Source organism: Entelurus aequoreus, linkage group LG05, assembly GCF_033978785.1.
Source record: "Entelurus aequoreus isolate RoL-2023_Sb linkage group LG05, RoL_Eaeq_v1.1, whole genome shotgun sequence".
Taxonomy (NCBI): Eukaryota; Metazoa; Chordata; class Actinopteri; order Syngnathiformes; family Syngnathidae; genus Entelurus; species Entelurus aequoreus.
In genome coordinates this window covers 68,118,217-68,406,574 of record NC_084735.1, presented here as the reverse complement: position 1 = coordinate 68,406,574, position 288,358 = coordinate 68,118,217, and the positions used below count along the sequence as shown (strand labels likewise).

At 39.3% G+C, this 288,358-nt stretch overlaps 1 protein-coding gene and 1 long non-coding RNA gene across 6 annotated transcripts; both read right to left on the bottom strand.

Moving 5' to 3' along the window:
- Positions 1-76,132: 76,132 nt before the first annotated feature.
- Positions 76,133-193,150, bottom strand: gabrg2 (gamma-aminobutyric acid type A receptor subunit gamma2). 4 transcript variants are annotated; one of them, XM_062048725.1, is made up of 11 exons: positions 192,741-193,150; positions 160,590-160,729; positions 152,674-152,741; positions 135,542-135,762; positions 134,783-134,865; positions 130,017-130,154; positions 92,880-93,032; positions 90,210-90,415; positions 89,066-89,089; positions 79,748-84,566; positions 76,133-79,710 (listed from the first exon to the last, which is right to left on the bottom strand). In XM_062048725.1, the coding sequence occupies exons 1-10, from the start codon at positions 192,869-192,871 to the stop codon at positions 84,288-84,290; spliced, it is 1,443 nt and encodes a 480-aa protein (XP_061904709.1). In that variant the 5' UTR covers positions 192,872-193,150; the 3' UTR covers positions 76,133-79,710; positions 79,748-84,287. The 4 variants fall into 4 exon arrangements, with proteins under 4 accessions (XP_061904709.1, XP_061904708.1, XP_061904711.1 ...); XM_062048724.1 differs by having other exon boundaries at positions 79,748-84,569; positions 192,741-193,148; XM_062048727.1 differs by lacking the exon at positions 89,066-89,089.
- A 28,354-nt stretch (positions 193,151-221,504) lies between these two features.
- Positions 221,505-242,233, bottom strand: LOC133649813 (uncharacterized). Of its 2 annotated transcripts, XR_009826153.1 has the most exons (4): positions 242,095-242,233; positions 235,284-235,367; positions 235,058-235,188; positions 221,505-221,961 (listed from the first exon to the last, which is right to left on the bottom strand). It is a non-coding gene; the product is annotated as an uncharacterized LOC133649813 (long non-coding RNA). The 2 variants fall into 2 exon arrangements; XR_009826152.1 differs by lacking the exon at positions 221,505-221,961 and having other exon boundaries at positions 233,950-235,188.
- Positions 242,234-288,358: the final 46,125 nt, after the last annotated feature.

Below are 288,358 nucleotides of genomic sequence, written 5' to 3'. Positions count from 1 at the left end.
CTGTTCACATACTGAGAAGAGATGTGCGGGGATCAGCAGCCAGTTGAGGCACGTCACTGAGTTGAGCCTCAACATGGATTGCGGACTCGGCTAACTGCTGGCCTGCTGTGCAGTGAGACAGTATTGCTATATGAACTATATTATACATTTCCATAGTTTAGTTAGCTGAGGTATATAATGTACAATACCTGGGATTTATATAGCGCTTTTCTAAGTACCCAAAGTCGCTTTACATGTTAAAAACCCATCATTCATTCAGACCTGGTGGTGGTAATCTACTTTCGTAGCCACAGCTGCCCTGGGGTAGACTGACGGAAGCGTGGCTGCCAATTTGCGCCTACGGCCCCTCCGACCACCACCTATCATTCATTCAACATTCATTCACCGGTGTGAGTGGCACCGGGGGCAAGGGTGAAGTGTCCTGCCCAAGGACACAACGGCATGGTAAAAGGCGGGAAACGAACCTGCAACCCTCAGGTTTCTGACACGGGCGCTCTACCCACTACGCCATGCCGCCCCTTGACAAAATACAGTGTATTTTGTCAACAACTGTATGTGTGTAACGTATTTCTTGTGCTGAGCAATCATAAAACTGCTGCGAAGACGCACTGGCTGAGGCTCGCAGTAATCCCGCCTCCTTGTGCCGGTTAATGCACCCCCGCCACAGAACTCCCCGACGGGAGCGCCACACCAACCAAAGCCCACACCCAAACCCTCCACGTGCAAGACTGAATCCACCCAAAAAAAGTCACTTAACAAGAAGCCAAAAAGTGCAAAAACAACAATGCTCGCGCCGGAGGAGCCGCGAACGACTGCAGGGACACAACATTAGGTACACCTGCAGACTGCAGCACGGATTTCATATTTCCTTCATTCACAACTCCTCCAACACGAACACCACTGTTCCCGCACTTATAAGTAAAGGTAAGACCATAATAACGTTTTTTTTATTAAATGTGCTTTTTTTTGTGTTACAGTTTGTATGTGTAAAGTTAAAGTTAAGTTAAAGTACCAATGATTGACACACACAAACTATCCCTGGGATGTGAGGGGAGCAGTGGGCAGCAGCGGCGCCGCACCCGGGAATCATATTTGGTGATTTAACCCCCAATTCCAACCCTTGATGCTGAGTGCCAAGCAGGGAAGAATGCTGGTATGAGCTTTTAAACAAACCTGTTAACTGCTGCCAATCAAATGGTGAATAAGATACTCTTTAGGGTTTATATGTTTGTAAATCTGACTGTGATGAAGTCAGTGCCTCACCAGTCATGAACCTCACCGCACGTCACTGGTAGTAACACATCGGCGTGCTACGGTATTAGCCGTAAAAGCTAACTTGGGCAAGAGATAAAGTAGCTTCTACGTCAGCACAAAACGCCTTTGAGTTTGTAATGCACAACATAATGCGATAAGACACTTATCTGTACTGACTGAAAAACATGAACAATCATATTACAGTATCTGTAAAGTATAAACCACATTTCATGTTTTGCTTGTACACAGCTAGCCAGACAGTGTATGCTGTTGTCATGATACACACATAACATGTTGCTTACTTACTCGATGGACAGTTTTCTCTTGGGTATTGGTAAATGGTAAATGGGTTATACTTGTATAGCGCTTTTCTACCTTCAAGGTACTCAAAGCGCTTTGACACTATTTCCACATTCACATATTCACACATACTTTAACACACTGATGGCGGGAGCTGCCATGCAAGGCCCTAACCACGACCCATCAGGAGCAAGGGTGAAGTGTCTTGCTCAAGGACACAACGAACGTGACTAGGTTGGTAGAAGGTGGGGATTGAACCAGGAACCCTCAGGTTGTGCCACGCCGTCCCCATGCTGGCAAGGTACGTTTTTTTCTGGTTTATTTGGGGTAAGCACGCCATTTATGTCAAAATAGCTTGTCTCCAAATTCCACATGTTGCAGCTTTGTGTCGCTTTCACCTCACTCTATCGGCTTCTGTCTGCTCTTTTGTCTCACTCTTCCTTCGTGCTCGCTTCAATTCATCCTCCGTTGATTCAGCTTTAAAAAAATAAGGTTGTGAATCCTCTTTTTCTCCAAAAATAGTCATCTTCGTTGTTTGTTACCAAGTCTGCCATGATTAGAACACACACAAGCGTTGTGTATTTGGAAGTAGGAACACACTGGAAGTCGGACGTGTGTTGCTATGGAAACGGAAATCAATGCGCGAAAGAGGTCAGTTCAATCAATCAATCCGGAATTGATTAAAGTGATCAACATACGGTAAATATTGAACATATTAAATATTGTTGTGAACATGTCTGTTACTACATTAAATATATATACTTGCAGTGTGTATACAAAATGTTGACGGAGGGTTTTGAAGGCTAAAATGGTGACTATTTTTCGCCATATCTTCCAAGCATTTTTTATCATCTTTAAATCCTAATAAAAAAATACGACGTGAGATTGATTCTCATAATGATTGTCAACGATAGGCACAATTACAAAAAAAGTGCAGTTTCTCTTTAAGCAAATTGTATTTATGCAAGCGAGTAATCACCTGTAATTAATCATGATTATTCCAAATTCAAACATGTGATTAACCTGATCAAAAAATGTATCATTTGACAGCCCTAATTAGTTTCCTGTCACATGTTAAATGAGGACTGTTTACAGTGTTTTTACAAACTGCAGTTGTTGACAATATTTGCAGCCTGTTTAAAGCATAGCATCCTATTTTGAGAGCATTACTGACTGCAAATTGAGTTGGCAGACATAAATCATGTTTCGCTGATTAAAAAAAAAAAAAAACAACAATATGTTCACCAATGCCTTTTCATTGTGTGTCTACCATAATTATCCCAATTTTTAAAAAAATACAACGATGTATTTGGGAACAAACATCAATCATAAGAACTGATTGGGAAACGACAGAATCATTTAATATAAAAGGAGTTGTGTATTGTCAACAAGCCAGTTTAATGTGTACACCAAACAATGTTCAGAGAAAGCGGGGATATGGCAGGCTTCTCTAGAGGAGGTAAGAACATTAACAATCTACAATATGCTGATGATACCTCCTTGGTACCGCTGAACACAAATAACAATTACTAACTGTAGTGAATGATAAAGGCAAACTGTATGGCATCTAAATTAATGTGAAAAACCCCAAAACAATGATAGTAGGGGAAAAAACAACCAGTAAATCTAATACTTTTTACAATAGATGGCAGACCTATACAACAGGTATCAAATATGGTGTATGAGAATGGAAGAACTGACATTGCAATGCAAATAAATGAAATTGCCTGCAAATCATGTAATAAAAACACATATAACAGTGTTTCCCATAAACTGCCAAGATACCTGTGGCAGTGGGGGCGTGGTTATGGGCGTGGCCATGGGCGTGGTCACCATGACATCATCGAGTAGTTTGCATAATTTACTACAATGATTTGATTTTCTCTAAAAAGGCTCAAAAAATGTATACTTACTAATTAATAATAGTTTTGTTTTAAACGTCCATCCATCCATCCATCCATTTTACAATATAATTACAACACTTTATGTACATATTTATATACAGATTTGAACAATAAGTTATTCACTGAAATATATTTATTAATTGTGGTTCTTACAAAAAATATATCTTATAAAATATAAAAGCTAAAATGTCTCAAAGCTCTGCCCCTTTAATTAGTGCATACTAAATAATTTATCTTTAGCCTACTACTACAACCATATTATTTACCAGCAACATAAAGTGAAACAGAGGCAGAGGTGTCCTGCCACAGTCAGTAACAAATAAACAGAAAACAGTAGTGGTGGTAGATAGACACATAACTTCATCAAACATCTGATCCACTGAACAAAGAGCTCCAAAAATCTTGAACTTTAGACTGCCATAAGTTTTACTCCCTACACTTAACCATGTGTTTCCTACTGCCTGCAGAATTTGCACCCTTTGTTATATACACATGTTGTGTTTCTAATATAAATACATTTAATATAGTCAAATACAAATAAGGCAACAAGAGAAGTATCCTACACTTATCTTTTGTAAAGTAAATCTGAACAGCCGATATGGGCATCTACATCAGCTATATGATTTGCCTGAGAAGCTGAAGAGGACAAAAAATAAAAAATTAAAAATTAAAAAAAAATAAAACATTGTTTGTTTGTGGCGGACGTAATTCTTTCGTGGCGGGCCGCCACAAATAAATGAATGTGTGGGAAACCCTGTATAAAATGCCTCGCAGGGCAGCCATTTTGTGCCCGGCAGCACAAAGATTGTGGACGGTCTGTCGAAAATTACTTTGCTCAGTGTTACTTTGGGTGCTTTTAAAAAGTTTTTAGCATTTTTAATTTTTTTTTTAGCTCAATGTGTCCAAAAAAAGCAATGGACAAGCGATGTGAGGTTTGAAACATTCAGGAAGTACCCACAGCGTTGTCGACAATGCCTATCTCCTTTACCCCCTACCTTCCGCTGCACACCAAGAAGATTACCAAAAACGTAAATTAATAGGTTATACCTATTTTTGTAGCGACCTGGTTGTTGAAGTTAATGAGTATTGTGATTTCAAACTGAGTGCACCACATGGATAGTGAGAGTGTGTGTACGTGTTAGCAGGGCAGCTACAAATGAGAACAGTTCAGCAAGTTGTTGTTTTGACTTTGTATTAAATAGAAAGTTGATCCACCAGCCCCTTGTTATGTCTGTTTGATGTACAGTACTGTACAATGCTTTGTATGGAAATTAAAGTGTACAAACCTTACTAAAATTTGGACTTTTGTCGACCCTGGAACCCGATATTCAAGTTCACATTGTTTCTAAAGGAGAAATTTGTTTCAACATAAGAAGTTTTCTATCTACGAAGCAATAAAGTTTGTAAATCTACAGATTTTTTCATGCAAACCAACAGGAGGCGCTAAACAATTTCTCCCAAAACGAGTCAGATCAATGAAGAAGCTGTTGAGCAGCAGAGGATTCTCCTTTCAAACACGATTCTTGAAAAAATGGGTTGTTTTTTGTTCAGGATGGGCTTTTATTCAGATCAATATCAATCAATCAATGTTTATTCATATAACCCTAAATCACAAGTGTCTCAAAGGGCTGCACAAGCCACAATGACATCCGCGGTACAGAGCCCACATAAGGGCAAGGAAAACTCACCCCAGTGGGACGCCGATGTGAATGACTATGAGAAACCTTGGAGAGGACCGCATATGTGGGTAACCTCCCCTCCCCCCTCTAGGGGAGACCGAAAGCAATGGATGTCGAGTGGGTCTGACATAATATTGTGAAAGTCCAGTCCATAGTGGATATAACATATTAGTGAAAGTCCAGTCCATAGTGGATCTAACACAATAGTGAGAGACCAGTCCATAGTGGGGCCAGCAGGAAACCATCCAGAGCAGAGACGGGTCAGCAGCGCAGAGATGTCCCCAACCGATGCACAGGCGAGCGGTCCACCCCGGGTCCTGACTCTGGACAGCCAGCACTTCATCCATGGCCACCGGAATATGGTATGTTTTTGCACACAAAAATAGTTATAACCGTACACTACGTACTAAAAAGATTGCTTGAACTAACCACAGATGCATACATAAGAAGGGCATTGAAACAGCAATGTCCTCCAACATTTCAGGACTGGAATCTCTTGAGGATCTGGCAACCAGAGAGCTACCGATCATTGCAAGCAAATGCAGTAAACAAAGAGTCATCAGCATGGTCGCTGGTCGACTTGTAAATGTTCATCCCATGTGTTAACCAATTACCAACATGTGCCAAGTGGGTGTACTCGCTTAAAGGGGACCTATGATGATTCTAATCTACATTTAAAACACTTCCTTGTGGTCTAGATAAAATGTTTGGGATATGCTTTGGTGTACATTTTGCTCCACAGTCATATGGTTTACCTACTTTCTGCGTATGCCTGCAAGATGTTTTTTGTGGAGGCGTTTCCGTTAGAATGTAAATAAAACCACCTTCTCCTAAAGTATTAGATGTGACGTTTGCAAACTAATCGAGTCTTTTGAACGGCTTTTTTAAGTGAACGATGAGAACCGAGAGAGCCGGTTTTTTATGCACATGCAATTGCCCACTCTGCATGAGCGTGCCACCCAACTGGCAACTGGACTAGAAAACAAATTTAAACTTAGTAGCATTTAGAATATTTTTTATTTTTTTACTTAAAAAAATAAAATTAAAATAAATATATATACAGAATATATATATATATATATATATATATATATATATTTTTTTTTTTTACGTGTAGAAATATATGTATTTTTTAATTGTGTTTATTTTTTTAAAATTCACTTTTCGGCTTCAATATTCTAAAGGATAGTAAGTAATTCAAGTGTACACACACCAGGTGTGGTAGTACAATTTTTACTATAGTTTTATTTATACTTCCATTAATGCATTTTATAATAACTTATTATTGGTGGGGTTTTTTTCAACATTGTTAAAATGCTACACATTTTTGCTAGTTGAGAGAAAATTGAAACTAGTGATGTCTAGGGATGTATACCGTGTACCGTTTTTTTTTTGGTACCAGTCCTAATTGTGTCGGTCCAGGAAGACCGTTAAGAATCTGGACTAATGATATGCGGTATTGTTTCTATCCAGCTGATCGTCATAATTATGACACGCTGTCATGTTCCGTTCAAGTGCCGCTACTTTGCACGAGTAGATGTTAATCAGATAATCACAAATAAAGAAGCAACACCACCAAGTTTGTAACACAATCAATATTTCTCCCTCGTCCCCAAAGTCACGCAGGCTAATAAGAGTTAGTGTCAGTTTGAAGCGAACACCGTTTACCATACGACCGCGTCTATAGCACGCTTCATCAACTAACCGCCCTCTAAGCAACCCATTATTCCACAAGCTAATATTAATACACTCAAAAAATCATTTTAAACGATCACTGGGTCTTTTTACTTTAATATAATACAGACAACACAGACACAAATACGTCATTGGATCTCAGCTCTGGCTTCCGGTCCGTCACTTTAATAGGTCAGTGTGCAACATAAATTCCTATTGTTACTAAATGCTCACCTAACATAATAAACTACCTGTTACAAAGTTTTGTCTTTAATTACATATATTTGTTTTAAGTATTATTTATTTTCCTTTTTTTTAATACAAAATAAAGATATTATAATGGCCTCCGCGTGCTTTGAATTTTCAGTATGCAGCCCTTGGGGGTAGAAAAAGATTGGACAGCTGTCAAAATCTTGTATGAATTGTGTTTTAAATGAAATGGGTTCTAAAGGTACCTTGTTATTGTGTGATAGTAAGATTTTCAAATTATAAAGTATAGTGCCGTTAATCACAAGCTGGGAGCTAGAGCGCTAATATTAAATGCTAACGTTCGTGCTCATTAAACAATGTATAAAATAATGTGTATTTGTGTTTCTATTTTAAACCTGCAAAGTACAATGAGTGGTGTGGCTATGCAACAGCCATTTCTAAACTACACGATAGTGTGTATTCCAACACATTTACGTTTTGGGAAGAAATTCAGACGGATATATAATTGAGCTGTCAAATTATATTTTTTAAATCAGATTTATCACACTTTTGAATTTGGATTAATTATGATTAACCACTGATTATGACTTTCTTGCACAATCTAAATCAACTTAAAGACCCCAATATTTGGACATAGATTCAATTATATTGTCAGAATGTCATCCAGAAACATTTCTTAAATGTTTTACTTCAATTGCATGATTGATGCAATATTTTTTTGTGATTAATCATACTATACCAACTTTATTCACATGAGTTTACTCATTAAAAAATGTATTAAAAGGCTAATCAACCAAAAATGTCACGACCTGTACCTGTGTTCTATAGAGCAGTGGTCCGCAACCTTTTTGTAGCTGCGGACCGGTCAACGCTTGAAAATTTGTCCCACGGGTCTGACATGGGTTTTTTTTGTTTGTTTTTTTTCATAAAGAAATTCAATCATGTGTGCTTATGGACTGTATCCCTGCAGACTGTATTGATTTATATTGATATATAATGTATATATTGTGTTTTTTATGTTGATTTAATAAAAAAAAAATATATATATATATATATTTTTTTTTTTAATTTCTTGTGCAGCTCGGTACCAATCGGTCCGGTGGTTGGGGACCACTGCTGTAGAGGTGTTGCACAAAATCAGCATAATGAGTATGTAGGGGTTTACTTTTTCCCTGCTATTGAACTTTCAGAAAGCTATGAAAGCAGTACTGAATGGTATGAAATGTCCCTATAGGCGCTGTGTGTGTGTGTTATTGTAGTAAACTTCATTGAGTTTCTAGTGTCAGGAGGCCATCGTTGGCCTTCATCCAGCCCACACATTGTTTCGCTTCATCTAAGCTTCTGTCCATTACCACCCAATCCCACTCGCCCCACTGGGACTGATTTCTTCTCAAGCGGCCGATCCCCTCGGATAGCGAAGGTGTCAAAGCCAATGCTGTGTCTGAAATAATTAGATTTATCATTAGCATGGGGGTGCATGACACCATTCCTTACCTGCTTAGGCCTCTGTAATTGGTGTGCTGGCGGTGTCGGAGGCTGGCGTCCCCTGATACCAGTCACTGAGATGTCCATGATAGCATGTTCGCTCTCTTTTTTTTCATTTGTTTCATACCTACCTTTCACTGAAAATCCATATCTCAATGTTTTCATCTCAGCGTTGGCAATACTTGCCTTTTCGACAGTCTGCCAAGGAAAGAACTTTGAGAAACTATTTGCTGGTGATGAAAATATTCCAAAAACATATTTACATGTTGGCAATTAAGGCTATTTTCTCAAATCCTTTCCATCCAGGGCATGAGGCTTTTGGTGTTGTGATGTTGACGGCATGCCTGGATTAATTGGCCTCGTAGACGTAGGATTTTAACTGCAGCTTTGGGAATGATCTAATTAAATATAGGAGATGATGTTTGGGAGAATTCACAGCGTCTTTCATGCGTTTATTAGTCCAACTTAATTAGTTAAAGAAAGCTTTTGGCTGAGACTGAAAATGAATGTGCAGTTCTTGGCCACAGCTCTGTGGGGAAGTAGTTCCGACTATTCAACTTAAGTGTTTGGGTGGACACATTTTCACAAAGCTAAAGACTGGAGTGACCATTAGTGCTTTTCAAAACAATGCTTTTCTTTTTCCTAAATATGTACGCAAGGGCATCGAATTGGGGGAGTAAATGAGGGGGGAAAAAAAGTCTGAGGGCTATAGAGCGTTTTATATTCGGGCTCCAGTACTCTGGAATGCCCTACCGGTAACAGTTAGAGATGCTACCTCAGTAGAAGCGTTTAAGTCCCATCTTAAAACTCATTTGTATACGCTAGCCTTTAAATAGACCTCCCTTTTACACCAGTTGATCTGCCGTCTCTTTTCTGCTCCGCCCCCCTCTCCTGTGTGAAGAGGTTATTAGGTGACCACAGATGAGACACTAGATGTTCAAAGCCGGGACCCGGGGTGGACCACTCATCTGTGCATCAGTTGGGGACGTCTCTGCGCTGCTGACTTGTCTCCACTCAAGATGATCTCCTGCTCGCCCCACTATGGACTAGACTCTCACACTATTAACTAGATCCACTCAACGTCCATTGCACTGGTCGCCCAGGAGGGGGTCCCCACATCTGTGGTCCCCTCTAAGGTTTCTCATTGTATCCCATTGGGTTGTGTTTTTTCTTGCCCTGATGTGGGATCTGAGCCGAGAATGTCGTTGTGGCTTGTGCAGCCCTTTGAAACACTTGTGATTAAGGGCTATATAAATAAACTTTGATTGATTGATGTTGCATCAGAGTTCCAAGTACTCTGGGGGACCCTGAGCTTTTGTAAGGTTTGAAGATATTTGTTTTTAATGTAGGATATAAAATAAGACGTCAAAATTAAAAATTACATCTAATTTGGCGGTGAAACTTCAAAAAAAGTTAGCTTGAATTAGAAGAAGAATGTCTAAGACTAGCTACAATCCCTATTAAAAATGTCAAATGGTTCGTTCCATCAGGATAGCGGAAACTTTAACGTCGAACACTTCACTTAAAACAGACGTCATAACTGTCACAAACGGCACAGCCAGAGTAGGAACCCAACACAGAGCAAAATATAAATAAGAAAAATAACAAAAAGTGGAGTCAAATAGGAGTGAGGGAAAATAACTAAGGATGCACACACAAGGGCTGGAGAAAAAGAAACCGTACAAAACACAAGTGGAGAGGTAACAGTTAACACTACACGGAAACGCCGGAGCTGGAGCCACAGGAAACGAGATGTGTGAGTGGAGTCAAAGCAGAGGCAAGCCCTGGCGACCTACCTGGTTCTCAGGATGGAGAGTGTGGAAGTCATACAAGAGGGATGGATCTAGGATACAGGAGTTGGAGACCCATGAGCGTTCTTCACGACTATAGCCCTCCCAGTCGACCATAAACTGAACACCCCTGTGCTGCTTTCTGAGTTTAAGATGACCTTCACAGTGTATGTTTGGTGACCACCGGACTTACTACATAACGTTGTTGTCTGGAGTTGTAGTGGGCTGTGCACAACCAAATATCCTGTAGTAGAAATAATCTACCGAATGGTGATGTACAGTGCACACTATGTCCGACACAAAGTATAGAGTATTTGCTGTCAAATCATCTTCTTTTGGTCACTTAAAAAATGGACAAGGACATGACCTCAGTGTCCTCAATGGTAGTTACGGCCATGCAGCAGAGGATTTCAGCAGGCATGTGCATGTACGAGCCAGTCAGCCCCACAACAAGAGCATGGAGAAAAAAGAGGGACTTATTTACTATAACCAATCAAACATGGCGAACTCGCACAAAACTCTTTGGCTAAACCTCTACCATGAATTGAGATACCCGCTGACTTAAGACGAAATACGGTACCGGGGTCCCAAACGGATGGAGCAAGTTTTGAAGAAGGCAAGATTGTTTTATAATCATCTCCGCCAATGGTTGGATTTAACATTTCCGGGACATGTGGGGATCCCAAATACACAAAAACAGGTACCAACAGCTAAGAAAAGTTGGTTTTGCATAATGAGGCCCCTTTTAAATGTTTCTAACAACAACGTTGACCATTTCTGCTTTCCTCACGCCATGTTTGCTCTTTGGTGTAACCATCTGGCTGTCCCAAAGGCGTAAGTAAATGCGTCCCACTGACTTAGCATACATTCTCACATTGAAGGGGATTTCACCCCAACCACAAAGACAGGATCTGAATGGGTGCGTTCAATGATGCGGTTCGCAATGACAATGGGCATACACCACCACCCATGTTTGGAAGTAACTTTATTTCCGGATGGACCGTATCGGATCAAAATTTTCTGATTGATGCTTGTATAAAGCAATTTCAATCTAATTCCGATTATTCATTTCCATGAAAATAGTTAACGGACTTCACAAAAGATAGTCAAAGTACTTGAGAGGAGCTGTTTGTAGGACTCTCTCCTGAGATTTTAACTGACAAGAGTCTGGGTTGGCAGCCTCGGTATGTACAGGTTAGTTTTTTTTGTAATTGGTATGGGTCTGCGGATGCCAGATAAGATAAGGTCACGGTTGCTGATCTTACTGCAGCTGGGGATCAATAAGGATGAGTTGTCCCACTCTCTAATAAAAACATATTTTAATTGGTTTCCTGCAGCACCTTTTTACTTTTTTTTTTACCTTCCCCTGGCTCTTTAAGCCACGAAAAAAAGAGTCCTTTGATAGGCAACGTAATCACTTACTTTCTGGAGACGGATCAAAGAACCACAAACACATTCTTCGGTTAATCTTTATGACGTAATATAAATTTAGTTTGACTTGCAATACAATCCCTGAGCAACATTTACTACCATGTGGTTATTCAGACAAAAGATCCATAACTTGGGGTAAGTTAAGGGTGGGTCATAATCAGAAATTTGGTATCGATCCGAAATACATGGCTAAGCTCGCAGATACTGATAATAATACTTGTACTTTTGACGTGAATCAGAATACTCACTTAATAATTATGTGAATTTGCCAATATATTTATTTATTATCTATTGTTATTTGATTCTGAAAACAAAGGAAAACATTTTATGCAATACATAAGTTTTATACATAAATACAACATATAAAACAATGTAATACATAGGAATATATATAAATAATTCCCTCATTCATTTGTTCCATGACAAAACTCGTAATTCAAAACATTCATATCTCAAAGCTGACCAACCCATTGGTATGAATTTATGTCAATTTAATTTGTACTTTTTGCCCTAAAACAACACAATTTTAACATGAAATATGCCTTTAGAAAAAAAACAACTTAACTTTTAGAAAAAAATAATATTCTTTCAATAGTACAATAGCATGTCAGTTGAATAAAATAATGTAATAATATTGTTCTGCATTTAATTTGGGGAGCAAACTTTTGTAGGTGTTTCCTACGAGCTGTCTTCCCGTCGCGTTACAATATGACCTAAAAAAAACAACAAAAAAAACAATAGGACCTAAGACATTTGTTTTTTGTGATGCACGTGGATGTGTGATGGACCAGAGAGGTCAGAGTGATATGTACAGTCATATGTCTAAGTTAGTGCAGCTTTCTTTGTTTATATGTTTTTCTTTTTTTTTCTTTTAGCGATGTAGATGACGCCCAGGAAACCCACCATGTGTCTACTTGGCCACATTTGGACAAATGTATGCATTTATCATTTATTTATTTATCTGGATAAAACAATGGCCAACACATTCATTTTAGTTGTTTACCATGTAAGCCCAAATCAAAACTGCTCTCAACATGGAAGAGGTGGAATACACATTTAAGAACACACATTATTGTGGCAGACATGTGATGACTTTTGCTACAGTAGAGCCTGTCTAAATGCAAAATGTAATTTTCATTGGTGTTTTAGAACAAGACAGTAGCTGACATTTTGTGCATTATTTCTACTGTTTATAGTTGAATCATTTTTTTAAATAAACAAGATGACTGCAATATATTTGTTATTTCATGCTATAAATCACAAATGGCTATTCAGATAAAGAAAGTTAGCTAATATAATAAACACTATACTCTTTATGATTTTCCACACACACACACACACACACACACACACACACACACACACACACACACACACACACACACACACACACACACACACACACACACACATTGTTGTATTTCTTACCTTCTTGACACCTCCGAAAAATGCTTACCTCTTAAGGACCACCCTGTCTAGATATAAAATGATTTGTAATTATCCATCCATCCATCCATCTTCTTCCGCTTATCCGAGGTCGGGTCGCGGGGGTAGCAGCCTAAGCAGGGAAGCCCAGACTTTCCTCTCCCCAGCCACTTCGTCCAGCTCCTCCCGGGGGATCCCGAGGCGTTCCCAGGCCAGCCGGGAGACATAGTCTTCCCAACGTGTCCTGGGTCTTCCCCGCGGCCTCCTACTGGTTGGACGTGCCCTAAACACCTCCCTAGGGAGGCGTTCGGGTGGCATCCTGACCAGATGCCCGAACCACCTCATCTGGCTCCTCTCGATGTGGAGGAGCAGCGGCTTTACTTTGAGTTCCCCCCGGATGGCAGAGCTTCTCACCCTATCTCTAAGGGAGAGACCCGCCACCCGGCGGAGGAAACTCATTTCGGCCGCCTGTACCCGTGATCTTGTCCTTTCGGTCATAACCCAAAGCTCATGACCATAGGTGAGGATGGGAACGTAGATCGACCGGTAAATTGAGAGCTTTGCCTTCCGGCTCAGCTCCTTCTTCACCACAACAGATCGATACAGCGTCCGCTTTACTGAAGACGCCGCACCGATCCGCCTGTCGATCTCACGATCCACTCTTCTCTCACTCGTGAACAAGACTCCGAGGTACTTGAACTCCTCCACTTGGGGCAGAGTCTCCTCCCCAACCCGGAGATGGCACTCACATTAATAATACATACATACTATGCAAATATAAAAAAGTTAAGACTTTAGTTTTTTGAATTTTTTGTTCGGTTTTTAATGTTCATTATTTACTTTGTTATTACAGTTTTTCTCTATATACCTATTGTTTTTTTTTTCATGAATTTTGGCCAAAGGGGGCACATTTCAATTTCTTACACACACATAGCTACATATGTTGGCCAGAGGGGGAGCCCTTCAAATGTTTTCACACACTTGTTATTTCATATGTTGACCAGAGGGGGAACACTTTTAAAACCGACAGGATAGGTTGATTGGCAACACTAAATTGGCCCTTGTGTGTGGATGTGAGTGTGAATGTTGTCTGTCTATCTGTGTTGGCCCTGCCATGAGCTGGTGACTTGTCCAGGGTGTACCCCGCCTTCCGCCCGAATGCAGCTGAGATAGGCTCCAGCACCCCCCGCGATCCCGAAAGGGACAAGCGGCAGAAAATGGATGGATGGACACAGTCAATTTGAAAAATTCCTCCTTTTTGGGACCACCCTAAGTTTGATAGATGTCCCCACCAGGGGTGCAAATGAGACATTGTCTAATAGATGAAATGTGGTCCTAACTTGTTCACTGGTCCTCATATGGAAGGTAAACTTTTCCTTGTTGATGTCTCAAGAAGGGTAGAAATACAACCACACACACACCACCAGGGCACCGCCCTGGATCCCCGGCTTCTTTTCCCTCTTTTTCATTAAGTTCAAATCACATGCCTGTATTCACTTGTGCACACTGAACCTACAAGCTGTGCTCTCTTAGCACGGAATTATGACGATCTGATCTGTCCTCACAGGAAAAGAGACAGGTGTTTTTTATGGTGCGTTCAAGTACCGCTGAACAGAGTAGTACAGACCAGTGTTGCCAACTCCTCAGCAAGGAAAGTAGCTACTGGCTGCCTTAAAAAAAACAAAAAACGCTCGTTGACGAAATTGCCTCATTTGCATAATTGGTTGCAATGGACGCTGCAGGAGAGATACAAAAGTGAGTTTAACAAATGATAATTATGATTAGAACTGCAAATTAACTTTTCGTTTTTTGATCCCTGATTGTTTTTTAAATCAATTTTGTTCTGCATTGTTAAATGTTAGAGTATCCAATTTGATTAAAAGAATGGATTGTTGTGATATTAACTAACGAACCAAATCTCTAATGACTGCCTAATTAACATGAAGGATGGAATTGGGACTTTGCAGTGCTTTAGTGATTAGTTTGACATGAGAGTAGAGACATATTTACATTTAGATCTCGCTCTTTAAACCAAGGTGGAATAAGTGGCAGCTTTGCACTTGCACATTCAATTTGCAGTCTGGAGGTGTGTCGGTCTTCTCTCTGCACTGCCATGATTAGCTCGCTAGCTAGATGTTCAACTTTTGTCGCAGAGTGACACACACACCCACACACACACACACACACTAGGTGAGGAAGTGACTGAGGCTGTGTAGAGTAGGACAATCTAATTCCTTGATTTATTTAAGTGTGACAGTAAAGAAACATTTACATTTAAAATTCCAGTTGCAACCTCCAGCTGGACAATACCACTTCCTCCACCCTTGTCATCACTACCAGGGCCCACCAGGGGTGTGTGCTCAGCCCCATGCTCTACATTCTGTTCACCCATGACTACTCTACCTCTTGCTCCTCCAACCTCAATGTCAAGTTCACAGACGACCCCACGGTCCTCTGACTTATCACCAACGACAATGAGACGGATTATACAAATGAGGTGCAACATCTGGGCTTTAGGTGTGACAACAATAACCAGGTCTTAAACATAAAAAAGACCCAGGAATTTATTGTGGATATCTGCAGGAAAATGACTTATGAACCAGAGACCTCTCCATCAGCCCGGAGGTGGTGTAGAGGGTCAGCAGTTTTAAATTCCTGGGGGTGACCGTGGCAAAGGACCTGTCCTAAGGCACTAACATTGTCTCCGCGGCAGGGAAGGCCCAACAACGCCTCTACTACCTGAGGAAGCTGAGGACCACCTACATTCCCAGACCTCTGACAGGGAACTTTTACAACTGCGCCATCTGCAGTGTCCTAACTTATGGATTTTAAATGTGGTTCTCTAGCTCCACTAAGGCGGACCAACAGACAGTCCAGCGAAGAGGTGGGGGAAATAATCGATTTTTAGCTACATCGCAATTCGGACATGGACGATTAAAAAATTGATTAGTAAACGTTAATAATCGATTTATTTATTGTTAATAAAGTAATGCAGACAGTTCTAAAATTTGGCTGACTGCAGCAAATCTCCTCACCAAGAGATCCGACCAGTGCTGTAATATTTATAAAAATATTTCTTAAAATAATTTCTTATTTTGTAAGGCCGTGCCATTTTAGTTTGTTTCTGGTGGGACAATTTAGTTAGATGCACAGGTACATCACTTCCTGTTTTCGTCAAAACAAGTGTAACAAACAGTTCAGGGTGTCCCAAGAGTGTGTTAGGTAAGGAGGAGGAGTTTGGTCCCTCCAGAGTTGCCGTAGGGCTGTGACGTAAGAGGTCTATAAAGGTGGGTTGTTGAAATAGAACCTTTATTGAACCAGATAAGAAAACCCATTGAGATCAAGATCTCTTTCACAAGGGTGACCTGGCCAAGAGGTCAACAGCACATGTCACAGAGCAGTTTCAAAAATAATACATTAAGACATACATTTTAAAATACATAAGAGAAGTGTAAAACAACAGAGATTTACATCTTTAAAAACACAGGCACTGTGCAAACCAAACGTCTCTCGCTGTTTGTCCCTCAGGACAGAACGGAAGGCTCCAAATGGAAGTAGTTCTGTAAGTTTCAGTTTCGTCTGCAATGCATTCCATGCCATAGGGGCAGCAATGCCAAAAGCTCTTTTGCCAAATTCAGTCCGTACATGAGGGACAGTTAAAACATACAAATTGTTAGAACGTAATGCGTAAGAGCTGCATTTTCTTTGTAACAGAGTACACAAGTATGGAGGTATTAAACCTAAAAGAGCCTTATAAATGATAGTCAGCCAATGTATGTATCTGCGTGCACTCAATGAAGATAAGTCTGACTTCATATACAGTTGACAATGGTGGGTGAGACTACGACAGCCAGTAACAAAGCTTAGTGCTGAATGAAAAACAGTGTCCAAGGACTGGAGGCATTTAGATGAAGCACTAAAATAAAGCACGTCTCCCTAATCAAATACAGGCAAAATAGTTGCTGTCACCAATTTCTTTCTGACTTTAAGAGACAAGCAGTTTTTATTTCTAAAAAAGAAACCAAGCTTTACCCTAAGCTTAGAGACCAAGTTGTTAATATGGGCTTCAAATGAAAGCTCCTGATCAAGAGTAAAACCCAAGTACTTGTAATTTAAGACCTGCTCTATAGGGTTTCCATTTGATGTTACAATATTTGGAATATTTTCCAGTAGCACCCTTGAAGAAGGTGGGTGAGGATGACATTAAAGAAGTGGTGGAGACCAGACCTGCTCTCATGACTCCCATTTATTATTTTATTATTATATTATATCAGTACACAGAATATGCAAACCCAGGACACTCGGCTACATTGGTGGTAGCAGTGGGATTTTAACCGCTGTGTTGAAAAAAAAAGAAGAAAGTGTTACACGGGACTCGTGAGTTTCCAGTTAGCTGCACGTGTATAGTTAGCTGCTACGCTTCCTGGCTATTTTGCGGACATGTGGTGTGGTGACGAGGACCATTTTAAGCCCGGCAAGGCGCTGTTTGACAGACACTCACACGGCATGAATGTCAAAAATGGACTTAACCGCTCCCTTCACCGGCGACAGGAGCCAGAGTTTCTCAGCTGGACAGAGACAATTGATGGACCGCTTCGGGGCCAGCCTATCGGTGCGTGTGCGTGCTCCGGGGGAGAGCTTGGAGGTGTTTGCTGCGGACGTGAGCCGTCTGGTTACGGAGGCGTTCCCGGCAATCTTACTACTGGCCTTTCATGCTGAGAGACATCCGACGGTGGTTTGAGCAGTGCAGAGCGTGTCGGACCCGCCGGTGCCCTTAACGTCCCCGTGGGTGGGTCCCAGAATTGTTTCCCCCTTCCAGAGGGTAACCATGGACATTCTGGAGTGGCCCAGAAGTTCCCATGGGGGGGTCCCAGGTTTTGTCGGCCCCTCAGGAGGTTGGTCATGGACATTCTGGAGTGGCCCGTAAGTCCCATGGGGGAGGGTCCCCAGGGTTGTTGCACCTTCCAGAGGGTCGCCAGTTCGAAGCGGAAGTCATCCAGAGACTCTGCCAGTTGCTTGAAATACGAAGAAAAAAAAAAAGGAAACGCACCACTGCCTACAACCCCAAGTCTGATGGCATGATGGAGCGTCATAATCGGACTATCTCAATCGGACTATCTCGCAGGGGGTGACTGGGGCGACCTCCTGCGCACAATCGGACTATCTCGCAGAGGGTGACTGGGGCGACCTCCTGCGCACAATTGGACTATCTCGCAGGGTGTGACTGGAGCGACCTCCCTTGCATAATCTAACTATCTCGCAGGGGGCGATTGGGGCGACCTCCTTCGCATCTGCAAGTTTTTGCATGTTTTGAGGGGCCAGTGTGCTAGCCTATGTGTGTTGATCAGTTAAACATATTGTTGATTTGTTATTCGTGCATTAAGATTGTAATTTTTTTTTTCTGCTCTATTTCCCCGTTGTTTGTTACCCATTTCGTTTTTGTAATGAAACGGGAACGTTTCTAATTGAGGGGGGGACATATGTAACAAACAGTTCAGGGTGTCCCAAGTTACCGGAGTGTTTTAGGTAAGGAGGAGGAGTTTGGTCCCTCCAGAGTTGCCGTAGGGTTGTGACGTAAGAGGTCTATAAAGGTGGGTTGTTGAAGAAGGTGTGTGAGGATGACATTAAAGAAGTGGTGGAGACCGGACCTGCTCTCATGACTACCATTTATTATTTTATTATTATATTATATCAGTACACAGAATATGCGAACCCAGGACACTCGGCTACACAAGGATAGAGAGGTAAGCCATCAGGTTTTGAGCAGCAGCATCTGTTCGCATCCTTAACACAGGACTGACGAATCAATGTCGTAAGTAGTGGTGGTGCATTGATCAGTTGTTTGTGTACAGATATCAGTCATTATTTCATGCAAATACTTTATAATTTATGTTTAAAAACGATGTTAAAAAAAACGCTATGCTAACCGCAGGTTAGTTCGCCAATTCAGACTGCATTAAGTTATGCATTGTCATGTCAAAAAGCCAATAGGCACTTTATTCTTTATTTGTTCTGTCTTCGCACAGTTTTCACTCTGTTCCATGGTGAATGAACCTAGTAAAGTTCCCGACTCTACAGCGATGACTCATTATGGATAGAGTTTAGCATGATGTTTAGTCTCCAGTTCCCACACTGACATGAGAACATTATAAGCTCCTTTATTATAGGGTATTTATGTTCCAGTTTTGCATACAGTACATTGTCATTGATTTAATAAATGTTGAAATTAATGTAACTCTTTCTTTTTAAAGTTGCAATTGATAAACGCGTATTTGGTGATACGAAAAATGTAAAGCTGCATCAATATACTGTACATAAATTAAAGATGCATCAATAATTGATTTTTTTATCAAATCATTGCTCCTGAATTGTAATGGTAATCGAATCGTGAGGTGCCTAAAGATTCCCACCTGTACTCCAGCGAGTGGTGAAAATAAACGGGGAAAATCTTTGGGACAACTCTTCCAGAGATTCGTTCCGTCTTCACCACTCGCTATCTAAAGGGGAGTGCAGAACATCCTGCATGACCGTCACCTCCCTGCCTATCATCTGTTCCACATGGTGCCCTCCGGCCCCTCGTCTCATGGACGATAGCTCTGAACTGGACTTTGCACTGCTGCACTCTTGTCACCATCTCAATGTATCTGTTACAATGTTGCAAGGATGTCAAAATTCTGCTAACTTTGTTAAATGTTTACACTGGGTTATTTATGGGGATTCTGGGGTTTAGGAAGGCGTGGCCCTTTCCATCAAATGTTGCTGTTCTCTGTGACAATGACAATAACATTGAATTGAATAGTAAGAGTTAATGTCAGTTTAAAGTGAACATGCTTTACTCACCATCACCGCTAACTCGCTTCATCCATTGTCCTTCCTGTAATCCAAAGGCTAATATCAATCCAGTCCAAAAAGTGAAAAAGCAAGATAGCATCCGCTAATAGTTCTCAAGTCGCTGTCTAACGTCTGTTCTATCGCACAGTTTGCATGGCCACAAAACATCTTGCTTATATGCACACCCACCTAACATGTAAAATGATTGCATTGATTTACAGTATATTATATATTTGATATGATGTATCCTGTAAAAGGTCTGGGCTGTGCACATGAATGCCATACAAAAATAATATTTCCAAATGTGTGGGCTTTACAAGAAGATGACATAACTGCATTGCACTGCAAAAATAGTTGACTTAAAAAGTAGGTGTTGATAAAAGACTTGCCTGCCGTGAGGTGTTACATGATGCTGGTGGTGTATAACCTATTTTGCTAATCAAAATGCTAAAAAAAAAAAAATTCCACATCTTTTTTTACAATTACGTATAATACCGATAAGAGTACAGATGAATACCGGCATACATCCCTATTCAGGACAAGACACAACAAACTGAAGCAAAGCATCTGCAGTTTCGCAATATTTTTATGGATACATGTTCATTGTTTGGACGTTTGTGGTTGTATGCTATGAACGCTGCAGCGCGGCTGACTCACAGAGAAGGCAGCTAACAGGTAGAACACTGTTTTAATGCTTTATTTCTCTGATTCGGTTCTATGCCTAATTTTCTCTGCACTAAATTTCTTAGTTCCGTTAGTTGGATGGCAGGATTGCGTCGATCTCCAATACCCTGTAGTCGCTCAAACATGCATGTCAACTGTTTAATCCTTTATTTCTTGTGTAAATGTGGTACGAACAGAAAAAAGCATGTAACAATATTTTAACTCTTTATTGCTCAAACACCACAACCCTGGAACAAATTCTATTTTTAACCGGTTTTGAGTTAGTTTTGTAATTTAAATAATGCTCGCAACTTAAAGCGTAGCAAAAAGCCTAAAAACAGCGCATATTTTCCAATACTCAGAAGTTGAAGTAACACTGTATTTGTGAACAATAATATCTGCAGTCAGAGGTGCGGCCAAGCACACCTGAGAGAGGTGCTGTTTGCGCTGACAAGAAGATAGGCTGTGGTTGCATAACCTCAGAAGAAAATCGAGTAATTCACTGGATGTATAGAAGAGACATTTCAACAAAAGTATCGATTCGATACCAATACCCACGTTGGTATTGATACTATCAATATTTATATGGCTACGCCTAGCCCTAATGCATAAGCAACGTGTTCCACAGGTCAATTAACACAAAAGTTTATGCACTACTCTAAGGCAGTGGTCCCTAACCTTTTTCTAGCTGCGGACTGGTCAACGCTTGAAAATTTGTCCCACAGACCGGGGGGGGTGTTGGTTTTTTTGTTGGTTTTTTTGTTTTTTTTTAATAAAGAAATACAATCATGTGTGCTTACGGACTGTATCCCTGCAGACTAGAGATGCGCGGTTTGCGGACACACCCGGGTAATCCGCGGGTCGGGCGGATGAATGACGAAAAAAATAGATTTTAAATAGATTCGGGCGGATGGCGGTTGAACCAATTCGGAAATATATATACATAGTAAATGTATAAAGAGAATCCTATGTGTCCCAGCAACAAGGGCCGCAAGTGAGCGCTCCTTCAGCGCAGCAGGGCGCATTTTAGAGGCCAGGCGCTCTCGCCTGCATGAATCCTGGCACTGTAGATGCCATTTTTTTCCTGCATAGTGCTAAAAAAAAAGAAGTAAGTAGAAATACGGTTGGATATGTTAAACAAATTAGTTTACTTTACCTAGGCTATACCAAATAAGACCATGTCTAACCTATATTAAATTCGGTCAGCTGAATAATTGTGATGGTTACGTGTTGTTTGGGCGCACTACAATGCAAAGGAATTAAGGCAATTGCGTTGTTTATTGTGTTTTTTTTTCTATTGGAGATATACTACTGTGTGTTAATTATTTGGCCTCGCTTTCAAGTGAAGCGCATCTCCGATTGGCTACAATGTAAGGCCATTTAGCCTGCTTTGTTTGTCGCGACCGTCTATTTTCATTATAATTCAATTATTATTATTTATTGAATTTATTTTTGTTTAAATAGGGATGACATACATATGTTGTTGTATAATTGAAGTTTGTGCGCGTGATTGACAGCCTAAGGCTTATAGGCACATTTTTTATTTATTTTTTTATTTCAATTTAAAAACATATGAGCCTATGCCTATGCCTACAACATAGACTATATGTTGTCATCTTTATTTTACTGCCTGTCGTTGACAATGGAGATTGTCTGATATTTTCTCATGGCTGCAGATCAATCAATAAAGGTTCATCTTTGTCGCAAAATTGTTCACTGTTTCACTGTGCACCCTGCCCTCGTCCCTATTTGAGCACTTTAACGTTAACAAGTTAATATTCATTGAAGTAAATTCAGAACATTTTTTTTTACCTAACGAAAATATATAGGCCTTGTCTTTCTAAAACATTTTTTTAATTTCTTAAAAGCATCGTTCTGCTTGCTGCAACTGCGCACACAAAGTGTGAGGAACGCACTCCTGGCAACAATAGTCAACACTTTCTTAATGGAAATGACAATAATATTATAATAATGATAAATATAGCCCGGGTGGCGGGCGGTTGTGGTTTTGATAAAATGTTGGTTCGGGTGAATGGCGGGTGGATGACGACTTTCGTGATGCGGTTGCGGATGAAATAATTGCCTATCCGCGCATCTCTACTGCAGACTGTATTGATCTATATTGATATATAATGTATATATAGTGTTTTTTATGTTGATTTAATAAAAAAAAGAAAGAAAAAAAAAATACTATTATTTTTTTATTTCTTGTGCGGCCCGGTACCAATCGGTCCGCGGCCCGGTACCGGTCCGGTGGTTGGGGACCACTGCTCTAAGGGACCGACATACACAAGTTTAAGCAAGATTAACACGTTAACACACCATGTACAAAGAAACAAGGAAGTCACAATCTTCGTTCAATGAATGTTCTGCAATTTGTCGTTCCCATAGTAAGAACTGAACTGGGCAAGAACGCATTTAGGTTTTCAGCACCGATGAAGAAGCACCATCGACCAAAATGCCACCGCTGATTGTCTGTAAATTATTGACCATTTGTCGGATCATTATCAAACAGTCGTAGGCCATTCTGATGCCATTCGTGGACCAGACTTAGCTCATGGGCACCAGTTCCATAGCAATGAGACTTCCATGAATCCTCAAAGAAGGTTTAAACAATTCCTGTGAACCAGATGAACCGTGATGTTGCCACTCTCGCCATGCAAGATAGCATGTTTGCTGTTGAAAGGGGGAAGTATTAAGGCCAGTGGAATTTAGCTTGCTCTTAGTGCTGCCGGCACATGCCTCTTGTCAATAATTCAGTTTTGGTAGAAAGAAAAGAAAGATCAATGATCATTTATGATAGTTTCTGTACGTGGAAGTCAGCCTTCTGTTGTCTGTCCATTCAGTGATACGACTTTGGGTAACAGAGCTCAAATAGAAACTACAATTGCTACTGGTTGACATTTGTGTATTGGACTCTTGTCCAAACTCAGGGAATGGCGCGGACGAAACGGGGAATAAGGAAGCTAAGCTTGTGATAAAGAGCTGAAAGAAGACAACAGTGTCAGATAAAATGGCGTTAACACACCATGTACAAAATAAGACATCGTCACCATTGTGGCGTCCATTGACTTCACTGTCAAGATTTATTCTTCAGCTTTGTTTTTTGTTGTTTTAACTCCTGCTGCAAATTGTAACACAAACAGCTCAACACACAGACACGCACTCACACATACACACACACCCACATCTGCTGGATGACAGCTCAGTGAACAGCAGCAGTAGTCTGTGCTCCTTGCTTCTAGCGTGAGGCTTCCGTAGCAGAGCAGCAGGCTGGCTTGGCAGTACAAAGTTAGTCAATATTCGTTTCCATAGAGTTTGGTGACTTAATGCCTGTAAGTAGATATACATTTGTTGTTTTATGTCCATTTTTAAAATGTGTGTGCTGCTACGTTTTTTTAGCCTGTTAATGGGATTTTCTATTGTATGTTAGCATCAGGCTAGTGGCATAAGTGCCTAACTTCATCCTGTATGGTTGTATTGCTTTTTTCTAGTTTGTACCAAACTGTATTGTTGATTTAACATGACTCCTACATGTATGTGCACTTAAATGTGATCTTTGACTATTATTTGGGTGGAGCCCATCAAGATCCAGGGCCGGGAGGTGGCAGTAGTGGAGCAGTACAAGTACCTGGGAGTCCACTTGAACAGCAGACTGGACTGGAAGGACAACTGCAAAGCTGTTTACAAGAAGGGCATGAGCAGACTCTTTTTTCTGAGGAAGCTTAGGTCATTCAATGTGTGCAGCAAGCTGTTGGAGATATTTTATCAGTCTGTTGTGGCCAGTGCACTGTACTTTGCAGTGGTTTGTTGTGGGAGCAGCACCAGCAAAAGGGACTCAAACCGGATTGATAATCTGATCCGGAAAGCCGGCCAAACTATTGGCACGCAGTTGGAGGCGTTTGTGTCAGTGAGGGACAGGAGGTCACTGGACAAACTGCTGGCCATCATGGACAATCCTGCCCACCCACTCCACCTGACAATTAAGGGACAGCGGAGTTCATACTCCAACAGGCTCCTTTAACTTCCTTCCCGCACTGTGCGATTCAAGAACTCCTTCATTCCACACTCCATCCAGCTGTATAATCACTCGCCATACAGCAAAGGATGACATCTGCCTATGACCTGACACCTGACATGTTAGCTACTTCTCTTTGTTTATAATGTCTATTTTCTATTTCCTGCTGGACCTACTCTCCATTTTATGCTGCTGCTGTCATATAGACTGTATATACTGTAATATTATACATGGTCATTGGTTTATATTGTATATATGTTATAGACATAATATAATATATCTGTATATAAAGTACTCTGTACACATATTATGTATATATTCGTATATATGTTTGATTTTTTTTATAGCTATATTAGTCTATTTATACCTGCATTGTCCTTTCCATCATTGTAACTGAGCTACTGTGTTGAACAATTTCCCTTGTGGATCATTAAAGTTTGTCTAAGTCTAAGTCTAAGTCTATTTTGGAAGTAAGTTTTAAAATCAACAACAACTGAGCGCGCCTGTGGTGTGAAGGTTCTTTGGCTAGTGTTTTTGCTGCAGGAACTTCAAATAGCATGTCCTCCTAAGGACCAGCGTCCTCTGAAGTAGACATTTGTGTTTCGGAGGTGTACATTTTTCCAAAAAGTGTTTACTCTGATGAAAGGATTAGACCAAAAACAAATGTCCACTACAGAGATAGAGGATGAATATATATTGCTTTTGTTTGTAATTTCTGACTGTGTATATTAGCCTAATATAAAGCATTAACTCCGTGTGCTTTGCTTTTTTTGTGTTGCCGTCACAAAACGGCATCACTGACGGCAGACGACGCATCATGGTTTAGATTATGGTCATAATTTATTTCGAAAAAGCACTTAGTTACAATATAGTAGACCACGTATCTCCAATTTCTCATTGCAACATCTCCGAAAAGGAGTAGGCAGAAGCAGATTCTATTTAATCCCACCACTTTTCCATGTCATAGCAATTTCTTACACATTTGTTGGTTCACTTCCAGTGCTCAAATTGTAACACAAATAAATAAATACATTAAAAATCAATCCATAACATTATCACAAACAGTTGTTAAAGGCCTTCTGAAACCCACTACTACCGACCACGCAGTTTATATATCAATGATGAAATTTTAACATTGCAACACATGCCAATACGGCCGGGTTAGCTTACTAAAGTGAAATTTTAAATTTCGCGCAAAATATCCTGCTGAAAACGTCTCGGTATGATGACGCCTGCGCGTGACGTCACGGATTGTAGAGGACATTTTGGGACAGCATTGTGGCCAGCTATTAAGTCATCTGTTTTCATGGGAAAATTCCACAGTATTCTGGACATCTGTGTTTGTGAATCTTTTGTAATTTGTTCATTGAACAATGGAGACAGCAAAGAAGAAAGCTGTAGGTGGGAAGCGGTGTATTTCGGCCGGCTGCAGCAACACAAACATGTAGCCGGTGTTTCATTGTTTACATTCCTGAAAGATGACAGTCAAGCTTTACCATTGGCCTGTGGAGAACTGGGACAACAGAGACTCTTACCAGGAGGACTTTGATTTGGATATGCAAACGCGGGTACCGTGAGTACGCAGCTGCGGCTTCCAAACATTTGATCGCTTGCCCGTACGTGCTTGCCGCTATGTGCATGTCACGTATGTAACTTTGGGGACTTTGGGGAAATATATGTGCTGTATGAACTTTGGGGAGGTGAACGGTACTTTGGGCTGTGGGATTGAGTGTGTTGTGCGGGTGTTTGATTTGTATTGGCGGGTTATATGGACGGGAGGGGGGAGGTGTTTGTTATGCGGGATTAATTTGTGGCATATTAAATATAAGCCTGATTGTGTTGTAGCTAATAGAGTATATATATGTCTTGTGTTTATTTACTGTTTTAGTCATTCCCAGCTGAATATCAGGTCCTACCCGCCTCTCACAGCATTTTCCCTATCTGAATCGCTTCCACTGCCCTCTAGTCCTTCACTCTCACTTTCCTCATTCACGAATCTTTCATCCTCGCTCAAATTAATGGGGAAATCTTCGCTTTCTCGGTCCGAATCGCTCTCGCTGCTGGTGGCCATGATTGTAAACAATGTGCAGATGTGAGGAGCTCCACAACCGGTGACGTCACGCGCATATCGTCTGCTACTTCCGGTATAGGCAAGGCTTTTTTTTATCAGCGACCAAAAGTTGCAAACTTTATCGTCGATGTTCTCTACTAAATCCTTTCAGCAAAAATATGGCAATATCGCGAAATGATCAAGTATGACACATAGAATGGACCTGCTATCCCCGTTTAAATAAGAAAATCGCATTTCAGTAGGCCTTTAATACGTTTTGACTCACATACAATATAGATCTTTAATGCAACATAACCTAAAGCAGGGATATTCAACTGAATAGTTTTGGAATCCCAATTCCAGAAAGCGAAGGAGCGGAGGGCTGGACGTCTCCCTTCACTATTAGCATTGTTTTGTATATTTTCCTAACTGAGCTAGTGTGTGGAACAATTTCCCTTGTGGATCATTAAAGTTTGTCTAAGTCTAAGTCTATATTCCAGAGAACCAACGTCCTCTACAGTAGACATTTCATTTTGGTCTATTTATTTTGTCATCGTTATGGGAGAGCTCTCCTGTTTTTAAGGACCTTCTGGAAAAATGCTAGTCAAAGATCCTCTCTATGAGAGTACTCTCGTGTTTTTAAGAATCTGCTGCAAATATGTCTTGAACTGAACTGGGGGACTCACATGGTGTCATTCCCGGCCGGGACAGATATGGTCCACAGGACGCCGGTTTAAGAGTATTACGATCAATCAATCAATCAACCAATCAAAGTTTATTTAAATAGCCCTTAATCACAAGTGTCTCAAAGGGCTGCGCAAGCCACAACGGCATTCTCGGCTCAGATCCAACATCAGGACAAGAAAAAACTCAACCCAATGGGATACAATGAGAAACCTTGAAGGGGACCGCAGATGTGTTCAATGGACGTCAAGTGGATCTAGTTATTAATGTGAGAGTCCAGTCCATAGTAGGGCCAGCACTCATCTTGAGTGGAGACAGGTCAACTGTGCAGATACGTCCCCAACTGATGCACGGATGAGTGGTGCACAGACTTGGAACAGCTAGCGCACCATCTGTGGTCACCTAATAACCTCTCCACGCAGGCAGGAGAGGGGGGCGGAGTAGAAAAGAGACGGTAGATCAACTGGTCTCAAAGGGGGGTCTATTTAAAGGCTAGCATATACAAATGTGTTTTAAGATGGGACTTAAATGCTTCTACTGACGTAGCATCTCTAACTGTTACCGGTAGGGCATTCCACAGTACTGGATTAAGGGGCAGGTTTTAAAATCATGTAGTTTTACTTGAGTATTTTAAAAGGTTTTTTAACTGAACCTGTGGGCCACCAGCTGAAAAGCCTAAATGATAAAAAAGAGAAGACCTAAAATGGAACCTTGAGGAACACTGCTAGTATAACTAAAGAAGTTCAACAAATGACTACTGACTGCATCTGAATTAAATAAGCTACAGCAACATTTTAGTTACATACATGACATGACGCTGATATAAAGGAGAGGACTGAAGGGGGGCCTTGAGGAACGCCTCAGTTATGTAAATCCCAAGTTTGGCCCACAGTGTTCTATGTTTGCTAGCAATGTTAAAATGCCAATGCAAGGATCTGCCAATGTGTTTAAAGTGGTTCAAGTTCCTCTATACAACAGGAGCACTCTAGTGTTTTGTCATGTTTGTGTCATTCCCGGGCCGTTATTGGCCCGCGGGCCGCCAGTTCAATTTCCTGTAATAAAGGTCAGGTTTCAATCTCAAAAAAAAAAAAAAATCGAGTAGTTTTACTTTTTTTGTTGAATTATATAGTGGTCAGCTCACCTTTATACTTGAATGGCAGTTAGGAATGGTACTTAAAACATTGCCTGTACATTTAATGCATATTTTAGCACCACAACAAACTCAGTCTTATTTTCAATGGTACAGATTGTTGAATGGAATTACAGTGCATGCGGAAAATATTCACAGCACCTTATATATTCCACATTGTGTTATGTTACAGACTCATTCCAAAATAAACACATTCATAATGACAATGTGAAAATATTTTATTGCAAATGTAGTAAAAATAAAACACTAATAAATCATACATAAATAAATACTCACAGCCTTTGCTCAATACTCTGTTGATGCACCTTTGGCAGCGATTATAGCCTCAAGTCTTTTTGAATCATCATCATTATCGGCGGTCACTCGGGGTTGAGCATAGTTGCCCTCCTTTTTGGTCCTTGTGGGTCTTCAGGTGGGCGTAAGGAGGATGCCTGTGCGTGGACTCTTTTAATGTGGGGGGACTGATGCACAGTCAGCCTCCACACAGTCTTTGGCAAAAAACGGCCCAGTGGAACGTACACCAAGGTGACTGGGGACCCATCTTTGGTGCAGCCTTCCTGCACCTTCCCAGCCATTGTGGTGCTTCTCCCTGGTCCGTCGTTGAGGTCGTCACTATTTGCCCACAGCTGGGGCAGAGGTTGACTGGTAGCAGGGCGTGTCCCGTGTCTCTCAGGCCCCCTGATCCTGTACAACTTAGCCTGGAACCAGGAGGTGCCAGTTACCGCGTGGCCACAAGGGGGCATGTATGAGTCCTGGCAGTGGAGAGGCTATGTACCAGCTGAGGAGACTTACGCACTTTGCTCTTCATTTCACCTTCTGTAAAAAAGGATCAGCACTACCTACAAGCGCTATTACTCAAATTGACTGCCCTGAATGCATCACATGGCCTGTGTAAAACACAACACACACCTTTTGAATACGATGCCACATGCTTGGCACACCTATCTTTGGGACGTTTCGCCCATTCTTCTTTGCAGCACCTCTCAAGCTCTATCAGGTTGGTTGGGAAGCGAAGGTGCACAGCCATTTTAGGATTTCTCTAAAGTTGTCCAGTTGGATTCTAGTCTGCACTCTGGCTAGGGCACTCAAGGACATTTACGGAGTTTTCCTGAAGCCATTCCTTTGATATCTGGGCTGTGTGTCCTTCCAGCAGGATAAACAATCCTGCTGAAAGATGAACTGTTGTCCCAGTCTGAGTTCAACTGCGCTCTGGGGCAGGTTTTCATCCAGGATGTCTCTCTACATTGCTGGATTTATATTTTGCTCTATCCTGACTAGTCTCCCAGTTCCTCCCCCACAGAATGATGCTGCCACCACCATGCTTCACTGTAGGGATGGTATTGGCCTGGTGATGAGTGGTGCCTGGTTTCCTCCAAACATGATGCCATAGCATTCGCACCAAATAGTTCAATCTTTGTGTCATTAGACCAGCAAATTTGGTTTGTCATGGTCTGAGAGTCTTTCAGGTGCATTTTGGCAAACTTTTTCTAAGAAATGGCTTCCCTTTAGCCATGATACCATACAGGCTTTATTTGTAGATTGCTGAATAGAGGGTTGTCTCCCCTCTCTACAGAGGAATAATGTAGCCCTGAAAGAGTGACAAGCAAGTTCTTGGTCTGACTAAGGGGCCCTTCTTTCCTGATCGCTCAGTTTAGACGGCCGACCAGTTCTAGGAAGAATCCTGGTGGCTCCAAACGTATTCCATTTACGGATGATGGAGGTCACTGTGCTCAATGGGCCCTTTGAGGCAACATATATTTTTCTGTACCTATACCCAGATTTGTACCTCGAGACAATCCTGTCTTTGTGATCCACAGACAATTCTTTCAACTTCTTTCTTGGTTTGTGCTCTGCCATGCACTGTCAAGTGTGAGACCTTATCCAACCAACTAAATTTACCACTGGTGGACTCCAAAAAAGATGATGAAACGTCTCAAGCATGATCAATCAAAAAAAAGGATGCCCCCGAGCTCACATTTGAGCATAATGGCAAAGGCTGTGAATACTATGTACCGTATTTTCCAGACCATAGGGCGCACCGGATTATAAGGCGCACTGCCGACGAATGGTGTATTTTTGATCTGTTTTCATATATTAGGCGCACAGGATTATAGGGCGCATTAAAGGAGTTATATTATCATAATTTTTTTCTAAATTGAAAACACTTCCTTGTGGTCTACATAACATGTAATGGTGGTTCTTTGGTCTAAATGTTGCATAGATTATTCTTTACAGACCATCTTCAAGTCGCTTTCTGACAGTCGCTTCCGGATGCGCCGTTTTGTGGGCGGTCTTATTTACGTGACTCACCTTCGGCTGCGTCTTCTCCCCGTCATCTTTGTTGTAGCGGTGTAGCGTGTCAAAAGATGGAGCTAACTGTTTTAATGACATTCAGACTTTACTTAAATCAACAATGGAGCAGCATCTCCTCATCCGGAAACAACCACACCAGAAATGTGTCCCGTGAAAATCCGTCCGACCGGAACTCTAATAACTAAAGTTCCTTGGGTGAATAATATAAACTCACTACACCGGTATGTTTTAGCGCTTTCATGGTGAGTTTACTGACATTTATAAGTAAGAACTTTACACTACTTTATATTAGAAATGGCAACAGCAGAGGATGAATGTCCCATAACAAAAAGATAGAGAGAAAGAAGAAGCTTATCAAATACAGCGGACGTGCGCAATTTTTCAGGATTTACGCAGATCCCAAATATAAATCAGCCGGTACCAGAAGGTAAGAAAAGTTGCTTTTGCATAATATTGCAAAACAAAGCGCCAGATAATGTCTTAACTTATACACACACCATAACAATACTCGTATGTTTCATGCGCCGACAATCCATCAAGCGGTGCAGCTTCATAGCTTACCAAAGTCTTACTAAAAGATTTTGATAGATTTTTGAGCGCTGTGTGTAATTTTCTATATTTTCAATGGAACATTCAAAATGTTGGTGTTGTTTACTTGAGACCCATCATAGTGCAGGCTTCACTTATTTCTTATGTTTTACTGCCATTTACTGGTCACACTTTTCATTACACCATGTACCAAATAAAATAGCTTCGAGGTGGGTGAGCTCAACCAAACGTATTCCTTACATTAGGCGCACCGGCTTATAAGGCGCACTGTTGAGTTTTTGAGGGGGAAAAGGGGATTTTAAGTGTGCCTTATTGTCCGGAAAATATGGTACTGTATATGTGATTATTTTATTTTCAATAATGTGGCAAAAAAATATTTTTGGGTATTGTGTCTTGAATTTTGTGGACAAAAAAGAAATGATTTAGTTATGGAAAAAGGCTGAAACATAAAAAAATGCAGAAAAAGTGAAGCACTATGAATACTTTCTGGGTGCACTGTAATTTCAGTGGAGCTGCAATAAGTACCTCTTTACAATTAACCACGACCTCCACATTACAATACTATACAGTGAAAGCCCTTATAAGAGCTAAAATGTAGGATTATGCCGTCTAAAAGGTTGGCTAAAGTACTATATACTTGTGTTAAGACTCCCCAAGAGATGTTAGGCCCACATGAAAAAAAGGCACATTAAAACCCAGCATGTGTGTCAGCCTATACCCAAGGGTCCTAAACACCACCATTGCTGAAACGTCCCTCAGGGGCACAAAGAGCCAAAGGGATCAAAAGAATCGCGAGCCTTGCAGTTTGTATGTGAAAATCGAGAATTGAAAGGCGACGCAAAGCATGCTGAGTTGCCGTTACAGCCATCTATCAGCCCAAGATTATGTTATCCTCCACTTATGTAACATGTGGCTGTAATATTCATTTGGCTTGTTTCTAGCAATGCAAATACGAGCTGAAGTCTAATGCGCTTGTGCTTCATGCATGACAAAACGCACTTTAACAGCTGGCTCGTTCCATTTTCATCAAATTTATTTTTGGCTTAGTGGTCGTCACCGCGGCTTTTTGCTCCTTTATTGTCATGCTCGTTTACAGGCAACGCTCACCTAATCACTACCGTTTATGGATGGATAGAATGCACAGCAAAAAGTGGTTATGGATTATTTGTATTCTCAACTAACCCATTAAGGGTTAGGAATGAGTTAAGTATATTAGCCTATGAATTGTGGTGAGGTAATTAATTGTCTCTTGAAGTATCCATCCATAAATCTGTTTTTGATACAACCTGTCCTCATTAGGATCACTGGTATGGATGGGTACCTCTCACATTAGAATCCATACCATACCAATACTTGGTACCTGAGAACCGATACCAGTACTCAACGGTATAAATCTTTGGTGTGTTAAAAAATAATAATTGTTTAAAAGAAAATCTATTTTTTTCAAATTTAATACCGTATTTAACACTGAGCTGTGCTATCCAGTTATCTTGTTTTCGTACACTTACGTGTCTCATTTGCAAGTACTGTACTCAGGGGCGCCGCTAGGGATTTTGGGCCCCATCAAAAGAATCTTTACACGGCCCCCTGTATTATAATTTCATCATCATTAGTGGCCTCTCTAGGCCCCCCTCCATCATGGGCTCCTAGAATCCGTCTCCTTTACCCCCCCTTTTCGGCGCCCCTGACTGTACTGTATTATATAGTCAACTTTGCTTGCATTTGCATTTCAAATACTTTACATGGCAGTAGTGTTTAAAGGCCTACTGAAAATAATTTTTTTTATTTAAACGGGGATAGCAGATCTATTCTATGTGTCATACTTGATCATTTCGCGATATTGCCATATTTTTGCTGAAAGGATTTAGTAGAGAACAACGACGATAAAGTTCGCAACTTTTGGTCGCTGATAAAAAAAAAGCCTTGCCTATACTGGAAGTAGCGTGACGTCACAGGAGGTAGGATTCCTCACAATTCCCCGTTGTTTACAATGGAGCGAGAGAGATTCGGACCGAGAAAGCGACGATTAATTTGAGCGAGGATGAAAGATTTGTGGATGAGGAACGTTAGAGTGAAGAACTAGAGAGGCAGTGCAGAGTGTATCTTTTTTCGCTCTGACTGTAACTTAGGTACAAGGTCTCATTGGATTCCACACTCTCTCCTTTTTCTATTGTGGATCACGGATTTGTATTTTAAACCACCTCGGATACTATATCCTCTTGAAAATGAGAGTCGAGAACGCGAAACGGACATTCACAGTGACTTTTATCTCCACGACAATACATCAGCGAAGCTCTTTAGCTACTGAGCTAACGTGATAGCATCTGGTTCAAATGCAGATAGAAACAAAATAAATAAATCCCTGACTGGAAGGATAGACAGAAGATCAACAATACTATTAAACCATGGACATGTAACTACACTGTTAATGCTTTCCAGCCTGGCGAAGCTTAACAATGCTGAAGCTGAAGCTGAAGCTAACTAAGTAACTTAGCAACCGGACCTCACAGAGCTATGATAAAAACATTAGCGCTCCACCTACGCCAGCCAGCCCTCATCTGCTCATCAACACCCGTGCTCACCTGCGTTCCAGCGATCGACGGCGCGACGAAGGACTTCACCCGATCATCCGTGCGGTTGGCGGCTAGCATCGGCTAGCGCGTCTGCTATCCAAGTAAGTACTCCTTGTTGTGTTGCTACAGCCAGCCGCTAATACACCGATCCCACCTACAAGTTTCTTCTTTGCAATCTCCATTGTTCATTAAACAAATTGCAAAAGATTCACCAACACAGATGTCCAGAATACTGTGGAATTGTTAGATGAAAACAGAGCAGTTTGTATGGTGACACATTGGGTACGAATACTTCCGTTGCCGTCGTGACTTCACGCGCATACGTCATATCCAAAGGAGTTTTTCAACCGGAAGTTTAGCGGGAAATTTTAAATTGCACTTTATAAGTTAACCCGGCCGTATTGGCATGTGTTGCAATGTTAAGATTTCATCATTGATGTATAAACTATCAGACTGCGTGGTCGGTAGTAGTGGGTTTCAGTAGGCCTTTAAAGTACGATCTGTTGTCAGAGTCATTAAATAGTCTTTGCCATTAAGTTGAATATGCCAGTCTTTTCTTTTGTTGAGCCTTACAAAGTGTTTGTGCTGTAAGTATTCTACTTATTACACACCAGGTGTTTGATTGTAACGTGCATCTTAGTTGTAGTTTTTATTACTAAATTTGAATGTGTTGAATTCACTATGTATTACCATTTGTGTAGGCTAGCATACACACACTGAAGTTGTAACAAAAACATAATGTAGTGTAGTAGAAATGATCCGGATCAGTCCCAAAAGGTAATGTACCTTGTCTAATTTCGGATATTTCCTGAAAAGTTAATTAACATGTGCCCATAACTTTTGGAGTTATTTTGCTAACTATTATTATTATTATAGAGGTTTATTTGAAATAGGGACAGATACAAAAACATAGACATCTGAAACAGTTATCCAATGTATGCACCATAGTGTTTGTAGCCAAAGCTAATTTACAACACTTGTCCCCAACAACAACAACAGCAACACAGATCCAACATCATTAAAATAGGAAAATAAACAATAGAATGAGTCGATAATAATGATAATAGTAATAATACAGACAAAGTGCAAACTAGATAAAAGCCAATAATAATATAAACACAGACAAAGTGCAGACTAGATAAAAACCAATTAGTAAAAATGAGTAAAAACTAAAAATGGGAACATGATTGTTGCTCAACTAGCCATAATTTTGTTTGTTTTTTAAAAGTGACAAGTGCAGGTATACTTTTCAAAGTGTCCGGTAAAGAGTTCCATAGTTGTGGTCCTAAGGTAACAATAGCATCAAGCACACAATAATATAACCCTCTAATTAACGCTATTCAATTACCGACCAAGTCTCCTATGGTTCATCTACAAAAAGTAATTAGCACTGGGTGCTAAATACATTGGCACTAACAAATGTGACAGTAGGCAACCTTGGGATGTAATAGTTCTAAACATTCCAAGATGGCAGTAGCTGAATTTGATATGTGAATACCATCTTGCAGCTTTATCTACTTCTGCACACACTTTAACATGTTAGCTGTTGATGCGTATTGTACTTAGTTTTTTGTACATTTAAAAAACTTTTTGTTTTTTACAATAACACGATGAGCGCCATAATTAATGCTGACTGAACAGTTTACTCTTCACCACTAATACAACATTGGTTCTGTTGCTGCTGTGTTGTGCAATATACTTGTTAATACCTGGCCATGTGATCAAAAAAAGCCATGTTTGCCTTTCCAAAAGAGAACTGGTATTAATTAATCATCCATTCTAACGTTATGTTTTTAATCATTCCTCTTTGTTTTCCCGTTGGCTGTTTGTGGTTGAGGTGAAGGTCGTGACCTTCGACGTTTTGTCCCGGCTGTGACGAGAAGGACTTGAGACAAAGCTGATTAAAGTCATGTTAGCATTCAGTAGGATTTCATCAATCAATGCCAGCTCTGTGATCATTCTTTTTAAGGCCAAACCTTAGGTCGCTGCAAATATATTTTTAAATTAAGTGTATATGATTATATATATATTTTTAAAAGGCAACTTCCTGACCTTTTGTTCGTGGAATTTATCATCCGACTTGTCATTTGGGGGTAACGACCACAGCATCCATTGACATTTATATAGAATGTTCTATTTTTTATGTATTGGTTTGTGTAAGCTTATGCTGCGTTCCATTGATCTTGAAAGTGGGAAGTCGGAGCTGGGAACCACGTCAATGACGTTGAAAGCGTTCCAGTTACGAAGTCGGAAATCAAGATGGCCACATCTACCCAAGCTATTTTTTGGCTTGCCTTGTCTGAATACAAACAACGTATGGGAAAATATGCACTCTTTCTGCAACCTTCAAATACTGTGGATGAGGAGAAAACACAGACGCTATTGCTAGCTATGTGGAATGTATATACCACATTAATAAAATGTAGTTTACACTACAGTGACGTTAAAATATATTAATGTACAACAACACATTTTATAAGGCTGATTTACTGCGACAAACACTAATCAGAAGTGCTAATAACGGATATTATTGTTTACATCCAGAGAAACAAATTGGGGGGTGGTGAGAATGCTCCGACTTTCCGAGTCGGAAATCCGACCTCGAGGGGCGTTTCAAATTAAATTCCGACGAGGAACTCGAAACTCCGACTCCCCAGTACAAATGGAAACGCACCATAACTCTTCCACTCCTGAACCGCTCCAATTGAAAGGATGAAAATGAGTCAAACCATGCACCCCCACTGCGTTGCCTGATATTACTTTTCTGACAAATACTACACCTGATGGTGTGGTTATTTAACCCTATGTGTTAGATTGACTAGAAATGTCTCACACAGCTCAAAGCGCTCCACAAAACAACCATTGTAACTTCAAAGTGTTTCTCCGAATCACCACAAAATTTGGTGCGCACATTTGAGGGATCGAAAAACAAAAACGCACACAATATTTTGACTTTTTGCAATATGACACCTTTACTCTCTTGAATGGTGTTTTGTAAATTACAATTTATTTACATTGTACTCCTTTAAAATATATTCTTCTTCTTCTTCCTCTTCTTCTTTACCATCTTCTTCTTCCTTTTCTTTGTCTTCTTCTTCCTCCTCTTCTTCTTTTTCTTCTTCCCCTTCCTCCAAATTTGTTTTTTATAGAACAACTTTCTTTTACAAAATTGCAGAGGTGTGGACTCGAGTCACATGACTTGGACTCGAGTCAGACTCGAGTCATGAATTTGATGACTTTGGACTCGACTTGACAAAATGTAAAGAGACTTGCAACTCGACTTAGACTTTAACATCAATGACTTGTGACTTCACTTGGACTTGAGCCTTTTGACTTGACATGACTTGCTACTTTCCCCAAAACCCAAAGATTAAAAAGTTATTTGGGAGCGCGCCGCTCCGTATTTTTCCTTTTCTTCGTCTGTGTCTATCAGCGTGTTGTTCCTGTCAGCTGGTGTGCTCTCAGTACAACAGCCAATCAAATTAGATCTACGTTGTTTTCATCCCACAGCTCTCATCCAATCAAATTGCAGGACAACCAATGAAGAAGAATTGTCAAACAATGCGGCAGTGAGAAACAATTATGCCAAAGTTAATTTCGTTCGGGTATTAAAACTACGACTCGGTCAACAAAAAACGAATAGCCCTATGCAAATCACGCGGTTCGAATATTGCAGACGGAGACGCAACAACTTCCAACTTCGTTCGACATTTGAAGATGCACAAAGAAGGGTAAGTTTTGAATGTAAGCTAACGTTTATTGGCTAAATAACGTGACTTTTATTTGATGTGTGGTTAAATCAGTGAGGCTGTAAACTCACTGCTAACGTTATAACCATAGACATCTTATAAGTAGACGCAGCATCGAGCGCTACTGCCTACAGGCGCAGACGAGACGCGGGGCCGCCATCTTGGAGTGGTGATCCGCTCCACTAGTGCAATTCATTTGGCAGGAGCAATGAACTGTCAGCGCATTTAATTCATCTTACCTCACTGAATACCACTGATTTGTACGCGCTTTTTTGTCATACGTGTAGCTATGATAAAGGACACATGTTTTGGCATGTTTTATTATTCATAGATTGCTTAACAGTAATATAATATTCTTATACAGACGTCCGAGATCAAAACTGGGAATACAATCCCAGAGAAAGGGGGAAAAACGGTCAGCTATTTTTAAATTGAAGAAACAATATGATTAGGTTATATATACATGCTACATAAACAATGTATGAATACATTAGATATCTATATATCTTATAGACCGTATCTCTGTTGCTGCAGCAGCAGAGAGTTTATTCTGTCTTGACACTTTGTATTGATATTTTCTATTACATTCTTCCCTTAAATGATCATGTTTACAGTGATTGTTATATATGTATTTTTTATGTATGTCGCTTTGGATAAAAGCGTCTGCCAAATACTTAAACATAAATAAACACCTGAAAGTCTTTATATCAGCTAAAACCACCAATCTGTTTCACTGGATTTAGAATAAAACCAAATTCTGTCTTACCCAACAATGTTAGTATTTTAATATTGTTACTTGAAGACTTATTCCTGGTTACAATTATACTGTTAAGAAAGTATAGTCTTATATTTTGCCTAAAATGAGAATGCATCATAATCAGGGGCGGCTGGTGAATTTTGTTTTAGGTGGGGCTGAAAGTTTGTAAACCAAACCCCAGTAGGAGGGTCATCCTCCCCCAGAAGATTTATTTGTGATTTTTACATACAAATATTGAAGATATTTGCTCCTTCTCAACTCTGTGGTAATATTATTTTCATAAAATACAACCAATAGTACGTTAATGTTAAATCTTACTTGTGAAAAGTAATCCTCCGATTCCTATTTTCAACAGTCCGCTCATTTGAGTAGGAAAACGCTGAACACCAGCCCGGCATCTTTGTTTTCTACCTGTCAACTGTCAGTTTAGGCTGCTCGCCGGCTCCTCATCACCACTTCAAGATGGCAGCCAAATTGCCAATGATGCGTCTAGTTATAAGATGTCTATGGTTATAACGTCATTGCCAACACGGCAATATGTTCCATCCACTGCAGTTCGCTACCTTATTCATACTTTTTCTCAAGTGATTTTTTTAAGCAGGGTTGCATGAGGTACCTACACATAACGTTGCGTTAGTCAATGTATCGCACACAGTAACGTAACGTTAGACGGCGGTCAGCAGCACCGCATATTTTAGCCACCTACAAAAAGACAAACATAGTAAAATAAAGGTCAGTTAAAATGTATACTATATTAAAAATATATGTACATATTGCATAGGGCCCTGACATCTAAAAAGTACAACTCTGTTCATTATTTTGTTCACGTATTTGTTATGTTTTTCATATGTACGCACACATAAACACACATACCGTATGAGATGAGATCAATGAGATAAGATAAGAACAGGATAGAAACTGCTGTGGAACTAGTTACAATGCAATATGCCATGGAAATACAATGTTAACACTTTTGTACAAATAAGTACAGTTGCACTTGTTTTTTCAAATGGGTTTATTCTGTAAAGGAATGAGTTAAATGTTTAAAATAACTGGTTAATAGTGCTATTATGAAGTGCAATGTCAGCACTATTTTTTTTCCTGCAATTTCAAATGCACTTGTTTTAATAAATAAATACAGCGTTTTAAAAGCATACACAATCTGTGTAAATATATTAGTCTGTGGTTAAAAGGACTTGAAAGGACTCGAAACTCAAAATGCAGGACTTGGGACTTGACTTGAGACTTTCCAGTCTTGACTTTGGACTTGACTCGGGACTTGCCTGTCTTGACTCAGGACTTGACTCGAGACTTGAGGGCAAAGACTTGAGACTTACTTGTGACTTGCAAAGCAATGACTTGGTCCCACCTCTGCAAAATTGCAACATTCTCATTTATGTACAGTTCTTTTTTTGGGGGGAAGTTTAAAGTTTTTAATTTTTTTTTTCAAGTTTGGTTTTAAATAACACAGCCTTTTTTTTTTAAATAAACAACTATATTCTCATAAAAATGCTAATTATTTTTCAAGATTGTGATTTCGTATTTATTTTACTTAGTTTTTTTTTAAATTATATTTTGACCTTCCTAAAAATGTGTTTTCTAGTATATTTCGGACTTCAACTAAATACAAATTCTAAAACTTGTTTTTTTACATATTAGACTTTTTTTTATATTCGAAAGGTTACTTCTCATGAGCCCCACCCAATACAAGGGTTTTTATTGTGAATATTATGACTTTTCTCTCGATTAATTGAATTGCAGACGTGTAAAATTATGACTCTTTCTCCATAATATTTTAACTTTACTCTGATAACATTTAATCGCGAGATTGCTTGAAAAACCTGGCCGCCACCAAACATCGCGTCTTAGAGTATCAACTACTTGACCATAAATCATTGATCAATTCTAATGATGATACAACTATTAAAGGATATTAGACGAACTATTGATGGACACATGCAAAAGTGCAAATACAGACCATAGCATGTTTTCCGAAGCAATTTCAGCACAACCGATGGGGGGCGCCATTTACAGTGAAAATTGTTTCTGGTACAGTTAATGGTATTTCATATCGTCAAATATCAGGAAACATTTTTTTTGTAGCATTTTTCCTGCAGAGGCTCCTTGGAAAATGTACAGGCTCAACCAAGCATGAAGCTTATTAGAGTAGAACGACTGCTGTGTTGGAAACACGGAGGAAAAGGCTGCATGTGAACTTGATGCTTCAGGGTCATAATATTGAGACAAAGCCTATAGTCTTGCTGCTTTCAATTATGTTTTTTACAGGAAGTACACTGCTATATGTAACCAAGTACAGTAAGTACTAGCTTAAGTATAGAAATACAGATCGTACATACTTACGTAAATAAAATCCCCCCCCCAACAAAAAAAAAAAAGATTCTATATCTGTGTGTGATTCAGCCGTGTGCTTGGGTGAGTCATTAAAAGCCTCAGGCTGGGAAGTGAGGATCCACTTTCCCAATGAGACCTGTCTGATGCTGCTGGACTCACCTCAGGGAGAGAGCGGGCCGAGGCGCTCATGTGGAAAGAATGAAAGAGAGAGAGAGCAAGTGTCAAGAGAAATGTGCGGTTTAAAAAGTGGAGATGTGCTCACACACGAACACGCCGCAATGTGGACATGTAGAGCGAAGACGCACTATAGATGTTACCATCATGTCGGTATCATCCGTGTTGAATCATCACTTACCACGTTCTCGTATTGATGTTTTTGTGAAATAGTCAGGGGCGGAAAGGGCCTCGATCTATTTTCCTAGAGTCGATACTTTAATGACCCTGAAAGTAGCGCTTCTTAAAATGAAATACCATAAAGTGTAAATAGTACAAACATTCATTGTATTTTTTGTCTGTTCTACTACAAAAACATGTTTGTGTGAGCTTAGTGAGTACAGTGCTAAGAACTGTTGTGGTTATCTTGTCAGTTACACATTTTGTGAACAATTACTTTGTTATGCATATCAACAAATACTTCCCAGGAGTGGAAACAATAGGTCCTTTTGACCTCGGGGCCCAATTTTCCACTACAGAGGGGCCCATTCAAATATCAACACTAAGCTCTTGATTTTTATTTAAAGGCCTACTGAAACCCACTACTAACGACCACGCAGTCTGATAGTTTATATATCAATGATGAAATCTTAACATTGCAACATATGCCAATACGGCCGGGTTAACTTATAAAGTGCAATTTTAAATTTCCCGCAAAACTTCCGGTTGAAAATGTCTCTGTATGATGACGTATGCGCGTGACGTCAATGGTTGAAACGGAAGTATTCGGACACCATTGTATCCAATACAAAAAGCTCTGTTTTCATCGTGTGGACATCTGTGTTGTTGAATCTTTTGCAATTTGTTTAATGAACAATGAAGACTGCAAAGAAGAAAGCTGTAGGTGGGATCGGTGGCTGGCTGGCTGCAGCAACACAACCAGGAGGACTTTGAGATGGATAGCAGACGCGCTATCCGACGCTAGCCGCCGACCGCATCGATGATCGGGTGAAGTCCTTCGTCGCTCCGTCGATCGCTGGAATGCAGGTGAACACGGGTGTTGATGAGCAGATGAGGGCTGGCTGGCGTAGGTGGATAGCTAATGTTTTTATCATAGCTCTGTGAGGTCCCGTAGCTAAGATAGCTTCAATGGCGTCGTTAGCAACAGCATTGTTAAGCTTCGCCAGGCTGGAAAGCATTAACCGTGTAGTTACAGGTCCATGGTTTAATAGTATTGTTGATTTTCTGTCTATCCTTCCAGTCAGGGGTTTATTTATTTTGTTTCTATCTGCAGTTAAGTCCAATGCTATCACGTTAGCTCAATAGCTAAAGTGCTTCGCCGATGTATTGTCGTGGAGATAAAAGTCACTGTGAATGTCCATTTCGCGTTCTCGACTCTCATTTTCAAGAGGATATAGTATCTGAGGTGGTTTAAAATACAAATCCGTGATCCACAATAGAAAAAGGAGAGAGTGTGTAATCCAATGAGCCCTTGTACCTAAGTTACGGTCAGAGCAAAAAAAGATACGTCCTGCACTGCACTCTAGTCCTTCACACTCACGTTCCTCATCCAAAAATCTTTCATCCTCGCTCAAATTAATGGGGTAATCGTCGCTTTCTCGGTCCGAATCGTTCTCGCTGCTGGTGTAGACAATGGGGAAATGTGAGGAGCCCTTCAACCTGTGACGTCACGCTACTTCCGATACAGACAAGGCTTTTTTATCAGCGACCAAAACTTTATCGTCAATGTTCTCTACTAAATCATTTCAGCAAAAATATGGCAATATCGCGAAATGATCAACTATGACACATAATATGGATCTGCTATCCCCGTTTAAATAAAACAAATTCATTTCAGTAGGCCTTTAAAGGCCTACTGAAACCCACTACTACCGACCACGCAGTCTGATAGTTTATATATCAATGATGAAATCTTAACATTGCAACACATGCCAATACGGCCGGGTTAACTTATAAAGTGCAATTTTAAATTTGCCGCTAAACTTCCGGTTCGAAACGCCTCTGAGGATGACGTATGCGCGGCACGGGTATGCCTTCCACATTGAAGCCAATACGAAATAGCTGTTTTCATCTCATTCTGGGTGTATTCTGGACATCTGTGTTGGTGAATCTGTTGCAATTATGTTCATTGCATTATGGAGAAAGAAGCTGAGCAAGCACAGAAGAAAGTTGTCGGTGCGAAGCGTCTATTTTGCGAGGGAAGTCAGCAGCAACACGTACACAGCCGGCGCTTCTTTGTTTACATTCCCGAAAGATGCAGTCAAGATGGAAGAACTCGAATAACAGAGACTCTAACCAGGAGGACTTTTGACTTCGATACACAGACGCCTGTAGAGAACTGGGACAACACAGACTCTTACCAGGATTACTTTGATTTGGATGACAAAGACGCAGACGTGCTACCGTGAGTATGCAGCTTTGGCTTCCAAACATTTGATCACTTGACCGTACGTGCGCGTCACGTACGTAACTTTTTAAAAATATATAAGCTTTATGAACCTTGGGTTAGGTGAACGGTCTTTTGGGCTGAGTGATTGTGTGTGTTGATCAGGTGTTTGAATTGTATTGGCGTGTTCTATGGAGCTAGGAGCTAGCAGAGGAGCTAGGAGCTAGCATAACAAACACGTAGGTGTTTTTATGCAGGATTAATTTGTGGCATATTAAATATAAGCCTGGTTGTGTTGTGGCTAATAGAGTATATATATATATGTCTTGTGTTTATTTACTGTTTTAGTCATTCCCAGCTGAATATCAGGTACCGTGAGTATGCAGCTTTGGCTTCCAAACATTTGATCGCTTGACCGTACGTGCGCGTCACGTACGTAACTTTTTACAATTATATAAGCTTTATGAACCTTGGGTTAGGTGAACGGTCTTTTGGGCTGAGTGATTGTGTGTGTTGATCAGGTGTTTGAATTGTATTGGCGTGTTCTATGGAGCTAGGAGCTAGCAGAGGAGCTAGGAGCTAGCATAACAAACACGTAGGTGTTTTTATGCAGGATTAATTTGTGGCATATTAAATATAAGCCTGGTTGTGTTGTGGCTAATAGAGTATATATATGTCTTGTGTTTATTTACTGTTGTAGTCATTCCCAGCTGAATATCAGGTCACCCCCGGCTCTCACAGCATCTTCCCTATCTGAATAGCTTCAACTCCCCACTAGTCCTTCACTTGCACTTTACTCATCCACAAATCTTTCATCCTCGCTCAAATTAATGGGGAAATTGTCGCTTTCTCGGTCCGAATCTCTCTCACTTCATGCGGCCATCATTGTAAACAATAGGGAACTTTGCGTATATGTTCAATTGACTACGTCACGCTACTTCCGGTAGGGGCAAGCCTTTTTTTTAATCAGATACCAAAAGTTGCGATCTTTATCGTCGTTGTTCTATACTAAATCCTTTCAGCAAAAATATGGCAATATCGCGAAATGATCAAGTATGACACATAGAATAGATCTGCTATCCCCGTTTAAATAAAAAAAAATCATTTCAGTAGGCCTTTAACCTACTTACAATCTAACAGGATAAACCTTGTCAAATATTATGAAAGCATGTGTTAATAATAAAGATTAATATCAAGGCTTAAGTCAGGCTGATTACAAAAACACAAAAGGAGGGACTCCTAAAAACTGATGAAAAATAAATGTACAAACAATTAAGCAATGCTAAAATTAATTCTAACTACATTGATAATAAATAATAATAATACATATGTTTCCTAAACGAACAGTCTGTAAAATTAAAGTACAAATTAAAATGCAGCTTTACCACTTAAGTCATATTTTTTTGCGCTTAAGAAACGCCTCTATGACTTTATCTCGAGACTTCTTGTGTTTGTTTAATATTGTCATTGATGTCATTAGTGCCACAAGTGGTGGAAAAGTGCATTACAGCTGAATACCGCTGCGGTTCATATGGACCACAGCTGAGAAATAGATATTTTTTGGCGGCCCAACACTGGGTTAAGAAACACTGCCATAGGTGACGTACAGTAAACTACTGTTATTCTCGAACAATTTCGTCGATTGTTGTGTTTACTCATTTTTAAAAATACTACAATTATTGTTTGATAGCACTAAATGCAAAAATAACACATATTCGCCGGGCCTTGGTTCTGGACACTGCAGTATTAACCCCGAGAATCTCCACTTCGCTGCAGTGCTCTGTTTCCTCATGAATAAAGAATATAATATAATAGAATTGGCTTTATTGTCATTGTACCAGTACAACAAAATTTGCAGTACAAACCCTTAAAGTGCAGAAATAATGTAACATTAAAAAAGACCCTGAGGGAAGATAGGCACATATTGCAGACATTGCACATCAGTAAAGTGCAGCACAGTGTTGATTACATGTACTTTGCATATTATTACTATTACACACATGGAGATTAATAGGGAAAAGTATTTGAGGTGTTAAGCACTGTTATAGCTTTTGGATAAAAACTGTTTTTTAAGTCTATTAGTCAGAGCACTTAGAGACCTGAAACGTCTGCCTGACGGCAATATTTCAGAGTGTTGGTGACCTGGGTGGGACGAAACCCTTAGAATGTTTTTAGCCATACAAAGACAGCAAGAGCTGTACAACTCTTCCACGTTGGGGAGTGGGCAACCAATGATTTTTTTGGGCTTTGTTGACAACCCTTTGGAGGCGCTTTCCAATTAGCCACTCTGCAGCTGGCAAACCACACACACATGCAGTATGTCAGGATGCTTTCTATGGAACAACGATAGAATTACATCAAGTTTCTGAGTCAGATTGGTATTCCTGAGAACTCTCAGAAAGTACAGTTTCTGCTGTGCTTTCTTGATGGTGGTTATGGTGTTAATGTTCCAAGTTAAGTCCTCATGTATGTGCACATCGAGAAACCGGAAATCTGTTACCCTCGCCACCTGTTTCCCCCCGATTAATATGGGGCTGAGTGTCTGTTTTGGCTTTCCTCCTGAAGTGTATGACCAGCTCCTTGGTCTTGACAGCTGCTCCACTTCGTTCCGGTAAGCTGACTTATCTCCCCCCGAGATGAGCCCCACAACCGTGGTATCATCAGCAAACTTTATGATGGCGTTACTGGAGTGTGCGGGGGTGCAGTCATGGGTGTAGAGGGTACATAGTAGGAGGCTAACCACACAGCCCTGAGGCTACCCAATGTTTAGGCTGAGGGCTGTGGAGATGCGGGGGTCTACCTTCACACTCTAGGAGTGGTCCGACAGGAAGTCATTGATCCAAAGGCAGACAGAGTTGGATATTCCCAGTTCTAAAAGTTTGGTCATTAGACTGTTGGGGAGTATGGTATTAAATGCAGAGCTGAAGTCCACAAATAGTAGCCTCGCATTGCTCCCCTCCTGCTCCAGGTGGGACAAAGCAGCGATAGCATCCTCTGTGCACCTGTTGGTTCTGTAGGCAAACTGGTGAGGGTCAAACCTGGGTGGGAGATTTGACATTATATGTGTCCCTACCAGTTTTTCAAAGCACTTCATGATGACTGGGGTAAGTGCTACTGGACGGTAGTCATTAAGGCTGCGGATGAGTATCCTTGCTTTGGCGAACATATCGAGAGTACAGCAGACCTAACGTTTCCATTGTTGTGTCTGGCTGTGACGTCTGTGTTTAAGATGTTTGGTCTTTGGCAGTTTTACGCCTTACTATTCAAACGTACCTTTTCCTTTGTAAATTCAAAGCAAACTTGGGAAGTCAAATTACATCACGCAAAACTGATTTCTTAAAAAAGAAAAAAAACAATGACTACTAGTGTCCTGGAATGGATTGTGGACTGTAGTTTGTATATCATATATTTTATTAGTGTTAAAACATGAGTACACGTTTTCATTAAATTATCTTGGGTTCGGGATCTTTCTGTGCGGAGTTTGCATGTTCTCCCCGTGACTGTGTGGGTTCCCTCCGGGTACTCCGGCTTCCTCCCACCTCCAAAGACATGCACCTGATGATAGGTTGATTGGCAACACTAAATTGGCCCTAGTGTGTGAATGTGAGTGTGAATGTTTTCCATCTATCTGTGTTGGCCCTGCGATGAGGTGGCGACTTGTCCAGGGTGTACCCCGCCTACCGCCCGAATGCAGCAGAGATAGGCTCCAGCACCCCCCCGCAATCCCAAAAGGGACAAGCGGTAGAAAATGTATAGATGGATGGATAAACCAACCTTACAGAGTTAATTAGCATATCATTCTATCATGTGTCATAGATCTTGATAATGTATTATTTAATCGGAGTACTGTCATTACCTCAGGGTTTTGGGTAGGCCATTCTCGTGTGACACAATCCCTGCTTAGCTGGCATTCATAACAACATTATTAGCGTCTTCAAATTGATCATCACTTCTCGTTGTCGAAATTAAAACACTCCTCGGAGATGTGCAGACGCTTGAAGTGTTTGGAACAGCTCAGTGTTTAAAGATCTCCGGAGAAACCTCAAGTCCCAGCTATCGGATTGACGAGTGTCTCTCTTGTATCTGAGGCAGTGAGGCTCTTTAATGTTCTAACACAACCATATCCTTTTATAAAACACTTACCACGATGCCCTATGGTGCAACTTAATGACAGTTGGTCCAAATAATGTACATTCATCGTTTCAAACCACTTATTGACCTGAATTTAAAACAGACATTCTCGTCCCTAGAAGACGGTCTGAAAAAGATTGGTTCCTTTTACGTTCTAGATCATTATTAATGCAAACCAACAGGTTTGACTTCTCCCATAGCAAGTCAGAGCTTTTCTTCCTGTCAGTCATTCACATCAGTCTGTAAAGTAGATTGTTTTTTTTCCAATCATTTATTATGTGATAGTATGGAAAAATAGACACATTGATTGGACAGACTATAATATTGAAGAACTGTACCAAATGACTCTATATTCGGCATGAGCGAGATATTTGTTTGTGGTCTATTTCTTTTATCAGAGTTTGACATTTTGAAATAAAAATGGACCTACAATGTAAAACATAAATATCCACTTCAGAGGAAAAAATCAAATTAATTGGCTGACAAAGTTGACTAATTAATTAATAGGAGTTGGGTAAAACATATTCATATTGCCCCATTCTTGGGTGGATTCCCCGTGAGAGGAAGAGGTTGTGTTGATAATTTTGCAATGCACTCTGCGGAAAACGATGGAAAGCGCCACTCCACATAGCAACTGACGCTGTGTTTCAAGTTGAAATTGCAACATAACACATTTTAAGATATTCAACACTCTACTGCCATCTGGCGGCTACAGTGGAAAGTGCAACCCTACAATTTGTCACGTTTCATGTGTTAGGTAAACTGTGACAAATGGGGCCATATGAATCCCCTTCCTACTGTATATATGTTTAGGTTTTAACCATTTTTCGAGGTATTTGTGCAATTTTACCTTTTTTTACCTGTATTCAGTAGAGGTGGACGATACTGCACATTTTAGTCTCAATTTGATACCAAGTAAATACTGGCCCAGTATTGCTGACACCTTTATCAATATTTTTTCCTTAACATTTTCAAGATCACTCAAGATAATTTTTTTTGCGCTCAAAGTCATATTAAAAATTTATCAAACTGATGAATTATGATTTTTTTATATTCAGAATAAAACACAGGACAATTTTATGCAAACAACAAAAAATTTACTCCAATCTTATTTGTGGACATATTAACAATAAATAAAGAAATACAAAAAGTAATACAAGGAAATAGATTCAAAAAATAAAACAATCTTTATCATTACATAGTATTTTGTGCAAAATAAAGTGCAAAAAACAAACGAGCAAAAACTATCTGCTCTCATTTAAATGAATTAGCTTTTTGACCCCAAAGTCCTCCTGTGTTCAATTACTTATTCCCTGAGTCTGTAAACAAGACAATAATATGTAGAGCTATATAACACATATTTGAAGAAAACAGTAAAAAACATATTTGTATAAATAAGCATGAATATAAAAAAGAAAACTATCAATCACACTCTTAACCTATCGAGTATTGACATGATCGAAATTTGGATTGATCCGCATGTAGCTAACTAATCGAGTTGCATGGAAAGTGATATCATTTAGTATTAAATATAACCTTAAGCATGACGGGTCATCTTATATTTGGCTCGATAGAGAATTATCTCGGCATTCACCGTTGATTAACATGTATCTTTTTTCAAATATGTAAAGCAGTTTCTAAATAAGGAACGTTGCTACGCTGTTTCTAGGCCGTCCTATCTGTCACTTTTATCTGTGGAATTACCCAAAGCAGCTGCTAATTTCACCATGAAGGAATCTGTGGAAGCGGTTTGAGATTGAAATCTTTGAAGTCTTTTTTATTCCTCACCTCCTGCAGCCTTTTCTCTGGCCCGCATGCTAATACGGAACATGGTAGATGCATGGTGGAGATTCCCTAAGGGGTCGCACACTTCACTTTCAGCTTCCTGCCTCATGGCTTGCAGTCTTTGCAAAGTGTAACAAAGCATAAATGACGTCTGCCAGGGGCCACAAAGAGCACTATATATATATGTAATGTCCTTTTTACTGACTTTAAATGACTTATATCCTTCTTTCTACACTGTTGGATGTTTTAAGACCAGAGTGCAATTGTATTCTCCCTTCATATCTGCCATGACAAACACTATGATGACGACACCATGCCTGAATGTACATGTTCTAATCACTATAACTAGATCAGAAAAATTGCCCTTAAATCAGTCCACTGTGTTCCCACCCTGCACCTGCTACTGCTCCTGCATAGATACAATCCTGTTTGAAACTGGTCAAAGCAAGCCAACCATTCATCTATGCTAAAATGTTAGCTTTTTTCCGCTCTCCGGTCTAGATGGCAACACCTGGGGGCTTCCTTGAAAGCCTGAAAGCACCATTTTGTCTCTTTATATGAAACACAGTAAATAATAGATTCAATAAAAACACCAGGTAACATGCTCCACATTTGTCCTCCACATTATATGATTGTCACGGCCCGGGCGCATTCCAATGGACATTCATCTGTGCGCTGCGCTTAGCGCACCTCCAAGCGTGCACCTGCGCACGCCACTCCTGCTGCAGCAGGCGGCTGCAATCAATCAGCAATCTGTACACTTGACGCTGATGAGACGCCGCGCTTCTTAAGCCAGCGCAAACCTGCGTTCCGGGCCAGAACGTCGCTACCTGTTCCGTACAGTAAGCCTACACGTGCCTAGCTCTATGCGCACTCTCTCTTTCTCTGTGTTTCTCTCCCTCGGTGTTCATTTGTCTTGTGTCCCTTGTCGCCATCCAGCAGCATTTCTCCGTTCCCTGGTTACGAGATGTGTGTCTCGTCTCCCCGTATTCCCTCTGGTTCCCTGGCTGCCTCTTTGGATCTCGAATTCCCGCCTGGACATAGACTTTGACGCCTCGCTCTTGCCCCTGACCTCCCGCCTGTCCCTGGATCTCCGAGCTTGCCTTGCCCTCTTGGACTTCCGCACCTCACTCTACACTCCCGGTAACACTCAACATATAATCACTACACATAGTCGCATACATACACATTCTGGGTTAGTTTCACAGTTTATAATATTGTATATAAATAAATAGACCTAATTGACGTAACAATGATGCTGCAAATATCAACAGGAAAACACAAAAGCACGGTTATTGGTTTTTACATTTTAAAAATTAAACAAACAGTGTCTTTTTGTGCCTCGTGTCATGCAAACTGCCTGTCCTGAAGCACTCATGTGTCATATTATTACTATAATGAGGTGGCATCTCCCAGTAGTTATTAATAACTGCTGCTTTGTATGATAGAAATAAACCAACTCAAAATAATCGACAGAGTCAAAGCTTATTGTATTCTAAGTTACACACAAGCCCAGGCATGCATCCAGTGAATAATTAATAGCATGTCTCCTCTTGACAGTTAATAATTATATTAACCATTGTACGGACCAGTGACGTGCGGTGAGGTTCATGGCTGGTGAAGCACTGACTTCATCACAGTCAGATTTACAAAGAGTATCTTATTCACCATTTGATTGGCAGCAGTTAACGGGTTATGTTTAAAAGCTCATACCAGCATTCTTCCCTGCTTGGCACTCAGCATCAAGGGTTGGAATTGGGGGTTAAATCACCAAAAATTAGTCCCGGGCGCACCGCCGCTGCTGCCCACTGCTCCCCTCACCTCCCAGGGGGTGAACAAGGGGATGGGTCAAATGCAGAGGACAAATTTCATTACACCTAGTGTGTGTGTGACAATCATTGGTACTTTAACTTAACTTTAACTTTACACATACAAACTGTAGCACACAAAAAAGCACATTTAATTAAAAAAAAATTATGATGGTCTTACCTTTACTTATAAATCAATCAATCAATCAATCAATATTTATTTATATAGCCCGAAATCACAAGTGTCTCAAAGGGCTGCACAAGCCACAACGACATCCTCGGTACGGGCAAGGAAAAACTCACCCCAGTGGGACGTCAATGTGAATGACTATGAGAAACCTTGGAGAGGACCGCATATGTGGGTAACCCCCTCCCCCCCCCCACCCCCTCTAGGGGAGACCGAAAGCAATGGATGTCGTGTGGGTCTGACATAATATTGTGATTGTCCAGTCCACAGTGGATCCAACACATCAGCGAAAGTCCAGTCCATAGTGGGGCCAGCAGGAAACCATCCCAAGCGGAGACGGGTCAGCAGCGTAGAGATGTCCCCAACAGATGCACAGGCTAGCGGTCCACCCTGGGTCCCGACTCTGGACAACCAGCACTTCATCCGTGGCCACCGGACCTGTGCAACTCCCCCTCCATAAGGGAGAGGGGAGCAGAGGAGAAAAGAAAAGAAAAGAAACGGCAGATCAACTGGTCTAAAAAGGGAGTCTATTTAAAGGCTAGAGTATACAAATGAGTTTTAAGATGAGACTTAAATGCTTCTACTGAGGTAGCATCTCTAACTTTTACCGGGAGGGCATTCCATAGTATTGGAGCCCGAACAGAAAACGCTCTATAGCCCGCAGACTTTTTTTGGGCTCTGGGAATCACTAATAAGCCGGAGTTCTTTGAATGCAGATTTCTTGCCGGGACATATGGTACAATACAATCGGCAAGATAGGCAGGAGCTAGACCGTGTAGTATTTTATACGTAAGTAGTAAAACTTTAAAGTCACATCTTAGGTGCACAGGAAGCCAGTGCAAGTGAGCCAGTATAGGCGTAATATGATCAAACTTTCTTGTTTTTGTCCAAAGTCTAGCAGCCGCATTTTGTACCAACTGTAATCTTTTAATGCTAGACATAGTGAGGCCCGAAAATAATATGTTACAGTAATCGAGACGAGATGTAACGAACCCATGAATAATGATCTCAGCGTCGCTTGTGGACAAAATGGAACGAATTTTAGCGATATAACGGAGAAGAAAGAAGACCGTTTTAGTAACACTCTTAATGTGTGACTCAAACGAGAGAGTTGGGTCGAAGATAATACCCAGATTCTTTACCGAGTCGCTTTGTGTAATTGTTTGGTTGTCAAATGTTAAGGTGGTATTATTAACTAGATGTCGGTGTTGAGCAGGACCGATAATCAGCATTTCCGTTTTCTTAGCGTTGAGTTGCAAAAAGTTAGTGGACATCCATTGTTTAATTTCATTAAGACACGCCTCCAGCTGACTACAATCCGGCGAGTTGGTCAGCTTTAGGGGCATGTAGAGTTGGGTGTCATCAGCATAACAGTGAAAGCTAACACCGTATTTGCGTATGATGTCACCTAGCGGCAGCATGTAAATACTAAAGAGTGCAGGGCCAAGAACCGAACCCTGGGGAACTCCGCACGTTACCTTAACATAGTCCGAGGTCACATTGTTATGGGAGACACACTGCATCCTGTCAGTAAGATAAGAGTTAAACCAAGACAAGGCTAAGTCTGACATCCCAATACGTGTTTTGATACGCTCTAATAAAATATTATGATCAACAGTATCGAAAGCGGCGCTAAGATCAAGAAGCAGCAACATAGATGACGCATCAGAATCCATCGTTAGCAATAGATCATTAGTCATTTTTGCGAGGGCTGTCTCCGTAGAGTGATTTGCCCTGAAGCCAGATTGAAAAGGTTCACAGAGATTGTTAGACGCTAAGTCAGACCTGGGCATTCTGCGGCCCCCGGGCCACATCCGGCCCTTTGTACGTCCCTGCCCGGCCCGCGTGAGGCTAATCCTAAATTACAAAATACATTTTAAAAAGTATCTATTTCGAGTGTGCAATACAACGGTGCTGCTTTTGTTTTGAAAAGCGTTATTTGCATTACTTCCGTGTGGACGTATGCTCGTGCGCGCAGCGGCAATCACAAATTACAAAATAAATTTTAAAAAACATCTATGTCGTGCGTGCAATACAACTGTGCTGCTTTTATTCTGAAAAGTGTTATTTATGTGCGTCCTGTGAGTGAAGGCGCACAGCGACAAGTGATGTCCGGTTATCCCCGAGACGCTAAAAAAAGAAAAGTTGATGACGAATGGCGTGTTTTCAACAAGACATGGACTGCCAAGTAAAGGTAAAGCCGTGTGCTTAATTTGTGGTACACAGGTTGCTTTGTTTAAATAATGTAGTGTAACCACCTGATGTTGTCTTCTTGAGTTGCGTAAATGAGGAGTGAGGATACGTGCGTGTGGAAGGAACGAGACAAGTTGAGCTGTGTTAGTATAGCTTGCTCAATAAAAGTTTAAAAAGAGCGTCAGACTTGGTGTGCACTTCTTCTGGACGCTACAATTGGTGGCAGAAGTAAAACTTTGCGCATACTGCACTGTTTGTGTGCTCAGCCGGCTACGTCATCGGGAGGTACGTGCCACGTGAGGAGCTCGCCGCAAAGAGAGAGAGAGAGAAAGAGAGAGAAAGAGGGAGAAAGAGAGAGAGAGAGAAAGAGAGAGAGGCAGTGTCTACAGGTGCAGCGCACGTTGCTTGCCATGGGGGAATTCCGCCCTCAATCAAGACTCCCAGGTTTGATGGCAAGGCGAACTGGGAGGCATTTCATCCCACTTCTGACATCAATTGTAGAGTCCAGAAGAAGTGCACACCAAGTCTGACGCTCTTTTGAAACTTTTATTGAGCAAGCTATACTAACACAGCTCAACTTATCTCGTTCTTTCCACACGCACATCTATCCTCACTCCTCATTTCCGCAACAGCAACGCTTCTTCCTTCTTCGCCAATCACCTTACAGGCGTGCTACGTTCACAACAAAGAGGATGCAGGATAAAGTGACAGAAATTGAAATTTTTGTATTGTAATATACATCAGAAAGTGTTGTGTAAGAAAGTGTTAAAAATAAAACCATCAAAAGCCATCTGCTTTTGTATAAAGATAAGTTAGGTTAAATTAAAATATTATTATTATTATTATCTATCTTACGGTATATCAAAAATAATTTAAGCAACATTTAATTGAAATATTGTCGGTGTGGCCCTCCAGCAGTGCTCGGGTTGCTCATGCGGCCCCCGGTAAAAATTAATTGCCCACCCCTGCGCTAAGTGTTCATTTAGCTGCTGTGCAACAATTTTTTCGAGGATTTTCGAGATAAACGGAAGGTGGGACACCGGCCGGTAGTTTGACAAGAGATCAGGATCGAGGTTAGGTCTTTTGAGTAGAGGATGAATAACCGCTTTTTTGAATGCTAGTGGAACAGTGCCAGAGGAAAATGATAAGTTTATAATATTTAACACTGATGGACCTAATAATACAAAAAGCTCCTTGATAAGTTTCCCAGGAATTGGGTCAAGTAAACATGTTGTTTGTTTTGTCCCATTTACACATTTTAACAATTCCTCCAATGTTATTTCATCAAAGAGAGAGAAACTATTTTGGAGGGCAGTGTCCGTCGTATATACAGTCGTATCGGTGTTAATAGAACCCAGTTGTGGCTGGGATGCGTTGTCTTTAATCTCTTTTCTAATGAGTTAAATTTTCTTATTAAAGAAATTCATAAAGTCATCTGCCGAGTGGGTGGAGCTACTGGGAGGAGTCCCTTGTTAGGTAAGCGATGCTACTGTACTAAACAAAAATTTAGGATCATTTTTGTTGAGATTTGAGTAATATTTAGCTTTAGCTGAGGTAAGCATGCGTTTATAAGTTATTAAACTATCACTCCATGCTTGATGGAAAACCTCAAGTTTAGCCGCTCGCCATTTGCGTTCCAGCTTTCTACATGATAATTTATGGGCTTTAGTTTCTTCTGTAAACCATGGGGTATGCCTTTTAGGGGCCCTTTTTAGCTTTAGCGGTGCTATACTATCAATGGTGTCGCACAGGGCGTCGTTAAAGTTGTTAGTGAGGTTATCAATAGAGCCCACATAATTTGGGAATGGTGCCATTACCGAAGGCAGTAGGTCAGCAAGAGTCATCGTTGTGGCAGCATTAATGTTGCGGCTGCTATAGTAGTTATTATTATTATTATTAGTTTGTTGACAATGAGTCAGAACTTCGAATTTTATAAGGTAATGATCGGACATTACGTTAGTGTACGGAGTATCGTAACTTTAGAGGTGGTGACACCCCTGACAAACACTAGATCTATCGTATTACCGTTGCGATGCGTGGGTTCATTTATTATTTGTGTAAGACCACATCTATCAATTATAGTCTGGAGCGCCACGCACGGAGGGTCCGATGGGGTATTCATATGGATGTTTAAGTCTCCCATTATGATTATATTGTCGGCGTGCGTCACAAGATCAGCAACGAACTCTGAGAATTCACTGATAAAGTCCGAATAGGGCCCTGGAGGGCGGTAGATAACAGCCAGGTGGAGAGGCAGCGGTGTGACAAACCTCATAGTAAGCATCTCAAACGAATTATATTTATTATTTGGGTTCGAGGTAAGGTTAAAGTTTTTGTTGTATATTAGTGCGACTCCCCCACCCCTTTTAATGGGACGGGCAATATGCGTTCCCGCATAGCCAGGAGGAGACGCCTCACCCAGCGCAAAAAACTCGTCTGGTTTGAGCCAGGTCTCGGCTAGACCAACGACGTCGAGATTGTTGTCTCTAATGACCTCATTAACTAATAACGTTTTGGAAGATAATGATCTTATGTTTAAAAAGCCCATATTATAGGTAGTGGGATGTTTTGAGGAGTTTTTGTTGAAATTATCCGTAGTAGCAATATTAATAATGTTACGTTTATTATGCGTAGTGTACTTTAAATTGTTTCGACCATATCTAGGAATTGATATGACAGGAATTTTCAGATCGTTTGCTTGGTGCTGCGATAAACTGAACGCATCATAGTTTGCCACCTCAGTAGAATGCATTCCACCTCTGACACAGTCACAGCAGAAAAAACATTATGTGAGTTGTATATTATTCTAAGAGAATTGCTATGTGTTCAGGGATTATCCAGCCTGGCGCTGGCTAGTTCTAGCTTAACGGACTCCTTATTAGCGCTTCTTTGAGGATTAGCCTTTAGCTTTGTTGTTAGCCCCGCCCGGCATCCCCGCTTCTGCTTCCGAACACACCGCTTACGTCTCTTTTGTTGACGGTCCCCGCTGGTAGTGGACCCCGCTGCTTCAAAGGCCACTGCTGGATGTAGCTCGCGAAGAATTCCCAAGCTAGCGAGGAGGTCCACCGTACACGCATCTTTCAGCCCAAAATGGCCCAATCTCTCCACATCCAGAATCGTATGTCGGTCGTAAGTGATCACGGAGTGACCACGCTGTGAGCTAGCCATGACATTGACTGAATTGTCGGGTATTTTTGCCAAATCGGTCTACACTTCCAAGAGCGTCTGCAAGAAGCTGCCGCCATCAAGGCGCCGCCATCTTGTATATATAAATGAAGTCCATGTGCCGCTGTTGTGCTGGATTAATGCACCCCCGCCGTAGAATGCACCCCTTGACGGGAGTGTTATATCAACTAAAGCCCACACTTAAACTTTCCACGTGCAAGATTGAATCTATTTAAAAAAGTTATTTAGTAAGAAGCCAAAAAGTGCAAAAACAATAATGTTTGTGTTGGAGGAGTTGTGAATGAATGAAATATGAAATTTGTGCTGCGGTCTGCAGGTGTACCTAATGTTGTGGCCCAGCAGTCATTCACAACTCCTCCAACACGAACATTATTGTTTTTGCACTTTTTGGCTTCTTATTAAATCACTTTTTTAAATAGATTCAATCTTGCACGAGGAAGGTTTAAGTGTGGGCTTTAGTTGATATAACACTCCCGTCAGGGGGTGCATTCTACGGCGGGGTGCATTCTCTACCACCAGGAGGCGGGATTACTGCGAGCCTCAGCCAGTGCGTCTTCGCAGCAGTTTTATGATTGCTCAGCACAAGAAATACGTTACACACATACAGTTGTTGACAAAATACACTGTACATTATATACCTCAGCTAACTAAACTATGGAAATGTATAATATAGTTCATATAGCAATACGGTCTCACTGCACAGCAGGCCAGCAGTTAGCCAAGTCCTCAATCCATGTTGAGGCACAACACAGTGACGTGTCTCAACTGGCTACTGATCACAGCAAGTCTCTTCTCAGTATTTGAACGGCAAATGTGAAAATTCAGCGATTTTGAATAAAAATAATCTAAAACTGGTGAACTTAAATGGAAAATAACTCTATAGTATAATCACTGGATACATATAACAATTTAATTTTTTTTTTTCTTTATACATTTTTTTTCTTTCCATGATGGCACGTGAGGCCCCGCCTCACTTGCCTCCCCTGACTGCACGTCACTGGTACGGACACATATTCAAAATACTCCACAAAGACAAAATCCATGGGATGGTCGGTCAAACATGTGCGCAATGTCTCAGAATATTTGTTTCAAAGCCTCAAAGCCATAAATGTAATCATTAAATGTTGTTTAGTTGGCACCGTTTTCTCAATGTTTATGCACAATGTGGTACTCCATTATTTTCACTGACTCAACTTATTTTGCTAAAGTGAATCGGGTAATAGATTCACTCGGGTTTTTAGTCGCTGAGTGAGTGCACAAAAAGTCCCCAACCTCCTCAAGACTGAGTTTAGGTCGAGTACCTGTGACTCAGTGAAACACGAGTCCTCGTAAGCCTGTGAGTCAGTGAAAATCAAGTCTTCGTCGAGTACCTGTGACTGAGTGAAACACGAGTCCTCGTCAGCCCGTAAGTTTGTGTAACTCGAGTCTTTGTCAAACTCCTGTGAGTCGGTAAAGCTTGGGTCTTCATCAACGCAGGAGTTAGTGAAACTTGAATCTTTGTCGAGCACCCTTGAATCAGGAACATTCAAGTCCTCGTCAGCCTGTGAGTCACTGAAACTCGAGTCTTTGTCGAACATCTGCGAGTCAGTTGCTGGTGATAAACCAGTCATGTGACTCTGCCTGCTTGCATACACTTTGTTATGTATGCAAATGTTGTGAAACAGTGCATACATAATCAAAGCTACGTATGCTAACCTGTGCAGTGTGCAATAATACCTAAACGCCCGTGTGTGCAAAATAAGTGCAATAGGGCAATGTGCAATTTACACGAGCACTTAACAAACTTGTGAGTTAGCACTTTGTAACAGGCAATGTGCAATTGTCTAAAGCACATAAGCACTTGAGGACTTTAGCAGTCTTATACTTAAAACCAACTGTATGGTCTGTCATTGGTAATTTGTTTTATTGTTTCATTTTATTAGGTCCTACTGTACTTTCTATTATTATTGTTTTCTGCAGTCCTGTTCTTATGTACTTGGCATTAATTGCTGCAGGAACAAAAGATGGAAATTGGCCACTGGCTACAATCTTGCATATTTACACGAGTGTGTTCATTAGTATGTACTGTCCCTCTTTTAAAAATAAAGTCAAAGTGAAACTTGGGTCTTTGTTAACCCAGGTGTTAGTGAAACTTTGAGTCTTTGTCGAGCACTCGTGAATCATGAAAACCCGAGTCACTGAAACCTGAGTCTTTGTCAAACACTCATGAGTCAGTGAAACTCGGGTCTCTGTCAACCCAAGTGTTAGTGAAACTTTGAGTCTTTGTCAAACACTCTTGAGTCAATGAAACTCGGGTCTTTGTCAACCCCAGAGTTGGTGAAATTTGAGCCTTTGTCGAGCGTTGGTGAGTCAGGAAAACTTGAGTCATCGTCAACCTGTGAGTCGGTGAAACTTGAATCTTCGTCAAGCACACGTGACTCAAGGAATCTAGAAATCTAATCTGTCGAATCACGGAAACTCAAGTCTTTGTCCAAAAAAAAAACTTGTGAGTCAGTAAAGCTTGGGTTTTCCTCAATCCATGAGTTGGTGAAACTTGAGTTTCTGTCGAGCACCCTCGAGTTAGGACAAGTCGAGTCCTTTTCAGCAGTGAATCAGCAAATCTCGACTTTTTGTCGAGTACCCGTGATTCAGTGAAACTCCAGTCTTCCTCAGTGCACGTGTCAATGATACGTGAGTCTTTGTCGATCACCTGTGAGCCAGAGAAACTTGAGCCTTCTTCAATACATGAGTCAGTGAAACTTGAGTCTTTGTGGAGCACCTGTGAGTCAGTGAAATACATTTCTACATACGCAGTGAAAATAACAGTTGACCAATCAGGGACATGTTTTTAGCTAGCGGTAGAAGGGGTGAGTAAATAAACAAGTTAATTTTTCACGTTGATGATTCATATACGTGTATCTCCCCCCCCCCATCCCCCCTTAAACACTACCCTGCCAGCCATAGATTGGGACTATATGTTAATGCATGCATGACTTTTTAAATATTTCATTGCATTCGTGAAATGATGAAAGCCAAAAGGATGAAGTCCTAAAAAGTGAGCCATGTGGCAGTCTTCATGCATAATGAATGCAGGACTCCGTGAGGAGCGTGTACCTCAGCTGATGAAAGGCTTTGAAGACACACCGTGTGGTAACCCTTGTGAAATAATCACACGGCTTCAATTGCAGCTGACACCCTGCCCACAGGGGGGAGGCGAGGGGGTGGGGGGGGGACCAACTGCTGCTGCGCTTAACTAGCCTGGAAAAAGTTCACCATGTTGTTGACATTTGCTGTTTACTCCTGGCAGGTTACGGCTACTTAGCGGAGTACAAAAGTGCCACAAATACTGCGATACGCTGTCTAAAACTTTCTCACTGTATGTGTAAAATGTATGGACCGATAAATGCAATATCCAGTCATTCCATGAATTTGTGATGCCACGGTCACGACAATTCATGCAAATTGAACCAATCCTTGCACATTATGTAAGGCCAATGCCCCCAACTTCGGTTTTGCCAATGGAATTTTTCTCTGAATTTCGATCGGAGTAAAATTTTCGGCTGGTATCGGCGATACTGTTCCGATTCTTTGTGAAAATACCTAATGTGTATTTATTTATTTATTTTTTTTTTTTTTTTGTCCTGTCCAGCTACTTAGGCAAATCATATAGTTTGATGTAGATGCCCATATCAGCTGCACATATTTACTTTACACAAGAGAAGTGTGGGATACTTCTCTTGTTGCCTTATTTGTATTTGACTTTATTAAAATATATTAATGTATTATTATATATATTAATGTAGTGTCATACACTGTGTGTATGCCCATCGTTTCAACACAGACTGACTGCTCTATTATGTACTGAAAAAGTAGTTCCCACCAATCACGTTTCATTTAATTAAGATCTCAATGATTTAGTTACTTTACACTGTGTTCCTGTTCATTATATACATCATGTCAAATAACTGAAGTATCAAAAGTATTGATATTTTGATTTGGAAATTGATTTTAAAGCGTACAAATCTGGTATCGGCGGTATCAATATTCAGTATCGATCATGTGATCTATTACCTGTACAATGCAAATAAAAAACAAACTGAAACCTTTAAAGAGGAAACATAAAATAAAATAAAAACTTAAAATAACCTGGCTGCATAAATATGCACACCCTTAAACCAATACCTTGTTGCAGCACCTTTGGCTTTTATTACAGCATTCGGGTCTTTTTGGGTAGGAGCCTAACAGCGTGGCACATCTTGATGTGGCGATATTTGCCAACTGCTCCAAATCTGATGAATTGCGAGGTCATCTCCTGTGCACAACCCTCTTCAGATCACCCCCGAGATGTTCGGCTCCCCACAGGGCTGTGTGCTGAGCCCCCTCCTCTACTGCCTCTACACCCATGACTGCAGTCCAGCCCACAGTGACAACCTTAACGTCAAGTTTGCTGACGATACCACAGTGGTCGGGTTCATCTCGAGGGGTGACGAGGCTGCATACAGGGAGGAGGTCCTGAAGCTGACGGCCTGGTCTTCGGAGAACAACCTCGCTCTCAACACCAGCAAGACCAGAGAGATCATCGTCGACTTCAGGAGCAGCAGCACCGACCCTGCCCCCCTCTACATCAACGGCGAGCGTGTGGAGGGGGTCCACACCTTCAGATACCTTGGAGTCCACATCTCTAACGACTTTTCCTGGACAGTCAACACCACAGCAATCATCAAGAAGGCTCAGCAGCGGCTACACTTCCTGAGAGTCCTCGGGAAGTGCAACCTGAAGCCTGACCTGTTGCTGACCTTCTACCGCTCGTCCATTGAGAGCCTGCTGACCTACTGTATTACAGTATGGTACGGCAGCTGCACTGCAGCAGACAGGGAGAGGCTGCAAAGAGTGGTCAAGACGGCTCAAAAGATCATCGGCCGCCCTCTCCCCTCTCTGATGGACATCTACACCTCCCGCTGCCTCAACAGAGCCAGTGCCATCATCAAGGACAGCACCCACCCTGGCTCTGACCTGTTCCACCTGCTGCCCTCTGGGAAGCGCTACAGGTGCATTAAAACCAAGACGAACAGGCTAAAAAACAGCTTCTTCCCTAGGGCCATAACCACCCTGAACAGACTTCCCCATTGACCCTCATAACTGCCTTCTCTTCGGTGCAATAACCCATTCCACCAACCACCCTGTTTCATGTAGATATTCATGTACATATTCATTTCACCCTCTGTATAGAGTGTACACTTGTTTTATCGCACTGTATGGAATGGCCTCAAGCTCGTTACCCTGCGTAATGACAATAAAGCTGATTCTGATTCTGATTTGATTGGATTCAGCTCTGGCTAAGCCATTCCAGAACCTCAATCTTATTCCGGTGAAGCCATTCTTTTGTTGATTTAGATGTGTGCTTTGGGTCATTGTCATGCTGAAAGATGAAGTGCCTCTTCATCTTCAGCTTTCTAACAGAAGGCCGAAGGTTTTGTGCCGACACTGACTGGTATTTGGAACTCTTCATAATTCCCTCCACCCTGACTAAAGCCGCAGTTCCAGCTGAAGAAAAACAGCCCCAAAGCAAGAAGCTGCAACCACCATGCTTCACTGTAGGTATTGTTATTTTGGTGATGAGCAGTTTGGTTTTTGCACCAAATATACCTTTTGGAATTATGTCGAAAAAGTTCAGCCTTGGTTTGAGCAGAACAACACATTTTTCCACACGCGTTTGGGAGATTTCAAATGTCTTTTTTGCTAAATTAAGCCGGGCTTGGATGTTTTTGTTGTTTTTTCTGTGAAGTTTTTCTTTGTAAGACAAGAGATTGTTGTCACATACACAGCCAGCTCCTTCAGTATTTCTGTCGACCTCCCTGACTAGTTTCCTTCTCGTCTTATCATCAATTTTTTCTCCACTTGATGATGACAGCCTTCACTGTGTTCCATGGTATATTTAGCCATGGTTTGAATTGGTCCAGGTTATCAGGGACTTTATTACTGACGGACAGGTGTCGCGGTGATCGCGGCCGAGGGGGGGAGAGAGTATCAGCGCTGGGGTCCAGTGCACCAGTTTTGTATTGTCGCTCGGCATTTTACGGCGGGGGTGCGTTTTCTGGCACAACACCGGACCGCTCGTCTCCCCGCCCGGACTGTTTACAGCGGCGCCGGGGGCGGGAGCGAGCAGGCGGGCGAGCGAGGGAGGCAGGGAGGGAGGAAAGAAGAGCGGTGCGGGTGTCGTGGAAAAGCGACAAAATGTTTCTCTGCTTGCATCACGCAAGTGACGTCGATGCATACTTGCCAACCTTGAGACCTCCGAATTCGTTGTGGGGTGTGTGTAGGGGGTTTGGGGGGGTTTGGGGTTGGGGATAGCGGGGGGGTTTTTGTAGCCCGGAAGAGTTAGGGCTGCAAAGGGTTCTGGGTTTTTGTTCTGTTGTGTTTATGTTGTGTTACGGTGCTGATGTTCTCCCGAAATGTGTTTGGTGTGGGTTCACAGTGTGGGGCATATTTGTAAGAGTAATAAAGTTGTTTATATGAACATCCTCAGTCAGACCTGTATGACTGTTGCTGAAGTATGTCTTGCAATCAGTTGTGTGTGCATGCAGATGCCGCACACATCACGTAACTGGGCGGGCACACTGTTAGTATGGAGAAAAAGACTGTGTGATGTCAGGCTCTGGAGGACACTAAGGGCAGTGCCATCACGGAAGGCACTCAATATTGTTGAGAGCCATATACCACACCGTGATTGGTAGATCCCCTCAGCTCCGCACACAACGCTGTCAAGCGCCATTCATTTAAAACTCGCGGGCCGCACTAACATTAAACTTTCATATTAAGGTGCGGGCCGCAAAATAACGTCTCGCGGGCCGCATGTTTGAGACCCCTGGTGTAAAGGATATCACCACATGGGCTCACTTCAGAAAACACTTCAGAAAACCATTTTCAGTAACTACAGTTGGTCGCTACATTTGTAAGTGCAAGTTAAAACTCTACTATGCAAAGTGAAAGCCATTCATCAACAACACCCACAAACGCTGCCGGCTTCGCTGGGCCCGAGCTCATCTAAGATGGACTGATGCAAAGTGGAAAAGTGTTCTGTGGTCTGACGAGTCCACATTTCAAATTGTTTTTGGAAACTGTGGACGTCGTGTCCTCCGGGCCAAAGAGGAAAATAACCATCCGGACTGTTCTAGGCGCAAAGTTCAAAAGCCAGCATCTGTGATGGTATGGGGGTGTATTAGGCATGGGTAACTTACACATCTGTGAAGACCCAGCAGATTCGGTCATATTTTCAGTAGACCCATAATAAATTCATAAAAGAACCAAACTTCATGAATGTTTTTTGTGACAAACGACTGTACATACATACATATACATACATACACACATAAATATACACACGTATATGCATATATACACACAAAAAAAAAAAAAAAAAAAAAAGTATATATATATATATATATATATATATATATACATACACACATATATATATATATACAGTATATATATATACACACACACATACATATATATATATGTATGTATATGTATGCATGTATTTATTCACATCGGCACCTAGACACATTTTGTTCCCTCGATGTGGCCCCCCGAGTCAAAAATATTGCCCAGGTCTGACCTATACAATAGTGGACACCACCTCACATGTTAATGCCTTTTTTTTGAAAGCTAAATAATGATCACATAATAGCTGATTGTTACGGTGAGGATAATGGCGATGCAAGTCACGCTTAGTCTTCAGGGATGCATGCTAACGTAGTTCTGTGTTGTGTGCACATAAGGCCAGTGGTCCCAGTGCAACAATCATCCTATTTATCATCTGCCTGCGTCTTGACAGTTAAACTGAGTTCATTAATTCATGCGTGTTTATGTACTGTAACGTCTGAGGGAACAAGTCGTACAGCAGCGCCTCGGAGTGAGAGACCTGACCTGGTTAGAAAATCGCCACGTAGAGTCGCGGCCACGCCCACCAGCCGTCACTGCTTAGTCAGAAAGGTCAAACCATTTTACAGCTGACATTTTCACACACGCTTAATGAAGCGTTAGGGTGGTAACTTGACATTATGCTTATTGGAGGTCAGGTGTTTAAGGCTACAAAGTAAAGAAAGCACCTTAAAGTTGATGTATTGAAAAAGAAAGGTTTTTTACTTGAGTCATTTTATCTTACTGGAATAAAGCTGCTAAATCCAATCCAGTATTCATTCCAGTCCAAATATACATTAAGTTTATCCAGTTATTATTCACACTTTTGCCTCATTAAAGAGGTCATATTATGATTTTTTTTCTACATTTAAGACACTTCCTTGTGGTCTATATAACATGTAAATGTGGCTCTTTGGTGAACATTTTGCATATAATATGTTTTTACAGACCATTACGTGCCTCCACTTCGACAGCGTCTACTCCCCGCCGTCTTTGTTGTAGTTTTTAGCACTTCCATATGGAGTCTACTGACAGATTTAGGTCAGAACCGTACGCCGCTTTGTATTGGTAATGGCAACAGCGGAGGATGCATGTGCACGTACGAGCCAGTCTGCCCCACAACAAGAGAATAGAGAAATGAAAGGAGCTATTTGGCTGCAGCGCGGACGCATGCAAAGCACTCTGGGTACATTTATGCCAATTGTGCAAGTTCCAAACAGCTCGTTTGGCTGAAGTAGGAAGAAAGGCAATATTGTTTTAGAAATATCTCTGCCAATGCCTCCTCCACGGTTTGATTTCACATTTTCAGGACTTATGCAGATCCCTAATACAGAACAGCAGGTACCTATAGGTAAGAAAAAATGTTTTTTTTGCATAATAGGGCTCCTTTAAATAATAATATCCATTTGGTCAAACTTAACCAGTATAGTTACTTTTACATATTTGAGGAGGTTTTTTTTAGTGTACTTTTTAATATTAATAGTATATCAGGAGTTTCTATGTACTTCTAGTAGGGATGTGCCAATCGATCGGCCACAGATCAGTATCGAACAATTCTCGTAAAAAAGTATGCGATCACTATTGTCTTTTAATACTGATCACAAATACCGACCCCCTCTGGCTGACAGTAATTGTTTTTAGTCACCCGGCTGACAAGTGGCCAGCAGCTAATTATGTGTCTCCATACAAAGTGTGAAGCGGCTCCTCCAGGTTAATAATAATCACCTCCATTACGGCAAATAAACTGCATTTCTTAGTATCTCAGGTATCGTGATCAAGTATTAGTATCAGTATCTTACATACTAAGAGGTAATAGCGAAACTAATCGCTAAGCTAGCTTTAAACAAAACCAAAAAATATTTGCTTTGTAAAGTTTAGGGAGTGTGCCAGCAACTTGAGGGTTCTAGGTTCGATCCCCGCTTCTTCCGTCCTAGTCGTTGCTGTTGTGTCCTTGGGCAAGATACTTTACCCACCTGCTCCCAGTGCCACCCACACTCTTTTAAATGTAACTTAGACAATGGGTTTCACTATGTAAAGCGCTTTGAGTCACTAGCTATATAAATTTAATTCACTACTATTTGCTTTTGTTTTGTTAAATAAGTTGAGAATAACGACTGAGAATAACTAGTAACTTACTATAGGGAATTACCAATAATCAAGTAGTTTAAATATTGTGTTGATATGGTCAAACTGTCAATAGCACTCGCCATAAATACAGTTTACAGTTAATACATGTGATTGATATCTCACTCATTAATGATCGGTATTAGCAGCATAAACCCCTGAATGGAACATCCAAAACTTTTAGCATTGGCTATTTTTAAATCACACACGATGCAGGGAAAAGTTTCATGAATAATGAATAACATGAATTATTTCACATGAATGGTCACTTATACAGTATATGGATCTTCTTACACATATTCCTTTATTAGTTGTGTGTGCACACACGGTGTATATATATATATATATATATATATATATATATATATATATATATATATATATATATATATATATATATATATATATATATATATATATATATATTAGGGCTGCAACAACTAATAGATTAAAATCGATTATAAAAATAGTTGGCGATTAATTTAGTCATCGATTCGTTGGATCAATGCTATGCGCATGCGCAGAGGCATTTATTATTTTTTTATTAAATTTTTTTATAAACCTTTATTTATAAACTGCAACATGTACAAACAGCTGAGAAACAATAAACAAAATAAGTATGGGGCCAGTATGCTGTTTTATTTTCAATAAAATACTGGAAAGGATAGAAATGTAGTGTGTCTCTTTTATCCGATTATTAATCAATTAATCGAAGTAGTAATCGACAGATTAATCGATTATCAAATGAATCGTTAGTTGCAGCCCTAATATATATATATGTATACACAATATACCCATATATACACAAATATATATATATATATATATATATATATATATATATATATATATATATATATATATATATATATATATATATATATATATATATATATATATATATATATATATTAAGGCTGTCAAACAATTAAAATATTGAATCGCAAAGAATCACATTGTCCATAGATAACTCAAAATTAATCGCGATTAATCGCAGAAAGATATAATTTTTCGTCAATAATAAGTGTACCCTAGACAGTTTTTAATACCATGACTGGACAATTATTTTGCTTTAATTAAATGTTTTTTAAACACTATGCTTTTTGAAATAGCTCAACACGAAAAGGATATAAACACTTTTTTAAAGACAAATTAAAAAAAATACTTGCAGTGCGTTGGTGTCTTGCCAAATTGTGTATTTTGTAGGAATACAAAATGTGTATTCCTCATATACTATATATATATATACTCATATTAGTGAAACAAATATCTCACCTGTCTTTTTGTCACAGTAGTGTTCAAAGTGATGAAAGTTGGAGACCTGCTCTATCATAAAGCTGCAGACTGAATGCATTCTGTTTTAAGTTAAGCAGGACATACCCCTGTTGAAGAAATATGTTACTTTGGTAACACTTTAGTATGGGGAACATATTCACCATTAATTAGTTGCTTATTAAAGTAACATATACTTAATTTAGAGTTATTTGGACACGAGGGGAACATATAAGGGTTAGGGTTAGGGAAAGGGTTACTAATAAGCAATAATTCTGAGGTTATTGAGGGAAGACTCTTAGTTAATGGCTTACTGGTTGTATAATAAGGCCATGCAGAATAAGGCATTAATAAGTACTTAATAATGACTAATTACGTCATTATTAAATTATTACTAATATGCATGTTAATAAGCAACTAATTAATGGTGAATGTGTTCCCCATACTAAAGTGTTACCGTTACTTTTTATGAAATTAAGCAGGAAATATTTATATTTGAGACAAAAAAATGTGCACTTAATTCACCAAGTTTTGAGCAAATCAATGACTTGCAGTTCAGTAAATAATTCAGAAAACATTCCCTCCCGTGCAGGTTGACCATAGTTCACAGTTTAGCATTGTCAGGAAGATGGCGAATAGAGGGGCGTGGGGGTGGGAACAGTCAGATGTCTGATGGGTGTTACGTTGATGTTGCAGCAATGCAGTGTCCAGAGCACAATTATTGAGGTGGTGAAGAATGAGGTAATGAGATGGTCCGGGGCAGCAAAGGGGCAGGCTGTTCATTTAGCAGTCTCACAGCCTGGGGATACAGACTGTGAGACATTCTGGTGGTCCTGGCGCGAATCGATCTATACCTTCTTCCAGAGGGTAGCAGGTTGAAGAGGCCATGTGCTGGGTGGTATCTGTCCTTCAGGATGTTGTGTACTCGCTTTAGGCAGCGAGTTGTGTACATGGCACTCATCTCTGGGAGTATCGTCCTTGTAATTTTCCCCGCTGCTTTAACCACTCGCTGGAGGGCCTGTTGGTTCGCTTTAGTGCAGCTAGCAAACCACACTAAAAAGCCGTAAGTGAGGACACTGCTGATGGCACAGTTGTAAAAGTTAACCATTGATTTCTGCGGAATGTTTGCACATTTTAGTTTCCTCAAAAAAAAAAGACGTTGTTGGGCCTTTCCGACTGTAGAAGCAGTGTTAATGTCCCAGCATAGATCTTCTGTTATGTTCGCCCCTAAGAATTTGAAATGCTTGACCCTTTCTACTAGATTGTTATTAATTAAAAGTGGAGGGTGTTTGCTCTGCCCTTTCCTGCGGAAGTCTACAATTAGTTCTTTGGTTTTGTTAGTGTTAAGAACCAAGTTGTTGTTAGCACACCATGAAGCCAGCTGTTGGACCTCTGCATTGTATGCTGTCTCATCATTGTTGCTGATGAGCCCAAGTACTGTGGTGTCGTCGGCATATTTGACAGTGAGATTGGATGTTGAAGAGGCTATACAGTCATGTGTGAAGAGGGTGAAGAGCACAGGGCTTAGCACACAACCCTGTGGAGCGCCGGTGTTGATGGTGAGCGTGGCAGAAATGTGCTCGCCTATTTTCACATACTGTGTGCGATTTGTTAAAAAGTCCAAAATCCAGTTGCAGAGGAAGGTGTTCAGACCAAGGTTGTGAAGCTTAGATCTGAGTCTGTTTGGCCTTATTGTGTTAAATGTTGAGCTGAAATCGACAAAGAGCAGTCTTGCATAAGTGTCCTTAAGCTCAAGATGTTCCAAGAGTCTATGGATTACAATTGCGATGGTGTCTTCGGTTGATCGGTTCTTCCGGTACGCGAACTGATATGGGTCAAGGGATGGTGGTATTGCCTTTTCAATCCGTTTCAATATCAGTCTCTCCATGCATTTGGCAGGTATGGAGGTGAGTGCTACAGGTCTGTAGTCGTTTAGGCATGAGATGATGGCCTGTTTGGGGATGGGAATTATTGTAGCGGTTTTAAAACAGGCAGGGACCCAGGATGTAGACAGTGACAGATTAAAAATGGAAACAAATACATCCGTCAGCTCGTCCGCGCAGTGCTTAAGCGCACGGCCCAGAACGCCATCAGGTCCAGCTGCTTTCCTTGGGTTGATGTTACGCAAGGTGAGTCTTACTTCGTGCGGGCTGAGGACTGTGGCCGTGTCGTCGGAGGAGAGGGGGGACAGGGGGGGCAGTGCTGAGTCTGTGTTTTCCTTGTCAAAGCGGACATAAAAATTATTCAATTCCTCAGCTAAGATGGCGCTGCCTTTCACTGAGGAAGAAGTTGTATTTTTAAAGTTTGTAATTGCTTTGACACCTTCCCACACCTGCCTAGGGTCTGAGTTATTTAAGCAATCCTGGAGTTTATTATAATGGTCTGATTTGGCAGCATTGATCCCCTTCTTTAAAGCAGTCCTGGCTGAATGGTAGGCATTTGGATCGCCTGATCTAAATGCCATGTCCTCTGTTTGAGTAACTGTGACACTTTGTGTGTCATCCAGGGTTTTTTATTTGGTAACACACGGATTGTTTTAAATGATGTAACACAATCTACGCAGAAGGTAATATAGTTCAGCACAGTTGAGGTGTATTGGTCCAGAGACTCACGCGAAATTGCACGCTCGTCTCTAAATATGTCCCAGAGAGTGTGATGGAAACAATCTTGGAGCTGATGGATAGCATCTTCTGGCCATGTTCTTATAGTTTTGTTGGTAATTCCAGCAGTTCTGATTTTGGGTGTGTAACGTGGGTGCAACAGAAGAGAAAGGTGGTCTGACATGTCTAGATGGGGATATGCATGGGCTCTGTATGCATTTGCGATGTTTGTATACACTTGATCCAGCGTTTTCTCTCCCCTGGTTGCACATATAACATTCCGATGGTATTTAGGAAAGACACTTTTTAAGTCTGCGTGGTTGAAATCTCCCGCTGCAATGAGAGCGCTGTCGGGGTGTGTGACAAGGCAATTGTTAATGCTGTCATGTATGTGTGCTAGCGCAAGCTTCGCATTAGCATCTTTGATTGATTGAGACTTTTATTAGTAGGTTGCACAGTTAAGTACATATTCCGTACAATTGACCACTAAATGGTAACACCCGAATAAGTTTTTCAACTGTTTAAGTCGGGGTCCACTTAAATTGATTCATGATACAGATATATACTATCATATATACTATCATCATAATACAGTCATCACACAAGATAATCACATTGAATTATTTACATTATTTACAATCAGGGGTGTGGAGGGAGGGGGGTGGGGGTGGGGGGGGGGGTATGGACATCAAGTAGTGGACATAGAGAGAGAGAGAGAGAGAGAGAGAGAGAGAGAGAGAGAGAGAGAGAGAGAGAGAGAGAGAGAGAGAGAGAGAGAGAGAGAGAGAGATCAGAAGGCATAAGAAAAAGAAAAAGTATCTGCATTTGATTGTTTACATTTGATTATTAGCAATCCGGGGAGGGTGTTAGTTTAGGGTTGTAGCTGCCTGGAGGTGAACTTTTATTGCGGTTTTGAAGGAGGATAGAGATGCCCTTTCTTTTATACCTGTTGGGAGCGCATTCCACATTGATGTGGCATAGAAAGAGAATGAGTTAAGACCTTTGTTAGTTCGGAATCTGGGTTTAACGTGGTTAGTGGAGCACCCCCTGGTGTTGTGGTTATGGCGGTCATTTACGTTAAGGAAGTAGTTTGACATGTACTTCGGTATCAGGGAGGTGTAGCGGATTTTATAGACTAGGCTCAGTGCAAGTTGTTTAACTCTGTCCTCCACCTTGAGCCAGCCCACTTTAGAGAAGTGGGTAGGAGTGAGGTGGATCTGGGGTGGAGGTCTAGAAGTAACCTGACCTAGCTGTTCTGAGATGTTTGGAGTTTAGATTTGAGGGTTTTGGAGGTGCTAGGGTACCAGGAGGTGCATGCGTAATCGAAAAAGGGTTGAACGAGAGTTCCCGCCAGAATCCTCAAGGTGCTTTTGTTGACCAGAGAGGAAATTCTGTAGAGAAATCTCGCTCGTTGGTTAACCTTTTTGATTACCTTGGTTGCCATTTTATCACAGGAAAGGTTAGCCTCTAGAATGGAACCTAGGTAGGTGACCTCATCTTTCCTGGTGATGACACTGTCACCTACTTTTATGGTGAAGTGATTGACTCTCTTAAGTTGATGTGGGACCCAAACAGGATGGATTCTGTTTTACCCAAGTGGATGGATAGCTTGTTGTCAGCGAGCCAGGTGCAAGTTCTACAGAGCTCAGCACTGAGGATTTTCTCCACCTGTGACTTGTCCTTGTCTGAACCAGCAAGGCAGAGTCATCCGCAAACAAAAACAATTCAGTCGCATGCCGATGACATGTCGTTTATGTATATTAGGAACAGTAAAGGTCCCAATATACTGCCTTGGGGGACTCCACAGCTCACCGAGAGGGGGGGGGGGGGGACACAGGTGCCGTTCACCTCTACCACCTGCTCCCTCCCCTCCAAGTAAGACTGCATCCAGCTCCAAGAGGTTTTGTTAAATCCGATTGCTCTGAGCTTATCCAACAGTATAGCGTGGTTAACGTTGTCAAAGGCCTTCTGAAGGTCCAGCATGACCATGCCGCAGTATTTGCCCGCGTCCACCTCATGTTGATGTGGTCGGTCAGATAGAGAAGGCATGTGTCAGTGGAGTGGTTAGTTCTGAAGCCGGATTGGAATTTGTACATGAGTTTATTAGTGGCAAGGTAACTATCGACCTGTTCATAAACTATTTTCTCCATTACTTTCGAAATGGAGCTGAGAATAGAAACAGGTCGGTAGTTGCCAGGGGGAATATACACTGCACAGATGTAAACAGCGGCAAACTCCCTAGGGAGATAGAATGGTCTGCATTTTAGCAACATAAACTCTATGTCTGTGTTGCACAGTTCGTCCACCCTCACAGTCTGTGTGCACCAGTTGCTGTTTATATAGACACACAATCCTCCGCCGATCTTCTTACCGGAGTTTGCGGTTCTGTCAGCTCGGTGGGCGGTGAAGCCGGCTAATTCAGAAGCCGCATCTGGGATGGTTCTGTCCAGCCAAGTTTCCGTGAAAATCAGGCATATATATATATATATATATATATATATATATATATATATATATATATATATATATATATATATATATATATATATATATATACAGTGGGGCAAAAAAGAGGCGGGGCCTCACGTGCCATCATGGAAAGAAAAAAAATGTAAAAAGAAAAAATAATAATTAAATTGTTATATGTATCCAGTGACTATACTATAAAGTTATTTTCCATTTAATTTCACCAGTTTTAGATTATTTTTATTCAAAATCGCTGAATTTTCACATTTGCCGTTCAAATACTGAGAAGAGACTTGCGGTGATCAGCAGCCAGTTGAGGCACGTCACTGAGTTGAGCCTCACCATGGATTGCGCAATGACTCGGCTAACTGCTGGCCTGCTGTGCAGTGAGACCGTATTGCTATATGAATTATATTATACATTTCCATAGTTTAGTTAGCTGAGGTATATAATGTACAGTGTATTTTGTCAACAACTGTATATGTGTAACGTATTTCTTGTGCTGAGCAATCACAAAACGGCTGCAAAAGACGCACTGTGTGAGGCTCGCAGTAATCCTGCCTCCTGGTGGTAGACGGCGGTAGTGATCCCAGAGATCATTCTTGCGACTACATGGCTGCAGAAGAAGTGACAACAAGCAGCAACAGTTAGCAGCGATCGTTTATTTTTTCCTCTTGCCTGGACTATTAACATGGAGGATTACATATCTAAAATAAAACCGTTTTATAAACTGGACTTTCAATCGAAGCAGGATGTAATAATTAAAGGATCATCTCCATCGAGACAGAGAGACTTTTAAAACTGAAGAAAGATAAGGAAGACTTCTATAAACAAGTTATCGATGCTTTTGTTTAAAAGGAGCTACGCATGGACTTCATTTATACGTAAAGGTAAGACCATAATAAAGTTTTTTTTAATTAAATGTGCTTTTTTGTGTGCTACAGTTTGTTAGTGTAAAGTTAAAGTACCAATGATTGTCACACACACACTAGGTGTGGTGAAATTTGTCCTCTGCATTTGACCCATCCACTTGCTCACCCCCTGGGAGGTGAGGGGAGCAGTGGGCAGCAGCGGCGCCGCACCCGGGAATCATTTTTGGTGATTTAACCCCCAATTCCAACCCTTGATGCTGAGTGCCAAGCAGGGAAGAATGCTGATATGAGCTGTTAAACATAACCCGTTAACTGCTGCCAATCAAATGGTGAATAAGATACTCTTTAGGGTTCATATGTTTGTAACTCTGACTGTGATGAAGTCAGTGCCTCACCAGCCATGAACCTCACCGCATGTCACTGATATATACATATATATATATGTATATATGTACACATATATATGTGGATATGGGTATGTATATCTATACATATATGTATTTATACATGTATGTATACTGTATATATGCATATGTATGTATACATGTATGTATACTGTATATATATATATATATATATATATATATATATATATATATATATATATATATATATATATATATATATATGCATACGTACTGTATGTATGCATGTATGTATATACAGTATATATATATATATATATATATATATATATATATATATATATATATATATATATATATATATATATATATATATATATATATATGCATATGTATGTATACATGTATGTGTATACTTATAAATGATATGTTTTTGTGTATATATACATAAATGTGTATATGTATATATATATATATATATATATATATATACACAAATACATATATATATATATATACACAAATATATATATATATATATATATATATATATATATATATATATATATATATATATATATATATATATATATATATATATATATATATATAACTAGTTGCTTTTTTTACTTTTACTTGTATATTTTTACACATTTACATATTACATTTCTTTTAAAGTTATTTCAAAGTACTACTGAATTCAGTTTGTGTAAATTGTTTTCACATGACAGGAAAAAAATACATCGCATCAGTAATAATTTATGTATTGATACCGAAATCGTTACCATAGCAACCCCTTGCTTCCTAACAAGTACGCAACAAATCACATCTGATCTTTCACAAGACAGCAGAGCCTCCAGGTCAGTTAATTGTAAGAACTACTTTGGTTTTCATGCTGACAGCACAAAACTCAAGTCTACTCATATTGTCAATCAACACACAAACACACGCACTCACTTACACACAGAGTGATGAAAGAGAACCAAACCCTCAGATGATTCATGGGCAGTATGCATTATTAATAAAACACTCGCATCTCTGCACTCCACTTGAGTCCATGAAAGAGTGTTCTCATGCAGGGCCATCTCTGCAGCTGCGACCCAAAACTACTCGGTCCACAGGGGGTGGATTGTCAAATATGTTCCTAAATGTCACGCTTTAACTGTTTTGACGCGAACACGAGGCATTTTCGAAAGACGTCCATACAAGCAAACCAACAGGTGATCAATCAATCAATCAATCAATCAATCAAAGTTTATTTATATAGCCCTAAATCACAAGTGTCTCAAAGGGCTGCACAAGCCACGACGACATCCTCGGCTCAGATCCCACAGGTGATGAAAGCGAGTCAGAGCTTTTCTTCCTGTCACACACACACCACACCAATAAATATACATTACAGAGATGCAATTACAATTATGATAATCCTCATGGTATATGTTGTGCCTTCCTGTGTTTTAGTTTTTTTCTCCTTTCCAGCACTCTTATTTTGGTCAGGTCCACTTATTGTCGGCGTTTATTATCGGCCACCTGTACCGTAACTTACAACATATCAAAACACAGAAAATCAATGCAACAGTTTTATTGTAAAATTTCACAGCTATGTGCAATTCCCTTATGAAAAGTACAGGTTTGGATACTACATAGACCTCCCAGTGCCCCCATTGTCAGTATGTGCACACAACTGAAGAATGACATAGATACCAAACAAGTAACATATAGGATGGAAGAGAATCTCAACCAAGCTTTGTAACTCGTCTTTTTTTATTTTTTTACAACATACATATTAGAAACTTTTATAATGAAATGTTGTATTGATAAGTATCGAAATAAATAGCAGACATCACAAAAACGGCAAAAATGGTTAATTTGGTCCTTTTTCTTTAACATGTGTAATTTTGTGACACACACACACTTTAGTGCCATCCTTTTTATTACACAATCAATAACCTACAATGATTGTAGAATATTTAACCAATGAATGAAGGAAACCTGTATTTTTTGTTGTATTTAGGCCGTCATTTTTGTTGTAATTTGTTACATGATTTTTCCTAAAACATTTTTTTTTTCATGTTAATTAAAAAAAAAAATCTATGTCCGATTTTTTCAGAGGTGTAAGAAAAACTGCCAATTATTCCACAATACCCCAAAGCCAAACAGTCCTTTTCAATAGGTGTAAAAACATTTTGGATCCCTAAATATATAATGTATATATGTGTATATATATATATATATATATAAAATAAATTAAAATATAAATTTAAATACCAACCATGTAATAGGTTGTGTGTGTATGTGTATGTGTGTGTATATATATATATATATATACACTACCGTTCAAAAGTTTGGGGTCACATTGAAATGTCCTTATTTTTGAAGGAAAAGCACTGTACTTTTCAATGAAGATAACTTTAAACTAGTCTTAACTTTAAAAAAATACACTCTATACATTGCTAATGTGGTAAATGACTATTCTAGCTGCAAATGTCTGGTTTTTGGTGCAATATCTACATAGGTGTATAGAGGCCCATTTCCAGCAACTATCACTCCAGTGTTCTAATGGTACAATGTGTTTGCTCGTTGGCTCAGAAGGCTAATTGATGATTAGAAAACCCTTGTGCAATCATGTTCACACATCTGAAAACAGTTTAGCTCGTTACAGAAGCTACAAAACTGACCTTCCTTTGAGCAGATTGAGTTTCTGGAGCATCACATTTGTGGGGTCAATTAAACGCTCAAAATGGCCAGAAAAAGAGAACTTTCATCTGAAACTCGACAGTCTATTCTTGTTCTTAGAAATGAAGGCTATTCCACAAAATTGTTTGAGTGACCCCAAACTTTTGAACGGTAGTGTATATATATATACACACACAGACACCCACACACATATTTTAACCCTGTGAAGGCCTTTTAATCAAACGTCTGTTTTCAATTAGTATAAATTTACAGTGCATGATTTATTATTAAATATGTGACATTGTCTGATAAAAAGGATAACAAAAACCAAATAAAAAACCCATTACAAGACATTAGCAAAAAAAAAAAAAAAACAATATAAAATGCTTTTCCGTCCTTCAAAAACTAGAGCCGTCTTATCGTCTGGTTTAACACATGACATTTAGACTAAAACACAAAGCTGATATGTAGGCGTTTTTCTCTCTCTTTCTTTTAACATATTTAACTGCTAAACATATTTTAACCAACACTGAATAACCTTTAGGATGTTTGAGAAGTAAAAAAAAACAAACAATCATTGCAGCCTTCTGTTTTTCCGAGGGGGGGGTTGAGTGTATTTTCTAACCCCAAAACACACTAACAAAAATGATATGCACTTTACAATTCTGGTTTTGGTATTTTCTGCTGTGAAAACAAGTAATGTCACAATGTACATTAGAAAGGGGATTCATATGACCCTATTCGTCACGGCTTACCTGACACATGAAACGTGACAAACTTGGAGCGTCTGCTTTAGCCGGCAGGAGAATGTTGAATATCTTAAAATGTGTTGTATGGCAATTCCAACTTTGACCACAGCGCCAGATGCGATGTAGCGTGGCACTTTCCGTCATTTTCAGCAGACTGCATTGACAAATGATAACCCCCCTCACCCCCTCCCCTTCTTCCTCTCATCTGATCCACCCAGGAATGGGGCCGTATGAATCCATTCCCTATTGTAGGCGATGTGACACTACTATAGTATTCCAAAATAAAAATGCTGTTTCTTTTATTTATTAGAATACATCAAACCTGTGTTAGCATACATTTGACATTTTATACACGAGGAGTGTCCACGTGTCACTAATGGTGTTGGGGCCGACCATTGGACACCCCCTGCTGTACATGTACCGATGATTACAAACAGATAAATAATGCCAGTAAAATGAGTGCCTGATTGCTGATCAATAAAAAAGCTTACTTTTCACAATGGGCCATACATTAAAAAACAAAACAAATTTATGACACATTTTTGCATCCCCACCCTCAGTTTGGGAAAGGTTGCTTTAGAACAGTGATTCTCAAACTAGTGGTACGAGGGCTTTATCTATAGAATCACTCAATGCAATATCCAAATACAGTGTTACTGTTCAAACTGTAATGTAACAGAGGCCAAACATATGAAATATCCTCGTTAAATCAAACATCTGTCTTGCTTTTAATGCATATTTGGGCTTACTACGCTACTGTATTGTATTATCGGTCATTATGGTGATACTTGAATAGTGTTTTCTGAGGTGGTATTTGTGGGAATCGTTTGAGAACCACTGCTTGAGTGCACCAACAACACGCTGAGGCTAGTAGTGTGGCAGGATCAGCGTTAAGAGTACAGGAAAAAAAAACACATGATAAAATTGTGTCACATGGGACATTGTTCTCGAACGCTCCTTGTTGTCCCCCCCCCCCCCCCTGTGAAAAGTAGTGGCATGACTGAGAAATCACAATAGAACAAACAAAACAGTTGGACAGGCCTTAGTGAGAACGTCGATCACAACAGAGAAAAAGAGAAGTCGCTGCACTGACATATCAAAGTCAAAAATGCACTCTTTGCATCGAATGCGTTGATTTTTTTTTTGTTTGTTTAAACATAAAGTACAATTTATTTCCATGAAATAAATAAATACCATAAATAAACAATAAATAGCATCCACTCTTGGATTATTCCATGTTCAGTCCATTAAATAAGTCTAAGATACTGTCATTTGATATAGTGTGACAAGCGGAAATTACAAAATATATATTTATACCCTTCTTTTCATCATTTATGTACAGAAATAGTGTGATTTACACCCCCCACCCCCTACCCTTCTGTTTCTTTCTTTTGTTTTTTTTGTTTTGTAAAAACGGCCAGGGTTTTTTTTTCTTTTGTTATGTTTTTGCATCATATATTATACACAACATTTACAAATCATATGCTTTCCTTCCAAGCAAATGAAAGCAAGTATAAACAAACATGAAGTGAGATGCTCAGTAATAAGGTTTGCTTATCTGTTGTTTTTTTTTTTTTTAATGGAACGCATGTTTTTAATGTGACGTTTTCAGGCAGAACATTTAAGCCATGCAATTCTAAAATCACATGAACCTCAGAGGTACTGTTGAAAACATTTAAATAAACCCACTATTGATGAAAAATAAAGTCAATTAATGGTGGCATTGTGTTTTTTTGGCAAGTTTCCCACACTTGAATGGAATGTTGCTTTGACGTGTTTGTGAACTGCAGTTTTCCTAGCACATATACAATACTGACCCAATATTATAAAAAAAAAAAAAAAAAGAGAAAATCTATACTATCCATCCATTCATCCATTTTCTACCGCTTGTCCCTTTAGGGGTCGCTGGAGCCTATCTCAGCTGCATTAGTTTTTCAGTATTATTGTAATAACTCGTAAATTACTATACAAATAGTTTTTTAGTGGCTGGACAGTTCATTGATTTTTGTTTTTGACTTTAAAACTAGCATGATAGTGCCTCTGTTTGCTAACTTGCCCAACACCATTCTCCCCATTCCACTTGATAACTGGTGTGCATGTGAGTGACAGGCAGAAAAGCTCTGCTATAATTGTACACATATCAGTGTTTCTATTTGTGATGGCGGGGAAAATTGTCAAATTTGCAAAATTGGCCATTACGCATTTGCAAAAAGTAAGCAACAAATATTAGTAGCAAAAACATATATTTCGAAATATAAACTTTATTTTTTTTGCTGCCGGCGAGCGCCTTCCGATGGGGAAGGGGCCCGCAACATTGAGAAGAGAGATATGTGCTTTCATTTTAGTCTCTACAAGACTTGTCGCCAATGTTCCCTCTAATTTTTCATGTGTGTGAGCAAACGCAAAAACTCCCTGAGCATTCAGTGGAGTCCATGTGAGCAACATCAGACGTGCACACTGTGGCTACACCAGCAGCACACCTGTCCCAAACCTGACTAAATAACACCAGCAGCACACCTGTCCCAAACCTGACTAAATAACAAGTTCAATCTCCATCCATCCATCCATTTTCTACCGCTTGTCCCTTTCGGGGTCGCGGGGGGTGCTGGAGCCGATCTCAGCTGCACTCGGGCGGAAGGCGGGGTACACCCTGGACAAGTCACCACCTCATCGCAGGGCCAACACAGATAGACAACATTCTCTTATTATTATAATCAAATGACAGCAGTCATTTCCATGAGATGATTTTCTAATATAAGTGTTTAGGCCCACTTACAATGACAATAACAAAAAATATTGTTTTTCATGAACTGTGTACTTGTATTGTTTGTCTGGGTGGAGGTCCTGCTTTGGAAATAATTTGTACCCCTTTCAGACATTGCATTTAGTTCCCATTAAAACATTCACATGTTGCACAATGAGATGTAAGCAGGGGATCATGTGTACATTCCTGCAACTTCCTGTTTGTAAAAAATATATTTTTATTAGTATTTATTTAATATACTAACAGCATTTCATGATTAATATTTATAAATTAAGATTTCTAATAAATGACACCAGAATAAGCACACATTTGATTGGTAAATCATAGTGTAACGACCTGGAATGACACTTTATGTGTGGTGTTGGAGTTATCCGACTTTTTGTGTGGCTGTAAACGCATCACTGGCTAAGTGACATATTTGCCTGTGTTGGCGCAAGTGAGAAAGAGCGAGCGGCTGCTGTTGATGTAACAAAGTTGCCTTTGGCCTGGTTTGTACTGCAGAAAATGACCAGTTTTGCTAGATATCATTTTTTTTACTAATGTTTTGGTGATGTGTTTATGGCCGACAATAAAGAGTTTTGCTCAGTAAAGTGATGGATGGAATTCATGTCCTCAAAGCGTCTCGACAGACGTTACAATATTTGAACAATGATGAAGAAAACTGTTTTCTCTGTCGTGTCCGTGTGTCGAAAATTGTTATGCGCTTATTTTTTTATTTGATTTTGTGCGTGGCATAGATTCGCCGTGCTCAGAGGACGCTTGAGCAGTGCGCAATTGCACAGGCGCGCACCTTAGAGGGAACGTTGCTTGTCGCTTAAGGGTTCTGATTACTCACTAAGATGGCAACACTACTGATGGGTAAATGACACTTCAGTGAGTGTATGGCACACTCACTAGCTGTATTGACACTTAGGGATGATGTTCGAAACCGGTTCTCCCGGTTGTTCGATAAGAAAAGAAACGATTCCATGGACTCGAATCCCTTTTTGAGAACCGGTTCCCGTTATTGAGGCCACTATAGTAAAGAAAAAGAGTTGGTTCTTTATTCGAATCCCTGGGAACGAATCCCGTCCCACAGGAAATGCACTGTGGGACATCACAGGAAATGACGTAGCTCAGTCATTAGGCGGCAGATACAGAAAGCAGCAAAAATAATGGACCGGAAAAAACGCCTCAAGACATGGCTTCATTTTACAAAAAAATACGAAGAGGAAACGGCATAATGCAATTATTGCCAGACTTCGCTCTCATGTAAGGGGAGCAGTACAACAAGCATGTTGAAACATGTTCAGGGCGCACATAACCTGAATGTTCGAGAACCGTGGCGTGTCTTCGACACGTGGAGAAGCAGCAACAGAGATGACGAAGCACGCCCCTCTTCCTCTGCTTCAACCTGCAGCCCCAGTTCCAGTGGTAGTGCCGGTGAGTAATTAACGTTAACTGTTGCCGGTTAATTTCCATATTTGCTCACTTGTAGCCTTCAGGCTAAAATTAGGTTACCTCTTATGTCAACCAGGACTGCAGTAATGTTAGCTAGACTAACGTTACCTAAGCATAGTCAGTGGCTAACGGTAATGTTAACGTTAGCCTTTTTGTATGTGTCTGATAACGTTAACGGTATCTTGTAGCCTACACCACTCCAGAGTTTGCACGTCTGTCTAATAAACTAGTGCTTTCTTTCTTTCTTTAGTTTATTTCGTACATGAATACACTTACAGTATAATACATCACAGTCTCATATCATTTCATTTCACTACATCATGTCCGAAAAGGAGTAGGAAGAAGTAAAGCTTATTTAATCCTACCCCTTTCCCACTTCAGAGTGTTTACAAATATATACATCATTTACTGACCTTTTTATAATAAAATAACATCTGTGAATTAGTATATACAACAGTTTTGTAATATGTAATTAATTAATTCAGTCATTATTAACATACTGAAATGAAGAATATCTTATTTTCAATAAGGTGGAAAGTATTTCTCATAATTCTTCTTTGTACTTTGTAAGCACTACTAATTTGAACAACCTCTTAAAGTGGATCATATCAGTACAATGTTTAACTTCATTACTTAATCCATTCCATCATTTAATTCCACACCACTAAAGACTTAATAACAGACACCCTAGTCTGCACATTCAGCTAATTTCCCCCCTAATTCTATGCTGTGTCTGTCCCTCATTCTCCCTCCAGGACAAGGACGTGCAGTCATTCCTGGAGAAGGCCACACTGATGGACCCCAGAAGGTTTAGATACAGACTGGAGGAGGATGTCGTCAAACCTATCTGTGTGTCCAAGCTAGTTCCGCGCCAAGTGAACGTGTTTTTTCGACCGCTGGCGACACGATTAGCGAAGAGCGGGTCAGACTTGATCCTGAAAAAGCAGACATGCTATATGAAGAAGAATTGTTGATTGATGACTGTGGCGTTCTTAGTGTCATAGTAGTTAGTATGTTCCAATAGCAGCAGAAGTGCACTTTTTGGAGATCTGTATTATTTTCAGTTTTGTGCCCAAGGGATTGATTTTATTTAACACTATATTATTATTTATACACCTATAGTGATCACAGAGACAGGTTGTTTTTGTGTTACTGTATGTATTTGTTTTTCTGAAAAATCCCACTTAATATACTTTGGGTAACAACAGTCAATATTTTTTAAATCTTTTTTTAGGGGGGTAACAACAGTCAATATTTATTTAATGTAATTTAATTTTTTTCTTACAAAACAAAAGTGAGCTTTTGTTAAACAATATATTGTGTTTTTTTCCATATACAACAACTTATCTGGATTCGATAAGAGAATCGATAAGGAATCGGTTCGATAAGAGGATTCGATAATGGGCTCAAACTCGTTAATTTCTTATCAAACATCATCCCTATTGACACTGCACAGATAATGTGTTACTGTTTTAGCATGGTCATCTGCCATCTCATTAAAAAAAAAAAGTCCCTACCTGTAAATAAAATTAATAGTTAGCAAATATGATTATTTTAGTTTTTTTTAAAAAACATATATCTGTACAGAAAGGAATAAGAAACCGGCGACTCTGGTCAATGAGCCAAATAGTAAACCCGAAAATAAGAACATTTAATTTATTTGGCGCTACAAGATCAAAATGATCCCAGATGCCGGAATTTTTCACTTCTTCGACTTCATTTAATATGAGAGGAAATAATTTCTTCCTGATAAAAGCATTTTGGTGCTTCGCAGTCAAACTGTCAAATGTTTATTCTTTTTTTAAAGTGACACAGATGGAGGGACACAGTATCTATCGCTCCTTGTGTTTCATAAGGCATCGATGCTTCAATATCGTTTGACCCACCACTAATGATCCCTCTTGCGCTGTTGTTTTATGCTCTTGCAGACCAGGCGAGTTATAACGTGTGTATGATATGCAAATCGATGCAACAAATAAATACATACAGGTATGGTTAACACTGATCTCTAGACCAAATGGCGTCTTATATTCAGGTCATTCTGCATTTTTTTTGTTTCTCATCTTACACAAGCACAGTTCGTGATCTAAATGCCGGCTTTTAACACAAAACAGTCCCTACTAAACTCTACCCTGACCAGCTGTGTGTGAAGAAAGTGTATTGGAACCCTGAATGACAACCAGCTGTAGCCCAAAAAAACGATAAAACAAACAATAAAATAAAGATTGTTTTGGCCTTGAAAGGTGCATGCAATAATATATAAAGTGTGTGATTGTAAAATATATACAGTGTCTGTACAGTCATCATAGCTCTGACCACGTGTAGAAATGTGACGTTTAGTTGTGCTATTAGAAGACAATTCTTCCAGGGATAATAACATCATTGATTGCTCTAAATGGCGTGCAGCCACCAGCAGAGGCAACTTAACAAACTGCTTTCGGTCTCGTCATTTTGCTCAATACAACACTGGCATGGAAACAGGAGTTCAGAACATTCAGCGGGAATCTCTCGTCCCCTTTTTAAAAAAAAAAAGAACAATTCCGCCCGTGATTGGAAAGGTAGCCCATCCCTATAAAAGTGATTGACATTTTGTAGTATTTCACGTAAAATATACTGTACATGAACAGCGGGTCATTTTCTATTTGTCTGGGTGCGAGAAAAAAACAAAACAAAAACGAGGCATTGGCACAGTGAAGATTAACACACGCAGGGATAATTATAATCAGTGTTTATCGATCTTTTCATGCCGGTTAAATGGACTGCTACAAGATTTGCGATGTCCGTCACGCCCAAAACGAATGAGATGTTGATAAGGAATAACATTGAAGAAGTCCCACAATGGTGATAAGGCTGGACGCGCGCTCTTAGAGATAGAGATAGGACACCCAGTAGACCAGGTTGAAGAGACCGAACGCGGTGGGGAAGAAGATGCGCGCGTACGAGTCAATCTTAGCGATGCGGATGTGCAAGCGGCCGTGTCGCCACGCCCCCGAGCGGCAGTCCTCGAAGCAGCAGAAGAAGCTGGTGCAGTCCTTGCCGTCCAGACACTCGTAGCCGTACTCCTCGTCACGCTCCTGCATGTGCGTGGCGTTGTTCATCTGGATGGCCGTGGCCGAGCGCGGGCGGATGTCCACCGTGGGCGTCTGCTTTGGACAGGAATCGTGTCGGGGTGGGAGTGGGATGGGGGGGAATAAAAAAAAAAGGAAAGTCAGTCTGCAGCACCGAGCGGCGTTTACAAGCGTGACTTGACGGGAGGAACCTCATTTGAGATTGAGCCATTAGTCAGCAAAATGTAATTAGCGCCTTTAATTTGCATAATGAAGCCTTATAATGCCAAGAAAACACAAATAGAGCGATAATGACCCCCTATGTACTTGTAATTAGCGGGGCCTGTAATGACAATGTGTCAGTCTCTGCTGAGACCTTTAACGAAGATGATATCGTTTGGGCTGCCGTAATATTTTTTTTCAGAACAGTATGGCTGTTTGTTTAGCAGCCACATGAATTTAGCTGCTGCAAAATTAGGACAAGTTACTTACAAAAAGATCATTTATAGCAATTCCGAAAATGCTGTACAGTATTTCCCCACAGAGGGGCCTCTGCTCTAATAGATGCCCCTTTATAAGGAAACACACTAATGCCTCCTTATAAATGTTATTGAGGACTACTAAAAAGTGAGCTGACTGCTAACCCAGATGCTAACCAAAGCAGAAGCATTAATGGAGGTCTCTTAGTAGCGTGTTTAATCTTACGAGTTTCTACTCAGTTCGAGTCTCTCGCTCCATGCACAGGATTAATTATCTAAGGCACATTTTCAATTATTATTGTTCTAATTGCACCTGGGACCGCTCCGCATCGTTGAGTGTAGGGATTTCCCAGTCCAATATTGATATCAGTTTGACATCAGCAGTATCAAATTATATTCTGAAGCTAAAGATGGACAATCAGTTAACATCTAAATGTCCTCCAATTGTTACACACAGTTGGTCTTTTCTCAATTTTTAATGAAGTCATCCACAAATGGTCAACATGTATGCGCTAGTAGCTACACAACAGCTAAGCACACAAGCTAGACATACCTAAGTGAGGTTTAATTGAACAATATTGCAGTCTAAAACACCACCTTTGTTAATACAAACAAGTATCAAATATTACAGTATAGCTGCATAGTACTTACAGATACAAAGTCTCTAAGGTGTCAGCGTATTAGAAAGTATCCAGTGACAAAAGTGCCCGCATAATTGAAATAACTGGGTCATGGGCTTAACTTAGTGCATTCAGACTTATAACGGTTATATGTTTAAGTAAATTCACTTAATTAAACGTTTCCTAACATTCCATACTAAAAACATGTGCTATGATTCCTGCTGATATCCTATCAGATCAATATTTGTAATGGCCAATACTCAAAGCCCCAATACAGATATTGTATTGTATCGATACACCCCTTATCATTTCGTACTGAAAGCCTTGAGTGGGCAGGATATGTACTAAAGACAAATTGGAAAGTTAACACACTGTAGGATCCGTGCAAAGGTTGCAAACATCCCCTTTAATGTTGAAAACATGATTTGAAATTTAGAGATACATGTTTTCTCTCTAATAGACAACAGATTATTTGCCACTTGCCAAGATTTCACATTTTATTTCTAGAAATGTCCCTAGTTTTGAAAGCTATTAACTTATATTTAGTCACTGATTTTACATAATTTTAATTTTAGAATGCATAATATTGTGTCTGTTCTAGTTTAAAAATAAGATACTTTAGTTTTCCCTACATGGAAAATCAGGTTTAAAGATTCTACAACATAGCAATGATGCTAAATTTAGAAATTGCAAGACAATACTTATTTCTAGCTTTAAATTCCTGCTAATTTCTAGATGTACAAATCTTGATTTACGATGTATTATTTAATAAAATTAACCAGTTGCAAGGACAGATAATTTCACTAGTTTTTAGTAATCATCCCTAAAATATAGTCTTTTTTTATCTTATATTTTGTCAGATCTTTTTTTGCAGTGTACTCTATGCAGTTGAGTAAAATGTTCGGCCCCCAGAGCCACTAGAAGAGGAAGTGAATCTGGAAGAAAATCAGTATTCAAAAATGCCAAGTTCAAACATCACACCACTTTTTTGTTGCAGAAACTGAATTTCTAGCTGCATGGCGGAATAAATGCGTTGGCAGCATTTGAAGCATCTTTGACCTTGCTGGTAAAGTGTCAAATTTGACTTCTTTTGAAAGGTAATGTGCCGCCAAGCATCTTGAAAAACTTTTAAGAATTTGTGCTTTCCAGAATGTGTTGTTCTAACACACAATAAAAAACACATTCTATGTTCTGTGTATGTTTTCCAGCATTAATAAGGTTCTACTCACTACATGAGGCCATGCTTACAGCAAAATAGGAGCATTGCTTGTTGTTAGAACATAGCATTATATGCTGTTAGCATGCATCCTTAAACAAGCTTCAAATACTTGACTTAACAGTTCATTCCCTACGGCCTCATTTAGCCCAGTATTTGTGCACAAACCCGCTGTCCCTTTTGAAAATGACACATAACCCCAAACATACGGGTCGCTTAAAGCGCTTTGTTTTTTTAATTTTTTTTAGGTCCGAATGAGTGGACAGTATCTTGAGTTAATGAAGGCATTTAGCCGAGCAGGTTATGACTCAGTTCTCAAAGGGGATCGGTTGCATCGGAGGCAGCGCAGTGAGTGGAAGCTCAAGCAGAAGGAGCATTAGCAGCGTCCCGCTCACGCCGAGCTGTGCTGGGTTGGTGTCAGCAAACAAAGAAAGAAAAATAAAACCTCAAAAAAGGAACAACACACTGGCATTGGCAACTTTAACTGACTGAAAAGTAGACAACCTTGCACAAAACGTGGGTTATTTGAGAATGTGCTTTCATTCCGCATTGATGACCATCTTTGTGGGTTTCCCTTGTAGATAAGCAGATTTCTACAGGATATGGACAAAGGTTTTGGATGCTGGACCACTACACAAATACAAAGGACAAATACAGATAACATTGTCTTTTGTTGATAGAGCAGCTTCTATTCTTCTGGGAATATGTTTTCCTCTTTTTTGGAATATTTTGGAATGTGTCTATACGAATGTATGTCCACTCATCCAGGAGGGACAGAGATTGGCGTTGCCCACAGAATTCTCACAAAGTTGGAAGAATTAAGTTTGGTAAGATAAAGAATTAACATGAAAGAACAAACAGAATAAACAGAACCTCTAAATTACAGGTTCTCTGGATGATTGCGCTCTTGAAGTTGTGAGCAAAGTCCTGTCCATGGTGGAAGGGCTCCGGTATCCTAGGGGTATATTGGATCAAGACATCAAAAGATAGATTGGTGTAATTTACTGGTCGACATTCCCACCAAATGCCTAAGAGTTAAGGTGGGAGACACTGAGTAGAACCAGCAATTCTCTACATTTAGGGGTTACTGTTACCTTGACTGGTTTCTTGGCATGCCAAGATGTCTCTTGGATGCATCCCGAGTAGGGGAATACGAACCATGTGACTGGCATATGGCATAATGTACTGATTGCTTCACCTTGTGGAGGTGAAAACAGATTTCAGATTGCAATTTAATCAACGGTGTGTTCCCACCCACAACAAGGGTCAATAAGTTTTTGGTCGCGACGGAGAGGACTTTGTGGGGCTAGGGGTTGTAGATGACATTTACTGCTCCTCCACATCGGTAGAGCTGCTCAGGCCCTCCTGAATTCTCTTCCAGTTGTTGTATTGCGATGTGTTGCAGACAGATTGCTGAACAAAAACAACCTTTGGCCAGAGAATTTGGGTAGTGATCAAAAGGACCAGATTGCCGAGTTTAGGCTCATCCTTTGAGATCAGATTGGGTATCCCCTGTGCTACAACTAGAAGAGGTGACTGAAATTAGGGAAGTCTGGTACTGCCTTACCATTTTACTCTTCTGCTCATGTCAGGTGGACAGAAAAGGATAAGTGGAATTTTAGACATCTGATCCAAAACCATTGTCCATGAAATGTAGGTATAGATTTGAGTTGTGTCCAGCGCCTGTCTTGGCTGTACCAACTTACCTGATGTTCAAAGCACCTCTAATTAGAGTCAACACACTGCAGGGGTTGTCTGTTTCAGTCTGTTAAGGCTCTGCTGACTCTGTAGGAAGTGTCAGGTTGAGAAGCCCAGCAAACACAGAGGTAAAGTTTCATTGGCAGAACGAGGGGGAGGGAAAAAAAGAGAGGAAGGTTTTTTTCCATTTTTTTGCAGACACTTTCTGTGGCTTAAACAACAAGAGTGAAACAGGACAGAGGGAGCCAGAACCAGTCCGCGCTGGGCCTGGACTGCAGTGTTCTACACGGTACAGGATCAGTGGGACGCTTATTTAAATTGTAAACACAAAAACAAAACACTGCTTGAGTATGTCTGGCTGGCTGCCTCCGCTCTGTGCACAGCAGAGAACACCTTTTCAATGTTGTTGTTTTTTTTCAACCCTGTTAAGTAAATGAAGAGGTGTATAACTTTACAAAAAGCAGGGAACTGAAAGGAGGCATATTTTGCTGTACAGCAGACAGTAAAGCAAGTGAGGTGCTCAAGGGCTCAAACGAGCCAAAAAATGCAGCAGACACATGCAGTCAGACACAGGCAATATACCTTGGAGGAAAAGAGCCGGAGGAGCTTTTGTCCGGACCGGAAACAAAGAATGTGAGGAATTGAATAAGAGAACAAACAGCAACAAACAGAAAAAAACGAGATGTCAATAACAATAATTAGAATGAAAACAAAACAAGATAATGCATGAAAATTTGACATTTTACATCTAACCCAGAATGAAGATACTGTTGAGAGACATACATATTATGAGGACGCATAGGAAGGCGGGATACATGGTGAGTTATACAGTATCTTGTTGTGGCTTTGCCACTACACAGTACCAGTTATACTTGGCACATTGTAATCATAAGGAAAATAAGGGCAGCAACTGTAGGACACAGATCGTGTCTGTGGGGTGTAATACTATGCTAAATGGGTCTGCTCATGTTGGCATCTGTGTTTCTTTTACAAGGGCATTGCTGCACCCCGGCTGACCAGGTACTAGTAAATAGTACCTTATAGTACCTGCTTTGCTGATAGAAAAGTGTCCGTCGTGGGTTTTGTTAAACCAAATTGGTACCATGCAGTGGCAAAAGGCCAATCTGTAAAGTGGTTTCTTTCTTATGCAACGAGTACAAGCATGTGTTTCTTTCCCACCAGTTTCATTAGTATGTTTATAACTGAATATCCATAACATGATTGATTACCAACATAATCAATAGCAACAGCTGTAATCCACACGTATTATATTTACGACATAATTTAAATATAGAAACTAAGCCAGTATTTACAAAGTAATATTTAAAGACACTCCTTGGTGGGGGGGAATTGCTCTCCGCCCTTCAGTCGGGGGTTCCACGATCTCTTGATGGATTGAAGGCTAACATTAGGGCAGTGCTTGTGTGTCATGTGATCTGGGTTTAAATTACAAGTGTAACAGATGTGCAGGGGGATTACGCAACTGTTTGACCTTAAGGCCTCTCTCATTGAGTAAATCGAGGTGACAGTGATTGGGAAGATGCTCCCTTAGGGATGCTAAACAGTGTTTTTTTTTTGAGGATTAACTTCAGCGCAATACTTTAGGAGAGGGACATCCAGTATGTCATTGAACCTTCACCTATATAAAGAATACGTGGAACATTGTAGAATGTTACACAGCTTGGAAGTACAAAGCGACCTTACTTAGCTTTAGAAGGTCACTTACCGGGTTTTTCTTCTTCTTATCCTTTTTGGCACTGGGCTTCCGGTTGCTAACAAAATAGTGCAACGTGCCGTATTCTATTAGCGCAGCAAAGACGAAGATGAAGCAGACGGACACAAACAGGTCCATGGCAGTCACGTAGGAGACTTTAGGGAGAGACTTCCTGGCTATGGTACTCAGCGTAGTCATGGTCAGCACAGTGGTGATGCCTGGTCACGGACAAAGAAGAACATGTTGGGATTGTATGGTAAGAAACTAGTGAAAGACTAGAATGGACAGCTGCAGTAGCTGTCCTATCTCTTCTTCAAGCATGAACTGAGACATCTTCTAAAACAAACTGAACAGTCTAGTTGCGATTGATTGTGCTACAGTACATATCTTTGATACAAGTAATGATTTTTCTTGATCAAACAGACTAAGTATTTTGAATAAACTTTAGTGAAAGAAAGTGGTATACAACAGGTGTCCATTCTATTTCTATTATGGTACACTCTACACCAATGTCCTCCATAGGCTAATTATTATCATTATCAATGTTTGTCTATTTTTCTACAACCCCAAAGTACAATGTGAGTGTAAAATTGTAATTTGCATTCCAGACTACTGGGAAGTATGAACTACAAACTTCTGAGGTCTGATTTAAAATGTTCCAAAAAAGAAAACACCAAAAAACATGACTGACAACCACAAGTTATTATAGGTGATTATGCTAAAAACTACAGTAATACACCAACAACAAACCTACCTCTTCTGTGATTGTTCAATTTATTTTATACACTGTATGTGGTGAATATGAAGACGTTTCTTCAGTTGCATTACATCAACCAATGGATCGGGTCGTCTGATATAGTATATTTGTTTGTACAGTACTTTAACTAGTACAAAAAAACTAATACATGCCTATTTTACACAGGAACATTATTGTTGCATATGCCATTAATACAGATTGAAGCAACTGTGTGCACTTTTACGCAGCAAAACAGAATCCTGCAATCAGATAATAGCATCCAGTGTAAATACAGAAAAAGGGTGGGAGAGGTGAGCGTCAGTCGTTCCAACTCTCTCTCCGGTTCCCAGGTAGTTTTTGAGGACTAATGTACCCTTTACTCACAAGCAGAGTCCCACCTCTGAAGACAGACAAATTGCCAAGTCAACTTTGTACCTACCCATGTGTTGGCACTGTATAAACAGAATATAAACACATAAATAAAGCAGAAAATTGCGGCTTTTACAGGCAGTGTGATGTCATATTTATTTTTAGATTTGTAACACTTTTGTAAGTAGGAATTTAAGCAGTATACTTTTTAAGTCATAAGGTGGGATATTTCTGATTTCCAGTTTTCTGGAAGGTACACATTTTCCTGAGTGTGGCTTCTTTTATTTTATTTTTCGAATTGGATATTTTAACTTTACAATATTTCAAAAGGCAGTCACTGCAATGAGGTGAATAAATATTGCAACAAAAAGAGGATTAACGATAGCTGTTTAATCAAGAGCTCTTAACAGTTCGATTAGGCCTGAGCAGCTGTTTTCCACTTCCGTGATCCATATGCTTGATGGTTTATCTGCCATTGACCACCAACACTGAAACTACACTCCAATAAACCCCATCTGGCGATCTTTCTCCCTGTATGTTTCTAATGAAGATGGAGAAAAAGTTAGCGTGATAGCGCATTACCATGTTTGCATGGTCACTGATATGGCACATTTGGCAGCCTTCAAGTAGATGTAAACAAAAACAAGCTTTGGATAAATAAGGACGTATGTGTGGGAGCTGACGCGAGTCTATATTTGGTGCGGACCAAAAGACCTCCGTCTGCCTTAAGATTAATACACGGCATTGTGAGTGAATTGGTTTATTTCTGGGTGGCATTGAAGGATTAGGAATGATGTCATCTACATTAATCCACTCCCTAACCACCTGGCTGTGTGTACTCTCTGTATAATCTTTCAAAAAAGAAAATTAAGATATTTGTTTCTTGGTGTAATTTTAACAGGGGGATTTGGCGCTGGGAGCATTCCCACCACAAATCGTCGGCAGGAGCTAAATAAGTCTATTTTTAGAGATTAATTGCAGACCAAGTAATGACAACAACAAGGTGGGGGAAGGGTTTCTTCCCAGGCGGATTATTACACGTTAAGCAACGCTCGCTAATGATCACATTGCACATGAGTTTGGGTCAAGATTTCTAGCTGACAAGGAGAAACGTACGGATGAACTCCCAGGGATGTCCCCCGAGGGTAAAAGAAGTTCAAAGCCTGACACGTTAAATTGATAACTAAACTTTTGCTCTTGTTTTTTTTCAGTGTCCTTTTTACTTTGCGTTGAATTGAAGCATCAACGTCTATCATTGCTATTATTTTGCTGAGGCGGAATTGCGGCATCTTTTCAGCTGCACTACATAATGAATGTCTCATTAAGGCATGCGGGAAAACATGTGCCAGGGTAGGGGCTTCTAATCAAGATGGACTAGATTCCTAAGCCTGTCTCAGAGGGAAATAAGAGGCGGAGGAAAGATGGTGCAAGGAAGGAAAGAGGACACCAAAGTAAACTACTGTTCAGTCTGAGGTCAACTCACCACCAAATACTTTTTTCACAGACATAACGGTTAATGGATCCAAGTAGTAAAGTGTTTAAAAACTGAAACGATTTTGCATTAGCTTGTTCTTTACCTAGTGATGTCCTGGCTGGCACAGCATCTTTGTTGATCCAGAATGAGACCCAAGAGAGAACAACAATCAGAGTGCAAGGGATGTAGGTCTGGATTGTGAAGTAGCCCATTCTCCTGCTCAAGTCAAAGAAGACCGTCAGCACAACGTAGTCTCCTACAAAAAAGAAACAAAGACGGGAAATTTGAAAACATGCCGGATGAGGCTTCACCTGATAACGTTGTTTTGTCCTGAACAGATACCAAAGTACGCTTTACCCAGTCTATTACATATTGTTTTAACACACTGTGATCAAACACACTGTGATCAAACACAGCTGAGTAAACAAGTCAAGACGATGAATACGTAATGCTGTGTAACCAAAGACATCTCAACCTGATTGCTAAAAGAAGTTCGTAGTTGAATTTGCTGCAATCAAAAAGAAAAGAGGTGCGATAACGTAGGGTGCATGTACATGCCCTTGTCACCAATCCATGTCCTGCCTCTGGGATGAATGTCTAGCCCTGTTTTCACCAAACAAAAAAAGTTTAAACATACTCTTTCCACATTGCAAAAGGTGCCAAAATAACTAATTTGTACCATATTACTGATCCGTGCAGTCCTCAAGCTATGTACATAGCTGCCTACACGCCACATGTTAGAAAGAGATCAGGTTGTATCATACAATCGGGAACTCAGGGACTGTATCACACAGAGTTCTACAAGGAGTTGCAAGCAGGACCCAATTTTAAAGTCAGGTTAGCACTGCTGTGCAGGTTCTTTGTTTGCTTCCAGTTTGAAGCCGCTTTGAACAGATAACCTACATGGAAATTAGACCTGCAACAATTCATCTATTTGTATTTTGTTGCTTCGAGGATTCTTTGATTTTATATATTAGTATACATTTATGAAATCCAGACCACAGAGAATCCCTAGAAATTAAAATATGTGGACATGGTGTGTACATGAGTCGTGACCCACGGTGATGTGTCACATTGCGAGTACTGTGGCGTGTTAGTGATGTGCAATACCACTGATTTTCTTTTTGATCCGATTCAAATTCAGGCTGGTATTAGCGATACCGATCCGATACTGATACTTTATGCAAACATTACTAATGTGTCTGGTAAAAACTAAAAAGTAGTTTCTTTCAAGTGTTCCTGCTCTTAGGGAATCATTTTCAAGCGATATAAAATTGCAAGGCGGAACTGATGTTGAACTTGGTGAAAAAAGTTTCAGAACCACTGATTTTGACAATTATCACCCAAGAAAATATCACTGATCTATAGTTTGTTAAAAACACAACCCCCAACCCCCCCAAAAAATACACTTTTAATGCTAGTGTACAATGCATGAAAAAATGTGTGCATGGTTATGGTCATATGACAAAACTAACTAATTTAATTCTATATTGTGTGTAGCTATGCTGTGCATAGTAATTGGCGTCTTGGCCACTGTCCCGTATAAATATAGCAACCAGTGTTAAAACTAACCTATATTTATCTCACATGGCTGTCTTTCTTTAAGTGTTAGCTTAAACAATGACAAATCTGCTCCTTTGGGTTGTTAAGTTGTGCAATTAATAGCTGAACATCAACTGAACATTGATTAAAGTGCACTGTACAAGTATGTGTAAGGGCGGGTAAGCTCGGCTCAGCTCGCGTCATCATCGCCTACTACAAAAGTAGTTTGTTGTTTAGTAAGTATTTATTTTCGGACATGCAGTATAGTAAGCAGTCTTGCTCCTGCTCTACCGTATTTAATAGTAACAGTAAACCAGTACAATATGACTCATTTCGAAATACTTTGTATTAGCTTCTGCCTACTTACTGTTGCGAAAATGTCCCGATGGTTAGTCTGCAGATGGAGCTTCAAGTTTGTTGTATTTTTGCATAAGAAAAGCGAGCCATGGGGTTTACAAGTTGTTTTGTTGTCTACTGTGGCACAGGGAATGTGCGTCCATGTGTCTTCTCTTCTCTTTCCTCCCGGTTTAGAAGACATATTGTATTGATGTCTTGATTTTCCGGGTGAAAAACTAAAACAACAATTGTTTCGCAAAGATGTTCTGATTGGATACCCTTTGTGCTTTTCCACCCGCCCTTGCAACCGTGATTGGATATGTTGTCCTACCTGCTTGAAGATTAAATTAAATATGATTGGATTTAGTCTCTGTCAACATTTTCGTCTTGTTTTATTTCGTTGAATAAACTGTCAATTTTGTCATTGTTTAAGTCAACGTGCTTTTGCTTTCATTCAAGGTAAAATAGGTCATTGATAACATTTTTAGTCAACAAAATGAACAATGCTTTTACCATACTTGCCAACCCTCCCGTTTTTAGCGTGAGAATCCCGGTATTCAGCGCCTCTCCCGACAACCTCCCGGTATTCAGCCGGAGCTGGAGGCCACGCCCCCTCCAGCTCAATGCGGACCTGAGACTGAGTGGGGACAGCCTGTTCTCACGTCCGCTTTCCCACAATATAAACAGCTTGCCTGCCCAATGACGTCATAACATCTAGGGCTTTTAGAGAGTAGAGTGCACAACTGCGCACACAACAAGGAGACGAAGCAGAAGAACGAGGAAATTACAGACATGGCGACGCCGTCGACGAGCAAGATGAAGAAATACGCTTGCAAGTTCCAAAACAAATGGAAACAAGAATTTCAGTTCATCCAGGACAGTTTGAAGGGGAAGGTGTATGTTGCCTGTAAATTTTGTAGAACAGACTTCTCCATTGAACACGGTGGCCAAAATGATATACTCATCATGAACGGAGAAGTTTTTAATTTAATTGAAGTATTTATTTCAAACCTGCACAGTACAACAAAACACTTTTTTTATTTATTTTTTTACATTTTGGCAGAGACATTTATGCAAGGCTTGAAAAGGGGTTGGATGAAGCAGATGCTTATAATATCCCAACCCCTCTCACTCATTCCACATTTAACATAAACAATATAATACAAGAACAATACTATACAAACAAAAACAAGAAGAGCTCCTGTACACTAACAATACAATAGTACCACTGTTACTTTGAGACAAGACAAGACAAAACACACACACACACACACCTCTCTCCCATCGCTCTGTGCTGAGGGCATCACTCTCTTTCCTCCTCGTACTTCTTCAGTATTTCTTTTTTAAACAGTCTTTTAAGTTGAATCATGTTAGAACACGTTTTTAACTCTTCCCCTAAGTTGTTCCACAGACTGACTCCACGCACTGAAATGCACATTGACTTTAAAGTTGTTCTAAATTTAGGCAAATATAATTTGTTGTTTCCTCCTAGACTGTACCTATGGTGAGCATCTCTATCCTGGAATAGGTTCTGTATATTGGATGGTAGAGAGTTTTGGGATGCCCTAAACATAATTTGAGCAGTTTTAAATTTGATCACATCGTGCAGTTTAAGTTGCTTTAACTCCACGAATAGTGGATTTGAATGATGTCTGTAGTGAACATTGGACACAACCCTAATGGCCTTTTTCTGCAGAGTGACTAAAGGCTGTAGATGGGATTTATAACAATTTCCCCAGACTTCAACACAATAATTTAAATACAACATAATAAATGAATGGTACAATAACAGCAGAGCATTGGTGTTCAATAAATGACATGATCTCCTCATCATTCCAACACATTTAGCAACCTTTGTCCTCAAGTAACTTATATGAGGCTTCCATGATATATTTTCATCTATTACCACTCCTAATAATTAATTTTGTTGAACATAATCTATTGGTGTATCATCAATAACAATCCTGATGGGTATATTACTTTTTCGATTGCTAAAGAGCATGATTTTGATCTTCTTTACATTCAGAGACAATTTGTTGGTATTAAACCAAGTTTTTAACTTTATCATCTCCTCAGTTACAGAGGCCAGAAGTTGCTTCATGTCGTCACCTGCACATGTAATGGTTGTATCGTCAGCAAAGAGGATGAACTCCAGCAGTGTTGATACTTTACATATTTCATTGATATACATTATAAATAGTGTGGGTCCTAGTATGGACTCCTGGGGGACTCCACAGGTTATGTTCATGAGTGTAGATTGGTATTGGTCGATCTGAACAATCCGCTGTCTCTCATTCAAGTAGCTCTTCAGCCATTTCCCTGCCACTCCCCTTATGCCATAGTTTTCCAGTTTATTTACCAAAATCTGGTGGTCAATGGTATCGAAAGCCTTTTGCAGGTCAATAAAAATTCCTATAACAAATGTATTCTTCTCGATACCATTAGTAATGTTTTCTATTAAATCACTTAAAGCTAATGAAGTTGACCTATTTTGACGGAACCCATATTGACAATCAGATAATAATTTGTGCTTTTCAATGAAGCCACGAAGTCTATTATCAAATAATTTTTCCAATATTTTTGACAACTGTGGCAGAAGGGAGACGGGCCGGTAATTTGTGAAGTGGTGTTTGTCTCCAGATTTGAAGATGGGGATGACTTTTGAGAGTTTCATTTGTGAAGGAAATTGTCCAAGTTGAAAAGATAAATTGCAGATGTATGTGAATGGTTTGATGATTTCTTCCGCTACATTCCGGACAGTCCTCATGTCGAGGTCATAAATGTCACGTGATGTTTTGTTCTTGCTTTTCTGAATAACCTCCAATACTTCCTTTTCAACAGTCGGAGTAAGGAACATTCAGTAAGGATTTTTTTCAATAAATTCCGTGGGCTGTTCATCATTTATTGGGATTTTTTTTGCCAGCTCAGGCCCAATATTAATAAAAAACATATTGAAGCCATCAGTAATCATTTTCTTGTCACTTATGATTTGGTCGTTCTCAACAAAAAGCTCTGGATAACAAGGACTGTTTGAACCATGCCCAATAATTGTATTTAATACCTTCCAAATTCCCTTTATATCATTTTTCTTTTGGATTAATAGTTTGGTGGTGTATTCTTTTCTGCTTGCTCTTAATATGCTGGTTAATTTATTTTCATATGTTTTGTACTTTTGTTCTGTTTCTATGGTTTGATGCCTAAAAAAAGTCCTATATAAATAATTTTTCTTTTTGCAAGCGTTTGCAAGCCCCTTGGTTATCCATGGAGTTTTTGTGGAGTTAGTTATAGTGCATTTTTTGATGGGGCAGTGTGTATCATAAAGTGAGAAACAAATGTCATGAAATAAATTATAAGCTGCATTTATATCTGACGTTTGAAAAACAGAATCCCAGTTTTGTTTCGCTAAATCATTCTTAAGTGCTGTTAATGATCATTCTGTTGTGGTTCTTCGATAATAGTCACTATTTACAGGTTTGGATGTTCTGCAGTTAATATTGTACACCATGAACACTGGTAAATGATCACTGACGTCACTCACTAACAAGCCTCCAGTTACAGTCTGTTCTACAATGTTACAAAATATGTTGTCAATAAGTGTGGTGCTGTGTGTTGTGATTCTTGTGGGTCGTGTGATCAATGGGAATAAGCCCATGGAGAACATGGTGTCAATACATTTTGCTGTGTGTTTGTGTTTATTAGGATTCAAAAGGTTGATATTAAAGTCACCACATACTATATATTTTTTGTTTGTCTTAAATAATTGTTCCATCCATTCATTAAATATTTTCAAGTCGGATCCTGGTGTCCTATAAACGCAGCTTACAATAATGTGTTTCCTATTTGAAAATGATAATTCCACAGTGACGCATTCGAAGAGTTCCTCAACAGCTAAACACATATCATTTACAATACTACAGCTGATATTTTTGTCCACATACAGAGCCACACCTCTCTTATTTTTACGGTTGGTACAAAAGATTTCATACCCATTTAATTCAAACTCATTACTTGTATTCTCATTCATCCATGTCTCTGAAACACCTATAATATTAAATGGAGATTTGAATTGATTCAAATAGTCCTGGATATCATCAAAATGAGAGTATAGACTCCTGCTATTAAAATGTACTAGAGATATGTTATTATCTTGCATAAATGTTTTATCAAATGTGACGTCAGTATAATATAAACAATCATTGTTGGTGTTTTGAGGAGCATTTCTATCTGGATCCATTTCGCTCATAAATCTTTGTGATTTGTAGTTGATGTGGTCTGAGAAACTGATCGATTCCAAATTGTGGGAGTTTATCAAGTCTTCATTCTCCTCTATATTAGAGGAAAATTCACTATCAGAACTATGCATATAAAGTTATTTCAGAGTCATGAAAAGAAGAAGAGGGTGTGTGATCATGGTCAGATAAATAATTACTCTGTTCATGAAACATAAACAAGAGAAGAGGGCATATGGTCAAGGACTGTGGGCCACAGACACACAACACAAACATGCACACAACAACTGGACCATTCAAGCAAACACATAAACAACCTCTCATCCACACACACAAAAACATACACTCACACACTGCAGGCAATAAAATAAACATGGAACAACAAAAAAACAAAAAGCTCCCCCCAAAAGCTTCTAAATATCCGATCGCAAAAGTAAAAAACTAAATAAGTAATTTTAACAAAAAAAAAAAAATATATATATATATATATATATATTATATATGTATGAGGCGTGGTAAGTATCACATATTTAATATGGAACAACTTCAAAATGCAAAAAATAGTTTCCTAAATAATTCCCATTCATCACACCATTTTCGTAATTAGGTTCGGATAACAAACAGAAAAAGCAAACAATAAAACTCTTAAATATCTTCTATGTGTACAAAATAATATTGTGGTTTAGTAAAAAAAAGAAAAAACAGAAAAAGAAAAACAGTCACGTGGCAACATGACGCGTCAACGACTCAGGAAGTAAACAGATCCATGCCTGTCTCCAGCACAGAAGCACAACGATGAAAAAGTCTCACTGAAGAAAATCAAACAAAAAGGCTCCCAAGTTCAGTGGAGTTTACGAGGCTGCAGAGATGAACTTTTCAGCCTCTGCTGAATTGTCAAAAAAGTGTTGTTGGGAGCCTTTGGATAGTTTGATTGTTGCTGGATAGATGAGAAAGGCTTCAAAGCCAGCTTTTCGAGCGCTGTACATAGTGGAATAGCAGGGTCGTCTCAGCTTGGCCGTCGCGTCACTGTAATCCGGGGCAAAGCGAACGGAGTTCCCAGAGAGCTGAAGAGGAACTTTCCGAGCCTCCTTCAAGATGCGGTCCCTATCCGTGTACAGCAGACACTTCACAATCATCGCCCTCGGACGGGGAGATTGGCGCGGGGGGCCGATGCGATGAGCCCGGAGGATTTGCAGCCAAGGCAGGGAACCACTTGGGGATGTTGGCGGACAGGTAAAACAGCGCGTTATTTCCTTCTTCGCCTTCTTTAATATTGATTATTCTGATGTTATCCCTCCTGCTTCTGTCCTCGAGATCTATCATTTTTTTCTCAATCTTCGTGAGCTTGCTGGTGAAATTGAGCATAGCGTCCTCATTGCTCTGGACACGTGTTTCAATGGAAGACACTTCATTGCGGACAGATTCTATGTCGGCAGCGTGCTTGGATAAAGTATCTTGAATTGAGCCAAGTTGATCCTCCAATCGCTGAAATCGCTTTTGGGATCTATCCTCAGCCTCATTAAAAAATTTCCTGAATAAAGTCTCAAGATAGGACTCAGTGACGACAGGTGTTTGAGACGAGGACGATCCTGACTCCATTGTTGCCTTTTTCATCAAACTTTTGTAACGGGTGTGCAACAAATAAAGAAATCGTTGTTCATAAAAGAAAAAGTTATGGCAGAAATCCAAGTAGCTTAGAGTTTTTTTTAGAGCATGTACAGGGGAGCTTCAGTTTCAGACGTGCTCTACTCCGCCATGTCTAATATTTAGGATCGTTCTTATTGAGGCTTATCAGGACAAGTTAAACAGGACAATACTGCCATCTAATGGATAGTATTTTTTTTTCCCTCTATGTAAATAAAATATATATATATATATATATATGAAATACTCGAGTTGGTGAATTCTAGCTGTAAATAACCACCCCCCCCCCTTATAGATATATATATATATATATATATATATATATATATATATATATATATATATATATATATATATATATATATATATATATATATATATATATATGAAATACTCGAGTTGGTAAATTCTAGCTGTAAATAACCCCCCCCCACACACCCCACCTACCTCCCGATAATGGAGGTCTCAAGGTTGGCAAGTATGGCTTTTACCGACCAGTTCCTCCAACTAAGACGTTGTTTTTTCCAGGTTTGAAGAATTTAAGTGTGTGAGCTATAGCTCTGCCCACCTCTGTGCATGGAGGAGGAGGAGGGTCACACAGAGCTCTGCAGCACACACAGAGTGATCAATTACACTTCTGCGTCAATCACTTGTCCATTTGGTTACGGTTATTTCGAACATGCTACACAGATGCGCACAAATTTTACTCGAGTTTGATCAACTTTGGATGGATTTGTTTTGGAGCATAATGCAAATAAAGGGTTAAAATCTGTATTCACATGTGTGCTCCTTTTTTCTTTTAAAACTCGCACAACCTATTTTTTGCCGCAAATGCGAGTAAATTGCTTGCACTGTACAGCCCTGTAAGTGTTTATATATATGTTTATACTGTATGTATGTGTGCTCGTGCGTGCATGCATGTGTATGTGGTGTATATTTGTATATACAGTATGTATATAAGTTTCTATTTGTATATACAGTATGCATGTGTACATATACAGTATATGTGTATATATGTATATATAATATGTATGTGTATGTGTGTATATACACACATTGTGGCACCTGATTCTCACCAAGACAGGAGTGGGTTTGCAAAAAGCCGAAAATGGCATTTATTGCACAAGTCTTTGTAGGAAAGGCAGGGTGTGGAAGTATCAAACTTAAAGCGTCCATTAACCAACATAAATATATCCCATCCGGGGCTCTCAATTCTTCACACAGCACACTTCTTTACATGTCATAGGTAATTGCCTATCAAACAAGAGAAAACATAATATCAGAAAACATTTCCCTAATAATGTCATTAATGGGGAAATAGTGGATGTCTCACTTACCGCCTGATGCACCTGCCTTGACACAGAAGAGAGCCAGACCTGAATGAGGCAGAGTTAAGAACAGTTTGTAGCTGGGCCCCACCTGGCCGCACAGCTGGTGGCACTTCAGGCTGATTGAGCAGGTACAGGGGAATGTACCGCCCCTCGATGATGCGGCCAAGGCTGGGGCGTTGTCCACTGTGTTCCACTCTGCCTCCATGCCCTGGCTTCTCCCCTGTGAGGTGCCTACCTGTCAGGCGTTGCCTGAGTGAGACTCCACAACATGTATATACACAGTTTATATGAATGTTTATTTGTATAAAAATGCCAATATTTTCAACACAGACTGAATGATTGAGCACAGCATAGTGTGCTGCTACGCTTGCGTATTACGCACCTAGATGGTGTGTGGAAGAGAAAGTAGTTCTCACCAATCGCGTTTCATTTAGACAAGATCACAATGATTTTCTTTACTTTACACTGTGTTGTTGTTAATGATACACAATATCGTAAATAACTAAAGTATCAAAAGCATCAATATTTTGATTTGGGAATCGGAAGGAGACAAGATAAGCTGTCAAAGGTTTGCAATCATTCAAAACTGAAACAGACAGAGATTGTGGTGAAATGTTTGCATTGTCACCTGAATTTTGCGAAGCGAATCAAATTACGCATTGAAAATCAAGGAAATCATGTTGAAAATATTATTTATCAACATTATAATAGTTTTCTTTTAAAAAATATGTGTTTTTAACCATGAACCCAGACTTTGTGGACACCCTGTATTGTTGTGTTCTGTATTAAAAGTCACGGGTGAATAAAGACAGAATCTACTATCCCATATAGAACAGGAGAGTTAACCAAGATTCCAAAAGTATTCCAACTATGCTTTCCAGCCTTGTCAGCAAATCAATGCTTTAGTTACTTTGGACGTTATCAGACTTCCAGTCTGTACCTGTCTGGTTCTCTTAGTTAAATAGCAGCTCAGTGTTGGCTCCCAGCTCAGTCAGTTGTCTGCTAATTGATTAGCATCAAACTGTTAACAGTGTCGGAAACCTCTGCTGGCCTCTCGCTCTGGCTTGTAACCTGCAGGGCACAAGAACCCCCTGTCTCAGCCATATTTGTGTGTGTGTGTGTGTGTGTGTGTGTGTGTGTGTGTTCTTGTGGTTAGCGGCTCTTCACAATAGACTGGCTGCAGCTGGGCTACGAACAGCTGGCTAATAATTTTCCTCATGAGAAAGGGCACACCACAGTTTATCGCGAAACCGCCGACATCTGTGTGTTCTTGCGCTAATGAACGACAGACAAGAGGAAGGAGACCGTCCGTGTTTATTATTTTCGCCCGCCATCGGATGCCAGCGAGTCCTTGTAGCATCTGGAAGGGGACTAAATGCGCAGGAGACACCCCGGCATGCACCACTGTTCACCCAGCCATTAAAAGTATGATTTGATAAAGTGTTGTGACCCTTGCAGCACAGCCATTAAGTGTTCAAATCAGCATGTGTGTTTTCTGCTGATGCATGCTGGTGTGTGGCAAGACTCAAGGGTCCGACAGATTTCACGTTTTATTAGCATTACATTGGCATCCAAGCTGGTTAATACATACAGTGTGTCCCAGCAGCACAAAGCTGACTTCTTAGAACGATGGTTTCTGACTAAAAAAGAGTCTCCCGCCATATGCTCGCCATTCACCAATTTCATTACAGGCCACGGCACTTGCCAAGAGGACTTTTTGTGGAAGCGTTATTGACCCATGCCCTCCTCTGTGGCAAGCTGATGTATCTGTATCAGCCCGGCTGCCATTAGAGCCACAGGACTAATGCATTAGTTTGTTAATCACTTCCTGATTGCACTTAAAACACAATGGAGTCAAGTCTCTCATTGGCTGTGTGTGGATGATAGTTTGTAAGATGTTCGGTGCCTACTGAAAGGGATTGTTCTTATGTACTATATAACACAGTTATGGCTTTATACAGACACGAATGACTGAATGTTAATTAATGTTAGCTTACCAGCATCATTGTGTGAATGAGGACTGAATGAATAATAGGTTGGACTTTTTGGAAAAAAAGGTGCTATACTGTATATAACATGTATGATCATAAAACAGGAGTTTACCTAGAAACATATTTTCTTATATTAAGGATCTCAACAGTTAACACTGATAAGAAGAGTAAGAGCTTTTCTCCCTGTCACTCACACACTGCCACAACAGCTGGAAAAAAGTGTCTCAAAGAATGGGAGTTAGCAAAAACAATGATGCTACTTAGGACTCACCATTATATGTTATGTAGACCACAAGGAAGTGTTTTGAATGTAGAAAAAAACATAATATGACCCCTTTGATGCACCTTATAACCCGCCTTTTGTATGAAAATAAACCTAAATGTAGGTCCAAAAAATATGGTGTCTTTCACAGCCCACCCCCCAACATCTGACCGTGACGACACAAACATTTTAAAGTATACATGATAAAACATTTAATATATATATTCTGTGACAACCTCCCTAAAGTTTTGTATTTAATCACAAATTATTAAGCAGCTATAATGCTCCAAACATGGCACAGTGCTTTGCATGCTAGTGTATTTATATGGGTGTAATTTCCAATGATGTATGATGTTTGGACATGTTTTATAATGAGTTCAATGAGCAGGTTTTGTGTTATGTAGACCAGTCATTTTCAACCAGTGTGCCGCGGCACACTAGTGTGCCGTGAGAGGTCGTCAGGTGTGCCGTGAGAAATTATTTAATATCTCCTAATTAACCATTGTCGGGTGACCGTGCTATAATAAAGTGCGGCAGATAATGTAATACTCATCTATTTCAGCAGGTGGCAGCAGAGGGCGATAAATACCTGTAAAGACAATCGCGTTAGCCTGCGCATCACGTGACAGTGACAGTTTGGGATCACAGCAAGAGGAGGCGAGCAAGTGACAGTGATGGAGAAGTTTTTGAGAAGGGAAAATGCAAATGGCGAACAGGGTCCTGGACAAAGTTTTCAAGTTTATTCACAATACTATAGAACAATTACAATATTAGTGAATATCATTTAAAGATATCGGTAAGTGAAAAGGTCCCCCAAATAAGCTAGAAGAAGCTTTTGACAGGGGGTCCAAAGGACAGTATATACATGGAATGATGAAAAATGGTAGCAAGCACAACAACAACAAAAAAAAACAACAACGCTATATGATAAACACAAGATAATAATACTAAAGCATGCATACACATACACACATACATTCATTCGACCATGCAAAACCCAACAGTAGTCAACCCCACATGAGGCATTAGAGATAGGTGGTTAATAGGTAAGTTTTCAGTTTCTTTTTGAAGTTGGGGAATGGATACAGCATCTTGGGGCTCTCATTAAGCCGGTTCCAAATCTTAGGTCCCCTGCATACAACACTTCGATCGGTACAAGCCAGTAGACGATGTTTACCTGATATCAGATCTAAGTTACGAGTGCTGTGGGCATGCTGGGGATGGTAGATAGGAACCAAGCTACAGAGCCTAAGATTCAGCCTGTGGATGACTTGATAGGTTAAACAAGCATTTTGATAAATATTGAACTCTGTCAGTCTTAAAAGATGATAATTATGAAATAAATGCTCTGTTTATTAAATTAAAAACATTAAAACTGCACGATCTTGTTGACCTCAACACTGCTATTGTGACGTACAAAGCTCATAACCACATGCTGCCTGGGTGTCTACAGGAGAGGTTTAAACCCAGAGAGAATCCCTATGACCTCAGAGGTTCAGCTGTCTTCCAGAAAGCTAAGATAAGAACAAGCTTAAAAAGTAGATGTGTTTCTGTCAGGGGGGTTCAACTGTGGAACAGCTTGGATTATTCCTTAAAATGTTCCAGTTCTATTCACACATTTAAAAAACACTTTAAGACCAATGTCTTGAAAAAATATATCACTCTAGAATCAACACAGTAGTTAATACTATGATCAATGTTAATTCAAATACTAAATGTGGGTTATAAATAATAATGGAAGTACAATTGTTTGTATATAGTATATAAATTGGTACAAAGGTTTAACATGTCTACAAGGATATTTCACATGCCTTTACTGTGTATATAATTGAACTGTGTTTATGTTATGTATAATGTGTATTTATAATATGTTGTACAATGGACATTCAATAATTTTCGGAAGTTTATTTTGTACTTGACATTGTTTATAGGGTTAGGCGCAATAAGTGTTCAACTTCAGCCTAAACCCTTTCGGTCTGCAACATTTTCATTTTCAATTTAAGAATGTACAACTGTTTGTTTATTTTGTTGACGATTGACCGAAGAATAATAAACTTGAAACTTGAAACTTGAAATAGATGTCGAGTGGGGGCATTCAACTTGGACCATGACAGGGCCCGTATGATTTTCTTTTGCATAGATTCTAATTTGTGAAGGTAGGTAGGGAAGGTTTTACACCAGATGACACTACAGTAGTTTAGATGTGGTTCAAAAAGAGTTTTATATAGGGTAAGTAGAGCATACAGAGGAAGATAATGACGAAAGTGAAAGAACAGGCCAACCTATTTGGATAATTTGTTTAACAGATGGCTAATGTGACATTTGAAATTGAGATATTTGTCAATGATGACCCCCGGGAATTTTGTGGAATACACTCTCTGTATTTTCCTGCCCATTGATGTTAACATGGCAGTGCACAGTATTTGTCCGGTTTTTATTAGAATGAAATAAAATAAAATTTGTTTTATTAACATTAAGTGAGAGCTTATTGCATTTGAACCAGGAATCCACTTTCACAAGCTCTGAATTGACAGTTACTTGTAGATCGTGGAGGCTCCTGTGTGAGGTAAACAAATGTGTATCATCAGCAAAAATTATTTTATGAAAAGTTTCGGAGGAGTTTACAAAATCATTTATATATAGGATAAAAAGGAGAGGCCCCAAGATGGATCCCTGGGGAACCCCATAATTGATGGTCAAACAGGGTGAATTGTGATCATTGACGAATACACATTGTTGCCTTCCGTATAGGTAAGAACGAAACCAATCAAGAGGTACCCCTCTGACACCATAGTGGTATAGCTCATATAATAAAATCTCAAAGTCTATTGTGTCAAAGGCCTTGGACAGATCCAAAAAAATACCAATACCACATTTTCCTTCTTCGATACCTTTTCCAAGAGGTCGAGTATATACAGGTGGTACTTTTTTTACGAAAACCATATAGGGAGGGGACAAGGATATCTAGTTTTTCTAGTCAAAATTCTGACCCAGATGAAGGCTCTAGTATGAGTGGTCTACAAAATAAAAAAAGACGGTGAGCTCGAGGCAATAAAGCGAAAGCTATCTTTCATTTGGATTGACTTTCACCGGGGATGCGACAGCACCGACTCCGCAGTGCTTGGTGTGTGGTGAGAAGCTATCCAATAGCGCCATGGTGCCAAGCAAGCTTAAACGCCATCTCCAAACGAAACACCCCGATGGACTATTTTGTACGCTTACGTACAAACAATGAGAAACAGGCAACTTTTCTGAGAAAAACCACAAAGGTAAACAAGAGAGCCCTCAAAGCTTGCTACCTTGTTGTTGAACTCGTAGCTAAATCAAAAAAGTCCCACACTGTGGCAGAAACATTAATACTGCGAGCTTGTAAAGCCATTGTAATAGTAGTGAGTATAAATACATTTAGAAAATTATAATATTAACTATATGTATTGTGTCATTTTGGTTGGTGGTGTGCCGCAGGATTTTGTAAATGTACAAAGTGTGCCACGGCTTAAAAAAGGTTGAAAATCACTGATGTAGACCATGTGTAGAATCTTTGTGTTGGTTATTGTTTATATGCACAATGAGTGGAAAAAGTTAATTGGAGCGGGTCATATAATTTAATGCTGTGCTCAGTAGACTTTAAAAAAACAAAACTTATGGTCATTAACCATATGTACTAACATTGAACACAAGATGTCGACAGATATACAGCGAGTAGGCTGACAGGTAATTAAAATAGAACTCGAGACACATCACCGGCCATAATTCTTATTTATCTTGTGACGTCTCGTGGGCCTGACTGACCAGACAGACCCACTGGCCGTAGTTTGGATACCCCTGCTCTAATGTGTGTCTATGGTCACTAATAACAGATGGAAAGGATGGCGCTTGAAAGAGAACTTATGGAAGGCTTTACTGTGCAAGAGGAAATTAATAAATTAATATTTTTTGTACAGTGTTTTTGGTTCAATTTTGTTTTAGTTAGGCTTTGTAAATTTTTACACGGTCTGGATCGCAATGAACATGTCTCACAATCGAACACCCCCTCTTATCTGTGGTCTTGTTTACACTCCGCAGACCTATGACAAACATAATGAAGCAGTCATACGTGAGGCCGTGATCTCACAGCCTTTCACATACATTCCACACCGCCCACAACTTCAGATGTATCCCTAGCTGTCTCTTATACAGTATAATCATCTGATCTAAAGGGCTAATTTCTCCACGAAGACAGCACGCTGGAGTGAAGGTGTCCTATGCAATACCTTGTAATGCCCATCGCTAATAAAAATCACTTATCATCCATCGCTGTAATTACATTGCTTTTAAGTCAATCACTATCTAGCTAAAATGGAACAAAATTGCTGACCCAAAAAAGACAAATACAGACAGCAGCACAGACTACCTATTTTTTTTGTTTGTTTTATTGAAGATTCAACATTTACTACAAGCTGATGTAATCTACGGAAAGCAATACAAAACTTGGCGGCCATGATCAATCATCAGAAATCAGCCCTTTATTGTTCGAAGCCTGGGGGGCAACACATTTAACAGAATCAGAACCAGGGCGGTGGGAAGGAAGGAACAATAATTCTTCATGCCTGAACATATAAAAAAAAATGTTTAATTATTATACCAAAATACTTTTTTTTTTAGTCTGAGGTAGATAGTGGAGTATATTTGTGTGGAAGAGCCAACTGGGAATGAAACCTGGCATTGCTGACCATGAAATAGAAAATAGTGTGTCAGTCACATGAGAATATCATATCCTCATTCTGCTGACAGACAGGCTGTAAATTGGTGAAGATATGGACGGGCAGCAGAGACCTGAGGCACATGCTAGCCATCCACTGAGAGGTGGCTGACAGACCATCCTCTTGGATATAAGAGGTGACAGCGTATGCTTATGTGCATGTTTGACTGAAAGACAGGAAGCTTGCTAATGACCGCCGTCGTGTCATGGCTACATGCCAGGGTCAACGATACTTAGCCACAATGTTGGCTCATTGCTTTTTTGGTGACATGACAAACTGCAGTGTGCGAGTGATTAAGTGTTTACCATGGCGCTGGATAGTAGCTATTCTTATACCAGCCAGTGGGTGGCATGACCACAATGTCATATCATCCTTTGTTTTGTTGTGTTTTATCCACTAACAACACACCTAATAAATCTGTAAGATTTAAAAATTACAACCTTGAATGTTGAACACAATGGGATTTTATTTTATTTTTGAAACCTATTATTACCAATTGAAATAATACATTCAAGTGTAAAACGGTATTTAGTATACGACATTTAACTTTAAGGTGTAACATTGCAGGAAGTGGAAATGGAGCATTGCTGAAGGCGAGCTGCACCTCAAATATTCCACCTTATTTTTAACATTTGTAACCATTCTAAAAAGAAGATAACGACTATATCAAAACAAAATTAATTATTAAAAAATGATGCAATATGATGGGGGCATGGATTTTCAGAAAAAATGGTTACAAATGAAAGCTGAAACTGAAAGTGAGTTCCACTTCATGCATCACACTTGTGTAACTGTGTAGACGAGCTCCTCCCCCTTTGCTTCAGGCTACGAGGAAACTCAAAAAAAGATAGGACAAAGTATTATTTTCATTTTCATTTCAACTGCATTACATCGACGAGCAACATGCAGTGACATCGATGCTGCCAAAAAGCAGCTACATCGAATGGAGAGTGTACAGGTGTACCTAATGTTGTGACCGGGGAAATCTATAGGTTTATCAAGTTTATTTCCGACTGTAAAAGGAAAAATAATAGCGGCGTCGACTTCAAAATATATATTTAAACAGTGTACATTTTCTAAAGAAGCATTATGATTAGGGATGTCCGATAATGGCTTTTTGCCGATATCCGATATTCCGATATTGTCTAACTCTTTAATTACCGATACCGATATCAACCGATACCGATATCAACCGATATATGCAGTCGTGGAATTAACACATTATTATGCCTAATTTGGACAACCAGGTATGGTGAAGATAAGGTACTTTTTAAAAAAAATAGTAAAATAAGATAAATAAATTAAAAACATTTTCTTGAATAAAAAAGAAAGTACAACAATATAAAAACAGTTACATAGAAACTAGTAATGAATGAAAATTAGTAAAATTAACTGTTAAAGGTTAGTGCTATTAGTGGACCAGCAGCACGCACAATCATGTGTGCTTACGGACTGTATCCCTTGCAGACTGTATTGATATATATTGATATATAATGTAGGAACCAGAATATTAATAACAGAAAGAAACAACCCTTTTGTGTGAATGAGTGTAAACGGGGGAGGGAGGTTTTTTGGGTTGGTGCACTAATTGTAAGTGTATCTTGTGTTTTTTATGTTGATTTAATAAAAAAATAATAATAATAAAAAAACAATAAACGATACCGATAATAAAAAAAACCGATATCGATAATTTCCGATATTACATTTTAACGCATATATCGGCCGATAATATCGGCAGGCCGATATTATCGGACATCTCTAATTATGATACTTGTGGAGAGTGTGGAGTGTGGTTTCATTCGCATTCAGGGAACGAGTCCAGAATCCAACATCTTGAAGACATACCAAAAGAACAGGTTTACACCAAAGCATATCCAATACATATCCTGAGGGAACTCTCCTGAAGGAATCAATAAAGTACTATCTATCTATCTATCTATCTATCTATCTATCTATCTATCTATCTATCTATCTATCTATCTATCTATCTATCTATCTATCTATCTATCTATCTATCTATCTATCTATCTATCTATCTATCTATCTATCTATCTATCTATCTATTCTCTAGACCACAAGGAAGTGTTTTTAAAAGGTAGATTAAAATCCTCATATGTCCCTTTTTAAATAAAAAAAAACTTCTCACCACCGTGTGGGAGAAGTGTAGAGTTCGGTGGATTTCATTAACTGTTATACAAGAGTAAAAATAAGTTAAGATGAGTGTCATACAACCAATTAACTGTCAATGCTGACTGTGTGCATGGGAGGTGTGTCTCTTATGTTAAGAACATCAGATCTTTTTGTATTGTTTTTTTTCCCTTATTTATTATTGCTTTAGATACATTGTACTAACCAGCCAGGACAGAGTTGTTCTTACCACTTTTACACTAGTAGTTACAGTTCTATGGTTATCGTCACACTTTTCCAACAACCATACCTTCTGTCTAGCTAAAATGTTCAATTTTCCAACACGATGCAATGCAAAATGTTCTTATAGAATGGATACATTCAATGTGTTCACTCATCTTTTTCTGTGTCTTTTTTTCCAGCTCACCTTATCTAAAAATGGCTTCATTATTTATTTTTCACACACACCAGGCGAGACACGATTCACACCCGTTACGTAAGTGCTTCTTAAATTCAGCGCCAAATCCCTTACTTTCTTGATTAAGCCCGGTCTAATGTACACTTCTGATGTACAATATGCCTGACATATTGACACAACAGATTGGTTTTTATTAAAGAAAGAAAGACATTCAAAATATGTAAAATGAGCCTATAAAAGTAACTCCAACTTAAAATGCATTCTTGGTTTATCGTCATATTCCATCTCGACTTATTCTGTCTTTTCCATACTCTGGCTGCCTTTTAAGTGTTTTATTAGACACAAAGTTATTTTTTATTGCATTGCACCCTTTAATAAATATCCCTTTTGTGCATATTGGAGTGGAATATAAACAGAGTATCCCCTCACAGACATATATAGACAGCTGTACTGATAACACTGCATTTGCATGAAGGCAGGTTAATCCTCTTAGTAAACACAGTCCAAGCTTATATGACTGGAAATTGAATTTGCAAAATTTACCTCTTACAACACTCGCCCCCTCCCCTTTCAGTCCCAATGTGTTATGGTATCTGTGACAGGCATTAGCATAATGTGGTGAGATAAAAACACGCCACACTCGATATACAGCTTCAGAGAGGTAATGGACAACGCTTAAAACATGTGCATGAAGATTCTGCAGGGATTTAAGAAACACAATGACAGGTGGGGGGAAAACCCTCTGTCGGCTTATATAAACCATACGAAGGCTAGGCATGTCTTTGACTAAGGATTCCCATAGTCCAATCCGATTCGTTAGATTACAATTTATGCCGTCGTGTGTTCTTTTTTAAGAGTAAAGCTAATGGGGCTCCCCAAAGATAGACTTTCTCATTGCAACTTTTTCCACCGTCAAGAAAAAGGCTAAAACACTCAGATTTTTGGTTGTGGTTACCGACCTTGAAGCTATTTTATTTGGTACATGGTGAAATTATAAGTGTAACCAGTAGATGGCAATCACACATAAGAGATACATGTAGACTGCAATATGATGGCAGTCACACATAAGAGATACGTGTAAACTGCAATATGACTCAAGTAAACGACACCAAAATTGCACATGTTCCATTAAAAATATAGAACATTACACACAGCGCTCAAAAATCTATCAAAAATGTTTTAGTACGACATTGGTAAGCTATAAAACCGCACCGTTTGATTGATTGTACTGTGCTTCAACATACGAGTATTATTATGGTGCGTGTATAAGGTAAGACATACTATCTGGCGTTGTGTTTTGCGATATTATGCAAAAGCAACTTTTCTTACCTTCTGGTACCTGCTGATATGTATTTGGGATAAGCATAAGTCCTGAAAATTTGCGCACGCCCGCATTTGTAGTTCGTAGTTGATAATAATAATAATAATATTGGATTAGATTTTATATCGCGCTTTTCTATTTTTAGATATTTAAAGCGCTCACAGAGAAGTGGGAACCCATCATTCATTCACACCGGGTGGTGGTAAGCTACATTTGTAGCCACAGCTGCCCTGGGGTAGACTGACGGAAGCGAGGCTGCCAGTTTGCGCCTGCGGCCCCTCCGACCACCACGAATCATTCATTCATCCTTCATTCACCAGTGTGAGCGGCACCGGGGGCAAGGGGGGGCAAGGGTGAAGTGTCCTGCCCAAAGACACAACGGCAGCAATTTGGATGTCAAGAGGCGGGGAGCGAACCTGCAACCCTCAGGTTTCTGACACGGCCGCTCTACCCACTACGCCATATCGCCCCTAAGCTTCTTCTTTTTCTCTATCTTCTTGTTATGGGACATTCATCCTCTGCTGTTGCCATTTCTAATATAAAGTAGTGTAAAGTTCTTACTTACATCTGTCAGTAAACTCGCCATGAAAGCGCTAAAACATACCGGTGTAGTGAGTTTACATTAACCACCCAAGTAACTTTAGTTATTAGAGAGTTCCGGTCGTACGTTTTTTCACAGGACACATTTCCGGCGTTGTTATTGCACTAGTGAGCCACGGATGAGGAGATGCTGCTCTGTTATTGATTTAAGTAAAGTCTGAATGTCATTAAAACAGTTAGCTCCATCTTTTGACACTTCTACTCCCGTCCTTGCACGTTACACCGCTACAACAAAGATGACGGGGAGAAGACACTGACCAAGGTAAGCCACGTAAATAAGACCGCCCACAAAACGGCACATCCTGAAGCGACTGTCAGAAAGAGGCTTCAAGATGATCTGTAAAACATAATCTATGCAACATTTTGACCAAAGAACCACCATTACATGTTATGTAGGAAGTGTTTTCAATTTAGAAAAATAATATATAATATGACCCCTTTAATCGGTGCTCCTTTTGTATGAAAATATATCTGACTAGACCCGCTCATCGGCAGTGTGCCTTACAATCCGGTGCGCCCTATGGTCCGGAAAATACGGTTGTTGAATCTAAGGATTATAAATCGATATAGATTAATCGTTACACCCCATGATTCTGATATATTTAGTGTTTGGCGCAGCCAGACCAGAGCGGGGGGGAATAGGTGTGGAGAATACTTGGCCACTCCATCACATTCATCTTCAGCTTTTTTAAGGTTTGTTTGGGCTTCTTATGTTGAAAAACTACCATACGGCTTAGTTTCCCCAAGGGAGAGGATCAATGTCACAATGGTACGAGAGGGTTCACTCCGGGCATCGCTCTCAGCACCTGAATTCATTTATTCAATAGCACAATTAAATGAACAGAGCAAACACGTCAGTCATTAACAATCTCTGTCTCATTGGGAGGAGATGGGACTTCTAACTTACACACCCTCGCTAGTGAGAAGCATTGTGAGGTAACATAAATGTACTGGGAATATTTCTGCTTCAAACTGAATGAGCAAGATGAGCCCATCAACACCGACGAATGAGCATACAGGTATGTCCAGAATTTGTTGGAATGTGATGGCACCAAAAAAAAAAGACAAAACAAACCATCCAAAACAGTTTTTCCAACTCGGGAAAAAACTGTACTTCAAGATGTTCAATAATGATTTAAATGCAAATTTTGTTAACAGAGATGAAGAGTTCATTTTATTATGTTTGTTAACATATTTAGGATAGTTCAAAGTTCTTGACCTTCCAATCACAATGGTAAAAAAAAAAAGGTTGTTTTAAAGAACTATTGCATTATCAGTATTACATATTACATATACATATTAGTGCTTACTTTGGCCTCAAAATAATGCTGACAACATTTTTGTTTTGTTGGCAATAATTTGTGGGACAATAAATTGTATCGGCCCAGACCTATATACAAGCTATACACTGGCTACTTTAAAGTATATCCACTTCTGCAGTACTGTTCATTGAACAAATATAATAAAATGCTGAATTGTAAGGGGTGTTTTCACCTTTTGTGAGATACTGTGGGTTGTTTGTTAAATATGTATTATTATTTATTACTATTTTAAATATTTTGCTTCTTAAATGTTAACTATCGTGAAACTGTAACTATGGAGGCTTTCAAACAACACGCTATTCCAAACACCTCTAAAAACAACATCTCTGACACAACTGTCCTGTTTTTTGGTGTTGTATGCCCTGTTGTCCTTCACAGTACATGACCTCCATCCATGCCTACCAGCATTCTCAGCCACAAAAAAAACAAAACAAAAAACAAAAAAAACTCAATATTTCCTTCTGCTAGCAAGATCATTTTAATTTTGGAGGCAATGTATTTGTGTGTGTCCTAGATTCAGCCCTCTGAAGCTTGTGCTGCAACTGCAGGCGTGCCGTGTTTGGTGTCGTCAAAGCAGAGAGGAATAAGCACACACATTAAGTTCAATCTGTGTTTTTGCATGTTTGATGTCACTCCAAAAACAACCCGAAATGGATAGCCTACATATAATGTAACGTTAAACGGAGCTTTCATTTTCTCTGAGAAATCTTTTTTTTTCACGACATCCTTTTCATTTTTGTGTCCTGTCCAGCCACATAGGCAAATCATATTGTTGATGTAGATGGCCATATATTTGGCACAGCCAGACTGTAGCAGGAGGGTATAAAAAAAACAAGACAGAAGGGGAAATTGTAACAAAAACAACAACAACAGAACAGCTTCAGCAAATACGATACATAAAAATATGATACCAAAAATTGAAACAAAGACCCAGTAAATGAAATAGATAGTAATAACCCAGAAATGAAAAAGAACATTATTGCACTACGAATGGAGCAATACAAATACCAATATAAATAACACTATTTATAATAAATATTAATAATTACCTCTATTATCGACATTACAATTGCTTCAAATGCAACACTACATAAATGTAATAAATACCTGCATTAAACAAAGAAAGCAGATAAAGAGGGGGGAAGAAAGAGGAGAAGACTATATTAACCTTTTAGATTGTTATGGTAAAAATAGGTTAAGGGGGTTGGGGGAACAACGTTAATATATGTTTGATGAAACGTGATTGTACAGTATGTACGTATATGTTTGTTTGTACAGTGAATGTGCATGTGGGTGTACTGTATGTACCGTGTGAGTATGTAAGCATCTGCGTGCGTATGTATGTATGAATGAATATACGTCTGTTTGTATGCACAATATATTTGTCTCCCAGTATGTGCGGAAGCCAAAGTACTGCCCCAGCCACTCAGAAAGCCCAACCAAAAACAGCAGTTGCGGTGCCCAGGAAACAAGGAACCACCGGCCGCACACAGGCAGGCCGGCCAGTGACAGGACCCCCAGGACTGAGGACCACAATGTCTCCAGTTGCTTTTCCAAAGTGTTAAATTACAGGGTTTTAAGACTTGAGGGAAGAGAGGGGGATTAAAAAGTAGGACACAAGAACACAGGTGTGTAATCTCATAAATACATTTTGTCCAGCTTTAAACTGTACCATGGTTTAAAAAAGTAGACCAGGCCCGCCTTAGATTTTGGTTTATATTAGGAATGGGCAACATAACTGACTGAGCTTTAACATTGATATTTGGAATTGATTGTTAATTAACTGTGTACTGAAGCAAAACAGAGTTCTCTACCTGGCTGTGGCCAGCAAAGGCTCTGTTGATTCGGTCTCAACTAGTTCGCTGTCTAAAAAAGTCCTAAAAAAAGTTACTTTATCTATTGCAACACCTTTCCATTTATTTTTTTTAGCACATTTTACAAAAAAAAAAATTCAAAACTGCTGCTCAGAGCTACACTTCCAAAACATAAGGTGTCCTAAAATATATTAATTTAAACAGTTAAATGTACTAATATAAAACACTGTAGGGCTGAACAATTTTGGAAATAATCTAATAATAATAATCTAATAAATCTGCGGGCTATAGAGCGTTTTCTGTTCGGGCTCCAGTACTATGGAATGCCCTCCCGGTAAAAGTTAGAGATGCTACCTCAGTAGAAGCATTTAAGTCCCATCTTAAAACTCATTTGTATACTCTAGCCTTTAAATAGACCCCCCTTTTTTTAGACCAGTTGATCTGCTGTTTTCTTTTCTCCTTTGCCCCCTCGCCGGGTTATTCCGGTTCCGGTGACCATGGATGAGATGCTGGCTGTCCAGAGTTGGGACCCGGGGTGGACCGCTCGCCTGTGCATCGGTTGGGGACGTCTCGGCGCTACTGACCTGTCTCCGCTCGAGATGGTCTCCTGCTGGCCCCACTATGGACTGGACTCTCACTGTTATGTGGATCCACTAGGGACTGTACTTAGAGGGGGTGTTACCCACATATGCGGTCCCCTCCAAGGTTTCTCATAGTCATTCACATCGACGTCCCTTGTGTGGGCTCTGTGCCGAGGATGTCGTTGTGGCTTGTGCAGCCCTTTGAGACTTTTGTGATTTAGGGCTATATAAATAAACATTGATTGATTGAATTGCAATTTCTTTTCTCAATATTGCGATGTAATATGCGATTGTATTTTCGAGGTAAATATGAATGGTTTAATCAGGGTTTTATGCTGCCGATTCCGATCATCTATGAATGTGATCGGCCGATATCCACATCGATACCATTCACATGTAGTAACTGTTCATTTTTCAATGTATTTATGGTGAGTACTAGTGACAGTTTGACAATATCAACACAGTATTTAAAATGATTCTTTATTCTCTTTTATTACATAGAATTGTGTAAGGGTTGCCCTTTTTGCCTTGCAATGGCCAAAGGAAACATGTGCAAAAGGGCTGCGGGCCAAACATGCATGAGTGAGGAATTTAGCCCCATACTTACATATATAAAGTAGTGGAGATCATCACATTTAATACAGAGCCACTAGTTAGCCTTTCGGACATGCCATAATGATGGTTTGAGCTTGAAGAGGTCGATATAAATATGTATTAAATTTGTGGCCACCATTTGGCGGGCAAAAAGAAACAACTCGGCGGGCTAAATTTGGCCCACAGGCACTACATTGGGCACCCCTGGTGGAATCAAAAACAATGTCAATAGTAGACAATAACTAAACAAAAGCAAAAAAATACTATCTACTAATCATTAAAATCTATTGTTTTTTTGCCCTCAAAGTCATCCTGTTTCCAGGTAACTAGATGTTTAATATGTAAACATTAAAAAGAAAAAAACTAAAAGATTTTGAGAAAACAAAAATTGCTCTAATGTTGATTATATACTGATACTACTACTGGTATCGGCACCTCCAATTATCTTACGTGCCGTGTATTTATTGTGACAATGCTGACAGCAACATTTTCTCCTTTCTGAAGACTCAAATTAATCTAATTGTTAATGTCCTGTTACAGTAATAGCCGCTTAATTTCTGTTGCAACGCGGTTTCATCTACACTTTTTAAACTTTTCTAAGCACTTACCGCACACATTCCTGCGCCTGGCTTGCTCTCTGTGTGTAACATGTTTAGTCTCGTCCTCCAGTGATAATGACACTTGATAAAGGTAAGAAATGCTGTTTTTTTCCATAATGGAGGTGATTATTATTAGCTTAGGGAAGCTGCTTCACACTGTGTATGGAGACACTAAACATAAACGTGTCAGCCAGAGGGGATCTACGGGTGTGATTGACATTAAAAGGCATTAATTGACAACGGCGATCACATACTTTTCACTTAAATTGTCCGATACTGATTGGTGGCCGATCAATTTGTAAATCCCTAGTGTAAAATGTTCACATGCATTGTACAGTGTGCAAGCGCAGGTGTGCCTGTGCGTGTGTGTGTGAAATTGGTATTTAACTTGAGGAAAAGACGCTTCTGGCTGAGTCACAACACTTGTCCTGCCCGTCACAAGTATTATCAGAGGAGGAGGAGGGAAGAAGAGATTAGAGAGACAAGCTATAACAGGAGTGGTGTTGCACTGTGGCTAATGGATTGTTTCGGCACTCCTTAACCTCTTTTCTCTTAATAAACACTGGGCCATCTGATTAAAGAGCTGCAGCAAATTTTTTTGCTCGTTAATTCACTGTTCGAAACACTGCGTTCTTGTTTTGTAAAATCAACACACATCATTTAGTGTCACACTTTTTGATGAGTTTCAGGATTGACTTATCACAGTAATGTGCTCCTACTTTATGACAAGCTTTATAAAAGGAGATACAGTGTATCGGTAACAATAAACCAAACCATTGATGTTTTATTACTTTGCGTCTCCTCACCACTTTTCTTGATTAAACCAAGTGGTCTGTGACAACGCACCGTCTCTCATGGAATGTGAAAAACTGTTTCCGCGTTAGTCTGTGCCACAAGCCTGCTTATATGTGTGCTTTTACTCATCACTGCAGTATCTGTCAGCTGCAAAGTCACTGGCTAATGTGATCTCTTAAAGGGATACATCAATGCTAAACTTCATTGCTGTACTAAATTGATTGTTATTAGGGCTCTGCAGCCGAGATGCAAGGACCCTCTTGGAATTGCGTCTTCTTCATATTTTTCTTATTCAGACAACTAAACTAGCTTATTGGGGGGTTTAAAACACTCAGAAACTCACCAAAATGTCCAAGTACCTGTATCCTTCATCCTAACATAAAGAACATGGAAGAACCAAATTGCTTTAAGACGCATAGGTAGTCAGCACGTCAGTGCTATGTAGGTTTTTTTTACATTAACATGTCATTTTAATGGAATGGTAAAAGCTGTCTCTGAATATTCTAAACCATTCACATATTTGTTGAGGCCGAATCAATAGCACCCCTGCTGTTAGCAGACGATAATTGCACTACATTTTTTCTCAATGGCTTCAAAACATGATTAATCAACTATTAGATTCCATGCAAATGAGCCATCTCTTAATGATTCATCAATTAACATACTGTGTAGTAATTGTGAACAATTATACTTTTTCAAATTGCTTCAAGACATGATTAATCAACAGTTAATTACACAAAGTAGGACAAATTCTAAACAATCAAATCATTGTCTTATTATAAGGCTGACTGTTATTATGTTTCATAGTGTCTAATTATTTCGCCTATGTCCATAATTTATTTTTGATCCAGTATATATAATGTAAAAGTACAAACACTTACTCTACAAATTACAACCTAAAGTTAGATTTCATAAAAAATATGATTTTTGTAATTACAGCCTAATAAATAATTTGAACCTCTTATGCAATTGAGATTTTTTTCTAATACAGTAATATTTTACAGATATTTTTTCATCATTTTTACCAGTTTTAAAGGATTTTTTAAATTATTTATTTTAGGATATAATCAGTGAGAAAACTGACTGCTGTGCTCTCTAGCACAATTCATTTAAAAACACACCTTGACAGTGCTTTAGATAAAATTGTTCAAGTTTTGAGCACATAAATGAAGTGATTTTAAGTAAAACAAATACAAATGTTCATGGATGACATTCTGACTGTACAATTGCATTTGTGTCTAAACAACGGGGGTCTTTTTTAAAGTTAATTTAAATAATGCAAAGATTGATAATGTGATTAATCAAGATTAATCCAATTTCAAAACTGTGATTATTCTGATTTAAAAAATAATAATTATTTGACAGCACTAATATTTTTTTCTATAAATGCATACCCCGCCTTCCGCCCGATTGTAGCTGAGATAGGCTCCAGCGCCCCCCGCGACCCCGAAGGGAATAAGCGGTAGAAATGGATGGATGGATGCATAGCCAGGATGTTGCAGATCAAGTATAAATGCACAAAGCCCTGCTAATGTCACAGTATTTTTACACTCAGTGGATTCTATAGTGCATGCTTTATCTTTTTGCAGCAGAACAGTAAATATTGTGCTTGTTTATAAGTATGTCTTTATGGATTAAGGTTTATGTCTCTATTTGCAGCAGCAAGGGCCTAAAGATAGAACAAGAATGTGCTTGGTCATGCTATAAGGGGACTGTTTTTTTTTCCTCCTCAGTGCATTCATTGTTCCTTTCAACTACAATGCTGCTTCACTCCCCTACCCTCTTAGATTTGCCCCCATCAACGAATCATCAGTAAATTGTGGAGCTCCGGAATCGGGACAGGGCCACTGATGTGTCTCGGGGCTTTCTCCACTCAAGCTGAATCACACAGGCGGACGCACACAGACAACAAGAGCCGCATGCCATCATGGCTTTTGGAAGGTCACTCTAAGAATAGCTTTTTTTTTACCATACATCAGAGGCAGACAAACAGAACGTGCATTATTTCATGACGCGCTCATCTTAACCCACGCACACAAAAACAATATGTAAATGTGTAGCTTTGTGACTCATTTGCAAATTAACCATTTAAGTCATGCTTAAATGACAACATTCTACTCACTATAAAGACAAGAGCAACCAAATGGGACAATCAGTCAGGAAATTTTTTTGGACCAGAAAGCCTCCAGCACATCAATGATGTGTTTTAGTTTTTTTTTTTAAGATAATTTAGAACTATGAGTAACCGGCATGGAGAGATTCCTCAGTGGAACTAAGTAATGAGAGCGTACGCGCAACATTCACTTCAGTTTTCTGCCATGTCTCTCCTTTCCATATAGCAAATACATGTGTTGTAATTGTATGTGGCAATACAATTGATTTTTATTATAAAGTACACTATTTGAAATGAAAAAATAAGATTAAAGACTAAATAATTATTTTTTGAAATAATGTTTTTAAAATGTTATAGATTGCAATTGTGTTGTTTAATGACTCTGCTTCATTTATTATCATTATCTTAAAATTAAAATTATACCTGCTTCTCTATTGTTTGCCATCTTAATAACAACCTTTAAGACACTTTTTCCAAGGGCTCTCTTGTGTGTTGCAGTACACTTCAATACGTCACTGGCGGGAGATATTGACAGGAGGAAAAGCTCTGTTTCTAAAGAAAATAAATCTAGACACAAAATATTAAACAACCCATTTTGTAAGCGGGTCCATACAGTAAGCGTTGCAGCATTGTAATGCATTTGACTACTAATACTTCGATTCAGACATGAATCGCAGTATAACTGTGTATATAATTCTGGATATTAAATAACCTTTGGCAGTTTTTGACCATTTTATACAGACTGAGCAACACTGGTAAGATAGCAAAGCTAAAAGTAGCCTTTCTTTCCCAAATTAACCATAAACATACAAGCAAAGTGATGCCCCACAGTTTTTCATTATAATATTTTTTGATAACCCTGTGTAAAATACATTAGTTGATTTAAAATACTTTTTTCAAGCAATTTTTTTAAAATTTGGGATTGGTATCTTTCCAATTTGAAACGATATGTACCAGTTCCAGGTATCTGGGAATCAATACAGGTACTCAACGGTACAAATGTTTGGTACTTTGTGAGTCAATGTAGTTAAACATGTTAATTTGTTTAATAATAAAATCTACACATTTTTAAATTAATATTTAACACTGCACTGATAATGATAACTGTGCTGTCCAGTTGTTATATTGTGATTTCTTACATTTCCGAGTCTCATTTGCAAGTATAAATGCATTCATTTCAGTTTGTCATCTGTGTGTTGCAGTAGTCAGGAAGTTGTCTTTGCCATTACGTTTAATGTGCCAGTCTTGTCTTTTGTTGAACCTTACACTATGTTGGCCTGTAAGTAATAGTACTGTAATTATTACACACCGGCTGTTTGATTGTAACATGCGTCCTAGTTGTATTTTTGATTATAATGTACATAGCCATTGAGCAAGAGCATTTTGAAAAATTACAGGCTTCTTTTGATCGCTCTCTACCAGGCATGCTTGCTTTGTTGGCATGGAAAATTGCAACAATACTTAGAGGCAGTCTGCTATGAATACCCCCGTTTGCCTGTTTGCCTATCAAACAACGGTATTATTTTATTTTACGTGAATCGGTACTTGGTAGTGCCAGCAGAATTCAGTCAGTACCCAATTTGGTACCAAGCCATAGTTCTAATAGTATATACATTTATTTTATAACTAATAGGGGTGTGAATCTTGGGACACCTAACGATTGATTCCAATTCCTGGGATGACGATTCCCAATTCCTAATTTCAACACAATTCTCTATTCGAAACGATTCTGGCAATGTATTACTGTACATCATAATTGTAATGAAACTTTTTCGTAACAAAATACTGGTTAGAAAAGTTCCTGGTTGCATGGAAGTGGTCTAAAAACATATTTTAGAAATTTGATTTTTACAAAAAAAAATTATATAAATATATATAATTTTTTAAATACATTTTTAAAACTTCTGAATTGATTTAGAATCGGGAGGAATAAGAATCGCGATTCGGAGGTGATTTTTTTTTTGTGCACCCCGAATAACTAAGACCTTTACCTTTATTTAATTGATTTTTACTATTGCTGATAGGTATACCAAATTAACAGGTGTATCATTGAGATAAATTCAACATTAGCTGTCGGTTTTGCCGGTCTGCCTCCCTTGTCTTTCAGCTTGCTATTCCCTCTGCAAGCCTTGGAGTGTGTGTTGGCAAATGCAGGTATAGTCTTGCAGGCAGTGTTGATGTGAAGTGACATGTTGAGCGAGCAAGCCTTTGGACACTGGCTGAGCAGGACAGACAAATATAAACAGACATCTCCTTTATTAAAAGCTAGCACTGCACCAACAGCAGCAGATGGCATGCCAACCCCCAACGCACCTTCCGTCGTAAAATCATATTACTTTTAAGCATGACTCATTTTTTTTCTATCCAACAAATCAGAGCACAGTTGAGGGATGACGGCAGGTGCCGCCGTGAGGAGAGCGGGACAAAGAGAGAGAATAGCTTCTTCTTGCTTAGTCCGATTCACCTTTCTGCTTATCTCCAGCTCCCTTACCTGACATAATCTAACACAGCAAAGGGCTAAATAGGAGTAGTCCCCAAACTTTTGACTCATCCTTAAATCCTCCAATGAAAAACAAGCCTATTTCACATTCAGCTTTTCTAAATAATTTCTGCAGCAGGATGTACTTTATAGACAGGCTGGCTCTTTAACAGCCTGCGCGTATAGGCAGATGTTGCGTTCGCCCAACTGGAGGTAGGTCAGAAACCCAAAGTGAATGCAAAATGAGACAAGGGGTCTCTCAACCGCAGTCAAGGTTCTCCGCGCTGACAAGAGAGCAGATGGCGATTTGGCTGTCGGCAGTAATAACAAACCAGATCAGAGAGGCACGCTACGAAGTCTTCACCGCATCTAATCCGCCTACACAGATTGCCTTTTTCATGATGTCACTTGAAAGTGCTTTGATTAAAAAACGAAGGGGAGAAGTTTGAAATGGATGTTTCTCCCCTCCACCCCCACTTAGTTCAAGTACTTAATGTTGCTTTAAATAATGCAAACGCATACAAAAGTTGAAGATGTGCTCATTTTTTAACATCACCATTATAGCACTGGATTATCTAACAGGGATAGCCGCTATCAACCTCTCAGCCTACACAAACATAGCTACATAACTACACTAGCGTTACACACTGCACTTTTTTTGGAATTTTGCCTAACGTTCACAATCACAAAGTTTTTTTTCCCGCTTTCTAACATGTACAAATTGTCTCGTTTTTGGGTGGGTAGCAATGCAGCTAATGGGAACAATTCTACCTCTAAATCACTTTTAAAAAAATGCATTCCAAAACTTGCCAACAATACTTAAACAAACTGTGCTGACATTGTTATTGTAAGAGCGAACATTTAGGAACTATTTTTCTAGCCGTAAAAGCTAGCTACGGAAAAAGATAAGATAGCAACTGTGTCAACACGAAACGCGTTAGAGTTTGCGATAATGCGATAAGACACCAATCTGTACTGACTGGAAAACATGAACAATGATATTACAGCATCTGTAAGGTATTAGCTCACATTTTATGTTTTGTTTGTACACAGCTAGCCAGACAGCGTATGTACTATAGTTGTATGGTAATGTGCTGCATGTATCATGAATAATATTAAAGTGTTACTCACTCGAGGGACAGTTGTGCGTTTGGGTAAGCATTCCATTTATGTCGAAATAGTATTACTTCAAGTTCCACATTTTGCAGCTTTGAGTCATGCCGACCTCACGCTCTCGGCCTCCGTCTGCTCCAACGTCTCACCCTTCCTTTGTGCTCGCTTCTATAACCAGCAATTCATCCTCTGTATTGTCAGCTTCAAAAAGATAAGGTTGTTAGTCCCCATTTGTCCAAAAATGGTTGTCTTAGTTGTCATTTACAAAGTCTGCCATGATTACAACACACACACACCTTTGTTTTTGGAAGTAGGAACAACACATTTGTTGCCAGAAATCGGCAGTGCGTTGTTTTGGGAACGGAAATAAATGCGCTGAAGAAATTAGTCTCGGCAATGATTAAAATGATCAAATACGGTAAATATTGTACATATTACATATTGTTACGAACGTGTCTGTTACTACATCATATATAGACTAGCAGTGTGTTTATAAAACGTTGATGGAGGGTTTTGAAATTATTTTAGAGGTCTTTGATGTTCGTCAATTACAATTGCTGAGTCTCATGTACTTTGCCTCATGTCCAGTCAAAATCAAAAGTGTTTAAGGAAACATCAAGTTTGTATATGTGCTGCAGTGGAGGCAGCCAGTATGTTTGGAAAAAGTTTAATGGTGACTAGGCCCGGGCCGAATGTCAATAAGTCAACAAATCAAACAATAAATGAAAATTAGGTCGAAATACTCTGTGTGTGTTCGTTTCCTTAGTCTACCGCTTCAAACAAGGAGGAAGGGATCTTGCTCTTTGCATTGCTCTCAGCACCTGAGTGTGTTTATTTAACAGAAGAATTAACCGAACAGATTGTGCCCTTTTTCAATCATTAACAATCTTTGTCTTGGTGGGCAGAGGGCTGGACTTCCAGCTTACTTACACAGGAAGCAAATACAGAGAGCCTTGTTCCTCGCGACTCAATGAGAAGTTCTGCAAAGTAACAGAAATTAAAAAGAAAACATATGATGACAAAACCAAATGTCTCATTGTGGTAATAGTTCAGCTTCGACCCGGATGGGCAATATGAGCCCATCAACAAAGATGAACAAGCAAGAATGTCGTGATCACGCATAAAAAAAAAGACAATCTGATGTAGTTTTTCCAACTGGGAAAAAAATGCACTTTAAAGGGTAACTGCACTTTTTTTTAGAATTTCGCCTATCGTTCACAATCATTACGAAAAACATGACAGTGGATGTATTTTTTTTGTAATGCATTCTAACTCGTAAATAAACGTAAATAAAAGTCCACTTACAACGGAGCCAATGGGAGGTCCTCTAAACTATGATGCTACTACCACAATGTTCGACTGTAGGAAATACACAATTATTTTACTACTCACTGACCATTATCGGACACTTTTTTGTGAAAAAGTATGTAATTGCCTTTGTCGATTAATGCCTTTTAATGCCAATCACAAATGCCGATCCCCTAAGGCTGACACAGTATTTATTTTTAATCCCACAGTTTACATGCAGCTAGCAACTAATTATATGTCTCCATACAGTGTGCAGCTGCTCCTCCAAGCTAATAATAATTACCGACGTTACGGAAAATGTACCACTTCTTAGTATCATCACTGTAGGACGAGGCTAAACATGTTACACACAGAGAGTAATTCAGGAGCAGGTATGCTAATTGATAAGCGGCCTGCTAAAATAGCTTTAAACAACACCAAGAAAGGGCAGCACGGTGGAACAGGGGTTAGTGCATGTGTCTCACAATACGAAGGTCGTGAGTTCAATCCCGGGCTCGGGATCTTTCTGTGTGGAGTTTGCATGTTCTCCCCGTGACTGCGTGGGTTCCCTCCGGGTACTCCGGCTTCCTCCCACCTTCAAAAACATGCACCTGGGGATAGGTTGATTGGCAACACTAAATTGGCCCTAGTGTGTGAATGTGAGTGTGAATGTTGTCTGTCTGTCTGTGTTGGCCCTGCGATGAGGTGGCGACTTGTCCAGGGTGTACGCCGCCTTCCGCTCGAATGCAGCTGAGATAGGCTCCAGCACCCCCCGCGACCCCAAAAAGGGACAAGCGGTAGAACATGGATGGATGGATGGACAACTCCAAGAAATAAGTGCTTAGTAAATTTTAAGAACCATGATACAGCAGAAAATAAAGTTATTAACATGATATTACAAAGTAGATTAATAAGGGTCTACATAGAAGATAATATAAGAGCAACCGTTGGTGTGTCATCATTGTCACAGTCAGTACACAACACAGAATAAGAGGGCGGTTCAATCCTTAAGTCGTTGGTGTCGATACCATGTGTGGTATCAGCATATGATAACTACGGTAGTGATTAGGTCAGTGTTTTTATTTTCTAAAAAATTTTTTTGGTAACGTTTGAGAGCAGAAACCTAATAATTCAGTGTTTAAAAATTCAGTGTACAAATATGCAGTGATGAAAAATTCAGTGTAGAAAAATTTACTGCTTCGAAAAGCAAGACCCACTTCCGGTAAATTAAGACCGAAGCAATTCATCCTGTCTCAGAACCAGCCAATGAGGTGTCAAATTTGAAGTCAATGACACAGGGCTTGCAAGACAGCATGAAAAAGGCGGTTACCAGGACTACCTGGGCATAATACAACATAATAAACATTTCAATGCGGCGAGCTGGATGTTTCTTAACTACAGAAACGATTCCAATGATTAGAATCTGCACTTCTGAGTAGGGTTGGGTATCGAGTATCGAGTATCGATTGGAACCGGGACTAACTTTCCGATTCTCCCGGAATCGTTCAAAAGTTTAAATTTCGATTCCTATTTTCGATACCAGTCCGCCGACCGGAAAAAAAAAAAGTCCCCCGAACCGGAAGAAGAAGACGCTGAACACCAACGAAGAAGCGCCCACCGCCGGAAGTGTTAGCATAGCCGAGCGAGTCAGTCAAGCTCAAGCATGGATAGCGGGCGTCGGCGGTCGAAAGTGTGGCTTTACTTTACAAAAAAAAATGAAATAACCGCGAAATAACAGAGCTCCATGTCCATCAAGAAACGAGTGGAGAGAGAGCTGCAGATGTACCAGGACGTTCCACCGATACTTATGTCTGACGACCCTGATGCATGGTGGTGGAACCAACAAAAGACTTATCCTTTGCTGTCATATCTCGCTTTCTCCTATTTATGTGTTCAAGCTTCTTCCACACCCAGCGAACGTGTATTTTCCACAGCAGGAGACACTATCTGTCCAGAACGCTCACGCATCCTGCCTGAGAAGGCGGATATGGTCATTTTCCTAAACAAGAACTGTCTCTGATTTTATACTGTACCTGCTGCTAATCTGGACTGGGTTTTGCAAGTTGTTTCTTATTGTTTATTTGCTTTTCTGCACCAGGTTAGCCCATCAGTGGGAGCACGGTAACATTTTAAAGTACCTGCAGCATCATACACTTGTGTGTGTAAATGTGTTTTCATGAGGTTTCCTGCAGCATCATACACTTGTGTGTAAATGTGTTTTCATGAGGTTTTCAAAAATAAAGCTCTCTTGAGGAAAGTGTACCCCTGGGAAAATGTATTCATAATTTATAATATTTATATTTAAGTTCATATATTTGATATTTATATTCTAGTTGAAAACAGCCCTGTGAGGAATTTATAGTAAAGTTCATAAAAAGTTAATAGAATAAAAATTTGATGGAGAATGTCAGACTATTTCATTCAGAAAGACTGTAGGTTAGCTAGCTCATTTAAAATATTCTAAACTTTTTTTTGACCCTGCCTCTTAAAAGAATCGGAATCGAGAATCGTAAGGAATCAGAATCGGAATTGGAATCGTTCGAATTCAAACAATACCCAACCCTACTTCTGAGTGACATAAGGGTTACTAGGGTAACCATAGAAAGGTCTGCTCCATGCAGACGAAGCACGGGCAGGGTGGGCGGAGCATGTTTACCCAGCAACAAGCCTGAGATGTGTCAGACGGAGGCAGATTTCTACAACAAAGTTCTGCAGAAAAGTAATATTATATCGAATGTATGGACATTTTTTTACTCTTGGCGTTTGTTTCACAGTGTTTGTTGCATATTTGTTGTTCTTGCTTGATTATAAACCATGTCGATCAAGAAGGTGTTCTGCAGTTGAGAAGCAACGTTCGTATATTCTCAATATTCAGTGTTTTATTGTTCATAGTTAATATTGTAAATCCCACATTTGGTATTTCCATGTACATTCTGAATGTCTTATTCAGTAAAAAAACTACAATTTCATTCCGTTTTTGAGGTGCTCTGTTTTAACGCTTTTAGTATCAGTCCTTATTGTGTGAGTGTTTATACAATCGTGTGAACAAATATTTTTCTTTTTTGCAGAATCTTGGAATTTGTTCACTAATGTACAGCAACCTCCGCTGTTTAAAGTGCTGATAAAAAGGGATCCGAGCACATACTGTAGATTTGCCTGTGGTGGGTAGTGCTGCTTCAAGCTCAATTGACCGGAAGTGGGTCTTGCGTTTTAAAGCAGCAATTTTTTCTGCATTAAATTTTTCAGCAATGGATTTTTTTACACCAAATATTTTAACACTGAATAAAAAGAAAAACATATATTTTGTAATTGAATTTGAATTTGTATTCAAACCCCAATTTTCAAAACAGTCAATTTTTAAACAAACATTTTGCTAAGACTCCTTTTTTCAATAAAATTGTCAGCATGATGTGATGTAAAAAAATTCAGTTCACAAAATTCAAATGCAAAATATTCAGTTATTTAAATTCAGTGTCAAAAAAAAGAAGCTATTGTAATAAAGACACAAATTACCCTCCATAAATCAGTCCTCCCTGCTTCAGGCTCCAAAGCTTTTAATTATGAAGTTGTAACAGCTTCACTCAGGGCGACAATTGTACTACCTTTTAATCATAACAAAATCACCACCAAAAGTGCTCATTGGCCTAAAAAACACCTTTATCAAAGTTTGAATAATGCACATTTTATAGTCAAAACGACCCTCCTCAAAATGCTTGAAGGCATTGGCGTGCATTGTTGTGCGTGCTGGATGACGTAATTAATGACTTTTAAATGTTTATATGAGTTAATACATCAAAGGTAGATGGTGACAATGTGGCACGCCTCCTGCCCATATCAGATTAAATGTCACTGCAGCCAATATGGCCTTGCAGATTCAATACAGCTATCACATGGAAATACACAAAACAAACACCTGGTATCCAGTATGAAACACTTCTCCTTTTTAAACAAGTGTTTCTTGACTGGCTAATGTAAATAATAGGGAAAAAACCGCTCTTACCTGAAACAGTCCTGACAATCTCCGATGTGTTCCTCAGGCCCACAAAGGAGAACTGGTAAAGCCTCCAGGAGCGGATATCTCCAACCTCCACTGAGCTCCTCTTCCACTTGTACACAATCTCCTCCCTGGGGTAGCCATCTGTATAGGAGAGAGGCAAAGATGAGAGGCAGCGTTGGTGAGGGGAAGGATTAGTTAAGGCGCTAACAGCACACAACAACAAACATTTCCATCATCCCTTCCAGAGGTTCCCTCTATAGAGTTGTTCACTTTCCCTATTCAATATAAAGCCAAAGCGCTCCTGATCTGTTTTATCGCACTCAAATCTAGTTATTGTAAGTCTGCGAGCTTACAAAACAAAACCTATTACATAACAAACTCTCGTGCGTCCAGTTTTCTTGTGAAATCCAAAGGTGGCTACAATTAAAATCCCATTTGTGAGCAGTGACAATTCTCTTTAGATTTACATCGAATGCCGCCCTCAGGCTGGTGGCTTCAAAACAGCACACATGGACTTTCCCTTCGAGTAAATGTGAATAAACTTGAACAAATGGCTTTATGGGGAAATGGCTTTTAGGCATCGAGTGTGATGCTGTTAGATGGAGGGATGTGCCCAGTTACCACATTAAAGCCAGCCCGGGAGGGAGTCCCAGGCTGGAAGCACATCTGGGAAAGATGATTGATTCACTGTCACTTTATAGATAGATAGATAGATGGATTCAAACAGGAGTTAAGAACACGCAGAGAGAGAGTTCCCTAACCCATCCATTTTCCTCATAGTCGATCAAGTCAAATACATGCCCCATCCCTAGGTGAGTGGATAAGATCCAAATATTCATAGGTATCATCCCTTTTAAGAGAAGGACTACCTGTTTCATATTCAGACTGCTTTTTCTTCGCTTGTTGCTTTTGGAGGTATTTACAAAGCCTTTTTCCCAGGAGACTAATCCCATGGTGCTTCTCTCTGTAGATCTATAGAGACCTCATTAGCATAACTTTACCCCTCTACTTCTAATCCCATGTGGCCAGTGAATATTTTTTTTCTCCCAATGTGTAGTTCCTATTGCAGCATGGTCATACAAACACTTGCAATCATTCTGTCAAATACAGAATCCCCTTTAAAATACTCCTCACCACCTACAAGGCACTCCATAACCTGGCTCCACCCTACCTCTCTGACCTCCTCCAGCCACACGTCCCGTCCCGTTCCCTCAGGTCTAGTGATGCTGGCCTCCTGGAGGTCCCCAAGACCAGGCGCCGAACCTGGGGCGACAGGGCCTTCTCCGTGGCTGCCCCCTCTCTCTGGAACGCTCTCCCCAGGCACATCAGAGATGCCCCCTCCCTCCCTACCTTCAAAACCACCCTAAAAACTCACCTCTTCACATTAGCCTTTCCAAACTGACCCTGCCGTTGGTGTTTCTTTATCATTTTTTTCTTTTTTCTTTTCTTAGTTTCTTTTCCTAATAAAGTTGTTTTAATCCCCCCCCCCCCCCCCCCCCACACACACACACACACACACACGTGTAAAGCGACTTTGGGTATTTAGAAAAGCGCTATATAAATCCCAGGTATTATTATTATTATTATTATTATTCCTATTAGACAGCGTGCACAAGCCTATGGAAAGTAAACTCAAATATACTTTAGAATAATCAGTGTACAGCTCATATAGCTCATACTGTTTTATATAGTAAACTTTGCATCAGTTGCATTTCCAAGATATTACATGGCAGTGGTGTATATACTATGGTGTGTTGCCCTAGCCAGGAAGTAATCTTTGCCATTAAATTAAATGTGCCAGTCTCTTATTTTGTTGAGCCCTACAAATTATTTGTATTGTTTGTAAGTAGTGTATTTATTACACACCAGCAAATTGATTGCAACGTGCATCTTAGTGGCAGTTTTGATTACCAAAGTTGGAGGTGTTGAAATCGCTATGTACAATTGCTGATGCTAATATGTAGCATGTCAATGGCAAATCCAATGTAAATTAGCATTTAGCTAGCACATTTTGAAAACTGGAGCCTCAATGCACTTTTGAACACTTTCTTCTTGCTATGTTGGCATGGAAAATGACAAACTTAGTTAGAATGAGTCAGGCTGAGTGCGTTTTGAGTGCTTGACTGCGTATTTCCTGACCAAGTGCTTGAGGCAGTGTCGAGTCTGCAACCAGACACGACATGCAACCGGTACCGGTAATCCATGACGTAGATTAGGAACCACAGATCTCTTCCCCATCAACAACAATGCTAATCAAGCAGACTTTTTGAGAGCCAACAACGATTACTTTAGGAAAAGTTATGATCCAGAACCTTTAACTTTAACTTATATTTTTGAGCCCGAACACAAAGAGGATGAACAATAAGTTTTAGTAGCCGAGTGCAAAACGGATGCAGCTTTATTATAACACTATAGCATCAGCAGCATTGCTAAGTGCTAAACATACAAACTAACCATAATAAACCATAATAAAACAAACACTTATTGTAATATGTCCACTCTGTTTAGATGAAGAATTAATCAAAATCCTCACAAAGGGTTGAAAAAAAGTTGCTGCAACTAGCATCTTTTTCGCCATCTCAGAGAATGTCAAAGTCGACCAGCCTTTCGGCCCATGGCCACATTTGTCTACTACCAGGTGAGAGATGCCTCAATTATAATCTAGAATTTAATTTTAGCAAGTTTGAGATGAAGCAGAAGCAGCCGTCGGCTCAGTGTTTCAACCATAGCAGTGTAAGCTAGCATTCACTCACTGCTATTAATGCGCCACTAAAAAATTCTGTCTGACCAACCAAATATCACTCATATTTGGTTAATCTTCAGGTCACGACATGTAAATGGGGTATTGTTGGCGGTTTCTGAATGTTTTTTAAGGGTATAATGAGCGCAATAGAGGACCCTCGATCTGTTGACTCAATTGATAGCTATTCATTAATGATTTCAAATGCATAAAAAAGCCAAGCATACAGTATGTGTTCTTGTTTTACATAAGGATTCTGAATGATAGACAGCACATCTCTTTCCAAATTTTGCGTATTTCCAGTTTGACCGATCCGGTGATGTGGTCAGAATGCAAAAGCGGTACTCCAGTGACGTAGAATTTATGGATATTGCTGAAAATATCCCGAGCGGAATATTCAAAATGGCTGACTGAATTTGTAGCATTTTGTGATGTTTAGACGGTGTTTTCACATACTTTTCGAATTGCAAATAACATTGGATATGGTTTAATGGATACAATAAAAGGACAATCAAGCATATAAAGTTAACTTGTTTTTACACTTTACTTGTACTTTAAAGGCCTACTGAAATCCACTACTACCGACCACGCAGTCTGATAGTTTATATATCAATGATGAAATCTTAACATTGCAACACATGCCAATACGGCCGGGTTAGATTAGTAAAGTGCAATTTAAATTTTCCCGCAAAATATCCTGCTGAAAACGTCTCGGTATGATGACGTTTGCGCGTGACGTCACGGATTGTAGCGGACATTTTGGGACACCATTGTGGCCAGCTATTAAGTCGTCTGTTTTCATCGCAAAATTCCACAGTACTCTGGACATCTGTGTTGGTGAGTCTTTTGCTTTTTGTTTAATGAACAATGGAGACAGCAAAGAAGAAAGCTGTAGGTGGGAAGCGGTGTATTAGCGGCCGGCTGCAGCAACACAAACACGTAGCCGGTGTTTCATTGTTTACATTCCCGAAAGATGACAGTCAAGCTTTACCATTGGCCTGTGGAGAACTGGGACAACAGAGACTCTTACCAGGAGGACTTTGAGTTGGATACGCGGTACCGTGAGTACGCAGCTGCGGCTTCCAAACATTTGATCGATTGCCCGTACGTGCGTGCCGCTATGTGCATGTCACGTACGTAACTTTGGGGACTTTGGGGAAATATATGTGCTGTATGAACTTTGCGGAGGTGAACGGTACTTTGGGCTGTGGGATTGAGTGTGTTGTGCGGGTGTTTGATTTGTATTGGCGGGTTATATGGACTGGAGGGGGAGGTGTTTGTTATGCGGGATTCATTTGTGGCATATTAAATATAAGCCTGGTTGTGTTGTGGCTAATAGAGTATACATATGTCTTGTGTTTATTTACTGTTTTAGTCATTCCCAGCTGAATATCAGGTCCCACCCGCCTCTCACAGCATCTTCCCTATCTGAATCGCTTCCACTGCCCTCTAGTCCTTCACTCTCACTTTCCTCATCCACGAATCTTTCATCCTCGCTCAAATTAATGGGGAAATCGTCGCTTTCTCGGTCCGAATCGCTCTCGCTGCTGGTCGCCATGATTATAAACAATGTGCAGATGTGAGGAGCTCCACAACCTGTGACGTCACGCTACTTCCGGTACAGGCAAGGCTTTTTTATCAGCGGCCAAAAATTGCGAACTTTATCGTCGATGTTCTCTACTAAATCCTTTCAGCAAAAATATGGCCATATCGCGAAATGATCAAGTATGACACATAGAATGGACCTGCTATCCCCGTTTAAATAAGAAAATTGCATTTCAGTAGGCCTTTAAGCCATCTTTACTTGCTTATACAGTACATCCACTGAAGAACCAGCATCCTCTGCAGGAGACATTTGTGTTTTGCATAACAGGCAATTGTTTTCAGAAATGTGTAAGCCTAACAAGAAAAATAGATCAAAATTCAAATGTTTACTATAGAGGAAACTGGTTCTTATGAGGCTAATGCTTGATTATGTGTGTTGTAGAAGAGTTTTAATGTGAAGAGACTAGCCGATGGCCACACTTACAGCTTGAAAATTCCAAAGGGCACGAATGCTCATCCATGGGAAAGTTGTTCAGTTTTAGCTGGCATTCAGCATCAATGGTCAACCTGAAAAGAGACAAGATAATACTAGATTAGAACAAATAACAAAGCAGCAATCAATGGTCAACATGCTAAGAGACAATATAATACCAGATTAGAACAAATAATAAAGCAGCAGCAGCAATGATTCTCGTTGTCTTGTTGCCACTTTTCACATTTGAAGGAGTTTTGAAGGCAGAGTCATTAGACGTCCTGTTAATGAGGCTATGACCTTAAAGCGGACTTTGCCGATCCGCGCCCGTCGCTATTATCATGTATCATCGTCCTGCCAAGCACAGCCAACATGCTAATTAACATTTGTTTTGAATTCCGAGTTCCTTAACAAATTAATGAAGCAGCGGAGTCGGTGTTGTGCATAGAAGAACATCCATCGCAACTTGATTGAGTCCGATTGGACTCGAGCTTCGTGCTGATTATCCCTCTATATGTATTGCAGCATTGGTAGAAAACATATGTCGTATTTATGGCGGGCAATATTTTCAGTCAATAATCCTTTTTAATGCATTTTCCTAATTCAATCACACATACCCCCCCTTAGCTACCACATATTTTTGATGATGTATGCAAATTACCCTAAAATATTTGTTTCTGCAGCCCAGACATTTTTAATTGCTTTTTATGAACTCTTACAGTGCTGTAGAATTCTAATCAATCATGTATGTATCTCTAAACTACTTCCTACCTTAGCGTGTAGAGTATCCGTCCGTCGTTCCATATTCGAAGCATGCGATTGGGAGTGGTGATCCAGTGAGCATCTGCCTTCTTCGAGTTGCGAAAAAATGTATCAGGAATCCAGATCTTCCCGACCATGTTGCTGTTGAGACGCAGCACCTTCATCGTGCTGTTGAATCTTAGCCTTCTGTCGTACCAGGTCTGGGCGAAAAAGATGTCGATGGTGTATTCCTGGCAACAAATAAACAAAAGGGTGCTTTTTCTTAATATGTTAACAACAACATTTTTCTCAGACACAAATGTGTGTATTTAAAGGGGTTTTATTTTGCAAAACCAACTTTTCTTACATGTTGGTAATTGTTTTTGTGTATTTGGGATCCTGTAAGTCCCGCAAATTTGAAATCAAACTATGGAGGAATGGCAGCTATATTTATAAAACAACTTGGCCTTCTTTTAAACTTGCTACAAACAGGCCGTTTAGAATTTGAATTACTGGTGACCTATATTTGTTGATAGTTATGCCAGCTGGTATATTTCCAGGTGTGGAAGAGGTTTGCTCGAAGAGCTTTGCGCGAGTCCGCCATTGCAGTTTGACGTTGTAGTCACTAAGTTTCTACTTTTTCTCTACCCTCTTGTTGCTCGTACATGCACATGCATAATAAAATCCTCCGCTGTTGCCATTTTTAATACAAAGTAGCTTATAGTTCTAACTTATATCTGTCATTAGACTCCATATGGAAGCGCTAAAAACTACAACATTGCTGACGGTGAGAAGACAGTCGAAGTGGAGTCACATACATAAGACCGCCCACAAAACGGCGAATGCTGAAGAGACGGTTCAAAAGCAGGTTTAAAATGATCTGTAAAGCTAAATATTTGCAAAATGTTGTCCAAAAAACCCCACCCTTACATGTGAAGTATAGGAAGGAAGTGTTTTAAATGTCGAAGAAAAATCATATGACCACTTTAAGCAGCGCCGCCAGTTTAAACTTAAAAATCAAAGGCCCAAACATCAGTAAATTTTTGGCTGTACAATCTAACCTCATTACAAGTAAGACTAACAGCTACCATCTTCTGTTCAGTGCTTTTGAGATCAGGCTAGGAATACAAGTAAGTTAGATACAGTAAATAAAAACCCGGATGACTGAGACCTGGGTGTAACGGGGGAATAGATGTGGAGGCAGCTATTGAGAGGAGAATGATCATTCTTTTCTTTCTTATCAAGTTACTTGGACTGCTTGAGCCCTGAGGTTTGAAGCAAACACATCAGGAGAGAAATAAACAGGGCACTTGTGTGCAGGAGGCCATTGAAGGAATTAACTTTGTGATAAAGCTCAACCCAACAAAGCCTGAGCCCATTCAAAGATTTCCAAACAAAAGCTAAAAACTGAATTTTCTCTGTGCATCTTTCCCATCTATCTGGGAGACTTTTTTGAGCTCCCAACAGTTGTTCCAAGTTAATGTTAATATTGGCCCGATATCAGCGAAAACTAAACAAAAAAACATCTGTTACAAGCAATCCTGCAGTGCATTTTCTTTTGCAAAGCTCAATTGCCAGTTAACAGCTAAATGTTGTCCAATAAGCACACAAGGTTGGTCTTTTCTTGGATTTTAGTGAAGTGATTTCCAAAAAGGAAACATGGTATACTAAAGATTACGAGGAGCTAGCAGCTACACAACACTTATGCACACAATAGCACAAAAGCTATACACAAATAAGTTTCCGTATTTGAACAACATTGCAGTTTAAAACACAACTTTTGGGAATATCAACAAGTATCAAATAATTTATCTCTGACTCAACAAAGGCAGACAATCCCCTTCCGTCTTTCTTATCCCTCCTGCATTTGCTGGTCTGACTCGTCTTTTTTTTAATTTTCTTGGGGCCTCTTTTTGCACTGCTTTCCAAAATCAAACAACTTAATTGATCAATTTGCCTTTCAACTAAATTGACAATATCTTCTCAATGAAAATCTCTGGTTCAGGGGAACCAGTCTGTACTGACGGAACACTTGTTGCTGGATACACAATGGACACTTGGGAGAAGTGGAGGGTCATGTGCCTGGCAATACTTTCAGTCGAGAACATTGAAGACATTGACCTTTTCCAAATCCTGATAACAGGACATCTACTGATTGGAATAAGCGTTGCTTTGGTGTATCGACAAATTCGGAAGATGCTGGCAGCCGTTCAAGGTACCCGAAAGCTGCCACAAATAATTGATGTGCTGGGCAAAGCTGTAAGCACTCAGATTGTATAGTGATTTCTGAATTAGCGGTAAATTGAAAACTGGATAACATCTTTGAGAAGCTGTCTGCTCTTGAGTACCAGAAATGGACAATAAGAGTGAAACTTTTAAAATTAGTTTTTGCTCCCTCCAACACATACATTCTCATCTGGATTTTGTCTTCTAGCTGAAACAGCTTGGCAAGGTCGTTGCTACGAGACTCCCCTGGAGGACAGCGCCATGAAAAAGCTCCAAATTCATCCGCCTCTCTTTTAGAGACATACCTTTGTTGGCTTTTGTTGGACTGACTAACTTTGTTATAACGAAAACATTTGCGAGATCACCGAGGTTGGGAGACAAGCGACTCTTCAGGCTTACTTACACACACACGCGCAACCATGGAAAATACACACCACACACACACACACACACACACACACGTACACCACCATCCACATCCTACGCCTTCGTCCCTTAAGGACGAATGAGATCATTCATTGATAAATATGTTAGTGTTTTTCATTTTAATGTTCAAGGTCTTCAATGTCGGAATCGTATTGCATGTGAAAAAATTGTATTGGGGCACCCCAGCTAGTTTTTTCAGTCCTGTATTTTTCGTGGGGAGAATGTACACCATCATGGGTATTACCAATAAAGAGCGACCAATAGGTTTTTTTCAGGGCCGACACCTATCTCAATTATTAGTAGTCAAGGAGGCCGATAAACAATATTTGAAGGCAAATGTATTTTGCAGTAAAAGTTAGCTAGACATGAATAGTATGTCAGTAAACAGCTAGACAAGGCCTTAAATTGTATTTTACATTTTTTCTTGGGAAACATCAGACCAGTAACAAAATAATGTTTTATGCGGCGCTAATGTTGTGGTGAATTGTGGTAAAACATCTGTATTATGTGTTTGTAATCTGCTCGTCAGAGGAGCATTAACATTTCCATTTCAAAATATGGGAAATCTCCTTGGAAAATTGGTAAAAAAAAATATGGGATTTCTCTAATTCACAATAACTCACCATCTACTCAATTTTATAGCACTTTATGGATGAAATACAGTGATTCTCATCATGTGGTATGTTTACCCCCAGAGGTACACGGGCTCCATCTAGTGGTACGCCAAATAATCCGTTGATTAAAGTACAGTGTTGTATTTCTCTTTTTTCAAACACAGTGTTAGTGTTCAAACTGTGTGTAAGATGCTATGACAAATGTGCATACTTGGCCTGAGACATCCCAACTATACATGAACATATCCAGGACTATGTGTATGTACTTCTCAAAAAGAGCAAATACTGACAGTGATGCCAATGTCTCTGTACAAGGTAAAACAGTTGAGGTGGTACAAGAGGTTAAATAATTAGAACTCACTCTTGACTCACAACTTCTTTTTAAACGACAGATTTAAAAAACACTGTGAACAGAATCTGTCCAATTTAAGGTTTATCAGAAACAATCTAACTCTTGAATCAGCAAAATTATATTTTGATACTATGATCATGTCACACAAGTCCTACTGTGTAACAAGTTGGGCATCGGCCTGTAGGATGACACTAAAGCCGGTTGAAACAGTTTATAAACAAGCTCTGAAAGTATTAGATTAAAAAAAAAAAAGTATCATCATTGTCAGATATTAAAAAAAACACGAAACTGGGACAACACTGTTAAATACATGGACGCCATCTTGATTTACAAAATCTTCCATGACAAATCACCTCCTCTACTAAAATAATTTGTGAACAAAAACACAAACAGATCAACAAGAGCTGGTACTAGAGTTCCTTTTAGAAAAAGTGCCTTTGGTCAAGCAGTTTTTTCTGTCCGTGCATCTCAGACCTGGAATTCAATACCAAATACATTACATGAACTTCCAACCCTGACCTCTTTCACCAACCATCTCAAAGCTTGGCTACTTGAAAAACAACACTGCTGCCACAATCGTGCCTAAACGTGTATATATATATATATTTATTATATTAGCTAACTGTTGGGGTACCTTTAATTACTTTTACCTTTTTAAGGTAATTGTTCTACTTGTCAATGTTGTCTTAGGTATGTCCTATGTAAACACCAACCTGCTGAAGGAACTCAGGATGGAAATTAGCCGTTGGCTATAATCTTGCATATTTACATCTGTATGTCTATTAATATGTATTGTCCCTTTTTAAATAAATAAACTCTAAACTCTAAATGATATAGTGGCCACAATTTAAAAATATACTTGTTAAATAAAACATTGGCTTTCCTTTTAATGAATACATAAGCCTACTACGCTACTGTAATTTAATGTTGGTCATTATGGCGGTACTTGGAGAGCCACGTGTTTTCCTGAGGTGGTATGTGGTGAAAAGAGTTTGAGAACCACTGATTTAACACATTGTAAGGTTGCCTTTTGAGGAACCCTGAAATATTGCGAAAATATGAATGAAAAACTATTCTGGAATCCTTCACATATCTTAAATTTTTCAAGCTGGCTGACATAATTTCTTCAAAGATTTTACAGAAAGTAAAATGAATGAATAAATAAATGAATGTAAAATGTGTAAGCTGCTACCTGGTCTTTTTTACTTATATAATAAGTAAAGTAAAGATATTCACACAAAGTTTACATTTTTAGAAGAGATATATTTTCTGTCGTCTTTTAGTTTATCCATCTCTGTTGTGTTATTTAATTGAATCACAGAACATGAAACTCTGCTCGCTCCTTTAATGAGCCCACACAGAGTGTTGCGGACTGAGGTTTGTCAATCGCCTCAATAGCGGCAACAAACACAACGGAATAAGGTAGATGCAGATGCCAGGAAAGAAGGACAAAACCTGGATTTCCTGGCAGCAATTGGAGGTTTTGACAGGTGAGCAGAGGAGACGTGCTGCTGGCTGACGCATGAGCGCCACGGTGAAAGCAGCTGAGCAGACCACAGAATAGTATCACAAGAACTCAAATAAATGCCCTGTCAGATATCAAAACATATTTGGGAGAATTTTTGACAATGAGATAATTTTTACATTTTTTAAATGAATTAAAAAAATATATAATTATTTATATTTATTATTTCTATCTACTTCAATTTTTTTTTTAAATACTAGATAATGGTATACAGTATGTGTATACATTGTATCTGCTGATGGAGTTGTGCTGTAATAGTGCGATAGTGATATACTGTACGTCAAATGCCAAATATCGGCGCGATAATCGGTCGATCTCTAATTAACATTACATTTTTTTTAAATATATTATTTTGGGTAATGGTCCACTGAATATCATTTTTTACTATTTTTTAACTGGGGCAGAAGCTACAATGTCAAGCTAGATTGAGCAAGAACCCAATAATATTTATATTTTAGATTATACTATCAAACATTATTTTATATACGGACATCAAACACTGCTCTATCTTAATGGGTATGCTCTCACTGAGGGGAGTCCCCCAGGGCGCTAACCTAAGTCAACTTCTCTTCGCCCTTTATATGCTCCACTTAGAGCAACTTTAAGAAACTACATTATCTCATTTCAATGTGAGGTGGGCCTGCCACAGGGCAGACTACATGACTTCAGAAGGGGCTTGAGAAAAATAAACAAAAGCATATTTTGCTTTAACCTGCTAAGCTAACCAGTTACATTTAAAGGCTAAAATAATTCATTTTCAGTTCCTACGTAAAGAGAATTAACAGAGTGTAGGCCCTAGACCAGTGGTTCTTAACCTTGTTGGAGGTACCGAACCCCACCAGTTTCATACGCGCATTCACCGAACCCGAACCGTAATCATAAAATGATGTTATTATATTAAAGAAATACTAATAAAGGTATATTTTACAAACAGAAAGTTACAGGAATGTACACATGATCCCATGTTTACATCTCATTGTGCAACATGTGAATGTTTTAGTGGGAACTAAATGCGATATCTGAAAGGGGTACACATTATTTCCAAAGCAGAACTCCCCACCCGGACATACAATACTAGTACACAGCTCATGAAAAACAATATTTTATAGTCATTGTAAGTGGGCCAAAACACCTATATTAGAAAATAATCTCATGGAAATGACTGCTGTCATTTGATTACAATAATAAAACATTGAACTTGTTATTTAGTCAGGTTTCGGACATGTGTGCTGCAGGTCTGTCGTCGCTCACATGTGCTCCACTGAATGCTCAAGGAGTTTTTGCGTTTGCTCACACATATGGAAAATTAGAGGGAACATTGTTTGGGGGTATCCATAATACGCCGACAAGGAGAAGTTTTTATTTACATGATGAGTCGGGCGTGTCTTGACCTTCGGGGCGGAGGCCAACTCACCGAACCCCTAGGGTTTGATCGAACCCAGGTTAAGAACCACTGCCCTAGACCCTAGAGTGGGCACAAAAACTCTACTACATATTCTCCAGAAAATGTGTTTTTCAGTAAGGAGGCCCAAGCCTTAGTATATTTTCTGAAAGGAGGAACAAGACAAAAAGCCTTACAACAAAATTAAATGTTTTTTTAGCAAATCTCTTAACTCTCTTCCATAACTACAATGTTAATCACTAAAGCGCACAGAGGCCAACACTGCTGTGTATGTTCTATTCATTAGCAGACTACTTCATGGTTCACTGAGGATGACAAACAGGAGAGTGGTGCCACTATGATTGCTTTCCTGGAAATCAGTTTTGTATTTTTTTTAGTAATACTGCAGACGGTATCTCACTTTGTCAAAGACAGCTTTAATGAATATAAAGCCCTTTCTCACTTGTACATTTGCCATAGTTGCATGAGTTCTTTTTGCATAATTAAGAATCTGAAACTGTGCTCGCGTGCCCACCACCCCAGTGCCATCTGTCTATTTGCCGTGCTTCAGAAAAACCTACAAAGCTTGCCACACTTATCATGTTACAGTGTGAACACAAGGTCCCATGGCTGATTACATGTGAGCGTAAAGCAATCCGTCAACCTTTAATGTAAGCGCAATAACCCATACACACACAAACACACAAAATTGTAGTGTTCCTGATTTGATTGATTGATTGAAACTTTTATTAGTAGATTGCACAGTGAAGTACATATTCCGTTCAATTGACCACTAAATGGTAACACCCGAATAAGTTTTTCAACTTGTTTAAGTCGGGGTCCACTTAAATTGATTCATGATACAGATATATACTATTTTCATAATACAGTCATCACACAAGATAATCATCAAAGTATATACAATGAATTATTTACATTATTTGCAATCCGGGGTGTGGGATATTGGGGGGCGGGGGGGTTAGGATTGGTTGGTATCAACACTTCAGTCATCAACAATTGCATCATCAGAGAAATGGACATTGGAACAGTGTAGGACTGACTTGGTAGGATATGTACAGCAGGTAGTGGATACAGAGAGAGAGATCAGAAAGTATAAGAAAAAGTGTCTACATTTGATTATTTACATTTGATTATTTACAATCCGAAGAAGTATGATGTGGAAGGGAGGGTGTTAGTTTAGGGTTGAAGTTGCCTGGAGGTGTTGTTTTAGTGCGGTTTTGAAGGAGGATAGAGATGCCCTTTCTTTTACACCTGATGTGAGCACAAATGCGATGTTCCAACAGATCCAAATCAATATATTGCTTAGTCTGCAGCTTCTGTAACAAGGTGTTTAAGTTAAACATGAAGCAGTTACCATGAACAGTACAACACCACAAATATGACATACTGTATGTGGTTTTTTTTACGTTTTAAACATGGAACTCAACAAATAAACCACATTTAAAATCACACCACATCTTTGGACTTATAGTTATAATCCATATTTAGAGGCCATTAGTTTTAGGCAATGTTCGCTCTATGCTCATGTTATCTATTGGTACCATGGACAATACTATTCTTGGTGTCCATTGGTTTGTTAGTATTTGCACAATGATGCAAATCTAGGAGTAGAAGTTTTGGAAGAGGTGCCAAAAAGAGACAAGTCGGTGCAGGTATTTCCCTTAAAGGTCCCACATTATGCTATTTTTCAACAATTTTAAAGTCGTCTCCAAGATCCCACATCTGTAGCCGGCTGATGCATAATATGTGGAGCTCCAAGCTTTATTTTAAAGATACGTAGTGACGCCATTTTCTTTTACAAAGTTTCCATCTGTGAAGTGGTGGGGTATACTCAGTGGCCTAGTGGTTAGAGTGTCCGCCCTGAGATCGGTAGGTTGTGAGTTCAAACCCCGGCCGAGTCATACCAAAGACTATAAAAATGGGACCCATTACCTCCCTGCTTGGCACTCAGCATCAAGAGTTGGAATTGGGGGTTAAATCACCAAAAATGATTCCCGGGCACGGCACCGCTGCTGCCCACTGCTCCCCTCACCTCCCAGGGGGTGAACAAGGGGATGGGTCAAATGCAGAGGGAGGACAAATTTCACCACACCTAGTGTGTGTGTGACAATCATTGGTACTTTAACTTAAATTTTAACTATACACGGGATAGTCTCATCTAGTTTGGAGCGGGTCAGCGTAGTGTAATCATGTCTATGTGGAAAGGAGGTTTTTCCTTCAGGATGTCATTAAATCCCACAACTTCAAAAGCCACCGTCTAAGTGCCTGTTCTCTCAAAAGTAGAACTAAAAAGTGAGGAAGAAGATTTTTCTCATGTTTGGTGCTCATAAAGACATTATTGTTAATGTTAATTTTGCAAGTGCCAAAAAGCAAAAGTGTGCTGCATTGTTTTGACCGCCAGTGTGCTTATTAGCAAAATAACAGCAACAACTGCACAGTTAATTTTGTGGTAGGCTGACAAGTATGGAGGAAGAAGCTAAAACATGTTGTTGAAAATCTTTAAAAAAATATTCTCTTCCTTCTTTGAATAAAATAATAGGGCCCGGTTTCCTTACATCAGTCCTATTCAACCATTCAACATCCGTCCCGCCAAAGCTTTTCTTTAACCCGCCGAACATCACGCAAATAGGCTTGATGAAACCATTCAAACTAGGGTTGCTCATGTATGTAGTACTCCAGCTACCCCACAGGGGGCAACAGTGAGGCATATGTTTCACAATGAAGCAGCAGTGGGGTGAGTAGAAGAAGACTACTCATTCAAACCGAAAATGGCACTTGAAAAAATAAAAATAAATCACGAAAATCTGACTTTTAACAGCGACTAGACAACAAAGTATGAATGTATTAAAATTGCTGACTTTGTGATGTCTTTTGTTTTTGTGGTTGTGTTATTTTTTTTGGCTAAATAACTCTCTGGCGATTAAAGCTTGTTTAATACATGTTGCGCTGAATTTGACCAGTAGAAGACAATAATGCTAAACCTTATATTTCATTGTGATGAGCCACATTCATTGAGTGCAATGTTGTTGCAATGGATGTTGTTTAATTTCTATGTGTGTAAACATCTGCAGTTTATTGTGTGACTGTATTAACACTAAATCTTTTATTTTATTTATCTTAATTACACAATGGACGTTATTTATGTAAAATATGCAATGGGCATTATACTTTTGTTGTGTTATTTTATGTTCCTATTTTGAGTCTTACAAACCTAAATGAAGGAAGAAGTGTAAAGAAATACAACAAAGGAAGGACAATCATTCAAAAGAAGGAACATCAATCCTGGAGCTTCTGTTTTTTTATGCTGTTAACTATCTGTCTAGCTGCTTAAAGGCCTACTGAAACCCACTACTACCGACCACGCAGTCTGATAGTTTATATATCAATGATGAAATCTTAACATTATAACACATGCCAATACGGCCGGGTTAACTTATAAAGTGACATTTTAAATTTGCCGCTAAACTTCCGGTTCGAAACGCCTCTGAGGATGACGTATGCGTGTGACGTAGCCCGACGAACACGGGTATGCCTTCCACATTGAAGCCGATACGAAAAAGCTCTGTTTTCATTTCATAATTCCACAGTATTCTGGACATCTGTGTTCGTGAATCTGTTTCAATCATTTTCATTGCATTATGGAGAAGGAAGCCGAGCAAGCAAAGAAGAAAGTTGTCGGTGCGAAATGGACGTATTTTTCGAACGTAGTCAGCCACAACAGTACACAGCCGGCGCTTCTTTGTTTACATTCCCGAAAGATGCAGTCAAGATGGAAGAACTCGGATAACAGAGACTCTAACCAGGAGGACTTTTGATTTGGATACACAGACGCCTGTAGAGAACTGGGACAACACAGACTCTTACCAGGATTACTTTGATTTGGATGACAAAGACGCAGACGTGCTACTGTGAGTATGCAGCTTTGGCTTTTTTTTGCGTATGTACGTAACTTTTTTAAAATATATAAGCTTTATGAACCTTGGGTTAGGTGAACGGTCTTTTGGGCTGAGTGATTGTGTGTGTTGATCATGTGTTTGAATTGTATTGGCGTGTTCTATGGAGCTAGGAGCTAGCAGAGGAGCTAGGAGCTAGCATAACACGTACCGTACCGTACGTGCGCGTCACGTACGTAACTTTTTAAAAATATATAAGCTTTATGAACCTTGGGTTAGGTGAACGGTCTTTTGGGCTGAGTGATTGTGTGTGTTGATCGGGTGTTTGAATTGTATTGGCGTGTTCTATGGAGCTAGGAGCTAGCAGAGGAGCTAGGAGCTAGCATAACAAACACGCAGGTGTTATTATGCAGGATTAATTTGTGGCATATTAAATATAAGCCTGGTTGTGTTGTGGCTAATAGAGTATATATATGTCTTGTGTTTATTTACTGTTGTAGTCATTCCCAGCTGAATATCAGGTACCGTGAGTATGCAGCCTTGGCTGCTAAACATTCGATAACTTGACCGTATGTGCGCGTCACGTACGTAACTTTTTAAAAATATATAAGCTTTATGAACCTTGGGTTAGGTAAACGGTCTTTTGGGCTGAGTGATTGTGTGTGTTGATCAGGTGTTTGAATTGTATTGGCGTGTTCTATGGAGCTAGGAGCTAGCAGAGGAGCTAGGAGCTAGCATAACAAACACGCAGGTGTTTTTATGCAGGATTAATTTGTGGCATATTAAATATAAGCCTGGTTGTGTTGTGGCTAATAGAGTATATATATGTCTTGTGTTTATTTACTGTTGTAGTCATTCCCAGCTGAATATCAGGTCACCCCCGGCTCTCACAGCATCTTCCCTATCTGAATAGCTTCAACTCCCCACTAGTCCTTCACTTGCACTTTACTCATCCACAAATCTTTCATCCTCGCTCAAATTAATGGGGAAATTGTCGCTTTCTCGGTCCGAATCTCTCTCACTTCATGCGGCCATCATTGTAAACAATAGGGAACTTTGCGTATATGTTCAACTGACTACGTCACGCTACTTCCGGTAGGTGCAAGCCTTTTTTTTATCAGATACCAAAAGTTGCAATCTTTATCGTCGTTGTTCTATACTAAATCCTTTCAGCAAAAATATGGCAATATCGCGAAATGATCAAGTATGACACATAGAATAGATCTGCTATCCCCGTTTAAATAAAAAAAATTCATTTCAGTAGGCCTTTAAGTTAGAATCGAGAAGCATGGGCAGAATTATGAATTTATTGACAGTGCAGTGTGAAAACCGATGTGTTTACTTTGTAATTAGGTAAACACAGTCTCAAAGGAATATTACCTGCAAAGGTATTTTCTGACAAAACAGATTTTAATGTCCGGCTCCTGAGCCCTTGGGCTCTTGAAACTACGGCCCACTTCATTATGTAGTTGAACAGCCCTGCCTTACATAGTCCACCTTTAACAAGGAAGTTGTCTGCAGACAAACAGATATGGTGTTCTTTTAATTTTGTGAACTTTGTCAAAGTCTGTATTCGAGTGATCAAGTGCAGTATTGGTTTGTTTTCATCAGTTTTTGCACCAGATTTGAATTTAAATTACATTACATTGGGGCTCTCGAGGAGTGCTTGGCTGGGGTAGACAACGCGGACAAATTTATAACTGGAGATCTGAACACAGATATTCAACGCAGAGATGCACCTGTCTTCAGATCCTACAGCAAGCTTTGTAATCTACACGGTCTTTCCCAGCTAATAACACTACCTACAAGGGTGTGTGATTCCACTCAATCAACCATAGATCTCATTCTCACTTCAGACCGGCCTAAAATTAAAAAAAAGTGTGGTCATGATCTGTGGTCTTAGCGACCACTATCTAACCTTCTGCACCCGCAAAATAGCTAAACCCAAAGCCAATGGCCACATAACAACCCAATCCAGATCCCTTAAAAAATACTCCAGTGATAATTTAAACCTAAAATTAGGTGAGTGGGACTGGTCCCCTGTGCTCACGAGCAACCTGGTCGATGATGCATGGGATCGCTTCAAAACAGCGTTCCTAACGATACTAAATAACATGGCTCCCGTGAAAACAGTCAGGATCAAAGCCCGCTCTGAACCATGGATGAATCCGGACCTATTAGCTGCCATAAAAGACAGAGACAGAAAATACTCCGAATAACAAAAGTGCAAAACCGAAGTAGATAAACAACCCAATAATAACCTCAAATCACTCCTTTCAACACTCAAAAAGCAATGCAATAAATTAAGAAATAAGACAACCAACCTGACTAAATCCTTAAAAAAAATTACATTACCGACAAAATAGAGGAAAACACAAATAAGCCACATGAGCTCTGGAAAATCCTCAACAACCAGCTTCCTGGTTGCAGCCAGAAACTTAAAACCAGACTCACCAACATCAACATCAAGGAGGGTGACTCTCTCATTACAGACAAAATGGAGGTAGTAAGCAGGCTTAACAAATTTTTCACCAGCATAGCCACCACTCTAGTCAACAAGTTGTCCCACCACTCTGGTCGCTTTGGTGTAGAACACATTAAAGCCTTCTACAGAAAGCTAGAAGAATCCAACAATGATTTCAAATTAGAAATGGTCTCAGCTGACGAGGTGCTTAAAAAATTGAGCGTGCTCCACCCAAACAAGGCCACCGGCCTTGATAATATCCCCTTCAGATTCCTCAGGGACTCTGCCACCACCATTGCCCCAATCATCACGCACATAATAAAACTCTCAATTACACAAGGCCAAGTACCAAAAGATTTCAAAATAGCAAGAATAACTCCCCTCTTTAAAAAAGGAAGCAAATTAGAACCTGGCAACTACCGACCTGTTTCTATTCTCAGTTCCATTTCGAAAGTAATGGAAAAAATAGTTTATGAACAGGTCGATAGTTACCTTGCCACTAATAAACTCATGTACAAATTCCAATCCAGCTTCAGAACTAACCACTCCACTGACACATGCCTTCTCTATCTGACCGACCACATCAAACATGAGGTGGACGCGGGCAAATACTGTGGAAAAAATAGTTTATGAACAGGTCGATAGTTACCTTGCCACTAATAAACTCATGTACAAATTCCAATCCGGCTTCAGAACTAACCACTCCACTGACACATGCCTTCTCTATCTGACCGACCACATCAAACATGAGGTGGACGCGGGCAAATACTGCGGCATGGTCATGCTGGACCTTCAGAAGGCCTTTGACACCGTTAACCACATTATACTGTTGGATAAGCTCAGAGCAATCGGATTTGATAAAACCGGATGCAATCTTACTTGGAGGGGAGGAAACAGGTGGTAGAGGTGAACGGCACCGTGTGCCCCCCCCCTCTCAGTAAGCTGTGGAGTCCCCCAAGGCAGTATATTAGGGCCTTTACTGTTCCTAATATACATAAACGACATGTCATCAGCATGCGACTGTGAATTGTTTTTGTTTGCGGATGACTCGGCCCTGCTGGTATCCGACAAGGACAAGTCACAGGTGGAGAAAATCCTCAGTGCTGAACTCTGTAGAATTTGCACCTGGCTTGCTGACAACAAGCTATCCATACACTTGGGTAAAACGGAATCCATCCTATTTGGGTCCCACATCAACCTTAAGAAAGTCCATGACTTCACTATAAAAGTGGGTGACATTGTTATCACCAGGAAAGATGAGGTCACCTACATAGGTTCCATTCTAGAGGCTAATATTTCCTGTGATAAAATGGCAACCAAGTTAATCAAAAAGGTCAACCAACGAACAAGATTTCTCTATAGAATCTCCTCTCTGGTCAACAAAAGCACCATGAAGATTCTAGCGGAACTCTCATTCAACCCTTTTTCGATTACGCATGCACCTCCTGGTACCCTAACACCTCCAAAACCTTCAAATCTGGACTCCAAACATCCCAGAACAAGCTAGTCAGATTACTTCTAGACCTCCACCCCAGATCACACCTCACTCCTACCCACTTCTCCAAAGTGGGCTGGCTCAGGGTGGAGGACAGAGTAAAACAACTTGCACTGAGCCTAGTCTATAAAATCTGCTACACGTCCCTGATACCGAAGTACATGTCAAACTACTTCCTTAACCATAACCACAACACCAGAGGGAGCTCCACTAACCACGTTAAACCCAGATTCCGATCTAACAAAGGTCTTAACTCATTCTCTTTCTATGCCACATCAATATGGAATGCACTCCCAACAGGTGTAAAAGAAAGGGCATCTCTATCCTCCTTCAAAACCGCACTAAAAGAACACCTCCAGGCATCTTCAACCCTAAACTAACACCCTCCCCTCCACATCATACCTCTTCGGATTGTAAATAATCAAATGTAAATAATCAAATATATAAATAAATAAATGATAAATGGGTTATACTTGTATAGCGCTTTTCTACCTTCAAGGTACTCAAAGCGCTTTGACAGTATTTCCACATTTACCCATTCACACACACATTCACACACACATTCACACACTGATGGCAGGAGCTGCCATGCAAGGTGCTAACCAGCAGCCATCAGAGGCAAAGGGTGAAGTGTCTTGCCCAAGAACACAACGGACGTGACTAGGATGGTAGAAGGTGGGAATTGAACCTCAGTAACCAGCAACACTCCGATTGCTGGCACAGCCACTCTACCAACTTCGCCACGCGAATATATAGGCACTTTTTCTTATACTTTCTGATCTCTCTCTCTGTGTCCACTACTTGCTGTACATATCCTACCAAGTCAGTCCTACACTGTTCCAATGTCCATTTCTCTGATGATGCAATTGTTGATGACTGAAGTGTTGATACCAACCAAACCTAAACCCCCCTCCATATCCCACACCCCGGATTGTAAATAATGTAAATAATCCAATGTATATACTCTGATGATTATCTTGTGTGATGACTGTATTATGATGATAGTATATATCTGTATCATGAATCAATTTAAGTGGACCCCGACTTAAACAAGTTGAAAAACGTATTCGGGTGTTACCATTTAGTGGTCAATTGTACGGAATATGTACTTCACTGTGCAATCTACTAATAAAAGTTTCAATCAATCAAATTAAATTACAGTAGCGTAGTAGGCTTAAGTATTAATTAAAATTTCACTCAAACAATCAATCAATAGCTAATAACGTGAATGCTGAAATGTGTAGTTGTATATGCAATATTGTAGTGTGTGTCAGAGTAGGGCTGCAGGATTATGGCAAACACAAGAACCACAATTATTTTATATCAATATTGAAATCACAATTATTATTCACGATTATTCCTTATATTAGGTAAAACAGCATGAAGTGGCCAGAAATATTAAACATACTTGTTAAATAAAACCTCTGCTTTGTTTTTAATGAATGTGTGGCCTACTATGTTAATATTGACCATTATGGTGGAACTTGGTGAGCCATTTTTTTTTTCTGAGGTGGTATTTGGTGAAAAAAGTTTGAGAACCACTGCTCTACTGAAAAGGCTTAATAAACATTATCCATATATTTAAAGACAAATATTTGTGTTTTTGTTCATCATCAGTATCAACATGTCAGCTTTTTCTCATTACAAGATGCCTTTAGCTATTTTTTAAGTAGTTTTTTTCAGTAAAAAACAAACAGCCCTGTTTCATGGGTGCCCGCGCATCATCAGGTGGACATCTTTGCTTGACATACCGTAAACTCAAAAATATAAGCTGCTACTTTTTTCCTACACTTTTAACCCTGCCGCTTATAAAACGGAACGGCTAATTTATGGATTTGTCTTCACTGGCGACTATAACAAAAATATGGAATTTTTGTTTTTTTTCTTATAAAATTTAGTGCGTGCAGCTTATATCCCGGTGCGCTCTATAGTCCGGAAAATACAGTACATCATACATTTGATTGTTTGTATTGTGAAACATGTATAATAAATGACTAAATAGATTTTTTTGTAATTTAGTGTAACGACTGAACTCATGTGAAATAGTCTTTTAATGCGCAATTACATTTTCCTCATAGCCTGGATTCATACGCATGCACAGATGCAGGGGGTGCATGAATTCCAGTCTCGCCAGAACACAGTCAATCAATCGATGGAAAAAATGTTTGTCAATTTGGCATGGTGATGTAGATTTGCACTTCACTGGGCTGTTTTTTGCCACCACGGTTGTGAAAGTCCTTGAAAGCGCAGCCTGCTTTTTAAATGTTAGTAATGCCGACGATCACCTTCATTTTAATCGTGGCAGCCAAAATTGTGATTGTGATTAAAATGTGATTAATTGTGCAGACCTACCTCAGAGTGCTCAGTACACAATGCTAGTGTTCTAAGCTGTCTGCAGTTAGATGCACTATATTACACCATGGCTTGGGCCAAAGGCCAGTGCAGCCGTTTTAGCCACTGATCGACACCAAAGCTGCGTAGGTGCACTACAAGGGCAGTGGGGCAGCATAAAGATTAGAATAAAAAAGCCATGAAAGCCAGCAGCTGTTCTATTGAGGTGTGGTGGAGCAACACGCTTGACTCACTGCCAGCTGCAGAGATGAAAAATAAAAATAAAAAAACACCCCATCATTATGCTCTCACCTCCCTCGAGGGAGGGAGAAGGGTTGAACATATATTTAGTAATTGATATTCTTCCTAAACGCTGGATTAGACAGTTCAATCACAGCAGCGACACATTAGGAGCACATTGTGAAGTTACGTACCATATTGATGGCATTCACTGGGCCGATGCTGTTGACAAACATGTCTGTGTGGATCACTGTAGGTTTAACTGCAAGGGAAAAAAGCACAAGGATTGTAATGATGACCAATTTTGTAGTACCGGTACTAACAAAACATTTAAGTGCTTGCACACACTGTAGCATTTCCTTACTACATTGTTGACCTGTAAATATAGTACGATAAAACGGGTCCAACATTTATTTAAAGCACACCTCTTGCTCTTGTCAAAGAGTGTGCATTTAAAACTGAACTCCTGACTTGTTCGCCCTCTGCAACATGCACTCTATTACTCTTCTTGTGCCACCATGCATGAGCCCCGTGAGGCTGCCATGATGGTGAATGGTACGGTGTTCGCCTCGCTCTCACACAGAGATGTACTTTTCGGTCGAAAGTGCCTCATAAATATTTGTGCTGGTGCTGCATAATATACTATACTGTACTGTAAGACTTAGTTTAGCTGCAACCAAAGAGGCACTGTTGATTTAGCCTTAACTAGTTAGCTGTCTAACAAAAGACATGTCAGCTGATGGTTATTGACCTACATCCATCCACGGAAAGCTTCCTGATCATTACATGATTGCTAATATTTCCGTTTGTTGTCAACTAAGGACATTTGATTAAACGCTCATTCCTAGTTTAAGCTTACGAATTTTGGGCCCTCGTCTATTTGTTATGGACATCAATGACATCAGTAAGGTATTAGATACATTGAAGTTTGTGGTTTTTGACGACACAGATATTTTTTTTGCTCTGGTGAGGACTTGCAGCAGCTCTTGGAAGTAATAACACAATAAATGATTCAATTAAAACGTTGGTTGGATAAAAATATAATGTCCCTAAACTTTAACAAAACCAAATTCATGTTGTTCGGAAACATGGAAATTGATAACAGAAATTGAAAAAACATATGAAAGTACCTTTTTGGAGTATTGTATTAGATCACAAGCTGTGCTGGAAACCTCACATCAAATATCTGAGTAGTAAAATAGCAAAAAATATTGGAATCCTGGGAAAAACAAAACACACCTTAAACCATAAAACCTTGCACACTTTATGTTGTACATTTTTATTGCCATATCTTAATTACTGTGTGGAAGTCTGGGGTAACACAAGAGCACGTTACAAAAAAGAGAAGTGAGAATAATACTATCGGAAACACACAAATGCACTCTTTATAAAGTCGCAAATATTTAAATGTATGGATCTGGTGAAAATCAAAACTGGACAAGTAATTTATAAAGCAAGAAATAACCTGCCGCGTGTTAGCTCTTAAAAGTGCATATTCGTTTGTGGGGTGACTCTGTGGAATCGATTGCATAAAGAAATCAAACATAGCAATATCATAATTAAATTTACAAACTACATTTGATTAAATGATGAGTGTTTATTTTATTTCTTATTATTTTTATGTTTTTTGCGTATTCATGGATGTATTTATTTACAGTATGTATTATGTCATATACTCAAAATACTTTGTACTATATTATAATGTATACTATAATATATACAACATTAATTTTGTTAAATAAGGTCATCATGTCTTCTGTTGTTGATAAAGAATCAGATTATTATATCTACCATATTTTTTTGCATTATAAATCGCAGTGTTTTTCATAGTTTGGCCGTGGGTGCGACATATACTCCGGAGCGACTTATGTGTGAAATTATTAACACATTACCGTAAAATATAAAATAATATTAATTATCTCATTCGCGTAAGAGACGATGCAAATGGCAGCAATCGTCACACACACGTCAGCAATTGTCACTCACACGTCAACCAATAAGAATTCGGCGGGGGAGGGTCATGGCAGAAGTGCATTGTGGGTCTAACTGCTAACTGCTATATGCTATATGCTACTGCCGTAGCTATTAAAATGGATCACATCAACATTGGCGGTAACTTATAAAAACTGAGAAGGACTGAACAAAAATGGCACCGAAAAAGAAATCATATACTGCAGATTACAAGCTGGACGTAGTGAAATATGCAGCAGAGAACGGCAATCGAGCAGCAGAAAGAAAGGACATACCAGAGGCGACACCGGGGAGGAAGATTTCATCGGATTTAGCGATCGGGTGTGACAGATTGTTTGGTAAACGTATAGCATGTTCTATATGTTATAGTTATTTGAATGACTCTTGCCATGATGTGTTGCATTAACATACCAGGCACGTTCTCAGTTGGTTATTTGTGCGTCATATGGCGTACACTTATTCAGCCTGTTGTTCACTATTCTTTATTTATTTTAAATTGCCTTTCAAATGTCTATTCTTGGTGTTGGATTTTATCAAATACATTTCCCCCAAAAATGCCGTACCCATATCCGCAGCAGGTCTCCAAGGTGAACAGCCTCTGGCATGTCAGTGCGACATATATATGTTTTTTTCCTTCTTTGTTGTGCATTTTCGGCCGGTGCGACGTATACTCCGGAGCGACTTATAGTCCGAAAAATACGGTAAGTGATGGGGCTGGACATTATAAGCGCTTGCTTCTTCCTGGTCCTTTTCGGACACATACCATCTTATTTTCTTTTTTTATTTACCTTGTTAAAATTGTATAGATGGAGACTATTTTTGATTGCTGTGATCAAAATAAAGAATACGTTTAAAGTTAGTTATTCTTTTACGACGCTAACTGCAACAGTATTCACAGGGGGATCCCTCAAGTCCACACTCCCCTTTAAGTGCTTCAATCAGATCTTCTTTGATTTGTTTATATTTTAAGATGACAACAATGATACAGACCATGCCAAAGCTGGACTATCTTCATTTAGATCAGCACCTTATTAAACTTCTTCATAGAATTACTTCTTTATAGACTTCTCTAAAAGTAAAATCAAGTCCACCTTTTGTTATACTCCCCCAACTACATTATTGATGGGCAGATTGACAAAAGTGTCACAAAAGTTCATATTGTGGGAAATCGGTTAGGTTTATGTTAAGCAAATATACTCACTAACAAATTGTACCTGATTAAAATATACAATATTTTTGTATAATAGAGTTCATACATAGTGGAGGTGCACTAATGCGAACCACATCTACAATGAACCTACTTTTAAATGTCTATCAGGGCTCATTTTGATGTACTAAATATTGAGACAGAGCTTATGTGAACACATGCAAGTTTCCATCTGCTCAGCACTGCACACTGCGCCTCGTGGACACATCTGACATGTATGACAAACCTCTACATGTTGGTGTCAAATGGATGTCCGTGTAGTGTCATGATGCTGTGCGTCAGCGGTGCCATGCAGCACTATCAAACATGGCTGACTAAACGTGACATCTAAAGAGGGTTCAGGTTGAGACGCATCTGCCTTCAAGGCACTCATGTAGGGGATATCGAGTGTTGGAGGGAGATAACGCAGGTTTGCATCCATTTTTCATGTCACTCCCAGGCATACATGTCAAGTGCATGGCATCACCCTTCCCCAAGACAAGACACAATGTGTGTGATGTTCTTGCATATTGTGTCTTATGTGATACATAGCTGTGAATATTTTGCAGGCTATTCCTCTCATACAATTAGTCATGTACAGTATATTGACCTTGGACCGGACTGAACTGGTAAGCAGTAAGAGTCACGATTCATTGTGTTAAGACGACTTTGAACATGTGACAAACCCTCTTCTTTTTAAGACCCATTCTTAGAAAAATATTTTTCCAGGTGGTCTCTGTGTGGGTGCTGCGTTTCTACAGGTCACCGGCATATGTGAGTGACAGGAAGAGGGGGCGGAGTTGGTCCTTTACATATATATACAAATCTGGACACCGCCCAACCTGTTTTCTGTCCAGTGTTTTCCCACCATCATATACTGTACATATAGCGGCCCTAAATAATTTAAAAAAAATGTTTTTAAAGATTTTGCAATACAGGAAAGTAACACTTCACCTTCCAGAAGATATATGAGCTGCCATCTCCTGCCAATAATGTTCCACTGAAACATTGACTATGTTCTCAGAGTTTGAGGCTGGGGAAACAGGCTTCTGCACAGTTCTAACAGACTTGCTTAGGAGTACAAAGTTAGCGGTCATCTTCGTTTCCACAGAGTTTGGTGACTATATGCCTGTAAGTAGAAATACATTTGCTGTTTCATGCCAATTTTGGTCTGTAAAGTCTTGTATGTTTGTATGGGTTTAAAATGATTCTGATGCAAATTTCTGTTAGCCTGAAAATGGGGCTGTCCATTGTATCGTAGGATTAAGATAGCGGGATAAGAGCCCACCAGGTTCTGTCTGAGGTCCTTTCCATAGAGGGAGTTTTTCCTTGCCTCCGTCGCCAAGTGCTTGCTTACGTAGATTTAATTTGGTTTACTTTCATTTAAACCAAATTTGCTTGACCTAACCCCACTGCCCTACATTTTTGAGTGTTTTCTAAGGAAACACAAATTCATAAAAATATTTTAAAAAGTGTTGAGTCTTATATTCTAACCAATATGATATATAGTGTAAATATTTTTTTCAGAAAAAAAAACCTTTTGTCTGAGATTGTATATATATACTAGTTCAGCCATACAGTAGACCCACGGGGGCTTAAACACCACCAAGTACTTCAAATGAAAATAGTGGTGCAATTAGTGATTAAATTCAATCCACTGACTTGTGATGCACTTTGCTCCATCACGCTATGTCTGCTTACGTGATTGGTAGTTTAGAGGTAAAGCTGGCTAATTATAAACCCTCGGTATCTGCGCAATTTGACAGCTGGAGTAGCGAATGTGTGAGATCAGAGCTTGTTTGAAGATGAAGTTTGGTTATGGTAGTGGTGGCTGGCCTCAAAAATGACTGTATGCTTTGTGTGTGTCTGTAGATCTAACATGAATTTAAAGCCTCATCTAAGCCTTCAGAATCAAGATTATTCCCTACGTGAATTTTGTCACATTTTAAGGAGTATACACATTTTATAGTGTGTATTAAAAAAAGACTGTAAATAAAATATCAGCAAAGTAAAATGAATATATGACCATGCCACAAAGATGCTGATACGCTGCGAAAATACTGCAGTCACTTCAAGAATGAAAGCAAGGTCATGATAATAAAAAAAGTAATAGTGCCACGTTATTTTTGTAATGAAGAATCATTTTGTAACTGCATGTTGAAAAAACAGAATAATCCAAAAAATAGCAAAGTATAGTCCAGTACCTTTTAGTTAATCCATAAATTTAATATGTATATGCTTTGGTATTGCATTTCATTCAAGTCGTGATCTGTTATTGTGTGGCTGTCCCGCCCGACTTATTAGTATGCAGTTATTCCACTCTGTCTCTATGCAGCTATGAATGACAAATGGCATAATGTCTGCCATGTCAAAGAGAAACAGAAGATTTATAAGGCAGGACATTTTTAAAGATAATGTGGACGAGACCTGTCGTTTGTGTAACAGTTTATTTTGTTATTGTATAATTAGTATACGACTACCTTGGGTGTTTCATACAGTGCTTTCTGAAATACTACACACGATATGGCGTACATGAGTTGTAGTTTTAGGGCCTGATCTACTGGGATCCCAAATAAAAAGTGCTAAATAGCGTGTGGAAACAAAACAATTGCAAGTACTATTAGCGTTGTGACTGCACAATTTAAAAAAAAAAAAGTTGTGCAGACCGCCTTATTTAAATTAGGTTTTTGCATGTACCACTGCACTATGGAGATATTAAACATGTGGTGTTTTGCTATGTTGTGGGACATGAAGCACACAACTATAACCTGTGGCATAGATTTATTGATATATCAATACAAATGCCATATGAAAAAAGATTTTAAATCATACACCTGAGTCATCCAGCAGCTATAAAATGGTGTTGCTGAATAGGCTATATGGGTCTATAATTTTTTTATTTCTCACGGTCAAAATATGTTGACACGTGCATCCAGTTGTGCGTAACTGTGGTAGTTTGCATGTACCTTCCAAATATGCTAATTATAGACCCAAAAACAGGGGCCACAAACTGATTCAGGTTTAAGAAATCACATTGCGGCTGCTAAATGATTACATGTGCATGTCCTCGTCCGAGTACTGTGGGAGCTCTGATAATCTGCATATATTCTAAGTATCCATTTAGGCAAACACTAAATGGAATATGCTCGCTACTTTGCTCATTTAAGAGACGCAATTATCGGCACACAAACTTAGATCAGCTGTGCGTTCGCTATCAAGTCTGCATATGTTTTTAAAAAGACGCAAACCTTTAGTAGATCAGTCCCTTAGTGTCTTCAATTCAGCTAAAACAGCCGATATCTTCCTATAGGGGTGTGTGAAAGACAGGCCGGTTCCCATTGATGTGCAGAACCATTCATCAAGCGTTACGGAGTATTGAGCATCTTCTCCTTGCTCTGACTCTTTTCAAATGACATCATGATGTATATTTTACGCTGGTGGAGAGGAGGGCCCCACCCTGCTGTCTGACAGCGTGAAAGAAGTGAGCCACTTGTCTTCTCTCTACATAAAAAAACAGACCTCTATACCATTTGTATATACAACTAGCGATGCAAAAAAATGGCCACCACATAAAAACTATAGAGGGTCTTGAAAGTCATTAAAGAAGCTTGAGCTATCTTGTTTTAGTTTACATATTTACAGTATATTGCAGGGGTAGGGAACCAATGGCTCGGGAGCCAGATGTGGCTCCTTTGTTGACTACATCTGGCTCCCGGATAAATCTTAGCGCATTAAAACATTTTGATGTATTTTAATCCATCAATCCGTTCTCTACAGCTTGATTACAGGCCAAGGTTTGGCTCCAGCTTTCCTGCGAGTTTCAGCCAATCACAGCTACACGTGTTGTGAGGTCAATCAAATATTCAGCTCGATAGTTTATAAAACCCCTTTTGAAAAGAAGATGGCGAAAATAAAACAAAGATTGCGAGTACCATAGATTTCAAGACCAAGGGACATAGGAATTTGCCTTGGTGGAAGAGCAGGTTCTGGTGTGTCTAATATGCAATAATAACATTTCTTTAATTAAATGGCCAAATGTGAATCGCAAATTGTTGCATTAGAAGTAAGAAGAATTCTATTTATTATTGGTTCGCTTTAGTATAACAATGTTATTATGAAGAATGCAATTATTATACTCTAAAATTGTTTGTCTTAAAACAGCACACATTTAGTGGTATTGAATGTTAAAAATATCATATGGCTCCCACGGAAATACACATTAAAAATAATGTCATGGTTCTTTCAGCCAAAAAGGTTCATGGCCCCTGGTCTATAGTCTAGTCTAGAGATGTATACATGCAAAATAGCAACACAGAGCTTTTCTTCCTGTCACTCACACCCCAGTGACCTGGAAAGGTGCACCAGCGATACAAGATTAGCAAATAGGGAATGAATTATGATTACGATATGATTTAGTTGTGATCAAGCAGAGTTATCAAATGAATGTTGAGCAGCTAGGAAATAAAATAAAACATAATTGCAATCCAGGTTCTAGTAGTTTGACCAATCTATCTATGAGCATCAACTGATGGATCCTGCTTGAATGAGAACCAAAACATATTTTAAGACAAACAGAACGACCTAATTGCGATCAATTGAATGCCCTGAGAATATACAATGGCCTGCATGAATAAAAAATACCCATAGACATATATCCAGGGAGGATTTGTACTCAGGTCAATGTGGTTATGGTTCTGCACTTCGGAACTATACAAGCAGGATAGCTCCACCCACCCTGTAGTACGGATCAATTATTTCTGAGTACCGTATTGCTTGCCATGTTAAGGGCTGATACCAATTTACAGGGCTGAGGAGCCTCTGTTCAGTTTTTTTCCCTTTCATCTGTTGCCAAAGTGCTTGCTCATGTGGGGTTCTGTTTGTTTTTTTTAACATATGAAGAGCATGGTCTTGGATGTTTGATTCTGACTAAACAAGTGGAAAATCAGCATCTACCTCCGATGTCAGGCCTCAGTTTGTTGTCGTATCCGTCTAGCAAGCCGTTGAGGATATGCGTGACGTCACTCTCGTATACCTTGGGGGTCAGCACCCACGTCTTGTTGGTTACCTCATCATCATCATCGGTTTGAAAGGAGCTGCGATGAGAAGAAAAATGCATGCAATCAGTTGTTTTGTTTCGAGGGACAGCAATGCAGTTCTTCCATATTCATGGTTTCTCTAATGGAGATGTATGAGGACCAAGAAAAGACACAATGTCCCATTTTATAAATATAGTGGCCATTCTGCAGTCAATTGCAGGTACCACACATACCTTCACTGTTTGCTGCCTTAAGGCCTGAATGATGACCTCCACGTAAACTTTCATTGACTCTACTAGAAGATAGCAAAGTGGCTGAATTATTTGTCATATCTTAAATATGGTTGGAAGGCTTCTAGGAGTCCTGCAAGGACAATTTTCTCAAATACTTCTTCACTTCGCCGAATGAAAAGGTAATAACATCTCAAGAGCCTGTGGCCACAAATGTCACCACAGCAAAGGAGTAAATATGTGGGTTTTGCTTTCATGTTTTTTCTCAGACAGGTGTGATGTTGTTAAATTACATATCCAGAATTGAGGGCTTCTGGTTTTTATAATTGTAATCATATTCAGTACACACAATCTATACAAATAGCCTCCCAAGAACCATTTGGTTTTGGTCTCTTTTGTCCGAGTTAAACATAGCCCTGTTTTGCAAAACGCAAATTTGGGCTGAGCAACTAATCAAAAAATAATTGAAACCGACAATTAGTTTTCAACCAATGGAAAATGTTCCTGTCAATTATTTTTACACCCAAATGCATGAAGGCTGCCAGAAACCCAGCAGAAGAAGTAGCAGTCATGTATCACTGCCCGATTCAGTCATGGACTAAAACTGAAACACACAACGACGTGAGTACGGTAGCTTGTACCCTAAATGAATTCAGTGTTAGTTGTTTGGACAGACTTTGTCTACAATAAAGATTGTGTTGACCAAACATTTGAGTATTAGTTGAGAGTGAAATAATACTGCATTAACTGAAATCCAGATACAGGTTTCAATTAATCGTGATTTGGATTTTTGCCATAAACGACCAGTCTAAACACACATGTTCATTGCAGAGGACACTTGTTCTCAGGAGGTTGTATAGCAGTATTGAAGTACAAAGGTTAATGCATTATTTGTCACTTCCTGTGAACCTTTATTTGTTTACACATACAGTATATCCTGAAAAATTGGTACATAAAGGGTTCATATTATGATGATTTAAAAGTAGGTCAGTGATGAGATCAATGCATACGCAGTACAAAAATGAGTGAGGAGACTCCGACTGGCGTGCTCGCTGGCAAGTTTTACTTCAAAATACAGCCTGAAAGATCTTTAGATAAAACTGTTAAGTTTTGTGCAAATAAATGGCATGCATTAAAGTAAAAAAAAATCAAGTAACACAATAACAAATCAAACCTCTTGAATCCAATGCAATACAAAAGCATATACGGTACATCTTAAATTGTTGGATTAATTGCATTTGTGTACAAATATTGGAGTCTTTTCTTCAGCAAAGTTTAACTCTGCAATAATAATTGTGCAGCCCTATTTAAATCAATTCTTTGTGGTCTACATAACATGTAATGGTGGTGCTTTGGTCAAAATGTTGCATAGATTTTGTTTCACAGACCTTCTGACTGTCTCTTCGGAATGTGCCGTTTTGTGGGCAATCTTATTTACGTGCCATCAGCCATGTTGTAGTTTTTAAAACTTCCACTTCTACAGGCAGATACCAGTTAGAACAATGCAACAGCCAAGGATTTGTAGCATGCATGTGCATGTACAAGTCAGTCTGCCCTACAACAAGAGGCTAGAGAAAAAGAAGGAACTTATTGACTGCAACTGAATAAAAACAACTGACTCACGCAAAGCTCCCCGGGTAAACCTCTACCATACGTGGAGAAATACGTCACTAAAGTCTCAAATTCCAAACCTCACGCTTCAATGGTTTGATTTCAAATTTCATGGGCTTATGCGGATCCCAAATACCCAAAAACAACAGGTAAGAAAAGTTGGTTTTGCATAATAGGGCCCAGAAAATCCACACATTTATCTGCCTGTGCCTTTTACACGGAACACGAAAAACTTGATTTTGCAAAAACTTTCACACAGCGCTCTGGCATCCCGTAATCAGATAATTACCTTTGTGGAGACATCAGCACCATCATCTGGTGTGACGTATACTATACTTCTCAGATAGTAACAATTGCTCACAACAGGAACCCTATTATGCACTTCCCATGTAGCCCTTTTTAACAGAAATCTTGCAAAATGCTGCATCAGAGGTGGAACTGTAGAGCTTATATTTACTCGTCGGTGCCTTTTATGCAGAACCCTGAGAAGCAGGATATGTTAATATTGACTTCGGCACCACATCAGATGTGATTCCAAACCTTCTTTTTGGACGGCATCAGTTGCTTACAAAGCAAGAGGGTCTTGGGCGTTGAACTGCAAACACCTTTCTTCCAGCATTCCCATGTACTGTACACTTCATCTTCCTATTTTGCATTGGTGCAGTTAAAAAGAGGAAAGCACCAAAAAATAGCCTGCATTTTTTACCTTCGATTAAATAAAACCTATTTGAATCCTTAACCATGAGAACTTTGCTGTTTTTATACACAATATTCATGAATGAGTTCAACATTACAGCATTTTAACAGAAACCCAGTTCTTATGTATGTGGGTTCCTCAATATAAAACATACATTTGTGGCTGAATATGCTCAACAGAAGTTAATGCCTCGGTGTATAAACTGCAAAGAAGACGAGTGAAAATGTAATCAGATGCACATAAAGACACACACACACACACACACACACACAAACACACGCACACACATGCTCACCACACACACACAGGTGACCAAAATAGATGTTTCAATTGTTGCATCTCCAGTAAACACTGAAGGAGAGCAGGGGAAAGGGTTGATAGCGTAAAGCAGGGGTGTCCAAAGTGTTTCCACTGAGGGCCGTAAATTGAAAAATGAAAGCATGCGGGGGGCCATTTTGATATTTTTCATTTTCAAACCATAACAAAATATATGGATTTTTGTTTTACCTTTAGGGCTCCCGGGGACCATAAAGGGTCTCAGTCATTAAAATGTTAAAAATAAGTCAAATTATGTTTTTTTTTTAATTATTTAACGCTTACAGTACATCTCTACATCAACTTCAGGTTGATATGTAATAAATAAATTTAAAAAAAATGGTTTTATGCCTTTTTTGTCATAGACAACTTTGTTTTTTATAGTAAAAATTAAATATGCAGTATTTAGTAATTAGAACCATAAAATATCAATAATGCAGGACACCATTGATTTTAATTCACTATTATTTTTTTGAGTAATCACAGTGTAAAGATAAATACAATCCTACTCCAAAAGGTGCCCCACTCATAAATTGATACATTTGTATTATTTTATTTTTTTTAAACTTTCAACACTTAAGTTACGAGATCAACTTCAGATATATCTGTCGATTTTGCATTTAAACTATTATTTTGTTTGTTTTATGGTCTTTTGTAAAATAAAACTTTGATGTTTTTATATGGCAACCACACAATATATGCAATATTTTTTCCACATAAAACATTTTAAAGTAAAGTTTTTGAAGTAATTGGAGCCTTGAAAATAATTAATTATAACATTGATTTTTTTTGTAATTATTATTTTTTTGAGCAATGGCAAAAAAACCAAAAAAAACCAGCCTGCATGACAGCTTTGTGTCAACATTGCAACTTTTTCTCATTAGATTTCACCTAATTCCACTTTTTTAAATGTTTTTTAGAATTTTTGCAATAGCATTTTCAGAATGTGTGGCGGGCCGGTAAGCAATTAGCTGCGGGCCGCAAATGGCCCCCGGGCCGCACTTTGGATACCGCTGACGTAAAGACCCAACTTTGAACAAGATATGATCTTTCTTTAAGCAAGGCTTTGGGGGCTAGGAAAGGAAACAAGGCTTCTGGATGAAATAATAAAGAAAGAGGAGGGGCAGGGGGGAGAGACCTGATAGTGTTCCCATGTTGCGAGGCTGAGAGCCATGAATAACAGTTTCACCTGCACTCTTCCTTAGATTGCCTTAAGAGCCATCATGTGCCATCCATTTCCACTTCCACACACCAGTGACTTAGCATTAAATCTTAATTATATTACTCAGGTGGCCCCTTTTGAAAAATCTCTTACCCAGTTGGATAAAAAATAAGGACTAGCTGTCACCAGCCTCAGGTTGCTGATCAACTTTTGATTCCTTCCGTTTTTGTAGCTATTTTTCCTTTAGGATGTAATGGAAACAGAAATAATCAATCAAATGGTCGCCCTCATAAACCTTTTTTAACTGTAGAGGTGATTTGAAGTGGAATTCCTAATTAGCACGTTGAAAAATAATTGCTGTACAGTTAATAATAAAGATTAAAAGGTTGTGATGGTGGCCTTGGGCCAATAACAAATTCTGCTGGATAATAAATTGTCCCAAAAATTATTGCAGATGAACAAAATTATTGTCAGCATCACGGCGTGGCGAAGTTGGTAGAGTGGCCGTGCCAGCAATCGGAGGGTTGCTGGTTACTGGGGTTCAATCCCCACCTTCTACCATCCTAGTCACGTCTGTTGTGTCCTTGGGCAAGACACTTCACCCTTGCTCCTGATGGCTGCTGGTTAGCGCCTTGCATGGCAGCTCCCGCCATCAATGTGTGTGTGAATGGGTGAATGTGGAAATAGTGTCAAAGCGCTTTGAGTACCTTGAAGGTAGAAAAGCGCTATACAAGTATAACCCATTGATCATTTAATTTGAGACCGAATTAAACACTAATGTTATCATAACATATGATATTATTTATGCAATTAACCATATCAAAATCAATAAACTTGTATTTCTCATTACTGTTTCTTCCATAGTTAAAGGAAAGTCAAAAAATGTAAATTATCTTAAATAAGTAGACATACAATGAAAATAAAATGTACTCAATCTTTTTTCCAAAAATGACACTTCAATGAATATAAAACATCTTGCAGTACAGTTTTTACCCAGTTGGAAAAATTGTGTCGGGTGTTTTTTAATTTTTTTGTTGCCATCACTTTCCAACGAATTCCGCATAGTGGCTTGTTCGTCCGTGTTGATGGTCTCATCTTGGTTATTTGTTTTTAAAGTGGAAAACATTCCAAAACTGGACATTAAGTTTTGCGATCATCTATTTTCCTCCTAATGTTATCTTGCGGTGCTTTCACTTGCAGCAACGAGAAAGGCTCTGTCTGTGCTTTCATCCATCCATTTGGTGGTGCTGGACCCTATCCCAGCTGCAGGGCGAAAGGCGGGGTACACCCTGGACAAGTCACCACCTCATCGCAGGGCCAACACAGCAACATTCACACTCGCATTCACACACTGGGGCCAATTTAGTGTTGCTCCCATGCAGTCGGGGAGAACGTGCAAATTCAACACAGAAAGACCCTGAGCCCGGGCATTGAACCCAGGACCTTCGTATTGTGAGGCACACGCACTAACCCCTGTTTCACCGTGCTGCCTTGTTGGTGCATCATCTGTGTGTAAGTTAACGGCTTTGGTACCACCCTCCGAGACAAAGATTGCGGTTGACTGACAAGAAGATTCACTCTGTTCATTTAACACTACCATTGAACAAGCGCCCTCAGGTGCTGAGCGCAATGCATAGAGTGAACCCTCTTTGTTCCCTGTTTGAAAGCGAGACAAGAAAAAACACCCAAGGACATGGCAATTTATCAATGCTGGCAAAATGATCAGGTTTATTTCATATATCGTTATCGGTCCATGCCTACGTGACGTAACAGCTAAACTATTATCATGTTGCACAAAAGCAAAATAAAAATCTAATCTGATGTACATAGTTAATTGTTTTATCCTTGTCTAACTGAGGTTTCACAAGAATTTATGACATATTTTCTACAAGTATTTGTCAATTTCGCATGAACTTACTGTTGTTTGACTTTTCCACTAAATCTATGTGTTAGGGTTGTCCCGATACCATTATGTTGGTACCAGTACCGGTACCTAAAAAAAATGTCAATATTACCTTTATTTTAACAGAAAATATTATGATACATTAAACATACATTTCTTATTGCAATCAAAAAATAATTGTGGCATTAAATAAGATAGTGAACGTACTAGACAACTTCTCTTTTAATAGTAAGTAAGCAAACAAAGGCTCCTAATTTGGTTGCTGGCATATGCAGTAACATATTGTGTAACATTCTATTATTTTGTCAAAATTATGAGGGACAAGTGGTAGATAACTGATTATTCATCTACTGTTAATACCTGCTTACTTTCTGTTTTAACTTGTTCTATCTAAACTTCTGTTAGAATGTAATAATCGCTTATTCTTCTGTTTGATACATCACACAAGTTTGGGGTGATACTACACATTTTGGTAATAATCCAATACCAATGAGATATAAGGTCATACAATGGTCGTAATGAAAGTTCTTCTGTATCCAGGGACATATTTCAAGGGTTTATGAACAATAAAAAAATGACAAAAGATTTTGTGATAGTAAACATATTGATGTAATCATTGTAGTATCGACTATGTACGCCTCTTGTACTTGGTATTGTAACAGTCGATGTATGTGTGGACTCAACCGTGGCATTTAGCTATTCCTCGACCTGCGGAGGGTGATCTTGTAAGAAACGTAGTTTATGTGTTGCCATGGCTGTAAGGATTCGATATTTAGAAGTTGCCAAAACACAACTGATGGACATTAGCCGCTAGATCATCATCATCAGCCATTGTCAGTCCACTGCTGGACAAAAGCCTCAGCATGTTTCTGCCATAGTGAACGATCTCTAGCTGCTCCCTGCCACTGCACTGTTCCCCAATATTTGTCTATTTCATCTCGCCATCTCAATCTTTGTCTTCCTCTATTTCTGCTCCCATCCATGGGTCTCCATGATGTCATTAGGGAAGTCCATCTATTATCTGTTCTCCTACTGATATGTCCAGCCCACTTCCACTTACTTAAATTGATAGTTCTCATAATGTATTGGACTTGCGTTTGTTTTCTCACCAATTCATTTGTTTTTCTGTCTTTATATGTGATTCCGAGCATATTTCTTTCCATGTTGTGTTGTGCTGCTGCTATTTTCTTTTCCATTTTATTTGACAATGCCCAGGTTTCAGCTCCATATGTCATGGTTGGTAACACGCATTGATTAAAGACCTTTCTTTTTAGGTTTAACGGTATTTCTCCTCTCATGACGTTGCTCAATTTTCCATATTGGCACCAGCCCAATCTGATTCTCCTCCCTATCTCCTGTTCTTGACTCTTTTCTTTCAGGCTAAATCTCTGCCCCAGAGCCGCTAGATAGCGAACGGCTAACAATAGCAAGAGCTAAACACTGTTTGCAGAGCGGCACTTCAATGTTTATTGCTTTAATTTTATTGTTAGTTTTTAAGCCAATATGTGTCCTTTTTCTCTTTTCTATCTCAGCACTGTTACTGCATAAAGTACTCTGCGTTTGCGCTGCCTAACATGCGCCTTTGCTCGTTTTACCAGCAATGTCATGCCGTCATGTCGGGGGGAAAAAAAGTACCGGTATTTTTCAAAAGCAGTATAGTACTGTTTTTAATTTATTAGTACCGCTGTACTTTATTAGTACCGGTATACCGTAAAACCGTGTGTTTCCCACCTAGGCCTTCAGTGATGTCCGACTTCAATAATTACCTCTCAAAATACCATAATTTATATCACCACATGACCATTGCTGGAGAAATACCATACAGAAACACATTTACGCCATACTGGTGTCATGGCGTGAACTATGGCAGGGTTTGTTTTCCCGAGATGCAAAGAAATTGGAGCGGACATGGCTTGGAAGTAAATACATTATTTAATTTTACTATAAACTACAAAAAAAAAGGTACAAACAAAAGGCGCGCACAAGGTGGAAATACAACTTCACTATGAAAACAAAATTAGCACAAAGGCAGAACTATGGACATAAAACAAATAAACACTTACTGTGACCAGAAAGAACGGCATGAACTCTGATATCAGGTAACATGAGTAGCATGGGTATCATCAGATAAACAGGGGTAATGTTGCCAGGCTGACTTCCTGGCAACTATCGGCTTAAACAATACAGACATGATTGACAACAGGTGCGCGAGTGAAACGTGAAACAGGTGAATCTAATGGTCGTCATGGTGACAAGGCAAGGGAGTGAAAACAGGAACTAAAAAGTGTCCAAAAACCAAGCAGAACATAACTAAACAAAACATGATCACATACCTGCCAGAGCATCCCCCCTTAAGGACAGATACCAGATGTCCAAAAAAAACGACCAATAGTCATGGGAGGGTGGAGGGGGACTTGGCGGTGGGTCGCCAGACCAAGTGTTCCCGTATCCGCGTAGAACACCGCTGCACCTGACGAGGTGGGCGACCCGAGAACGGCCACATCCGTGGCCGACGAGGAGGTCGGCGCACTTGGCGTGGCGGACGCCCAGGTAATGGCCACATTTGTGGCCGACGAGGAGGTGGACGCACTTGGCGTGGCGGACGACCAGGGAGCGGCCACATCCGGGGTCGACGGGGAGGTGGGCGCGTCGTCGTCGTCGTGGCAGGCGTGGAAGCTGTGTGTGTCGTCTTCGTGGCAGGCGTGAAAGAAGCAGATGAAGCAGGCGCGGGTGCAGCAGACGAAGCAGGCATCGAAGCAGCAGACGAAGCAGGCATGGAAGCAGCAGACGAAGCAGGCGTGGGTGCAGCAGCAGACAAAGCTTGGCTTGGGTCTTGGCGTGGTGGGTCTTGGCATGGTGGGTCTTGGCGTGGTGGGTCTTGGCTTGGTGCTTGGCTGCGTGGAGCTGCTACGTGCGGCACTTGGAGGCGTGGAGCTGCTACGGGCGGAACTTGGCGGCGTGGAGCAGCTACGGGCGGCACTTGGCGGCGTGGAGCAGCTACGGGCGGAACTTGGCGGCGTGGAGCAGCTACGGGCGGCACTTGGCGGCGTGGAGCAGCTACGGGCGGCACTTGGCGGCGTGGAGCAGCTACGGGCAGCACATGGCGGTGTTGGTGTTTATCGTTGTCCGGCATGAAATTAGTTCAACGCCTACGCAACATAACAACCCCTGCTTTGTGTGTCACACCGTTGCCTACACAGTGCCATTAGTCACTTTGTAGTGACTGACAAATATCTATCTCGAATCTAATGCTACTTTTATAGTCCAATATTATATTATTTTCAACCATTTTAAAGAAGTTCCACATTTGTTGTCCACAATAAAGACTAGATGCTGGACATATACATTATGTTCCTTTTGATTATTGTTTAGTAAGTGTAACCAACAAAAATGTTTACAATTTGGACCGCATGAAGTTTTTCATTTTATTATTTCAATTCTTATTTATGATACATGTTAAAAGTTGTAATCATGTTGGTGAGCTTTTTTGAAGTTCACAGCAAGCAGAAAATGTTTTGTTTATTTCAATTGTTTCCCTAAATTAGGCATTGAGGTTATAAAGTGTGTATTATCTGATTACTCAATTAATAAAAGTAACTAATAAATAGATTACTTGACTACTAAATAATTAATAGCTGCAGCCCTTACACACAGTAATTATGCACTTGTCCAAAGTAATATATGCCGTATTGCCATGTATCCTATACAACAACATAATATTAAGGAGGAGGACATAGGGCCACAAACATTAGCATCACAAGCATCGCTACATTAGCTACAGTGCTTACAATATTGTCACATTTTACTGGCAATCATGCTGGATTAATGTACACTTGCCATGCTTGTAGCTGACTGTAAGATAGTTAATATACTTTGTTTTTAAGATGTGCAGTGAGGCCTGTAAATTAATAAAGCCCTTTGTGAAATGGTGGGTGTATACACAGGGCAGGCTTATCTAGATAGTAGCTAATCAGAAGGAGCCTCTTCCAAAAGAGGAGCAAGCAAGTTAGGAAGATGATGCATCGTTTGGTGCTCGTAAACACGTTACTGTTAAAACATAATTCAAATGTAATTATGACATAATTATTTTTTTTTAAAACGACCTCAATTGGGTCAGCATCGCTCTATACTTAACTGACCTCTGGCAGGTAAAGCCGGGCTATTTATGGACTTTAGACTACATCTGTCATGTCTGTGTTCATGTTTTTGTTTGGCCATGTGCTGTTTTGTTTTTTGGACACTTCCTTAGTTCCTGGTTTCACTTCCTGGTTTTGTTTGTCACCATAGCAACCATTAGTTTCACCTGTTCCACGTTTGGACTCACACACACCTGTCTCACGTTTTCACAGTCATGTCATGCACCTGTTCACAGTTAGTCACGCACCTGTTTTCACTTTTCATGTCACTATATAGGCTTTTCTGTTTCTGTTGTTCGTGCTGGCTACATCACCCATTCATGCCATGTCCACAGTTCCTTGTCACGTTAGTTCTTGTTTCATCTCTTGTCACGTAAGTTTTTGTTTGTTTAATGTTCATAGTTCTCCGCCATTGTGCGCGCCTTTTGTTTTCCTAGTCAAGTTTTTTACCTCCGCTGTGAGCGTCTTTTGTTTGTACCTTTTGTTTGAGTTTATAGTAATAATTAAATATGTCTTTACCTGCACGCCACGTCCGTTCCAATTCTTTTGCACCACGGGAGAGCAAACCACGCCAAAGACCAAGTTATGACGGATGTAGCCAGCACGAGAGCTCTCCCGCAAAAAAATGGGACAATTTTGACGACGTAACGTGGGAGGTCCTGCGCGCCATGGAAGCCGAGACACTCCGCCATTCCCCCATGGAGCGCAGGGATCTCATGTGGGGTCCGACCGGCAAACTGGTGCCGATCAGCTCCCTTTGGTCCGAGGATGGCGCTGCGTCACCGCAGTCCCGGAAGCGCCGCTCCCAACGAAGGACGTCAGGGAGGGCTTCCACAAGCATTGGAAAGGACGCATCGTTCCCGCAAGCTCCTCCCCCTCCGGGCGGAAACGAGCTGCAGCCAGCCCGGCTTCCCCAGGACGACGTCACGCCGCTGCCAGTGGGTGACGTCATGGATTTTTTTCCCCTGAACTCTTTTTCTTGTCAGCCACATCCAACCAAAGACTCTAAATCCATGATTAAATATTACCAAGACATGTTTTTAGAAATCAGATCCTGTCAATCACAGTCACCCAATTTTCATGCCCCGCCCCCCAGGACTCATGCCACGCCCAAGTCAGAAATTTTTTTTTCACCCACAAAAGCCCAGGTGGGGGGGAACGAAAGACCTTTTGGACAATTTAGAGGGGAGGATTCTGCCCTCCTCCTGAACCCCCTCCGCCCACCCCAAAAGACGGTTCCAGACCGCGGGGAGCGCGTCTGGGATCCGCTCCTTGAGGGGGGGGCTAGGGCTGGGAATTGTTCAGGTGGGGTGGGTCAGCATCGTCACGCCAAGCCACAGCCTCCAGCACGACCACCACCACCTGTCTTTCGACCTGCCAAGCCACAGCCACCAGCACGACCCCCACCACCAGTCTTTCGTCACGCCAAGCCACAGCTTCCAGCACGACCTCCACCACCTGTCTTTCGACCTGCCAAGCCACAGCCACCAGCACGGCCGCCACCACCAGTTTTTCGACCATGCCAAGATCCACCTGCTCCACGCCCAGCTCCACGCCAAGCGCCACCAGTACCTGCTCCACGCCAAGCGCCACCAGTACCTGCTCCACGCCAAGCGCCACCAGTACCTGCTCCACGCCAAGCGCCACCAGTACCTGCTCCACGCCAAGCACCACCAGTACCTGTTCCACGCCAAGCGCCACCAGTACCTGCTCCACGCCAAGCGCCACCAGTACCTGCTCCACGCCAAGCGCCACCAGTACCTGCTCCACGCCAAGCGCCACCAGTACCTGCTCCACGCCAAGCGCCACCAGTACCTGCTCCACGTCAAGCGCCACCAGTACCTGCTCCACGCCAAGCGCTGCCCGTCGCAGTCCCACGCCGCCAAGTGCCGCCCGTCGCAGCCCCACGCCGCCAAGTGCCGCCAGTCGCAGCCCCACGCCGCCAAGTGCCGCCAGTCGCAGCCCCACGCCGCCAAGTGCCGCCCGTGGCTGCCCCACGCCGCCAAGTGCCGCCCGTGGCTGCCCCACGCCGCCAAGTGCCGCCCGTGGCTGCCCCACGCCGCCAAGTGCCGCCCGTGGCTGCCCCACGCCGCCAAGTGCCGCCCGTGGCTGCCCCACGCCGCCAAGTGCCGCCCGTGGCTGCCCCACGCCGCCAAGTGCCGCCCGTGGCTGTCCCACGCCAAGACCAAAGCCAAGACCAAGACCCGCCAAGTGACCAAGACCAAGACCCGCCAAGTGACCCAAACCAAGACCAAGTCCAAGCACAGCCACACCAAGACCAAGTCCTAGACCAACTACGCCAAGACCAAGACCAACCACGCCGAGTCCAAGACCAAGACCAACCACGCCAAGTCCAAGACCAAGACCAACCACGCCAAGACCAAGTCCAAGACCAAGACCCAGACCCTCGCCAAGACCAAGACCAAGACCCATGCCAAGACCAAGACCCTCGTCAAGACCCGCCACGCCAAGCTTCGCCGCCTGACGCACCACGCCAAGCTTCGCCGCCTGACGCACCACGCCAAGCTTCGCCGCCTGCCACGACAACGCGCCCACCTCCTCGTCGGCCAAGGATGTGGCCTTTCCATGGGCGTCCGCCACGCCAGGTGCGCCGACCTCCTCGTCTGCCACGAATGTGGCCATTCCCAGGTCGCCCACCTCGTCAGGTTCAGCGGCGGTCTACCCGCCGCCGCCACCTGACTCTGCCCCGGTGGATTCGGGGACACCTGGTCTGGCGACCCACCGCCATGTCCCCCTCCCCCCCTCCCATGACTCTTGATCCTGTTTTTTGTTTTTGGACATCTGGGATCTGTCCGTAAGGGGGGGGTTCTGTCATGTCTGTGTTCATGTTTTTGTTTGGCCATGTGCTGTTTTGTTTTTTGGACACTTCCTTAGTTCCTGGTTTCACTTCCTGGTTTTGTTTGTCACCATAGCAACCATTAGTTTCACCTGTTCCACGTTTGGACTCACACACACCTGTCTCACGTTTTCACAGTCATGTCATGCACCTGTTCACAGTTAGTCACGCACCTGTTTTCACTTTTCATGTCACTATATAGGCTTTTCTGTTTCTGTTGTTCGTGCTGGCTACATCATACATTCATGCCATGTCCACAGTTCCTTGTCACGTTAGTTCTTGTTTCATCTCTTGTCACGTAAGTTTTTGTTTGTTTAATGTTCATAGTTCTCCGCCATTGTGCGCGCCTTTTGTTTTCCTAGTCAAGTTTTTTACCTCCGCTGTGAGCGTCTTTTGTTTGTACCTTTTGTTTGAGTTTATAGTAATAATTAAATATGTCTTTACCTGCACGCCACGTCCGTTCCAATTCTTTTGCACCACGGGAGAGCAATCCACGCCAAAGACCCAGTCTTGACTACATCTTACTGGGCAGTAGGTATACATGCATATCCTGATATAATTCAATACGACTACATCAACAGTCTCAGTTTTGACGGACAGTGTCAAGAAGGCATTAATGTAACAATATGTTTTCATGTCCAAAACTATTTATCTACACCCACAAAAGTCAAGACCAAGAGGGCTGAGACAGCAGGGACTGACACAAGTGAGAAAACAAAGCCATCTCACTTTTGAGTTTATTGCCACGTCAACGAGGGCGACTAGTCATCTCAGACCTCTGACGAGTCATCTTGAGCTCTGACCCTAGAATTATCAGACAATCACTATGACCTCAATACCTCGCGGATGAACACTTTTGGAATAAAAAAAACAAAACAAAGTGGCAGAGTCATCTCCTATTTTGTCTTGTCAAACGTTGCCATTCTAGGAGGGTTGACGTCTATATAGTGAGAAGAATTATGAGACGTGCAAATGATGATCATTATGGAGACAGAATGTTAGATTTGTGCACATTAACGCAACAGTTCAAGTGATCACAATAGGCTCGCATAAGGGAATGAATGGGACTTAATGCAATGGCTCACATACTTTGAATAAATATATTGATATACTTCCAATGTAGACATTGATGGTTTTTAATACCCTTATATACGGTAGTAGATAAAATTGGTTCCCAAAATAACAGTGCGCTGCAGAGTCAAACTATACTCATTATGCAATAATTGTTGTAACAGCTTTGTACAGGTGTACCTAATGTGTTCTTACTGTATACTTTTCTGGTGGCAGCATAGAAAAATAAGAAATACTAATACAACTCCAGCTGTACATTAGAAGAAAAAATTTAACATATATTGTTTTAAATACCTACTGTGAGAGACTACAAGCCTGAGGTGAGCTGATGACTGAAATCCTCAAAAATACACAGGGATTTATGTATTTTGAGATAGTACAATACAATATAAAAATCAGCATGCCAGAAAATCTATTTTGGAATTGTCATAATGGTCTTGTAAATATTTTTTACAAATAATTTTGATTAGGAGCAGCACTGTGTTACAGGGGTTAGTGCTGGTGCCTCACAATAAGAAGGTCCTAGGTTCAATCCCCGGGCTTGGGATCTTTCTGTGTGGAGTTTGCATGTTCTCGTCGTGACTGCGTGGGTACTTTGCCTTCCTCCCACCTCCTAAGACATGCACCTGGGTATAGGTTGTTTGGCAACACTAAATTGGCCCTAGTGTGTGAATGTAAGCATGAATGTTGTCTATCTGTGTTGGCCCTGCGATAAGGTGGTGACTTGTTCAGGGTCAACCCCGCCTTTCGCCCGAATACAGCTGGGATAGGCTATCCCAGCCACCCCCAAAACCCCGAGAGGGACAAGCGGTAAAAAATGGATAGATGGCATTTTGATTAGGGATTTTATTTGTATATAAATGTATAAATGTGCTTTTAAATGTTTAATATTGTTTGAAGTACCTCTCAAATTAAATGGTTTAGACCAGGGGTTCACAACTCATGTCAACCTGGGACCCTCAATGCATTGTCAAATGAAGCATTTTTAAAACAGTCTTGGTCATCCTTTTCAATATAAATACATCGAACAAAAATACACACTCAAGGGCGACAACTCATAATAGATCAAAGCGATCAATTTGATTGGAAAACATCCTTGATTTATATTATGTTCTTTATAATCCAGACCCCATAGACTGCCCTGAAGTTTAAATACACAAACATAAAAGTATTTTCCCTAAAATACACATTAAAGCTATGTGTTCTGATTCCTTTATTAATCGAACAAACCAATCAATAGTTGGCTCGATTAGTAGACTAATCGATAGATGCAGCTCTAAAACACACGATACATAATGATGTCTATAACGTGCATTTCAGGGTACATTATTAAGGAAATGAGGCGGGACATGATAACTACATCCACAAAATATATTATAAAATCAAAGTAAACATCAACATTGCACTAAGTAAGTACACCCCTCCTGAGAGACAGCATCCTCTGAAGTGGGCATTTGTATTTAGCATACCGGGGCGTTATTTTTCCAAAATGTGTAATTATTTGTAACAAACCAAAGAAATAGACAAAGAACGATATAGCCACTGCAGAGAACACTAGGTCTTAGGGGAAAAAACCGTGGTTAGGCACGGCTATGTGTTTAATATTTTGATCACATTTTTGTCTAGCTGTCTAAAACCAACTCAGAATGGGGTCTATGATCAACTTTAGGGTCCCAACCCACCATTTGAGAATCCCTGATTTCCATGAATTTATAATGGGATAGAAGACAGTAGGGGTTTGGGATGGAACGGTTTATGACTCTCAACGGAATCGCGGACATGATCACGTAATAATCAAATAAAAACAGAATCCACTGTTAAACGAGAAATATCACGTAAATGTACATAAATGTGACTGGAATGCTGTCATCATGAGGAGTAGGAACATTTATACCCAAAACACTCAACCGCCCCCTCCCAATATACACAATGTCGAAATGGACAGCTAAAACACCTGCTAAGTCTGCGGACAAACTACAAAGCTAATGCTCCCCAGGACAAACCATACACCTGCAACATATCTCGTCTGCTTGTGTTGATGTAGACGAAAACACCGATGCACGTTCAATGTACAGCCACTTGGGAGGCAGTCCTCAATCATCTCCACTAAAAAACATAGCAGCTGTCAAGCGCCCTTGAGAACAGCTGTACACTTCCAACTTCCACAATAAGTGTATGTCCTCTCGGAAGGTCATGACAAAAAATAATGCATGCCTGATAAAAAGTGGCCAAAAATAAGCTTCCACTTTTCTTTGGATATGCCATACAGAGTACATGCAACAAATTAGCATTGGCGATTTTACATGGCAATTTCAACAACTCCAAAAGTGGCAATCAAAACTACAACTAAAATGCACGTTACGATCAAACAGCTGGTGTGCAGTAAGTACAAAACTTACAATATAAACAGTTTGTGGGGCTCAACATAAGACAAGACTGGCACATTCAACTTAATGCCATTAGACTACTTTCTGACTATGGCAACATAACTACAGTGGGTAAGGTTGTACTTTTGCCTCATTCCTGTGAGAATACTGCGTGTGACAGAAGCATTAAGAAATGGGACTATACGAAACTAGCTGCTGTGGGCTCATACAACCACTAGGTAGCAGATGTGAGCAGATAATATTGTATCATATTTTTGTCTTTCAGACTTATCAGGTCTTATCAGGTCGGGAGTCTAGTCTTCACACATTCTTCACACACGCTTACAAACAACAACCTTACCAACTGTAGTACAAACTGAAATAAATACATACTTGCAAATGAGTAGGGCTGGGCGATATGGCTGGAAACTGAATTAGGATATATAAGTGTTTTATATCAGTCAGTATCAATTAATTATTTATATTTTTTATTACCTATCGAAAATAAGGACGAGGCGAAAAATATATTAAATGTGAACATTTTTATTTAAAATGTAATCTTTCTTTGATTATAATCCCTCAGCCATCATTTTCTTCTAATTTAGTAGTTCTAAAATCACATTAAACACTGAACAATAACTTCTTAAAATTAAGGTGCAAAAATAAGGAATATGTAAGATATACTTAATAAAGTGTAACACACAGGGTTATCATGATACCAATATTTTGGTACTGGTACACTACCAAAATGTATTTTGTTAATTGTTGATACTTTTCGATACTTTTCTGTTTTAACATGTTCCGTCTACACTTGTGTTAAAATGTAATAAACACTTTTTTTTCCATTGTTTGGATACTTTACATTAGTTTTGGATGATACCACACATTTGGGTATCGATCAGATACCCATTTGTTACATTATAATACATTGGTTATAATTAAAGTCCTCATGTGTATAGGGAAATATTTCCTGAGTTTATAAACATAATATAAATAAAAGAAAACGAAAAATGATTTTGTGATGATAAAAAATATCGATGTAATCATAGTAGTATCGACTAGATACGCCCTTGTACTTGGTATCACTACAAAGGATGTCAGGTGTATATCCACCCATGGTGTTTGTTTACATTGTAGAGCGCGAGCTGGTTAGCGGTGACGCCGGTTAGCTATTGCAGTGTTTCCCATAAACTGCCAAGATACCTGTGGCGGTGGGGGCGTGGCTATGGGCGTGGTCACCATGACATCATCGAGTAATTTGCATAATTTACTACAATGATACGATTTTCTCTAAAAAGGCTCAAAAAATTCATACTTACTAATTAATAATAACAGTTTTGTTTTAAACGTCCATCCATCCATCCATCCATCCATTTTACAATATAATTACAACACTTTATGTACATATTTATATACAGATTTGAACAATAAGTTATTCACTGAAATATATTTATTAATTGTGGTTCATACAAAAAATATATTTTATAAAATATAAAAGCTAAAATGTCTCTTAAAGCTCTGCCCCTTTAATTAGTGCATAATAAATAATTTAACTTTAGCCTACTACTACAACCATATTATTTACCAGCAACATAAAGTGAAACAGAGGCAGAGGTGTCCTGCCACAGTCAGTAACAAATAAACAGAAAACAGTAGTGGTCAAATACAAATAAGGCAACAAGAGAACTATCCTACACTTCTCTTTTGTAAAGTAAATCTGAACAGCCTATATGGGCATCTACATCAACTATATGATTTGCCTGAGAAGCTGGACAGGACAGCTTTTTTTATTTTTTTTTATTTGTGGCGGACGTAATTCTTTCGTGGTGGGCCGCCACAAATAAATGAATGTGTGGGAAACACTGTATTGTATCCTCCTATGGTGTGGAGTGAAGCATGTTTAGCTATTCCTCAACCTGCAGGGATGATACTTGTAAGAAACATACTTTATTTGTCGCCATGGAGGCGAGTATTATTGATTTAGAAGTAGCTAAAACACTGCCGACGGCAGATGGACGTTAGCCGCTAGCTAGCTAGCCATATTTTAAAGCACCTCTTGCAGAGCGGCGTTTTAGTGTTATAGCTTCACCTTTATCATTAGTTTATTTAAGCCAAAATGCGTCCATTGTCCCTTTTGTTTACACACTGGGTCTGCCTGTAAGTACTCCGTGATTGTGCGTTGCCGAACATGCTCCTACGGCGCGCCGTCATGCCCGTTAAGAAAAAAAGGGAACCGGTCATTTTTAGAGGCGGTATAGTACCGTTTATGATTCATTAATATCACGTAACTTAACTAGTACCGGTTACCATACATGTTCTCCCCGTGACTGCGTGGGTTCCTTCCGGGTACTCCGGCTTCCTCCCACCCCCAAAAACACGCACCTGGGGATAGGTTGATTGGCAACACTAAATTGACCCTAATGCAGCGTTTCTCAAAGTGTGGGGCGCGCCCCACTGGTGGGGAATAGAGACATGACAGGTGGGGCGTGAGGAACGGGAGGAAATTTCACTTTACTTTTTTTTTTTTTTAAATTATATTCTTAGATATTTTTTTTTACTATGCTTTCATTTTCTATACACACTGTAAATCACTTTGTGATTCTGTCTGTGGAATCCGCTATATAAATAAATGTAAATTACTTATTTTTCCTGTAGACTTTAAATTTCTAGGTAGGAGCGCAAGTTTGACAGAGATAGCAACAGTAACTAATGGGGGCGGGGCTAAGCGGAAGCTCTGTGAATGGCGAGTCACTGTGCGAGGATTTGCTGATTTGCAAATACATAAAAAATAGAGCCACTGCTGATGAGCTGTTCGAGATAATGGACAGTTTCCTCAAAGAACACAACCTTAAATGGGAAAACTGTGTGGGCTTTTGCTCTGATGGCGCACAGGCCATGGCAGGGTAAAGAAACGGGCTGCAGGCTCTAATTAAGAGGGTTGCGCCAAATGCGCATTGGACACACTGTGTGTCATTCACCGGGAAGCACTCGCGTCAAGCCAGCTCAGCCCCGAACTCAATGAGGTTTTAACAGTGGCAGTGTCAAGCCTGCAACCCCGATTTGAAAAGCTGTGCAGTGCAAAACAGGCTCATTGCAGCCACTAATGCTGGAGTACTGTAAAACTCATGTTCACTTGCAGGGGCGCCGAAAAGGGGGGGGTAAAGGAGACGGATTCTAGGGGCCCATGATGGAGGGGGGCCCAGAGAGGCCCCTAATGATGATTAAATTATAATACAGAAAAAATAATGACACTAAGTTATTAACTAACATATAATCACACATGTTTTATTTTCCATGTCCTGGTAACAATACCTTTATTTGTTTTGGAAGCATCAACACCTGCAGGGCCCTCCCTTCCCCCCCTCTATTTACGTAAAGTGGTTCAGTCCGACTGGATCAGCTGCAGGTAGAGCACCGACGATTTGTCACAGACAGACAGCGCCACAGCGGGCAAAGCGGAGGAGACAGCAGTATGCCTCAAAAATCAGGCAGCCAAAAAAGAAAGAAAAATAAAATAAGAGAGGAGAAGGAGTTGAAGGGTCGACGATATGTCACCCAATATTTCCCAAAAAAAGGTGGGTTTGTTAGTTGTGGTGGAAAGTTATGCATATTAACTTTGTCCCTGTCTGTGGTAATAAGCTAGCTCACTTTTCTCACCATGTTAGCTCAAGAAAACTCTGGATTTTTACATTTTACTGTTATATTAGTTAAATAATCAATCCAGTCAAACATTTATCAAGCTGTTCTTATTCAATAATAGTTGATCTCCCCTCTGTCAAAATGATGCCTCATTCTGAACGGAGTCAAGTGCACCAGCAGCAGCTGTCTGTCAGCCCCCAAATCCCCCTGCCCCTGAATCAGCCCCAGTGCCCCCACATGAGGAAGGAGGTGAGCAGCTGTGTGTGTTGAAATAATAATAATAAAAATAATAATTATAATAATAATAATATAATACAAAATATAATACATTTTACCACAGTCTCAAGAATCAGTGGTGCAGCAAATAAATGACTCAAAATTAATTCCATTGTATTCAGAATACCATTAAAATGCATAATTGTATGTAAAATAGCATCAAAAAATGTTGCCGCTGTGTTGGGGGCCCTGTAAAGATTCTTTTCATGGGGCCCAAAATCCCTAGCGGCGCCCCTGTTCACTCACCCTGTCTTGCCAAAATGCATAGCTCCTCCTATTTTTTTGCAAAGATTGCAAAGTGGCACTTTTATTTTATTTATTATTATGCATCAAGTTATTTGATTTATTATTGAACTTGAAGCAAGTTATAACACTTTTATTTTATTTATTATTGAACTTGATGCAAGTTATAACACTTTTATTTGATTTATTATTGAACTTGATGCAAGTTATAACAATTTTTTTGATTTATTATTGAACTTGATGCAAGTTATAACACTTTTGATTTATTATTGAACTTGATGCAAGTTATAACACTTTTGTTTTATTTATTATTGAACTTGATGCAAGTTATTTGATTTATTATTGAACTTGATGCAAGTTATAACACTTTTGTTTTATTTATTATTGAACTTGATGCAAGTTATTTGATTTATTATTGAACTTGATGTAAGTTATTTGATTTATTATTGAACTTGATGCAAGTTATACCACAGCTGCACAGTTATTTTATTTATTATTGAACTTGATGTTATTTTATGTTATTGAGTTTGAATGTATACAACTTGATGTTACTTGATGTTCAATAAATTTGAAAATGTTAAGCTTGGCATTAGCGTTCTGTTGGGGCGATGGGGGCAGGTGGGGCTTGAAAACTCCCCCTTGTCCAAAGTGGGGGATGACAAAAAAAGTTTGAGAACCACTGCCCTAATGTGTGAATGAGTGTGAATGTTGTCTATCTGTGTTGGCCCTGCGATGAGGTGGCGACTTGTCCAGGGTATACACCGCCTTCTGCCCGAATGCAGCTGAGATAGGCTCCAGCACCCCCCGCAACCCCGAAAGGGACAAGCGGTTGAAAATAGATGGATGGATGGACGGTTACCGTACAACCCTAGTACCAAAATAGTGCAAAGTTTGAAAATGTAAACAGAGAAACCTGAGATTTTCAGCAAGTTTAGTCCCAGGTGGTGTGGTATTAACGGTCTTGGTGGGGAAAAGCACCTTGCAAAATTTACAGATCACATTGGTCTGACAAAAAACTGCCATACTGTTTTATCAATAGTTTATTCGCTCTCTGAAGCACTCATGTTTAGTTTCTCTTCTCATTCAGGAATCAACCACGAGATGGCGCAGCCAACCTTGATAGTTGATACTGTTACCTGATAGCCTATTAGTATGTCACTCCCATTGATCAGTGATCACTTCCTGTGTTGCTCAGTTGCTAAATAGTGAGTGCCTTTTTCCATGCAATCAACCTTGCTTCACAACTTTCGTTTTCTGCTGATGAGGAAGAAAAAAAATTATCGAACGTTTTATGGAACGCAACTTTTATTAATATCAATTACTACAACTGAGTTTAAGAAAACAACATAACAACTTAATAGCTTAGTTATCATTATAAGCTCAGTGTTAAATGTTGTGTAAAAAATAAGATTTTATTTCCCAACAAATGTACATTCGTTTCCACATGAAAACATACATTAACGGTACCAAACATTGGTGCCGTCAAAAAACGATTCCCATGTACTGGAAAATTGTACTTTCAAATGTGAAAGGTGCCTATCCCTACGAGATACTTCATATAATTTTGTGAGAATGTATGATGGGGAAGTTTGGCTCTAGGACAGTTTAAGTACATTTCCATTATGCTCTATGAAGAAATTGCTGTTCAGTATGTCCAATGGCTGTTCAAACAGCAGCATCGGTAGCAACAAACTTTTTCAGCCCAAAATTCCTAAATTGGCAGGTGTGTATGTGTCGTCATGTATAAAATAATCTTTGGTGCGGAAAAAGATGATACGATTGCAGTGCGTGGAGCGTTGTTGAACAGTGTGGCGCAGTTGAGAAAGTGGCCGTGCCAGCAACCTGAGGGTTCCCGGTTCGATCCCCACCTTCTACCAACCTCATCACGTCCGTTGTGTCCTTGAGCAAGACACTTCACCCTTGCTCCTGATGGGTCGTGGTTAGGGCCTTGCATGGCAGCTCCCGCCATCAGTGTGTGAAAGTGTGTGTGAATGGGTGAATGTGGAAATAGTGTCAAAGCGCTTTGAGTACCTTGAAGGTAGAAAAGCGCTATACAAGTATAACCCATTTACCATTTACGTTGAGTGATGCACTGAGACATCACAACACATTGTAACTGCCAATGAGTCACAAAGTAGCATATTACTGAAAGAGTGGGACCTGAGCCTCTGATGTCTTACGTAAGCGTCATGCTGTGAATCACGCATGACATTTTCCAAATGTCGAAGCAAGTCAAATGCACAGGCATGCCTTTTTATGAGATCACGACAGGTTCGTCACCCTGCAGACCACTTATTGACTCGTCCCGGAACTAAATGGTAAAGGTTGGGGAATGCTTACAGGTAGGGATCTAACGATTACTGCTATTACCAGTAATAATAAACCGTGGTAAAGCTCCCGACAACAAGTATCACCGTTTCAAATGAAAAATATTGTAAAACCTTGATTGATAACAGCACTGCAATAAACTCACGGACCAGGCATAATGCTCATTTCCTCGAAAAACAAGCTAGCTAGCAAAACTGCTAACACAAATACAATATATATTAACGTATTTTCCTATCACAAACATCATACCCTAGTCTAAACATGTATAAACATTGCTCTGTGCTATTTAATTGTGCACATTGGACCTACAGACTGATCTCTCACGACAGAGACGTCCAGAGAGAGAGAGACACACAGGCAGTACCTCCAATATTTATTAAAAAGGATGAATTAAGTTTTCTTCTATTTCAAACATTTATTTTTGTCTTAATTTATTAATTTTTTTAAATTAATTTAAGTATTTTTTTAGAACATTCAACAATACAATGATGATAATGATAACCGCGATAATTTTGGTCACATCACATGGTTTCACATTTTCAGATGAAAACACCCCTAATTGTAGGGGATCTTGTATGTGCAGCATGGCTGGTTTACACTTACTGCAACATTAGCTACACTTGCACAATCAATGGAGATTAAAAAAAAACATGCTCGACAACGTCACAGTAAATGTTGCAATCCATGTTCCCCCTCAATGACCTGCAACTAACCAGCGATGGCAGTACTCACGCAGCCCCAGACCATGGCGTTGCCACCAAAGTTGACTGAAGGCAAGACACAATTATCTTGCTACTCACTTGTGTTGCCAGCTATTTAATCAACAATTGCTATAAGTTGAGTCGTTTTCAGTAGATAGGAAATCTATACTGCTATATAGGGTTGCCAAAAGTATCAATACTTAGATGCCAAGTTGATACCAACACACAAAAAAAAAAATGCTGATTTTTTCAGTAACTTCAGTACCGAACACTTTTTCTTGACGAGATCGCCAATGACCATCTGGTGCTGCTATCTTAAAAAAATTAGCCAATGTTTCATTCGTGTCAGCCTGCCACAATTTCGGATTTACCGGTTTTGTTTCGCTCTTGTTCATTATAATAGCACTGTCACTATGGCGGTATGCATCAGAACGTGGTACCTGCTTTGTCAAAGAATAAAAGACAAAGCAAAAGAGATCTGTGGCCATCTATTCGGTAATCAAATACAAGTAGTCATGAAAAAGCACAGAAGGAAGTGTTACTACCGTGTAAAATGCATGCAGAAAACCTGCACAACCTTGTTGCAACACAATCTTTATTACATCCATCAATGCTAAGAAGACACAGCTTAGAGACACACTTTTGTCAACACTTTGCCTTCTTGGTGAAATAAGTAAACCAATGGTGTTAGAAGTAGGGTTGTACGGTATACCGGTATTAGTATAGTACCGAGATACTAATGAATCATATTCGGTAGTATACCACTTCTAAAAAGTACCGGTGAGCCCCCCCACCCTCCGCCCTGGTGGATCTACACCTAACATCCACTGTAATGATACGAAGTACAGGAGCGTATCTAGTCGATACTACTATGATTACCGTATTTTTCTGATTATAAGTCGCAGTTTTTTTCATAGTTTGGCCGTGGGTGCAACATATACTCCGGAGCGACTTATGTGTGAAATTATTAACACATTACCGTAAAATATCAAATAATATTATTTATCTCAAATGGCAGCAATCGTCACACACACGTCAGCAATCGTCACTCACATGTCAACCAATAAGATTTCGGCGGGGGAGGGTCATGGCAGAAGTGCATTGCGGGTCATGGTATGCTAACTGCTATATGCTATACGCTTTTGCCGTAGCTATTAAAATGGATCACATCAACATTGGCGGTAACTTATAAAAATTGAGAAGGGCTGAACTAAAATGGCACCGAAAAGGAAATCATATACTGCAGATTACAAGCTGGATGTAGTGAAATATGCAGCAGAGAACGGCGATCGTGCAGCAGAAAGAAAGGACATACCAGAGGCGACACCGGGGAGGAAGATTTCATCGGATTTAGCGATCGGGAGTGACAGATTGTTTGGTAAACGTATAGCATGTTCTATATGTTATAGTTATTTGAATGACTCTTGCCATGATGTGTTGGGTTAACATACCAGGCACGTTCTCAGTTGGTTATTTGTGTGCGTCATATGGCGTACACTTATTCAGCCTGTTGTTCACTATTCTTTATTTATTTTAAATTGCCTTTCAAATGTCTATTCTTGGTGTTGGATTTTATCAAATAAATTTCCCCCAAAAATGCCACGGAGCCCGGCCGGGCACAGCCCGAAGAAGCTACGTGGACACACCATCTTCTCCGCCACGTGGGCCCACCACCCGCGGTTGGAACCAGTGGGGTCGGGTGCGCTGCCAAGTGGATGGCAGTGAAAGTGGAGGCTCCAGACGGACCAATTCGGGGCAGCAGAGGCTGACTTTCGAGACGTGGAACGTCTCTACGCTGGTGGGGAAGGAGCCTGAGCTGGTGCGAGAGGTGGAGCGCTACCGGTTGGATCTGGTGGGGCTTAACTCTACGCATAGCAAGGGCTCTGAAACCACACTCCTGGACAAGGGATGGACCTTGTTCACTTCTGGAGTTGCTCAGGGTGTGAGGGCACAGGCGGGTGTGGGGATACTCACGAGTCCCCGGCTGAGTGCCTGTACGTTGGAGTTCACCCCGGTGGACAAGAGGGTCGCCTCCCTTCGCCTTAGGGTTGGAGGGGGGAAAACTCTGACTGTTGTTTGTGCGTACGCACCAAACAAGAGTTCAGAGTATTCGGCCTTCTTGGATACCTTGCATGGGGTCCTGTATGGGGCGCCGGCAGGGGATTCCATAGTCTTGCTGGGGGACTTCAACGCGCACGTGGGCAATGACAGTGATACTTGGACTGGCGTGACTGGGAGGAACGGTCTCCCTGATCTGAACCTGAGTGGTGGATTGTTATTGGACTTCTGTGCTAGTCACGGACTTGCGATAACAAACACCATGTTCAAGCATAAGGATGCTCATAGGTGTACCTTGTACCAGAGCACCCTAGGCCAAAGATCAATGATCGATTTTGTAATCGTATCAGCTGATCTGAGGCCGTATGTTTTGGACACTCGGGTGAAGAGAGGGGCTGAACTGTCAACTGATCACCATCTGGTGGTGAGTTGGGTTAGATGGCGGGGGAAACCTCTGGACAGACCTGGCAAACCCAAGCGTGTAGTGCGGGTGAACTGGGAACGTTTGGAGGAGTCCTCTGTCCGGAAGGACTTCAACTCCCACCTCCGGCGGGACTTCTCTGCCATCCCTGTGGAGGTTGGGGACATTGAACAGGAATGGGCAATGTTCAAAGCCTCTATTGCTAAAGCTGCAGCTGCGAGCTGTGGCCAGAAGGTCTTAGGTGCCTCAAGGGGCGGTAACCCTCGAACACCCTGGTGGACAGTGGTGGTCAGGGAAGCCGTCCGACTGAAGAAGGAGTCCTACCGGGGTATGTTATCCCGGGGGACTCCGGAGGCAGTTGCAAGGTACCGACGGGCCCGAAGGGCAGCGGCCGTGGCTGTGGACAAAGCTAAGCAGAGGGTGTGGGAGCAGTTCGGGGAATCCATGGAGAAGGACTATCGGGCGGCACCAAAGCTGTTCTGGAAGACTATACGGCACCTCAGGAGGGGGAAGCAGGGAACCATCCAAGCTGTGTACGGCAAGGATGGGACTTTGCTGACTTCAAGTGAGGAAGTCGTAGGGCGTTGGAAAGAGCACTTTGAGGAACTCCTGAACCCAAATACATCAGACACACCCTCCCTGATAGGAGCAGGGCCTGAGGATGATGGGGGATCGACGTCGATCTCTCGGAGTGAAGTTACTGAGGTAGTTAGACAACTCCACAGTGGCAAAGCTCCGGGGGTTGACGAGATCCATCCAGAAATGCTGAAGGCTCTGGGTGTTGATGGGCTGTCTTGGTTGATACGCCTTTTCAACATTGCGTGGAAGTCTGGGACAGTGCCGAGGGAGTGACAGACTGGGGTGGTGGTTCCCCTTTTCAAAAAGGGGGACCAGAGGGTGTGTGCTAATTACAGGGGTATCACACTACTCAGCCTCCCTGGGAAAGTTTACACCAAGGTACTGGAAAGGAGGGTCCGGCCGATAGTCGAACCTCAGATTCAAGAGGAGCAATGTGGATTCCGTCCTGGTCGTGGAACAACTGACCAACTCTTTGCGCTTGCGGGAATCCTGGAGAGGGCCTGGGAGTATGCCTATCCAGTCTACATGTGTTTTGTGGATTTGGAGAAGGCGTATGACCGGGTCCCCCGGGAGATCTTGTGGGAGGTGCTGAGGGAGTACGGAGTGAGGGGAACCCTGCTGAGGGCCATCCAATCTCTGTACAACCAAAGCGAGAGTTGTGTCCGGGTGCTTGGATGTAAGTCGGATCCGTTTCCAGTGGGGGTTGGTCTCCGCCAGGGCTGCGCTCTGTCACCTATCCTGTTTGTGATTTTCATGGACAGGATTTCTAGGCGGAGTCGTGGCCACGGCGGAGAGGGTATACGTCTCGGGGGGCTAAAGGTTGCGTCACTGCTGTTTGCAGATGATGTGGTCCTGATGGCACCTTCGGTTTGTGACCTTCAGCTCTCACTGGATCGGTTCGCAGCAGAGTGTTCAGCGGCTGGAATGAGGATCAGCATCTCCAAATCTGAGGCCATGGTTCTCAGCAGGAAACCGATGGTTTGTACAGTCCGGGTAGGGGACAAGACTCTGTCCCAGGTGGAGGAGTTTAAGTATCTCGGGGTCTTGTTCACGAGTGAGGGAAAGATGGAGAAGGAAATCAGCCGGAGAATCGGAGCAGCTGGGGCAGTATTGCAGTCTCTCTGCCGCACTGTTGTGACAAAACGAGAGCTGAGCCAGAAGGCAAAGCTCTCGGTCTACCAAGCTATCTACATTCCTACTCTCACCTATGGTCATGAAGTGTGGGTCATGACCGAAAGAATAAGATCGCGGATACAAGTGGCCGAAATGAGTTTCCTCAGAAGGGTGGCTGGCATCTCCCTTAGAGATAGGGTGAGAAGTTCAGTCACCCGAGAGAGACTCGGAGTAGAGCCGCTGCTCCTTCGCTTGGAAAGGAGCCAGCTTAGGTGGTTCGGGCATCTCGTGCGGATGCCTCACGAGCGTCTCCCTAGGGAGGTCCTTGTTGCACGTCCCACTGGGAGGAGGCCCCGCGGCAGGCCAAGGACCGGATGGGGGGATTATATCTCCTCTCTGGCCTGGGAACGCTTCGGGATTCCCCAGGAGGAAGTCGCAAATGTTGCTCTGGAGGGGGAAGTCTGGGGGTCTCTGCTGGAGCTGTTGTCCCCGGGACCCGATTCCGGATAAGCGGTTGAGGATGGATGGATGGAAAAATGCGACTTATACTCCAGTGCGACGTATATATGTTTTTTTTCCTTCTTTATTGTGCATTTTCAACCGGTGCGACGTATACTCCGGAGCGATTTATAGTCCGAAAAATACGGTACATCGATGTTTTTAGCATCACAAAATCTTCTTCTTTTAATTTATATTATGTTTATAAACTCAGGAAATATGTCCCTGGACACATGAAGACTTTGAATATGACCAATGTACGATCCTGTAACAACTTGGTATCAGAATCAGAATCAGAATCAGAAGTACTTTATTAATCCCCCATGGGAAATTAAGATTGTCAGCACAATACCATTCAAGAGCAGACAAACATTACAGGGAGACAGAACAGGTTCACTGACGGGTCTGCCAACTTGCGGCGCCCCTTACAAAAAAGGTGAGAAACAGGTAAACGCTGGGGAGGGAACTGGGGGGTGAGAAAAAAAAAACATTCAGTCTATACCTGAGGAACACAAAAGGATGATACAAATGCACAGAGCTCCTGCCACCAGCAGCCACTACAGCGGCGCCATCTTTGAAAAAAATCGAACTGATACCCAAATATGTGGTATCATCCAAAACTAATGTAAAGCATCCAAACAACAGAAGAATAATGGATTATTACATTTTAACAGAAGTGTAGCTAGAACATGTTAAAAGACAAAGTAAGCAGATATTAACAGTAAATGAACAAGTAAATTAATAATTCATTTTCTACCACTTGTCCAAAACATTGGTATCGGGACAACACTAGTTCAAAGTGTGGAAAAGGGGCCATTTGTGAAACATAGCTCTTGTTATGAAACTGTGGCACATTGTAGGAATAAAATCCTGTACAAACATAAAAACAGCAAAATAACATAACATAATGAGAAAAAGCTCAACTGTTGATACTAATAATGAATAAATACATAAATATGTGTCTTTAAATCTATGTTTTAGCCTTTCTTTTAGCCTATTCCATAACAAATTTCATGATGGCATCATGCCATCACCGTAGTGATAATAATAAGTGTAGAGATCTTGCTCTAGCGGGTTCTCTGGACCACCCAAGATGGACATTACAGCCGTGTCCATCTATGCGTACAATGATTTATTTTTCAATAATTGGTGCTTTTCAGCCATGTGTCAGTTTCTCCACCATCAACAACCTTTCTCCTTCCCGACCGCTGCCTTTTACAGAGCGACAGGTCATGAGACAACCACTCACAGCTGTGTCATCTGAGCACCTGCCGCTAATCTTGAAGCCGGTCATGACACGCCCTTCTCCGCAGGCCCGCAGGGCACGCCACACCACAATAAGATATACCTAAAAGCTTCACGCCACTGATGTTCTTTTTTTAATGTAAAATAGTTGACTATTGTTATTTTTTAGCATTTGTCTATGCACAGTATCGTTTATTTTGATATACTGAGAGAATATATGGCACTGCTGTTCTTTTTAGACTGCTAAATAGCTAACTATTGTTATTTATGACCATAGTTATACTCACAGTATTGTTTGTTTTGATATATTGAGAAGCTATATGCTACTGCTGTTATTTTTTTTTAATCTTGGCAGCCGCAAATACAATTTAAATTCTGTGCAGAAAGATGTTGAAGCCCAGTGATCTTAAATATTTGACAGTTTGAAACTGTTTTCAACAAAGTAGTGAATTTAAAAGTACATGGGTTCAGTTGTTTTGCTTTTTTTGTGGTATCAAAATTTACGGAAATTCACAGATATTAGTATAGACTAGTGATTCTCAATATGTGGTACGTGTACCACTAGTCGCCGATGGTCTCATCTAGTAATACGCCAAATATTTGATTCATTGTTTAAGTACAGTGTTTTATTTTCCTATTCAAACACAGTGTTACTGTTCAAACTGTGTGTAATATTACAGTGACCAAAAATATGAAATAGGCTCGGTAAACCTCTGCCTGGCTTTTCATGAATATGTATGCCTGCTACGCAACTGTATTTTAATGTTGGTTATTATGGTGGTACTTGGAGAGCCAAGTGTTTTCTGAGGTGGTACTTGGCGAAAAAAAGTTTGATAACCACTGGTATGGACTACTGAAATTCTGGTATTGCAACTCTGCTGCTATAAAAGCTGTACACTGACTTCTCTGATGCATAACCCAAGTGTGAGGGGTGTATTCACTTCTGTGAGATACTGTAGATCAGGGGTGTCAAATGTACGGCCCCGAGGGCCAGATCAGGCCCGCGGACAGGTTTTATCCGGCCCGCGGGATGAGTTTCCTAAGTATAAAACTGAACCTGAAATTTTGGAATGAAAGAAACGGCTGTTCAAAATGTGTACACTGGATGTCGCAATAGCAATTCTTTGTATCTTTGTAGATGATGCTACATATGTACAAAATAAACCACATGAGGTAGGTACATCAGTCGAGGGAATTGATCAAATTACATAAATAACATACTGTAATTTGATTTTGATATAATTTTTTGGTAACACTTTAGTATGGGAAACATATTCTAAGTAACAAAGACTCAATTTACAGTTATTTGGACACTAGGGGAACATATAAGGGTTAGGGTTACTAATAAGCAATAATTCTGAGCTTATTGAGGGAAGACTCGTAGTTAATGGCTTACTGGTTGTATAATAAGGCCATGCAGAATAAGGCATTAATAAGTACTTAATAATGACTAATTAAGAGCCAATATGTTACTAATTTGCATGTTAATAAGCAACTAATTAATGGTGAATATGTTACCCATACTAAACTGTTACCTCATTTTTTGATCTTGATAGATTGAAAATTAACACCAATGAGTTTACTGATGAACATTATCACATATTTATTCAGAAAATATAAACAACGACAAATAAAGATAGAATACTATTAACCGCAACATGTAAGTGTAAAAAAACAACAACAACAACATTATGATTTGTACAATTTCAGAATGTGTTTGTTCTATGTTTAAACAAAGAAAACAATCTTAAGTTGTCTTTATTTTTAAGTTACCGTGCCGCGATTTTACCAGTACGGCCCACTTGGGAGTAGATTTTTCTCCATGTGGCCCCCGCCGATCTAAAATGAGTTTGACACCCCTGCTGTAGACGAAGCTCTATATGCCCATGGTGCTGCAATGCCGTCCACTTTAATACCACTCTCACAAAGCTGAAGGCAGAATGTATGCAATCGCACTGCCGCTCATTAATTTTTGCATGTGTACCTAATGAAGTGTCCTGTGAGTGTGAGAGAGTCCTGCGTTGTTGTTTTTTTGTTTTTTGTTGTTTTCATCCATCTCAACCGATAGCCATGATTAATATCCAAACAACAGCAATACAAATATATACATATATATATATACATTGCACCTGCAGAAGAAGAAGAATAAAAAAAACCTGCGCATATGTGCTGTGTTGCATCCTCTATGTAGCTGTCTGCCATTTTGGAATAATATAATACACTTGTATTCAACGTCCACTCGCTGCAATACGCTCTCACGTCGCCATTACGGTTGTGTGTAAGAGCCTTTTTGACTTAAATACTCTTGATCCTTACAAACGGCTTAAATGTAGCGTCGCTTGAGCCCTGCGTGTGTGCTATTTTTCACACCGACATCCCTCAAATATTCATTATGACAGCCAGGACTGACCATGTAGCGCCTTCCTCGCTTTCTTTTTTTTTTCTTTTTTTTTTTTAGGTCGTTCTGATAGCAATAAACCACGCATAATGAATGTATGAATTACAAGTGACGTGAAACAAACACTTCGATCACTCACCGAGCCAAATTGGCTGGTAGCATCCGCGGCTAGGTGGATGCTAAAGCTAGCTCACTATAAAGGAAGAGAGTCGGAATGTTACCTGGTTGGGAGATGGACGGCAATAAAGAGCCAGAGGAAGAGCTTGACGGGGAGGGAAGAAGGCTTCGCCATGGCCGTCGAACATTTGGAGGCTACATTTGGTGAAGCAGCCATCATCGTCACCATCGCCATCGTTTCGTCTCGCGGTGCAAAAAGAATGTCCGTCTCGGTTTTTTTTTTTTTGTTTTTTTTCTCTCTCTCAGTGCATCGTGCTAAGCGGGGTTGGAGCGCCCGGGCGAGATCGGACAAAATGAACGGACAAAAAAAAAAAAAAAAGAAGGAAAAAAAAAAACACGCACACAAACACGCGCGGTGGATGAGGGCGCGCGCATGCACACGCGCACGTTCACGCGCACACGCACACACACACGAAGCCGTTCAAGCAGCAGGGCCCTGTAACGTATAGCCGGTGAGAGGACGTGAAGCAGCCCCGGTGTGAATGCAGATGGAGGCGAGAGGAGCCCAGGCACGTTGCCGCAGCGCGGATCTACACACGCGTGATTTCACCACGCGCGCGCGCACACACACACACACACACACACACACGCCGTACAGAAGCATCAAGCAAACCTCATGCTACTTGATTAGAACGATATACTCAGTTTATTGAAAATAGTTTATGTTTTTTATGCTTCATATACGTATGTGTGCGTGTAAGTGTCTGTGTGCGTGTGAGTGCGTGTGTGTGCGTGTGTTATTTTATGTCTACTAGGGCTGTGAATCTTTGGGTGTCCCACGATTCGATTCAGAATCCATTGTTGGGGTCACGATTCGATTCAAAATCGATTTTTTTTTTTCAATTCAACACGATTCTTGATTCAAAAACGATTTTTTTAATTTTTAAAAAAAAAATTTAAATGAAAACAATACACAACAATACCATAAAGGCCTACTGAAATGATTTTTTTTAATTTAAACGGGGATAGCAGATCTATTCTATGTGTCATACTTGATCATTTCGCGATATTGCCATATTTTTGCTGAAAGGATTTAGTATAGAACAACGACGATAAAGATTGCAACTTTTGGTATCTGATAAAAAAAAAGGCTTGCCCCTACCGGAAGTAGCGTGACGTAGTCAGTTGAACATATACGCAAAGTTCCCTATTGTTTACAATGATGGCCGCATGAAGTGAGAGAGATTCGGACCGAGAAAGCGACAATTTCCCCATTAATTTGAGCGAGGATGAAAGATTTGTGGATGAGTAAAGTGCAAGTGAAGGACTAGTGGGGAGTGGAAGCTATTCAGATAGGGAAGATGCTGTGAGAGCCGGGGGTGACCTGATATTCAGCTGGGAATGACTACAACAGTAAATAAACACAAGACATATATATACTCTATTAGCCACAACACAACCAGGCTTATATTTAATATGCCACAAATTAATCCTGCATAAAAACACCTGCGTGTTTGTTACGCTAGCTCCTAGCTCCTCTGCTAGCTCCTAGCTCCATAGAACACGCCAATACAATTCAAACACCTGATCAACACACACAATCACTCAGCCCAAAAGACCGTTCACCTAACCCAAGGTTCATAAAGCTTATATATTTTTAAAAAGTTACGTACGTGACGCGCACATACGGTCAAGCTCTCAAATGTTTAGCAGCCAAGGCTGCATACTCACGGTACCTGATATTCAGCTGGGAATGACTACAACAGTAAATAAACACAAGACATACATATACTCTATTAGCCACAACACAACCAGGCTTATATTTAATATGCCACAAATTAATCCTGCATAAAAACACCTGCGTGTTTGTTATGCTAGCTCCTAGCTCCTATGCTAGCTCCTAGCTCCATAGAACACGCCAATACAATTCAAACACCTGATCAACGCACACAATCACTCAGCCCAAAAGACCGTTCACCTAACCCAAGGTTCATAAAGCTTATATATTTTTAAAAAGTTACGTACGTGACGCGCACATACGGTCAAGCTCTCAAATGTTTAGCAGCCAAGGCTGCATACTCACGGTACCTGATATTCAGCTGGGAATGACTACAACAGTAAATAAACACAAGACATACATATACTCTATTAGCCACAACACAACCAGGCTTATATTTAATATGCCACAAATTAATCCTGCATAAAAACACCTGCGTGTTTGTTATGCTAGCTCCTAGCTCCTATGCTAGCTCTTAGCTCCATAGAACACGCCAATACAATTCAAACACCTGATCAACACACACAATCACTCAGCCCAAAAGACCGTTCACCTAACCCAAGGTTCATAAAGCTTATATATTTTAAAAAAGTTACGTACATACGCAAAAAAAAGTTGCGCACATACGGTCAAGCGATCAAATGTTTAGAAGCCAAAGCTGCATACTCACAGTAGCACGTCTGCGTCTTTGTCATCCAAATCAAAGTAATCCTGGTAAGAGTCTGTGTTGTCCCAGTTCTCTACAGGCGTCTGTGTATCGAAGTCAAAAGTCCTCCTGGTTAGAGTCTCTGTTATCCGAGTTCTTCCATCTTGACTGCATCTTTCGGGAATGTAAACAAAGAAGCGCCGGCTGTGTACTGTTGTGGCTGACTACGTTCGAAAAATACGTCCATTTCGCACCGACAACTTTCTTCTTTGCTTGCTCAGCTTCCTTCTCCATAATGCAATGAACATGATTGAAACAGATTCACGAACACAGATGTCCAGAATACTGTGGAATTATGAAATGAAAACAGAGCTTTTTCGTATTGGCTTCAATGTGGAAGGCATACCCGTGTTCGCCGGTCTACGTCACACGCATACGTCATCCGCAGAGGCGTTTCGAACCGGAAGTTTAGCGGCAAATTTAAAATGTCACTTTATAAGTTAACCCGGCCGTATTGGCATGTGTTATAATGTTAAGATTTCATCATTGATATATAAACTATCAGACTGCGTGGTCGGTAGTAGTGGGTTTCAGTAGGTCTTTAACATAATAATGCAATACAATTTCAAAACCAAACCCAATTTTGCTGCCGGTGGTGTTAGTGGATGATCCTTTTCCTCTGATAACTGTGGGTGGTGTCTGTCCAAGTGAGCGCGGGGATTTGAAGTATTCCCAAAATACTTAACTTTAGCGTTGCAAAGTCTGCAAATTGCATGAGTCATGTCAAGCCCTTTCTTGCCACGGTAAAATCCAAAGTGTCTCCAAACGTTTGCTTTCAAAGCCCGCGGAGGCGGTTGTATTTCTTTAGGCTGCTCTGTGTCTTTTTCTTTTACCTGCATTTTTGCGGCAACACAACAACACTACACTGTACACTCCCCTTAGTACTAGCTAGCCACCAGGTAGCAACGCTGCTTATTGCGCAATACCTACGGTAGCCCAGAAGGCACATACACATTGCCGGGAGCGGGGGAAGAAAATTGATTTTTGAAAAATGAGAATTGATACTGAATCATACAACGTGAGAATGGCAATTTGAATTCGAATCGATTTTTTCCCACACCCCTAGCTGACATGCAAGCAGAGTAGTAGATTTTTGTAAAAAGCTTTTATAATTGTAAAGGACAATGTTTTATCAACTGATTTTCAATAATGTAAATTTGTTTTAACTATTCAATGAACCAAAAATATGACTTATTTTATCTTTGTGAAAATATTGGACACAGTGTGTTGTCAAGCTTATGAGATGCGATGCAAGTGTAAGCCACTGTGACACTATTGTTCTTTTTTATAAATGTCTAATGATCATTTCAATGAGGGATGGTATTGATGTGTATTGTTTTGTTGGATTGATTAATTTAAAAAAAAATTATTAAAAAAACAAAAACAAAATAGATTTTTTTAAAATGAGAATCGATTCTGAATCGCACAACGTGAGAATTGCGATTCAAATTCGAATCGATTTTGTCCCACACCCCTAATTTCTACCCTTCTTGAGACATCAACAAGGAAAAAATAGAAGTCGTAATTTTACTCAACGCAAGTCAAAATTTGACAAGAAAAATTGAACATTTGTGCAATATTATGAAACAAGTTGGAATTTTACTCAATAGCATTCGCAATTTTAGAAGAAAAGCTCAAAATGTTGGCAATTTTGCGAAAAGAGTCGTAATTTTAGACTTAGATTTCCTTTTTATTGTCATTCAAATTTGACCTTTACAGCAGTGGTCCCCAACTTTTTTGTAACTGTGGACCGGTCAACTTGAAAATGTGTCCCACTGACCGAGGGGGGTATGATTTAATTTTTTATTTTTTAAATATTTGTTTTGGCATAAAAAAATACAATCATGTGTGCTAACAGACTGTATCCCTGCAGACTGTATTGATCTATATTGATATATAATGTAGGAACCATCCATCCATCCATTTTCTACCGCTTATTCCCTTCGGGGTCGCGGGGGGCCGCTGGAGCCAGAAATATTAATAACAGAAAGAAAAAACCCTTTTGTGCGACTGAGTGTGAATGAGTGTAAATGGGGGAGGGAGGTTTTTTGGGTTGGTGCACTAATTGTAAGTGTATCTCGTGTTTTTTATGTTGATTTGATAAAAATAAAAAATATATTTTTTATTAATTGTTTATTTTTATTTTTTTAAATTTCTTGTGCGACCCGGTACCAATCGATCCACAGACCGGTACCGGTGGTTTGGGACCACTGCTTTACAGTACAGATAAGAACGAAATTTCGTTGCATTAGCTCATGGTAGTGCAGGATAAAAAAGCTTTACTCGACAAAAGTCACAATTTTAGAAGAAAACTGTATAATGTTAGCAAAATTACAATAATAATCGGAATTTCACTTGGCAAAAATATGACAAAAGTCATAATTTTACATTTCAGAGGCGGTATAGTACCGAAAAGGATTCATTAGTATCGCAGTACTATACTAATACCGGTATACCGTACAACCCTAGTCTAAAGTAATAATTTTACATGAAAAAGTAATAATTTTACGAGAAAATATTGCAAATAAGACCTTCTCTATTAGATGCAATGTTTTTCCTTATTGGGACCATGATTTCGGTTCTAACTTGTTCATCGGTCTTCATATGGAAGGTGTTCTTGTATTTTTACCCTTCTTGAGACATCAACAAGGAAAAAGTACCTTGTTGATGTAAGTTAGGACCAAAATCATGGTCCCAATAATATCTCCAACATTTTACAGTTTTCTTATAAAATTGTGACTTTTGTCGCTTCCGCCCGAATGCAGATGATATAGGCTCCAGCACCCCCCGCGACCTCAAAAGGGACAAGCGGTAGAAAATTGATGGAAATTATGACTCTTTTCATATAATTGCCAACATTTTGAGCTTTTGTTCTAAAATTGCGATTGTTATTGAGTAAAATTCCAACTTTTATCATAATATTGCACAAATGTTCAATTTTTCTTGTAAAATTTTGACTTACGTTGAGTAAAATTACAACTTCTATTTTAATACTGCCAAAATTCAAAGTTTTTCTTGTGAAATTGTGACCTTTTTCTTGTGAAATTCCAACTAATTTTTCACAACTAGCTTTTTTATATTTACATAGTTTGCATATATTAATAATGTTGTAAATACACATCTTTATATATCTAGAAAGGGTGGTCCTAAAAAGACAGAAATTATTCGGACGTCTCAAGAAGGTAACAAATACAAGAATGTGTTTGTGTGTGTGCGAGTGTTCTTGTATCTCCACCCTTCTTGAGACTTCAACAAGGAAACATATACCTTCCATATGAGGACCGGTGAACAAGTTAGGACCGAAATCATGGTCCCAATAAGGAAAGCCATTGCATCTAATAGAGAATGTCTCAATTGCAATATTTTCTCGTAAATGTATTACTTTTTCGTGTAAAATTATTACTTTTGACTAGGGTTATACGGTATACCGGTATTAGTATAGTACCGCGATACTAATGAATCATTTTCGGTACTATACCGCCTCTGAAACGTACTGGTCCCGCACACCGTAGCTCACCGGCATCAAAGTGTAAACAAATGCCATTGGTGGATCTACACCTAACATCCACTGTAATGATATCAAGTACAGGCACGTATCTAGTCGATACTACTATGATTACATCGATATTTTTTTGGCATCTTAACATCTTCTTTCGTTTTTTAAAAATGTTTTTTATGTTTATAAACTCAGGAAATATGTCCCTGGACACATGAGGACTTTGAATTTGACCAATGTTTGATCCTGTAACGACTTGGTTTTGGATTGATACCCAAATGTGTGGTATCATCCAAAACTAATGTAAAGTATCAAACAACAGAAGAATAAGTGATTATTACATTTTAACAGAAGTGTAGATAGAACCTGTTAAAATAAAAAGTAAGCAGATATTAACAGTAACTGAACAAGTAAATTAATAATTAATTTTTTACCACTTGTCCTTAATAATGTTGACAAAATAATAGAATGATAAATGACACAATATGTTACTGCATATGTCAGCAGACTAATTAGGAGCCTTTGTTTGTTTACTTACTACTAAAAGACAAGTTGTCTTGTATGTTCACTATTTTACTTAAAGGCCTACTGAAACCCACTACTACCGACCACGCAGTCTGATAGTTTATATATCAATGATGAAATCTTAACATTATAACACATGCCAATACGGCCGGGTTAACTTATAAAGTGACATTTTAAATTTGCCGCTAAACTTCCGGTTCGAAACGCCTCTGAGGATGACGTATGCGCGTGACGTAGACCGGCGAACACGGGTATGCCTTCCACATTGAAGCCAATACGAAAAAGCTCTGTTTTCATTTCATAATTCCACAGTATTCTGGACATCTGTGTTCGTGAATCTGTTGCAATCATGTTCATTGCATTATGGAGAAGGAAGCTGAGCAAGCAAAGAAGAAAGTTGTCGGTGCGAAATGGACGTATTTTTCGAACGTAGTCAGCAACAACAGTACACAGCCGGCGCTTCTTTGTTTACATTCCCGGAAGATGCAGTCAAGATGGAAGAACTCGGATAACAGAGACTCTAACCAGGAGGACTTTTGACTTCGATACACAGACGCCTGTAGAGAACTGGGACAACACAGACTCTTACCAGGATTACTTTGATTTGGATGACAAAGACGCAGACGTGCTACTGTGAGTATGCAGCTTTGGCTTCTAAACATTTGATCGCTTGACCGTATGTGCGCAACTTTTTTTTGCGTATGTACGTAACTTTTTAAAAATATATAAGCTTTATGAACCTTGGGTTAGGTGAACGGTCTTTTGGGCTGAGTGATTGTGTGTGTTGATCAGGTGTTTGAATTTTATTGGCGTGTTCTATGGAGCTAGGAGCTAGCAGAGGAGCTAGGAGCTAGCGTAACAAACACGCAGGTGTTTTTATGCAGGATTAATTTGTGGCATATTAAATATAAGCCTGGTTGTGTTGTGGCTAATAGAGTATATATATGTCTTGTGTTTATTTACTGTTGTAGTCATTCCTAGCTGAATATCAGGTACCGTGAGTATGCAGCCTTGGCTGCTAAACATTTGACAGCTTGACCGTATGTGCGCGTCACGTACGTAACTTTTTAAAAATATATAAGCTTTATGAACCTTGGGTTAGGTGAACGGTCTTTTGGGCTGAGTGATTGTGTGTGTTGATCAGGTGTTTGAATTGTATTGGCGTGTTCTATGGAGCTAGGAGCTAGCAGAGGAGCTAGGAGCTAGCGTAACAAACACGCAGGTGTTTTTATGCAGGATTAATTTGTGGCATATTAAATATAAGCCTGGTTGTGTTGTGGCTAATAGAGTATATATATGTCTTGTGTTTATTTACTGTTGTAGTCATTCCCAGCTGAATATCAGGTCACCCCCGGCTCTCACAGCATCTTCCCTATCTGAATAGCTTCAACTCCCCACTAGTCCTTCACTTGCACTTTACTCATCCACAAATCTTTCATCCTCGCTCAAATTAATGGGGAAATTGTCGCTTTCTCGGTCCGAATCTCTCTCACTTCATGCGGCCATCATTGTAAACAATAGGGAACTTTGCGTATATGTTCAACTGACTACGTCACGCTACTTCCGGTAGGGGCAAGCCTTTTTTTTATCAGATACCAAAAGTTGCAATCTTTATCGTCGTTGTTCTATACTAAATCCTTTCAGCAAAAATATGGCAATATCGCGAAATGATCAAGTATGACACATAGAATAGATCTGCTATCCCCGTTTAAATAAAAAAAAATAATTTCAGTAGGCCTTTAAGGACTTAACTGCAATAAGAAACATATGTTTAATGTACCCTAAGATTTTTTGTTAAAATAAAGCCAATTATGCAATTTTTTGGTGGTCCCCTTTATTTACAAAAATACCGAAAAGTATCAAAATAATTTTAGTACCGATACCGGTACCAAAATGTTGGTATCGTTACAACACTAATTTTGACATTTGTCATATAAAATTCTGACTTTTATCACAATATTGCCATTTTTTCTGTTATTCTTGTAAAATAGTGATATTTTTTAAAGTAAAATGATGACATATTTTTGCCAGGTGAAATTCCGCTTATTATTATAATATTGCCAACATTTTATAGTTTTCTTATAAAATTGTAACTTGTGTCGAGTAAAATTGCCAACATTTTGAGCTTTTCTTCTAAAATTGCTATTGTTATTGAGTAAAATTCAAACTTGTATCATAATATTGCACAAATTTTAAATGTTTCTTGTAAAATTTTGACTTGTGTTGAGTAAAATTACAACTTCTATTATAATACTGCCAAAATTCTAAGTTTTTCTTGTGAAATTGTGACCTTTTTCTTGTGAAAATCCAACACATTTTTCACAACTAGCTTTTTTATACTCACATAGTTTGTATATATTATTAATGTTATAAATAAATAAAAATATATATCTAGAAAGGGCGGTCCTAAAGAGATAACATTATTCAGAGGTCTCAAAAAGGTAATAGTTCAATAATGTGTGTTTGTGTGTGTGTGTGTGTGTGTGTGTGTGTGCGTGTGTGTGTGTGTGGGTGTGTGGGTGTGCATTCAGTGCTCCATGTGGAGAAAAGTGTGTACACACAGCCATTATATTGTATGTGTCTTATAAGTGTTTACATTCATGTTGCACGCCAAATCTGATTTTTTTTTGCCCGAAAGTGACACAAAACAGATTTTATTTTGCCAGTCAAAACACTCCAAAGTGCTACAAAAAAATCTGATCTTTCCGTATCAGATTCAGGCCACATCAGGAGGTAGTCTGAATGCTATTGGAATCCTATTGGAATCTGATCTGGGACAGGGGTTAGCACGTGTGCCTCATAATACGAAGGTCCTGGGTTCGATCCTGGGTTCGATTTCTGTGTGGAGTTTGCATGTTCTCCCTGTGACTGCATGGGTTCCCGCTGGGTACTCCGGCTTTCTCCCCCCTCCAAAGGCATGCACATGGGGATAGGTTGATTGGCAACACTAAATTATGTTGTATGTGTCTTATAAGTGTTTACATTATTTTGCACACCAAATCTGTTTTTTTTGCCTGAAAGTGACACAGAACAGATTTTGTTTCGCCAGTCTAAACACATTCAAAGTGCTTCAAAAAATCTGATCTCTCCGTATCAGATTCAGGCCACATCAGGAGGTAGTCTGAATCCGATTAGAATCTGATCTTTTCAAATGTGACTTTAGTCGAAACGCAATGCGACCTACATGTGACTTTTTCGTCAGCTGTGGGCGAGCTACGTCCTTCGCGTTCGTGGGAAAAGACACAGCCCGCCAGCGGAAGTGGATACTTTGTCACAACATCCGGTTTTGGTGAGCAAAGTCTTTTTTGGTCGACCGAATTAATCAATAGTACGCAAAATTAGGCTGTATGAAGAAGAAATAGCGATTGTTGAAGGACGGTAATTGACGCTGTGGCGTGTTTGCTTACATGTTATCATGTACTAAGTGAGTTAAAAAATACAACTAACGTAGATCCACTCTGATGTCCGTGTTGGCTCCACTTAACATATATTACACTACCCATGAACTGCATGCAAGTGACATTGAGGCCACAAAGGGGCCAGTGCGCGTTTATACTGCAGTGTGTTAAAGATCGTGTTTTATATGCAGTGCAAACGGTCAGCTGGAAAAAAAAGTTGATTTAAAAAAAAAATCTGATTTGGGCCACTTTGGCCTGCAGTGTAAACGTAGTCAGAGACACACTGTTTAACTGTTCAGGACCATGGACAGTTCCATTTGTACGGCAGGCAGACAGCGGCACCTGTCAGCACCATGGACAGCTCTTGTTGTCGCGTACTCTCCACTCCAGTGTACTGATAGGACTCCCTGACTCATACTGAAGAAGGGTGGAATAACAAGTAAAATGACCAGAACCACATGTTGTTACAAGAAAATGTACAAATTATAAGGTGAACATTTTCTTGTATTTTTTATTTTTGGAGAAAAAATACGTTTACAAAAGCCATGGCAGCAGAGTCAGGATACAGTCAGCACTCCATTGAACAGTGAATTGTCAATATGTGTGAAAGTGATTTTCTTTATTTGTGCCCTCATGTATTAAGTTTGCTTACGCACAAAAATATGAGATATTTAAAGACTGACGTTGACGGGGAAATGTGGGATGCCTCACGCCAAATTCCTGGCTGGCGTACGCACATTTCTTCATGCTGTGGAGACTTTGGCAACACACAAGACTGTGTCGTTCAGGGTTTGCCAACATTTGATTTCAGCAATGTAAAAAAGATTTAGGCAGGGACACACAATTCACTTTTTCACCAATGCATTTAATGCTTCATATTCATACTCATATTTGTGAGGACATCTATTAATTTATTAAGGCGATCATTTTTCCTGTGACTCCAGCGGGCAGCAGCCGAAGCTGGTGGCAGCCCACCGGCACCTCCGAGACCGGGCATCGTGAAGGGCTAGGTCACACTGTCGCATATGGCTGTGACTTTCCTCTCCTGTTTTATGATAATAAATTGTTTAATCAAACAAGAGTCAAAGTCTTTCGTATCCCTTTTGAAAGCACTGGCACTAGTTGCAGAACAAGGCGGCCCCCATGATGAGCTTTAAACAAGTTTTGAAAATTTAGCCAGTCAGCCATTTTTGCTGAAATTCGCAGTTCCCTATTTTATCGACATGTGTTTATTTTCTCTCCTTTGCCATAGCATCAGCACGTTCACAAGATGTAGAAAAATTATTTATGGGGATCTGATTGTTTATTTATTTATTTATTTTGCCTATCATTCGCAATCCTGGCGGCACGTTGAAACAGGGGTTAGTGCATGTGCCTCACAATAAGAAGGTGCTGGGTTCGATTCCCAGGCTCGGGGTCTTTCTGTGTGGAGTTTGCATGTTCTCCTTGTGACTGCGTGGGTTCACTCTGGGTACTCCGGCTTCCTCCCACCCCCAAAGACATGCACCTGGGGATAGGTTGATTGGCAACACTAAATTGGCCCTAGTGCGTGAATGTGAGTGTGAATGTTGTCTGTCTATCTGTGTTGGCCCTGCGATGAGGTGGCGACTTGTCCAGGGTGTACCCCGCCTACCGCCCGAATGCAGCTGAAATAGGCTCCAGCACCCCCCGTGACCCTGAAAGGGACAAGCGGTAGAAAATGGATGGATGGAATCGCAATCCTAATGAAGGACAATAACACATATGTTTTTCTTTATTAATGCATTGAAAGTCATAAATAAATCATAGCAAAATCCCAACTATCCTAATTTTAACAATGGAGTCACAAAGCCCCCTAAATAGGACTTAGTTGATCAATATAATAAACTCAGAAGTCATTTTTTAAATGTTAATACATCTCTTTAAAACATGCTGTAAAAATGCATATCCTCTAATAGCCCCAAACGTTTTTTTAATCAAGATACAATTAAAAAAAGTGTTAAAAGATTTGATAGAATAATGAATGAACATCATTCTATGAAAGCAAAATATGCATGTGATTGGAAATGGGTGACTGATTTAAACATTTTAGAAGAAAAGACACATCATAGATTGATAATTGCATCCTTTAGATGTATTAAAAATAAGCTGAGTCAATTAAACATCTTGAATATTTTGTATTTTACACCCTCTCAGTTGTTTAAAATGGGTACAGTAGATAGAAAGTTATATATAAAGTGTCAGGCAGCTGAAGGAACTGTTATTCATTTACTTTGACTGTCAGAGAATACGAGTTGTGGTCTTGTGAGAATTGTCTTGTTTGACCATCCTAGGCCACCGTAGGTCACGTGAGGTGTGTCACCAAACCTGCTAATGTTAGCCAAGTTAGCTCATGTGTGTTGAAGTGGAAACAGCTGAGGGAGTCATGTATGAAACAAGTTCAGCTTCTCATGAACATGACATGATGTCAAAGTTAAGGACTACACATCTACAGTGACCAGAGAATGGCAAAGTTTGGGCCCCCAGATGTGTTTTATTTTGCAGTTTTTCACGCTTTTGGACCGGACCTTACGAGAACTCTTGTATCCATCGTGTAAGCAGCAGCCAGGGAAAAGAGACACGCAGAAAGACGTAGAAAATGATCGATGACCACAAAGTTATTGATTTTATGTTCATTTACTGTTCGATTGATTGACTTGCTACTATCAGCGCAGTCCTAACATCGTATAACAATGTTTTAATGCCATTTAATGCCTTAGTTTCTGCTAAATCTATTTAATGACTTTAAATGCCCCACTGAAACTCTGTTATAGTGTTGTACAGTAACTGTTAGAAATGAATTGTTACCTGGAAATTTGGCTCCCTGATGCTGACAGTATTGGCTCATTTAGCGAGCCTGAATCGCTGCCAACAATCACGGTTCATCTCCATGAGGACATACACAACATGTGCCCAGTTTTTGCAATTTGGCTTTTCCGTTTTTAATTTTTTCTTTTTTCTTGCGCTTTGCAGCTCCACTTTTATGTCTACTTTAAGCAATTCCATTAGTGTTAATGTCGACTAAATGCCCAATGCCCGTCTCACCGTTTACAAGTGACTGATAAATCACATGGTGGACGGTTGGTGACGATTTTACCAAAAATAGTCTTGAAATATCTAAGTGTATTCTGGGTAAATATTGACAATATTGTCAACGGTGATTTACTTGTAAATTATTTGCACGTTGTTAACTGAAATGTGAGAGTGAAAATAAATGGGTGAATCGTTTATATTTAAACAGATACTAGTACCAAATGGGTACTTGAAACAGTACCGGTGCTTACTTAAAAAATGGAAAACAGACACATTTTTGTAAGAAAGCAAAACACAAAAACATGTTTATTCTTATACAATGTTGTGACATTTAAAGTTTTTTATTTTTATTTATTTGTTTAAAAGTATCCTTAATTAGTTTTCCTGGAGTCAATACAGAGGTCAGACAATAGCATTGAAACAAACCAAAAAAATACATACAATATGTAGAAAAGACACTCAAGAACAAACACAATGCTTATAAAATGACATACATAAAAACAGTTCCAGGATACACCCAATAAAAACAGTTCATATATAAAATGAAAAAAAAAAAAAATTATTTAGTGTACTAAGTTAACAGGCTAGCCCTAATTGAAATACTATAATAGCTGTATAGAACAAAAATAATTAAGTAATAGATAAAAATAAGCAATACAATCCATAACAAATTGTCATAATTATTGCAGCGAAACAGAACATAGACAACGTGCAAAGAGCAATTTATGTAATATTGATGCCCATTATTCCTGTACTTCGTGAATGCAAAATTGCAGGGCATAATCGTCGTTGGAGCATTATTCATAATATAGATATAGAATAGAATAGAATAGAAATCATATGAAAACAATGGACATTTTGTGAAAGTTATTGTCCTCAAAAACATATAATTTTATAAGGTAAAAAATTACGATTTTATGACAGTATATACACTTTTTTGAGAAAATAAATAAGAAATAATATAGTAACTGTGAAAAACAATTCAGAATTGTACAATAGTCAGATTTTTTAAAAACATTTAAGCCATATTTGTTGATGAAATTATTGATCATGCTATTAAGGAAATTCATTATTTTTTAGACTAATATGTTGTAAAAAAGTACATCTTTAGAAACAACTTATATAACTTACACAAAATGTCATATTTTTGAGCAAATACATTATCATGTTATCACTTAAAAAATCCACATTTTATGACCATAAAATAATTTGACAAATATATCCTAGTTTTAGTAGAATTCATGTTTGTTGAGAAACAACGTAATTTATTAATTAAAAAAGTAAGCATTTTACGAGAATGGTTTGATTTTCAGATTAAATAATTTCATTATGAACCATTTGTTCAGATAATTTTTTAGAAAAAAATACAACATTTCTTTTTTAAAAAAAAAAGTAAAGTAACATTTAAAATAGATACACTGTCATATGAGAAAATAACTTCCAAAATGTACAGTAGTAGTATATGTTTTAGAGAAATTAAATACTTCATTATATTATTTATTTTATTCTATTTAATTTTTTTAAAAGATGACAAAAATTAAAGAAATCACAAAAAAACTTTAAGAAGCCATAATTTTAATTTTAATAAAAAAAAATATTTTTGTTGTAATTCATTGGACTGCAACAAAAGTGTGCAAGTCTGTATCATATATAAAATTGCCCTTTGCCTTATTAATCTGTTTTTAATTAACTAATGCTGACACTTTGATCATGTATTTTTTTAATCCTTCCAATGACTCTTTGAGGGGATTTCAATGCATGAGTATAATATATGAATTACAATATCACAAAACCAGCAGTGAAATAAATAGACATGTCCAAATCCTTATAGCACAAATTAGTCTCTGTTCATTGAAAGATGAAAACCATTGTATCGATATAATCATTAGGGGTTACAAAAAATATATGATGTAGTCTTTATTATCCAAGCAGAATTTTCCCTGCTGACAACATATTTCGCAGTAGATATATTATTTTATTTTTAATTCATTATTTTAAGGAGGAAAAAAGCCTGAAAGCTGCAAGGCAATCAAAAACAGCACTAAGGAGGAAGGCAGGTGCAGGCTAAACAAGCAGGTGTTTGCATATTCGTCTTAGCATGGCACATTAGCCCAATTTCCCCACTTGGAACATTTATTCCGCAGGCGTACATTCAGTTGACATGCCACAGTATTGCATTTATTGTCCCGCGAGGCCGCAGCTAAATCTCCTCTATTAGTGAACCAATTCCCAAGTCTCAATTGCACAATTTCTGAACATGTTAGCAAAGTGTACGACAAACACAACTGCGGCTGTCGCCACCTACAGTACACTAAGTGCACAATGTACGGGCAACGAGGCCTTGATTTGAACCGCCGCCTTGTGTTTGTTGGTTGCAAATGAGGGAAGGTAAATCATCTTAAAGTGCTCGACAGATGCTTCATTAAACATGCAGCAGCGCTCAAAGTAAACTGGCTGTAAATAAAGCATGAGGAGTCACGTCTTGCAAGGTTAAATACACAACATCCATATACAGCATCATACAGGTCAACACTATTTTACTGATAAAAAGAGAAAAAAAAAATCTTTTGCCATGATAAAAATGACAGATGTGCGAGGAAAACTTTTTATTCAAATGGTTGAAGAATAAGGAAATGTTATTATATAATCTCAAGCTGGTTTTGAAGTAATTATGAGAGGAAATAATTGCAGAAAAACTCACGATACAAAGTCACAATGTTATGCCAAAAAGAATACAAATACAATAATAATTGATAGGATAGGATGATGCAACCATCTGCCACTTCAGCGGTGCTATTTCTACATACAGCTACAAAAGTAAAACACAACAAAAGCACAAAAAAAGAGGAATAAATAATGCACATTAAGCACATATGATTGCACCTCGCATAGGGGTGGGGATCAGCACGGCCACAGACAGGAACAGACCCAAGAACGCAACCAAGAGAGCCAACTTTATCCTAGGATGTCCACTAGCTCTCGGCCAATGTCCAGTCCGCGCGGATGAGCGAGAATCCGTCCAGCGAGACCAAAGTGTCCGATACATGCTCTTTTAACCAGGGCTCCGTGACGCTCGTCCATCCCAATCCTCAACACTAGCTCAGCAGCTCTGTTTCCGCATCAACTTTGGTCTCTACATGCGGACTCCGGTGTGACAGAGAGCCAGCAGCTGGTCTACGGTGCAAACATGTCCATGGCAGATCCAAAAGTTCTTAAAAAAAAAAAAAGTGCTACCCCTTGTTGCGAAGTCCAGAAAAGGGCTTGGACCAAAAGACAAAAACCTCATAAAAACAAGGGGGACATATCAAGAACACAAAAGGAGGATACACAAGAGCACATAGCTCCTGCAACCAGCAGCCACGACAGCGGCGCCATCTCACAAGTGAGGGGATCGTTCTCTGCTTCACAATGTCACAGTACATGATGGATTCTGTGTTTCTCCTCAATGAACCGCAGCACCCCCGATCCGGTGGCACTTATGCATCCCCAGAACACATCGTTACCATCACCTTTGTACTTACCTGTGTTGCCAGTTATTTAGACAATAGAGTATAGTCATTTTGATTGGATATAGCACATCAATACTGCTGAACAAGCCATTTTTTTGGAGCAGTACCTTAAACGGCCACTAGACATCCTCCTTTACCTTCTCAATTCAGGATCTACCATCATGTCTTTAAAGTATAAGTGAATAGTTATAGTTTATATAGGGTAGTTTATCCTGTTTATACTTTTTATACCAATCTTATATGGATACAATTGTCGAAATCTTACGGAGAATATGTTGCTTCATTATTTCCTGTGGGAAATGTGTATTGGAATGATAAAAAAGACTACCATCGGAATTTGTTCTAATTAAGATATTTTATTGTATTGAGTTAGAGTTAGAGTTTGAGTTTATTTCGAACATGCAAGCATACAACATGGTTTATCACAATTTCCAGTTTCTCTTTTCAACATGTTCGAAAAGGAGTAGGAAGAAGCAGAGCTTATTAATCCTACCCCTTTTCTTTTACATAACAGTTTCTAAAACTTATGTTCACTTCCTGTTCTCAATTTATTCACAATATACTCCATAAGTAATCACAATAAAAATAAATAAATAAATAATAATTGCTGAAGAAAGTTACATTTCATATGATGAGATAAGTAAGATTATTAGTGAAAGAATGGATGAATTAAATAAATTCAGTATTCTTCTTCTCTGTACTTTGTAAACACTTTAAGTTTGAAGAGTTTCTTGAAGTGGATCATATTAGTACATTGTTTGATTGCTTTGCTTAATCCATTCCATAATTTAATTCCACATACTGATATACTGAAGGTCTTAAGTGTTGTATGTGCATACAAATGTTTTAAATTACATTTCTCTCTAAGATTATATTTCTCCTCTTTTTTTGAGAAGAATTGTTGTATATTCTTGGGTAGCAGATTGTAGTTTGCTTTGTGTATAACTTTAGCTGTTTGCAAATTCACTATGTCGTGGAATTTCAGTATCTTTGATTCAATAAATAAAGGATTTGTATGTTCTCTATATCTCTATATCCAACAGTATGTATTATTCTAACTGATCTTTTTTGTAACACCGTTAATGAATGAAGTGTACTTTTATAATTATTTCCCCATATTTCTACACAGTAGCTCAGATATGGTAACACTAGTGAGCAGTAGAGAATATGAAGTGATTTTTGGTCTAGAACATGTTTTTCTTTCATGTAGTTCAAGTCTCCATGTTGCGAATTAACATGCAAGACAATCAGTTAAGAAAATGTAAAGGGTTAGTAATTTAAATTGATTTTAGTTCTGTCGCCTGACATTATTTCATCAAATTAATCACACACTTGAATTCTGATTAAATGTGATGAAACACAGTTAATTTCTTGCTCGCATTATTTGATTTAGCTTTAAAGAAGACCCCAATATATTGACACAAACACCATTTTATTGCCAGACTTTTAAATTCTTATTAATCACTGTTAATTTCCTGCCTGCATAGTTTAAATCAACTTTAAAAAAGGCCCCATTTTGACACAAATGCAATTTTATTGACCTACTTTTGAATACTGAAGAATCACAATTAATTGCTGTACATTTATTGAATGCATAATTTAAATTAAGTTTAGAAAAGACCCCAATATATTGGTACAAATACAATTTAATTGTCAGACTTTTGAATTCCAATTAATCACATTTAATTATTTGCTTACGGATTTTAAATCATCTTTAAAAAATAACCCAATATTTTGTTTTGACAATATTATTGTAAAAAATATTGTAACGCATTTTGACAAATCGTGATGAATTCTAATTAATTTCTCGCGTACATCTTTTAAAATACGTTTTAACGAAAACCCCATTATTTGACAAATATGAAATTTTATTGACATACTTTTAAATTCTGATTAATTGTGATTAATCAAAGTTCATTTCCTGCTGGTTTTATTGGATTTTACTTTAAAAAAGACCCCAATGTTTTGACGCAAATGCAATTTTACTTATCGTGATTGATCACAGTTAATTCCCTGATAGCATTGTTGAAAGAAACCTTAAAAAGACAAATTCACATTTATTGTAAGACTTTTGAATACTGATTAATCTGGATTAATCACTGTTTATTTCTTGCTGGCGTTATTTTAAATTGCCAGGCATTTTTTAAATTGCTACGGTAAAAGAGCATGTGGAGTCAAAATAAACCGCTTGACCAATCTGTTTTTTTTGTGATTAATCGCATGCGTTAACGCGCTAACTTTGACAGCTCTATTGTTATACAGTAGTTAATGTTACATTGTAGTAACTGTATTGAACTTATTTGTAACGACGTGGTCGCATAGGTGTACAGATCTGGTAATGGGTACATTCGCACCCACCTGCACAAATGTACTTCAAAATGTAACAATAAAAAAAAAAAAGACTTTTTGTTTTGTTTACTAGGGCATGCATATATAATATGCATTAGTTTGATCATTTAAAATCAACGATAATAAAAAGGAGATGCTTGGAAATAGCATAAAAATTCCCCAAAAACTTGGAAAAACGCGATTCATAGCATTACTTTTTGGTGTAACCATCATGAGCGTTCTGTTCAGGTATATATATGTATATATATGTACTTTTGATAAATCATCATATTTATGTTTTACTAAATTTAAATAGGTATTGATCAATGTTTAAGCTGTGTGTATTTGATTTTAGTTTGCTTTTGACATCTTATTTAGAATTGTAGTTGAAACTTTTACAACCTTGTGTTGTGCTCATGATGGCGTAACCAAACTAGATTTCATTTAATGATCTTATTTTGAATATGTATTCCCTTTTTTACATTTAGTATATTAAAATGTATTATTTATAAACATTGAATACCTTTCAAATATCAATAAAATGCAATTGCCTTCATCTTATAGGGTAATGTTTAGTTACACCAAGTCATGAGCGTAACACTAAGCTTCATCACTTTGACTTGTAATATCTCTAATTCTGGTGGTGTTTTATGCTTTTTTCTTTTTGGAACATGTACTATACATATAATACAATAAAGTCCCATATAAAATTATGTTTTTAGCAATACTTTAATTTTGCCTTTGAAAGTAACACGCCAATGTCCATTAGTGGAGCTGTACACATAGTGATGCGCGGATCGTTCTCCCAGGATGCAGACGGAAACTCCGGAGGTAAGGTGCAGGTGAGACAATGATTTATTCACATAAATCATGCAGGAAATGCAGAAAAACAAAACAAGCGTGCGGATAGCACGGGAGGCAAAACTAAAGAAAAGGCTAGTGCGAAAGCTTAGCATACAAACCGGCATAGGAATAAAAAAATAGACGTCATTAAGTGTTGCGTGCAAACAAGGAAGCCAGACCGAGTGTGGCGAAAAACGGGAATAAGTAGCTCTCTGATTAGTGCCCGGCAGCAGGTGAGCATCCCACACACTAATCAGAGGCAGGTGAAACTAGTCAACACCCATGGTAACCAAAACACACAAACTCAAGGGTGCTGAAAACAGAACTGAGGGAGTATAAACTAAACAAAACATGATCCGGGCAACAGATCATAACATTATTCTTTCTTTTTCCTTGTGTGTGGTATCTTAGTTCCTGTGGCATACCTTTATTTTTTAGTTCTCACTTCTTTGTGCTGAGCACAGGCTTCAACACTTGCTGCCCAATTGGCAACCGTAACACACCTGTGCCTGATTGCCAATCAGGCTCATATTTCAGTTCGGCGCTGTCTTCCAGATCTTCGAATTATTGCTTCATGTTTTACGTGTCGTTCCCTGTCTGTGTTGTATTATTGCACTTCCTAGTTGTGTGTTCTCCCACTCCCTTGTGAGTGTGCTTTATTTTGTCCAAATTAAATCAAATTATGTTACCTACCGTCTGCCTCTTGTCTCTGCACATCATTGCTAGCACCGCTCCTCCAAACCGTGACAGTTAACTTTAAAAAAAATGTATCTTCATAAGTAACTATAAATGTTTTTTTCTCATTTGTTGAAAAAAACTGCATTTAACACTTCACTAATCTTCATAATAGTTAGCATGCATTTTGACAATGATTAAATATCCTTGCAATAACACACACACACACACACACACACACACACACACACACACACACACACACACACACACACACACACACACACACACACACACACACACACATTTTTTTGTATTTGTTACCTTCTAAGACCTCCGAATAATGCCTACCTCTTTAAGACTACCCTTTTCTAGATAGATAAAGATTTGTATTTACAACATTAATAATACACACATACTATGCAAATATAAAAACGCTTGTGGTGAAAAATGAGTTGGAATTTCACAAGAAAAAGGTCACAATTTCACACAAAAAAACTTAGAATTTTGGCAGTATTATAATAAAAGTCATAATTTTACTCAACGCAAGTCAAAATTTTACGAGAAAAATTTAACATTTGTGCAATATTATGATAAAGGTTGGAATTTTACTCAATAACAGTCGCAATTTTACAAGAAAAACTTAAACTTTTGGCAATTTTATGAAAAGAGTCGTAATTTTACTCGACAAAAGTCACAATTTTATAAGAAAACTTACATTTTTGGCAATATTATAATAATAATCTGAATTTTACTTGGCAAAATTATGACAAAAGTCATAATTTTATTTAAAAAATGGCACTATTTTACAAGAACACATTTTATATGACAAATTTTGCATTAAAAGGTGAACATTTTACATTAAAAAGTCATATTTTTGCAAGAAAATATTGCAACATTACAGAAACAGAAAGAATATGAGAAATAGTTCCCAATTTTATAAGAACAAAAGTCGACACATTGTGAGAAAAAGACTGCTTTTAGTTCATTATTATTTTTTTGTTTGTCATTGTTTTTTAATCTTCATTATTTACTTAAAGTTATTACAGTATGTTTCTATATACATATTTATTTTATTTCATTGATTAATTTTGGCCAAAAGGGGGTGCATTTTAATTTCTTACACACACTTGTTATTTCATATGTTGACCAGAGGGGGAGCCTTTTAAAACCGACACACAGTCAATTTGAGAAATCCCTATTTTTGGGACCACCCTCATTTTGATTTATTTCACCACCAGGGGTGCAAATGAGACATTCTCTATTAGATGCAATGGTTTTCCGTATTGGGACCATGATTTCTGTACTAATTTGTTCACCGGTCCTCATATTGAAGGTACTTTTCCTTGTTGATGTCTCATAAAGGCAGAAATACAAGAACACACACACACACACACACACACACACACACACACACACACACACACACACACACACACACACACACACACACACACACAGATGTCAATTCCAATCTCCCTGCTTCAATAGCCACCGTCAACATACGAGCCAAATTGGCGTGTCCTCATATTAAAGGTGCACCTGTGCTCTGGTGCACTCACTTAACTCCAAAAACCTTTTGGTTGTGTGTTCTCCACACAGACAAATGACATAGTTGTTGTTTCTTGACAACTCCACGAGGATGCCTGATTTATCGTAGTCAAACCTCATTAAAAATATCCTTAGTAAACAAAAGCATCTGGATTTGAAGTACATGAATACCATTGACAGAAGGTCTGATGCAAATCACCCAGGCTTTCTATTCTTTAATCAGAGCGATTAGGCGCGTTGTGGATGGTGACAGCACTGCCTCACAGAGGCTAATTTTTTGGCACAGATTTAATCATTCACGAAGCGTATTGTTGGTGTTCCGGCTGCGATGACGTGTGTCATCTTTAGATACAAAGGCAAAAAAGGGTGAGGAGGGTGGACGGTGTAGTTGTTTATATCAACGTCATCGAGCGCGTAGACATCCGGCTTCACTATCAGTTCGGTTTTACAGCCCACACATATGCTGTCACAGCCCAACTCGCTTAGCGTCAAGCTGTGGGTGCACAATGATCTACTGTAAGCACCGTTGGATGCAAGAATCCGCCTGGCATTCCACGCCGAGTGATGTAACCTCGCAAGTTGAAACACAAGAGAAACAAAAAAAAAAACATCACCATTTATGTGATGAAGGAGCTGAAAATATAAAACGTTAATGTGCTGAAACAGCAATATGTAAAACCATCAGAGAGATGTTGAAGACATTACTGTATTTCATATCAGTCCACAGATACCTCTAGGAGCAGTTCAAGGGTATGACTTTGGAGCAACCGGATTAGTTATCCGAGGCAAATGCCATCGCATTGTTGCAGACATGCTTTGTGCGCACAGGTTCGTGTTTTTCAAAAGTGAACACTTCAAAAGCATGCAAATAGTCGCAAAACTCATTGTACTAATCGTGTATGAACGTGGATTTGTCATGCCATTCATTTTTATTTTCGATGATTACCTGAAAGGTGACTCGCGTTGTTTTACTGTCAGGGATCAGGTCAATGCATACGCCATGAGTGAGAAGATAAAGTTAAAGTTAAAGTCCCAACGATAGTCACACACACACACACTAGAAGTGGTAAAATTAACCTCTGCATTTGTCCCATCCGCATGTTCACCCTCTGGGAGGTGAGGGGAGCAGTGAGCAGCAGCGGTGGCCACGCTCGGGAATCATTTTGGTGATTTAACCCCAATTCCAACCCTTGATGCTGAGTGCCAAGCAGGGAGGTAATGGGTCCCATTTTTATAGTCTTTGGTATGACTCGGCCGGGGTTTGAACTCACGACCTTCCAGTCTCAGGTTGGACACTCTAACCACAAGTCCACTGAGCAGGTCGACATGGATTGGTGTTCTCACTGGTTAATTTCACTTCAAAATGAACCTCACAAAGTCTGCATGGTTTGCATTGTTGTTGGTGGGGAAGGGATCTGTGGTTCCTACTTCTATGCCATACGATCGCCTGACTGGCTAGCTCATTATCTCTCAAAATGACTCAGGAATCTCCGTGAGATTGATAATTTTGTCATCATATATTTATTTATTTGCAAACTTTGTCAGTCTTTAGGTGTCATACATCAGATATACAGTATATGATAATAGCTTCAATATAGAGGAGCGTTGTTTTTCCACTCTACTGGTACTTTAAATTATGCAAAAACGTTATTTACTGTGATTATTGTGATGAATCCTAATCACCAAGTACAATTAGTATAATTTAATAAATGACAGTAATTTTCTGATTATAAAGAGCTACTTTTTTCCCCACACTTTGCGCCTAATGTATGGATTTTTCCGGGTTGACAAGCTTCACATACCGCCAATAAATTTAGCCTCGTGCCATCAGACCAATTAAGTAGTCACGGTAGACTAGTTTAAATTGTTCACATTAAACCGAACACAATCATTCAGTCAGCCATTTAGTGCGTTTTGGACTCACCCCCATTGTGGCAAAGACATGACAAAACGCACACAACACAGCCCTAAAGCCGAAAAGGCCATCAAAAAAGGAAACAGCCGCCACATAAACTGGTACTCCACCACCAAAGATGACTTAAGCGGTTGTAGCGCGTAGGACGAGAAAGACAAAAACCACCTACGCTAGGATATTGTTTGTTATGTTACAGGCACTGTCTTTTGTTAAATGTGTGAATGAACACAAGCCCCTTTTAAATATTTAATGTTTCAATGGGTACACCAGCAGCTTATAGACATGTGCAGCCAATAAATGTACAAAAAAAATGCCCAACAATTTGATGGGTGCACCTTATATTTAAGGGCCCTCTATAACCTGGACACTACGGTATTGTGATTAATCGAACTTGTAAAGTGTGATTAATCAGATTAAAATAAAACATATTTTGACAGTAAAACAAATATAACAAGAGAAGTCAATGCATGAATATATTGTTTGCATGCCACACAGTGTATGATAAACTAGTTATTTTTTATATTATTATTATATCATATTTTTTATGTTTTCGGTCTAGCTCCTGCCTATCTTGCCGATTGTATTGTACCATATGTCCCGACAAGAAATCTGCGTTCAAAGAACTCCGGCTTATTAGTGATTCCCAGAGCCCAAAAAAAGTCTGCGGGCTAAAGAGCGTTTTCTATTCGGGCTCCAATACTATGGAATGCCCTCCCGGTAAAAGTTAGAGATGCTACCTCAGTAGAAGCATTTATGTCCCATCTTAAAACTCATTTGTATACTCTAGCCTTTAAATAGACCCCCTTTTTTAGACCAGTTGATCTGCCGTTTCTTTTCTTTTCTTTTCTCCTCTGCTCCCCTCTCCCTTACGGAGGGGGAGTTGCACAGGTCCGGTGGCCACGGATGAAGTGCTGGTTGTCCAGAGTCAGGACCAGGGGTGGACCGCTAGCCTGTGCATCGGTTGGGGACATCTCTACGCTGCTGACCCGTCTCCGCTCGGGATGGTTTCCCGCTGGCCCCACTATGGACTGGACTTTCGCTGATGTGTTGGATCCGCTGTGGACTGGACTTTCACAATATTATGTCAGACCCACTCGACATCCATTGCTTTCGGTCTCCCCTAGGTTTCTCATAGTCATTCACATTGACGTCCCACTGGGGTGAGTTTTTCCTTGCCCGTATGTGGGCTCTGTACCGAGGATGTCGTTGTGGCTTGTGCAGCCCTTTGAGACACTTGTGATTTAGGGCTATATAAATAAACATTGATTGATTGACTGATTTTAACCCCAAAAAATAACAAGAACACCACCGGCTAGCTTCCGTCTGTCAGGGCGTGGCATGGTGTTTACAAGATCCCAAGATGCATAAACGAGGAGCGACGTGCAGGTAAAAGAGAAAACAGTGCAAGGTTAGAGCCGGCTAGTGCAGTGTACACAGCGGCAGCAAGGTAATGCAGCACAAACAAAGGTAAACTTTTCTCATTGGCACTCATCAAAGGCTGACGCTCCCTTTCCCCTCTCCCTTATCTCTCCTGCTTGCTTCTTTGTTTTGTCTTTTCTTAACTTTCTTGTTGCCTCTTTTTGCACTGCTCTATGAAATCTGTTATCAGTTAAACTTGTGTGATTTTGGATTTGGTTTTGGATATGGCACGTAGACTCTCCCAGAGGACAGTGCAGTGAAGACGCAACAAACTCCTCCCCTGTCTCTCATGGACATGTACCTGCTGTTATTGACTTTTGTTGGACTGACTGGCTGTGCTTATTGCGTTCGCGAGAGCACCAAGGTCGTGGAACAGAGACACGCTGCAGGCTTACACACACATATGCGTCCATGAAAAATACACGCCACACACACACATACACCACCCCCATCCAACGCCTTAGATGCTTCACCCCACGTGCTATGATTGAACACTGAGTAGCGTCCCTTGCGGCTGGCAGCTTCGGGCCGGATGCCCGCCCCCATCCCCTCGTTGCAAATCTCAAGATGTATGTCGTATTATGTATGTGTGCTTTGTTATTGAATTTTTTTTCTTACTCCAGACTGGGCTCCTATAGGGGAAGGGGGCCCAGAGATCAACTTTTTTTTTTTAGTAATCCTTCCCCAGCGTCTACCTTTTTCCCACCTTTCAAGGGGCGCCATAGTGGCGACCTATCCCTGTTCCTGTTCTGTCTGCCTGTACAATGTTTGTCCAATCTTGAACGGGTGTGTAGTAAAAATTAAATTTCATTGTACTTGTGCAATGACAATAAGGAGCATGGCATACCACACCATACCATGTACCAGACCACTATACAATAATCCAACGCCTGACAGGTGAACCTCAAAGTACCAGTATAATAGAAAAACAAATTGCCTCTATATTGAAGCTATTATCATATATATATATATACACTACCGTTCAAAAGTTTGGGGTCACCCAAACAATTTTGTGGAATAGCCTTCATTTCTAAGAACAAGAATAGACTGTCGAGTTTCAGATGAAAGTTCTCTTTTTCTGGCCATTTTGAGCGTTTAATTGACCCCACAAATGTGATGCTCCAGAAAGTCAATCTGCTCAAAGGAAGATCAGTTTTGTAGCTTCTGTAACGAGCTAAACTGTTTTCAGATGTGTGAACATGATTGCACAAGGGTTTTCTAATCATCAATTAGCCTTCTGAGCCAATGAGCAAACACATTGTACCATTAGAACACTGGAGTGATAGTTGCTGGAAATGGGCCTCTATACACCTATGTAGATATTGCACCAAAAACCAGACATTTGCAGCTAGAATAGTCATTTACCACAATAGCAATGTATAGAGTGTATTTCTTTAAAGTTAAGACTAGTTTAAAGTTATCTTCATTGAAAAGTACAGTGCTTTTCCTTCAAATATAAGGACATTTCAATGTGACCCCCAAACTTTTGAACGGTAGTGTATATATATATATATATATATATATATATATATATATATATATATATATATATATATATGTATATATATATATATGTATATATATATATATATATATATATATATATATATATATATATATATATATATATATATATATATATATATATATATATATATGTATGTATATATATATATATGTATATATATATGTATATATATATATATATATATATATATATATATATATATATATATATATATATATATATATATATATATATATATATATATATATATATATATATATACACTACCGTTCAAAAGTTTGGGGGTCACATTGAAATGTCCTTATATATATATATATATATATATATATATATATATATATATATATTGACTTAAACACAAATAGATGTGTTTTGCGAGTAAATAGATATAATCAAAATAATATCAATCTCACAGAGATTCTCAAGCCATTTCCAGAATTAATTGTCTCGTGATGCGTGTTGTAGCGTTAGGAACCATAGATCGCCTCCCCATCAACAACAATGCTAATCAAGCAGATTTTGTGAGAGCCAACAGTGATTACTTTAGGAAAAATAATGATCGAGAACCTTTTATTTTTGAGCCCGAACACAAGGAGGATGAGCATTACATTTTTAGAAGCGAGTGCTAAACGGATGCAGATTTATTGAAACACTATAGTATCATGTAGCATTGTTAGGTACTAAACATACAAACTAACCATACATGTTTTTTACTAAAACAACCAGTTACTGTACAATGTCAGCTCTCGTTGGGATGCCACCCGACGGGAAGCTCACATAATAACCGTCTTTTTAAAAAATTATTATAGAGGTTTATTTGAAATAGGGACTGATACAAAAACATAGACATCTGAAACAGTTATCCAATGTATGCATCATAGTGTTTGTAGCCAAAGCTAATTTACAACACTTGCCCCCAACAACAACAACAAACACAGATCCAACATCATTAAAATAGGAAAATAAAAAATAGAATAAGGCAAAGATGAGTTGATAATAATGATAATAGAAATAATACAGACAAAGTGCAAACTAGATAAAAGCCAATAATAATAACACAGACAAAGTTCAGACTAGATAAAAAACAATTAGTAAAGTAATGTTAGTTAGTAATGTGTAAAAACTAAACATGGGAAAACGATTGTTGCTCAACTAGCCATCATTTTGTTTGTTTTTTGAAAGTGACAAGTGCAGGTATACTTTTCAAAGTGTCAGGTGGCGAGTTTAGATGAAGAATCAATCACAGTCCTCAGGAAGAGTTTAAAAAACATTGCATCTTTTTCTACATCGTGGGGGATGTCAAAGTCGACCAGCCTCTCGGTCCATGGCCACATTTTTCTACTACCAGGTGAGAAATGCATGAATTATTAAAATCTAGATTTAGCTTTTACCAAGTTTGAGATTAAGCAAAAGCAGCTGCCGGCTCAGTGGATCAACAATAGCAGCGTTAACGCTTGTCATAACAATATCGTTCATATTTGGTTAATTTTCATGTGACAACATGTAAATAGGGATGTTCATCTAGATAAGATGTTTTTTTAGAGGGCTTTAATGGGCACATAGAGGATCCTTGATCCGTTGACTCAACTGTTAGCTATATATTCATGATTTCGAATGCATAAAAAAGTCAAACATATGTGTTTTTGTCTTACATAAGGATGGTGAATGATAAACAGCACATCTCTTTCTAATAATTGTGTATTTCCAGTATGACTAATCAGATAGTACCTGTATGGTCGGAGTGCAGAAGTGTTGTTCTCATGGCCTCATCTGACCTTGAATCTACGGAAATTGCTGAAGACATTCAAAGCGGAATATTCAAAATGGCCGCCTGAATTTTTGGCATTTTGTGGTTTTGTTTAGACGGTATTTTCACATACTTTGCGGATTGTAAATACAATTGGATATGGTTTAATGGATACAATTAAAGGCAATTGAGCATATAAAGTCAACCAAATGCAGAGGGTAATTTCACTACACTTAGTGTGTGTGCGACTATCAGTGGTACTTTAACTTTAACCTGTATTTCCAATAAACTGGTACTGTGGGTAACCTAAATAGACCTAATTACAAATAAAAAACAGGTGTACTGGCAGAATTACCAAATTATGAACACCAGGACAGGAAATGATACAAAACACAAGAAAATAGTGAACATGAAAGTGTAAACTGTCGTGTTGGACCATGACAATGTTACCATTAGTGTTTTAAAAAAACATGTTCATTTTTAAAACATTTCTGTATTTGTCACAATTGAATCATACTGAATAGAAATGTTGGCATTCAGCCTCGACACTCACATCTCTCGTACACATGTACACACCCGGAGACCCTGCACACACACAAAAAGAGAAGCAACTAATACTTTGCAGTCATGTTTTTGTTATGATAAAACATACATTGAATGATAGCTAACATTAGAAGCTAAACTTTGGCAAATCGCTTTTATTAGCTGACAAAGTTAGTGTGCATTTGTGTTGCATGGGGCGTGTAGTTTGTGTTCAAAGCAGGATGTAATGCTTTGCAACTCTTTGAAAAGTTAGCGCCCTCTAGGCAGCCGTGTAAAGGTTGCAAAGATCCCCTTTCAGTGCACACCCGGAGACCCTGCACACACACAAAAAGAGAAGCAACTAATACTTTGCAGTCATGTTTTTGTTATGATAAAATATACATTGAATGATAGCTAACATTAGAAGCTAAACTTTGGCAAATCGCTTTTATTAGCTGACAAAGTTAGTGTGCATTTGTGTTGCATGGGGCGTGTAGTTTGTGTTCAAAGCAGGATGTAATGCTTTGCAACTCTTTGAAAAGTTAGCGCCCTCTAGGCAGCCGTGTAAAGGTTGCAACGATCCCCTTTCAGTGAGTTTCATACAAGCTTTCCAAGTCTGGCAACATCATCCCTTTTGTTGAAGAGGTCTCTCGATCAATCCTATAAAAAGTAACGGCTCTGTTTCTCTTGATTTGGTTGCAGCTTGTCCTAATTACCACTATGTTCCTGCCAAAAAAAAGAGAGATTGTGTTGATTCTGCATTGATTCTCCTCGTGCACATGTCACTTTAATGTTACCCGAGTGTCAACAAAGCTTTGTGTGGTTTGTTGCATCCACTCAAATGTGCAAACTCGCCACATTTCTATGCACTTCTGCACGCTAAACTGAGCTCTGTTGTGAAAAGGCAGCCAGCAGCTGACCTGGCCGCTGCGTTCAGGGCTGAAATGTAGCCGGCTGCTTTTCATGGTGTCTTTATGTTGAATTTGCTCCGCTTGATGTGAAGCATGGATAATCTCCCCTCCCAAAGGTAGATTACAGCTAGTTTTTGCTTCCATCTTTCACCGTTTAGTTCGCATTGTTGCTGCCTCTCCTCAGAGTCGAGGCTTCATCGAAAATGAACCTCAACTGAGCCCAAAAGTCACTGATCCAGATGAATACGGATTATATATGAATGCCGAATAACAATAGTGGTGTGATTGGCAGCGAGGGTACTTAAACTGTTACATAGGACATTAGACAATGTGTTTCAGACCAATTAAATCCAAAAATATTTTACCAGAATGTATCTTCTATTTTAATGCCAGGTATTGTGCCACCGTGAGTTGGACAGCAAACCGGTTGTGACTGAATCAACAGCACCTCTGCTCTACATTGTGTTTTTTTCAAGACTTGATTATCAAACAACAAAATCCATGCAATAAAGACAAATTCTTAATCAATTAATATGGCATTTTATTATGTAAGATCTGTAAATGATTGAGTATTAAACACATTTTAAATTCCCCAGGTACAAACACTGATCTTTAACGGACGTTCTCTATGGTGGACATTTGTTTTTTGCATTAACGGGCTGCAGAGAAATTGACCAAAAGTAAATGTCCCCTGCAGAGGAAAATGGTGGTGAAGTTGTCACAACCCCAAACAATACCCGTAATTCTCATACTAATTGTCTGATTGCAACAAAACAATCATACAAAAAAGTACATGAAAATAGTAAGCAGACTTATTTGTTTATTGGTTATTTTTTCCTGTTTTTTTTCATTCACGAATATCCCTTAGTTCAATATTTTTAGATATATATTTTTTTGCAAAAATTATTTGACCCCGCCTACCACTCGAATGCAGCAACCCTAAAAGGGACAAGCGGTAGAAAATGGATGGATGAATGGATTTTAAATGTTCTTACTTAATGTCTTATCCCATTTATAATTTACTATAATTACACATTTATTGGGTGGGATGGAATTCCTTTTATTTTACTTTGTTACTGTTTATGTTACTTAATCTATAATTCTAGCATATATTGTCGTGACCATTGCGATTGACTAACTATAGTTTCTCAAACCCCCCAAAAGTCCTTAACACATTTTAACAATCATCAAAAATATAAAATGAATAACAATATAAATATTAATAATATATAAAACAAAAATAAAATGTACTATTTAAAAAACATTCACCCTTATAACTGCTTTGAATATCCCACCCAAATTGATAAAATATATGTTATTTGCCAAAAATGCCCTAATTTGTTACTCCTACTCCTAAACAATAACATAAAGTGAACACTTGCCTGTCGTATTATATTCTGAAGTTTCTCCCACAGATCAATGCGCTCTATAGAACACCTAGTGTATCAATCAATCAATCAATCAATCAAAGTTTACTTATGTAGCCCTGTGGAGAGGCGGGGCCGGCGAGCGAGCAGCAAGGCAGGGCATGCCGGGGCCCGGCCCAAGATGGCGGCAAGGAGACGTGGACGGCGAGCGAGCGGCGAGGCGGGGCGCGCCGGGAACGACGCCGCAATCGTGCCCAGGTGTGCGATCCGCGCACCTGGGCACGATCATCCAATCTCCTCTTGCTGAAGAAAAGGGGAGCAGCAGAGAGAGATGAGGAGAAGGCTGGAAGGAGCCAACGGAAAGCTGACGCGGAGCGAGAGAGGAGGAGAGCCCGAGACGACGAGCGAGCGAGCGGAGGAGAGGAGCTGAAAAGTGACCGGGACTGAGGTTTTGTTCGAAAAAATAAAACAAACGTCAAACTGCTCAGAGATGTCGCTATTTGATGGTCCATGGAACCCACAAGGCGGCTTGAGTCCGTCACAAGCCCTTAATCCCAAATGTCTCAAAGGGCTGCACAAGCCACAATGACATCCTTGGCTCAGATCCCACATCAGGGCAAGAAAAAACTCAACCCAATGGGCACAATGAGAAACCTCGTAGGGGACCGCAGATGTGGGGACCCCCACTGGCTGACCGGTGCAATGGATGTCGAGTGGATCAAGTTAATAATATGAGAGTCCAGTCCATAGTGGGACCAACAGGGGATCATCTTGAATGGAGACAAGTCAATAGCACCGAGACGTCACCGACTGATGCACAGAGGAGTGTTCCACCCCGGGTCCCGACTTTGAACAGCTAGCGGATCATCTGTGGTCACCTTATAACCTCTCCACACAGGAGAGGGGCGCAAAGCAGAAAAGAGATGGCAGATCAACTGGTCTGAAAGGGGGGTCTATATAAAGGTAGTGTAGCTTTATGGTGTTTAGTTAGGTGACCAATAAATTTGGTACACACCTTTTGGGGACTGACAAGCAAATAATGTGTGTGTAAACTTTGAACAAGACTATATGAAAACGATATCAACAATAATGTTTTGTGCAGTTTTCTACTAAAAATACTGAACAATCAAACCTGTTTTATTATTTAAATTTTAAATATAAATGTTAAAGTCCGACTTTGTCTTTTCACAATAAACAGCTTTAATAATGCGTATTTACTTAAGGATGGTATTGTTGTGTGACAAAAGGCTCGCGACATAATCCAATAGATGATTATCCAAATGGATAACGGTCAAACAACTTTATAGCCACATTGACTATCAGGCACTGCTGCTTTGATTTAAAGCCTTGTAAAAAGCACCACGCCGGAGAAGGAGACGTTTAATTTATTTACGCTGCTGCTATTAAGATGCCATTCAAACATCCTTTCAGAGTGCACGCGCGTCATCCGGGCCATAAAGAAAGCAAAACATTCCGAGAATTTAAAGTTTTTTAGCAGCCGCACAACGGTTAGACTGTGTGACTCACGTCACTGCAGACAAGAAGAAGCCGAGAAGCATAGCTTTAAAGCTATTTTTAACAACATGTTGCTGTCACTGAACACCATGATTGGGTGCTCCAGACTGCTGCGTGAGCACAATGTAGATGACTCGATGGTGTCTGAATCTAGAAATATTTAGATGATATCAAATCATTATTATACTTTCTCTAATGCTCATCTCCTTTAGACTGTTTATGTAACATATTTGGAGCAATGTTGCGTACCACGCACAAACACACAACAGCTGTTATTAGATGGTTTGTGTTTGTTGTTGGATGCACTCTGCAGTTACTGCTGACATACACTATCTATTTGGGTGTGGGAGGTTTGCGCTCCAAAAAAAAACAACACAACACATACAACAATACATTTTTATTTCCATACGGGTTTAGAACAGAATAGCATTTTAGAATATAAATAAAGTTAACATAAACTTTCTGAACGGTTATGTGTGTGAAGTGTGCAGTTTAGTGTACAGTGTCATGCAAAATAATCAGTAGAAATGGTACCTTTCACATTTAAACCAATACAGCACCAATTTTCTGTGCTTTTGTGTGTTAATGTGGTAGCAAATGTTAAATTGTTTAATAACATTTTATTAAAACATTTTTTGGCAATTAACACTGAGCTGACAACTGTGCTGTCTATATTGTTGTCTTACACTTCTGAGTTTCATTTGCAAGTATGCATTCCTTTCAGTTTGTCCTAGGTGTGTTGCCATAGTCAGGAAGTAGCCTTTGCCATTGAATTGAATGTACCAGATGCCAGATTTACCGAATATCATTTATTTGTGTATGATGTAATACAGACACTTCTAAACTGCAGATCTAGTGCGGACACACACGGAGAGAGACAGAAAGGGCCAACTATGTAGTATGGACATATGGGGCCAATTATTTTTAATGTGTTTTTATTTGTGTACTTGTCTTAATCCTTTTGTATGCTTTTGACACTTTTCTCATCTTTTTTTAAAAGCCTATCAAGGGACGAGGGTTGCAAATTAGCCTCTGGCTAGAAGTCTTATGTACTTTGACATCGGTTACCTATGGGTAGCAATGTTTACTTGAACTGTCCTTGTCAAACTAATATATGAATGAATGACTGAATGAATGAACTATGCTAGCCATGGCGCTAGGCTTGAATGAATGTGAATTACCGTATTTTCCGCACTATAAGGCGCACCTAAAAACCTCCAATTTTCTCAAAAACTGACAGTGCGCCTAATAATCCGGTGCGCCTTACACTACCGTTCAAAAGTTTGGGGTCACCCAAACAATTTTGTGGAATAGCCTTCATTTCTAAGAACAAGAATAGACTGTCAAGTTTCAGATGTAAGTTCTCTTTTTCTGGCCATTTTGAGCGTTTAATTGACCCCACAAATGTGATGCTCCAGAAACTCAATCTGCTCAAAGGAAGGTCAGTTTTGTAGCTTCTGTAACGAGCTAGACTGTTTTCAGATGTGTGAACATGATTGCACAAGAGTTTTCTAATCATCAATTAGCCTTCTGAGCCAATGAGCAAACACATTGTACCATTAGAACACTGGAGTGATAGTTGCTGGAAATGGGCCTCTATACACCTATGTAGATATTGCACCAAAAACCAGACATTTGCAGCTAGAATAGTCATTTACCACATTAGCAATGTATAGAGTGTATTTCTTTAAAGTTAAGACTAGTTTAAAGTTATCTTCTCTGAAAAGTACAGTGCTTTTCCTTCAAAAAAAAGGACATTTCAATGTGACCCCAAACTTTTGAACGGTAGTGTATATATGCACCAATATTGAGCCACAACAGGTCTCTCAACTACGGGATGCATAACATAACCCCAGCCTCTACTGTAGCATCTATTCTAAGCGTCTTATAATGCGGTGCGCCTTATACTGCGGTGCGCCTTATATATGAACAAAGTTTTCAAATAGGCCATTCATTGAAGGTGTGCTTTATAATCCGGTGCCTTATAGTACGGAAAATACGGTAAAACAAGAAAAGAATAAATGCTACACTTCAACAAACATTTTTGATGTACCATAAGATAAATAATAATAATAATAATAATTTAATTTCACCTAACTTAACTTTATACAAAAGCAGATTGCTTTTGATGGTTTTATTTAAACTCTTAATCCTTAAATATTTATATTAGGCTATGTGAAATTAAAATAAGAAAACAAAAACAAAAATTGAATCACTGCAATTTATTTTTAACTTGTTCACACTTTAACTTTGTTCCACAAACAAGGAAAAACAACAAACAACTTAACAAGTTTATAGAAATACTGCAATACAACAAACAATAACTTGTTATGTTTTCCACCTCATTTTACCTCTTCAGTGCGAATAATCCAGTCTGTTCTGGGCTTGAACAAGGGCATTGAAATATGGCTGAATGTCTGAGGTGGCTATGCGAAGGACAGCTGAGAGGTGCTCATTAGTGATAGAGGATCTGTGTTTGGATTTGTTGAACTTCATCACAGAAAATGTCTGTTCACATACATAGGACCAGAATCCTCTGAGCATGCCTCCTCAGGTGTGGCAAGTTCTCCTCTTTGAGGGAGGAGTAAAAGTCCAGCTGTGAGACTGACCTGAAGTGCTCTGCCAGAAGTAGGTCAGACTGCAGGTCAATGAGCTCCATCTGAACATCGCTTGGTGCATTGTCCACACAGCAGTTAAAGAGAGAAGAAACCATGTGCATTTCACTCTCAAGAGTTTTGAAATCTTTAAATCGCCTGGAAAACTCTCCATGCAGTGCTTCTAACTTGCTTGAGTACTTGTGGAGGTGATCAGCTGATCTTGTGTCTTCTTTTAGTGTTGGCAAGTGGGTCAGAATGTTGTCCTTCACTTGGCTTGAGAGAAGCTGCAACTTTCTCATGAAAGCCGTCACTTCACTGTACATCTCATGCACAAAAAGGCCCTTGCGCTGCAGTTTGACATTCAGTTCGTTCATGAGTGCAGTCACATCCACAGCTAATCTGAGGTCTGCCACCCAGGCTTCATCTGAAAGTTCCCACAGAATTTCTGAATCTGGTCTCTCAGGTCCAAGACACTTTTCAGAACGTTGCCCAGGCTGAGCCACCTGACATCGCTGTGGTAGCTTATGTCACCATGTTCACTCTCATTTTCCTCCAAAAGTGCAACAAATTGTCTATGATTTAACGCTCTCGCTCTGATAAAGTTAACTGCTTTACTTAAAGCATCAACAACATGGTTAATTTTCAACACTGTCTTACACAACACTTTCTGATGTATAATACAATGCAAAAATTTAAATTTCTGCACAGGGTTAATTTCTGTCACTTTATCCAGCATCCTCTTTAAAAGTCCAACATTTTTACCCGTCAGATTTAGACAACCATCTGTTGTCACACCTGCCAGCTTGTCCCATTTCAGTCCTAACATGTCTAAACACGCATTTACCTCTGTGAACAAGTCATTACCTGTGGTTCTCCCTTTAATTGACTGCATGGCTGCCAGCTCCTTCGTGATTTGAAAGTCTGCAGTTATCCCACGTAAGAAGATGAGCAGCTGGGCGGTGTCACGTACATCACAGCTCTCATCCGAAGCCAGCGAAAAACAGTCAAAGTCGGCCGTTCTGTTCTTCAGCTGAAGCTCCAAGTTTCCAGCGATGGTCTCAACCCGCCTCGTTACAGTGCGTCGGGAGAGTGACACATTCTCAAATGCGCCCCTCTTCTCCGGGGATATCAGTGCAACAGAGTCCAATAAGCACTCCTTAATAAACTCTCCGTCAGAAAACGCCTTACTTTTTCTGGTGATTTTGTGAGAAATTACGAAGCTTGTCCTGACGGCTGCATCTCTGGGGGTGTGAAATTTGGCAAAAAGTCCTTGTTGGGTTTGCCGTTTTACCATCAACGCATCAGCCTCCCTTGCGCGCTCTTCATCAGACGGATTCCGGTATTTTTCCTCGTGCTTCGTCGTGTAGTGGCGATTTAAATTATATTCTTTAAACACAGCAACCTGTGTACCACAAATTAAGCACACGGCTTTACCTTTAATTTCTGTAAAGAAATACTTGGCAGTCCATGTCTTGTTGAAAACACGCCATTCGTCATCAACTTTGCTTTTTTTTAGCATGAGCTGACATTTTGAGGGGTAACCGGGGATCACGTGTCGCTGTGCACCTTCACTCACAGGTTACACACGGACATACGTCCATAAATAACACTTTTCAAAATAAAAGCAGCACAGTTGTATTGCACGCAAGACATAGATGTTTTTTCAAATGTGTTTTGTAATTTGTGATTGCCGCTGTTCACATTCACTCACAATCACGCACGCGCATACGTCCACACGGAAGTAACACAAATAACGCTTTTCAAAACAAAAGCAGCACCGTTGTATTTCACACTCGACATAGATACTTTTTAAAATTTACTTTGTAGTTTATGATTGGCCTCACGCGGGCCGGACAGGGACGCACAAAGGGCCGGATGTGGCCAGGTCTGGCATAAAGTAACCAACTAAAAAATGGGAAATGATCAAGTAGAAAAATAAGTCAGGTGTCTTGATCTGGCAGCTCTGCTTTGTGTCGCGATGCCTGGTTTTGGGGTCACAAGGCGGAGCCACCTTTTCGCACACCTGTTATTAATTTCCTCTTGACTACGTAAGCTCTCCAGGCCATTCACTCGGCACCAGCAGATACTCGATGGTTTACCCTTCCAGTCTTGTTCATCTCCTGCTTCCTGTGGTGCTGCCATGTAATCTTAACTGTTTCCTCTCCACACCTTGTGTGTGCCTCTTCAGTTATTTTTTTTCCCTACTCATTTTTGAGTGGGTATTTTCTTATGATTCTTAATATTTATTTCTCTAAGTTGGGGTCCTACTTCGGCAAAGCCGATCGTGACATCAGGAGAGAGAGTAATATCCATGCGGTGCGACAATGCTGTCATGAATGAGTAAATAATAGCTACGACACACTTCTTTGAGCTGCAAGTTTTTGGCGACCGGGGGCAAAGTGTCAGAGCATTCCATGGTTTTAGAATAAATGTCTAATGTATAATAATAATATACAATATGATAATAATATACAACATAATAACTATCCATTTATTCAGCTTCTTCAGCTTATCCGTTTAAAGATCCATAATTGAATTATAATCAAATTGTAGCGCCTGAATCCTAATCCTAATCAAATCCTGAGGTGCCCAAAGATTCCCACCTTTAGTGCCAAGTGCAACCGAATGTTTGAGTTTGAGTTTGAGTTTGAGTTTATTTCAAACATGCAAGCATACAACATGATACATCACAATTTCCAGTTTCTGAATGTGTTGTCACACACAACTCAGGTGTTCAAAATTGGCACCGTTTGAGTATTTGACAGTACCAAGAAAATTGGGTCACTACCTATTAAATTACTGAATTCAGTGCCCATCCCTACTTATTGGTGGTATCTTAGTGACACTGAGGTAGCGGTTTGTTCGCTACACTACTACAACACTGATTGTATTGTATATTATACATATTACTAGCTTAAATTAAGCATTGTATGCAAATATTTACTAAATATACTAGAAATATGATTATTACAGTAGTATTGGCCACTAGATCGGACCAAACCAATCAGAATTTGCTTTTCAACATCGTGGCCACCGATTGGCTCAGCCTCTGCCAACATTACTATATTTTAGGAAAATATATGGGTGTTATTTTATGTCTACATGGCTCTTATATGGTTAAACACTGTATTTAGAAGGTCATAGACAAGTTGTATCTGCCGTAGTAATGAAACTATTTAATTTTAAAGGAATAGTTCATACTCTGCAGGAAATTCATTTATGGCGGTCGTGTCTAGAAACAATTATCAGCAACAAACCAGGGTTTACTGTACTGTAGGTTCCGTTCTTTTCCGCTGTTGCCGTCACGCTACCATGTTTACCATCACTGGTACAGTACACCTTTGTGTTGGGATAACACACAAAAAAAGAAAAAGTGAACCCAACCTAAAATAACTAATGAGATTTGCAGACATCACACATGCATATTTTTTGACAGGTTTGGGTAAATTCAAAGTTGCACAACTTTTGGGCGGTTCTCAAGCCTGCTGGCTCTACACCTCCATCTTAATTCTCAGCAATATTGAATGGCATATTCAATAAACTTTGTTTGCTATTAACGTTATGTGCCTCTTTACTGCTTTGTTATAAGGAAAGCAGTGACTATAGGTTCTCAAAGTTAGCAGTGACATTTTTTGCAAGTTTACTTCCTTGGCTGTTCCTTTCATTCCCTTGTGAAGCTCCCCTACTATCCATGTATTTCCCCCCCCCACTATTCTCCAGTGAGAGGTAGGGGGTCTATGGTAATGCACTCCCTCTTTCTCCTTGGCTCAGCAACTCCTAAATGGCCTTGTGGGGGAGCCCCAGTTCTGACCCAGCTTGCTTTCATAACCTATGACAGAACAGGGTGTTTGTATTGTATGTCTACCTGAATAATCCCTTATAGTGGAGTCAATTGGAGAGCTTTTTTTTAACTTTTAGAACTACACTGGATTACTTGGCCCTGCGGTGTCCCGAGAGGGACAAGCGGTAGACAATGGATGGATGAATGGATGGATAATACTCAAATTGCAATTTTTGGGGGCCTTATTACCGAACAGACGTGTCCCAACTTTTATTTGGTTTGGTTTGTTGCCATTGTTTTAACATTTTATTTGCACTGACGACAATTTATTGTATTTTTTTTTGTATTATACTCATAATCTATTTCTATTAACCTATACTGCTTATAACCTACACTGTTTATATACTATTTCATTTTCATTTGTCCTTGTAATACTCACTGGGACAAATCTGGGACTTCGGGTATTAAACTATGTGCCATCTCATGTTTGTCTGTATAATACAATATTCCTTGTGAATTTTTTAACAAAAACATACTGTTGTGATGTTTTACTTGTTTTATACCACACTGACTTTAATCCAAACACTAGATGGCAATAAAATCAAATACTTAGAGTTCATTGTCAAATTACCTCGGGACGGTGTGGCACAATTGGGAGAGTGGCCGTGCCAGCAACCCGAAGGTTCCTGGTTCAATCCCCACCTTCTACCAACCTAGTCACGTCCGTTGTGTCCTTGAGCAAGACACTTCACCCTTGCTCCTGATGGGTCGTGGTTAGCGCCTTGTATGGCAGCTCCCGCCATCAGTGTGTGAATGGGTGAATGTGGAAACAGTGTCAAAGCGGTAGAAAAGCGCTATACAAGTATAACCCATTTATCTACTGTCCTGTTTTAATTTTGTATAACTAATAACAGTAATAATTAATTATAATTATAGAAAAAAACACCATCAACGGGTTCCTTATTGTCGGTTGTTTATGTCGTTCACAAGTTGCAGAAATTCTCTGTGTATGTTTTGCGCAAGAAAGTGTATGACTTACTTATCTATCTCCTGCTCCAACACATTTGCCCCCACACGCTAAGAGCATTCGTGAACTGTTAGGAGAGCGATTTATACCCGTAATCTTTGTTGGTATATGAGAGACGATGAGAGTTTATCATCAGACTTCAACATCTCTTACATGGAAAAATTGCTAGGTCGGCATTGCAAATGAGAATTTGTTCTTCATTGCCTTACCCTGGATACATGATGTTTAATTAATACATAAAGACATGTAAACTAGTAAGTGATGACAGAGGTTTGTATACAACATTACCCAGAGTGCTTAGCGCTGTAGACGAGCTACTGTACGCGGGATGATGATGATTGCGTCATTTGAGCAATAAAGAGTTGGATATATTCTTACACATTGTTGTTCATGCTTACGTAGTCTACATAGGAAACACATGTATTTTTTAACCAGGCAATTGATGTGCGCGTTTGAGTGCTGCTCAGGGACAAATTTAATCAGCGATTAAACTGATTGGCTAAAATGTGCAGGGAAGTTGTTGGCATTGGACTAATTTGCAAGGCCGCACATCATTTGCTGGGATTTTTTTTATTTTTGTGAACTGGTTCGGTTGCAGCATCGCAAACTTCAGGTAGCACTCTCATGGAGCAGTATTAAGGAAAAAAAAATCGCAATAATAAACAATATATATATATATATATATATATATATATATATATATATATATATATATATATATATATATATATATATATATATATATATATATAATGTATTTACATATGTCTTTTCTAATTGGTAATTTTTTAAAATTTGTTAATGATTAAAAAATATTGTAAGTATTCTAATGTTATATCATTTTTTTTTTTTTTTTTTACTAAAAATGCATTTTCATGAGCATGATTTCTCAGATACCATTTTAATGACAAATGGAGTAATATGTATAGAATTATACATTTAACTTCTGTCAAATTATGCATGAATAAAAACACAAAAAGCATATTCTACCAAAGTTTTTATTTTTACAACTATCATTGTTTAATACATAAAATCCGATTCCATTTTTAATGAATAAAAACATTCTAAAGGTATTAAGTATTCTGACATTATTGACATAAATACTATTAAAAATGTCTTCTTATGTACATGTTTTAACAAGTAAAATGTTCATATCATATATATTTGTTCAGTTACACTTCAGTGAAAAATACATAGTGATAAATATTTAACCTAAATTACATCATACATGTATAAAACAATTAAATACTTATTTTATTAAAATGTTTATTATCCATCCCGGGGGTGGCTGGAGCCTATCTAAGCTGCACACGGCAAGGATACACCCTGGGCAACGTTCACACTCTCATTCAATTTAGTGTTGTCAATCCACCTATCCCCATCTTTGGAGATGGGAGGAAGCCGGAGTACTCTGAGAATACTTATTTCTTATTGTGAGGCACCAGCACCAACCCCTTCCACAGTTTTTATTATTATTATAATATTCAGACTGAGCATTTTTTAACAATTAAAATAATACTATTCATACTAAAGATTATGTATCTAACTGAATATTAGGGAAACAATGTGTTATATTGTCTTTGCCATTGGATTAGGTTGACAGTTTGTTATTATACTTACTTTATGGACATATTGTTACGGAAACACATGCTATAATTGTGTAAACTTGGGTCCTAAACATCTAATTCGGGTCTTGAGCTGAAGCAAATTGGCAAACCCTGATATAATATTACCACATGCAGTCGTCTCCCTGCCTGAAAAATTTGGAAAATTCATGTTTATGGATGTGTAATTGATGCAGAAGAAAATCTTATGGCCCAAATATATTTTGCATATTAATGCTATGAGTTATTTGAAATGCCATACACATCATGTCCTCGTTTGCTGCTGAACCTAGAGGGTTGGTAAGGTTGGTCTGCATGTAAATTGACATTACGGACACTTTCCATTACATTTACAGTTATTTACATGCACAATGATGGCTCCTGCTATAAAATAACTTTTGTCGTATTCAGCCATTTATTAAGTATGGACATGCCGCGTGTGAGGAGAGGAAGATGGAGCCACTACGTCACAAGTGGACAATTACCTGGATACATAATTTGATTTAGTGGAGCTTAAAGGTGCTCACATCCTGTGAGGGACATAATGGATTCCGCTTGGTAACTCTGGATGCCTTTCCTGGCCTCGTTTCAAATCTCTTATCAGATTTTTTTTCATCCATCCAACCAACCATCCATCTTGCATCCTCTCCGTCCGTATCTCTTTCCCCAATCCTCTGGTCTCCACCTCTCTCGTCTTGCTCCCTAACCGTCTGCTCCGATGGTGCCTGTGGCGGACACTGTGGAACAGGCTCAGGAGTCACTGGAGAGGTTGAGTGAGACAGTTAGGTAAGATAGCCGTAGTCCAGTTGTGCCCCGGTGGAGCCATATCTGATGATCTGTCAATCACATGCTCACCTAGCATGAACCTGGTCTGGTCTGGCCTTCCCAATGGCTCTTTGTTCAACCTTCTTTTTTCTGTGTCTTCTTTGCCAGCCGAAACTGGAGAAAACACAAAATAATACTAGAGTGGCTCAATTAAGTTTTGGAGCAGTAGTTTTTTTGCATAATCTTGCAATCTACCCTGCATAGTAAACTCAAAGCAAAAAAGCCAACCTCACTAAAAAAACTCAAAGTAAATCACAGACCCCTACATGTAGTCTGGCAGGTGGACTTTTGTTCTTGGTTTTGGTCTTGATTTCCTTTTCAGCGTACTTAATTTGTTAGTTGTATTCCCTGCTTGGCCTCAGTAGCCTGCCACTTGAGCCTTGTCCATCAGACACTTACACAACATCCAACAATCAATTAAGGGGAAGGAATTTAAAGGGACGTGTAGGAGAGAGGTGGTGGTGTTAGACCAGGGGTCGGTAACCCAAAACGTTGAAAGAGCCATATTGGACCAAAAATACAAAAAAAAATCTGTCTGGAGCCCCAAAAAATTAAAAGCCTTCTATAAGTGATATAATGAAGTCAACACATGATATAAGTGTCTATATTAGCTATATTAGTCTACTATCAAAATGACTGTGTCACAGGCTGACACAAATCTTTGTTGACAGAAATTTTGAAATGTAATATTTATTCTACACATTTTTACAACATCGGAACACTACGAGTAACAACAATTACAGCAAACTTAAGGCCCGGGGGCCAGATGTGATCCATTGTATCATTTTATATGGCCCGTAAAAGCTTGGAAATTATACGAATCCATACAGTACTTTAAATGTTCTTACGTAGGCACATGTTTCCGACCCCAGGGCAGCTGTGGCTACAAATGCAGCTTACCACCACTTTGTGTAAAGGTGGAGTGAATAAATAATGGGTTCTTAGTGCTCTGTATAACGCTATGAGTGTCTAGAAAAGTGCTATTTAAATCAAACCAATTTTTTATTATTTTAATAACATTGTGTGCAACCCACCATAGAATAGCGAAAAATACTAATAATCCATGTTTTCTTGTTATGTTGCTATTCAGCATGGACTCTACTACTTGGCTAACTTTTACATTCCAGGGAGAATAGCCTGAGCTAGCCCTCGCCAGCCTGTTTTCTACTTTTTGTCTCATACTTTTTGTGAGTCAGACCGCTCCTTGCTATCCTTTTGTCTATTACGAAAACAACTATTGACCGCAACTGCCAGTATGTCTCTGCGTCTTAATGTAAAGCTACAACAATTTATAGAAAAACATAACACGAAGGGCATTATAAGTAGTGCTCTCAAATGATAATTTTTTAATCAGATTTATCACACTTTTGAATTTGGATTAATCATGATTATTCACAATTTGCTTTGATAGATGAAATTACATTAAAATAAAAAGCCCGATATTGGGACACAATTAAAATTGCATTGTCAGAATGTCATACAATTTAGCATTTTTTAATGTATTACTTGAATAAACAATATTTTTTTTTTACCCAAAACAGCTTCAAAAGGTTGGTTGTGAATCCTCATTTGTCCAAAAATAGTCGTGTTTGTTGTCTGTTACCTAATCTGCCATGATTTGAACACGTGCGCCTTTGTTTCTGGGAAGTAGGAACACAGATTTGTTGCCGGAAGTCAGAAGTGCAGTACCATGGGAGCGTGAATAAATGTACTGAGGAATTAAGTTCCGTTAATGCATAAAATTACCAAAAAATACAGCAAATATTGTACATATTACATATTATTATGAACGTGTCTGTTACTACATTATATACTGTATAGACTAGCAGCGTGTATATAAAATGTTGATGGAGGGTTTTGAAGTTGTTTTAGAGGGCTTTGAAGGCTACAATGGTGACTCCCATTAGCCGCATCTTGCAAGTGTTTTTGAACCTTTAGAATTCTAAAAAAAAAACAAAAGAAAAACCTGTGTTCTTGTCTCTCATAATGATTGTGAAAAATAGGCAACATTTTAAAAAAGTGCGATTCCCCTTTAAGTCAATCAAGACTATTGCTAGGGATGTGACGATTTGATAAAAACCGGGGTGTTTCGGTTTCAAAGTCCTCACAATATTACCGTGACGTGTGACGGTATCAAACGAAAACTTGGTGAGTGTAGTTTTTATCTGGGGTTTTAGCGTTGGCCGGGTCTGTAAATAAACTACACCTCCAAGGATCCTTTACGGAACGCCGCAATCGCAAAGTGAAGTGTGTTCGAAGTCGATGAGAGGAATTGTTTTTTGGACATTAAATCCGTCCACAACTGGTTGAGTTATGTTGCTAACAAACAGACAAACAAGCCCAGGTGAAAACATAACTTATTTGGCGGAGTTAAAAAACTCTACATTCTGCGAAGCGAAGGGCGCCACCTTCTTTTCAAGCGTTTCTATAGCGACACAGAGCCATCCGGGTCTCGAACTCCCTAAAAATAAGTTCACCGCCGGAAATACAAGTCAACTAAAAAGCTACTTGATACATCCTCGATGTGGTAGGGGTCTGGAGCCTATTCCAGCTGCACTTGGGCTGGACAAGTCACCACCTCATAAACCGTCATATTGAAAATATATTTAAAGCCAGCGAAGCCGAACATAATTTTGAGAGGTACTTACATTATTAAAAGTTATATTGTTAGTTTATTTTTTTGAGAAACAACATTTTCCAGACTGACTACTGTAGAGGACACTGCTTCTCATAAAGTAAAAGTTGAAAGACACTACATTGTATATTATTGTTTTACACGTGTCACCCTTGATGTTTACTTAGACTTAGACTTAGACAAACTTTATTGATCCACAAGGGAAATTGTCCCACACAGTAGCTCAGTTACAAGGATGGAAAGGGTAAGGATGGAAAGGATAATGCCCGTATAAAGTAGACAACAAATGTACCATAGTAGCAATATACAATACAACATATACATAATATTTACATATTATATATACATTATATAATATATACTGATATATTATACTATTATATTATATTATACAGTATTTGTTACATTGTTACTTTACAGACACCTCATTGTAAGTTATTCTTTTAAATTTTTGCTTGAAACAGTAGATGTTCCTACACAATTATTTGCACTTAGAAATACTAGTTTGTAGTAATAAATATGACTAGACGATTTTAACATTATGTTTGTGTTCAATTACAGTAAGTGTGTTCATCCTAAACATTTCCGACACTTCATTTGACTCACTATAGCACAATTATCCAGGTTTTTTTTTTTGTGTGGTCATATACCACAATAATATTTTACTGTGGCCTTAATACCGTGATAATATCGCACCTGTGACGATCTGTCACTTCATTTCTGTTTGTTTCCTTGTTTTGCATTTACTTCCTGTCAGTGCTCTTGTTTTGTTTCCATTTCCTGTTTGCCCCGCTGAGCACTGTGTTTTTTCTCTCACCTGCTGTTGATTGGCAGCCGGTCCACACCAGCTGCCAATCAGCACGTTCCTTTTTATGCCAGCCTCGCACACTCCTCGGTGCTTGAGAATTGATTTATGTTTGGATCATTACGCACCACTGCTTCATCTCCTCTGTTTTGAATTTTATTAAAAGCATCTTACCTGCTCTTTGTCTCCTGGTTCCTGCACCTAGGGGGTCACAACAATTGCAGCCATGCGAGTTTGTGACCGTACCCTGAGAATTGATACCGTTACATCCCTACTATGAGGTATGATACCGCAATAAGAAGAGGCTTTTTTGCACTTGTGGTTAGAGTGTCCGCCCTAAGATCGGTAGGTCGTGAGTTCACACCCCGGCCGAGTCGTACTAACGACTGTAAAAATGGGACCCATTACCTCCCTGCTTGGCACTCAGCATCAAGGGTTGGAATTGGGGGTTAAATCACCAAAATTATTCCCGAGCGCGGTTTCCGCTGCTGCTCACTGCTCCCCTCACCTCCCAGGGGGTAAACAAGGGGATGGGTCAAATGCAGAGGACACATTTCACCACACCTAGAGTGTGTGTGACAATCATTGGTACTTTAACTTTAACTTTAACTTAACAAACGACAAACTAACGTCTGTACCAAATGTTACAATACATGTTGGAATTCATATTTCCCCTCAGCGAACTGCAGCTACCCCAGTGCCGAAAGCACTCATGCGGCCCCATATCATCACGCTAGCACTTCCATGCTTGACTTTATTGTTTTGACGCTCACTTGTGTTGCTATTTAGACAATAGTGTATATCAGACCTGGGCATTCTGCGGCCCGCGGGCCACATCCGGCCCTTTGTGCGTCCCTGTCTGGCCCGCGTGAGGCCAATCATAAATTACAAAATACATTTTAAAAAGTATCTATGTCGAGTGTGCAATACAACGGTGCTGCTTTTGTTTTGAAAAGCGTTATTTATGGGCGTATGTCCGTGTGTAACCTGTGAGTGAAGGTGCACAGCGACAAGTGATGCACGGTTTACACCCGAGATGCTAAAAAGAGAAAAGTTGATGACGAATGCCGTGTTTTCAACAAGACATGGACTGCCAAGCAACGTTCCCTCTAAGGTGCGCGCCTGCGCAATTGCGCACTGCTCAAGCGTCCTCTGCGCACAGCAAATATATGCCGCGCACCAAATCAAATCCCATCTGAATTCTAAACAAAATAAACACATTTATTCTGTGTAATTTTGCAATGCAACTCTGAGTGACAGTGACAACAAGCGGCCCTAACGGTGTTCGTCAACACGTTCAATTGAACACCGTTCAATTATTGTAACGTCTATCGAGATGCTTCGAGGCCAGGAATTATATCGATCACTTTATTGAGCAAAACTGTTTATATTCGGCTATAACCACACCAAAAACATGAGTAAAACACTTCTATATCGAAAAACTAGTCATTTTCTGCCGTAAAAAACGAGGCCAAAACCAACTTGTCATCTGTCACCAACACGCATACCACTAAACCACTGGTGCGTTTATGGCCACACAAAAAGTCGGACAACTCAAACACCACACAAAGTTACACTATGACTCCTCAGTCATACGTGTGCTTATTTTACTGTCATTTATTATTAATGTTAATTTATTTATATTAATCATGGAATGCTGTTACTAGAGAAAGTTACAGGAATGCACACTTCATCCTATGCTTACATTTCATTGTGCAACATGAGGATGTTTAAGGGGAACTAAATGTGATCTCTGAAAGGGGTACAAATGATTTCCAAAGCAGTGCTTTTGGTATAAAGTTAAGTTAGGTGAAATGAAAGTATTATTATTATTATTATTATTTATCTTACGGTATATATAAAAAATAATATTGAGCAAAATGTAATTGAAATATTGTCGATGTGGCCCTCCAGCAGTGCTCGGGTTACTCATGCGGCCCCCGGTAAAAATGAATTGCTCACCCCTGGTGTATATAGTGGATATCAAATGTATACACTGACTACTGTAAAGTGTTTGTTTCTATAGTCATGTGAACTGAAACAAACACGTCTTTTTTTTTTATTTTTAGAAAATTCTATTCGTCTCAACTTACCCCAACGCTTCTCCAACTCTTCCTGAGTGTAAGTTGATCATTCAAATGTGATGGTGTTGACATTTTCGGCGAGGACAGTTTAGTTTGTGCCTCACTTATCTAATTGCTTCTCACTCAGAGGGAGCTACCCCCTCTCCCCTTCGCTGTCTCAACAGAACGGCAGCTTATGAAAAATTCAGGGCTAGGATAGGAATTTTACGAGTTTAATTTTGAGCAATAATATGGAACGGAAAGCGCAGCATATGCACCCACGGCAGCGGCGATATTAGTCGGTTGGAATATAGAGCGATGCTGTGAAAAAACCCCGGCCTACTAAAAGGCAGGTTAGTCCTGTCTCACTTACAGCACATGCATCCTATATGCATATTCATGTATGCCTGTGATCATCCAACTATTGCAACACCTCCCCCTGCTGGATTGACTGCAGTGAGATGAGCTGATGAATAATAAAGGACGCTCCCTCCCCGTCCTCATCCTTTCACTCTCTTCTTTCTCAAGAGCATCTCCTCTGCAGCAGCAGCATCAGCACCAGCAGCCCATTAACAATACGCGCAACATTTTAAAGAGCCTTGCACCCAATTCGATTGATCTAGCCCTCCTGTCTGGTACATGCTGGGAAGTGTACACTGCAACATGGCACGATCTGAATTTCAACGTGACATAATGAAACGCGGGGAAATGGGAAGGTAAATTGCCACAGAGGGTGGGTGTTGCGAATGTCAACAACGGCAAATTAGAGTGCATCAGCATTAGGAGCTCGGGTGCGAAAACAAACGCATACTTAGAAACAAGTTATTCCAAGTCATTTCTATTTTTAGGCAGTGGGGAATCGTTGCCAATGGTTATTAAATGTATTTGTCCTTTAGCAGGCTACTGTGTACTCAGGCAGCTCAAATCAAACAACCCTTGAATAATTGCCAACTAACGCTGCAGATATTTTGAAGGCATAAAGCCAAAGATGCATTTTCTGCTCAGCAATATGTAAACATATTGTAGCTAAGGCATGGGTCGGCAACCCAAAATGTTGAAAGAGCCATATTGGACCAAAAATACAAAAACAAATCTGTCTGGAGCCGCAAAAAATTAAAAGCCATATTACATACAGATAGTGTGTCAAGAGATATACATTTAAAGGACTTAAAGGAAACTAAATGACCTCAAATATAGCTACAAATGAGGCATAATGATGCAATATGTACATATAGCTAGCCTAAATAGCATGTTAGCATCGATTAGCTAGCATTAATGCAGTAACCAAATATGTCTGATTAGCACTCCACACAAGTCAATAACATCAACAAAACTCACCTTTGTGCCTTCACGCACAACGTTAACAGTTGGGTGGACAAAATGAGAGAGAAAAAGAAGTGGCATAAAACACGTCCTAGAAAGCCGGAGAAAGTTATACATGGAAACAAACTAAGGTGAGTTCAAGGACCGCCAAAATTAGTAGGACAAAACGGCGCTCGCCAAATACTCGAATCAGTGAAGCATGTTTAATATAAACAGTGTGTTATAACAATTAGTGTCATGTTTGTCCTCCTACAGAAACCATATTAAAACAAAAAATATATTTTTTCCCCTCATCTTTTTCCATTTTTCATACATTTTTGAAAAAGCTCCAGAGAGCCACTAGGGCGGCGCTAAAGAGCCGCATGCGGCTCTAGAGCCGCGGGTTGCCGACCCCTGAGCTAAGGGGTCTTAGCATGCAGAGTCAAACCGCTTTTATGGATGCAGTATCAGTATCATATTTTTGTAAAAAAAATGATGTGATTGCCATTGCCAATTAATGCCTTTCAAGGGCGATCTCCTCTGGCTGACACTGTATTTATTTTAAGTTCCCCGGCTGAAAAGCGACTAGCGGCTAATTGCGTGCCTCCATATGTGGAGAAACTATAAGTTAATAATGATCACCTCCAGTACGGCAAATAAACTTAAATTCTTAAGTATCCATTCATCCATCCATCCATTTCCTACCGCTTGTCCCTTTTTGGGTTTGCGTGGGGTGCTGGAGCCTATCTCAGCTGCATTCGGGCGAACAAGTCTCCACCTCATCACAGGGCCAACACAGATAGACAACATTCACACTCACATTCACACACTAAGGACAATTTTTTTTTGTGTTGCCAATCATCATTACAAGTATTATCAGGGGCACTATAGCTCGGTTGGTAGAGTGGCCGTGCCAGCAACTTGAGGGTTCGATCCCCGCTTCCGCCATCCTAGTCACTACCGTTGTGTCCTTGGGCAAGACACTTTACCCACCTGCTCCCAGGCATGCTGATAGCTAAGATAACTGCTAGGCTAACTTGAAACAACACTAAGAAATACGTGCTTCGGATATTCTAAGAATTTTACAGCAGATGGTAGGCAAACTTTTAACAGAAAGTTAACAATTAGATTAACAAGAGTCTAACTCATTTTGGCTGCATGGAGGAAAATCTATTCCCACGCGGGCCAGACAGGTGGAATCAATGCATAATTATTTAACAATTAAGACAACTTCAAAATCCTTTTCTTTGTTTTAGAACATAGAACAAGCCCATTCTGAAAATGTACACATCACAAATAATCGTCTTTGCAAAACACTTCAAGTTAGTTGAACGTTCTGAGGAAAAAACTGGTGCAGTTTCAAAAACACCATGAAGAACACAATGAACTTACACTTTGTCTCAGTATATTTACAAAGCCATTAAAACTTCAATCACTTCCTGTTTAGCATTCTTTCGTTGGCAGTTCACAATTAAAGACGTGTTTGGAAAAGCAACCGAGTGTTTCTTCAAACCGCTTTGTTGGTGAAATCCACAACTGCCACAACACATTTATCATCATTCAAATATTACAATTGTGATATAAACAAAACGATTGTGAAAATGACACCATAATAACCGAATTTAAGGTAGCATAACTACAAACTTAACCAATGTGAACATGGTAGATTTACATATAAAATAAAATAGAATAAACAACAAATGTAGAAACACACATTTTTACAATGGAGTTCAGGGTGCTCATTGTGCCGTCAACAAATTATGAGTGCTGCACAGAATTCTAGCTACAAAGATGATGGTCATATTGACTTAAGTCTTTGCATCTTATCGTTTTGTTATTTTATCTCTTGAGTGGATCATTTACAATAAAAAAGGTATTGTGCGTCGCTACACCATTAGTCTGCTGCCAGCCACAACAGGAATAGCTGACATTCTTGCCAACCTTGAGACCTCCGAATTCGGGAGATGGGGGGTGGGGTGGGGGGGGGGGGTGTTTGGTTTTAGCGGGGGTGTATATTGTAGCGTCCCGGAAGAGTTCGTGCTGCAAGGGGTTCTGGGTATTTGTTCTGTTGTGTTTATGTTGTGTTACGGTGCGGATGTTCTCCCGAAATGTGTTTGTCATTCTTGTTTGGTGTGGGTTCACAGTGTGGCGCATATTTGTAACAGTGTTAAAGTTGTTAATACGGTCACCCTCAGTGTGACCTGTATGGCTGTTGATCAAGTATGCCTTGCGTCCACTCTTCTGTGTGTAAAAGCTGCATATAATATGTGACTGGGCCGGCACGCTGTTCGTATGGAGGAAAAGCCGACGTGACGACAGATAGTAAAGGACACTAAAGGCAGTGCCTTTAAGGCACGCCCCCAATATTGTTGTGCAGGTGGAAATCGGGAGAAATTGGGAGAATGGATGCCCCGGGAGGTTTTCGGGAGGGGCACTGAAATTCGGGAGTGTCCCGGGAAAATCAGGAGGGTTGGCAAGTATGGTAGCTGATTGCTTGCACCTGCGCTGATTAGAGTAGTGAGAGCCAATCCAGAGGGCGGTTAAAGTCAGCTGACCCGTCATCTTTAAACAATGTGATGTGGGTTACACTGGAATTGCTATTCCGACATCCAGTAGACACAATTAGAACAGCAGTTTCTTTCACTAAAAAATTGCAGCTTATTTTTATATTTAGCTTTTGCGGGCCGCAGGCCCGTGTTAAACCTGTTAAGGCCCGTGGGGCATTCGTTTGACACCCCTGGTCTAGACTCTAAAGGGAGGATAATATAACAACTGTTGGTTTGTCAGCCTTGTCACAGTCAGTAAACGACACGTAAGAGAAGGGCGGATTGATCTATAAATTGGTGATATTGATATCAAAAGTAACATCCGTGATGATTGATACTAGAGGGCTCAGATCAATATTTTTAATTTCTCAACTCTTTTTCTTTGGTTGTTTTTATTAATGTTTAGAAATTCGATTTAAATTACCAATATATTGTGTTTTTTGTGGACAATGCTTACACACCAACAGTTGTTCTATTATCCTTTCTCTAGACTCGTATTAATCTACTTGTTAAAGGCCTACTGAAACCCACTACTACCGACCACACAATCTGATAGTTTATATATCAATGATGAAATCTTAACATTGCAACACATGCCAATACGGCCGGGTTAACTTATAAAGTGCAATTTTAAATTTCCCGCTAAACTTCCAGTTGAAAATGTCTATGTATGATGACGTATGCGCGTGACGTCAATCGTTGAACCGGAAGTATTGGTACACCATTGAATCCAATACAAAAAGCTCTGTTTTCATCTCAAAATTCCACAGTATTCTGGACATCTGTGTTGGTGAATCTTTTGCAATTTGTTTAATGAACAATGAAGACTGCAAAGAAGAAAGTTGTAGGTGAGATCGGTGTATTAGCGGCGGACTACAGCAACACAACCAGGAGGACTTTGAGATGGCTAGCAGACGCGCTAGCCGCCGACTTCACCTTGACTTCCTCCGTCTCCGGGCCGCCGACCGCATCTATGATCGTCGCTCCGTCGATCTCTGGAACGCAGGTGTTGATGAGCAGATGAGGGCTGGTGTAGGTGGAGAGCTAATGTTTTTAGCATAGCTCTGTAGAGGTCTTGTTGCTAAGTTAGCTTCAATGGCGTCGTTAGCAACAGCATTGTTAAGCTTCGTCAGCCTGGAACGCATTAACCGTGTATTTACATGTCCATGGTTTAATAGTATTGTTGATTTTCTGTCTATCCTTCCAGTCAGGGGTTTATTTCTTTTGTGTCTATTTGCATTTAAGTCCAATGTGCTATCACGTTAGCTCCGTAGCTAAAGAGCTTCGCCGATGTATTGTCGTGGAGATAAAAGTCACTGTGAATGTCCATTTCGCGTTCTGGACTCTCATTTTCAAGAGGATATAGTATCCGAGGTGGTTTAAAATACAAATCCGTGATCCACAATAGAAAAAGGAGAAAGTGTGGAATCCAATGAACCCTTGTACCTAAGTTACGGTCAGAGCGAAAAAAGATACGTCTTGCACTACACTCTAGTCCTTCACTCTCACGTTCCTCATCCACGAAACTTTCATCCTCGCTCAAATTAATGGGGTAATCGTCGCTTTCTTGGTCCGAATCGCTCTGGCTGCATTGTAAACAATGGGGAAATGTGAGGAGCATTTCAACCTGTGACGTCACGCTACTTCCGGTACAGGCAAGGCTTTTTTTATCAGCGACCAAAAGTTGCGAACTTTATCGTCGATGTTCTCTACTAAATCCTTTCAGCAAAAATATAGCAATATCGCGAAATGATCAAGTATGACACATAGAATGGATCTGCTATCCCCGTTTAAATAAATAAAAATCATTTCAGTAGGCCTTTAATTTATTGTTAAATGTGCTTACTTTCTACTGTAAAGTGCTTCCATCTACACTTTATATAATTTACTAAGCATTAATTTCTTGACATTGTTTCAAGATGGCTTAGCTGTTAGCTTAGCTATTAGCATGCCTGCTCCTGGCTTGTTCTCTCAGTGTGTAACATGTTGAGCCCTGTCCTTCAGTGATAATTATACGTGATACTTATGCAAGTTTGACATGGCAAAAAAAAATAAATCCTAATTTATTTTTTCATATCATTCGATCTTGATTAATTTCACAATTTGTTTTTATATTTTATTGAAGGCAGATTGTCCCAGGCAGGATTATACCGAGAAACGTTGAATCCCTACTGTTTACAAAAGAATCTCTGTGACATCTTGCTTTTTTTCGTTAAAGTTTGCTGTAAAATGATAATATTAGGGATGGTTAATTTTTTTTTCTATACTTGTGTAACAGTCAAGCATGTTATATTTTTTTATAGTACAGTCTGACACTTGAATGGATTATGGCAGACCTTGTTAGCTGTTTGTAGTCCTTTATTGTACAGAAGTGTTATGACACAGATTTCAAGCTGCTGCTTTCAAGATGCTTTACAACGACAACTGATGTTCACCACTTCAGAGAAGAAGAAGTGTCCATATGTTTTCATTTGCTCGCAGTGCTGCTCAGGATCCATTTGCTTTTCCCGGTGTTTGCATTTGTCTCTTGATGGATGCCTTTAGCATCCCATGCATCCTCCCCGGGGGAACCGATGTGAGATGCGTGTCAAGTCATTGTGCGCAGTCGATCGAGGCTTGATTTACCGTTTGGCACGTGCACTTTGTGTGCCGCCGACTGCCATCCGCGCACACGCAGCATAAGATTGAGAGGATGGAGAGCAAAGGCAGGATTAATGGAGGGGAAAAAAAAAAAAAATCCTCAAATGTGTGTGAATTAAATGTGGCAAAAAAACAGGAAGTGTGTCACCTACACGTCCAATTAATGTTTCACATGCTTGGTCACACTGTGTTCTCCCAAGTCCTTTATTGATTTATGCTTTTGTGACAAGCAGCTAGTCCCAAGAGGACCTGTGTACATATTCAGGAATTGCTGAGGAAGTCAATGCAGTTATCAAGATAAAGGTGGAAAAACACCAACGCTTGTTCATTTTCACCAACATTTGGCCTTTTCTGGCTTTTTGCCACACTTAAACTCACGATAGAGGAAAAAAAAAAAACTCTGTTGTGCAATAACTTTAGTCTAACAGGTTTTTCAGTGCCCTGATATAGAGGGAGCCCTCTGCATCAAGGATTATCAGCCATGGCTATGTCAGCTTCCTGGTGCAGATGGCTCCTGTGATAGTGTTTCTTCACCTGGCTCCTCTGTACTCAGCCATGCACTCATTTGTGCGTGTGTGATGGGTGATGATGGTGATCCTGGATGAAAACCTGCTCCAGAGCGCGCTTGAACTCAGACTGGGGCGACGTTCCATCTTTCAGCAGGACAAAGTGTTAGGAACTCGCATGGCTGCCGTATTTGTGACCCCACGATGCAGGAACCAGGAGGACGGAGAGCAGGTAAGATGATTTTAATATAATTAAAAAACAGAAAATGAAGCAGTCGTGCATAAAAGGTCCAAACATAAATCAGTCTTGGAGCACTGAGGAGCACGCAAGACAGGGATACATAGAAACATGCTGATTGGCAGCAGGTGTGGACCGGCTGCCAATCAACAGCAGGTGAGGGAAAAACACACAGCTCAGCGAGACAAGCAGGAAATGGAAACAAAATAAGAGCACTGATAGGAAGTAAATACAAAACAAGGATGTACAAACAGAAATGAAGTGACATATTGTCACACAAAGGCCCTAATCACACAGCCAATATATCAGAAGAATGGCTTTAAGACAACTCTGTAAATGTTTTTGAGTGGCCCAGCCAGAGTCCAGACTTGAATCCTTTGGAGGGATTTGAGAAAGGCTGCGCACTGACGCGTTCCCTCCAACCTGATGGAGCTTGGGAGTTGCTACAGAGAGAAATAGGGGAAACTACCCAAAGATAGGTGTGCCAAGCTTGTGGCATCGTATTCAAAAAGACTTGAGGCTGTAATTGCTGCCAAAGGTGCATCAACAAAATATTGAGCAGAGGCTATGAATACTTATGTACATGTGATTTGTTAGTGTTGTATACGCTGGAAGAAATCTGAATTAAAAAAAAAAAAAACTTCCACATTGTCAATATGAGGTATTGTGTGTAGAATTTTGAGGACAAATTTGAATGTATTCCTTTTTAGAATGAGGCTGTAACATAACAACATGTGGAAAAAAATGAAGCATTGTGAATACTTTCTGGATGCAATGTAGGTAAGCTACCACTAAGTGCACCCAACGCAGGGCCGGATACACTGAATGACTAAAACACGTGCAAACTTGATAGCAGACGCAACGCTGATCTACTAAACATGTGCGAAGTGGATTGCATCTGTTAAGTGAGCAGAATAAGTCGTGAAATCCATTTTGCGTCTCTGTCTTCATTAATATGTAATATATATGCTGATCATCAAAACGGCCACAATACTGTGAGGAGAAGATGCAAATATAAATATTTAGCATACGCAATGTGATTTATCAACACTCAATACCGTTTTTGTGAGGACTATTTTGCGTTTTATTTATCGCGTGTCAGAAGGACGTTCAAACTGGCACAGTTCCACACACGACTGCAGGATCAGTGCTACAGACAATGGACAGGCAATAATCCTCCGTCCTACGTGTTTCAACATTTTAGTGGACAGCCAGAAACAAAAATATTACCATTTATCATTCAGCAATTTCATGCTGCTGGATGACTTATGGGGCTGATTAAAATCAATTCAATTGATGCATTTTGGTGCTTACTGGTGTGTTTTTATTTTATAGGAAATATACTACTATATCACACTGTATCTCCGACATGAAAATATGTCTTTCATTATGCATTGTAGTGTTGTCCCGATACCAATATTTTGGTACCGGTACCACTACCAAAATTATTTCGATACTTTTTTGGACTTTTCTAAATAAAGGGGACCACAAAAAATTGCTTGATTGGCTTTATTTTAACAAAAAATCTTAGGGTACATTAAACATATGTTTCTTATTACAAGTTTGAGTTTGAGTTTGAGTTAGTCCTTAAATAAAATAGTGAACACACAAGACAACTTGCCTTTTAGTAGTAAGTAAGCAAACAAGGCTCCTAATTTAGCTGTTGACATAGGCCAGGGGTCGGCAACCTGCGGCTCCAGAGCCGCATGCGGCTCAGCTGCATACTTGCCGACCCCCCCGATTTTCCCAGGAGACTTATGGATCTCAGTGCCTCTCCTAGATAACTCCCAGGGCAAATATAATCCTATTTTCACTCTAATTACTAAATTAAGGGTGTGCCCTAATTGCACTGCAGTAATTGTTCTCTATAGCATTTACAATCAGCATGCCAGCCCGACCACATGTTGGATGTAGCTTTTACTTGCACACGTAGGAGACAGCAAAGCATACTTAGTCATGAGCCACACAGCTTACACTGACGGTAGCTGTATAAAACAACTTTAACACTGTTACGTTACAAATATGCGCCACACTGTGAACCCACACCAAAAAAGAATGAAAAACACATTTCTGGAGAACATCCCACCATAACACAACATAAACACAACACAACAAATACCCAGAATCCCATGCAGCCCTAACTCTTCCGGTCTAGATTATACACTCCCGCTACCACCAAACCCCCCCACACATAAACCCCCCACCCACCCCACCCCCCCCCACCCACCCCACCCCCCCCCACCCCCCACCGTGCGTCGGTTGAGCGGAAGAGTTAGTGCTGCATGGGATTCTGGGTATTTGTTGTGTTGTGTTTATGTTGTGTTACGGTGCAGATGTTCTCCAGAAATGTGTTTGTCATTCTTTTTTGGTGTGGGTTCAAAGTGTGGCGCATATTTGTAATGTAACAGTGTTAAAGTTGTTTTATACGGCTACCGTCAGTGTAAGCTGTGTGGCTGCTGAGCTAGTACGCCTTGCTGTCACTAACGTGAGCAAGCTGAAGCTGCATTCTACATGTGGTCGAGCAGGTACACTGTTTGGGCAGGCTGTAGAGGGCGCCAAAAGCAGTGCCATCACGCCCTGATATTCGGGAGTCTCCCGGAAATAATGTGAGGGTTGGCAAGTATGACGCTATCAAGCGCCATTCATTCAAAACTTGCGGGCCGCACTTACATCAAATTTCCATATTAAAGTGCGTGCCGGTGTGTGTGTCTGAGACCCCTGGTTAACATAGCACAAAGCAATTTAAGCTTTGTATGCAGTGTTTTTCATTTTAAATTTTAAATTTTTTTCTGTGGCTCCCATTATTTTCTTTAATTTGTGAAACTTGCCAAAATGGCTCTTTGAGTGGTAAAGGTTGCCGACCCCTGACATAGGCAGTAACATATTGTGTCATTTTCCATTCTATTATTTTGTCAAAACTATTAAGGACAATTGGTAGAAAATGTATGATTAATCTACTTGTTCATTTAGTGTTAATATCTGGTTCAACACATCGCACACAGGTAGGAGGAGCATGATAACATGAATGTGCAGAGAGTGATCAAGTGTCTCTGTGGTAAAAGTTTGTATGCACGCAACATCCTCATTTATATAAGGCGGTCTGCACCACTTTTCAATCGCACACACAGTGCGCCCCATTCAGCAATAAGTTCCTAACTTTTCCTCCTATCTTTCTTCCTAAGTGATTTCCTAAGAGGAGGCCATTCAAATTCATGACGTGTTCTTAAACGGCCAAATTGTTCCCACCTGCTGTTCTTAAGTTGCTGAATGCCAAATGGTTAGCGCGTGCGTGTCTATCATAATTTGCATATAAACACGCCCTTATGTCCCCAATATGCATATGTAAACACCCCTAATTACGTTATTTGCATAGGTAAACGCCCTTAATTCCCCATATAAGGGCACAATTTCCGGCGGAAAAGCCGAACATCAAACACAAGGAGAAAACACACACTGATTACAGAAGAGAAATTCGTATTATCCCGCGGGGGAAATACATAATGTCAAAACGTATGTTTAAGAAAGGGGTAGCCCCATTGAGGTATCCCCGAAGCGGTCAAATAAATATTCGTCTCTTCGGGCAAAACATGGTCGTGAAATATGCGCTCCATCACCAGGGCACGATCTGCGGCATCTTGCAGTAGCAGCAAGAGTGTGTGTGTGTGAGTGTGTGTGTCTGTGTGTGTGTGTGTGTGCACGCACACGGTATTTTGAAATGTCTATATATTGCTCACTTTGCTATATGTTGGTCTGTCTTGTCTATATCTTTTTATCTATCTATCTATCTATCTATCTATCTATCTATCTATCTATCTATCTATCTATCTATCTATCTATCTATCTATCTATCTATCTATCTATCTATCTATCTATCTATCTATCTATCCATCTATCTATCTATCTATCTATCTATCTACAGAGGTGTGGACTAGAGTCACATGACTTGGACTCGAGTCAGACTCGAGTCATGAATTTGATGACTTTAGACTCGACTTGACAAAATGTAAAGATACTTGCAACTCGACTTAGACTTTAAAGGCCTACTGAAATGAATTTTTTTTATTTAAACGGGGATAGCAGATCTATTCTATTTGTCATACTTGATCATTTCGCGATATTGCCATATTTTTGCTGAAAGGATTTAGTATAGAACAACGACGATAAAGATTGCAACTTTTGGTATCTGATAAAAAAAAGGCTTGCACCTACCGGAAGTAGCGTGACGTAGTCAGTTGAACATATACGCAAAGTTCCCTATTGTTTACAATGATGGCCGCATGAAGTGAGAGAGATTCGGACCGAGAAAGCGACAATTTCCCCATTAATTTGAGCGAGGATGAAAGATTTGTGGATGAGTAAAGTGCAAGTGAAGGACTAGTGGGGAGTTGAAGCTATTCAGATAGGGAAGATGCTGTGAGAGCCGGGGGTGACCTGATATTCAGCTGGGAATGACTACAACAGTAAATAAACACAAGACATATATATACTCTATTAGCCACAACACAACCAGGCTTATATTTAACATGCCACAAATTAATCCTGCATAAAAACACCTGCGTGTTTGTTATGCTAGCTCCTATCTCCTCTGCTAGCTCCTAGCTCCATAGAACACGCCAATACAATTCAAACACCTGATCAACACACACAATCACTCAGCCCAAAAGACCGTTTACCTAACCCAAGGTTCATAAAGCTTATATATTTTTAAAAAGTTACGTACGTGACGCGCACATACGGTCAAGTTATCGAATGTTTAGCAGCCAAGGCTGCATACTCACGGTACCTGATATTCAGCTGGGAATGACTACAACAGTAAATAAACACAAGACATATATATACTCTATTAGCCACAACACAACCAGGCTTATATTTAATATGCCACAAATTAATCCTGCATAATAACACCTGTGTGTTTGTTATGCTAGCTCCTAGCTCCTCTGCTAGCTCCTAGCTCCATAGAACACGCCAATACAATTCAAACACCTGATCAACACACACAATCACTCAGCCCAAAAGACCGTTCACCTAACCCAAGGTTCATAAAGCTTATATATTTTTAAAAAGTTATGTACGTGACGCGCACGTACGGTACGGTACGTGTTATGCTAGCTCCTAGCTCCTCTGCTAGCTCCTAGCTCCATAGAACACGCCAATACAATTCAAACACATGATCAACACACACAATCACTCAGCCCAAAAGACCGTTCACCTAACCCAAGGTTCATAAAGCTTATATATTTTTAAAAAGTTACGTACGTGACGCGCACGTACGGTACGGTACGTGTTATGCTAGCTCCTAGCTCCTCTGCTAGCTCCTAGCTCCATAGAACACGCCAATACAATTCAAACACATGATCAACACACACAATCACTCAGCCCAAAAGACCGTTCACCTAACCCAAGGTTCATAAAGCTTATATATTTTAAAAAAGTTACGTACATACGCAAAAAAAAGCCAAAGCTGCATACTCACAGTAGCACGTCTGCGTCTTTGTCATCCAAATCAAAGTAATCCTGGTAAGAGTCTGTGTTGTCCCAGTTCTCTACAGGCGTCTGTGTATCCAAATCAAAAGTCCTCCTGGTTAGAGTCTCTGTTATCCGAGTTCTTCCATCTTGACTGCATCTTTCGGGAATGTAAACAAAGAAGCGCCGGCTGTGTACTGTTGTTGCTGACTACGTTCGAAAAATACGTCCATTTCGCACCGACAACTTTCTTCTTTGCTTGCTCGGCTTCCTTCTCAATAATGCAATGAACATGATTGAAACAGATTCACGAACACAGATGTCCAGAATACTGTGGAATTATGAAATGAAAACAGAGCTTTTTCGTATCGGCTTCAATGTGGAAGGCATACCCGTGTTCGCCGGGCTACGTCACGCGCATACGTCATCCTCAGAGGCGTTTCGAACCGGAAGTTTAGCGGCAAATTTAAAATGTCACTTTATAAGTTAACCCGGCCGTATTGGCATGTGTTATAATGTTAAGATTTCATCATTGATATATAAACTATCAGACTGCGTGGTCGGTAGTAGTGGGTTTCAGTAGGCCTTTAACATCAATGACTTGTGACTTCACTTGGACTTGAGCTTTTTGATTTGACATAACTTGCTACTTTCCCCAAAACCCAAAGATTAAAAAAATATTCAGAAGCGCTCCGTAGCTTTCATTTTGTACTTGTCTGTTTATCTATCAGCGTGTGTGCTGCGTGTCAGTGTGTGTGCTCTCAGTACAATAGCCAATCAAATTAGATCTACGTTGTTTTCATCCCACAGCCTTCATCCAATCAAATTGCAGGACAACCACCGAACAAGAGTTGTCAAACAACGCGCCAGTGAGAAAAATGTATACCAAAGTTGGTTTCATTCGGGTATAAAAACTACGACTTGGTCAACAAATAATGAATTGCAGTATGCTAAACATGCAGTTCGAATATTACAGACGGAGACGCAACAACTTCCAACTTCGTTCGACATTTGAAGATGCACAAAGAAGGGTAAGTTTTTAATGTAAGCTAACGTTTATTGGCTAAGTAACGTGACTTTTATTTGCTGTGTAGTTAAATCAGTGAGGCTGTAAACTCACTGCTAACGTTATAACCATAGACATCTTATAAGTAGACGCAGCATCGAGCGCTACTGCCTACTGGCGCTGACGAGACACGGGGCCGCCATCTTGGAGTGGTGATCCGCTCCACTCAGTGCAATTCATTTGGCAGGAACAATGAACTGTCAGCGCAGTTTAATTAATCTTACCTCACTGAATACCACTGTTTTTCACCCGCTTTTTTTCATACGTGTAGCTATGATAAAGGACACATGTTTTGGCGTGTTTTATTATTCATAGTTTGCTTAACAGTAATAGAATATTCTTATATGCTATAAGTGACCAGACGTCCGAGATCAAAACTGGGAATATAATCCCAGAGAAAGGGGAAAAAAACGGTCAGCTATTTTTAAATTCAAGAAACAATATGATTAAGTTATACATACATGCGTATATCCTACATAAACAATGTATGAATACATTAGATATCTATATATCTTATAGACTGTATCTCTGTTGCTGCAACAGCAGAGAGTTTATTCTGTTTTACCATACCATACCATACCATACCAACTTTATTTATAAAGCCTTTTAAGACACTTTGTATTGATATTTTGTATTACATTCTTCCCTTAAATGATAATGTTTACAGTGATTGTTTTATATGTATTTTTTATGTATGTCGCTTTGGATAAAAGCGTCTGCCAAATACTTAAACATAAACATATATAAACACCTGAAAGTCCTTATATCAGCTAAAACCACCAATCTGCTTCACTGGATTCAGAATAAAACCAAATGCTGTCTTACCCAACAATGTTAGTATTTGAATATTGTTACTTGAAGACTTATTCCTGGTTACAATTATACTGTTAAGAAAGTATTGTCTTATATTTTGCCTAAAATGAGAACGCATCATAATCAGTGGCGGCTGGTGAATTTTGTTTTAGGTGGGGCTGAAAGTTTGTAAACCAAACCCCTGTAGGAGGGTCATCCTCCGCCAGAAGATTTCTTTGTGATTTTCACATACAAATATTGAAGATCTTTGCTCCTTCTCAACTCTGTGCTAATATTGTTTTCACAAAATACAACCAATAGTACGTTAATGTCAAATCTTACATGTGAAAAGTAAACCCCCGATTCCTATTTTCAACAGTCCGCTCATTTGAGCGGGAAAACGCTGAACACCAGCCCGGCATCTTTGTTTTCTACCTGTCAACTGTCAGTTTAGGCTGCTCGCCGACTCCTCATCACCACTTCAAGATGGCGGCCATATTGCTCGCGTCACAGCAGCCAATGTTGCGTCTACTTATAAGATGTCTATGGTTATAACGTCATTGTAAACACAGCAATCTGTTGCGTCCACTGCAGTTGGCTACCTTATTCATACTTTTTGTCAAGTGATTTCTTTTTAAGCAGGGTTGCATGAGGTACCTATACATAACGTTACGTTAGTCAATGTATCACACACAGTAACGTAACGTTAGACGGCGGTCAGCAGCACCTTATATTTTAGCCACCTACAAAATGACAAACATAGTCAAATAAAGGTCAGTTAAAATGTATACTATATTAAGAATATGTGTACATATTGCATAGGGCCCTGACATCTAAAAAGTACAACTCTGTTCATTGTTATGTTCATGTATTTGTTATGTTTTTCATGTGTACGCACACATAAACACATACAGTATGAGATGAGATCAATGAGATAAGGTAAGAACAGGATAGAAACTGCTGTGGAACTAGTTACAATGCAATATGCCATGGAAATACAATGTTAACACTTTTGTGCAAATAAGTACAGTTGCACTTGTTTTTTCAAATGTGTTTATTCTGTAAAGGAATGAGTTAAATGTTTAAAATGACTGGTTAATATAGTGCTATTATGAAGTGCAATGTCAGCACTATTTTTTTTCCTGCAATTTCAAATGCACTTGTTTTAATAAATAAATACAGCATTTTAAAAGCATACACAATCTGTGTAAATATATTAGTCTGTGGTTAAAAGGACTTGAAAGGACTCAAAACTCAAAATGCAGGACTTGGGACTTGACTTGAGACTTTCCAGTCTTGACTTTGGACTTGACTCTGGACTTGTCTGTCTTGACTCAGGACTTGACTCGAGACTTGAGGGCAAAGACTTGAGACTTACTCGTGACTTGCAAAACAATGACTTGGTCCCACCTCTGTCTATCTATGATATTAATGTAACATTACGCAGTAGAAGTAATAAAACTTGTCACACTTAAGAACAAATAGGCCACCCTAAGAGTGCTCCGGAGCACTCTTAGATTTTGTTCTAACCTACGGACAAATCCCAGCTAAGAAAACATTGGTGAATACAAACATCTCCTTAAAAACTTCATAAGTGGGCCTAAGAACAAAATGTGTTCTTAAGAACGGTTGCTGAATGGGGCCCAGTGTTAGTAGATCACAGGCAACACGCCCACTCATAGTACACGCTATTTTGTTTCTTGGTGTTTGGATCTTAGTAAATCAGTCCCTCAGTGTCATGTCTTCAAGAACACACTTTGCCTTTTCTGACCCCAGAAAGTCTGCAAACTCGATGAATGCAAAAATAAGAAATGTTCTGCTCTTTTAATTCAATTTGATACAATTTGTGCCCTTTGAGTGGCTTCTTCCCCCCCTCACAGAGTGGGAGCTTTGAATGGGGGCATATCACGGTAACAGGATATGATTGAATGACAATGTGTGGCTGAGCAGAAAGGAACTCGCTAGCCTTTTGAACCTCCCAGCTTGTTAGATCACACGCATGCCAGCGATTGGTTTCGACAAAGGACATCCGCCAGGCCTTTTGGAGGGAGGAAACTTTTTTCCAGCGGGCAGCGGGGGCCGGGAATGGCGAATGAGGGCAAAAAAGGCAAAAGAGAGGACGGACAGGATAGAAGTGAAAATGGAAAACATGAGCTTGAACTCAATTCGAATCCCTGCAGGGTGAAACTGTGGCCACAAGAACAATGAGCAGCTGAAAAGTTTATATGTGTGGATTCATACTGTACAGTTCACATGACTTATAGCAGGGGTGTCCAAAGTGCGGCCCGGGGGCCATTTGCGGCCCGCAGGTCATTTTTTAACAGCCCCACGGCACATTTTAAAAATACGATTGAAAAATGTTTAAAAAGTAAAAAGTGGTATAAAAGAGCAACCAAATAATATGTTGTAATGTTTACTGTAATAACACAAAGCTGCCATGCAGGCTGTTTCTTTCTTTAAAAAATAATAATGAATCAAAGTCAATGTCATTATGAATTATTGACCTTTTCAAAAGGCTCCAATTACGTCACGTTAAATATTCCACTTTGAGATATTGTTTCGGGAAAATGTAGCATATTTTGTGTTTGCCATGTAAAAAACTGAGCTGTTTTTTTTTAAAAAGAAAGGCCTAAAAAGAACAAACAAAAAACATAAACAACAATAAAACTTATAATTGACGGATAGATCTGAAGTTGATCTCGAGATTATTGTGTTAAAAGTAAACAGTAAAAAATATGTATAATTTATTTTTTTAACACTTTAATGAGTAGGACCCTTTTGGATCCCCAATGATGATTTGTTTGTAAGTGTCATTGCTCAAAAAATAATAATGAATTAAAATCAATAGTGTTATGAGTTATTGACCTTTTTAAGGCTCAAATTATTATATAATCTCAAATATTCCACTTAAAAAAAATTATTGGGTGAAAATATTGCATATTTTGTGTTTTTTCCATAAAAAAACAGGGGTTTTTTTTGACAAAAAGAGCATACAACTTAAATCTTTAACAACATTATATTGACAGATAGACCTAAAGTTGATCTAGAGATTTAAAACTTGAATAATAATAAAAATAATAATACTGAATAATGACACATTTTTAATTTTTTTCTTGACCAAAACCCTTTGGGTTCCCCGGGATCAAGCCTGAGTGGAGGCCTGAATGTATATTTTTTATACATATATTGTATTGGTTTTTAAAATAAAAAATATCAAAATGGCCCCCGCTTGCTTTGATTTGTCAGTGTGCGGCCCTCACTGTACATATACACTCACTGTACAAACACACACATACACATACTACACATATACATTCACTGTACAAACACACACATACATATACTGTACATATACATTCACTGTACAAACACACATATACACATACTGTACATATACATTCACTGTTCAAACACACATACTGTATACACATACTGTACATATACATTCGCTGTACACACATATACACATACTGTACATATACATTCACTGTACAAGCACACATATACACATACTGTACATATACAAGTACATATGCACACATACACTCATGCACATAATCACGTTTCATCAAACATACATTAACGTTGTTGCCCTAGGGTAAACTGGGTATAACACATGGCACACTGACAAAGCTTAACCTATTGTTACTATAACAATCTACAAGGTTAATGTAGGTTGTTTCTCTTTCTTCCCCTCCATTTTTCTGCATTCTTTCGTATCTCAAGTTATCATTACGTATATGTATTGTTGCATTTGAACAATTGTATTGTTGATAATAAAGGTAAAGTATTGGTATTGTTTATTATCAATAGCACTATTTCTATTGGTATTCATATTGCTCCATTTTTAGTGTAATAATGCTCATTGTCATTTCTGTATTTTTTATTTTTATTTTCGCTAACTGCTTATTTGCTATTACTTTTACCATCATATTTGTACATGTCGTATTTGCTGATGTTGCTCTGTTGTTGTTGTTGTTGTTGTGTTTGCTGTTGTTGTTTTTGTCTCTCTGTCTAATCCCCCTCTTGTCCCCACAATTCCCCCCTCTGTCTTCCTTTTTCTCTCTTTCTATCCCCTCCTGCTCCGGCCCGGCTGCACCAAATGATAATATAAATACATTTAATAAAGTCAAAATACAAGTAAGGCAACAAGAGAAGTATCCTACACTTCTCTTTTGTAAAGTAAATCTGAACAGCCGATATGGGCATCTACATCTGCTATATGATTTGCCCGAAAAGCTGGGCAGGACATTATTAAAAAAAAAAAAAAAAAAAAAAAAAAAGGAAAAAGTTTGGACACCCCAGACTTATAGGAACACGATAGAGGTGCTTGGGGCAGATCAGCAACTGCCCCTGGCTCAACTAGGGCCCGAAACATAATTTTATCTTGAGCCCCCCTTCCATTACAGTTTGTTTTTATTAATGTGAAACATTTTTTCTACTTTTTTAATCAAACTTGAATTTGATTCAGACTTTGCAAACAGCAAAATTGATGTACTAAGCATACTATAACCTGCTACCCAAGAATGTACAACAATTCTTCTCAACAAAAGAGGAGAAATATAACCTTAGAGGAAAATCTAATTTAAAACATTTGTATGCTCGAACAACACTTAAAACCTTTAGTATATCAGTATGTGGAATTAAATTATGGAACGGATTAACCAAAGAAATGAAACAAAGCACCAATATGATGCAGTTTAAGAGACTGTTCAAACTACAAGTGTTCACGAAATACACAGAACAAGAATTATGATGAACATCTTCAACCCTTTTTTTCCTTTATTGACACAAAGATTATTTATGTATTTAATATTTGTATCCTTACTATGACATATTATTTATTTATTATTTTTTTGCTCACTGTTCTGTTACAGAGAACAAGGAAATTGGATAAAATTGATTTGTTATGAAAAGGGGTAGGATTCAATAAGCTCTGCTTCTTCCTACTCCTTTTCGGACGTGCTGTAATGAAACAACTGGAAATGTGTAATGCATTACATTGTATTGTATGCATGTTTGAAATAAACTGAAACTGAACTGAAATGTTAATATCAATCACATTTTAAAAGTAAAAAGTAAAGATACTATAATCAAAATTGATGCATGCATGAGATAAATTGTCGATTGTAAACATAATATTGCCTAACTTCTGACACACCTCCAACCAGGATTCAATCTCATTATGATTATTTATCAGCAAGCACTAATTATGCGGATGCCTGGGGAAATTTGCCTATGTTGCAGTAATATTTTATGTGAAGCGAACCACCACTTATAAAATGACATTTTACACTTCTTCACGTAAAGACTCCCCACGGATCGCTGACCCTATGCGTATTGGATGGGCAATTTTTTTTTTTACTTCTTTAAAATATTGACAATACATTGGACTTTGGGGTATTTTATGCAAATTGCATTCCTTTGGCTTTGCAAAAAAACTATGATGTTTGCCTTGGATTTATTACTGGTGAAATAGGAAAATTGAATGTTAATGTTAATCACATTTAGAAAGTAAAATGTAAAGATACTATAATCGAATTAGAATAAAAGAAATGCAAAAATACCAGACATATGGTATTGCAAGAGTCAGTCAGTTTGTGGCTGCACAGTGCTCTTGTGGTTAACATAACAGATTCTTTCAAAATTAATGTTGTAATGGAAATACATAATTTGTGAACTTTTGACCCACAGAAATCCAGTGGATGTGCTACATTCATTACAGTCCATGTCAGGATCATAAACGTTAGGGATGGGAATCTTTGGGCACCATACGATTCGATTCAATTCTTGGGGGTAACGATTTGATTCAGAATCGATTCAATTCAATTCATCACGATTATCGATTCAGAATCAATTATTTTTTAATAACATTGGATGCCAGTTGTATGATTAACTACATTTCTCCATAAAAGAGATAGACAGCTTTGATCAATGTCTATATTACTGAAAAGACAATTGTTTCTGTTTAATAAAATGCTTAACAAATATTTAATAAAGTCAAATACAAATAAGGCAATAATGCAACATTTTTATTGACAGAAATATTTTATTCAAGACAGATTTGCACTTTATTGATCTCAAATGTTGCATGCCATGTAATGCTACATTTGTGTTTACAGAATATTTTTTCCAAACAGAAGTTTTGTCTCCCATAAGACGTTCTATGTTGAATACCTTTATTTGATTAGGACATTGTATATTGATCAACACATGGGAAAAACGCTCTTAGTAAAACTCCCAGAATTAGCAACAGATGCCAAATTTAATCTGTTTAGGTTTTTGAACATTATTTCAAACAAAGAACTATATACTTTGCTAAGAGTAAGATGCAGTGTATGCAGTGTGAAGTGAATTATATAGCGCTTTTCTCTAGTGACTCAAAGCGCTTTACATAGTGAAACCCAATATCTAAGTTACATTCAAACCAGTGTGGGTGGCACTGGGAGCAGGTGGGTAAAGTGTCTTGCCCAAGGACACAACGGCAGTGACTAGGATGGCGGAAGCGGGGATCGAACCTGCAACCCTCAAGTTGCTGGCACGGCCGCTCTACCAACCGAGCTATACCGCCAGTGTCATTCCAAAATACTAGTTTATGATCAAATGAAAGCAAAACTTGTTTTGAATTATCTGTCATTTGTTGTTTCTTTTAAAAATTAGGTGAAAAAAATTGGAAAAAATTATGAATATTTTTTGGTGAAAAATTCTGAGATTTTATATCTTCATTAGGCCCAGGCCTAATATAAGCAGCCAACAGTTTGGAGACACCTTGTCATTCAATAGCATGGGGAAATTATTCTTAAACTGTGGTATGTGTACCACTAGTCAGAGTCGTGTATACAGAGAGTTGAGTTGAGTTGAGTTGAGTTTGTGTTAATTTCGAACATGCATACAACATGATACATCGCAATTACTAGTTTCTCTATTCAACATGTTCGAAAAGGAGTAGGAAGAAGCAGATCTTATTTAATGAAAATGTTCCTTTACATAGCAGTTGCTAAAACTTTTGTTCACTTCCTGTTGTCAATGTATTTACAATATACTCCATTAGTAATAACATTAAAGATAAATAAATACATAAATAATAATTAGTAAAGTAAATTATATTCATATCATATGGTGAGAGTATGGCCAAATTATCTCCTCAATGATTGGTCAAGAGGCACGCACGTGACTACAGGGGCGCCCTGGCTGCTACCGACTTTTAGCTGTGCAATGTGTTTGCCGAACTTCCTCGTTAGCTTTTTTCGGTGTTTAAAACGTTGTGGAAAGCTTTTACATCGCTTTTCCTACAACCAAGAGAAAAGACAAGTGTGGGAAGTCAAGGTTTGCCGTCAACACGGCTGTGGATTCACACACAGAGTTACTGTTCAAAATGTAAGTGCCATATTTTCCGGACTATAAAGCGCACTTAAAGTCCTTTTTTTTCTTCTCAAAACTTGACAGTGCGCCCTATAACCCGGTGCGCCTAATGTAAGGAATAATTTTGGTTGAGCTTACCGACCTCGAAGCTATTTTATTTGGAATATGGTATAATGATAAGTGTGACCAGTAGATGGCAGAAAAACATAAGAGATAAGTGTAGGCTGCACTATGATGGCAATATATCTCAAGTAAACAACACCAACATTTGAAATGTTCCATTGAAAATATAGAACAGGGGTCACCAACGCGGTGCCCGCGGGCACCAGGTCGCCCGTAAGGACCAGATGAGTCGCCCGCGGGCCTGTTCTAAAAAAAATAAATAAAATAAAATTAAAAAAAAAAAAAAAATTTAAAAAAAAAATTGTATTTTTTTTTAAAATTTTTTGAATTAAATCTACATAGAAAAAACACAAGATACACTTTCAATCAGTGCATCAACCCAAACAACCTCCCCCATGCACACTCATCCACACACACAAAAGGGGTTATTTCTTTCTGCTACCAATATTCTGGTTCCCACAACATAGACAACACATCTGCAAGGGACACAGTCCCTGAAGCACACATGATTGTATAGGCTGCTGGTCCACTAACATTTTCATTAATTACTATTTTTTATGTAATTATTTTCATATTGTTTTACTTTCTTTTTTATCCAAGAAAATGGTTTTTATTTATTTATCTTATTTTATTTTATTTTTTAAAAAAGGGCCTTATCTTCAACAGACCAGGTTGTCAATGAAATTATATTTGTTTAAAGGGTTTTTTAAACCAGGCCCAGTCCAGATAATGTCCAAGTCGGACTCAGCAACACACACCTTCATTCATGTACACAGAAAAAAATTAGGGAACACATCAGATTGCATATAATTTATAAACAAAATACAGTCCAGATTATGTCCAGGTCACTCAAATTAGGGAACACAACAACAGATATCATATAATCTATAAACATAATTATACTTTCAAAATAAGCCTTTGAGGACTTCTCATCTTTTTTTAATGTTTTTTGGCATCATTATCGTTTTCAACCATGTAACTTTCTAAAGTTAGAAAATACTGAATAAATGTTTTAAAGAAAGTAATACTAAGTGAATATCTGTTTTTGGCCTTAAAAATAAACATTTTACCGAGTACTATAATTAAATTGACTAAATCATGATTGTCAATGAACTCTCCTAAAATAACAGAAACCACATTAAGCTTCATAAACAAACCAATCCTTAAACACATTTTTTCAACTTCCACCCAAAACAAAGACACAATATGACAATACCAAAACAAATGCAGGGTGGATTCAGGCTCCTGACAACAAAATCGGCAATCATCTGACTCTGTCATATTCCATAATTTTAACATTTTCCCTGTGGGTAAGAAGTTATAAATCATTTTAATTTGAAAATAACGATTTTGCACATCGATAGTGGTTTTATAGATTAGTTTGAATATGGCATCCCATGGCAACGGGCAGTCAAAAAAGTCCTCCCATTTTCCATTTGTGTTGTATGAGGCAGCCTTCAAAGATTTCTTTATTAAATAAAAATTATATATTTTTCTATTTATTTTAGTTCCTTTTTGCCAACTAGAATTTCTTATTAGAGGTTTACAAACTAATAATTTAGTAGTTCCATAATTAATTATTTGTTTCCATCTTTTCCCAATTACTCCAGTTAGTTGATAAAATGAAAAGCTTGAGCAAGCATCACCATACATAGCTCTAAATTCATCATACTTCATAATTTTACCATTCTCATTGATAATATCATTGACAAAAATGATTCCTCTTTCAAACATATTTTTCCAAAAGAAAGGCTTTCCATCTATTACAATATTAGAGTTCATCCATATTAACTGCTGCAAAATATCGTCTCTTTTTTCTGGCACATAAAATTGAAAACACCACTATGAGTGGATTGTTTCCTTTATGAACCCCGTCATGTTTCCCAGCAGACTCTTTGGGAGGGGATCACTTGTAAAAAAGGATACCATTTCTTTTGATACAGTACATGTTTTTTGTCCAACAGGACATTTGTGTACCACTCAATGTTTAAATACATCTTTGGAACAATTGATGCTTTTAAAGACAGACACATAGCTTCAAGGTTGAGAAGTTTCAGGTCCCCATATTCATACTCTTTGTACAAAACCTTTCTTTTAATCTTTTCTGGTTTGCCGTTCCAGACAAAATTGAAGACCCTCCGCTCATAAATCTTAAAAAAGTTTTGTGATGGAGCTGGTAATGACAAAAACAAATAAATAAATTGAGGAATAATTAACGAGTTGGCAATAGACATTTTACCATACAAGGTTAGGGATTTCCCTTTCCATAATTGCATAATTTTGTCCAGCTTTCTTAGTCGATTATCATAATTTACTGAGCCTAGATCTTCAAGATGTTCTTCGACAACAATACCAAGTATGTTAACTGGTCCATCTGTCCACCTAACAGGCACTTTGCATTCCATTCGAAAGGACGTTCCCTTTAGATTTCCGATCCTTAATATTTTACATTTATCATAATTAAGCTTAAGGCCAGATTGCTGTGGAAATATGTCCAAAAGATTAAGAAGGTTCCACAAACAATGAGGAAAAATCTTATCTTTGTGAATCAGCCTTTTCTGACATGAACTTCATCAAGAACAAACACAGAACACGCCTCACTGATGTACATCTGCAAGACTCACTCAGAGTTGCAGTGTCAAGTTACACACCAGAGTACAACACACTAGTTAACAGCATGCAATGCCAGGCTTCCCACTAACTGACAAAGAAACAGATAACAGATTTGGTGTCCAGTTGAAAGTGTGACATGATTTAAAAAATTGAGAGTTTACTTTTGTATTTTACATGAGTTATTATTTGTACAAACATGGTGCAAAGTAATTCATGATTTGTTAAAAAATGTTAGTGGCTAGCTAGTTAAAATGGGATATTGTGATTTCACAAGACTGTCTTAGAAGTGATCATTTGAAAATGTTCAATTTGAAAAATGTGCACTTAGAGAAAATATAAAAATAAAGTGTTGCATATTGATATTTATCTGTTTCTATATATATTTATTGTGAGAAATCATTAAGATGATCAGTGTTTCCACAAAGATAAATATCATTAATTATTAATAATAACAGAGTTAAAGGTAAATTGAGCAAATTGGCTACTTCTGGCAATTTATTTAAGTGTGTATCTAACTGGTAGCCCTTCGCATTAATCAGTACCCAAGAAGTAGCCCTTGGTTTCAAAAAGGTTGGTGACCCCTGGTTTATTGTATAACAAATATAAAAATAATTGATGTGGGTGGGAAAGATGAGGTGTATTGCTGCACATTTAAGGATACTTTTTCTTAATATATATTGTTATTTGCTGAAGTATATATTTTATATACTGTGTTTTATTTAATGAATTTATTTGAGACTATTTTATGCTTTATTAACCTTTTTATTATTATTATTATTATTATTATTATTTATTATTATCATTATTATTTCCACATTTAAACATACATAATTGAATTGAGTGAGCACTGACGCTCGGAGCTGTGGACAGAGATCCTGTTTGCCGTGGACTGTGTGTGATGCCCTGTTTTTGTTTCTATTCAAAAAAAGGTGAATAAATCCTCCATGATTTAACTCCTGTGTGTGCACCTCACTACAAGATACACAACGCAGAACAGTGACTGTTACATATAAGGTAAGACATATTATAAGGTGTTTTGTTTTGCAATATTATGCAAAAGCAACTTTTCTTACCTTCTGGTACCTGCTGATGTGTATTTGAGATCTGCGTAAATCCTGAAAACGTGTGTGCGTCCGCTTTTGTAGTCCGTGACAATAATAATCTTCTTCTTTTTCTCTATATTCTTGTTATGGGACATTCATCCTCCGCTGTTGCCATTTCTAATATAAAGTAGTGTAAAGTTATTACTTATATCTGTCAGTTAACTCGCCATGAAAGCGCTAAAACATACCGGTATAATGAGTTTACATTATTCACCCAAGGAACTTTAGTTATTAGAGAGTTCCGGTCGGACGGTATTTCACGGGACACATTTCCGTTATTGATTTAAGTAAAGTCTGAAGGTCATTAAAACAGTTAGCTCCATCTTTTGACACTTCTTCCACTCCCGTCGTTGCACGCTACACCGCTACAACAAAGATGAAGGGGAAAAGACGCTGCCAAAAGTGAGCCATGTAAATAAGACCGCCCACAAAACGGCGCATCCTGAAGTAACTGTTAGAAAGCGGCTTGAAGATGATCGGTAAAACATAATCTATGCAACATTTTGACCAAAGAACCATCATTACATGTTATGTAGACCACAAGGAAGGGTTTTCAATTTAGAAAAAAAAAATAAAAATATGACTCCCTTAATGCGCCCTATAATTCGGTGCGCCTAATATATGAAAAAAAAATAAAAAATAGAACATTCATTGGCAGTGCGCCTTATAATCCGGTGCGCCCTATGGTCCGGAAAATAAGGTAATGTTACAGTGGCCACAAATATTAAATATACTCGTTAAATACAACCTCTGCCTTGTTTTTAATACATATTTAGGCCTACTACGGTAAGGGACAAGCGTTAGAAAATGGATGGATGGATTTAGGCCTACTATGCTACTGTATTTTAATGTTGATCATCATGGTGGTACTTGGGGAGCCAAGTGTTTTCTGAGGTGATACTTGGTGAATAAAGTTTGAGAACCACTGCTCTAAACTTTTGACTAGTACTGAATTTGTGTAGTAAATGGAAAAACAACAACAACTTGCATTAGTCGATGAAGAGAACGAGACACATGATGTATTTCATCTAAGCATTGCATTCATCTCTATTAACATAACAAGACCCAGGCGGACCACCACTCAAACAGCCTTTTAATTTAAAGCAGTTTTTTTGGCAGCGTCGCCATAGGAAGAACACAGCACTCTATTACAATCTCCTTCACAAATAAAGTTGAAGCTTTTATTTTGAGAATATATATTTTTTATATTGTTGCTCATCCATCATCACTTTAGCAGAAATCTATAACACCGCACAGAACTCTAGGCTATATATTATAAAGACTGGAATGCACCAAGTGTTCTAAATGCTAATGCTATAGTCAGTTCAACAGAGTTAGTCATCACTTCGGGGCTCTTGGAAATGATCAAAAATGTTCTTAAATAATAACTTTAACACAAAAGTACCTCTGGGCAGACTTGTTGAGTTTCACTCTCACAATGCAGAGCAAACTATAAAATATGCGCGTCCCATCCCCTTGGGTCCTTGTCACGTTATTAAATAAAGGCAATATTACCCAAGCAATGGTTAATAAGCAGTTTGGCAAAAAGGAAGTTGGCATTATATATGGTGGGAATAGTTTACCAAAGGAATGATGTGGGAAGTGTGTGTGAGCTTGTATGCTTGTCATTGTCCTTTGTTCTGCCTTTTGTGTGTACACACGCTCGGACGTGTACAGTACACACTTTTGGACGGCAACGGACAAAAATCGGTGGCCATTTGAATCTGCTGCAGTTCTGATGCCAAGATTTGAAGTCACAATGGCGGCAGGATAGAGAAGATAATAGATGATTTGTCTGCAAGGACAATGTGTTTTCGGCCAGTCAGCTTCATAACTACAATCATGTTCCAAAGTGACGAATTTAACCACAAGATGCATTCTTTTGTTGCAATAACGTGCTTATGCGGTATCATTTTGCTGCTGAAAACTTGATGCGAAGTAGATTAATGTAGGCACACTAAACACGACACTAGAGCCAGTGTCCTCTCTAGTGGACATTTGTTAATGGTCTTTTTTTGCTGTCAGATTAACATATTTCGGAAAAAGAAATAAATTATTATGCAAAAAAAACATTTTACTTTTGTTTTTAACTTGTGTTTTATTTCTTTGTTTCAATGCTTTTCTACATGTTTACCTATTTTAGTGTAAATAGGCCTGTGATTGTTTTTTAAGGGCTCTATAAATACATTTTGTGTGGTAAAAAAAAATGTCCACTGCAGGGACGCTGGCTCTCAGATTGTATAAATAGGTGTTTTTTTCCTTATTTACCTATTAAGAAATAATGTAATTATTTATAGCTGAACATTAGACCCAAATATATCACCTAAATATAGTTTTTTGCGTGAATCACAAATATCACAAAACCTAGGTGATTTTATTGTTTTATTATATATATATATATATATATATATATATATATATATATATATATATATATATATATATATATATATATATATATATATATATATATATGACTTTTTTCTAAAACGTATTTCAAGTGTGCACTGTAGTACTTTATATACTGTATGAAGAATTATATTCAGATATTAAGATTTATGACGTCACATCGATAAATCCAATAACATAAAAAAAAAGTAGCCCCGATAAAAAAAAAAAACAAACAAAAACTTCCAATTAGGTGAGGGTACCCTTACAGTGCTGTACTGTATGTAGGCGGGTCAGGGTGAGCAAATCAAGCACTCCTTTTCTGTTTATGTGGCCTGTTGTAAAACTTCTCCTGAGCTTGCAGTCAACAAACATGGCATCTATCATTGTTTCAGAGCAAAACATTTTGCATGCATTTTGCAGCAAATGTTCTGCAAATGTTAAAAAAGTACATTGCGCTCCAACTCATCAATCCTTATCAGCCACATGAAACGTAACCATTGCTACAACAGTATTTCAAAATTATATTAAAAACGCCTGCGCTGCTGCTTTAGCTGTCCCTAAGCCAGCTGCAAAGAAAGGTATGAAAAAACTACAGTTCAATCTGAATCTAAGAAATAATAGATATAAAATAAATATAGATTATTGGTAATGATCTTGAGAAGCAGAAAGTTATCCGTATCGGTAGCGGTTTAGGAAAAATATTGTGCATCCCCAAAATTTTTTGGTAGGAAATAAATCCTATTTTTTCACTTAAGACACTCAAAAATGTTGACACAGAAAACCTTTTATAGAGAATCATTTTAGTTGCAGCTATCAATTATCCTTGTAATCGAGTAATCTATCCATTTGTGTGTTTGATTGACTGAGGAATCGGACAAAACACACTATAGCCACAATGCATATTTTAGAGGAAATAGTTGAAATACTGTAAAAAATGTGTTTTTGCCTGCCATAATAAAGCGGCTGAGTCAAAGTACTTTTAATTGTACTAAAACGCAGAAAGTGTATGAAAACATATGTTTGGTAAAAGATGCTTTTAAAAACCAAAACTGGGGCATATGAAAACTCATACTGCATGCAATTTTTCTCCAATAGAGTTTGAAAATGTCCTTTTTAAACAGTAATCATTATAATTCTATACAGCTTGACTGAATGTTAAATTTAAAGTTGGTCAAAATACATAAAAAACAATCAACAAAGGAGAGAAGGAACACATTTACCTGCATTGACTTCACAGCCGAAAGCAATTATCTGTTTTTTCCTTCAATTGCCCACTTTTCATGGCTGTTTGTGCATTCATGTATTCAGTCCAATTGAAACCCGAATTATAGATGCTGATACGTGTCCCAGCACACAGTGGAGACCTTCAACAGGTAATTGGTAGACAGGAAATGGCGGTGGGTAGAGGGGGACGACTCTCAGGAAGTGTGATGATTGGTTAGTGGTGCACGGTAAATATTGGACAGAAAAATTGATGAGCTTGATGATATTAAAAATATAGCTCAAATCCCATTACAAAAATTAAAAAATAAAAACATACTCCAATGTAGGGCATTGTAAACATTCCCTGAACTCATTGTAAACAAACACATTTCATGTTTTGGGGGAAGACATGATTTTACATTTGAACCGGTACTCGTACCAAATCGGTATTTCAGAGATTGTGCCGGTGCTTAAACGGTGCCTTTTTAAAAGTGGAACACATGCATATTTTTGTTAAGAAAAATAATTTATTTCTATGGAATTCTGTGACATTCAAATTCAACATACTAATTTAAACTCTTAAATTTTATAAATGTAATGATAACAATCCAATATAAAATAAGACGAAACATTTGATATGCTATGAAAACTATTTTTCATAATTATTGCAGCAATACAGAACAAAATGCAACAAATGGTTTATTAATGTTTGATGTTCATATTTGCAGGCTTGCCATAACTGACATGGGTGCATTATAATAGGGATTGGAATTGAAATTATTTTTTCATTCCGGATACCATCTTTGATTCTGCTTAACAGTTTGGTTCTTTGTCGGTTCATTTATCGATTCCCATTTAGGAAAAAAAGAGACCAAAATGGTGGATCAGCTTCAATTTGGTAAAGTTTACAGGTTACATGACCTTACAAAGCCAATAGTGAGGTCTTGAAGGGGATCTGCACTTTTAATTTTTTTAATTTTGCCTATCATTCACAATCATTATGGCGGCGGATGTATTTGTTAATTTTTTCTTTATGCATTCTAATTCGTAAATAAAAGTCCGCTTACAGCGGATCCAATGGGAGGTCCTCTATTCCACCCATAAAACCCAATAAATAACCATCCAAAAATTACCAATAATACTCCATTTACATTTCGTGACTTGAATATTAACCAAGTAGTATTGATATTGTTATTATAAGCGCTAACGCAGACAAACTATTTATGGCGGCGCCGTGATCACAAGCTTGTGTGCCAAAGTTGAGATCATTGAGTAGTAAGCTGCTTCCTTTGCTTTTGAAAATTTATTGTAGATCATGAATCATGCCTCTCACCTGGAAAACAAAAGGTCGAGGATGTTATCTGACAAGTTGTTACTTTGACAACCAATTTAAACCTGGAATGGTGAGAACGACACGAAAAGACGCTTGGTTCCACTAGGGATGATACTCGAAACCGGTTTTCCCGGATGTTCGATAAGAAAAGAACCGAGTCCTCGGACTCTAATCCCTTTTTGAGAACCGGTACCCGTTATCGAGACCACTTTAGTAAAGAAAAAGAGTTGGTTCTTTATTCGAATCCCTCGGAACGAATCCCGTCCCGACCAGAAATGCCCCGTGAGACATCACAAGAAATGACGTCACGTAGCTCAGTCATTAGGCGCAGATAGCGAAAGCAGGAAAAACAATGAACCGGAAAAAGCGCTCCAAGGTGTAATAAAGTTCAAAACGAAAAGTATAATCCAATGAATAACTTTACTGAGAGATTTGAGCAGGGTACAAACACATGACGAACACTTTTACGACCAACCGGAAACATAGCAACCAGGCTAGCAACGCACCTCCTTTACGGCAGCTGTCGCAACGTTCTTAAAGCAACCGCAGCACATACATATATATACAACACATCTCCCTTTTTTAACTTTTGTTTTTCTTTCCTTGTAAACAAAACAAAATCACACTGTATATGTGTTCCATCCATCCATCCATCCATCCATTTTCTACCGCTTGTCCCTTTTGGGGTCGCGGGGGGTGCTGGAGCCTATCTCAGCTGCATTCGGGCGGAAGGCGGTATACACCCTGGACAAGTCGCCACCTCATCACAGGGCCCTGTATATGTGTTGTCTGTCTAATTATAAATAATGCAGACGAGGCGTGTTGGCTGAGTTCTTGACGTTTACTTTCACAGCGTGCTCATAACCTCATTCTTAGCTGCCGGCGTGACGACATGCAACAACACTTTTCGGGGCTACCGCGCATGCTCGTCACTCCCGTTGCATGCTGGGTAGTGTAGTTGTTATATTCCCTAGCCTAACTCATAACATCACATCTTTCCCCCTATAAAGAAATAATGTTAACTCAATAAAGTGTATTTCTTTTTTTAGCTTTAACTTTTCATTTTTTAGTATTGTAACCACATTTGCAAACAACTTTTCTCTGCATGGAATTTTCTTTCAAAAAAGAAATAAAGTGCAAAAATGTCAAAGCATCATAACAAACAGTTATGTCAAATAGCAGCAGAAGTGCACTTTTTGGAGAGCTGTATTATTTTCAGTTTTGTGCCCAAGGGACTGATTTTATTTAACACTATATTATTATTTATACACCTATAGTAATCACAGAGACAGGTTGTTTTTGTGTTACTTTATATATTTGTTTTTCTTAAAAATCCCACTTAATATACTTTGGGTAACAACAGTCAATATGTATTCATTTTATTTTATTTTTTTAGGGGGGTAACAGTCAATATTTGTTTATTTATTAGATTTTATTTTTTTCTTATATAATAAAAGTGAGCTTTTGTTAAACCAAATATTGTGTGTTTTTTTTCCATATACAACAACCTATCTGGACTCGATAAGAGAATCGATAAGGAATCGGTTCGATAAGAGGATTCGATAATAGGCTCGAACTCGATAATTTCTTATCAAACATCATCCCTAGCTTCCACCCCTCTTTTCTTTACGAAGATTATAGCATCCCACCGTACCTGCAAGAAGGACTACCTTGAAAGAACCAAGTTTTGGTTCCCATCCCAAACGAGGAGGTAAACACATTAAGCTTCAACACATCAAACCTTATCACCCAACTGAAAATCCAGCATCGCTACAACTCTGTTATGGAAAGCCTAAAAACGTTAGCTGCCCAAAAGCCAGCTGCAAAGAAAAGTGTTCAAAAACTATAGTTAAAACTAAAAAAATAAATAACAATAGGTTATTGGTTAAGTCAAGTCAAGTTTTTTTAATATAGCACATTAAAAGAACACGTAAGACAATAGAAGCAATAAAAACTATAAAAACAATAAAACAGTGAATACTAGAATAAACAGTAATATAATAGCAGCAAAACAAAATAAAAAATAGAAACTGTTGAGGTAAAACACTATAAAAGCAAGGTGTTATTTGCAAAATGCTGGGGAAAATAATTGAGTTTTTAAGCAGGGTTTTAAAGTGCTACATTGTTTGAGCTGCCATAATGTGCAGAGGTAGATTGTGCCATGATTTAGGGGCAGCTACGGAAAAAGGTCTGCCCCCTCTTGTGCTGAGTCTGGAGCGTGGGCCAGACAGGAACAGTTTGTTTGCAGACCTCAATGCTCTGCCTGGGCAGTGAAGCTGCAGGCGCTCTGACAGGTAAGATGGGGTAAGTCCATCCATCCATCCATCCATTTTCTACCGCTTATTCCCTTCGGGGTCGCGGGGGGGCGCTGGAGCCTATCTCAGCTGCATCCGGGCGGAAGGCGGGGTACACCCTGGACAAGTCGCCACCTCATCGCAGGGCCAACACAGATAGACAGACAACATTCACACTGACATTCACACACTAGGGCCAATTTGGGGCAAGTCCATGTAAGTATTTAAACACTAAGAGCAGCATTTTAAAATCAGACCGTCAAGGGGAACTGCAATTTTTTGAAGGGGAATTTTGACTATCGTTCACAATACTTATGAGAGACAAGAAGATTTTTGGGGGGATTCTAATATGTAAAAATCAGCTTGTTCTTGGTGGCTAGTAATGCAGCTAATGGGAGCAATCAATTCTACCTCTAAATCACTTTAAAAACCGCCAACAATACTTCATTTACGTTCTGTAATCTGTATAATAACCAAGTTGTAGCGACATTGTTATTGTAAGAGCAAACTATTTTTCTAAGCGAGCTTCTACGACAACACGAAACGTGTTGAACACTTGACAGGACAACAATTTGTACTAACTGAAAAACATGAACAATCATACTACAGTATCTGTAAAGTATTAATTCACTTTTCATGTTTTGTTTGCACACAGCCAGCTCGACAGCGTATGTAGTTGTAATAACACGCACGACGTGCTGCGTGTACCATGATCGATATATAGAGGCTTACTCGGTGGACAGTTGTTCGTTTGGTCTAGCTGGCCAGTGATGTTTTTTTCCAATTGATTTTGGGTAAGCAATCCATTTATGTTGAAATAGCCTGGCTCCAAGTTCCACATTTATAATGTCTAATGGTTGGTTCCATTTCATATGGGAAGTCGGAATTTTCGGGTTCCTAGTTGGAATTTCAACTGTAACGCCCCTCCAGGTCGGTTTTCCGACTCGGAAAGTCGGAGCATTTTCACCACCACAAGTTTGTTTCAAAGATGGCTGCTCTGGATATAAACAATGATAACCTCTTCTATAATATCTGGTATTAGCACTTTTGATTAGTTTTTGTGACATATAGACAATGTATTGCTGCATGTTTATACAGTATATGGTAACGTCACTGTAGTGTAAACTACATTTTATTAATGTGGTATATACATTCTACATAGCTAGCAATAGCGTCTGTGTTTTCTCTTCATCCACCGTGTTTGTGGGTTGCAGAAAGAGTACATATTTTCCGATAAGTTGTTTATATTCAGACAAGGCAAACGCAAAAATTACTTTTGTGGATGTGGCTATCTGGAACGCTCTAAACTCGGCAGTGACGTCATTCCCAGCTCCGACTTTCCACTACCAGGGTAAATGGAATGCACTTCACTCCCTCGGCTTCCATCTACTTTAAAGGCCTACTGAAATGATTTTTTTTAATTTAAACGGGGATAGCAGATCTATTCTATGTGTCATACTTGATCATTTCGCGATATTGCCATATTTTTGCTGAAAGGATTTAGTATAGAACAACGACGATAAAGATTGCAACTTTTGGTATCTGATAAAAAAAAGGCTTGCCCCTACTGGAAGTAGCGTGACGTAGTCAGTTGAACATATACGCAAAGTTCCCTATTGTTTACAATGATGGCCGCATGAAGTGAGAGAGATTCGGACCGAGAAAGCGACAATTTCCCCATTAATTTGAGCGAGGATGAAAGATTTGTGGATGAGTAAAGTGCAAGTGAAGGACTAATGGGGAGTTGAAGCTATTCAGATAGGGAAGATGCAGTGAGAGCCGGGGGTGACCTGATATTCAGCTGGGAATGACTACAACAGTAAATAAACACAAGACATATATATATACTCTATTAGCCACAACACAACCAGGCTTATATTTAATATGCCACAAATTAATCCTGCATAAAAACACCTGCGTGTTTGTTATGCTAGCTCCTAGCTCCTCTGCTAGCTCCTAGCTCCATAGAACACGCCAATACAATTCAAACACCTGATCAACACACACAATCACTCAGCCCAAAAGACCGTTCACCTAACCCAAGGTTCATAAAGCTTATATATTTTTAAAAAGTTACGTACGTGACGCGCACATACGGTCAAGCTATCAAATGTTTAGCAGCCAAGGCTGCATACTCACGGTACCTGATATTCAGCTGGGAATGACTACAACAGTAAATAAACACAAGACATATATATACTCTATTAGCCACAACACAACCAGGCTTATATTTAATATGCCACAAATTAATCCTGCATAAAAACACCTGCGTGTTTGTTATGCTAGCTCCTAGCTCCTATGCTAGCTCCTAGCTCCATAGAACACGCCAATACAATTCAAACACCTGATCAACACACACAATCACTCAGCCCAAAAGACCGTTCACCTAACCCAAGGTTCATAAAGCTTATATATTTTAAAAAAAGTTACGTACATACGCAAAAAAAAGTTGCGCACATACGGTCAAGCGATCAAATGTTTAGAAGCCAAAGCTGCATACTCACAGTAGCACGTCTGCGTCTTTGTCATCCAAATCAAAGTAATCCTGGTAAGAGTCTGTGTTGTCCCAGTTCTCTACAGGCGTCTGTGTATCGAAGTCAAAAGTCCTCCTGGTTAGAGTCTCTGTTATCCGAGTTCTTCCATCTTGACTGCATCTTCCGGGAATGTAAACAAAGAAGCGCCGGCTGTGCACTGTTGTTGCTGACTACGTTCAAAAAATACGTCCATTTCGCACCGACAACTTTCTTCTTTGCTTGCTCAGCTTCCTTCTCCATAATGCAATGAACATGATTGCAACAGATTCACAAACACAGATGTCCAGAATACTGTGGAATTATGAAATGAAAACAGAGCTTTTTCGTATTGGCTTCAATGTGGAAGGCATATCCGTGTTCCCCGGGTTACGTCACGCGCATACGTCATCCTCAGAGGCGTTTCGAACCGGAAGTTTGGCGGCAAATTTAAAATGTCACTTTATAAGTTAACCCGGCCGTATTGGCATGTGTTATAATGTTAAGATTTCCTCATTGATATATAAACTATCAGACTGCGTGGTCGGTAGTAGTGGGTTTCAGTAGGCCTTTAACGTCTCATCCTTGCTTCTTCCTCGCTTCTATAAGCAGCAGTTCATATATACTCAGCTTCAGAAATATAAGGTTGTGAAATTCCTATTGTCCCTATTGCTGTTTTTGCTGTCTATAACCAAGTCTCCCAAGTTCAAAACACACACACACACACACACACACACACACACACACACGTTTGTCTCCGGAAGAAGGAGCACACATTTGTTGCCAGAGGTCGGACGTGCGTTGCTATGGAAACATAAATCAATGAGCTGAAGAAATCAGTCCCGGCGTTGATTGAAATGATCAAAAACACGGTAAATATTGAACATATTACCTATTGTTATTAACGTGTCTGTTACTACATTATATATACACTTGCAGTTCATCCAGCAATCCATTTTCTACCGCTTGTCCCTTTCGGGGTCGCGGGGGGTGCTGGAGCCGATCCCAGCTTGCAGTGTGTGTATAGAAAATGCTGGAGGGTTTTAAAGTTATTTCAGAAAGCGTTGAAGGCTACACCAGTGAATTAGCCGCATCGTTCAAGCGTTTTTATCATCTTTAAAATCCTAACCAAAAAAAAAAAAAGTGTTCGTTTCTCTCATAATAATTGTGAATGATCTGCAAAATTCCCCCTAAAAAGTGCAGTTCCCCTGTAATTGTACTGGAAGCCAGTGGTCTTGGTCTCTGTTAGCAAGCAGGCTGCTGCATTGTGTATCCCCCGGAGGCGGTGAAGGGAGGACTGATCAAGGCAAATATAAAGTGAGTTAGAGTAGTCAAGCCTTGATGAGGTAAAAGCATGTATTGCATTTTCAAAATCAGTATTTAGTATATGTATTTGTTAACCGTGCTCTCAAGTTTCAGTGGAAAAAAAATCTACATTTTAGAACTTTTTGGAGTTTAAAATTACAGTCCATGATAAAACCAAGATTTCTCACAAAAGGCAGAGCGAATGAGGCAAGCGGGCCGATTGCACTGTTGAAACTAGGGTTGTGAATCTTTGGGTGTCCCACGATTCAATTCAATATCGATTCTTGGGGTCACGATTCGATTCAAAATCAATTTTTTTTTAATTCAACACGATTCTCGATTCAAAAACGATTTTTTTATATAAATGTCTTATGATAATGTCAATGAGGGATTTTTAATCACTGCTATGTTGAAATTGTAACTAATATTGATACTGTTGTTGATAATACTCATTTTTGTTTCACTACTTTTGGATTGTTCTGTGTCGTGTTTGTGTCTCCTCTCAATTGCTGTGTTTATTGCAGTTCTGAGTGTTGCTGGGTCGGGTTTGGTTTTGGAATTGGATTGCATTGTTATGGTATTGCTGTGTATTGTTTTGTTGGATTGATTAATAAAAAAAATTAAAAAAAATAAATAAAAAATAAAAATAAATAAATAAATAAATAAGAAATCGATTTAAAAAAATTAGAATCGATTCTGAATCGAATTTGAATCGATTTTTTCCCACACCCCTAGTTGAAACCATTTGAAATGTTCTGGTCACCAAATACAATGATCTCCGTCTTGCTTTTGTTCAAATATTAAAAGCTTGCTGCTATCCATGCTTGGACTTCTTTTATACAATTCAGGAGGGGATTTGTTGGTGTTTGTTTTGATTGGTATATATATTTGTAAATCATCAGCAAAGCAGTGGAAGGATACTTTGTGTTTTCTAAAAATGGGTCCAAGGGGAAGTAAGTGCAGGGAAAATAATGTTGGCGCCAATACTGAGCCCTGAGGCAAGCCACAATTTAAGGGAGAGGAAGAATGCTGGCTAAATTGCAGAGATGAGCTCCTGTCGGTTAGGTAGGAGTAGATTCATTTGTGGGCAGTGCCCCTTGGTTATTGGTACCGAGAAACATAAAGTTATTTGTACAGGCATCGGCTTGAAAAAAATATTATGTATCGCTAGACTTAATAGCTTTGGATGAGACTACTAAAGGCCTAAACATACTCAGGTTAAATCGAACATCCCCAAGGCCGCACGCAAGGCACAACACTCAAATGTTACCCATGCACAGACTTTGCTCTGTGCACTTTGTGTTACACTCAACACTCCACAGTAGAGAAGTTTCATTGCATCGTTGTCAGCGTAGGGTGCCATTAAAGAAACATGTAAATGTGAAATAATTGTGGTAAATGTAGTATTTCACTGAGTAGACAGAAATTAATACATAAATCAGTGGTTCTCATTTGTTTTCTATCATGCCCCCCCCTAGAGGTGCATACTTTTTTGACCCCCTCGGTTGAAACATTATTTATCTCTATATATCAAGCTAGTTGTTGACAAATAAAGAGATTGGAGATATTTTCTATTAGGGCTGTCAAACTATTAAAATATTTAATTGCGATTAATCACATTTTGTTCATAGTTAACTCAAAATAAACATAACAATAGGATTTTTCGTCACTAATAAGAGTAACATAGACATATATTTTTTTAAGTTTTTAACACCATGACTAAATGATTAATTTGCTTTAATTAAATGTTTTTAAACATTATGCGTTGTGATACAGCCCAATATAAAAAAAAATATATAAACACGCTTTTAAAGATAATTTAAAAAAAATACCTGCAGTGCGTTGCCAGAGTTTGTATTTTGTAGGAATACAGATGTTGTATTCCTGCTTTAGGATCACCTGCATTTAGAGGTGAGGATCTACACTTCCATGTGTTAGACAGCAGTTGTACACATTAATAACACAAACTGTGGATTGTTACGGTCATGCTTTGATTGTCAAAGATGCTAGGTGATCTTTTCTGTACATGAATAAATGTTTCTGATATTTTGTACTTTACATGTTGTACAAGTTAATTGGTATTCATAGCTCTGCATGGCAATGGTTTAACCTTCTCTACCTACTTATTAATAAAAATGTAATATTCACCCCGTTAAAAATTATGTAATTGCGGACTGTCAATCAGAACAGGTTTTAAAGGAATATACCATAGCAACGGTAATATTGTGTAGTGAACTCTAATTACCCGATGTGGGCTGCAGAGGGCAGTGGCAGGCATGCCTGCAGTATTAAACCTAGCCTTAGTGGTAGCGAAGAAGAAGACCAGATCAAAGACAATCTTCCTGTCATGAACCCGCACGGCTGCGGTAGTTGTGACCCCAAAATGCAGGAAGCAGGAGCGTGATGAGCAGGTATGAGTCTTTTAATATACTCACAAACATAGAAGCAGTCATGCATGTAAACGGTCCTTGACATAATCATTAATCCTCGAGGCCTGAGGAACAGGCGAGGCAGGCATATACAGCAGCCTGATTGGCAACTGTAACCAGGTGTGCCGGGCTGCCAATCCGGGACAGGTGAGGAAAACGAGCGCTTTAAGGAGACATGCAGGAAATGGAAATCAAATAGGAGCTCTGGCAGGAAATAATCACAAAACAAGGAAACACAAACAGAAGTGAAGTGACAGATGGTCACATTTCTTCCTTCATATTCATTACAATACACTTAATTTCAATCTGCCATAAAACATTTATTTAGGTAGAAATATCGCAGGATAACAGAACAGCATGATCGTATTCTAAGACGATTTTTCGTTATTTTATTGGTTAAGCGTAATTGTATTATTGTGCGGCCGCCAACGGGACGTGTGTGATTGGTATGAGAAAAGACTCGACATGTTTTGACGCAAATCTGAGCTTGTATTCCATTTTACTTAAGCAGTTCGAGTAACAATCTACATTTAATGGTATTAATGCACTTACTTGTAATCCAAACACGGACGTGGAGCTCCTCTTTTCTACAGCAGCAATGCACGCCAGCAGAGTTCGCTCCAATGTTGTCGTCTCACGGCGATTGAAGGTACAATTGTCTTGTCTTGTCCTGAGAACGACTTGCCATGGCTTTGGATCTGAGATTTCCATAAGGTCCCCCTTTCTTTGTGCAGTTCTGCTAGCTATTTTCGATCTTGCGGATTGATGTGTATTTCTGGTCTTGTCATCCTCTTCCGGACAGAAGGGTGACATGGCAGTGCGGTTGGATCAAAATAGACGTCGGGGACACTTTACTGAACCAAAAGTTACTTTATTACAAGCGAGCGTCATTATACAAGACTGCAGTTTCCTGGAGGAGCTCAGGTCAAAAACGAAGGATTCCTAACTTTGAGGAGCCGAACCACATTCTTATACCCCTTCTTTCTCTGTCTAGGTGTGTGTTAATTCAGGATAGTACAACCTGACCATGTAAGGAGATGTTAATGTGTAAGACAACAGATGTATACCATAACTTGTAGGTTCACGTTAAAGGCCTACTGAAATGCATTTTTTTTTATTTAAACGGGGATAGCAGATCCATTCTATGTGTCATACTTGATCATTTCGCGATATTGCCATATTTTTGCTGAAAGGATTTAGTAGAGAACATCGACGATAAAGTTCGCAACTTTTGGTCGCTGATAAAAAAAAGCCTTGCCTGTACCGGAAGTAGCGTGACGTCAAAGGTTGAAAGGCTCCTCACATTTTGCCATTGTTTACACCAGCAGCGAGAGCGATTCGGACCGAGAAAGTGACGATTTCCCCATTAATTTGAGCCAGGATGAAAGATTCGTGGATGAGGAACGTGAGAGTGAAGGACTAGAGTGCAGTGCAGGACGCATCTTTTTTCGCTCTGACCGTAACTTAGGTACAAGCTGGCTCATTGGATTCCACACTCTCTCCTTTTTCTATTGTGGATCACGGATTTGTATTTTAAACCACCTCGGATACTATATCCTCTTGAAAATGAGAGTCGAGAACGCGAAATGGACATTCACAGTGACTTTTATCTCCACGACAATACATCGGCAAAACACTTTAGCTACAGAGCTAACGTGATAGCATCGGGCTTAACTGCATATAGAAACAAAAGAAATAAGCCACTGACTGAAAGGATAGACAGAAAATCAACAATACTATTAAACCATGGACCTGTAACTACACGGTTAATGCTTTCCAGCCTGGCGAAGCTTAACAATGCTGTTGCTAACAACGCCATTGAAGCTAACTTAGCAACGGGACCTCACATAGCTATGCTAAAAACATTAGCTATCCACCTATGCCAGCCAGCCCTCATCTGCTCATCAACACCCGTGCTCACCTGCGTTCCAGCGATTGATGGTGCGACTAAGGACTTCACCCGATTATCCGTGCGGTCGGCGGTTAGCGTCGGATAGCGCGTCTGCTATCCAAGTCAAAGTCCTCCTGCTTGTGTTGCTGGAGCCAGCCGCTAATACACCAATCCCATCTACGACTTTCTTCTTTGCAGTCTTCATTGTTCATTAAACAAATTCCAGAAGATTCACCAACACAGATGTCCAGAATACTGTGGAATTTTGAGATGAAAACAGAGCTTTTTGTATTGGATTCAATGGAGTCCGAATACTTCCGTTTCAACGATTGACATCACGCGCATACGTCATCATACATAGACGTTTTCAACCGGAAGTTTAGCGGGAAAATTTAAAATTGCACTTTATAAGTTAAAGGCCTACTGAAACCCACTACTACCGACCACGCAGTCTGATAGTTTATATATCAATGATGAAATCTTAACATTGCAACACATGCCAATACGGCCGGGTTAACTTATAAAGTGACATTTAAAATTTCCCGGGAAATATCCGGCTGAAACGTCGCGGTATGATGACGTATGCGCGTGACGTAGTCAGTTTAACGGAAGTTATGGTACCCCGTAGAATCCTATACAAAAAGCTCTGTTTTCATTTCATAATTTCACAGTATTCTGGACATCTTTCGCAATTTGTTTAATGAACAATGAAGGCTGCAAAGAAGACAGTTGTAGGTGGGATCGGTGTATTAGCAGCGGACTACAGCAACACAACCAGGAGGACTTTGTTGGAAAGCAGACGCGCTAGCCGGCGACCTCACCTTGACTTCCTACGTCTCCGGGCCGCCAAACGCATCGGGTGAAGTCCTTCGTCCTTCCGCCGATCGCTGGAACGCAGGTGAGCACGGGTGTTGATGAGCAGATGAGGGCTGGCTGGCGTAGGTGGAGAGCTAATGTTTTTAGCATAGCTCTGTGCGGTCCGGTTGATAAGTTGCTAAGTTAGCTTCAATGGCGTCGTTAGCACAGCATTGTTAACCTTCGCCAGCCTGGAAAGCATTAACTGTGTATTTACATGTCCATGGTTTAATAGTATTGTTGATTTTCTATCTATCCTTCCAGTCAGGGGTTTATTTTTTTTGTTTCCAAATGCAGTTAAAGCACGATGCTATCACGTTAGCTCGTAGCTAAAGCGTTTCGCCGATGTATTGTCGTGAAGATGAAAGGCACTGAATGTCCATTTCGCGTTCTCGACTCTCATTTTCAAGAGGATATAGTATCCGAGGTGGTTTAAAATACAAATCCATGATCCACAATAGAAAAAGGAGAGAGTGTGGAATCCAATGAGCCAGCTTATACCTAAGTTACAGTCAGAGCGAAAAAAAATATGTATTTCACTGCATTCTAGTCCGTCACTCTAACGTTCCTCGTCCACGAATCTTTCATCCTCGCTCAAATTAATGGGGTAATGGTCCGAATCGCTCTAGCTGCGTTGAAAACAATAGGAAAATATGAGGGAGTGAACAACTGACAACGTCACGCTACTTCCGGTAGGGGCAAGGTTTTTTTTTTTATCAGAGACCAAAAGTTGCGAACTTTATCGACGTTGTTCTATACTAAATCCTTTCATCAAAAATATGGCAATATCGCAAAATGATCAAGTATGACACATAGAATGGATCTGCTATTCCCGTTTAAATAAAAAAATGTCATTTCAGTAGGCCTTTAACCCGGCCGTATTGGCATGTGTTGCAATGTTAAGATTTCATCATTGATATATAAACTTTCAGACTGCGTGGTCGGTAGTAGTGGGTTTCAGTAGGCCTTTAAGATAAGCATGGAATCTCTCCACCAGGATAGAGCTATAACTTTTGCATTCAGAAGCCTTGTTGTATTGCTTCTTCTCGTGAGAGAGCTAGGCTCCTTAATTCATTATGGACTCAACCATTATTTACTTAAACCTGGTGGTTCGCTTCCTCCAAGTTGAGTATAAACATTCACCATATGTTGAACATAATATGAGTCAATTGATTCACTTCAGGATCAACAGTAACTGGACGCCATTACACATTTCCCCAAGTTATGGAACGGGCCAAAGGTCAAAAATTATGTGTTAACGAAAGGTTAACACAGAACTTATAGTTAACCCGTTATTATCGTGTTAATTTTGAGAGCCTTAATTATTATACATTCTCATTACCTACAATATTCACAGTAAAACCAGGGGCTACGTATACTTCCTCCTATTTCCAGGTCAGCCTGTTGATAATTCAAACACTGTTGCCACCATGCTGTAGGCCTGTGTATTGCTCAAGTATGAAAAAAAAACGCTTGTACTCGAAGTCCCCTGCCTCTCCCAGCATCCTTTTTGAAAAGCACTGCCCTAAATGAAGCAACACTGTCAACAAGATAACTGTGATATCAAAGTTGCAACATCCAAGGCCATGTTAACTTCTCGTTACGTCCCTGAGCCTAAATCTGAGCTTTTTGAAGATGGAGCATGAGAAATAAACCCTGCTCTGGTGCATCTTCTGCTAGCAAGAAGCAGCCGTATTACATAAGAGCTTTGGGAAGGAGCGCACGCTCCTCTGCACCTGAAGTCTTGTGGCGAAGCGTGGAGCGGGAGAACAAATGGGGGATGAGGTGCCGACTAGGGAGCAGAGGCGGCAAGATGGCATCAAATCCATTTTCATTATGTCTTCTCAAGGGCCAATCCCAGAATACCATAAATCCTAATAATCCACCATTACCATTTATCAGCTGTGGTTCTTACAAAAATATATATTGTAAAATGCCAAACTTATGAGCCTTGAATTAAATGCTAAAATATTTTCAATAAATTGTATTTCAAGTCAAAGTATAACAGTGTTGTAACACAATATTGTTTAAGTTTCCATACATCAAAAGAAAGCACACACGGGAATGAATCAGTTGTTATTTTATTTCACTGGTGGAAAAACTATACTGTTGTGTTAGAAGCTGTCAAGTTATCATTAACATAGCAATAAATATGTTGCACCAACAACAGCCAGCTAGTCCATGTTTGCCTTTTTTCACTGATCGACGAGAAGATGCTGAATCCTAGCCGAACTTTGTCCCGGTCTTTATATGGTTAAAAATTGTACTCGCGTGAAAGTTTCTTTTAAAAGGTGTGCACTCTCAGGGAGACACGATTACATTTCCAGATTCCTTGTCGCACACATATTGTACCAGAATTGCATGAATTCCACAAGGGTGCAATTTGAGATCTGGTGTTATTCCACAGTGCAAATTGCTCCTAAAATACTAATCCTCACCAACATGGTGGAAAATAAACTAATATTTCACTGGAGGACTAAAGGAAAAGGAATGGCTAAGCGTGCCACACACACATGCACACGCACGCGCACAAACACACGCACACACGAACACGCACACGCACACACACACACAAACACTTTATATACATTTTGACAAAATATTTTTTGTGTATATTTTGTTATTGTTTACAAACTTAGGGAGTTATTCTCTGAATACAAAGAGGGTTTGAGGGCAAAAACTCCTATTAAATTAAAAATGTTTGGTTATTTTGCACTTGCAACTTTACATTTTCTGATTTACAACGATACTGGCAAATTCTATGAATTTATGAAGATAAGATTAATTAAAAACACAAATATTTTCCACTTTAGTTACTTGATATAAAACATTTCCACTTCTATAATCTGTTGTGAAAGTATCAAATCGGGACTCAAAATCAGATCGGGATCAGAGACCCAAAATGTTGATCGGGACTTCTCGAGGGTGAAAATAATTTTCAACACAACAGGGCGGCGGCAACCTTGCCGGAGGTCTGTAAAATGTGAGAATGAGATATTTTTAAGTGTTCTATTTTAGTCCATAGTGAACATTAAAGCAGCTGGTATTTTCCTATGTAGTGTGTCTTCTCGTCATTTCCGTGCTTTTATCTTATGTCCACTGGTAAACTTTGAATTTCACTCTGGAATGTCTATTGGGAGTATAATGTAGTCCTTTTTTGTGGAGAAAACCTTATCTGTTTAGAACAAAAGCTGTATTTGTTTCCGGGCGGGAGGGGGCTGTTTTCGTACTAAATAAGCTGACTTTTTCTGTTTGATTTATAGACCGCTTCTTGATGCTGCTATTACAGCATTGTGAGAGCTCGTCTCTTAGAGCTTTAGTAAAAACTTGATAATATTGCTATTCTGTCTTGGTGGTCCTTCTTACTCAACATACATGTCATCCGAAAGAATTTGGGATTGACCAGTGTCTTTTATTCCCTAAGAGTAAGACTGGTCGGACGCAGCAATACCCTTCCTAAGATAAATTGATCTGTTATCGATTTGTTGGCAAATATGGTAACTCATTTCCTCAAGAACCATTTAAACATCCATTTGACACGTTTTCTTCAAACATACACATTTTCATAACACAATCCAATAAATACACTTGTAGCCTTGTTCATTTGTTTTCTTTTTATTTAAAGACTAATGTAGTGAATCAGAATCTACAGGGCCATATTATGACAAAAAACAAAACAAAACAAAAAACATAAAAGAAAACATTTACAGGAGGTGCACTACCACTTTCATCTACATCCCTCAGAACACATCCCAGTGGCCACTTCTATAGTGTCTATTTCACTGTCCATATGTGGACGACATCACCCTTTATCTCACCTTTTATTCCGCTTGTTTGTGCTTTAAAAAAACGTTTTTTTTTTGTTAGTATATCAGTGAAAATAAGAACATATTTGCTTGGATAAAAATACAAGAAAACGACTCCAATACTGTATTATATCTAGTAAGAACTAAAAGACTCAGTGTTGAAAAGCAAGTGCTGATGAATATTTGTCCTAAGTAAACCAAATGAAAGAAGAAGAAAAAAAACACATGACTAATGTGATATTTACATTTGTCGAGATAGTAAAAGTCGGAAGCTCATGATTGCACTGTACGTCATTTTTTCACATTCTCTATGCGGAGCGTAAAAATGTAGCATTTATTTTTTTTATACTTAACGTACGGTTTTCTTACAGTCACCAGGTGGGAAACAAAATAATCTAAACACAAATGTATATTGCAAAAATCAAATAATTATTTATTGTATTTTTATATATGAGCATTTCTGGGTGAAATGTTTTTGGGGTCTCAGGTTTCCCACCGCTGGTCAAGTCTGATGCCAATAAGATTGAAAGAGGAAAATCTTGTTACATTTCCGCTCCTATTTTTTAATCCTTGTTTAATCACTTTATTGCATGACCCTGGAGAAAAAAAGTGCAATCAACAAAGAAAGCCGTCTTCTCTCAATGCACAAACAAAAGGGGGATAATCTGCTGTTTTTTCCTTTGATGTCACCCTGTATAGCCATGGTTTCATAAAAAAAAAGCTAATGGGTGGCACAGCTGATATAAAAAGCTAAGCTTCTTTTTTCTTACCATATTTATTTATTTTCTCCTTCTAATAATTGCGGGTAAGTCTGAAACACAATGGTCGAAGAGACAAGGTCGATGATTGGTGGTTGAAAGCTGTCCTTTGCATAGCACGAAGCCAACTCCATAAATGTAATGTTATTCTTCATCTAAATGTGCAAAATGCATGACAATAGGTTTCAAATACAAACAATATTCATTGTCCTTTTTAAGCTAATATCTTCAATAATAGAATCAAATACTGTATGCATCATGTATTTTACATATGTATATATTTATATATTTATATATCGTCTTCAAGGTAATCAACATACATACAATAATTTATTTTTTTAAGTCTATCTTTATACAACTTTTCACCCTGAACTTTGCACTTCATTGACTCTCTACTGGTAGGATAAGTAACCTTTAAGGGGGCAGGTTCAATAATGCAAATTTAAAAAAAATCAAGGAGCGTACATTTATATCTTGGTTTCATCCCCGCATTGTAGATAAGACAATAAATAGATAAATATAAGAATATAAAAATAAACACATAACTTTGAGGATTCTGGCCATGCAAAACGTAAAAAATAAAATAAAATAAAAATAAATAATAATAATATATATATATATATATACTCCGCCCGAATGCAGCTGAGATAGGCTCCAGCATCCCCCGCAACCCAGAAAGGGACAAGTGGTAGAAAATGAATGAATGTATGTATGTATGTATGTATGTATGTATGTATGTATGTATGTATGTATGTATGTATGTATGTATGTATATATATATATATATATATATATATATATATATATATATATATATATATATATATGTATATATATATATGTATATATATATATATAAATATATATATATATATATATATATATATATATATAAATATATATATATATATATATATATATATATATATATATATATATATATATATATATATATATATATATATATATATATATATATATATATAAAATGGAATCATATTTAAAGTAAACATTGCCTGCCATCTAAAATAATAACATAAAGCTTATCGAATTGTGCAGTACAAATACATGTA

Bases quoted from the DNA above. Each gene is read 5' to 3' on its own strand.
- gabrg2 (XM_062048724.1), bottom strand. From the start codon at position 192,871: ATGGCGATGGTGACGATGATGGCTGCTTCACCAAATGTAGCCTCCAAA. The intron at 160,730-192,740 runs GTAACATTCCGA...TTCTCATCGCAG, and splicing joins GCCGTCCATCTCCCAACCAG to CTCCTTTCAAACCGATGATG. The intron at 89,090-90,209 runs GTAAGTGACCTT...TCCGGACAAAAG, and splicing joins ATAAGAAGAAGAAAAACCCG to CTCCTCCGGCTCTTTTCCTC.